The sequence below is a fragment of the Mustela putorius genome, unplaced genomic scaffold (assembly GCF_011764305.1).
Source record: "Mustela putorius furo isolate JIRA1106 unplaced genomic scaffold, ASM1176430v1.1 tig00537227_pilon_pilon_pilon, whole genome shotgun sequence".
NCBI lineage: Eukaryota > Metazoa > Chordata > Mammalia > Carnivora > Mustelidae > Mustela > Mustela putorius.
Genome location: NW_025422368.1, coordinates 18976363 through 19264720, shown reverse-complemented (window position 1 = coordinate 19264720; position 288358 = coordinate 18976363). Strand labels below are relative to the sequence as shown.

The following is a 288358-nucleotide window of genomic DNA, read 5'->3' as shown; positions in this document are numbered from 1 at the left end:
AATGAAACTAAACTCAAGTAGGTTTTCTAAATATAAGGGAGCCCAAGTTACCTTTAATTGAGAAATTTAATTCTCCTTTTGCTTCAAGCCAGTAGAGAATAAGAATCTCAGATCAGGGCGCCTGGGTGGCTCAGTGGGTTAAGCCACTGCCTTCGGCTCAGGTCATGATCTCAGGGTCCTGGAATCGAGTCCTGCATCAGGCTCTCTGTTCAGCAGGGAGCCTGCTTCCTTCTCTCTCTGCCTGCCTCTCTGCCTACTTGTGATCTCTCTCTCTCTGTCAAATCAATAAATAAAATCTTAAAAAAAAAAAGAATCTCAGATCAGGATGAGAAGGCCTCTTTTATTTTCTAGAAAAAGAGAGAATGCTACATCTCCCTTCTTATTTTTTTTTTCTCGTCTCATAGTATTGTAGAAATGCTGATTTCTACACACAAAAAACATTTCTCTAAATGTATTTGTTAATTTTATTTTGTGCAGGCCTGGCTTCTGTTGAGAAAATTCTGGTTCCAAAAGTAGTTTCATATTTTCATGGTCACACCAGCATGATGGTCTGTGGCAAGGACATTGCTTCATCCTTCACCCATCCCTATTTCCTTTTCTCTCCTGGATGCACAGTTAAATTACATTTAAATTACATCTCAGCTTCCCCAGCAGTAAGGTGAGGTCATATGACTTCATTTTGGGCAATGGAATGTGGAGAAATATTATAGGCCACTTCCAAGCCAGGCTTCTAGAACTTCCTATGTGGTCCATGTTGGTCATTCTCTCACCTACCAGCTAAATCTAGGTGAGGACTCTGGCTGGAAGAGCCACTGGATGGAAAATGCCTGTGTCCCTTGAATGGCTGTGTGTAACAGAGCCCCAAACGCCACGTATCAAGAACTGTGACGGGTCTGGGATTTTGCCCTACCTGCAAGATAGTGAGTTAAACCCTTACTGTTTCTTGGATCCTGGCAGAACACCCAAAACTCCTGAGTCAGCGATAAAGGACTTCATTATTCCTGGCAAAAACAGTAAGCAGGACTTTGTATTGGCTTGTTTCTATTCTTGTCTCTCAAGCTGCATTCAGGCAGCACAGGACATATGAGAGATGTCTGCACATGCAGTGGACTACATTACGGAAGAGGAACACTGAGTTTGAGGAATTCACCACTTTGATAATAAGGAGAAGCAAGACTGCACTTTGCCATGGGGTAGACATTATCTCATTTTTCAAGATTGCCCATAGCAAGTGTAACTCTTAGAATGGCCCTGGTAAAAAATGACTGGGGTCTTGACATGACTTGTAAAACTTGCAGTGATACCCAGGACATCTGCAGTTTTGGGCAGGAAATAAACCTTTAGTAAGTTAAGCCTGTGGATTTTGGGTGGCTGTGGTAATTAGACTATCCTGCCTAATACATAGACTCATCTGGGAAGAACCTCCCTTGCTCATCCCAGAAACTGAGCGGTAATTCTTTCTTTTCTTCTGCCTCATTCTTCATTTCCTCTATCTACAGCTGATAAACATCCAGGGGCTAGATTTTTAGACTGAAGAAAGCATTCATTTTTTCCTAAAGTAACTTTTTTTTCCCCCTCGAAAATTCTGACTAGAATCAAGTATCAAGGTTTCAGGTTTTTTTTTTTTTTTAATATTTTATTTATTTATTAGAGAGAGAGAGCACAAGCAAGGGGAGTGGCAAGCAAGGGAGAAGGAGAAACAGGCTTCCCACTGAGCAGGTAGCTCCATCCCAGGGCTCCAGGATCATGACATGAGCTGAAGGCAGATGCTTAACCAACGGAGCCATCCAGGTGCCCCTCAAGGTTTCAGTTTTATTAGATTCAGTGTCAATGTTTTTATCTAAATATACACATTTGAAAAATTTGATCATGGCAATTCTGAGAAATTGGCAAAAATTTTTAAGGTGTCTCAATTAATGAGCCATTATGAAACATAATAAATATTATTACTTTTATTTATTGGTGTTTATATACTAGTAGTAATAATAATTATACTGTTACTATCATTAAATTTTTAATAGCTGTTTCTTTTACTCACAATGGAAAAGTCAAGTACTAAAAATATTGTTATAATGGGTATTATACAAAAGAGCTAGCAGTATGATGTTTTGCAATATCCAGGGAAGCTAATAGGAACATTAGAATGTATTTCTTCTCCATGAGCTACCATGGTGAATTCTTTTAATGTTTAATGCTGAACTAGGAAAATTCAAAAGAAGACAATTTTTCTGTGGAAAGTAGTGTGAGTTAAGTTGTTACTAGTCCCGTATGGTATAAAAGTACTGTATCTCATATCAAGAGTGAAACAATGGGTTACAGTGCTTGAAATAATATTTAACATTTTCCACCACTGATAGGAGTTACAAGTATCATTTGTGTTCCTAATGGTTGGCTCTTTTTCATTTTAAAGCTGGTACTACCGGTCTTCCACCTGCAGAATAAGCCATTTGAGTAGCTTTCCAGTAATAGAGATAGATTCATATACAGTCCCTCCCCTTCCCACGTTTTGTCCTATTGAGGGCAAATTGTACAGTATAACCTGAAAACAAAACAAAACAAAATTGGCCCACCAGGAGATTTGAACATACAACTTTGACCTCATTACTGTTTGTTGGTACCATTTTCTACTTCAAAGAGCAGCCCTCCAAAGACCAGATAATAGGTCCCTGCTCCTGTAACAAGTATGTTCTTAATCAATTTTCTATGTTCACAGGGTTTTAAGCCGACAGCACTATGAATGCATTGTACTGCGTTATATTTCTCTTCAAATATAGAGACATTATAGAGATGTAATATATATTGTTCCTCCTAGATTGATCTTTTGGGATTTTACATTTTATAAAAATAAGGATTTCCTGTCTGGATTTCTGGATGACTTAATTTATGACTATCCAACCAACTTTGACGTCTGATACCCACTGTGGCGAAACTAGTGACTGTCTGTAATGATATATGGACGGATGCTGTTTCCTGAAGTGATCTGTTGATATTTGTTTCTCCAGCAGATTTATGTTGTCTATTAAGTCTTTTACCACCATCTGGTATAATTAATGACTTGTGAAACTTGCCTCTTGTAGCACAAAATCCATCACATGGCAGACAATGCAGATGGGCATTCCATGAGATGAGCCAAGATTTTGAATACAAAGGCTTCCTCAGCCAGCTGGGAGCACATACATGAAGAGCACTTGCCACCTGGAATTTATTCTCCTTCCCTGTTCATTGTCTCAGAACACAGGGCAGCCGCTAGGTTTTGTGGCTGAAACTGAAGCTTGGTTAGCGGTAGGATGAGCCTAGTCCAAACCAATTTCCTCATCCAAATGTTGACTCCATACTTCACTGATATTTGCCAGTACCTTTGTTCTTCATCCACAGCATTTTCCTTTACTCAGTATTTTACAAAATTCTATATATTATGTTTTCCATTATTTCCTAGACATTTTTTTGCTTTATTGCTCTTGTTCTGGGTATCCTATTTCCTAGTATATTTTATAGTGGATGGTGCTACAAGAGAGGAATGTTGTTGATTTTTACATGTTGATCTTACACAGAGCAAACTTGCTGAACTCCTTTATTCTCTGCACCACTATTGGTTAATTTATCTCTTTCCTGCCAATTATTTTTTTTTAAGGCTTATTTATTTATTTATTTGACAGGCAGAGATCACAAGTAGGCAGAGAGGCAGAGAGGCAGAGAGAGAGAGAGGAGGAAGTAGGCCCCCTGCTGAGCAGAGAGCCCGATGCGGGACTTGATCCCGGGACCCCGAGCTGAAGGCAGCGGCTTAACCCACTGAGCCACACAGGCGCCCCTTTCCTGCCAATTCTTATACCTATTATTGCTTTTTCTTATCTCATTATGTTGTCCAGGACTTTGATACTATTTTTAAAAAACAAAAGCGATAGTAGATGATGTCTGTGCGAATTCTTTTCATGAAATCAGATAATTGCTGTGGCCTACAGTAGATAGTTTACCAAATTAAGGAAGTTCCTTAGTTTCCTAAGAAAAATACACTTTTTAATGGTTCTATAGTATTCTTTTGCACAACTACATTATAATTTATTTAGGCAATCTCCTACTGAGAAGTATTTAGGTTATTTTTAGAAATTCATTTTTGCTATTACAAAAAATCATACAATAAAAATCTGTGTACATTTTTCTTTCAACATTTGTGTAAATATATATGTAGGAAATATTTTGTTTATCTTTTAGTGTATGCTCCATGCTGGGCATGGAGTGGGTCTTGAACTCATAAGGGGCTTGAACTCACGACCCTGAGATTAAGACCTGAACTGGGATAAGAGTAGGATGCTTAGGGGTGCCTAGGTGGCTCAGTGGGTTAAGCCTCTGCCTTTGGCTCAGGTCATGATCTCAGTGTCCTGGGATTAAGCCCCGCATCGGGCTCTCTGCTCAGTGGGAAGCCTGCTTTCCCCTCTTTCTCTGCCTGCCTGCCTACTTGTGATCTCTATCTGTCAAATAAATAAACAAAATCTTAAAAAAAAAAAAAAGAGTAGGATGCTTAACCGACACCACAGTAGGAAAGATTTTTAGAAGCATAATTGTGGAATGGAGGATGTGTTCCTTAAATTTTTGATAAGTGTTACCAAGGAGAGAAAGAGCTGAGCATTTACTCATCTTGTTCTGTACATTATTTCAAGTTAACTAACGATCCTTAGTTGATGGAAGTAAGTTGGTTTTATAGAATCCCAAATGAAAATATAGGTAAAGTGATAGCATTATAAATGGATCATTTTATGATTTTCGAAGCAGTAATTGATTCAGACAGTGACCACTAATGGATGTTGACATCTTGAAGAGAAAAGTTGATAATTATAACAGAAGGATCGACAGCTACTGTCTGAATACACCTGTTAGTCTTAATATTGACACAGCCCAACAACCAGACTTTGTGAAATACACAGAATGACATATCAGGTAGTCTCACAAAAAGGTTTGAACCTGAATCTAGGCTTCTAATATCTAATTTCCAGTTTAATGGGAGGAGAAGGGAAGGAAAAAATTTAAATAGCACTAAAAGGAAGCAATCAGGCAAATCCAACTGGGGACACTCTAAAGAAGAACCATCTTATTTCATTCACAAGTCAGTGACTGAATATGAAAGGGAGAAGTGACTTCTAAATTAACAGAACTTTGAAAAATGTAACAGTCAAATAGCATGTGTGGACCTTGTTTGGTTCCTGTTTCAAATGAATCTGCAAAATACTTTTAAGACAGTTGAAGAAATATTATTACAATCAAGCTATTAGATGATGCTGAAAAATTACTGATTTTGTTACAAAAGAAAAAAATTACAGTTATGTAAGAACATGTCCTTATATTTCAGTGAAACTTAGGGAAAGTACCTATGATTCTAAATAAAACAATACCAGTACTACTCCTCAAAAAACAAAACAAAATAAAACCACAACTAAACTAAATCCAAACAAAAAACAACCAAAACTGAAAACAAAAACAGAAAAAAAGGGAAGGAAGAAAAGAAAAAGAGTAGTTGAAACAAATATGGAAAATGTTGATAATTGTTTAATCTGAGGAATATGCAGATCAGTTACACTGTTCTCTGTACTTCTATGTGTACTTTACAACTTTCAACTCAAGTCCTTTTTTTTTTCTTTTTAAAAGATTTTATTTATTTATTTGTCAGAGAGAGAGAGTGAGAGAGAGCGAGCACGCACGGGCTGGGAGAGCAGCAGGCAGAGGGAGAAGCGGACTCCCTGCTGAGAAAGGAGCCCAGTGCAGGACTTGATTCCAGAACCCTGAGATCATGACCTGAGCGGAAGGCAGATGCTTAACCCACTAAGCCACCACAGCGTGCCATCTCAAGTCCTTTTAATTACTACAAATTAGCTAAAGTCCACAGGGTTTAAAATCTGAAACCAAATTATTTTGCTTTTGTGAATTGCAAATACCAAAAAAGTTATAATAAATTTTGTTGATCTTTGAAACTCCAAAGAAATTATAATCCAAATGTCTTAAATTACTTCTCCCATCCTCCGGTTCTAACTTCCCAATCTCTTTTCTGGTCATTCTTAGTCAGATGACTCTCACTCCAGTGCCTGTGTGGATTCAGGGATGCTTTAATACAGTGATTCTGAATCTCATGGCCAGACTCCTTGAGTTTCTGATTTCATTTGCTTGAGATGAGCTAGGGCATTGGTGTTCAAACTTTACTGTACCTTAGAAATACTGTGAAGGTTCAGTAAAAAGATTGCTGGACCGTACTCCCCAGTTTGCATTTCGATCAAGTTTCCAGGTGTTGTTGTTGGTTCTGGTCATGGTCTGGAGACCCCATTCTGATAATCATTGGGCTATGGAACTCACAGTTTTTATAAGGCTTGGAGTTGATTTTAATGTCCGCCAATGCTGAAAATCAAAGCAAGAAAAGCTTCAACAGGTACTGCCTTTAATGGATACGATTTTGGGGGATCTCAGGAAATTAATTGAAACATGCTTCATCTTTAAAATAACAGGCTACTCAACACAATCACAATTTCAGCCCCTTACACGTAGCCCACCACAAAATTAAAAAAAATATAATATTCCCAAACTCCTAGAGAAGAGCTATCGCAAGCAAAATGATGTTCCTGAGCATAGTACTTGGTAAACTCCAAAGATGGGAAGTCTGGTGAGTGAAGGAGATAGATTAAGAAGAGAATACTTTGATTTCAGGTTCATCAGAATGTCTGTCCATCCAAGTGAGTTGTTTGAATTCCATGTTCTGTGAATGTTGATTCACAAGAGGTAATTATGGTACTGTGTATTTGCGCACAAGGGGGTAAAAATCCTCCCGTGGGTACTGTCATCTCTCTCAAGAATGCAGATATTTCAACGTTGGCAGACCCGGTTACCAGGTCTTTTGTGGAAATCTATATTTTCCTCAACGAGAATATTCAAAACCTCTTCATTTCCATTCTTTGGCAGCGGCTACCATCCTTTTGTGACTCCATAAGCTCAGGGCATGCTACAGAAGCCACTTCAGCTTCCTCTTACTAAGCAAGTGCCTGTGAAATCTGCTTCCCCTGGAAGATTTTCACACAGTCTCCACTTATGTTCCACCTGGAGTATCAGACTCAGCAGATTCCTCAACTGAGGTTGTTCTTGTTGAATCTCAAGGGTTTGCCTCTGGGAGGTCAAGGTGGATGAATGCTTTCTGTCATGTGCTCCTCAAGACGTGTTTTCCTCACCTTTTGTTTCAGGACTTGAGTAGCATTTCTTACTCTTCCATCTCTATTTTCCCAAATGTGGGATGTATCTCAAGTACTTCTTTTCCCTCTGCTCTTGCTCTATTCCTTTCAGAAAGGCTCAGCCGAGTTTTTCATATTTAAATTACTTTTAAAAATCATCCCCTTTACTTTTCAACTGTAGATTCCAAAAAATTCCATTTTTGATTTTAATTCTTTCTTCCCAAGCGCAGTGCTTTTTTTTTCTTCTCATGTATTCTTTCAGACTTTGTTTTGTGGGTTTCCCATTATAAGAGAAACAAGTCATTAAGTTATGGATCTGCTAGAAGCATCAACTATGGAAACAAACCTCACGTAACTACCCCTTTTAAAATTGGCTAATCTGACATAGGAGATGTTTTCCCATCAATAAAAATCTATTGCAGGCCTCTACTTGATCTATTGTTACCCTGCCTGATCCCCTTTTATCTTGCCTCATTTTGGCTATGTCTTTCCTTAAGAGTCCCCAAATCAGTGCATTTCTTGGCATGTCCCTATAGGGCATGGTTAATACTTACATTTTCCATTTATAATAAACTTTGTGTTACTTTGAAACTCACGCACAAATTCTTTGAATATTTTACTCTATTCTTGGTCCCCCCCAACCAGTGCGTCCAAAAATTTTATTTAGCAATTTTGAATACTTTTCCCACTCTTCAAGCGTAATTCCCCCAGTTGATCTCACCATGGCCTCTCTGTACCTTTAACCCTGTCTCCAGTGGAGGACATGGGATGGGTCATTTCAGATGACGGCCAGAGACCTCATCTCTCTCTTTGTCAGATTTATCTGGGCTCCAGTCACCCTTTATGCTACAAAACTTGCATCTCTCTCTCTTTTCCAATACGTACAGAGATCTCTTTTTTCATTTAAATATATCTATTCTGATCTCTAAAATCTCATGTTCCCTTTTGTGTCTCTCTAGATTGCTTTCTCTCCAACTTCTTAAAAAATATTTCTTCCTTCAGTTTAATCAACTTGTTTTTCTTTATTTTGCTTTCATTTTTTTGGTTGTTGTTTTCTGTTCTGGTATTGAAGTAGTCACACTAATGGTTTGAAACCTGTGTGGGGGGTTTATGTTAAGGACATATCCATAAATTCCCATTTTATTGAATTTTAAAAACCAAGGGGCGCCTGGGGTGGGGCTCAGTTGGTTAAGCGTCTGCCTTCAGCTCAGGTCATAATCTCAGGGTCCTGGGATCGAGCCCTGCATCAGGCTATTCCTCCCTTCTCGTTGGGAGGCCTGCTTCTCCCTCTCCCTCTCCCACTGCTTGTGTTCCCTCTCTTGCTGTGTCTCTGTCAAATAAATAAAATCTTTAAAAAAAAACCAAGATGAGATAGTGAATTTTTCCACTCTGCCTTGGTTTCTGAAAATTCAGTTTCTGTTATTTTATGTTTGCTTCTATTGTTCCTAAAGATATTCCCAAATTCCCCCACCTAGTACCTTCTTTTCCTAATTCCTTTTTATATTTCAAGCAATCTTTTACTTCTTTTCATCTTATTGTGTAGTTCTTCTTCTCCATTTTCAGTAGACAGTTTTACTTTCCTTGTCAGCTATTTCCACTATGATTTATTGATTGGACCATGACTCGTAGTTGAAATGATATTTCTTTATTTCCAAACATGGAATATTCCCCTGTTATTTTTTTATTAACTGACCTCTAGGGTAACTGAATTATGATCTTTATTTATATGACTTTGAAATCATCTGAGAGTTGTTTGGGGATTAACTCATGGCAATTTATGTAAATAATTGATATGTATTTGAGAGAATGTGGTTTGCCCTGTTTGTGCGGTGTTCCATATCCCTCCGTTAGGTCAGGTTTGTAGGGTTGTGCTATTCAGAATTTATAGCCTTTTTTTTTTCATCTGTATTCTATCAGATACTGGGGAAAAGGTGTTAAAAAATTTTCCATTTTGATTGTGGATATGTTAACTTCCCTTACAGTTATGTAAAATTTTCCTGTCTGTATTTTGTGGTTATAAAGTAGAAACATACACATTTAAAATTATTACATTTTTTGATATAGTAAACCATTTATTTTTTATAAATAAAACGTTTCTCTAGAATCTGCAGTGGACTGTTAACACAGAAGTGGTGAAAGTATACATCCTTGTTCACTATCTTCGGGGGAAGGCATTCCTTCGCCATTAGTTATATTAGCTGTGTGATTTTTGTAGGTGACTTTATTGGGTTGAGAAATTTCCTTTTATTTCTGGTTTATTGAATGTTTCATTATGAAAGAGTATTGGATTTTTGCGTATTGTATGTGTGTCTATTGACATGACTGTGTAGGTTTTGTTCTCTATTCCATAATACGGTGTTTTCCATTGATTGGTTTCCACGGTAAACCAACCTTACATTCCTTAGATAAATCTTATTTGGTCATGTTATATAATCTTTTACGTGTTTCTGAATTTAGTTTGGTAGTATTTTGTTGAGAATTTTTCCATTTGTATTCATAATGATATATTAATCTGTAGTTTTCTTCTGATATGAATTTGTCTGATTTTGTTGTTAGAATAATACAGGCCTCATGTAATGAATGGTTTGGAAAGTGTTCTGTACTGTTCCATTTTTTGGAAGAATTTGTGAAGGATTGGTGTCAATTCTTTAGTTGTTTGGTAGTATTCGTCAGTGAATCCGTTTAGTCTTTGGCGTGTGTGTGTGTGTGTGTGTGTGTGTGTGTGTGTTGGGAGGATTTATTCCAATTAAATCTTTTTGCTTGCGATATTTCTATTCAGATTTTCTTTACTTCTGGAATCTGTTTTTTAATAGTCATGTCTTTCTGGGAATTCCTCCATCTTAGTTATACTATCTAATTTGTTGCTATGTAATTGTCATAACATTTTTTGGGGGGAAATTCTTTTTATTTCTGTAAGATCAGTAGTAATGTCCCTGCTTTCATTCTTGATTTTAGTAAATTGACTATTTTCCCTTTTTTTTTCTTTTTCAGTACAGCTAAAGGTGTGTCAATTTTGTTGATCTCAATCAACTTTTGGTTTTATTGATTTTCTCTTCTGTTTTTCTATTCTCTATTTCATTTGTTTCCACTCTAATTTTTATTTCTTCCTTTCCTCTGCTTATGTTTTGTTTAGTTTATTCTTTCCTAGTTTCTTCAGGTAGAAGCTTAGCTTATTAATTTGAGTTTTTCTTCATTTTTAAGTGTAAATACTTAAAGCAAATAATTTCTCTCTAAGTACTGCTTTAACTGCATCTCATGATTTTGGTGCAGTGTATTTTTGTGTTTATTTATTTATCAACATTTTCTAGTTTCCCTTGTGATTTGTTGTTGGACGTGTTGGTTATTTAGTATTGTGATGTTGAATTTACATTTTTTTTTTGGTAGATTTCCCAAATTTCCTTCTGTTACTGATTCCTATTGTCATTTCATTGTGGCTAGAGAATATACTTTGTATGGTTTAAATTCTTATAAACTTACTGAGGCTTGTTTTATGGCCTAACATATGATCTAAGGTGAAGAATGTTCCATATAGCCCTAAAACAAATGTGTATTCTGCTGTTGTTGAATGGAGTACTCTGTGTCTGTTAGATTGGTCTGGCTTATAGTGTTGCTCAGATCTTCTATTTCCTTGTTGACCTGCCTTGTTCTTCTAAAGTGGTCTATTAGAGTCCCCAGTTAATGTTAGTGAATTGTTTATTTTTATGTCAGTTTTTGTTTCTTGCATATTGGGGCTCTAGTGTTAGGTGCTTGTATCTTTATAATTGCTATAGTTTCTTGATGAATTGATGAATTGATTCTTTTGTCATTATAAAAGTCCTTCTTTGTCTCCAGTAACAATTTTTGCTACTAAATCTAAATTTTTTTTTTAGTATTATAGTTTTTTTAGTATTATAACCACTCCAGTTTTCCTTTATTTACTATTTTCATGGCATATCTTTTACATTCTTCGAATCTATTATGTTTTTGAGAATAAAATTCTAGTACTGTTTTCTTAGTGGTTGTGCTGGAAAGTACAATGACCATCTGAACTTATTATTGCCTAGTTCATATTGTACCTCCTTAATATGAAAACTATGACTCAGTACAGTTCTGTCTCTTCACTGCTCCTTTGTGCTATTATTATAATAGAAAGTACATCTTTATTCATTATAAAACCTTCAAAACAGTTTTATAGTTATTATCTTATGCAGTTCTCTATTAGATCAAATAGGAGAAGAAAAGAGTTACAAATTATAGTACATTTATAATGTCTTGTATTTCTAAATGTAGTTACTTTTATTGATGTTTTTTATTTTTTTTATATGGATTTGAGTAACTATTTATTGTCCTTTTATTTCAACCTGAGAAATTATTGTTTGTGTCTCTCATAGGGTGTATCTACTAGAGGTGGATTCTCTCTTTTTATTTTTCTGGGAATGTCTTAATTTCTCATTTATTTCAAAGGTTAGTTTTGTTGGATATAAAACTGTTCTTTTCTAGAGAAACTTTTTATTTATAAAAATAAATGTTTTACTATATCAAAAAATGTAACAATTTTAAATGTGTATATTTCTACTTCTATAGTCTATTTCCTTTAGTGCTTTGAATATGTTGTCCCACCATTCTTTGGCTGTTATTTCTGATCAAATATGTGAACTTGTCAATCATTATTTTTCAAATATTTTTTCTTCCCCCTTATCTCTTTTCTCTCCTTCTGGTATCAATGTATGTTGATATGCTTAATGATCTCCCATAGGTCTCTGAGTCTGTTCATTTTGTTTATTCTCTTTTCTTTCTCTTCATAGATTTGGATAAGCTCAATTAACCTAGGTTTAAGTTTTCTGGTTCTTTCTTCTGCCATTTCAAATCTGCTGTTGAGCTCCTCTAGTGATTTCTTTTTTTTTTTCACTTTAATTATTCTTTTCAATTGCAGAATTTCTGTTTGGTTCTTTTCATAATTTTTGTCTCTTTTGATGTTCTTTGGTGAAACATTGTTTTCATATTTTCCTATAGTTCTGTAGATATAGTTACTTTCATGTCTTTGGAAATATTTATAATATTTGGCATAAAGTCTTTGTCAGGTACATACAGTGTCTGAGTACTCAGGACCCATTTCTATTGACTTTTTTCCCCCTTGTGTATGAGTCATAGTTTCTTGTTTCTTTGCATGTCCTCATAATTTTTTGTTTAAAACTGAATATTTAGGGGCACCTGGGCGGCTCACTGGGTTAAGCATCTGCCTTCAGCTCAGGTTGTGATCTCAGTGTCCCAGGATTGAGCCTTGTATTGGGTTCTGCTCGGCGAGGAGCCTGCTTCCCCCTCTCTCCCTGCCTACTTGTGATCTCTCTCTGTCTGTCAAATAAATAAATAAAATCTTTTAAAAAATCCTGAATATTTAAAATAATCAAATATATTACCTCTGGGAACCTTTTCTCTTTTCCCTCCTTAGGGTTAACTGTTGCTATTTGTTGATGTTGTTGTAGCTGTTTGTTTAGTGACTCTCCTGGACTAATTTCATGAAGATTGTATTCTTTGTTGTATGCAGCCACTATGTCTTTTCAGTTAATTTATTGGTCACGTAATGATTCAACAGGTATTTCCTTAAATGTCTTGATCCAGTTGAGTATCCCAATCTTTGCTGATGGGCATTGTGTGTGTGTGTTTTCAATGCTACAGCAGGAAGTTCATGATTCTTCCTTAACCTTCTCTTCCTGCTTGCACACTGCCTCAAAGTCTGTCTGAAGTGTGAGATTATGGCTTTGTCAGATCTTCCTGAACATGTACAGAGCCAGCCCTACACACTGGGTGCAGCCTTCTAGATTTCCTGGAATGTGTCAGAGCTATTCAGTGCCCCTTATGAACATTTCCTTTCTTTTTAATGTTTTGGTAAGCTTTTTGTTAGTCTCACTAATTATTTTTAAGAAACACCTTAGGATAGGATAGCTTGCACAGATCAAGTCCTGAGTTAAATAAAATGACAAGTTTTGAGAATGTAGCTTTTTCAGAGAAATGACAAATACTGATAATTCTCTTACTATGGAGCTATTTGAGGGGCTTCAAATATATTCTATTTCCTCAGGGCCTTTTGGCTGCTGGTTTTTAAAACTATGACAGTTGTGAATCTCTTGGTTTTCATGTCTATTACAGAGCTGGACAATCCAGATGAGACAAGAGAAAGTTAGAGGCTCACTACTATTACTGTAAATCAGCCTTGAATAAATGTCCCATCAATTGTTGCAAGTCAGTGGTTAAATTCCAGAATTCAGAAAAAGTTGCTGGGGCACCTGGGTGGCTCAGTTGGTTAAAGCCTCTGCCTTTGGCTTAGGTCATGATCTCAGAGTCCTGGGATCGAGCCCCACATCTGGCTCTCTGCTCATCAGGGAGCCTGCTTCCTCCTCTCGGTCTGCCTCTCTGCCTACTTGTAATCTCTGCCTGTCAAATAAATAAATAAAATCTTAAAAAAAAAAAAAAAGAAAAAGTTGCTTTTGACAATATTTTCTTTTGTGAAGGACCTGATTTTCAGAGATCCTTATTCCACAATCCTGAAAGTATTTCACCAAGTTTTTTTTTTTTTTTTAAGATTTTATTTATTTATTTATTTGACAGAGAGAGAGATCACAAGTAGGCAGAGAGGCAGGCAGAGAGAGAGGGGGAAGCAGAGTCCCCACTGAGCAGAGAGCCTGATGTGGGGCTCAATCCCAGGACCCTAGGATCATGGCCTGAGCCGAAGGCAGAGGCTTAACACACTGAGCCACCCAGGGGCTGCTTTCCCCATGTTTTAAAAATATTTTCATAAGATGTTAAATTTGTTTTTCTCATTGTGCATTTTTCTAGATAATTTCTTCTGATCTATTGTGCATTTCACTAATTTTCCCTTTAGCTCTGTCTCATTTGCTATTAAAATTTCCCAAATGAATTTCCCTCCTATTCCCCCTCTCCTCCACCTTCTTCTTAATAGTACAGTTTTTCTTCCTTCCTTCCTTCCTTCCTTCCTTCCTCTCTCTCTCTCTCTCTCTCTCTTTCTTTCTTTCTTTATTTCTTCTTTCTATTATTTTCAGGATCCCAGTGAGTTTTCATTTCAATAACCATGTTCCTTTGAATCAGTATTGTCATAGTTTGTAAAAAAACCTTCCAACTTCAAGAAAGTAATAATGAAAAAATAAGTACATCTTATATTCAGGAAATTCATTATTACGTTTTTTAATTCTAGAAGTTCTATTTGTACTCTTTACAAATCTGCTGGTCTTTCTTTATAGTTTTCTGATTCCTGCAGATGCTTTCACACTAGTCATTTATGTTTTAAGCACAATAATTATATTTCTGATAATTTCAGTCTGTTATCTTTTTTTCATGCCTGTATCTGCTATTATTGCTGCTGGTTTTGCTCATTTTGCCCTGTTTTTGCCTGTTTCCAGTGACTTTGGGGTACATTCTCTAATCATCCCTTTAAAATTATTTGTGGAAATTCTTTGATGCCTGAGGTAAAGATGAATTCTGACAGAAAGGATTTGTGTTTGTATTTGCTAGACCCCAGGCAATGCTACCATCTGAGATGATTTTACAGTAAATTTTTAATTTAGGATGTTTTCACAGTCCAGGAAATATGAACATGATCTAGTGATCCATGTGTACACTCATTTGTGTTTCTAGCTTTTCAGGCTCATTCTCATTGCTCTCCTTTTCTGTTCAACTGAGATACCATTCTTTGTGACTATTTCTTAGGTTTGGGCCGGGAGAGTGGGTTGACATTGTTTTTGCATTTATAGGTTTAGTGTTTCTTCTTAGTTTCCTGAATTTCTCAGCCTAATGACCAAAAGCTACTATAGCCAAAATCCTGGTGGCTCACAAAAAATAAAAATGTATTATTTTGTTCATGTCACAGTCAGATATAAGTCAGATGGATCTCCTGGGTTCATCTCCTTCACAGTTTCTCTCAAGAAATCTTTCACTTTTAGATAAGGAATCTGGGGGTCTTACAGATTACCTTAAGGGCCAGGCCTGGAAGTGGTGTATGGAAGTTGCATTGACCAAAACTAGACATGTGTGCTCAAAGAAACTATGAGCAGGAATAGGAACAGCAGTCTTCCTGTGGGTTTGAGATGAAGAAAGGGGATCTGTGAGCATATCTGCTTTACCTCTCCGTCCAAGACCATGTACTGCTGGAGGAATGAGAACAAAACCACAAGTTCTCCAGGTTCAGCAGATACTCTCAGGGCAAAAGTAGCCTCCTTGCTTGGTTTCCTTCTTGGTTCCTGTCTTCATCTAGATCTAGGTCTTGGAATTGCTTACCATCTCCTTTTATCAGTGCCTTTAAGATGAGATGAAAACATTCAAGTTTTATTCAGGATTTACAGTTGTTTTCAGCTAGAGTGATAGCTCAGAAATCTAGGCAGCCTGTGTTTCCGAAATGGAAGTCATAAAAACATTTCCACTGCCTGGGCTTTTTGGGGATACCCTATTCCTGTGATTCCCAGGAGCTCCAGTACCCCAAATTAATTATTTGTTTGGAGCTGATAATTATTAGGTTCTTGTTTTGCAAATCTAAATAATACATGTGTGAAGATAGAAGAAATAGCATTACATAAGTTTTAAGTGATCTTACCTCTAAGCCTCATACCAGCAATTTCAGGAAGGACTACTTTGTCTTTCTAGGTGAATGGGGAGAACTTTGGCCTTACCCTCTTTATGCCAGGGCAAAAATGATCTTCATTTTCATGAGGCTAACCAAAATTACAGATGGTTTCCAATTTACAATGATTTGACTTAGGATTTTTTGACTTTATGATGGTGTGAAAGTGATACACATTCAGTAGAAACTTACCTCAGATTTTGAATTTGATCTTTTCTTGGTCTAGCAATATAAAGTATGATCCTCTCTGGTGATGTTGGTGAGTGGCAGCAGCTCCTGGCCAGTCTTGATCACGAGGGTGAACAGCTGGTGCACTGACAATCATCTGTACCTGTACTACCATTCTGTTTTTCACTTTTCTACAATATTCAATAAATAGCATGAGGTATCCAACACTTTATTTTATTTTAAAAAATATTTTGTTTATTTTTGAGATAGAAAAAGAGGAAGTGCACTAGTGAGGGGGAAGGGCAGAGGGAGAAGCAAACTCCCCGCTGAGCAGGGAGCCCGGTTCAATACCAGTTCCCTGGGATCATAACCTGAGCTGAAGGCAGATGCTTAACGGACTAAGCCACCCAGGCATTCTTGGCAGTCTCTTTTTAAATTGGTTCTGTCTTTTATTGATGTGTTGTATCACATTGACTGATTTGCGGATGTTGAACCAACCTTGCAGCCCTGGAATAAATCCCACTTGGTCGTGGTGAATAATCTTTTTAATGTACTGTTGAATCCTATTGGCTAGTATTTTGTTGAGTATTTTCGCATCTGTGTTCATCAAGGATATCGGTCTATAGCTCTCTTTTTTGGTGGGATCCTTGTCTGGTTTTGGGATCAAAATAAAAGAAAGAACAAGAACCATATGATACTCTCAATAGATGCTGAAAAAGCATTTGACAAAGTACAACATCCCTTCCTGATCAAAACTCTTCAAAGTGTAGGGATAGAGGTCACATACCTCAATATCATCAAAGCCATCTATGAAAAACCCACCGCAAATATCATTCTCAATGGAGAAAAACTGAAAGCTTTTCCGCTAAGGTCAGGAACACGGCAGGGATGTCCATTATCACCACTGCTATTCAACATCGTACTAGAGGTCCTAGCCTCAGCAATCAGACAACAAAAGGAAATTAAAGGCATCCAAATCGGCAAAGAAGAAGTCAAATTATCACTCTTCGCAGATGATATGATACTATATGTAGAAAACCCAAAAGACTCCACTCCAAAACTGCTAGAACTTATACAGGAATTCAGTAAAGTGTCAGGATATAAAATTAATGCACAGAAATCAGTTGCATTTCTCTACACCAACAGCAAGACAGAAGAAAGAGATATTAAGGAGTCAATCCCATTTACAATTGCATCCAAAACCATAAGATACCTAGGAATAAACCTAACCAAAGAGACACAGAATCTATACTCAGAAAACTATAAAGTACTCATGAAAGAAATTGAGGAAGACACAAAGAAATGGAAAAATGTTCCATGCTCCTGGATTGGAAGAATAAATATTGTGAAAATGTCTATGCTACCTAAAGCAATCTACACATTTAAGGCAATTCCTATCAAAGTACCATCCATCTTTTTCAAAGAAATGGAACAAATAATGCTAAAATTTATATGGAACCAGAAAAGACCTCGAATAGCCAAAGGGATATTGAAAAAGAAAGCCAACGTTGGTGGCATCACAATTCCGGACTTCAGGCTCTATTACAAAGCTGTCATCATCAAGACAGCATGGTACTGGCACAAAAACAGACACATAGATCAATGGAACAGAATAGAGAGCCCAGAAATAGACCCTCAAATCTATGGTCAACTAATCTTCGACAAAGCAGGAAAGAATGTCCAATGGAAAAAAGACAGCCTTTTCAATAAATGGTGCTGGGAAAATTGGACAGCCACATGCAGAAAAATGAAATTGGACCATTTCCTTACACCACACACAAAAATAGACTCAAAATGGATGAAGGACCTCAATGTGAGAAAGGAATCCATCAAAATCCTTGAGGAGAACACGGGCAGCAACCTCTTCGACCTCTGCCGCAGCAACATCTTCCTAGGAACAACGCAAAAGGCAAGGGAAGCAAGGGAAAAAATGAACTACTGGGATTTCATCAAGATCAAAAGCTTTTGCACAGCAAAGGAAACAGTTAACAAAATCAAAAGACAACTGACAGAATGGGAGAAGATATTTGCAAACGACATATCAGATAAAGGACTAGTGTCCAGAATCTATAAAGAACTTAGCAAACTCAACACCCAAAGAACAAATAATCCAATCAAGAAATGGGCAGAGGACATGAACAGACATTTCTGCAAAGAAGACATCCAGATGGCCAACAGACACATGAAAAAGTGCTCCATATCACTCGGCATCAGGGAAATACAAATCAAAACCACAATGAGATATCACCTCGCACCAGTCAGAATGGCTAAAATCAACAAGTCAGGAAATGACAGATGCTGGCGAGGATGCGGAGAAAGGGGAACCCTCCTACACTGTTGGTGGGAATGCAAGCTGGTGCAGCCACTCTGGAAAACAGCATGGAGGTTCCTCAAAATGTTGAAAATAGAACTGCCCTATGACCCAGCAATTGCACTACTGGGTATTTACCCTAAAGATACAAACGTAGTGATCCAAAGGGGCACATGCACCCGAATGTTTATAGCAGCAATGTCCACAATAGCCAAACTATGGAAAGAACCTAGATGTCCATCAACAGATGAATGGATCAAGAAGATGTGGTATATATACACAATGGAATACTATGCAGCCATCAAAAGAAATGAAATCTTGCCATTTGCAACAACATGGATGGAACTAGAGCGTATCATGCTTAGCGAAATAAGTCAAGCAGAGAAAGACAACTATCATATGATCTCCCTGATATGAGGAAGTGGTGATGCAACATGGAGGCTTAAGTGGGTAGAAGAAGAATAAATGAAACAAGATGGGATTGGGAGGGAGACAAACCATAAGTGACTCTTAATCTCACAAAACAAACTGAGGGTTGCCGGGGGGAGGGGGTTTGGGAGAAGGGGGTGGGATTATGGACATTGAGGAGGGTATGTGATTTGGTGAGTGCTGTGAAGTGTGTAAACCTGGTGATTCACAGACCTGTACCCCTGGGGATAAAAATATATGTTTATAAAAAATAAAAAATTAAAAAAAAAATAAATAAATTGGTTCTGTCATCTTGGGCATGTCCCAGCTCTACATGTGCAGGGATGGGAAAAACTTCTGTCTTGCTTGAGTTTGGACACCACATATCAGCTTTCAGTTTGAGGATCCTCTTATCTCTCACTTCTTTTTTCAGGTTCATGGTATCCAAAATTCTGATGCTCTAACTCTAATAACATATTTTTTTCTTTGATTAACATCATTCATTTAATCTCTCTCTCTCTCTCATTTTTAAAATTTTTTAAGAAAAGATTTTATTTATTTATTTGACAGACAGAAATCACAAGTAGACAGAGTAGCAGTCAGAGAGAAAGGAGGAAGCAGTCTCCCTGCTGAGCAGAGAGCCCGATGCGGGGCTCAATCCCAGGACCCTGAGATCATGACCAAAGCTGAAGGCAGACGCTTAACCCACTGAGCCACCCAGGCACCCCTCTCTCTCTCTTTTGTTTTATGAAAGAATGTAAGAAAGGAGTAATTCTTTTTTTTTTAATTTTAAAAATTATATTATGTTAGTCACCATACAGTACATCATTAGTTTTTGATGTAATGTTCCATGGAAAGGAGCAATTCAGACCTCAATTTCTTTGCTAAACATTTCAGAAGCAACAGAAACTGTGGATTCCATGTAAGATGTCAAACTAACCTAAGCCATATTATTTTTTTCCCTACTGCTTGAAATGTCAGGTCTAGGTATGATGCCAGTTTATTTGATCATAATTTATGAGAACCATCCTTAATAAAAAAGTAATAGAACTTAAATATTTAAAATAATGAGAGAGTAAAGTAATAGAGTCTTAATCCTCCAGTTGCTTTTTTTTTAACACCATTTTCAAATTTAGTAAAATAGATTGCCTTGCAAATGGTAAAACTTATACATGTCTCAAAGACATTTAACCTGAATAGTATTCTGTGTCTTTTGGCCTCGTATAAACAAAAATTTAAGAAGATATGATGTTATATATATTTTAGCAATGAAATTTTCAGGAATCGATTTAATATATAATTCAAATAAAGAAATATTTCTAAGGCTGTCTTTGAAGAACAGATTTTTCTTAGAATCTAATTTGTTTGTATAACTCTCAGTTACTCAGGCCAGGATTGTCACAAAGGAGAACAATTTTAATATACACTTAAAAAGATTTGTTGAAAATATGAATTTATGAACCAGCATTGGAAAGAAATGATTTCCCCCATAATTAGCCTTTTTCATGTATTTCATGTATTCTCAAATACATGATATATATTTATTGTTTAATATTTAAAAGTGGACAGACTAGAGACCGTTTTTATAGTAAGAGACAGTATGTCTCTTAGACACAGATTGCATGGTATGATCTGACCCTTTTCCTCACCTGCCATGTGTACCCCTTGGGTACGTCATTTAGCTTTCTTGTGTCTTGATTTCTTGTCAACAAATTGCGTTAAAGAACAGTAATCCATTTCATAGTATTAATGTGAATGTTAGGAAAGTTAATATATGTAAAGAATTTAGCACAGCCTTTTGTGCATAGTAAGCATTAAGTGTTACCTGTTACAATGATTGACATAAAGAACATTTTATTAAACTCATTGTTTCATATGAGCAAGTTATTATTACTGTAATAAAAGTAATTTTAAAGTTTTAAATTACTTTTAAAAAGTAATTTTAAAATGTTGTGTTCCTAGAACCATAGGTCTCAGGCTTTTTGATATAGTAACTTTTCTGCCACTCACCACCCCTCCCAACTGGGTAAGCTACTAAACCTCTTACTGTATTATCTTTTCCATTCACAAAGATGGACATCACAGTAGTATGCACTTAGAAAGTTGCTTGGAGGACCAGTTGAATGGGCATGTCAAACTGCCAGAAAAGGGTGTGGTACACATATGCACATGACAAATGTGAACCATCCCCACATCTTTGTCACCACCTTTGTAAGAGTCAGTATGTCTCCTTTCATCTAAATCTTATCGCTCTTGGACCCATTTGAGTACTAAAAGGAACTCAGAGATATATCTTGTGTTTTATTTTCAACCCTGTAAATTTTTGTATTTATGAAATACAGAAATATAACAGAATATTTTTCTAAAAGTAACTGCATTTTTTTTTTCAGTTTGGTGAAGTCAATGATTAATTTCAAAAAATTTTGACCAGTATCCCTTCTGATATTCAGGACTGGGTCTCTATTATATTAAAACAAAAACAAAAACAAAAACAAAAACATAGGCTATGGAGAATAAACTGATGGTTACCAGAGGGGAGGTAGTGGGGGGAATGGGTTAAATAGGTGATGGGGATTAAGGAGCATGGGGTCATGTATGGAAGTGTTGAGTCACTATATTGTACATGGGAATCTAATATAACACTGTATGTTAACTAACTGGGATTCAAATAAAAACTTTCGAAAATTTAAAAAGAAATGTAAAACAACCAAATCCAAACCAACAAACCAAAAACAAAACAAAACAAAACAAAACAAAAACCCCTGCCTATTCTAGAATACAGAGAGAATGGTTTCAGTGTTTAGAGTAATATAATAAATTTTCTGTCTTTCATATATTATGCCAAGTTGTTAAAAGTGTTGTATGTCTCACTTACTCCTTATAATAACGTTATAGGGTAGGTACTGTTGTTATTCCCATTTATTAATGGATATACTGAATCAGAAAATGATTAAGGAAGTTAAATAATTTGCCCGAGGTAACACCACTGTTAAATGGCTAAGGCACAGAAATTGAATCCAGGAAGTTTGGTTCTCAAACATGGACTCTTAAACAAAATGCTATGATTTGGAGGGAAAAGGATTTTATTTTATTTGTTTATTTTTAAAAGAATTCAACGTGGGGTGTGTGTGTGTGTGTGTGTGTGTATGCAAATATTTACATAAATTTTTAAAAAATTTAAATTGTTCTACCCAACACGGAGCTTGAATTAACAACCCAATGATCAAGAGTTGTGTGTTCTACCAACTGAACCAACTAAGGACCCTGGGAGAAGAATTTTATAATCCTACTCTGAACTTCTTTGACAATTGCTTTCTCTATGGATTCTTTCTTTTCTTAGGACAATATAATCAGATAGACCTAAAGTAGGGGCAGACTCTATCTGATATTCTGTAAAGCAAGCAGTTTTCTGGAGGGTTTTTTTTTTTTTTAAAGATTTTATTTATTTACTTGACAGAGTGAGATCACAAGTAGGCAGAGAGGCCTGCAGAGAGAGAGGGGGAAGCAGACTCCCTGCTAAGAGCAGAGAGCCAGATGCAGGACTCGATCTCAGGACCCTGAGATCATAAACTGAGCTGAAGGCCGAGGCTTAAACCACTGAGCCACCCTGGTGCCCCTCTGGAGGGTTTTTTAATGTGTGTAGAGGAATCCTCATTTTTATTTGTATGTCAGTTCATATCTGTTTAAGCCTTAATACAAATTTATGAAAATATTCACAGATTCTTTATACAACCACAAATAAAAACTTATTTGTGTAGCCAATTAAAATTTCCAAATATTTAAACAGAGATTATAATCAGTTTCATGTCTAACAGAGCAAATTTTCTTAAATACTTTAGTGTTTTAAAAATGAACATAAACACAATTACAAATTTTTCTTTACTCTTATAAACAAACCAGTTTAAAAAAAAATTTTTTTTGAAGGCAATTGAGCTGTATTTTCAAATAGTGAAAGCAATGAACTAGACATACATTGTTTATTTTCTATTCTAAGGGCAATACTTATACTACATATTGGTCTACAAAGAAATAAAACCATGTTGCTGCAATCCTCAGGTCAACAAACATTAAACCACCACAATATTGAAGGTGGAACCTGGCTGCACTCAGAATTCAAAGAGGGAAACTAGGGAAAATTAACATCTTGGATTTCAAAAGAACTGTAATGAAAATGATAAACCTAAAGTCTAAAGAATTTATTTTTAATTTAAAAAAGTAGAAGAGAAAAGAACATTTCTGAAGTCACTTTTAAGACATTATCTATGCGAATTATATCCAGAAAGAATCCTATCCTAGAGGAAGGCAATATTTGATTTGCCCAGAACAAGAATAATAAAATCTTTATTAATTCAACTTAACTAAAAGCAGTAATTTTCTAAATATGTGCTGTTTGTTTAAATATTTTTCAGTTGAGGAAAAGAACACAACAAAATATCTCATTTTAATTAGGTCTTTGGAGGCATGGTGAGTTTTCGGTTTCTCACACTGATTAAGGATGATGAATTATACTCAACCCTGAATAAATATTTTTCAAAAAAGACATACAGACAGCCAATAGACACATGAGAAGATGCTCAATATCCTTCATCTTCAGGGAAATGCAAGTCAAAACCATAAAGATATATTACCTTATATCTGTCAGAATGGCTAAAATAAAAAAGACCAGAAATAACAAGCATTGGGGAGGATGTGGAGAAGAAGGAACAATTGTGCACTGTTGGTGGAAATTTAAACTATTGCAGCCATTGTAAAGCAGTGTGGAGATGTCTCAAATAATTAAAAACAGAAAACCACATGGCCTAATAATTCCACTACTAAGTATCCATCCAAAGAACATGAAAACACTAATTCAGAAAGATACATGCACCCTTATATCCTTTGCAGCATTTTTTTTTACAATAACCGATATATAAAAGTAAGCAAAGTAACCTAAGTATTCATAAATGATGTTATGTATACACACACATGCACGTACGCGTGCACGCACACACATGTACATGCCCACACACAATGGAATATTATGCATCCATACAAATGATACAATCTTGCCATTTCTAACAACATGGATGGACCTAGAGAGCACCATGCTAAGTAAAATACACCAGGCTGAGAAAGACAAATATCATATGATTTCACTCATACATGGAATCTATAAACAAATAATAAAGCAGAATCAGATCTATAAATACAGAGAACTCATTGATGTTTGCCAGAGGAGAGGTTAGTGGGGATATGGACAGAAAGAGTGAAGGGGAGTGGGAGATACAGGCTCCCAGTTATAGGATGAATAAGTCACAGGAATAAAAGGCACAGCATAGGGAATATAATCAACGGTATTATAATAGTGGTGTATGGTGACAGATGGTAGCTACACTTGTGGTAAGCACTGCATAACATATAGAGATGTTGAATCATTGTGTTGCACACCTGGAACTAATGTGATATTGTGTATCAACTATACTCAATTTTTAAAAAAAATATGCTAATCCTTTCAAACTATTCTGATTTTCAGAATGAATTTAATAATCTCCATTTAAATAAAGTTTGCAAAAATTCTCCAATTGTGTAACTCTTTAATGTTGTCATACTTAGATTGTGTGTGTGTTTCCTAATTCATCCAAAATTCTTTATTAACTACAGTTTTTAAGTGGTTGTGGGGACAATTTTTGTGATCTGAAAAGGTTTTCATAGTATTTATTTATTGTTTAAATTTTAATGATAATAAATTCAGTAACTGATTCATGATTGTTTTTTTTCTTCTAAATGATTAAAATGTGTCATATTACTATTTTTGTTTCTTTAGTTAATAAACTACTTCTAGAGTACTTTAAGTTTACAGAACAATTGATTGTAAAATATAGAGAGCTCATAGATACCCCCCATCCCCCAGTTTCCCCTATAATTAACATTTCACTTTTGTGTGGAACATTTGTTACAAAAGAGAAGCCAATATTGATACATTATTATTAACTAGTATCCATAGATTTCATTAGAGTTCACTGTGTGTTGTACATTCCAAGCGTCTGGACAAATACACAATGTAATATGTCCACCAATTTGAGTATCATGCAGAATAATTTCTGTCCAAAAAATCCACTTTGCTTCTTCCTTCCTGTAAACTATTAGCAATCACTGATCTTTTTTATAGTCTCCCTAGTTTTCCCTTTTCCAGAATGTCAAATGGTTCAAATCACAAGGTGCAGCCTTTTCAGATGGGATTCTTTCACTTAGCATTACACATTTAAGTTTCCCTCATGTCTTTTAATGTCTTAATTCATTTTTTAAAGATTTTATATATTTATTTGAGAAAGAGAGCTTGCACTGGGCATTGCACAAGTGGGGGGTGGGGAAGGGCAGAGGGAGAGGAAGAAGTGGGCTCCCTGCTTGAGCAGGTAGCTGACGTGATGCTCTGTCCCTGGACACTGAGATCATGACCCGAGCCAAAGCCAGACACTCAATGAACTGACCCACCCAGGCGCCCCACAAACCAGTTTTTCAAGAATGAATATCATGACTCAAAATTGAGCATCATCTTTTTTCTGTTACAGAGAGGGCCGGGAGAATTTTTCACCTTCATTCTCCCTCATCTATTTGAATAACTTTTGTCAGAGTAAGATTTTCACTCATTTAGATTTCCTTAGCTTTAAAAAATAGTTTTCTGTTTTATTTCGTATATAAATTATCTATCCACTTAACAAGGTGAACCCAAGATTGTACGTTCTGTACCTCTCAAAGGTGAACAATATTACCTTAGTCTAGAGATCTATTAAAAATTAAATTCAACTTACTAACTTACTATTATTGCAGGTAAAGGATTACCAATTTTTTAGGTATTTGAAAATATAATTCTGTTGGTATTTCACACTTTGAACTGGTTCCCCCCTTTCTTTCTTACTTTTTTTTTTTTAAGATTTTTATTTATTTGAGAGATCACAAGTAGGCAGAAAAGCAGACAGAGAGAGAGGAGGAAGCAGGCTCCCCACTGGGCAGAAAGCCTGACTCGGGAATCGATCCCAGGACCCTGAGATCATGACTTGAGCCGAAGGCAGAGGCTTAACCCACTGAGCCACCCAGGTGCCCCCCTTTCTTTTGCTATTATTTTTAATAAGTACCACAGGAATATTACTACTTCCCAGTGGAGACCGGTGTGCAATCCTTAGAGAACTGTGGAAGTTCCCATTCGTACTCACAGGGTCTATTCCTCTTCAGAGCTGATGTGGCTGCATAAACCAGGGTTCTGCAGCTGGAGTCAGAAACAGGCTGCAATGCTCAATATTACTAAAAACATCTTTCTTAGGTCTCTGAAGAATCTGCTAATGGAGTCTGTGGTCTCTTACACAGAAACAAGCATCCTTATCAGAAAACCCCAAATATCAAAACTTCAAAAAAACAAGCACAAACCTCAAATAAGTATTTGATATAAAAATAGGTACAGATAAGGAAGTGGATATTAAGAGTTACAGATACCAGCTTTCCAACTTTGGCACTCTTGATATTTTGGACTGGACAATTTGTTGTGGAAGGTGGTCTTTTGCATTGCCTGGCGCCTACCCACTAGATGCTAGTAGCAGCCTTCCACCAGTTATCATAGCCAAAAATGTCTCCAAGGGTCACCTGGAGAACAAAATCTCCTTGGTTGAAAACCCCTGATATGTCATACCATAATCCAAATTATGCTGCTATACAGAGAATCAGACCCAAGTAGAAGCTTTTTGAAAAGCTTCTCTTACTTTGATATTGCTGACTAGAAGTAGAGAGTGGCCTCTTTCTTGCCTCTTTCCCTACTTTTGCAATTAACTACCACATGTACTGGCCCTTCACTCTTAATTGCTTTTTTTTTTTTTTAACAGTTTGATTGATTAATGTAGAGAATGACTAGCTTATAAATTTTATTAGCCTGGATGCTTTCCATTAGATTTGGCAGAATCCTTAACTCAAATGGTCTAATAAACATAGTGAATTTATTCACTCAAAAACTGAAAAGTTCAAAGGTAGATCTATAGAAATAGATCCAGAGACTTAATTAGGATACCATAAGGATGCAGTCTCTACACACATTTCTAAGCTCTGCATTCTCTATGTGTCTTCTTTCTCGGCTCTGTCCAAGTGGTAGTAACACTAATATCTTTAGATGTACACTCTACTAGTTCAACTTTGGTACAAAAATATTTTCCTTTTACTAATAATTTTTTAAAATCCTAAAATAGAATCTCATTGGCTCTGATTGGCCTGGGTTGGGTCAGGTGCCCATACCTGAATCAATCAGTGTAGTAAGGGAGCCACAGTGTTCTAATGGTCCATACTTAGTTCACAGGATACTTATCCTGGAATGGGGTGGAGTCAACTTCATTTGCATTGTGTGGACAGATGCTAAAAAAAGGTTGGCTGTCACTGGGTTAGGCCCAAAAGAAGGGGATTAGAGGCTGGGACAGGAAAAACCTAAGATGTCCATTCGAGTGTGTTCATTGGGAAAGCCAGGAAGAAGACTCGGCCATGCATTGCTTCATAGGTTGGAAAATAAGATGTACAGTTCAAGACTCAGTAGACAATGAAATTCATGGAAATTCTCCAATTTTGATATACTTTCTTCTCTTAGCTTTAATTTATAGTGTACTTGGAAGTCTCTGTGTATTTTCATTGGCATTTTAATAAATACAATTTGATTGGAAGGGTTTGGTGTTTTATTTTCACGAAAGAAGTTACTTCTTTATGTCATGAAGATCTCCATGCCACATTATACTGTTAGAAATGTTGAAGCACCCCATAGTTCCTGATAACTTTATGGTAACCTTTCTCTGGCTGGTAAAGTTTATTTCAGTGTTATTTTATACTTAGCATCTACGGAAAAAGTAGTTTTCCTACATTTACAGGATATGAGAACCAGCATCAGACATACTCAGAAGAGAACATTGAGATAATTTCATTTTCTGAGATAGTTGGCGATGTTTTGTATGCCAGCTCTCCGGGGAAATAATTGACAGTGTTTTGGTAAGGAAGAAGACTTTAAAAAAATCTGTTTCAGTGTGTGAGAAAGTTAACGTGGCTTTGTAAAAGGCAGTGACATTTAGTACCCAGTTGTACTGTATTTTTTTTTTTTTGCTTTTATATCTACATTATGGGAAATGAATGCTACATAAGAAACATAAAAATTTTGCACACTCTCTTTCTTCCATTGTATTTTTTCTCTATCTTGTCTTTCCTTTACAACCCTCTTTCCTTTCCCTTTTTGCACTATATTCTTTTATCCTGTCTTTTACTTTTCCTTTCTTTTCAATCTGGTCACTTTGGATTAGCGACCTTTAAGCTCTTATAGTTTAGACTTTTAGCTTTTAGACTTTTAGACCTTTAGCTCTTTATAGTTTTTTGAACAACTTCAATGGTTTTACCTAGTTTTTATATGGATGAGAGAGTGCTACAATTTTTAAAATTCTATCACTTGAAAATTTTTAATCTTTTCATCATTTCTCTGTATAGAAAGATTTTTTACTAGTGAATAATCCCATGCATCATAAACTTTCTATGGTGGTGACTAATGATTGTCTACAAGAGTCTGTTCTCTCACTTAAAACAATTATTGCTGGAGGCAAGGCTGAAGCACTCTGGCGTAATAAAAAGCATACAGACATAGGATCTAAAATAAGATTTTATTTTAAAACTTACTTTTGTTAGAATATTTTAATTTTACATACACTTAATTTTATACTTTTGGGTGTCCAGTTCTATGAGTTGTGAGACACGCATAGAGTCATATAATCACCATAGCCATAGTCAAGATATGTAACATTTTCATCATCTGAAAAAAGTTTCTCATGCTACCTGTTTGTAATCAACCCCTCTCCTGTCCCAACTTCTGGCAACCACTTCTGTGTTCTCTATTCCTATAGTTCTGGCTTTCCTATGATGCCATTTATTTGGAATGGCTTGGTATTAGCTTCTTGAATATGGCTTTTTAAACTTAGCATGATACATTTGAGATACATTTCTGTTGTGTATCTGTAGCTCTTTTAAAAAAATTTAAAAGATTTATTTATTTATTTGACAGAGAGAGAGAGGGAGCACAAGCAGGCAGAGAGGCAGGCGGAGAGATGGGGGGAGGCAGGCTCCCCACTGAGCAGAGAGCTGGGTGTGGGGCTCAATCCCAAAACCCTGAGACCATGACCCAAAGCAGAGGCTTAACCCACTGAGCCACTCAGGCACCCCTAGCTCTTTTTTTAAAAAAAATTACTGAGTAATATTTCTTTTTATGTATGTATCAGAATTTATCACACACCAGTTAAAAGAGATTTGGATTATTTCTAGTTTCTGGCAATTATAAGTTAATGCTATCCAGGTACACATTTTGAATGAACATTAGTTTTCATTTGTCTTGAGTAAATACGTAGGAATGGGATTGCTGATTCATAGAGTGAGTGTATATTTAGTTTTATAAAAAATTGCAAACTGCTTTCCCAAGTGACAGTACCATTTCGTGTTCCCATTAGTCATGTATGAAAGTTTTAGTTGGTTTGCATCCTCATCAGCATTTAAGATCGTTAATGGCTTTAAATCTAATTATGCCATTTTAATTGTTGTCTAGTGATACTCACTGTAGTTTTAAATAATTATGCATTATTCATAATGAATAAAGATGAAAAGCATCTATTTAGGTGCTTATTTCTCATTTGCATATCTATTTTGTTAAAGTGTCCATTGATTTTTTTTTTTTACTGAGCTATTAATTTGCTTATTGCTGAGTTTTGAGAGTTCTTTATTCTAGATACAAGTTCTTTGTCGTTAACGTGATTTGTAAATATTTTCTCCAAGTCTGTGGCTTCTATTTTTTTTTTCCAAGTCTGTGCTTCTAATTTCATTTTCTTTCTTCCTTTTTTTAATTCCATTTATTTATTTGACAGAGAAAGAGATCACAAGTAGGCAAAGAGGCAGGCAGAGAGAGAGGGGGAAGCAGGCTCCCTGCTGAGCAGAGAGCCTGATGTGGGGCTCAATCCAGGGACCCTGAGATCATGACTTGAGCCCAAGACAGAGGCTTTACCCACTGAGCCACACAGGCCCCCCTAATTTCATTTTCTTAACAGTGTCTTTCAAAGGCCAAAATATTTTAAACTCAATGAAATCCAGTTCATCAACGGAAATTTTTTTTTTTTTTTAATGGCTTGTGCTTTTGATGTCACTTCTAAGAAATCTTTGCTTAACATGAGGTCACAAAGATTTTTTTCTGTATTTTGAAATTTGTATACTTTTATAATTCATATTTAGGCCTAACTTGAGCTAGTTTTTAAGTGTAAGTTATGTGCTGAGGTTTTTTGTTTTTTTTTTTTAGCATATGGATGTTCAATTGTTCCAGTACTATTGTTGGAACTGCAGTTTTTGCTACATTAAATTTTCATTATACCTTTGTAAAAAGTTATCATCTGTATTTTCTTTGGTCTACTTCTGGGCTCCCTATTCTCTTCCATTGATAGATATGTCTATTTTTTCATCAATACCACACAATTTTCATTACTGTAGCCTTGCATTAGATCTTGAAATCAGGTAGTATGAATCCCTAATTTTTTTTTTCAAAATCCTTTGTGTTTCCATATACATTTTAGAATTAATTTTTTATATTTATACAAAATGCTTCTGGAATTTTGGGGGGATTACTTTAAATTTGTAAATAACTTTTGGGGGAATTAGCAATTTAGCAATATTGATCCTTACAATCTATGGACATAGAATATCTCTCCATTTATTTGGGTCTTTTTTTATTTCTTTGACCAATATTTAATATTTTTCAGCATACTGATCCTGCACATATCTCCTTAGGTTTGTATTTACTTCGTTTATTTTTTTGTGTTATTTTAAATGGTACTTTTTCCTCTTCAATTTTGATTTATAATTGTCTGTTGTTCATATATAGAAATATAATTACTTTTTATATATTGACCTTTTACCTTATTACTATGCTACATTCATTTATTAATTCTAGAAACTTTTTTAAACTTTCCTTTGGATTTTCTATATAGATAGTGATGTGGGAAACAGACAGAAGGAAAATTATTAAATTTCCTTACTGCCTACAGCCCACTGACAAGTCCTTGAAACAGGCAGAGTGACATTCCTCTAGGGACTCAACTGCCTTCATGTTAATACTTTACTTAAAGGACAAAGGCAATCTTAGCCCAGCCCCCAGGGTCCTATAAGTCTGCTTTAACATATAAAAATTCCTTTAGAAATTTCCTTTATCTCTAAACCCCCCAAGATACCTGTTGACAAACATCCCCTAAGCATATGGCCCGCTGATATACACCTGAAGGATCTCATGACTAAGGTGTTACTACACGGTAATAAATAACCTTTTCCTAACAATAACTAGTCCCCCTCAAGGTCCTGGAAACCTTTTTTCCAAAATTCCTTAGGACTTATGCTACCCTAAAGCCCCTTCCAATTTGTAGGTATATGATCACCACCCCTTATGACCCCACTGCTAGTTTTTTTACCCACAGGTCCTGTTCCCATCCTTTAATAAAACCACCTTTTTGCACTAAAGACATCTCAAGAATTCTTTCTTGGATGTTGGCTTCGAACCCTAATGTCTTTCCTACATAATCTGGAAATAGAGACAGTTTTATTTGTTCCTTTCCAATCTGTAGACTACTTATTCTTTTCTTCCTTTATTACACTAGCTAAGACTTCCAGTATGATACTGAGTAGGAGCGGTGGAAGCAGACACTCTGGCTTTATTATTGATCTTAGCAGCAAAGTCTTCAGTATTTTATTAGCAAGTCTTAGGTAGAATGTAGGGTTTGGGGAGCTATTTTGGTAGATTTCATTATGGGAAAAGCATTCAATCTTTCATTTTATTTCTAGTTTGCTAAAAATTTGTATCATGAATAGCTATTGAATTTTGTAAATTGCTTTTTTTTTGCATCTATTGAGATGACTAATCTAGTTTTTCTTCTGTTAATATTGTGCAATCTGAAATACCCTGGAATTCCTAGGAAAATACCCACTTGGTCATGATTACTGTTGTTTTAACATGTTACAAATTCTATTTGTTAATGTTTTATTGAAAAAAATTATGATCATATTCATGAAGGATAGTTTTCCATAGTTTTTATTTCTTGTAATATTTGTGTTCTGGTATTGGTATTAGAATAATGTTGGTCTCATAAAATAAGTTGAGAAGTGTTCCTTTCTATTCTATTTTTTGAAGAGATTATGTAGAATTGGTATTATTTCTTCTTTCAGTGTTGGTTGAATCTTGTTAGGGCATGGGGTTTTTATTTTATCTGTTTCTTCTTAAGTGAATTTTGGTAATTCCTTCAAAGAATTATTCAGATTCATTTGAAGGATTATTCTATTTTATCCATACTTTCATATATAGGCATAGAGAAATAAGTAGCATTCTCTTATTACCTTTTTTTTTCTTTTTAAAAGATTTTATTTATTTATTTGACAGAGACACCGAGAGAGGGAACACAAGTAGGGGGAGTAGCAGCCAGAGGGAGAAGCAGGCTTTCCACTGAGCAGGGAGCCTGATGCAGGGCTGGATCCAAGGACCCTGGGATCAGGACCTGAGCCAAAATCAAGAGCCAGCTCCTTAACCATCTGAGTCACCCAGGTACCCCTCTGACAAGGAATTCAGAGCAGCCATCATAAAAAGCCTTTAACAAACAAATATATTTGAAATAAATGAAAAAGTAGAAAGTCTCAGAGAAAATAGATAGCATAAATAAAAGCCTATTTTTCTGGTCCTCTAGCCAGAAAAAGAGGATTTCTCTTTGAGTTGTTGTTATCTGTGCCTACTGTGCAGTAGGCTATTTTCTGTTAAAGTCGGATGATAAAGGAGGGAAAAAATCAGAAAACTTACTGCATTACTGGTCATCATAAGTTTTAATTTCTTTTCCTGATCTGCCTGCTGTTATTTAATTTTCAGAGCTCTCAGGTAGTTGCTTTTTGTATCATTCAGAGTTGTAATTAGGTGATAGTAGATTTATTCTATCTTGGCCAGCATGGTATTTTTGAATTCCTAACATTTTGAAGTTAGGGTTGTTGCTGACCCACTCTGGGTTCAAAGTTGTGGAAGGTGGGTGACAAATTACCAGGAACAATTCTTTTTTTTTTTTTTAATTTCTTTTCAGTGTAACAGTATTCCTTGTTTTTGCACCACACCCAGTGCTCCATGCAATCCGTGCCCTCTCTAATACCCACCACCTGGTTCCCCCAACCTCCCACACCCTGCCGCTTCAAACCCCTCAGATGGTTTTTCAGAGTCCATAGTCTCTCATGGTTCACCTCCCCTTCCAATTTCCCCCAACTCCCTTCTCCTCTCCATCTCCCCTTGTCCTCAATGCTATTTGTTATGCTCCACAAATAAGTGAAACCATATGATAATTGACTCTCTGCTTGACTTATTTCACTCAGCATAATCTCTTCCAGTCCCGTCCATGTTGCTACAAAAATTGGGTATTCATCCTTTCTGATGGAGGCATAATACTCCATAGTGTATATGGACCACATCTTCCTTATCCATTCGTCCGTTGAAGGGCATCTTGGTTCTTTCCACAGTTTGGTGACCGTGGCCATTGCTATAAATATTGGGGTACAGATGTCTCTTCTTTTCACGACATCTGTATCTTTGGGGTAAATACCCAGTAGTGCAATTGCAGGGTCATAGGGAAGCTCTATTTTTAATTTCTTGAGGAAACTCCACACTGTTTTCCAAAGTGGCTGCACCATCTTGCATTCCCACCAACAGTGTAAGAGGGTTCCCCTTTCTCCACATCCTCTCCAACACATGTTGTTTCCTGTCTTGCTAATTTTGACCATTCTAACTGGAGTAAGGTCGTATCTCAATGTGGTTTTAATTTGAATCTCCCTAATGGCTAGTGATGATGAACATTTTTTCATGTGTCTGATAGCCATTTGTATGTCTTCATTGGAGAAGTGTCTGTTAATATCTTCTGCCCATTTTTTTATATGGTTGTCTGTTTTGTATGTGTTGAGTTTGAGAAGTTCTTTATAGATTTTAGATATCAACCTTTTGTCTGTATTGTCATTTGCAAATATCTTCTCCCATTCCGTGGGTTGCCTCTTTGTTTTATTAACTGTTTCCTTTGCTGTGCAGAAGCTTTTGATCTTGATGAATCAGTGGCTTTCTTAATCATTAACAATGAAAATACAGAAAGGGAAATTAGAGAATTTATTCCATTTACTATAGCACCAATAACCATAAGATACCTGGGAATAAACCTAACCAAAGAGGTAAAGGAACTGTACTCGAGGAACTACAGAACACTCATGAAAGAAATTGAAGAAGACACAAAAAGATGGAAGACCATTCCGTGCTCTTGGATCGGAAGAATAAACATTGTTAAAATGTCTATACTGCCTAAAGCAATCTATACTTTTAATGCCATTCTGATCAAATTTCCACCAGTATTTTTCAAAGAGCTGGAGCAAATAATCCAAAAATTTGTATGGAATCAGAAGAGACCCCAAATCGCTAAGGAAATGTTGAAAAACAAAAATAAAACTGGGGGCATCACGTTACCTGATTTCAAGCTTTATTACAAAGCTGTGATCACCAAGACAGCATGGTACTGGCATAAAAACAGACTAGACCAGTGGAACAGAGTAGAGAGCCCAGATATGGACCCTCAACTCTATGGGCACATAATCTTTGACAAAACGGGAAAAAACATACAGTGGAAAAAAGACAGTATTCAATAAATGGTGCTGGGAAAACTGGACAGCTATATGTAGAAGAATGAAACTCAACCATTCTCTTACACCGTACACAAAGATAAACTCAAAATGGATAAAAGACCTCAACGTGAGACAGGAATCCATCAGAATCCTAGAGGAGAACATAGGCAGTAACCTCTTCGATATCAGCCACAGCAACTTCTTTCAAGATATGTCTCCAAAAGCAAAGGAACAATTCTCATCAATGCGATTTGGATCTTAAAACTTTGACTCTTAAAGAATTGGGAAAATGCATGAAGAAGGAGAAACAAATGAGGAAGAAATGGCTAGAAATACAACCCCTGGGACACCTGGGTGGCTCAGTTGTTAGGCGTCTGCCTTGAGCTCAGGTCATGATCCCAGGAACCTGGGATCAAGCCCTGCACTGGGCTCCCTCTGCCACTCCCCTTGCTGGTATTCACTCTCTCACTGTCTTTTTCTCTCTGTGAAATAAATAAATAAAATCTTTAAAACAACAACAACAACAACAAAACCACCTAAAAAATACCCTGGTTACAACAAACTGCTTTAGTAAAAGTTTAATCACTGATGGGACTAGGGAAAAATTCAGGTGAGAAAACATGAAGTTAAAGCAGGTATTTGGAAACAAAAGAAAAAAAAACATGTCAACTTTGCACATTGCTGGGTTGCACAGTATTGCTGGCTAGAAGGAAGAAGAACTACTTCAGCACACGTGAGCACCTGCCTAAAGGGTCTTGTTAAATTCGCTCTATTTACTGCAGCATGAATGAATTGAAAGTTCATAACACTGATAAGGAGTGGAAGAAGAATGTGGTAGAGCCCAGTGCTGAGTTTGCTCCATCTGTTAAGATGGTGAAAGCAAAGATGATTGACTTGAATCCCAACAGGGAGTTACAAGGCTGTATGCTGTGTTTAAATTGCATAGCCTTGGAGTGATGGAATTACAGCACACTGGTGGTGCACAATGGACTTCATTCAGTACCTGATACAGGGTAGTAGGAAACCGTCAGGAGGCTAAAGGCGAGTCTTTAGGGGTATGGTAAAGTGGTGTTATATACTAGACTTATGGCAAAAACCATTGTTTTGGAAAGTGAGAGAGTAAACAACAATCACAACAAAACTAATGAAAAAAAAAAACAAACGTAAAAGCTTGCTGTGGCTTTCTCTATACCCAAGTGCACAAGTGGAATCATTGTGTTTGTGAATGGAGGCTTTGCTCTTGCTGGCAGTTCTCCTTTTTGCTTGATTTTAATTGGTCATGTTAAGTGGGAATTTTTAGATTTGCCTAAACCCTCCTTGGTCTCTGGTCTGTGAAAAAAAATGAGTGACTCCTGGAAACTAGCTGCTGTTTATTGTGCTTAAATCAAGTAGTTCTACTGGTAAGTTCCAGCATGTTAGACATGGGGAAAGCTGTTCAGGAAATCCAAGAGGCTAACATGACTGGGATACTGTGGTTGTCTTGGTGAATTCTTTCTTCTCCCTCGCAGTCTTAGATGCAAGTCAGGCAAAGTCACTCTTTCATGAGAATGACTGATACATATTCACCATCCTTTCCTAAGGGTAGCTGAATTCGTCTATATGTTTTGACAACCTGGCAAGGTGAGGTTTAGATTCAGTCACAGTCAAATGCAAGTTAATAGCTGCATTAATGATAGCATGAAAGCCTCCCTCTCAGAGAAGGAAGCCCAGAGAGAAATACTTGAGAATGACACTGGTACACTGACTAGTAGAAGATGGCTAATCTGTTTGGCTAAAATACAAGGTTGAATTCAATTAGCTAAACATAGAGAATGACTTGGGTTAAAGGCTACAAGAGACAATTCACACAAGGCCGGGGTTACACTGATATATTTGTGAGGCCCTGCTAATAAGAAAGAGACTCAGTACTTTGTGGGGTATTGGACTGTGGGGAATACTATACACTATTCCTGGGCATCTTGCTAACCCTAATATATTGAGTGGCAAGGAAAAAAATGAATTTGAATGGGATCTAAATCAAACAAACAAACAAACAAACAAAAAATCAGGCTTTGAGAAATTTGCAGAGGGCTTTAGCCCCAAACAGTACCATTTGGGTTGGCCTAATGCACAAATTGTTTTGGAGACTTTTACCATCTAGACACTTGCACACTGGAGTGTCTTGCAGAAGTCTTTAACACTATCCTTTCCTCCCCAAATAGCGACTTCTGGAATATTGGATTCATAGTTACGTGATGCCAAGAAGACATATGGCCCTTTTGAGTAACAATTACTGGCTTCTCACTGGGCTTTAGTGGAGGTTGCTCCCACTAGTCAGGGATTCAAATGATTCTCAGATCCCAAACACCATTCTGTCTTGGCAACACCATTCTCAGATTCACTTGCCATAAGGAAGGAGCATCTCAGAGGAGCTCAGTGTTAAAGTGGAAATGGTATATGGATATAGGAGTACCCTATCACGTACTCATCCATATACCATATAGTCCCCACTGGCCGTGGCCCTGGGGATTATAGTGTATCTGTAACCATATTGCTGTCCTGCCCTTAGAACTAACAATAGGAGCTTCCAAAAGTGGCAGCTCTTAGTGCTGAACGGTTTGAATTATAGGTTTCTCTCCTTGTTTTTTTCTGTCTTGCTTTTTTCTTTAAGATTTTATTTAAATTCAAGTTGGTTAATATATAGTATATTATTAGTTTCAGAGGTAGAATTTAGTAATTCATCACTTGCATATAATACCCAGTGCTTATTACATCAAGTGCCCTTCTTAATGCCCATTACCTAATTACCTCATGCACCCATCCACCTCCCCTCCAGCATCTCTTATCGTTTTTCTCTCTCTCTTTTTACCTCATTTTAGTTTTCCTTCCTTCCCCTATACTCATCAGTTTTGTTTTTTAAACTCCACATATGAGTGAAATCATACAGTATTTGTCTTTGTCTGATTGATTTATTTCTCTTAACATAATACCCTCTAGTTCCAACCATGTCACTGCAAATGGCAAGATTTCATTCTTTTTGATGGCTGAGTAATATTCCATTGTATATATCTGTCTGTCTATCTATCTATCCACCACATATTCTTTACCAACTCATCAGTTGGTGGACATCTGTGCATATTTTGGCTATTGTAGACATTGCTACTAAAAGGCTTCTCTTCTTATTAAAGCAAAGTGAATTTCCTGGTTTACTGATAAAAGTTACCAAATTGAGAATGAAGTACAATCTAGAAGTTTGCCCCATTTGATCACTGGCTCATAAAACCTTGGTTAAAGATGCAAAGATAAGTTTTAATAATGGGTCAAAATTGAGGGTGGTGTATACATAGTATTGCAAGAACTTGACCTTGCCAAGGTCTTGATGTATAGTCACTCAATGCTTTATGGAGAATTCAATTATAGAAATACCTGTAGGAATTCCATTGGTGAATTGAAGTGGGCAGTGGAGATGCCAACCAGAAAGGCCCAGCGGATGGCTCAGAAGGGGATTAGAATGTAGAGGTTGTCCTTATTCAGCCCCTGAAATAACTGCCTAGTTACTCAAACTGGGCAGCATGAAGATGCTCGTGTTATGAAATATTGGGTAGAAAAATGACAAAGTCCTTTGCTTCCTGCTGAAGCTTCTAATAATGTAAAAGATTGTATAAATGTCAATAAGTAAAGAACTGCCTGAAGATGGGTAAGTCTCTGGGGTGCCTGAATGGCTCAGTGGGTTAAACCTCTGCCTTCTGCTCAGGTCATGATCTCGCCCCACATTGGGCTCGCTGCTCCGCGGAGAGCTGCTTCTCTCTCTCTCTCTGCCTGCCTCTCTGCCTACTTGTGATCTCTGTCTGTCAAATAAATAAATAAAATCTTTAAAAAAAAAAAAAGATGGGTAAGTCTCTGAAGAGCCAGCGTTTAGCCGGCAAGTGAATATATGGGTATCTCAGTAGTAGTCCCAGCTGGTTTCAAATGGGTCCTGCTTGGAGTAGACATGTAATCTACTTTGGTCGGTGCTCACCCAGTGGCCTAAACAGTGGCTGAGAATACCATTTATGGGTATGGTGCCAGGTTATACATTAATTGGTTCCCTAGACTTCACTGGATCCAGGTATGCATTTATCGACTGGCAACGTACAGAAATGGACTATAGAGATTAATAATGAATGGACGTATCATTGACTATACACAAAGTAAAAGTTTGTTTGAGATCTGGGATGAGCAATTAAAACACCTATTAGTAATCTGGGGGATAGTATGACAGGAAAAGATGCCTGACTAACTTTGATGAATGTATCTTTCATATGATTACATGGGTAGTGAAGGGGAGATACTTTCGGACAGGTTTCTGGAATGTGGAATTGGGACAAAAGGAGTGGGCCTCAATGCAATCACAACAATCCTGCATTCTTCCTATCTCAAAAAATTTGTCTTTGTTTTCCTGTATCCAGGTTTGCTGTCTGGGACTGCCCTTGTATGTCTGGAAGAAAGAGATAGTATTCAGAACACTATTTTAATTTCTCTGAATTTGACTCAGTGCTGTCCCACTGGTTAGTGGTAGAAATTCTCTCATCAGTCTTAACCTTTCTTAGCCTAGTCCTGTTTTCCTGGGCAAACTCTGGCAAGGCTGTGCCTACTGCCTGTGCTGTGGTTGGGCACAGCCTCCTACCCAGGAAGGCTGAAACAAGGTAATAAATGGAAACTGTGGGAAAGGAGTATGTAACGTAGTAATGATGCTAGGAAAGGGCATCATCACTTTTTGAGAGAACATGTTAGAACCAGAGAATCCAGAAGTGGTGTTGAATCATAGGCAATGCTAGGCATGGCCCCCCAGATTTGTTTTCTCCTGAAAAAGAGAACTAGATTAAAGGCCATACTACAAGTGTGGAGGCCGAAAAAAATCAACGCCATCCCACCTCAGGTTTAGCCTTAGCATAAGTACAGCCATCTTAGCTCCGGCAGCCATCTCAGACCCCTGTGCCCAAGGGCTGAACTTTGCCCTGCCCTGCCTTAGTAAGCCCCACCCGGCTTTGGTTCCAGGAATCCCCACCCTGCTTTAGTAACAGGAACCCATAAATACTCCTGCCTTAACTAAGGTCGGGGTCCAAGTCCCTACTCAGCTGTGTCGAGTATACTTGGGCCTAAGCTTAAGCTTGTCAAATAAACCGTGGTGTGATTGCATCGGTGCTTGGCTCCTTGCTGGTTTCTTGGATGCGAAAACTCGGGCATAACCTGAGATTCACCCAAAGAATGTACTTGGGAAATTTAGAGAAAAGATATTAATCAGCGTCTCATGATGACTAATTTGAATAAGAGCAGTTTGCAATTGCCACTATGGGTAATGTTACATCAGTTGTGTTTATTGTACCTGTTCTTTTGCAGTTTCTAGAGAAGACCTATCATTGAATGGGTGCATACGTTGCAGATTTGCCATCAGTAGCTTAATCGGTGCCTTGGTGAGCTGAGTTGATAGCGTGTTAAGGCAGTTGGGCATAATAGGAGATTATTTGAGGCATCACTGCCTTCCTTGTGTGTCAGGGTCTCCTTTACTCTTTTTGACAATACCAGGTGTGAACACAAATAGAGTGCTATACAAGTTTGTTTTGATAGAATCAAGATGATGCCCCAAAAGGTGAATATTGGCTTGATAAGATTATCATATATCACTGATAGTTCATTCCTGGAACTTCAAGAAGAAAAATTGCACACAGTGGTGACATTTGTTGTGCCTTAAATAATATTGGCCAAGATGTACTAAGAGGGACTTGTGGGTTTTGAGAGGTGGACTTGGCATGTGAAGACAAGTGGAGATAGCTCTTGTGGAGGCTTATCATCAGGATAGGAACGACCTGTTAATTCAGATGAAGATAAGTAATGGGACCACTGCAGTCTTGACAGTTGATCTGAAAAGATGATGAAGCAATATGAGAATGGGCTTATTTATTACTAAATTGATGGAGGATCAGGTTTGCTAACATCTCTGTGGGAAGGCATGAACCTTGACACATCGCTTGCAGTAGCATCTGATATACTTAAAAGGGCAGTGGCCAGGAGTAATGGAAGCTCAGTCTGGAAGGGTCCATTAGTGGGAAAACTATGGCCAGCCTAAACTGGCAAGATGTCGCTAGGAAGTGTGATCTTTATTTTGGTTCCATCAAATCCACAGTGCCACCAATTTCAAAAGGTATTTATATTCCCCATAATTGGCTGGGTTTTGACAAATTAAAGATCATTGCTTACCATACAGAATAGCCTAAATCTTCTGCACTTAACGACTGAGCCACCCAGGTGCCCCCAAATCTTCTGAATCAGAATCTGAATTTTAAGAGACACTTGCCCCCCGCCATGAATCACAAGTACATCAAAATTTGAGAAACACTGAAATAGGTTTTCTCTATCCTACTCATATTGTAGGATTTCCTCTATTTCTTTCAGTAGATTTGGAAGAGTCATTAGGAACCTTACCCAGTTTTTTATATTTTCCAAATATATTATCCTGCGTAAGAGAGATTTTTCAAATGCCATATACTTACCTAGAACTGCTAGGCTACATTTTTGTTGCTCCATTTGTACCCAAACATTTCTAACAGTATGTGGTAGGGCGTTTGTCTTAGTAGATATAATTGGAGTTACATCAAAATCCTTATTCTGGCATCTTTGACCTTACCATCCCCAATCTCATTGGTATTTTACAACTTATATTAGAGTTTTCCTGCAAAACAGAACCAGTAATGTGTACACACACACACACACACACACACACAAACACACTATAAGAAATTGGCTCAAATCATTATGGAAGCTGAGAAGTCTTCCAACTGCAGGCTGGGGAGTTGGGAAAGTCAGTGGTATAATTCCAGTCCAAGCCGCAAGTCTTGAGACTAAAGAGAGGTGATGGTGTAAATTCCAGTCCAAGGGCAGGAGAAGACCAGTGTTTCAGCTTAAGCAGGCATACAGGAAGAAAAGGGGAAAATTTCTTTTTCCTCTGCTTTTTGTTCTGTTCAGGCTCCAGGTGGATTGCTGATACATACCCACATGGGGGAGGGTTATTTACTGAGTCCACTGATTGAAATGCTAGTCTCGTCCTGAAACACCATCACAGACACACCCACAAATCACGTTTAATCTGGGCACCCTGTGATGCAGTCAAGCTGACAAATAAAATGAACCATTACACACCTAAAGAAATTTTTTCTTTGTTTCTTGTCCTTACTATTCTAATACTCTTATTACAAGTCTAGGTGGTATGTGTATAACTGTAGAATTCTGTAACTGGAAAGAACTTCAACATTCTCAAGCATAATTGTTTGATTTTAGAAGAGAGAAACCTGTGGCCTAGAAGGATGAGGTGACTTTGTGGTCACTATGGGTAGAATTTGATATGGTGTTCATGATGACATTTGGAAAGAAATGAATATATTATGCCAGGTAAAGTGGGCATTTAGTCTCCACCAGGTCCCATAAAATAGATTAGTTTATGAAGTGCACAAAGAGTTTTTTGAAGATGACCCTTTCAAAGAATTTGTTTGAATGTGACCTTGCTCCTGTATATTCTTACTGTCAAGAACAAAGATATTTGGGTATGGAAGAGCAGGGAATTTCTTTGCTTTAGGCTATGAGTTTAGGAATACAGACTTGTGTTGATAATTTTTTTTTTCATGTTCCATGGGCCCTCTGTATAATGTTAAAATCTGTTTCATGCTACACTAGTAGGAATCATGGGTAGGCATAGTCACCAATACAGCTTTATCTCCACTAATACAGCTTTATCTGTGGAGCTGAAAGGGGTGAAGACTGCAAACGCTGTGTGAATAAAGATTGTCTGTCTTGTTTCATAGCTTCATTTTTATACCCACCACAGTGGTGTGGCTGTCAAAGATGGTCTTTTTTTTTTCTTTGTATTTGCTTGGTGCCCGCTCTTGAGAAGGCAAATCATGTAAATCTAATAGGCAGATAAGAAAAAAGGTGAACAGTCAAGCCAGCTTGCAAGAGCTCTTGGTGCAGTGCTACATGAAGTTTGTGGACACGGGCATAAAATCACGAGGGGAAAGATGACTGGCCTGGAATGCTGTGGAGGAAAAATAAACATTTATGAAAAGGATGGGATTTTGAAGTTGGGCAGGATCTGGAGAGGCAGAGGCAGTGACAGAATTTCAAACTGTTGGAGCAGAAGGCAAGCTGAGGACAAGCTGAACTGACACCCCACAACCTCCCTGGCAACTCCTCCACCCCAACTCCTGGGCAGGTTATGTGGGACATTCCTTGGTATCTTAATACTTTGCTAAAGTGAAAAACGAAGTTAGCTTGAGAATTACAAGGCCTCCAGTATCCGGAGGGTCTTCTTTAACATACGAAAATCCTTTTGCACACCTCCCTCTTTACCTCCTCTAACCCCATTGTATATAATCAGTGGCTCCTCAGTACCCCAGTGCAGCTTTCTGCTCATGGGACCTGTTCCCTTGCTTTAATAAATCCACCTTTTTACACCAAAGATGTCTTAAGAATTCCTCTTGGCCTTCAGCTTTCAACCTTACCTACATTCAAAAACTACATCAAAACAAAGGGACTTAACATGAAGAAAGCAAGCACAAGAAAGTTAGGGGACACAGAGTAGTAGGATGACTTAGGCAACAGATGTATGTAACTGGGAGTTCTTTTTTGATGCAATTACAAGTTTCTTTGGGGCACCTGAGTGGCTCAGTGGGCTAAAGCCTCTGCCTTCAGCTCGAGTCGTGATGCCGGGGTCTTGGGATAGAGCCCCTTGTCAGGCTCTCTGCTCAGCAGGGAGCATGCTTCCCTCCCTCTCTCCTCCTGCCTCTGCCTACTTGTGATCTCTGTCTGTCAAATAAATAAAATCTTTTAAAAAAAAAGTTTCTTTGATTAATATTTCCATGGTACACGGGATGGATGAGTGAGATGATTGCAGGAAAAGGGAATGACGGGACCAAAAAAAAAAAAAAAAAAATCACAAGCAGAATTGACACGGTAACAGGATAGGAAATTGGATCCTGAAGACACACAAAGAAAAAATTGGCAGACTTTAGTACTAATTAGATGTTACAAATTCACTAATGCATCATGACAATGATGAATCCTAGAAGCTAGGATTTTCTTAAAGATGAATATTTTTGACGCATAACTTTATTTTTAAAAGATTTTATTTATTTATTTGACAAGACAGAGAGCAGAAGAAGGGGGAGCAGCAAAAGGAGAGCAAGAAGCAGGCTCCCTGATGAGCAGGGAGACTGATGTGGGGCTCCAACCCAGGACTCTGAACTCATGACCTGAGTGGAAGGCAGACTCTTTTTTTTTTTAAATTAAATTTAATTTTTTTTTTAAAGATTTTATTTATTTACTTGAGAGAGAGACAGTGAGAGAGAGCATGAATGAGGAGAAGGTCAGAGAGAGAAGCAGACTCCCCATGGAGCTGGGAGTCCGATGTGGGACTCGATCCCGGGACTCCAGGATCATGATCTGAGCCAAAGGCAGTCGTCCAACCAACTGAGCCACCCAGGCGTCCCGAAGGCAGACTCTTAACTGACTGAGAGACCTAGGCACCCCTATCATGCATAAATTTAGTAATTATTCTTTTCAGGGTAAAAATGTTAACCCACTTTTACCAAGCAATCTCTGAATGTATATGGGAAATATAATACCTCAAGTCTCTCCAGTTTGGTTGCTTAGGCTTACACCTAACCATTTTTTAAAAAGTTTGTTAAGGTGTCTCTAGGCAGACTTTGAATAAGGACAAAATGATGTAAATTATTTAGCTTCTACATGCTTCCAATTGCACCTTTGAAAAATGGGGATAGTAGTATGTAGTAAATCAGAGAACTGTTATGAGGGTTAAATGAGTGAAAATGTGTTTAAGTGCCATATTTAGTATCTCAGTAAATGTTACCCCTTTTCCTATTCTTTCTCTACCTTATATTTAACGCATCTGAAATACCTTGTTTTGAAATTATGGAAACTGTTCCTGTATACCAATATGACCATTTCTTTTCAAAATTATATTTTTATTTTATTTTGGTGTGGAGCAGAGGGAGAGAGAGAATCTCAAGCAGGTTCCACCTGCCCAACGTGTTATTCTGACGCAGGGCTCAATTTCACAACCCTGAGATCATGACATGAGCTGTTATCAGGAGTCAGAGGCTTAACCAACTGAGACTCCCAGGTGTTCCTAAAACTGTGTTTTTGAAATGATTTCATATCAACACCATCAGGCCTTGAGCAGCTCTCCTTGAATCAACTCCAAAATACATTCCAGTTGAATGGAGATACATTCTTTTTTCTTCTTTCCTTTTATTTATTTATTTATTTATTTTTAAAGATTTATTTATTTGAGAGAGAGCACGAACGAGTGCAGGGAGGGGCAGAGGGAGAGAGAGGCTTTGGCGGACTCCTCATTGAGCTCAGAGGCACCCCCCGCCCCCGCCCAGGGTCTCTGCTCAGTCTCACCACCTGACATCTCAACCTAGAGATCACCACCCTGAGATCTACCTGAGCCGAAACTAAGGGTCGGATGCTTAACCGACTGCGCCACCCAGGGGCGCCAAAGGGAGATACAGTCTTACGCACCATTGACCATGTCTTTATTCAATTCTTTCTTTATTCCTTTGCCTTCAGTGATACTCTTTAGATTTTCATTCCACCTATTAGGCCAAGCCTTTTCCAACTCTTTTACATACTCCTTCTCTTCTATCTGCCCCCTGCAGCCGGATAATCATAGCTCATTCCTATGCATTGTTCTCTCCTTCCTGTTTTTCTCCACTAAGCTATTTCATCTTTGTCACCATTTGTGACTTACAAATAAATACCATGCCCAAATCTCTCCAGTGCGTTTAAGATACAGATAGATAGGTCCCTGTCTAGATGATAACTCTATCTGGATGCCTCAAAGGCACCTTAAATCTACACATCTGAAACAAAACTCAGGTCCGCAGACCCAAATTGCTCTGCTTCTAGTGTTTGCTGTCTTTTTAAAAAAGATTTTGTTTTTTATTTATTTGGCAGACAGAGATCACAAGTAGGCAGAGAGGCAGGCAGAGAGAGAGAGAATGGAGGAAGCAGGCTCCCTGTTGAACAGAGAACCCGACTCGGGCCTCGATCCCAAGACCCTGAGACCAGGACCCGAGCCGAAGGCAGAGGCCTTAACCCACTGAGCCACCCAGTTGCCCCACTCCTATCTTTTTCAAATTAATCTCCAACTCCTGTAAATTGTATCCCCTAAATGTTTCTTTAATCGACTTTATTTCCTTAATCTCTACTGCAAGCATCCCACACTTAATGATCTTTCTGAATAGACTTTGGCTCCCCCAATTTTCTTTCTTTTTAAAAGTTATTTTTCATTTTATAGATTGAATAAACATATTTCCAAAAGTCAGGTAGTAGCTTAAAACAGTAAGTAAATAAACAGATACATAAAACGTTCTCCCTGCTCCATCTTCTGTTCCCCATTCCACAGAGAGAGTCACTTTCAGTTCTTTCTGTTTTTTCTTTTGGTAGTTACCCCATCGTTGGGTCCGTTATCAAAGGAACGAGACTGAGACAAAGTTATGCAAAGCCTTATTCTATACCAAGTATTAGAAGTTAGGCTGACCGGCCAGGGAAATGAGGCTGAGACAAAGGGAAAGTTATGTAAAGCTTTATTCTATGCCAAGCATTAGAAGTCAGACTGACCGGCCAGGGCGGCCTCCGAAGAGAGCGACGCCCCTTGGTCTTACAGGCTAGTTTTTATAGGGCACAATCGCAGACATCTGCATTTGTTGACCATTTGTGGCTTTGGCTGATTGGATGTCTCTTACCTGTGTGTTTTAGTAATGGTTACCAATGGCCTTGTTTTAGGTATGTGTTTTAGTAATAGTTACCTGGAACTGGCCTTGTTTTAGGTGTGTGTTTTAGTAACAGTTACCTTGTTTTAGGTGTTGTGTTTCAGTAACAGTTACCTGGAACCGAGAGCAGTAACTTTTCTAGACAACAAAATGTCTACCTAGGCAACATGGAGTCACTATGGCTAAGTAGGCCCAGGCAGGCCCTAGGGGGTTAACATGTATTAACGTGGAATCGACCCCAACACCATAATTCCAAATAATGTGCTCATGTTGCCTTTTCTTGATATTTAAAGATTTTATTTATTTATCTGACAGAGAGAACACAAGCAGGCAGAGCAGCAGGCAGAGACAGAGGGGGAAGCAGGCTCCCCGCTGAGCAGGGAGCCCAATTCGGGGCTCAATCTCAGGACCCTGGGATCATGACCTGAACTGAAGGCAGATGTTTAACCGACTGAGCCACCCAGGTGCCCCTACCTTTTCTTGATCTTTAAAAAAACATTGTGTATTTTATTCTTTCTAAGGAAAATGAAGATTTTGCTATCTTATACTATACCCTCATCTTATCCCACCTTTACCCAATATAATTTATCCATTTTTAATTAAACTAGCATCTATTATTATTTTGTTAAGAATATGGATTTTAATGCATAAAATGTTTATTTTTAAAAAAGGTTTTATTTCTTTATTTGAGAGAGAGAGAGAGAAGAGGGGGGGAGGGGCAGAGGGAGACCGAGAGAGATCATCCTAAACAGACTCCACAGAGCGCATAACCTGAGCTGAAATTAGGAGTTGGATGCTTAACCAACTGAGCCATTCAAGTGCCCCAAAATGTTTCTTTTCTCGTACAGTGTTTTGTTTTATTTGGAGTTTATTATTGCCTCAGTTTTATATTGATTTACTCTTCTATACATTTACTAGTACTGCATTCCAACCTAACACAAGTGTCTATTCTCAACACACTCAAACATTCTGGATACAATATCTGTTCTTCCAATCCATAAGCATGAAATGTTTTTCCATTTTCTTCAGTTTCTTTCATATGTGTTCTATAGCTTCCAGTGTTCAAATCTTTCACCTCTTTGGTTAGGTTTATTCCTACATGTCTCAAGAGTTTTTGGTGCAATTGTAAATGGGTTTCATTCCTTGATTTCTCTTTCAGCTGCTTCATTATTAGTATATAGAAAGGCAACAGGTTTCTGGACGTTGATTTTGTATCCTGCAACTTTGCTGAATTCCTGTATCAGTTCTAGGAATTTTTTGGTGGAATCTTTTCAGGTTTTCTTTTTGAGTATCATATGTCATCTGAGAAGAGTGAAAGGTTTACTGCTTCCTTGACAATTTGGATGCCTTTTATTTCTTTTTGTTTGATTGCTGAGGCTAGGACTTCCAGTGCTGTGTTGACAACAGTGGTGAAAGTGGACATCTGTGTCATATTCCTGACTGTAGGGAATAATTCAATATCATTTATCCATTGAAATGTAATTTTTCATTTACTTGTTTTATTTATTTATTTATTTAATTTGTTTTTTTATCATTTAACCATTGAAATGTAGTTTTCATTTACTTGTTTTATTTATTTATTTAATTTATTTTTTATCATTTAACCATTGAAATGTAGTTTTCCTCCCAATGAGGATGATATCATCAGCTATTATTACTTTAAATATTTTTTCTCTTCATTTCTCTCATTCTTTTCTTTCTGATATTCCAGTTACATGTATATTACCTTTTGAAATTGTCCCACACCTTAATTTGGGACATTTCTATTGACATATATTCAAGCATGCTGACATATCCCATCACTAGTGAACTCTTCACAGTGGTTCATTAACATTATAGTGAATTTTTTCTTAGTAATTTAAATTTGATTTTTTATTAGAACTCCCATCTCTCTGCTTATTAACAGTCTGTTCTTACACATTGTCCAGTTTTTTCATTAAAGCCTTTACATCCTAGTCATAGTGACTTTAAATTCCCTGTCTGATAATTCTAACACCTAGATCATATGGTCTATGCTGTGTCTGATTCTGATGCTTGCTTTGTCTCTTCAGGCTTTTTCCCCCCCTTGTCTTGTAGTATGCCTTCCCATTTTTTGGTTGAAAGCCAGATGTGATGTATTTAACAATAGAAAAAGAAATAAGTAGGTTTTGATATGAATTTTTATGCTAATTTGGCTGGGAGTTCATCTGTGTTTTATGTTTGGTGTATCTAAAAGTGCTGGAGGCTTCAGATTTCTGTAATGTCATTGGTTTTGTCGTCTTATTGAATTTGGGCTTTCATAAGTACTTATGAAGGTAAGAGAGAGAATCTGTGTCTTTTAACTCATTTAGATGTAAACTACAGATGTTCTGTTGGAGCCCTCATAGTGTGGTGGTAAGGTGTGGGAGAGGGAAGGTGTTCTATCTTCTTATGAAATTTCAGTCTTTCAGTAGGGCTGTGTCCCTGGGCAACACACCTCACAAATATATCATAGTTTGTTTTTTTCTTTTTCCAGCTTAAGTGAAACAGGAAGGCTATTGGGGATTGAAGTGAGAGAAGTGGCCTTCCTTCAGGTAGGATAAGCTTATGATAAGGTCTTTTTCCCTGGAAAGTAGGACTTTGTTATGGAGAATCCTTTGGGCATATTTCACAATGGTTACTGTTTTCTCTATCCCTGACAGAGCACCAAGAGGATCTTTCTCAGGTTTTCACCCTGAAAACCTGGTGGGATTCCTGGAGGTAAAACTCATAGTAGTGTGGAGGCCCACCTGACTCCCGAGAGTTTCTCATCCCTGTGCTAGTTCACCCTCAGCTTCTAGCAATTCCACTTTTACTAACTCCAAACTATTGTTGAGCTATTCCCACCAATGTATGACTCCAGTATTTCTTGCTCTAGACAAACAGACCTCAGTTCTGACATGGATTTGCCTGTTTCTCCAGACTGGAGCTGGTAGTTTGCTTTATGACCTCAGTTCTTTGATGAATACAAGAAAAGCTGTTGATTTTCAGCTTGTTCAGCTTTCTTGTAAGGATGGGAGTTACAACTTCCAAGTTATGTCTGAGTTGAAACTGAAAGTAATTAATTGCTCTTTTGAATCAGAGGCACAGCTATCTCTCTAAGGATTGCCTTTGTCTCTCCCGCATGAGAGCCCTGGATTTCTGAATCCCTAGCTCCCTCTTTTTGGTAAGCCTGTTATTTTACCGGAGTATCTCCAATATCTTCCCAGTGGATGGGAGTGAAGTTCGTCAGATTTTGCATTAAAAAAAATGTCTTTACGTGCTCGCTTCGGCAGCACATATACTAAAAATATGTCTTTACAATTATCATATGGTTTCACTCATATGTGGAATATAAGAAATAGCACAGAGGATCATAGGGGAGGGGAGGGAAAACTGAATGGGAAGAAATCAGAGAGAATGACACATTGTGAGAGACTCCTATTAATCATAGGAAACAAACTGAGGGTTGTTGGAAGGAGAAGGGTGGAGAGATGGGGTAACTGGGTGATGGGATTAAGGAGGGTGGGTGATGTGATGAGCACTAGGGGTTACATACAACTAATGAATCATTGAATACTATTATCAAAAATTAATGATGTGCTATATGTTGGCTAATTGAACTTAAATAAATAAAAATATTTTTAAAAAAGTATTTTACCTTCATATTTGAGTCATACTTGGGCTGGGTATAGAATTCAGGTTTGGGAAGAATTTTTGCTAAAAATTTTGATGGCCTAACCCTATTTTCTTCTAGTTTCCAATGTTGCTTTTGATGAGGCCCAACATCATTAGGGGTGTGTGTGTTTAAAAAAAAACTTCCACAATTTTTTTTTTCTAAAATCTCATCACTATATTATTGTTAGTGGCCTTCTGAATTCATTTTATTGAATCCTTAGTGGACTCTTTAATTTTAGGATTTTTTTTTTTTAAAGTATGACTTTGAAAATTTTCCCCTTTCTGTCTTTTTCCCTTATTGGATTCCTTTTAATTGGATTTTTATTTTTCTGTTTGAGTCTATAATTTATTATCTTTAAAAAACCCTCTTTTAGGGGAACCCTCCTCCACTGTTGGTGGGAATGCAAGCTGGTGCAGCCACTCTGGAAAACAGCATGGAGGTTCCTCAAAATGTTGAAAATAGAACTGCCCTATGACTAAGCAATTGCAGTACTGGGTATTTACCCTAAAGATTCAAACGTAGTGATCCAAAGGGGCACGTGCACCCGAATGTTTATAGCAGCAATGTCCATAATAGCCAAACTATGGAAAGAACCTAGATGTCCATCAACAGATGAATGGATCAAGAAAATGTGGTATATATACACAATGGAATACTATGCAGCCATCAAAAGAAATGAAATCTTGCCATTTGCGACAACATGGATGGAACTAGAGCATATCATGCTTAGCGAAATAAGTCAAGCAGAGAAAGACAACTATCACATGATCTCCCTGATATGAGGAAGTGGTGATGCAACATGGGGGCTTAAGTGGGTAGAAGAAAAATCAATGAAACAAGATGGAATTGGGAGGGAGACAAACCATAAGTGACTCTTAATCTCACAAAACAAACTGAGGGTTGCTGGGGGGAGGGGGTTTGGGAGAAGGGGGTGGGATTATGGACATTGGGGAGAGTATGTGCTTTGGTGAGTGCTGTGAAGTGTGTAAACCTGGTGATTCACAGACCTGTACCCCTGGGGATAAAATATATATGTTTATAAAAAATAAAAAATTAAAAAAAAAACCCTCTTTTATCTTATTCGCCTGCTTTCTGGGATACTTCTTCAATTTTGTATTTCGACTCTTCCATGAATTGTGTATTTGTGTGTTTACAATATTTTTAATTTTAAAGGACTTTATTTTTGGTTATCTGAGTATTCCTTTTGTTCTTCATGGATTGTCTCTTATTTCTGTTAAAGTATTAATTACAGCTTTTATTGAAGATTCCTTCTGTATTCTGCATAATCTTTCTCTCTTCTGGGTTATCTTGTGTGTGTTTCTTATTTATTTTGTCTCTCTGGTCATGTTGGAGATTCCCTTAAAATGTCTGGAGATCCTGGCTGTCTACTCATGTCTAAGAATGAAGCTCAGAAAAGAGGGTAGAAGTTCTGTGAATAGAGCTTATCTCTAAGTGGTGGGCTTCCCCATAGTGTGTTGGTCAGGGATATAGCTGTCCGATTAGAGAGCTGCACATAGCAGAATCTGTAGGTCTCCTTACTGGTGCTGTTCAATTTCTCTAGAGAGGTAACCTTGTGTTTTAAGCTAATTTGGAGAACAAGATCGAGAGGCTTCACTGCTCCTTTTAAAGACCTTCTAACAAAATCTTTTATTTGGTTTCATCTATCACGTCTGCCTCAGGAGTACTAGGTTCCTCTAACTTCTAAGCCTTTCAAGATTACTATATAGCAAATTAGCTTGATTCTTGTTAACTTCTGTCCATACCCCCCCCCCATTCTGTGCCAGCATACAAACACACACACACACACACACCATCACTTGAAGGCTCAGAGCTTTCTATATGTTTTTCTTTCTTTTTTTCTTTCTTTCTTTTCTTTTTTTTTTTTTTTTTTAGATTTCATTTATTTATTTGACCGAGAGAGAGAGCACACACAAGTAGAGGGAGCAGTGGGCAGAGGGAGAGGGAGAAGCAGGTCCCCTCTAAGCAGGGAGCCCTATGTGGGGCTCGATCCCAAGACCCTGAGATCATGACCTGAGCCAAAGGCAGATGCTTAACCAAATAGGCCACACAGGGGCCGCATTTTACTTAGTCTTTTAATGAAATATTTCTATGTGACTATTAATATTTGTCTTCACACCCATTAGCATCACGCTGCCTTGTAAATTGTGTCTCATTTACTCTGATCATCTTTCTACATCTTGTTCTCTCTTGATTACTCAATGAGAGTTTCTCTTTTTCCTCTTTTCTCCACAGCTTCAATTCTGTAGTGGTTTTGTCCCTTATACTGGCTTCTACTATAATGCTGATGTCACAAAATTGTCCCCCATCAAGTTTACTTATGGCATAAAATAGCTTTGCATATCAGGTTTACTGGTTCAATAAACAAACATTTATAGAATTTTAAAAGTTGTTTAGTTCCTGAGCAAAAACCCTATTGTGTACTCAGATGCAGACATAGAAAATAATACATAAGCTACCTACTAAAAGTTGTTTGGATCAAAAGCCCAGGCTTACCATTTGATATACAAGACCAAATACTCCTATTGCCCAGTTGCTATGACAAAGTTACATATGAAAAATGCCAACAAAACAACACAACACATCTGAGTGTCTTATTTGTTGGAGTCAGCAAATACTGTAGACATTCAGAGCAGGAAGTCAAAGGGAATAGGAGGAAACTCCACAAACATTTATTGAATTCCTATCCCTGTATTTTAGTGGTTTGGGAATACATTGAAGGAGGAATTTCTAGACACTTGGGTTGGCCTTTAATGATACATTGGATTTGTATGGAGGGAGAAAAAAAAATACATCCCATGCAAGATGAAGGTGGACCCCAAAAATACAGTGCCAAAATGATGCCTGTGTGACTTGGAAAGGTGAGGGCAAAGACTGTCTAGATTTGATGTGCATCCTAAGGAAAAGCAGGGAATGAGGTTGGATTGTAGGGTGAGGCAAGAGCCAAAAAAAGTAAAAGAGCCTTAGTTTTCAGAAGAAGAAAAAACAGCACATTGAATTTGAGAAGTCTCTCAATATAAGATACGACTTTGATGCATTTTTATGATGTTATATGTGGATACATTTACATAGCCCCTTCAGAACTGCAGTGTCTTATTTTCGGTTGATGGTTTATTTATTTGCTATTTGCTCTGCAAGTATCTCTTTTACTTGGGGAAGAAAAGAGAAATTGGAATGGTTTTTGTTCTATTTATATTGTAAGGAAAAGGATGGCAGGTGATTTATTCACTGCTCTGGCAACTATGGGAGAGATCCCTGGCCTTTCCACAACAGGAGAGGGTGGGCTGGTTACTTTGCAGGCCTTCAGGTGATCTTCATTTCAAACATCTTTACTAGGCTCAACTGTGCTAAGATATAACTTTGGAATTTCACAGTTCCTGTCTCCAAGGATTTACCTAAATAGGAGAGATTTCTGGGGCATGACTGGTCATGGAGTGCAGTGGGTCATTCTCCTAAGAGGTCTTAACAGTGTTGGAGCATTGAGACTATGGTGGTCCTTCCAGTCATTTGGTAAATAACTTTCCATCAAGTTCTCAAGTTTCACCTGTCAGTGGAGAAAGATGCTGGAGAAAGATACCAGGCCTCTTAGCAGTCCGCAGAGATGGCGCTGGGACGCTGCAGACTGGTCAGCTGAGCAGATGGAGCTATGGCTCTGGATCTTGGTTTCGTGATGACTAAGCTAACCCGGTTACTGGGCTGCTGGGTTTCTTTGTCCCTGCACACTTTCTGCTTGATGAGATGCTTAAGCACATGGAAGAGGCAACCGCTAGGAGGTACCCGAGCTTTGCGTCGACCGCGGGGCGAGCAGAAATGGCTAACTGTGGGTCCCTCAGCTCCGCGGGTACAGGCTGGTGGCGCTTTTCCAAGGTCGGGGTTGCGATTAGCTTGTGTGTGGAGCGAGGAAGAGGTCTAAGAACAAACGGCCCTTTAATTGGAAGGGCGGAGGAGGTGAAGGCGCCTCCAAGCCATTATCTCGTCCGGAGGTCTGCGAGCTTGGGCACCAGCTGGCTGCACATCTGGATGCAGCGGCGTCTTTCCCCGCAGGGCGGAGTCGAAGCGGACGATCCCGGTGTGCACGCACCTCCTCGTGCGCGCGCGTGCGGGTCCGTGAGCATCCGAGTGTGTGTATCTGTGTGCGCGTGCGCGCTCACGAGTGTCGGCTGGAGCCGCGGCTCCGGGATCGGGTAATGGGGGTGGGGGCCCAGGAAAGAATAAATCTCCGCTGGCCTCCTCGCGCCTCATTGCGGGTTAATAACCAACCAGTTATAGAGAGGCGGGGGTGACGGCGGCAGGGTGACAGTCCCGGCACGCCGGTTGCGTATGGAAGGCTCAGGTTATCAAGCCGGTCTCTGCCACACTCCAATATATACAACCATTGGGAGTGGGAGGTTATTTTTTATTGTTTGCCTCTATCTCCAGAGAACAAGGGCGGGAGGGAGAGGCGCGCGCTCCAGGCGAGCGTCGCGGATCTGAACGGGTCGAAGGAGGCAAATTTGCGGGTGGGGGAGGGCGGGGGAGACCTTGATTTCCACCAATCCCCGGGCGTTTGTCTGCGAAGTCCGGGGCGCAGCGGAAGGCTGCGGCGCGCCGCTGAATTAACTGATGAGAGCGAGTTCTTTTCTTCTCCGGGAGGGGTGGGGAGCGAGGGTCCTGGCGGGCAAGGAGGAGAAGCCCGGGGCAGGATAGCGGTCCCGGGCCGCTGTGGAAATTTCCAAGGACTTGGCGCGGCGCGGAGAGCGCGTCTGGGGGTGCCTGGCGGTGCAGCAGCGCGGGAGGCGGGGAGAGGCGGCGAAGGGCGCAGGAGCATCTCTCGGAAGGGGACGCCGCGGACCAGTTGTCTGGGAGGGAGCCGAGCCTCTCCCCGGACCGTGCGGAGGGCGACAGTGATGCTGCAGAACCGGCGGGAGCGACTCGCCGCGGCCGCTCTCTGCGCTCTCGGAGACCCCAGCGCCTGCCCTCTGCAGGGGAAGCGACCATGACCAGAGCCCGTGACTTGCCCCCCGGCCACTTCCCCTAGAAAGAAACCCTTGAAAAAGTTGCATTAAAAAAAACATCCTTGCGCTGACCTTTGGGGCCGTAGGGGCTGAAGAAACGTGCGTGCGAGTGCAAACAAGAAAGCGAAAGGTGTGTGTGCATGGGGGGCCGGCGGTGGGGGGACCCTCCGCTGCCACTCTGCCTAACGCTGTGCTGAGGCCGCCCCCCGGGACTCCGGGGCTGTGATGAGCCCCTGCAGGCGGGCCCGGCGACACACGTCCAGAGGGGCCATGGCAGTCCTGGCGTGGAAGTTCCCGCGGACCCGGCTACCAGTGGGAGCCAGTGCCCTTTGCGTCGTGGTCCTCTGTTGGCTCTACATCTTCCCGGTCTACCGGCTACCCAACGAGAAGGAGATCGTGCAAGGGGTGCTGCAACAGGGCACGGCGTGGAGAAGGAACCAGACGGCGGCGAGAGTCTTCAGGTACTCCTCCCCTCGCGGCTCCTCCCAGCTCGTGTCCTTTACTCCCGGTGCGCCGAGGACAGGGTCACTGGCTAGGACCGCCTTGCAGAGACATCTCTATCTTGCAGTGCTTCTTGTCCTGCTTCCTTTCTCTGCCATTTCTAAACCTGAAGACTTTAGTCGGGGGTCCTTCCCCACCCCTTACACCAAGAGATGTGCAGACACCTGCTTTACCCACCTAAAGCCTGTAAGCATTTCTTCCCCAGCCTGAGTTACAGTCCGTGATTCGTTAATAACTGGTGGGAAGGAGAATCCAGGCTAACTTTGCCCTTTTCACAGAATGAGAATTTCTCTCTTGGGCTCTGCAGATGTTTGAAGCTATAGAGAACTAGAAGAAGGTCAGAGGCATCTTCCTGAGGTTAGGTGAGTGGTTGGTAACATAAATCACTAGTGATGGAGTGATGGGCTAATCTTGGGCAGGAAAAACATGGACACCTAGCTAGGACCCCGCTGCTTTGTGCAGTGTGTCCATGACAAAACACAGAGCACTTAACTGGTCCCCTCAGAGCTGGGTACTGTGTGATTTTTATTGAAGACTCAACAACTTTCCAATAACAGATATTATTCCCATCTTACCAACCACAAACTGAGTCTCCAGAAGGAGGAATTATTTTCCTGAGGTCATGACATGTCCCTTTGAAGTGTGGGAGCTGACACTGTCATCATGTAAAGCTCCCAGCTTTTTTATTTTTGCTTAGACTGTGGATGCCTTCTGGAAGATGGGAGATGGGCTTTAGGTAGAGACTTGAAATCGGAAAACAAACAAACAAACGAAAACTCAAGTCAGGTTGGATATTAGAATGCTGAGGATAGCTCAGAGATTGTAGTTTCCTTTCCTTTCCGGGAATTTCAGCTTAAGTGTCTAAAAATAAGTTCTTGGCAGCAGGGGTTGTGTAGTTAGACTGGAGGGAATGCAGTGCTGCTTCCCCTTCCTCTCCACTTTCCTGGGCATGTTCAGGGGGGACACACGTTCAGGGCTTCCATGAGGGCCAGGTGTCCTTTTCCCCTTCAGTCCCTGGGGCTAAAGATGCTGCATTTGGCCCTTCCTGAGATTGTAGTGTTTTCCTTTGCTCTGCTAGGATCTTTCCAAGCAGTATATATGGGCAGCTGAGACCCAGCCTAAACATTTCACTACTGTTGGTTACAGATGTTCAGATGTTTAGATGTTCATCTGTAAATTTCAAAAAACTTTTTAAACATATGTGTTCCTTCTCCTCCCTGGGCCTGCTTTTGGGAAGATGGTCAAAGAGATAATACCAGTTCTTGCAGGGGAGAGCAGATGAATTCTTTGAACTAGGAGGGGAGACTTTCCTTCTCTCTTTTTCTTTCAAATTCAGCTATCATTAAGTTTAAAAATAATCCTACACCCCTTAAAAGTATATAAGGGCTAATTTTCTCTCACCTTCACAGTATTGATTATTGGACTCAAAAGCATTTCAAAAGGCATAGCATCCAGCAATTCTTTTCTCTAAAGGCAGAAAGCACTTTTATCCCAAGTAATATAAGGAAATGAGTTAAGAACGTCTCTTTGGTTATGATGAAAGAGTCCCCCCCCCTTTTTTTTTGTATAGGAGGAGGACTAAGAAAGTTCCTTTAGAGCATCAAATTCTTTTGCAGGACATAATCAAGTGGAAAATGCTTCATATTCAGAGAAACACAGGCTTATCATTTCTGAGACACATTTGTCCCTTGCTATCTGTAGCATGGAGTAATCTTCAGTGTGTTTGGCTGTTGCTTGGTTTAGTCTCTATGTGTAGAGAATTACCACTTAAAATCCACACACTATAAAAAACTGCCTACACACACACACAAAGTTAGTGTCTGTATAATTGTGTAAGATGAACTTGTTGAAGAGTTTGGACTTTGGAGTAGAATTTTAGACTAGTAGACTTTCTAGGCTGTGTGCGTCATGACTAGATAGATAAGCAGCAGAATATCTTTGGCAATCCATGCTATCTCTTTGAGTTTTAGTTTGCTTATTTTTATCTCTCTCTCTCTCTCCATCTTTCTCTCTCTCTCTATATATATATACACACATACATATATATAATATATATTTATTTTTAATCTAAATTCAATTAACATATAATATATTATTTGTTTTATGGGTACATTCTGTGACTCACCAGTCTTATATAATACCCAGCGCTCATTATAACACATACCCTCCCCAGTGTCCATCACCCAGTTGCCCATCCCCCTACCCCTCTCCCCTCCAGCAACCCTCAGTTTTTATCCTGAGATTAAGAGTCTCTTATGGTTTGTCTCCCTCTCTGATTTCACCTTATTTCACTTTTCCCTCTTTTCTTAGGGATAATAGTATTTACCTTGCAAGGTTGGTATAGATTTAAATTAAAAAAAAAGTGATGCCAGGTGTTTGACACATTTATTCAGTCAATGGTGTTATTATAATTGTCATGAATTATAATTTCCTGTATGTGTTACAGCTTAAATAAGGACTTCGAGCCAGCCCATAAGAATTTGGAACATTTTGCCTGCCAAATTTGCAGAGCAACATGACTGGTCAATATTCTAGTCCCCCACCTCCCAGCTTCTTATACTGTACCTGATAAATAAGGATGAGGAGTTTTAAAAGACGAAAATATCATGCTTTATTGAGTCTGCAGGTGTAATAAAATCTGTTGTTTTACACATGTGGATTGTTAGTATGTGGGTAGTACTGTATGTTTTAAAAATATTAGACAGGTCAGCCAGAGGTCTATATTATGTTAAGAAGGCACAACTTTTGCAAACAGATGGCTGTGTTTTCCATTATTAAATATCTTCTGCACAAATAGAAATATATGTACACTAATATACAATATGCACTTATGGGTGGAGATAAGTGTACATTTATTCATAAACTGTGGAATGATGCCATGTATATGTGTAAATTTATACACATATTCATATATACACACATACAAATTACAATCAGTTAATCAATTTTTTAATAATCCTATTTTTTTTAGTGTTCCAAGATTCATTGTTTATACACCACACCCAGTGCTCCATGCAATACCTGCCCTCTTTAATACTCACAACCAGGCTCATCTAACCCCCCACTCCCATCCTCTCCACAACCCTCAGTTTGTTTCTCAGAGTCCACAGTCTCTCATGTTTCAACTCCCCCTCTGATTTCCCCCAGTTCACTTTTTCTTTCCTTCTCCTAATGTCTTCCATGTTATTCCTTATGCTCCACAAGTAAATGAAACCATATGATAAGTAACTCTCTTTGCTTGACTTTCACTCAGCATAATCTCCTCCAGTCCCGTCCATGCTGATACAAAAGTTGGGTATTCATCCTTTCTGATGGTGGCATAATATTCCATAGTATATATATGGACTATATCTTCTTTATCCATTTGTCTGTTGAAGGGCATCTTGGCTCTTTCCACAGTTTGGCTATTGTGGACAATGTGGCTATGAACATTGGGGTACAGATGGCCCTTCTTTTCACTACATCTGTATCTTTGGGGTAAATACCCAGTAGTGCAATTGCAGGGTTATAGGGAAGCTCTATTTTTAATTTCTTAAGGAATCTCCACACTGTTTTTCAGAGTGGCTGCACCAACTTGCATTCCCACCAACAGTGTAAGAGGGTTCCCCTTTCTCCACATCCTCTCTAACACTTGTTGTTTCTTGTCTTGTTAATTTGGGCCATTCTAATCGGTGTAAGATGGTATCTCCATGTGGTTTTGATTTGAATTTCCCTGATGGCTAATGGTGATGAACATTTTTTTCATGTGTCTGTACCTGACTTGGGTCTGGTGTATAATAGTCATTCATTAACCAATATTTAATGACTAACTATTATACACTAGACACAAGTTAGGCCCTGGGAGATAGCAGTGAAGGGTTCGGACAGATTGCTTTCTCTGAGACAGCTTACCTCCTACTGGGGAGTGACTGACGAAAACAAAGGAGTAAAGCAATAAGAAGATTTAAATGCCGTTAAGTGCTATGAAGACAAAGGAAAGTGTTTCCGTTATGTGGATAACCATTAGAATTTCAGATTACATTTTGCCCTCTGTGCTTTCATTTACTTTTGTGATTTTCTCCTTCTCTTGGCTCAGACCTAAAGACAACTTCTCAGAGGGGAACCTTGACCAATTGCATAGGAGAAGCAGCAAGAATGTCACAGAGCTGCAAGAGTTTTGAACTAGAGGAGGTTTTTGTAACATCTACATGGCAATAGGAAGATAAAAGAATCAATTGACCGTATCACAGAAGTACTGGAGAGTTTCTGTGCAACTCTTGTTCTTCTGAATGAGTAGTCAAGTAGTGTGGGAAAATGCCGAACCAGAGTGGTATGGGCCTTACTCTCTTCCACCAGGGCCTTAGCCAGTTCATTTGCTTCTTTGAAAGAAACTTCAGCTCCCAGTTTATGCTCAAGGCTTTATCCTTTGCAGCAGACATAGTAACAACGACAACAATAACAACAACAAAACTGACAAATGATTAGGAGTTTATAATGTGCGTGACACTGTGCTAAATGCTTTACATGTACTGTCTCATGTAATTCTCCTAACAACCTCGTAGAAGTGGACACATTATCATCCACATTTGTAAAGAGGAACATACCCAGATCCCTGCCATCAAGGGATTTACTATAATCCCAGGGACAGGTATATGTGTGTATAATTAACTAATCACCTGGACCTCGGGCCATCAAAGAGAGGAGCATAGCAGAAAGAAGAACTTATGGACTCAGGAGCTGTCAGAACATGGTTGGAATGCCAGCTGTATCCCTTTCTGGTTGTATGATCATTACTAAGTTCAACCCTCAGAGCTTTGGTCCCCCCATTTGTAAAGCGGGGTGTGTAATAATTTCTTACAAGTTATAGTACAAAGTACATGCACTATACATTTCTGCATGTAGAAAGTACCTAGAACGATGCTTGCCACATACTTCTGTTTAAAGCATGTCATTATAACGAAAGAAACACAAGCAAAGTGCCAGGGAAGTTCCCAGAACATGGCTTTTAATTCTGCTGGAAGGAGAGAAATCAGAGAGGAGGTAGTATTTGCACTAAGCCTTGAAAGATGGTAAAATTGGGTGGTAATAAGAGGTAAGGACAGAAGGATATTCTGCAGGGAGAATAGAAAAGGCAAAAGCAGGGAGGTGTAGAAATTCTTGATGTGCCTCCTGTGTGGAAAGGTATTAATTCTCCCACAGAGAAGGTAGGAGAAGGCAGACTGGGAGAGAGATGGAGGCCAGGTCACCATCTCTGAATGGGCTTGGGGTATTGTTTGTGAAAAATGAACAAACATCAAGTATCAAAGGGTACCGGCCATGTGTCAGAGGTCATCAGTGTTGGCACATCACTGTTAACTGAATTAGGGGGTAGAAGATACCATACCAAAGTGCTTGGAAAATTCTCTTTATTCACTGGGTGCTAACCATTACTCTAAGCCATGATGTTCCTCCTTCCTTTCCCAAATTCTGAATGAAATACTACTCTAAGCATTGCTAGCTTTATGTGCCTTTGTTTCTGTCCATATTTTTGAATCTGTGGATCCCGGAAACTTCAGATATTTCCACAGCTGCCCTGGTGGCTGCAAAAGGGCTCTTGGAGGGGGTGGCAGGGAAGGCAGGTGCAGGCCCTCTGTATCTATGGAATGTAAGGCTTAATGTTTGGTGAAGTGGAGATTTATGGGATTCACTTTAAAAGTAGTTTGGGAAAAAGATAGTTTAATACATTTTGGTGCTTAAGAAAATAAGCTTCAATTATGTTGTGTATTTACAAATGTGAAAAAACTTCATAAGCAATAACCACAATAGCATGAATAAATCATTAACACTGATTGGGTACATACAATGTACCAGTCCTCCTTCTCAGTGCTTCTGTTTCTTATCTCTTGTTCTCATAGCTACTTCACAAATTAGGTATTTGTATGTTCTTTGTTTTATGGATGAGGAAATGGAGATTCAGAGAGATCCATTAATGAAATGATGGGTCACTTTTCCAACCCAGAGCTCTTTGGGAATAAGCCTTATGCTTATTCCCTGATAATCTTAGATAAATGAGGTACAGCTGTCTAGATCCTTATGATCTGGCCATGAATACTTCTCCAACATCATCTTTCATCAGTATTCCTCTTTTGGTATAGTCATACTGTTCTAGTTGCTGAAACAAGCCAGGCTGTGTTGGTTTGGCTTGGGTCATTCCGTCTGCCTGAAATGCCTTTTCTTCAAGGCTGCAACCCCTTGCCATTCACCTGGCCAGTTCTTACTCATCTCTTGACAATGCATTTACTAGTTAAGAGCAAAGGTCCCAAAGTTAGTTGTGATTCTACCATTTGCTATGTTCTTGAGCAAGTCAGCCTTCACTGTCTGTTTCCTCATCTGTAAAATGTGACTGCTGTTTCTTTTTATTTTTAATGTGGCGTCTTGTAGGATTGTTGTGCGCATTAGAATAGATAATGCACTGAAAAATCTTCTGGCATATAATAGTGCTTAATCCATGTTATCTCTCTTCAAGGCAGCCTCCCTTACTCCTTTCTTCCTTCCCAGGCTGTGTTAGAAGCTTCTCCTCTCTCTCTCTCTCTCTCTCATGTGCATATTATTGCATTTCTTTAATTATCAAAAAACAATTACCTCTATGTGTCTACCACTATTACCATAGAAGATGCTAAAACTATAGCAGTTAACTTAAAATTTACTTTCTTGAAGTTCTTGGGCTAATGGACAGAGACACAATAAATAGATAAATATATAAATACAAATACCTGGTCGTGACAGGTGCATTTTTCATGATGCTGTATTAAAAATATCATTTTATTTGTCTGCCCTTTTTGCTGGCTCATTCATATTTGCATTCTCAGAGCTGAGCGCAATTCCTGGCACAGTCATTTTTGTTGAGTTATTGTGTGAGAGCGTTTTGGCAAGGTATGGGACCAGATAGCTAATCAGTCCATCAACAAATAATACTTAATGAGGTCCAATATTCTGCTTGGCTGTGTGGGCATCAAAGGAGGAAATGACATCCTTTCTATTTTGAAAGAGTTCTAACTTTAGGGCAGAGTTTTTCATCTCAGCACTACTAACATTTCGGGTTGGAAAATTCTTTGTTGTGGAGGGCTGTCTGTACATTTTAGAATATTTAGCAATATCCATGGCCTCCATCCACTAAATGAAACAAATAGATATGTCTCCAGATTTAGCAAAATGTCTCCTAGGGGGCAAAATTGCCCCCCAGTAGAGAACCACTGCTTTAGAGAAACAAAACCAACCCAATTGATGGGGTTTAAGAAATAAAAAATCCCAGAAAATATGCCATGAAGAGCTAAATCTGGAAACTACAAACCATAAATGCTTTGACTACTGGAAGAGGAGTGGATGAATTATACTTTGGTAGATGGCCAGGTCTTGGTTAAAGAGAAGTAGCAAGAGGAGATGCATTTGGGGAAATTTACTTTAAGCAACTGTCTCTGTTGAAAGCTTGTGTGAGAGCTGGCTAGGGTTCTCACCAGTGCCCCACTTAGACCTTGGCAAAAGGATCTAGGGGGCCCTCACTCTGTTTCTCCCTTGGTCTCAGCTCTTTGCAAAGGGACAGGGCACTACTGGGACCTTTGTAGACCCTGGAATTCCCTGCCCAAATGACCCACGCCCACTTCCACAGCCTGCCTGCCTGCATGGGGAGTTTCCCCCCAACCTCCATTCCCAGAGTGGCTTCTCCTATTGCTGTGTGCACTCCTCAGCCAAGGGATGGCCAGGGAACAGCTCTCTGTGGGAGACAGAGGCTGTGGAAAGAACTTGGATATGGGACTGAGGGTTCACATGGACACATGGGGGTGTTCTCCCCGTGTTGCCCTGTTCCTGTATCAAACTTCCTGAAGTTTGAGAAGCCTTAATTTGAACATGGCATCCCAGTTTGTTATGCAGATATATTTGTTCAGGGACAAGGGTAGGAGGTTGGAACATTTTTTTTTTTTTATCTGTTTGTTGATTTGATTGTAGCTTTTAAATATTTAGATACATTTCTGCTTTTGTCCTCTGCCTTGCAAATTGAGGTGGTTTTTTTGCAACTTGGAATTCTATTAGTCTTCATTTTGGAGAGAACTATTTAAGGAGCTCATTGGATTAGTTGAATAATTTTATACCTTTGTGTAGAATATGGCCAGTTTGTCTGTTGATAAAGTTGTGTTAGGAAGCCAGAGCTGGTGAATTAAGAACATACAGAGTATAACCCACTGAATGAGAAGGTACAAGCTGCTCATGCAGATGTGGGATGGTGGGTGGGGGGGGGGCAGGTGGTTCCTTCAGCATTGGAGCTCTCACTTTGGGGAGGGAAACCATATGGGGTCATTTTGATTGAGGACACTGTTTTCAGTAAACCCCCACAAAGGAAGTAGAGTCCCAAGATTTATCAGATCCTAGAATTGAGGGCATGCAATGAGCTGGAGGAAGGTCAGGCCTCTGCCTCGGAGTCAAGAATGAGCAGGTGTTCGAGAGGAGGGTAGGAAGCACCTATTATTGTAAGGTGGTTGGAGCAGAGGTCACTAATGTTTTTTTGTGCTTGTCTGTAAGTGGTTATTTTAAAAGGTTCCCCAGGAAGAGTACAGCAGGAAGTTAAGGTGGAAATCCTAAACTTAAGTCCTTGTCTAAAATGTCCAGACTGTGGGTGTGAGCAGGGTTATCACACTGTAAAATGTTTAGGCAGCAACTCAGAAAAACAAAAGTAATTTTTTCTTAAAAAATTGTTTTTCTCATCACAGTTATAAATCATCTTGGAACTGATGCTGACTATGTGTAATTAATACAGTTTCTTTGATGGAGTTAATAGATTTCTAGTAAAATATAGTACTTTTTAGCTTTTCATTCTACTTTGGCTCTGTTGGGAGTTGTGTGATCTTGTGCAAACTGTTTAACCTCTCTAGTCCTTTGTTTGGTTATCCGAAAAATGGTCTATAGTATGCTAACCCACTTCATATGTTTGTGATGATAATTGAACTAAATATTGTAGAATCATAACCGTCCTCACCTGGCGTGAGATGACAGGATGCTTGTCTCCACCTAGAAAGAGTGTAGACTCTGGGGCCTCAGCGAGTCAGGTTTTGATTCTGGTTGTGTCATTTATTAACTTTGTGACCTTGAAAATTTTTCCTGGCCTCTCTGATCCTTAGCTGTGGGTGGCAGTACTTACCTTAAGAGGATTAGGTGTTGAATTATTGCTGATGATTAAGCCGTAATGATGGGAAAAGCTGCTTCCTGGGACACATCTGATGCCTATTACTTGTACTTTCAGTAATGGAATAGCTAATGAACTGTGACCTTATGACACACCCTCTTCTTCCCTAGTGCTAGTACTAAAGTTGGGTAAAATGGCCAGTGGAATTTTAAGGAAGATGACAGAGCCCAGCCATAAGTCACCTGTTCATTCATCCACATTGACTAACTGCCTCTTTGCACCAGGGAGGAGCTGGGAAACAGCAGTGAAAGTTAAGACATGGCTCCTGATTTCATAAAATTTAGAGTCTGGTGTAGTGTCATTAGGTAACTTAGTAAGAAATTGAGTAATGTAGTGTTCCAAGGGCTACGGTTGGTCTGTTTCAGATAATTGTGCTGAGTTTCAGAGTGATTGATTTTCTCCTTCTCTGCTGGACTGTCTTCTCGCTATGGCATTGCATGCAAGGGAAGCAGCCAAGACCAGAGGAGCTGTGTCACTCTTTTAATTAGGTGTCAGGAGGAAGCTGAAGTGAATTCAGAGTTACACATTCTCTGTTATTCAGGGCTTAAGTAACAGGGTACGCTACCAGAGCTTTCTAAGTGAGTATAATGAGAACGGGCTTCTGGGGAAAAAATTGCTTGTTTCAGTTACTGATACAATAAATATATGCATGATTTCATGTCCCTTGTACTTATTTTAAAAATCTATAGTGTTCATTATTTGTCTGATTTTGGAAGTAATAGATGCTGTAGAAAAAACTTAGTGTAGTAAAAAGGAGAAAAAAAACCATGCATAATTCTATCCCTCAGAAGTATTTCATTGTGAACACTGTTTCTTTTGTGCATATTGGTTTGCACCTGTGTATTCCTAAGTTGTGCATATTGGTATATTTAGTTTTATATTCTCTTTTATCCACTCAGTGTTATATCTTTAACATTTTTTCATATAAATAAATAATTTTTAACTGCCAAGCTTGTGATAAAATGCTTTACGATTTTCATTTTGGAAAAATGTGATTTACTGTGAATTTTTAAAATGTTATCACTTTGGAGCAAATTACTTTCTTCCAAAGGATCCTTATAAAGGATATCATATTTGCACATTAGATTTTTTCTTTAAATATTTCTTCATATATTTGGTAAATACTGAGCATGGGAAGTCAAAAAGCTTCTTGAAAGAGTTCTGCTTTCTCAAATTTGGCATTTAAATGGTAAGAGCAGTACTTTGTAAAAGTACTTGACGTTTAATCATCTAGAGACAAACATTGCTAATATTTTGGCATATAGTTTTCTAGAGCATTCAGTGCTTCCTCTATGTGTGTTTATAAAATAAAAATATAATGAATTTGACAGTATATTGTAAAATTTTTAGTAACAATACATGTAAACCTGTATCATCCCTACTTATTTTAATTTTTTAAAAATCCTTATTTAAATTCAGTGTAGTTAACATATACTGTGTTAGTAGTTTCAGGGGTAGAATTTTAGTGATTCATCACTTACATACAACACCCAGTGCTCATTACATCAGGTGCCCCATGCTCTCACCCACCACCCCTCCAGCAACCCTCAGTTTGTTTCCTAGAGTTCAGTGTCTCTTATGGTTTGCCTCTGTCTCTATTTTCATCTTGTTTTATTTTTCCTTCCCTTCCCCTATGTTCATCTGTTTTGTTTATTAAATTCCACATGTAAGCGAAATGATACGCTCTTTGTCTTTATCTGACTTATTTCACTTAGCATAATACCCTCTAGCTCCATCCACATTGTTGTAAATGGCAAGTTTTTTTGATGGTTGCATAATATTCCATTATATATATATGCCACACCTTCTTTATCCATTCATCTGTCGATGGCTGTCTGGGCTCTTTCCTTAGTTTGGCTATTGTGAACATTGCTGCTATATACATTGGGGAGCAGGTGCCCCTTCAGATCACTACATTTGTATCTTTGGGGTAAATACCCAGTAGTGTGATTGCTGTGTCGTACGTAGGGTAGCTCTATTTTCAACTTTTTGAGGAACCTCCATGCTGTTTTCCAGAGTGACTGCACCAGCTTGCATTCCTATCAACAGTGTAGGAGGGTTCCCCTTTCTTCAGATCCTTTCCAACACCTGTTTTTTCTTGAGTTATTAATTATAGGCATTCTGACTGGTGTGAGGTGGTATCTCATTGTGGTTTTGATTTGTATTTCCCTGATGCTGAGTGATGTTGAGCATTATTTCATGTGTCTTTTAGCCTTTTGTATACCTCAGCCCATTTTAATGGCTATAGGGTTTGTCTTTGTTAAGATAGTTAATGATTTATTTAACTAATCCACTATTATTCTGTATTCATGTTGTTGCAGTTTCTCACCTTTGTAAATGATGCTGTGATGAACATCTTTGTGTATACATCTTAAACATTTAATCTGTTTATTTTCTTAGTATAAATTTCTAAAAGTAGTTTCTTGACATTTTTTCCCCCTCTACCATCAATTCTTATAACTGGCTTCTTTGGTTGTTCATAGAAAATCTTCAACTTTGGCTAAGGGCAGATTTGAGTTTTTCTTCATTTCAGTGTAGAAAGTGATTGCATAAATAGAAAACATACAGTGATTGTTAACATTAAATGATGAAATTCTCCTTTGGGAATTTTCAAGAGGTGGAAGCAACTAGGAAAGATTCCCATACAATGGCATGTGTATGGCAGGAGTCCCCTCATTGAGCATTGTGGAGACCTTTCTTTGAGGAATTTATTTAGTTCCCTGGAAGATGTGCCTTTGTCTGTCATGATTATCCTCTTCATTACAGAACAGTTCATAATTGTTTCATTCTTATTTAAAAATGTAATTAAACACATTAAAAGTGTTTCATTCTTATTTAAAAAGAAATGACTTTTTGGGACCATTTGTACTATTTTCTAGGATTTAAGCAATTAAAAACTGTAATTTAAAAAGAAGTTTACTATTCCTCATGACAGGGTCCTAAATTTAAAAAAAAATTATGTGATGATTGTTATTTTAAGAGTCACTTTCCTATATACTAAAATTGAAAATCTTGGGGGGTCATTCTGGGTGGCTCAGTCAGTTGAGCTTCTGCCTTCAACTTAGGTCTAGGTCTCAGGGTCCTGGTTTCGAGCCCCATCTTGGCTCTGGGCTCAGTGGGGAGTCTGTTTTTCCTTCTGCCCTTCCCCCCTGCTTTTGCTCTTTCTCTCTCCCTATCTCAAATGGATGAATAAAATCTTTGAAAAAAAATAGAATTGGAAATCTTGGGCTTGAAACTAGAACAGAGCATATCCACTTGTGTGGAGGATGAGAGTACAGCAGAAAGGCACAAAAATCCCATGACGATATTTTGTTGGGTTGGTTTTTTGAAAGTTGGGTGTTGGTGATTGATTGTGTTAACACTGGGCTAATCATCTCTATCCTGTGTCCTTCTCCTTTGCACCTGTTTGAAGCAGCCATACAAACTGTTGCTTGGGTGCTTTAGCATCCGGCGTTGAGTCTTGTTTCTATTTGTCTGCCTCTGATCCTTCATCACAGTCTTACTAACAAGTACTTGTTTTACTAATGAAAACATTCCATTTTCTGCAAGGCCTGTAGAAAGTTGTCTGAGTACCTTTCAGGGATAGATTAATTTATTACCTAATATTGAGACTCCATGCTATTAATACTCACTACCAATTCATTTGTTCACTCCTTCACTCATTCCTTTTTTCAGCATCTAACTGTTCAGTGCCTTCTGTATGCCGGGCATCTTGCTTGGTGCTGAGAATCAAGTAGTTAGCCAAGAGGACATGGGCCTTCCTCTCACAGAACGGATAAGCACACAGCTTACATTATAAAAAGAACAGCAATATTCTCCAAGAAAATCTCTCAACTCCTTTTTGTGGAGGAAAAACAAGTCCAGGTTTAATTAATTTCACTTTCAGAATTTTGCTGTGTCTGTGTTTGGGCCAAAATCTATCCTCTGACCCTGTCTGGTTTTGTCCTGCATTGTGATCATGAGGCCAGAGGCATTTGTACAATTTAGTGGTGTGATATCTTTTGATTCTGGTTAACCTATGCAACATATGCAACATGTGAAATATTGAGGGAAAAGGCCTTCAAAAAATTGCTAAAAGATACACAAGTCCATGGGGGAAAGCAAAGCCCAATTACCGGTAGAATGAAAGAGACCTAGAGGCAGGCTGGCGTGGATGGGGATTATTTACTTTGTATGCAGCCAATCTGTTTTAAAGATTTTTTTTTTTAAATATTGTATTTATTTATTTGAGAGAGAGAGCACAAGAGGGGGAAGGTCAGAGGGAGAAGCAGACTCCCTGCTGAGCAGGAAGCCCTGTGTGGGACTTGATCCTGGGACTCCAGGATCATGACCTGAGCCAAAGGCAGACCTGAGCCACCCAGGCGTCCTAAAGATTTTTATTTATTTATTTTTTTAAAAAATTGACAGAGAGAGAGCATGAGTGGTGGGGAGAGGCAAAGGGAGAGGGAGAAGCAGAATCCCTACTCAGCAAGGAGCCCAATGTGGAGCTTGATCTCATGACCCTGAGATCACGACCTGAGCTGAAATGCAGACGTGGGAGTTCAACCAACTGTGCCACCAGGTGCCCCTCAGTTTTAGTTTATTTTAAAGCACAATGAAAACTCCTGTGGCTACCATCTCTGCCTGCTTTGGCTCTACCTGAACCTCCAGGAGCATGGAGGAAGGGCCTTTTCTGAGGTTCTGTCTCCCTCTAGGAACTACCTCTTACCCCCATGGGCAGGGAGGACATGAATATTCAGTCCTTTTTCTCTGTTGATGATTGTGGCTTCTCAGGTGAATCCTAATGGGCTGCCCAGCTCTTCTAAGGGCAAACTGGCCTGATGAGCAGCCTTCTTGGGTGGAATACTAGTAGGCAATCCATCCACAGGCAGCTCCCCATTCTTGCCACCCCAAGAAGATTTTTAGAGCCCACCACCTCCCCATCTCTTTCCATTTCTGTTTCTTTTTTCTAGCATTGCCCTTAAAAATAAAAGTTACTTTACTAGCAAAAAATGGAAAATTGCAAGGGATGGCTAATGCCACAGGCTAGGCCAATGAAGGAGAGGAACATTATTTTATGGAGAAGAAGGAAGTGAGAGGGGTTGTTCTAAAGGAAAATCCATTGGAGAAAGGCAAGAGTTCAGGGTGATGATGGTTTCCCATTGGCTGAGTTGCAGGGGTAGTCAATTTTTTGTAAGAGATGCAATGTACATCTACTCTTGTTGGGAACTGTAACTGATGACTCTTCCCTGTTGGTTCTTCTGTTGGGGGAGGGGGGTAGTCTATAATTAAATTTCTTGAGGTAGAGTGGTACAGTGTGAGGGCTCCCCCTTCTGGCCTCCCGACTCCATCGTAGTGAGGTTTTCCTTGGTTCATTTTCACAGGAGACAGCACAGGCCCGCACAGCAAACAGCCCAAGCAAAAAATGCCCATTTCTCTTTACTGTGGACCCTCATTGTCTTTACAAGTGATTATATCGGAACATCCCCCAACCCTCTTCTTCCTTTGTTGGCAGGGAGGGCAGGGACTCGCTCTACAGGGGTGGAGAGGTAAGAACCTCGTGAGAAAACATGGCACTCCTAAGTCTGTGCCTATCTCCTGGTCCTGCTCCATGTGGATCAGCTGTATGGAGATGGGACTGCGTCACCACTTACAGAACCTGTGGAGACGTGGCTGGCTCCAACCCTGACAGCTTTCTGAACCTAAGAAATAGGGTAATTTGCATATATTGGTCTTAGTTTTGGCTTCCGACCATAACTCCCAGATAAGAGAGAAAAACTTCTTATTTTGTTATCTTTATTTCCTGGGTACATTTGTGTACTCTCACAAAATTCAGTCATACTGTTTCTTTTTTTTTTTTTTTTTTAAGATTTTATTTATTTATTTGACAGAGAGAGATCACAAGTAGGCAGAGAGGCAGGCAGAGAGAGAGAGAGAGGAGGAAGTAGGCTCCCTGCTGAGCAGAGAGTCCGATGCGGGACTTGATCCCAGAACCCTGAGATCATGACCTGAGCTGAAGGCAGCGGCCTAACCCACTGAGCCATCCAGGCGCCCCAGTCATACTGTTTCTTAAACGATCCCTGTGGGCCCCAGAAATAGAGAAATGTTCAACTCGGTCAGTTCACTTTCATATTGAGCAGGTTGATCAAGGTTTCTTATCACAAACAAGGCGTTCAAGACCCTCATGCCCTCATTTTAGGGGGCTTACCACAAATGTCTCCAATTGTCACCATGCCTTTTAGAGTCACTCTTAGACTGCCAGTTGTTCCTCATTTCCTTTCCTTTCTGCTCAGGAAGCTTGGGGGCAGACCGCCAAGTATGCTGGCTAAGCAGACTGCAACTGGGGAATATTATCCCCTTGGGCACACGCTCCCAGTCTTGATTTTCTTGGGTGATCCCTCTTCAGGAAAGGGAGGAAAGGCCACTCCTCAACAGGTTCCTTTCACTCCTAATTTCCGTTTATGTTGACCACAGTTGGGGGGTGGTTGTGTGGTGGGGCTGGATTCAGAGCACCCCCCCACCAAACTCAGCTAAGGGGCTTGCTACATATCCAGTTGCCTGCTCAACTCCATAAAGGGTACTTAGCAGCTGTGTCTCCAGCTTTGGACTTAAACCATGACTCCAGCATAAATTCCCACTGAACATCCGGTTACAAGAGGAAAGCACCAATAAAGAAGCCAGAATATTGCTCCTAGAGTATCACATTTCAGGATTGAAAACTTCTAAGCCGTCAAAGAAAAAAATTCTCTTTGGGCTTTTAGAGTAGAGATGATCTGTGGAAACCTAAGTTTATATATAGTGAATATTTGAACACCAGTTGTGTGCAAGTACTATGCTAGATGCTTTCATGTGCAAAATATAAGTCCATCTAACTCTTGGTTTTAAAATCAGCTCCATTTTTAAGGCAATAATGATGATATTTTTAGTAGTATAGTTGTTATTTATTTTGTATCTGCCATATGCCAGGCACTATTTTAAGCACTTTACACAGTGTTATCATTTGGCATTCACAAATACTCTGTGAGGGAGATATTATTATCCCTGTTTTACAAAGAATCAGGCTGTGAGTAATTATTTCTTTAAGGCCATTTAGATTGTAGGTGGTGCTGACAGCTAGCATTTAGTGAGTGCTTACTATGTGTCAGCCCTCTTTTAAATACTTTATGTATGTTAATGTCATGATAACAGCCCTATAAGATAATGTCTCCCCTTCCCCCCGTGCTTGCTGAAACCACGCAAATTTATTATTTTATCTTTTTGTAGGATAGAAGTTTAACACGAGTCTCAGTGGGTGAAAAATCAGTGTCAGCAAGCTGCATTTCTTTCTGGAGGCTCTAGAAGAGTATCCATTTTCTTCCTCATCCCGCTTGTTGGCAGAATTTACTTCCTTGTGGTTGTACAATGGATGTGACCATCTTCTGGTTGGCTGCTAACTGAAGGTTGGTCTCAGCTTCTAGAGGCCATCCTCTTCTCTTGGCTCATGAATCCTTTCCTCCTTCTAAAAAGCCTTCAAAGGCAAGTAGGGTCTTATTTTATTTATTTTTTTTAAAGACCTAGTTTTTCTAGAGCAGGTTTAGGTTCACAGCAAAACTAAGAGGTACAGGGATTTCCTGTATACCCCCAGCCTCACATATGCATAGCCACCCCTCGAAAGCTAACTCAATTGATGAACCTACATTGACATAGTACAATCACCCAAAGTCTATAGTTCATCTGTTTGCTCTCGGTGTCGGTCATTCTGAGGGTTTGGACAAATATGTAAGGACATGTATCTGTCATTATAGTAGCATACAAAATGGTTGCATTGCCCTGAAAATCCACTGTGTTTCACCTATTCATTCCCTCCTTTCTTCCCCAACCCTGGGCAATCACTGATCTTGTTAGTGTTTCCAGGGTTTTGCCTTTTCCAGAATGCCATATATTTGGAATCATATAGTAGGTAGCCTTTTCAGATTGGCCTTTTTTCTCTCAGTAATAAGCATTTATGTTTCTTCTGTGTCTTTTCATGGCTTGATGACTCACTTCTTTTTAGAGTGGAAGAGTAACCCACAGTCTCCTTATCCATTCACCTACTGAAGGATGTCTTGGTTGCTTCCAAAGTCGGCCTCACAGACTTAAGGCATTGACATACTGTCTCAATAAATGTTTGAGAGCTGGATGTCTATCTAAGTAAATATATAAGTGAATAACCTCCTGTAAGTAAATACTGAGAAGCATGGTCATGGGTTGTATGTAATGGTGTCTTTAAGTTTGTAAGCAGCTGCCCAACTGTCTTCCATAGTGACTGTACCATTTTGCATTTCCACCAGCAATGAATGAGAGTTCCTGTTGCTCCCCATCCTTGCCAGTATTTGGTGTCAGTGTTCTTGATTCTGGTCACTCTAATAGATATGTAGTGGTATCTTAGTGTTTTAATTTGCATTTCCCTGATGGCATATGATGTGGAGCATGTTTTCACAGCTGATTTGCTTTCTGGTGAGGTATCTGTTAAAGTCTTTAGCCCGTTAAAAAATTTGAGATGTAATTGTCATATAAATGTTATCTTATTTTCAGATGTACAACATAATGATTTGATATTTACATATCTTGCAAAATGATCACGACAGTAAGTCCAGTTATCATCCATCACCACACAGTTATAATTTTTTTTTTACTTGTGATGAAAACCTTTCAGATTTACTCTTTAAGCAACTATAATATACAATGCATTATTATGAACTACAGTTACGGTGTTGTACATTACATCCCCAGGACTAATTTATTTGATGACGGGAAGATTGTTCCTTTTTATCATCCCCACCCATTTTTCATACCCCTCACTTCTGGCAACCACCAGCCTGTTCTCTATATGTATGTTTAGGGGCTTTTTTGGAGGGGGACATTTTAAAATTGGGTTGTTTTCTTATTATGGGATCTCGAGTGTTCTTTTTCTGTTTTTTTTTTTTTTTTTCAAGATCTTATTTTTTTATTTGACAGAGAGAGAACAAGCAGGGGGAGCGGCAGGCAGAGGCAGAGGGAGAAGCAGACTCCCCACTGAGCAGGGAGCCTGGGACAGAGCTTGAACCCCGGACCCTGGGATCATGACCTGAGCCAAAGTCAGACACTCAGCTGACTGAGTCACCCAGGAGCCCCTTCTTTGTAGATTTTGAAAAATAATTCTTTATCAGCTCTGTCTTTGCAGATATTTTCTCCCAGTCTGTGATTTGTCTTCTTGTTCTCTAGATAATGTCTTTCACAAAGCAGGAGTTTTAAATTTTAATGGAGTCTAGTATAGCTATATAACTTAGATTATGCCTTTGGTGTTGTATCTAAAATATCATTGCCATACCCAAGGTCATTTAGGTTTTCTCCTATGTTATCATTTGGGAGTTTTGTAGTTCTGCATTTTACCTTAGGTCTGTGATCCATTTTGAGTTAATTTTTGTGAAGGTGTAAGGTCTATGTCTAGATTAATTTTTTTGTTTGTTTGTTTGTTTGTTTTTGCATGTGGATATCCAGTTGTTTTAACACTATTTATTGAAAAGACCAAGATAGTCCTATTTTATTGATGGAGAAACTAAAACAAAAGGAGCTTTAGGACCTCACTCAAAGTTATGCAGTTAGGAAATGGGTTTTAGAGCTCTAGGGCCCCTTACTATGCCAGACTGCTCCTTTGAAGTAAGGTCAACATTGACATTCAGGGCTTCAAGTTAAATCCTGACACCTCCTTATATTGTGTTATTACAGAGGAAGGACTCTCAAATGGAAAAATTTAAGTCTATGAAGGTGAATTAATTCTTGTGGTATTTGACTATTGTTAATATCCAAGACTGTTTTTGCTATTTACTCCTCAAGGATTCTACAAATAAAGCAGTGGGCTCAAGTTGTGGGCAAGGTGTCTCTTTCCTTGTTCTTTTTGCCCGATATCTTGGATTCATCCCAGTAGCTTAATTTTAGGTAGGTTTTTTTTTTTTTTTTTGTGCTCTCCTATCTAGCTGTCATAGCCCACTTGGTTATTTCCCATTTATATCTATGAGATGGATGCCAAGAAATCATACAAACTATGCCGTAGTCAGGGGGACTAAAAACTTACATAACTGTGAGAAACAGAAGTGGAACAGCACTGTTTAGAAACTTTTTCTGTGTTACCTAAAAGAGGAAATTATTCTTTGTCTTCTCTCCATTGTTGAAATCCCCGGAAACTTTTCTTTCGAACTCAGTCACTGTTTCTGAAATGGAATGTATGTGACAATATTTTAAGTTATTCCGAAAGAGAATCTAGAGGTCTAATTTCTGTGAGAAGTGCAATTTTTGTCTTTTGAAAATTCTTTATAAGGTAATGTATTTTTATTGTAAACATTAAAACTTTATACAGGTATATATTAAGCAAGCATAAAAGTCTTCTCAGTCTCTTTCCCAAGAAGTGAACAGTGTTAATGTTTGATACTATCATTATTCCAGGACAGTAGATGTAAACTAGGACTATTTCAGTCTAACCAGGATATATAATTCCCCTCCTGTATATATGAGTTCTTAAAAATCCCTATCTATAGAAACATCTAGTTATACTCCATATATATATTACATATAGTGATAGCTTCTAAAATGGCTCCTAATGATACCCACCTTCTGGTGTTCATGTGTCTTCCCTTCTTTTGAGTGTGGGCTCGATTCATTGTCTTACTTCTAGAATGGAATGGAATACTGTGGAAGTGATGGTTTGGCAGTTCTGAGATTAGTTATATAAAGATGGTGGCTTCTATTTTGCATGCTCGCTTTCTCTGTTGGGTCACTTGTTCTGGGAGAAGCCAGCTGCCATGTTGTGAGGACACTCAGGCAATTTGGAGCTGAGGTAAGGCACTGGTCTAGAACATGTGGTAAGAAACTAATGTATTTGGTCAAGAGCCAGCAAGGAACCAAGGCCACCAATAGCCACATGAATGAACTGAGAGGTGGACCCTCCAGCTTTCGTTGACTGCAGCTGCCAGCTGATAGCCTCACTGCAAGTTCACGAGAGATCCTGAGCTAGAACTAGCTAAGACATTCCTGACCCTCAGCAACTGTTAGAAAGTAAATCTTTGTTGTTTGAAGCTGCTGAGTTTTGGAGTAATTTGTTGTATAGTAATGGATAACTGACATATTAAGTAATAATCAAATCATATAAAATCGTTTTTGACAATATCCTCTTTTTGCTATCCACAACATATGGGTCAGTGGATACCTCATTTAGTATGTGTGGCACAAAGCAACATTATCTCATTTTTTAAAAAAAGATGGAGAGAATACGAAATTCCATTTTAGGGTTGACTATGGTATTTTTCTTTCTTTCCTTTTTTTTTTGTAAATGAGAAATGGCTTTACAAACATCCTGTAATATGTTTTTCTGCTTCTGTAATTATCTCTATAGGATAGCTTCTTAAAGTGAAGATGGGTCATGAAACAACACATTTAATTTTAAAATTCATGCTTAATGAATTGTCTTCCAGTTGAAGTCATCTGTTTTGTGACCAAGAGCTGTTGGTCATTCCAATATGGAAAATAATTAACCTTAAAATGTTTTGCTAATATATTGGTGAAAAATTATAATTTTAATTAATGAGACTGAGCCTCATTTTACTTTTTTATGATTATTCTTGAAGAGTTCCTTTCCTGTGGAGGGAGGGCACTTTTAGGTCTTTTGACTATTTCCTTCTCAAGCTGTTCATCTCTTCCTTTTTGATACCCAAAGTGTTCTTTGTTAAAGGACTATAGCTCTTTGTTATATCTGTGGTATATATTTCTCCCAGTTTGTTTTTTGTCCTATGTTTATGTTTCAATTTTTTGTGTGTGAAGACTTTAAAAATAATTAGCAATCAACTTCATCAGTTTTTTCTTTTATGACTTTTGAACCTTTGTGTCATCATTTCTGCAGCCCAGGATATTTTCATCTAGTTTTTTAATGATTTAATTTTTTTACATTAAAATTTCTGACCTATGATTTATTTTAGTGTAATGAGGAAGATATGTTTTGCCTATGTTTTCTAGCATTATTACCCAACAAGAAAAACAAAAATTTTACCTCCTTCCACTCATCTGAAATGCCAGGTTCATCCATGCTAGATAATCTAATCTGTGTGGGTGATTTTGGAAGCCCCACTTTTCTTCCATAGCTTTATCTGATTAGTTCTATTCTACAGCCAGAGTGTATCAATTACTGTAGCTTTACCATATATTTTAATATCTCATAAGGCCAGCCACTGTTTTTTTTTTTTTCCTAGAATTTTCTTTGTAATTCTTTCGTATTTTTCTCCTAGGTAGAGTTGAGATTGCTTTCCAAGTTCAAATGATTTCTGTTGATATTTTTATTTGAGTTTCATTATTTGATACATCATTACAAAATTGAGACTTTCTATTCAAGAATAGATATATTTACTTATATATCCAATCCTTATTTTATTTCCCTAAGTAGAGTATATAATTTTTTTTTTAGATCTGCTTATTTCTCATTGAGATTATTCCGAGATACTTTGTTTCTTATGCTTCTACTTTCATACTAAGAAATATCTTGTTTTTATAATTATTTCTGCGATTATATATAAGAAAGTTACTAAAATTTATTTATGGGAAGCCACCTTATTTAAGTTTCTTAGTTTGGTTTTTTTTCAGTTTATCCTCTTGGGTTTTCCAAATATGTACTTCTATTTTTATCTAACTTATATATAATGATAATCTGTTCTCTTTTCTAGTATTTACTTCTTGTGTCTTGTGTGATTTAATGCACATGCTTTCAGCATTTTTTTCAACGAATTCAGTGTTGCATTTCTTTTGCCTTCCTCTTCTCTGTCTCTCTTTTTCTGACTCTTACTTCTCATCAGTTTCTAGTTCTGTGACTTAGACAATTTACTGACATGATGTAAAGTGGAGCTTAGAGAACTAGGGAGTGGCTGAGCCAGGATGCAAACTCAGGAGTCTCTGGCTTCAGAGCTCATACTCATCCACTTTGTTTATTCCCTTCCTCCTTCCTTCCCTTCCTTCCCCTCCCCCTTCCTTTCTCTCCCTCTTCCTTCCCCTCCTCTCCCCTCTCCCTACCCCCCCCTGCCCTTTCCTTTCCCCCCACTTCCCTCCTCTTCTTCCTTCTGTTTCTCTTTCTCCTTCCCTCCTTACCCCTTCCCTGTCTCTCCTCCTTTCTCTGCTTATTGTTTATGGATCCTCTAAATCTAGTCACCAAATCTCATCCCAGACTGCATCCTGTTTTAGTAGTTATGTTGGAAATTTGCTTCTAGATATACCATTATGGTGACTGGAAGCACGGCATGATGTATGTCTGACCTTCAGAACAGAAGATATTATCATATAACATTGCCTATCTATGAGAGGGTTTAGTTTTTGGAGGTGAAGGGGCTTCCTGAATTGATTTATTTGTTTGCCCTAGCCACTTTCATCTTTTCCAAATTGTTCACACTTCATAATTTCTTCACTATTTCAAGAATTCTTGCTGCACGTTTCTTATCCTTCACTACCATGAGGTCCTCAGTTTGACAGGAAACACAGCTCACTGTGAGAGGCTTAAATCAAATGACTCTGGTTTCTGGAAATGTCATTACTTTAGAAAGGAGCACAGGAGGGAGGGAAGGAAAATAGTTTAAATTTCTGTGGAAAAAAGGAAAGCAAAATGCAAAATAGAAGTTCTCTTCGGAAGAGAGGAAATAGTGATGGGTTTAAAAAGTTGGTATGTGTTAAATTTTCTATATTTTCTCTGCATGAATCTTACTTCAGAGGAAGATTGGTTGCTCTAAACTAAGTCTCTTGTTAGTGAGGTACAGGTCTGTGTTGGGTGGTTGGGATGGGGATGGATAAGGAGTAGAAGAAATGACAAAAATAGGAACATTTTACTTGTAAGTGATAGATTTACAACTCTACTTAGTACATATTTTTTTTTACATATTTTTATTCAACAGATCATTGTTGAATTTCTACTATGATGATAGCTTTGAGGGGAGGATACAAAGAAAAGATAAGACACTGTCCCTGATCTCTAGGTGCTTTTAGCCAGTGGGTCAGACAACTAAGTAATGGTACTTGTGAGTAAAGAAGAGTGCTGAACTTATTACTGAAGGATGAATGGTGTTTGAATCAGCAGAGAAATAGTAACGGCACATTCTGAGCCTGGGAGAGACAGCATGAGAAATGGTTTTGTTTGTGGGTTAGTGCTGAATGGCTGGCTTCAGCAGAATTATGTGGGTGTGAGAATGAAAGAAAATCTTGAGCAGTTAGGATGAGGTTCAAGAAAAGTTTGTGAGCTACTGGAAGTTCTTTGGTATGAAAGCAACTGGATAACTGTGATTAGAAGCTCAGATATGGTAGTGGCATGGGGCAGACCGGCAGAGGCAGAGACAGGAGTTCAGAGGCAGTCATGCCAAGAGCCCATGGAGAGTGCAGACCATGGGACTAGCACAGAATGGGCAGATCTAAGAGACTTAGCAGAAAACCCTGTAGATTAAAAAATGATTTAGTAGAATTAATGGCAAAGAGGAAGATACACAATAAATATGGCTTGAGCCTCAACTGCTATTATTCAAAACTGGCCAGGCAAAGTTGACGTTATCTATATACTCTCATCCTGAATACATCCATCAGTCATGGAATCTGGGCTTAAATGTTTTTTTTTTTTTCTTGTCAGTTGAGACAGTTACCATTTTATTTTTTCATCCTTAAAGTTTTTCTCAGTTGTTAGGTGGGATTCTTGGTGTGTTCCCATAACACATTTGTCAGATATGTTGAGTTATCTTCAAGCAGTCCTCCAGTAGATGCTCTGGTGAGTGAAAAGCATGATGGCATAAATAGAGGAAGAGGTTAAAAGCCTGTTATAAAACATACTGGCTGGCTTCCTTCTCTTTATCAGGAGATAACTCTATTTGAGATTTTTTTTGGTGACTAAAGATCTGTAATGAATGCTGGTACTAATGAGCATGGTGGAGGGAAAGGGAGGGTGTAAAGCTAGGCTGCTTCGTCAATTCCTCTGTTTTAGCCCATTTTGCAGTGAATGTTTGTGCACCTGCTAGGACTGAGCTAGCAGGGGTCTGGATAGCTGGGAGAGGCATACTCCTGGACATGCATATTCTCTTCATTTATTCTTCCTCAGATAAACCAACGCAATGCATTAAGGACCACAAAGGGCTTATTCCAGATGTCCCCCTTGCCCTGCAACACACCAAAACATAGACACAACACACATGGAGCAAATACAACCAAAATACTTTCTCAACAAACAAACATTTTAAAAATGAAAACCTCTAAATTTGCATTACGAGCAACTACCAAGGTGTAAACATAGCATATCTACTTGTGCCAGGTATCTGACCACCAACTGGTGAGCCCATATGGCCCCAGATACCTTCCCACTGGCACCACATGCCTTTAGCTCCATGGACATCCCAGCATATTCCAGATCTAAAAGCACCTGTGTGAGAAGTTTAAAGTGTACTTACCATAAAAATGAACAAATTGAGCTTATGCATCAACTAATCAATTAATTAATCAAGCTATACACAAAATCAATTTTGTGTATAGTCCAGTGATTCTGTTTTGTTGTCAAACATCAGGGGTGTTTGGCTTAGTTGTCCAGGCTCACTGAAATAGGGTGACATTTATGGGCAAGTGGTTACCCAAACCCTTTGGCACAGGCAAGAATTCTCTTGCTTCTTATTTTCAGCTCCCTTGGATATTATCCCATTTCTATCCCCGATGCTTTATGTGCAGAAATAACTCCTTCAGCATGTGTTCTGTGCTTTTCTTATTTTCTTTGTTGGCAAACTCAAGTGTGTTTATTTGGTGACTTTAATGCACTGAGTTTTGTTGTCCTTCTATATCACCTAGTATTACTTTATGTTGAAAGATGAATTCAAGCAATAATGATGATGGTGGCTAACTTTGAGCAATGTGGCACATTCCATGCAAAGGGACTTAAATGCATGATCTTATTTAGTTTTCTCTGCTAACCTTGAGACAGATACTATTTTACTCTTATTTCCAGTTGAGAGAACTGAGGCTTAGAGAGTTTATGGGAATGTATCCAAGTTCTCTTACGTATTAAGAGGTAGCACCAGAATTTAAATTCAGGTTAGCTTGCTTTCAAATCTTACTAACCATGGGCTCTTACTATATGAACACATTTATGGGTGAGTCATATTGGAATTGTCATACAGATAAGATAGGTCTCAAATTAAATTTTTCAAAAATCATGGCATTAAAATATTGTCATGTAAATACTGATGTCTACCTGCCAACTGGTTTGTCCAAGAATGCAGTACAAACTAAAGTTGATTGCTAAATTAATCAAAAGTTCTGATTAAGACTTTAAGAGAACAGAAGCATTGCAAAGAATATGGAATGCTTAGTTTAGTCGAGTTTTTTGAATTTGCCCATATTGACTACAATGCTTTTGAGAAATTCAAATATCAAATTATTTTTTAAAAATGTGCTTCTTTTCCCCATTTCTGTGATCCCCTTACTTGTTTGGCATATGCCAAATACAAACGTTGTCTGCCTTTTGGTTAATTCTGCAATGACTAATTGCAGGTAATTTATATTTACAAACAAGAGCAGTGGCAATTGAAAATTACAGCCAATTCCCCACAACACTGATGATACACTGATAAAGCATGTCTTTTCTAACAATTGTGGGAATTTCAAAACTGCATGTGTCGGGCACAAAGGAAGCATTGTTACACGGCCAAGTGTTGCACAGCGGCCAGGCTTCTTTGTAGAATGTTGAGTGACATCCTTGGTAAACTCTAAAAATGTGATGATTCTAATTCTTGAATACTAATTTTTAATAACTGTTTAAAACTGAACTTTGTAGATTGTTCAGAGGTGGTCCTTTATCACAAATCAAAATCAAAATCTAAGAGATGTGCTGTTCATCTGTTATAACTCAAGAAGCATCATCCCTTCACATCTCGTTAGTAGGACCTGTCTATCGGTCCAGTATTCCTGCCCAGAAGCGATCAGGGAAATAGAGGAGGAGGGGAGATTTTAAAGTGGGTTGGTTTACCTATGTATTTAGAGGAAAGGGAGGATCTTATTAACATTAACCTTTGGAGTGTATAGTGTAATTTATGGAGTATTTCAACTCATCTTGATTTTCATTTAAGTACTCAGAAGTAGATGTGGGGGTCTTTATCAGCATCAGCATTTTACGAACAAGTACCAGAGAAAGAGAGTAAGTGACTTGCCCAGCATCATACTGGGTAATTCCTCACTTTTTAAAATGTTACTCTCTGCCTTTTCGCCTATGGGATAAAGCCTAAACTTCTTCTTCTTCTTCTTTTTTTTAAAAATAGATTTTACTTATCTACTTGGGGGGGGGCACACTCATACAAGCAGGGGAAGGGGCAGAGGGAGAAGCAGGCTCCCTGCTCCAGTGCAGGACTTGATCCTGGGATCCAGGGATCATGACCCGAGCTGAAGGCAGACACTTTAACCAACTGAACCACCCAGGAGACCCTAAAGTCTAAACTTCTTAACTAGCCACGTAAAGCCCTTCATAATCTGGTCCTTGCCTACTTTCCAAACTTAATCTCCTGTGTAAAATATGACATATTTTTTTGCCACATGTGTTCTGCCTTTCTAATCATGCCAAGTACTTGTGGTTCTGTTAATTGTGTTCAGGATTACCCAGATTCAGGATTTAATGGGTTAGAAAATCATCAAATAACTTAATAAATGGACAGTTCTGATCATTTTATATTTTGGCAAATAAAGAAATAAAACACCAACTTTTTACTGAAGATTTTCTATGTTCCCTTAAAATGTAGAAAGCACACAAGCTCACAGAAAAAAATGGGCTGCTAATTAAAAATAAAATATAAAGGCCTCATTCATTGCCTATATTTTCCTCATTTTGCCAGAGACTGTTGAAAAAATGGTTCTGGACTGGCACTGGCCTCTGGTGTTTGGGAACTTTGTGCCTTTGTACACACTGTTTTCTCTGTCAGGGTTTCTCTGCTTTTTCCCATGCCACTAGCCTTTGGCCTGTCTGCCTAAATCCTCTTAGGCCTTCAATTCTCAGTTTACATGTTGACCTTAGAAAATCTTTTCCCATCTCCCTCCACCTGTTCTCTCCCACCCTACTCATCCCTCTAGTTATCTCAGAGGCGTTCTGTACAGCTTCTTCCATGCCCCGATAAACTGTGCTGGGGTTTATTTATTGCACCACAAGACCTGAGATTCTAGAAGACAGAAACTGCATCTTATTCGCCCCCTTTCCTAAAGTTTAGCACATGTCTTTTGCATACAGTGTGTAATGAATATTTAACAGATGAATTAATGAGTAAGTGAGTGAATGAGTAATACCTGTGTACCCTTCATGGCATTTGTTTGTGTCTCGTATAACTCCCATGACCTTCAGATTTAAACTCAGAGGATCCCTTCGAACAAACACAAACACTCATTGAATTGAATTAATTTATGGGTTTCGACCTCATCAGTCCTTTTATTTTTCTTTGTCAGGAAAACTAATTATGTTCTCCATTATCAGAGTGTCTGGGAACAGCCTGCAGCTGTCGTCTGAAGTATCTTCAGGGGTGTTAATGCGTCTTTCTGCCCTTCCGGTCAGGTTGTGTTTTTCTTTCCATCTGTTCACTTTTGATTTACCGTGTGGATGATCACATTTTAATTTATTATTATGGCAAAAGCAATGTTGTGTCATGCTATAAAGTACGTATGGAGAATAGTCAGGAATTTTGTAGTCTGATCTAAATCTACAGAGGCTTAAATCCCTCACATTTTTGTTATTGTTCTTTTTTTTTAAGGTTTTATTTACTTATTTGAGAGACAGAGAGGGTGAGTGCACACAAGCAGCGGGGAGGTCAAAAAGGAGAGGAAGAAGCAGACTCCCTGCTGAGAAGGGAGCCCCATATGCCCCTCCCTTCCTAGGTCATGACCTGAGCTGAAGGTAGATGCTCAAATGAATAAGCCACCAAGGTGCCCCTTCTTCTTCTTCTTCTTCTTCTTCTTTTTTTTTTTAAGTAATCTCTACACCCAACATGGGGCTCAAATTCACAAGCCCAAGATCAGGTGTCACATGCTCTACTGACTGAGCCGGCCAAGTGCCACTCTATTATTGTTCTTTTTAAACAGTTTTATCAAAACAACTTTTTTTGTACCTTTTTTTAAAAAAAAGTATTTATTTGAGAGTGAGAGAGAGAGAGCACACAAGCAGGAGAGGTAGAAGGGGAGGGAGAGAGAATCTTAAGCAGACTCCATGCTAAGTTCAGAGCCCAATGTAGGGTTCAGTCTCACGACCCTAAGATCATGACCCTGAGATTATGACCTGAACCAAAACCAAGAGTTGGACACTTAACTGACTGTACCACCCAGATACCCTACTTTTTTTTTTTTTCCTTTTAAAAATTTTTGTCAAAACAACTTATCCAGAAAAGCTAGCCATAGCTTCTCATAAGATTCGGTAGTGATACAAACACTTTCATTCGGGGACATATGATCTCTAGGCAATATAAGTTACTGGATTGAACATTATACCAGATCAAAAGATGACTGTGGAGGTGCCTGGGTGGCTCAGTGGGTTGGGCCACTACCTTTGGTTTGGGTCATGATCTCAGGGTCTTGGGATCAGGCCCCGTGTCAGGCTCTCTACTCAGCAGGGAGCCTGCTTCCCCCTGCCTCTCTGCCTACTTGTGATCTCTCTCTCTCTGTCAAATAAATAAATAAAATCTTTTTTTTTAAAAAAAAAAGATGACTGTGATTTGCATTTTTCTCGCTGACTCTTACTCAGTCAGAGGGGTACTGGTTCTTTGCCTTTCTCGTAGACATACCTCCTGTAGATAGGAAATTGCTGGAATCTCTTATCTAAGGTTGCACAGCCATGAGAAGCCCAGGCTTCAGTCTGAGCTTGGATCTATACCTCGGAAGAAACATTAGCTCCTTTTTTTGAAAACTTTTCCTTTGCCTTCCTTAGCATTCCCTTTTGTTATAAAAATAACTCATATTTATAGATTCATAATAATACGGACAAGTCCTTATGAGCACCTCCTGTTTATGAGGTACTCTATACACCTTATTTACGATACTGTCAACTAATTTTGTCACCATTTAATATATGAGAAAGCTGAACAGCAGAAGGTTAAGTGGTTTGGCTGAAACCATGCAGCAGCAAGTGGCAGAGTTAAAGCTGTATAACCCTAAAGTCTCTGTTCTTTTCATTTTGCCATGCTGCCTTCCTTGTCAGGTGACCTAGATCATAGCTATGTGGTTTTGTGCTGTTGCTTATTAACTCCTGTGAAGAGAAATAAAATAGCCAACTCTTGGGACTGTTTTGAGAACTAAATGGGGTAGCACACATATGAAAGGACCTGGGATAGTGTCTTGTGCATAGTAAGAACTGAGTATTTTTCCTAATTTCCTTTTTTCCCCTCTGTGTTGTCCTTTCTCCATCCACCCAACCCTATTCTCCAACCTCAAATTTAGACATCGCCTGATGGTCCATCCTACATCTATTCTCTTTTGTATTTCTTTAGGACATAATGTTAGTTCTCTAGGGTTGAGTATGTGGCTATGACTCAATCTTCCATTATTCTTAGAATAAAAAATGTTGGGAGCCAAAGTTTGAGCCTTGGGATATAACCACATTTAGGTGAGGAGAAGAAGTACTATTTTGTCAGGAAAAGAGAGAAAAAAAAATAGGGGTTGTTGGATATATTGATAAACTGCTGTAGATATCCAGGGAAGAGGGGCTTGTTGGAAGAAAGGATTTGGCCAACAATGTAAGATGCCAGAGTGGTCAAGATGAATAAGAAGTAAGAAAAGACCATTTTGATATGATTTGGTCATTTGGATATATTTGAAGATCTTGGAGAGGGCAGTTTCAGGACAGGTGATGGGCAAGTGAAAAGGCTGATGAAGAAATAAAGGTAATAGTGCTTTGATGTGTTTGGTTTGTAAGAATTCTCAGAATTTAGCATATCTTAAAGATGTAGCATATTTCAGGGAATTTTTCCTTAACTTAGGACAAATATAAGTATTCTTTTTTTTTAAAGATTTTATTTATTTATTTGACAGAGAGAAATCACAAGTAGATGGAGAGGCAGGCATAGAGAGAGAGAGAGAGGGAAGCAGGCTCCCAGCTGAGCAGAGAGCCCGATGCGGGACTCGATCCCAGGACCCTGAGATCATGACCTGAGCCGAAGGCAGCGGCTTAACCCACTGGGCCACCCAGTCGCCCCAACAAATATAAGTATTCTTATGGACAGAAGTTACTTATTTACGAAGGAGACTTTGGGGTACCTGGGTGGCTCAGTCAGTTAAGCCTTCTCTGCTTTCAGCTCAGGTCATGATTCCAGGGTCCTGGGATCGAGTCCGGCATCAGGCTCCCTGCTTGGCAGGGAGTCTGCTTCTCCCTCACCCTCTCCCCTCACCCTGCTTGTGCTTTCTCTCTCAGATAAATAACTAACATCTTAAAAAAAAGAGAATTTGAGGACTCCCTCTCTTCTTCTTCTGAGGCACTCCTCATAATTCCCTTAAACTCCCATCTCTGCTTCTAGGAAACCCAACTTAAGACAATTGATGCAAAAGGATCCATCTTTTCATTCTGATTTCTTGGTTTCCAAATATGGCAATGTAGGAACTTACCTTTTCAGTTTCCAAAGATGGCAGTGTAAGAGCACACCAAATCTACAGCTATGTATGGATCATTTCTCCCTGAAAAAGATGATCTGAAAACAGGTGAACTGTTTATCCACAACAAAAGATAAAAAGACATCAAGATGGGTCCTGACACACCCTCAAAATGGGGACATATTAAGAATGTCAGGTGGTTTAGACTATCATAGAAGTTCGATGGACAACCAAGAGCTAGGGCAAGGTTAATAAGAAAGTTCATCACCTACCAAAAGTCACTTCAAGACTGAGAGAGGTGGCTGTTTCACTTAATACATAGAAATAAACACAGAGGGTCAAGCAAAATGAAGAAACAGAGAAATACATTCTTAGAGAAAGAAGATCAAAACTTCAGAAGAAGACCTTAATGATGTGGAGGTAAGTAATCTACCTGATAAAGAATTCAAAGTAATGGTCATAAAGATGCTCACTGACCTCAGGAGAATGTATAAACACAGTGAAAATATCAACAAAGATAGGAAAATATAAGAAAATACCAAACGTAAGACTTAGAGCTTAGGAATAAAGTAACTAAAATGAAAAAATACCCTTGAGAGTTTCAACAGCAAACTGGACAAGCAGAAGAATGGGTTAGTGAGCTAGAAGACAAAACCATGGAACTCATCCAGACAGAGGAGCAAAAAGAAAAAGTATTTTATTTATTTAAATAAATAAAAAAAATTTTTTTATTAACATATAATGTATTTTTAGCCCCAGGGGTACAGGTCTATGAATTGCCAGGTTTACACATTCATAGCACTCACCATAGCACAGTGCTATGTCCATAACCCCACCACCCTCTCCTTACCTGCCCCCCAGCAACCCTCAAGGAAAAAGAATTTTAAAAAATGAATCTAACTTAAGGGACCTCAGGGATAATATCAAGTGGAATAATATTCACGTTTTAGGGGTCCTGAAGGAGAAGAAAGAGAAAAAAGAACAGAAAACTTATTTGAAGAAATAATGGATGAAAACTTCTCTAGCTTAGGAAAGGAAATAGATGTCTAGATCCAGGAATACTAGAGAATACCAAATAAGATGAAACCAAAGAAATCCACACCGAGACACATGATAATTAAAATGTCAAAAGTTTTTCATGTGTCTGTTCCGCTGCTGTGAAGTGTGTAAACCTGGTGATTCACAGACCTGTACCCCTGGGGATAAAAATATATGTTTATAAAAAATAAAAAATTAAAAAAAAATCAAAAAAAATGTCAAAAGTTAAAGATAAAAAGAGAACCTCAAAAGGAGCAAGAGAAAAATAAATTATGAGGGGAGCCCCATAAGATTATAAGATTATAAGATTATAAGAAATAAATTAGCCCCATAAGAGCTATTATTCAGCAGAAATTTTGCAGGCCAGAGGAAAGTGGCATGCCATTCAAATTGCTGCAATGAAGAAATGTCTAACCAAGAATACTCAATCCAGCAAAGTTATCATTCAGAATGGAAGTATAGATAAAGAGTTTTTCTGACAGGAAAAAGGAGTTTATAACCACTAGACCAACCTTATGAGAAATGTTGGTACACCCACAGCTAACATCATACTCAATGGTGAAAAGCCAAAAGATTTTCCTCTAAGATCAAAAACAAGACAAGGATGTTCATGTTTGTCACTTTTATTCAACATAGTTTTGGAAGTTCTGGCCAAAGTAATTAGGCAAGAAAAGAAAAAGGCAACTAAAACAAACAAACAAACAAACAAACCCAGGAAAATAAAAAGGTATTCAGTTTAGAAAGGAAGTAAAACTGTTGCTATTTGCAAATGACATGGTAGTATATATAGAAAACCCTGAAGACTTCACCCTAAAACTGTTAGAACTAATAAATTAATTCAGAAAAATCTCAGGATTAAAAAATTAATCTACAAAAATCTGTTGTATCTGTATCGCTAATAATGAACTACCAGAGAAATCAACAAAACAAACCTATTTCCAGTGACTTAAAAAAAATTAAATACCTAAGCATAAAATTTAACCAAAGAGGTGAAAGGCCTATATATTGAAAGCCCTAAGACATTGATGAAAGAAATTGAAGAAGGCACAAATAAATGGAAAGATATTTCATGCTCATTGATTAAAAGAATTATTATTATTAAAATATATATACTATTCAAAGCAAGCTACAGATTAAATGCAATCCATATCAAAATTCCAATGGCATTGTTTCTTCACAGAAATAGAACAGAATATTCTAAGTTTACATGGAACAACTAAAGACCCTAAACAGCTCCCCCCAAAAAAACTTGAGAGAGAAGAACAAAGCCAAAGTTACCATGCTCCCTGATTTCAAAGTGTATTGTAAAGCTCCGGTAATCAAAACAATATGGTATAGGCATAACAGACACAACAGACACATAAATCAGTGGAACAGAGTAGGGAACTCAAATAAACCACACATTTTTGTCCAACTAAATTTAAGACAAAGAAGGCAAGAATGTAGAATGGGGAAAGGACAGTCTCCAATAAGTGATGCTGGGAAAACTGGACAGCTACATGCAGAAGAATGAAACTGGACTACTATCTTACACCATATACAAAAATTAACTCAAAATGGATTAAAAATTTGAATGTAGGGCCTGAAACCATAAAATTCCTAGAAAAAAACATAGGTGGTAAGCTCCTTGACATCAGTCTTAACAGTGCTTTTTGGCTCTGACTTCAAAGGCAAGAGTACTAAGAGTAAAAATCGCTAAATGGGACTACATCAAATTAAAAAGCTCCTGCACAGTGAAGGAAACCATCAACAAAATGAGAAGTCAGCCTACTGAATGGGAGAAGATATTTTCAAATCACATATCCAACACGTGATTAATATCTAAAATATGAAGAATGCATACAACATAGTAAAAAGAAAAAAAACAAAAACAAAAAAACTAACCCAATTTTAAAAAAGCAGAGGATCTGAATAGACATTTTCTCAAAGAATATATAGAGAGAACCAACAGGCACATGAAAAGATGCTCAACATCACTAATTATCAGGGAAATGCAAATCAAACTATAATGAGCTATCACCTTACACTTGTCAGAATGGCAATTGTCAATAAGACCAGAAATAACAAGTGTCAGTGAGGACATAGAGAAAAGGGAACCTTAATGCGTTGTTAGTGGGAATGTAAATTGGTATAGCTAGTTACTCTGGAAAACAGTCTGGAGGTTCCTCAAAAAATCAAAAATGGAACTATAATATGATCTAGCCATTTACAGAGTATCTTTTGGAAGAAATGCAAACACGAGTTCAAAATGCACTCCTTTGTTCATTGCAACATTATTCCCAATAACCAAGATATGGAAATAACCTAACTGTCCATTGATGGATGAGTGGATAAAGAAGATGTGGTATATATTTACATTGGAATACAACTCAGGCCATAAAAAAGGATGAAATCTTGCCATTTGTGACAACATGGATGGACCTTGAGGGTATATGCTAAGTGAAATGAGTCAGACAGAGAAAAGCAACTGCACGATTTCCCTAATATGTAGAAATAAAGAAACAAAACAAAACCTAGACTTGTAGATGCAGAGAACAGATTGGTGGTTGCCAGAGTGTGGGGTGGTTCGAGGTGGGGGTGTAAAATGGGTAAAGGGGATTCAGAAGTGCAAATTTCTGGATATAAAATAAATAAGCCATAGGATATAATATACAGCATGGGGAATATAATCAATAATATTGTATTCTGCATGGTGACAGATGGTAACTAGACTTACTATGTTGATCATATCACAATGTATATGAATGTCAAATCCCTATGTTGTACAACTGAAGCTAATATAATATTGGATGACAGTTATAACTCAGTAGAAGAGAAGAAGAAGGAGACTTGAAGATGCTGGAGAGCAGAAATAACTGGTTGGTTAATCTATATAAATTTTGAAGAAATCCTGAGACAATAACATCAAGATAAGAGAGAAAAATCAAGTTAATCATATTTTTCTCCATGTGCTTGTATTATTTTTTAACTTTCAATTTCTTCTTTACCCTTTTTAATATTTCCAGATTTTCTGTATCAATCACCTGTTAGTTTTTATTTTTAATAGCTCCTAAAAATCAGATTTAAAATGATAAAGTAATATAAGTTCACAATGCTAAAAAGGTATAGAAACACATAAGATAAAAATTAGAAGGCCCCACATAAAATTCCATTTTTATTTTTTTAAAGCAACCACCATCAAAATTATTCTTGGTAACACATGTATGTTTTAGAATCAGAAAACAATATTGAAAAATCACAATTAAAGAAGTTAAACTTGAAAAGGATAATACAGCCTGGCTTCTGATTTCCTGACCCCTCTTGAAAGACTAATAAAATTATAAGAGAGGAATATAAATAGGAATAAACTTTTAAAAATGAAGAGAATGGAAGAGGAGACAATAGCAAAGAAAAGACATCAACAAAATTTTAGGAGATGAAAAGCAGATGGCTCAGTGTTATCTGACCAAGAGAGGACAGAAATCTAAAATTTGAGGGCTCGCAGCTGGGAAGCCAGCAAGAAAAAAGCCTGTTCATGTTGCAGAATTCCTGAAAGTTTCAACAATTAGAGGTGAGTGCTGATGACACTAAAAACAGGAGGATTGGTTGGAAGTGTTCCAGATCTCCCCTTACGCACAAACATAAGAAGTTGCCCTTACACATGTGTTAGAAGACTGGGGGATGAAACAGAGACTCTGGATATGGGACATCAGATGAAAACAGAGGGATTAAGAGAAAGGTTGTGTTATGAAGAGTGAGATCTCAGCTCCACCTTTTTACCTAGGTCCTGGAATCTTATCAACTAGGCTTATATCTTATCAAGAAATTGGGAAGTTCCTCTCTGGGGAAACTGACTCACATAAGAGAAAAAGCTGTGGATACTGACATTTGGGGATGCTCCCATGAAATGCCTGGGTCCCTGCTGGATCACACTCTGATAAGGCCCAGCAGTTGGTAATCACTACCCAACATAAAGAACTTCCATTCAGTTGTTTGGTATCTCATTCTTAAATGTAAACAGGCAGCTCTGGATCTATAAATATTTCTCGAAAGCCTCTAACATAAAAGACAGAGAGCAAAATGAACCAATAGAAAAAACATACACCAAACAGACAATGCAGGAAGAAAAAGAACACATAAAAAATGTTCTGACTGTGACTCCCTCACACACTCAAAATAAATTGCATTCACAAAGACTAAAAAGCTATGAAGTAAAACTTTCTGAAGATAAAAAAGAACTCTTTGATATTAAAAATGTGGTATTGGAAATTAAAAGGTCAGTAGATGGATTTGTTCGATAAGTTTAGGAAATCATTTCCCCAAAAGTAGAAAAGAAAAAGAAGTGAAAAATGGCGGGGCGGGGGGAGAAAAAATGAGAAGTCTGGCTAATAGGAATGAATTCCAGGAAGAGAAATTATAAAAGAAAGGGAGGGTAGAAGTTATTAAAGAAATAGTAGAAAGCTGTTCCAGATTGGAAGGACCTATTTCCTGGTTGCAAAAGACCAATAAGTGTCCAGCAAAAGGAATGCAAAAAGACCCACATAATGCATATTATTGGTAAAATTTCAGAATCCCTTGTTTAAGATTTAAGAATTTTCAAAGCTGAAAAATGATTACAGTATAATCATTAGATGTGAATGATGCTAGATTTCTCAACTAAAACATTGGAAGCTAGGAAACAATGGGTAACGACCTTCAAATCTGGAAAAAGAATTATTTCAAGATTAGGATTTTGTACCCAGCCAAACTAAGAAGCATTTTCAATATTCAAAGACGTACAAGATGTATTTTGCTTTCACTCTTTCTCAAGAAGGAAATAGAGTGTATGTTACACCTCGGTGAGGAAGTAACAACAAAGGGGGACAAATGGATGGAGGAGACCAGGTAATCTGAGGCAGGAAAGAGGTGAAAGCAATTCCCAAGGTGACAGGTGTTTATTGAAGTTGGAGAGGAAATAGCCCAAATTAGAGCAGACCAGAGGCTTGAGAAGACATGTTTCCAGGAAAAAAAATAAAAAAATGAGCAGAATGATTTTCTGATATATTTGATCACATCAACAAAATGTTTTAGTTCTTTGAAGAATTAAAAGAAGAATTATTGAAAGGTACATAATACATGAAGCAAATGAAAAAAGTTAGGCAATAACTAACTCCAGGAGAGCAGATTTTAAAAAGCCTACAAAAAAGAAAATAGAGTGATAATATATACTGCATGACTCAGCTCTTAAATTATACTTAGAGACTCATGACACTGTAATAATCATGCTTTAACTAAACATTTTTAAAAAGATTTTATCTATTTGAGAGAGAGAATGAGCAAGAGGAGGAGCAGAGGGAGAAGCAGACTCCCCACTGAGTGGGGAGCCTGATGTGCGGCCCATTCCCAGGACTCCAGGATTATGACCCAAGCCAAAGGTAGATGCTTAACTGAGCCACCCAGATACCCCTTAACTAAACATTTTAATGTAATTCTATAGAGAATGTGAGTGAAGAAAGTCTGTGTATGTCTGTTTGGGGTAAGATTAGAAAATGATATCTTTATCTTCCGTAGAGGTAAGTCAATAGATAGTATAAAAAATGGAAAATAAAAACAGCAGTATTTGATAATCAAAATATGAAAACTATTGCCTTTTTGATCCAGATGCAGTAGTAAGGACTATAAAAGAGATCTCTTATTTCTGTTGATTTAGGATACTTTAAACACTGTGCATACTTTGCTTTGCTAAAAATAAAAAAAAATTACTTATTTTTAAAATTAAAAAAATTTTTAAAATTATGTTTTTTAAAGATTTTATTTATTTATTTGTCAGAGAGAGAGCTCACAAGTTGGCAGAGAAGCAGGTAGAGAGAACAGAACAGGGGAAACAGGCTCCCTGTTGAGCAAAGCCCAATGCGGGGCTCGATTCCATGATCCTGAGATCATGACCTGAGCCGAAGGCAGAGGCTTAACCCACTGAGCCACCCAGGTGCCCCTAAATTACTTTATTTTATTTTATTTATTTGACAGAAAGAGAGAGTGAGCACAAGCAGGAGAGCAGCAGGCAGAGGGGGAGAAGCAGGCTTTCCACAGAGTGGGAAGCCTGATGCAGGGCTTGATCTCAGGACTCTGGGATCATGACCTGAGCCAAAGTCAGATGCTTAACTGAGCCACCCAGGCACCCTAAAAATAAAAACATTTTTAAAAGATTATATAACATCTTATTTGAGGCAAGGGGTACCTTAGTACATAGACTTTAGTTCAGGAAATACTTTTAAAAAACTTATCCTAGGAAAATAATTTTGGGTGTGTTCACAAATCTAAGCACGAGAATGTGTACCACAGAGTTGTTTGTAGCATCAGTAAACTGTAAATATCAAATTCCCATTTCAAGAGGGCATGCACTGATCTCATCTTGCTTAGTGCTATATCTTATTTAGTATCTTGGGTCTCTGGAATTGTATCTGACACATACTAGGTGCTCAATAAATATTTGTTGAATATTTACTCAGAGAATATTTGAATTAATTCATTGGAAAAATGCACAAAAAACAATCCATTGACGGTGGTTTTCTCTGTCTGGAGGGATTATCTGTGATAAATTAATTTTGCCTACTTTTCTAATTTTATTTTTGAAAATTTCTAAAATTAACAGTTTGAAGTTATAAATTTCTAAAATTTAGGAAGTGGTACATTAAAAATTTAAAAGCAACCAGTAATAAAGAGAAGAGAGTTGGCCATCCATGGAGATGAGGCTGAGATTATCTTATAATTATACTGTATTTTCTTCTGAACTTTCTGATAACTCAGACCAAAGGACCAGTAAGATAGCTTTCATTGTTTGATAAGTGGAAGCATACATTTTTATGTAATCAGAAAAAAATCTTCCTGACAAATTCAAGGAAGAAGTTATATAGAAAACAAGACCACAGAAACATAATAGACATTATCTACAACTTCAGTTTTATAGGAAATTAAATGCTATTCCTGATGTAGCTCCTATACTGACCCTCAAAAAAAAAAAAAGCACATATTTGCAATGTAGCTTGGTGAAGGCATTTAGACCAGATAATTAGTTAATTCAGAGACTTCTCAATTTTTAGATAGGTTACAGTTCCAAACGATTTTTTTAAGTCCAAGATGACCAATTTTTAACCTTTTGTACCTCAGTACATTTCTACCAAATAGAGTGTGGGTTTGTTCTTCTACTTTTTGTTGTATATAGCTGATTTGGTACATTTTCTCCAAATGGTTAGGTAGGTGCTGTATTCATTGAAGGATTTTGGGGCAACTAAACCATTTCCTTCATGATCTCATGTCCAGGATTTTTTAGCAGGTCATCCCTCAACACTTGCCACTCACCCTCTGATGGGTGGGTCTGCAGTGGTCTTCAACACAGACAAGCATCTGGCTCATAGCTCTTTTGCATCAGTAGTAGTTAAACCATCGCCTTCGAGTTTTTTCAGAATGCCCTATCATTACCCTAAACTGTCACTGGGTTAACAGACATTTGGCATATGTGCTGCTTCTTTAGCAATAAATGTCATCATTTCTCACTTCTCCAGTTGTATGCAGTCTTGTTAACCCCTGAGCCCTGAATACATCATAGTACATTTATATGGTCTCTAATTTTCAGCCTCTGCTTATCCTTTATATACCAAAAAAACAAAGTCCATTTTATCTATTATTTCTTTCTCTTCTGCCAATTGTTTCTTTATTCGCTCTTTGTCAAATGACTCATTTCATCTATACTTGTAATATCCTGTATTTTTTCAATGCTTTCAGTTTTAAAAAAAATCATCTCTACTCTTGTTTCCATTTCCAAGCCTACGCTTCTCCTGACCTGTTGCCATCAACTCTCTCAATACCTCTGTACTTTTCTGTCATGATGGAGGTCAATGATATTCACAAAACCATTCAAAACTAAGTACAAGTGCAGTGAATGTAGCATCGAGGTGAGGGAAAATGGGTGGGTGTGATGAGAATGCCTGCTTGATTGTTTTCACAGTATATTGGTGGTAGGCTAAGTTGACACGTTTGACCTGGAAAATATTTGGCTCCATTTGTGACAGGTTATAGGATGGATATTTGAAAATAGTTGCCATATATTTTTTAAAAGATTTTATTCATTTATTTGACAGAGAGATAGAGAGAGCACAAGCAGGGTAAGGGAAAGGAGAGGGAGAAACAGGCTCCCTACTCAGCAGGGAGCCCAGTGTGGGACTCGATCCCAGGACCCTGGGATCATGATCTGAGCTGAAGGTGGTTGCTTAACCAACTGAGCCACCCAGATGCCCTGAAAATAGTTGCTTTATGTAATGTGAATAGCTGACTTGCTCATTGCTTGACTTGATGTAAAGAATCTAGCTCCAAGTAGCAAATGCGTTAACAAACACATCCTTTCATCTCTCTCAAATACCTGTTTCTTAACCACACATTTAATGGGAACTAGATGACAGTCAAAGGTTGTTGGCAACCTGAAATGCTGATCCTCTGTGCTGAGTAAAGAGAGACCCATATGTTTTAGAGATGCAGGTGGCACAGTTAATATTCTGTTTAGAAAATTGAGAATCCCTGGCTGTGTTGTGTTGTGACACAAACTTCCATCCTGTGGAGATGGGTCATAGAGCAAAGCCAGAATTTTCCTCAGAAAAATAAATTTGAGGGGCACCTGGGTGGCTCAGGGGGTTAAGCCTCTGCCTTTGGCTCAGGCCATGATCTCAGGGTCCTGGGATCGAGCCCCGCATGGGGCTCTCTGCTCAGCGAGGAGCCTGCTTCCCCGTGCCCACCCCCACCTCTCTCTGCCTGCCCCTCTGCCTACTTGTGATCTCATTCTCTGTCAAATAAATAAATAAATAAAAATTTGAATCTCTTCCAATACCGGAACCATTACTCACAGAAATAAAAGAAGCGTGAGCCCTAAATCATAGAAAAGATAATTGGGGTCTTGAAAACTTTCAGGACAAGTGCTCCTGTCCTGCATCTAATAGGCAATAAACCTGAGGTGAATTCAGGGAACTTGACTCCTGAACTTCACCCTCTAGAATTCACCACTCCCCTGGTTATCTTAATACTTGTTGATGGAGTTCCCATCTTTTAGAAAGGTCTGTGTAATTTGGAAAACCCACAATGCTTTTCTCATACTTTCATCTCCTCCTTTCCATTTGCTTTGCCTTCCTATAGTGTCTGCTCATCTTTCACAGAAATAATCTCAGACTTAAGTGTCATTACAAAAAGAAAGGATGTTTCTGAAGAGAATTTTTATATATAATACATCATGTCTCGCTTCCTAGCACAATTGAGGAGCTCCATGGACCATGATTACATAAAGAAATCCCTGCTGCTTCCATCCTGCTGTGTAAACCTGTACATTGGAGAAATAACCCAATTTTAAATCAGTGTAATTTGTAATTTGGAGCATTTGCCACTTGCACAAGTTTAAAACTCAGTGGAGTATGGGGGTTTATTTGTGGACTGGTGGCTCTGATCCTAACCTTATTTTCAGAGCCTCAGGTTCTCCTGGACAGCTGGTCAGCTGCCATCTGGAGTGGACACACCTGCCCTTTCCTACGCTTCTACCCAAACCTGCCCAAGTGAATTCACTGCATTCCTCCTTTTAGATTTCAGGCCACTGAAAACGTACTCTCCAAATTTGGTGCATATCTGTTTAACTGTTTTGCCACAATCCTGCTAATAGACTAAGAGAGAAACCATTTTATTTTTAAAGATTAAACATATATAACAGGAAAATTTTATTTGTCTTTCCAATCTCTATTTTTTTCAAAAGGGGGGAAAATCCAAAAACAGTATGTGTGATGGTTTTCCCATACCTAAGTATGATGGTAAGTAATTAGAGGGGAGTGCAGCTTGGAGAGCTGAGGTGTGAAATTGCTCTGGATAAGCGAGAGGAGATGTGATGGAGAGGGGATGTCTGGGGCTGATGAGAAGAAAGGATAGGCTTGTGTCTGGGCAGAGACAGGCATCCACCAGAAGATTTATGAAGTTTTGGTGTGCTGACCCTGCCCCCTCCACGACAACTGCTATAAAATCCAGCTGTGTTTGTTCGATTTTGGAATTGGATTTATTCTGGAGGATCTGTGTTTGATGCCACAAGAAGTTTGTGGTGCAGGTAAAAACCACATTTACACAGCCCTGCATGATCCCCTCCAGCTGACGTGGCTCCCCCATGCTCTTTTTATTAGAACTTCACTGGTTTCCTCCATGGTTTTGAACACACCAGGTAGACTCCTGCCTGAGGGACTTCACACTTGCTGGTGACTCTACCTGAACGCTCTTCTCCTGTAGAACCACGTAGCTTACATCCTCCCCTCCTTCTGGTCTTCACTCAGTTGTCCACTAACACCATGAGGACTTACTTAGCCCCCTGTTGAAAACTACACCCCTTGCCCCCAAACCTCATCTTTTATCTTGTTTGTCTGGCTTCTCCATTAGAATTTAAGAGGGCAAGGTATTCCCCATCCCCTTTCCCCAGTCTTTCTCTAGTGCCTAGAATAATATGGGACACATAGAAAGTACTCAATGAATATTTATTGAGCGAATCAAATAATAACTGCTGTTCAAAGGAACCCAGTTATTTCCTGCTACCAAAACAGCCAACGGGCGATTCTCAAAGGATAATATTAGACTCCTTCTATCTATATAGACAGGTAAGCATAGATAGGAAGATTGAAGACAAGCATTCATTGAAATCCTTCCTAGAAAAAAATTTGGTGTTTTAATTCAAATAATGATGTGTAAATGTAGTGCATTACAAAACAAACATGTACTAGGCAAAGCTGGATCATCCTTGAAATATTTATGTTCTAAAAGTTCCTCCTTTAAGTCTGTTCTTCCTGTTTTAGAGAAATGCAAATTACACATGACAGTAATCTACCTTTCTTTGGAACACTTTTCTTAGGCAGTTATTTCAAATGGGAAGAATAAAATGCTGCTAAATAAAAGATTACTTGCTGTCTTGAGTAGTACACAAGAGCTGTTTTTCTCTGTTTTTGTCATCCTGGCAAATTGTCTAGAAGATTAATCTTTGAAGAGACTTTTTATTATATCCATAGAAAACATTATTTTAAGCAATAATCTAATGAAAGTACTTCTCCACACCATTCAAGACAATTTTATAGAAAAATAAGATGAATACAAATCTCTAAGTATTGAACTGTGTATTTTGAATCTCTTGGGTCAATGATGTCAGCTCTTACAGGGGCCCACACTGTGAACAGAAGGTATTGCCTTTGTCCCAGAGAACGGCCTGTCACTGCTTGTTTTCCCTCTCCTGCTGTGTTGCTGGTTCACAGCGACTGCTGCAAGTTCTCGTTCTATATCCTGGACACTGAGTCACAGTAACTCCCGACTTTTAAGCTTGCTTCAAAACCCATCATTTAAGGTCAAGATTCCTTTAAGTTAGGAGGAGAAATCACTATGTTGGCTCAAACCCTACCTCCCATAATCTTGGTGAACTCTGCCATAAGAAATATCTCTGATTTCTCTGTAGGCCGCCAAATTGTTCACTTAAAGAAAAGCCCTCTTTGATTTGAAGCTATCTATTTAGCTTCTAGTCTTTTTTTTTTTAATTTTATTTATTTATTTGACAGAGATCACAAGCAGGTGGAGAGGCAGGCAGAGAGAGAGGGGAGGAAGCAGCCCCCCCAACCCCCCCCCCGCTAAGCAGAGAGCCCGATGTGGGGCTCCATCCCAGGGCCCTGAGATCATGACCTGAGTCGAAGGCAGAGACTTTAACCCACTGAGCTACCCAGGCACCTCTAGCTTCTTAATAGAGTGAACGTGTATAGTTTATTACCCAAATAGTGACATGTTTAGAAATGAAAGGGAGGTGACTATTAATATATCTGGAAAACAATCATAGCCTAGGATTGTATGAGGCAAGCTGAGCATTGTGGTTCCTAACTATGAGGGAAAGTGAAATGAATACTTAGTGCAACCATGATATGTGCTAAGTGCCCTTGCACATGTGCGTGCTCTCTCTCTATATATATATACATGTGAGATATATATATATATATCTCCATATATATATATGTGAGATGATATACATATCTATACGTGTATATATGCATATTTAATATACATATATGTATAATACATGTAATATACATATATTACATATACATATACACATGTATAGATATGTATAATATCTCACTTTCTTTTTTTTTTTTTTAAAGATTTTATTTATTTATTTGACAGAGAGATCACAAGTAGGCAGAGAGGCAGGCAGAGAGAGAGAGAGAGAGGAGGAAGCAGGCTTCCTGCTGAGCAGAAAGCCTGACGTGGGACTCGATCCCAGGACCTTGAGATCATGACCTGAGCCGAAGGCAACGGCTTAACCCACTGAGCCACCCAGGTGCCCCTAATATCTCACTTTCAAAGCTATCCTCTGATGTGCATCTTGGGCACATTTTCAACCGTGGATCTGAGGCTCTGTGACATTAACTCAAAGAGTTAACATATAATAGTGTACAAGGAATTTTAGGAACTCGATTCAGGAGAGTTTCCAATAAGGACTATTGATTTAGTTGTCTGGAGGAGATGCATTAGATATATTTTTGGCCACAAGCCAGATGTTGAAATCAATAATTGACTGAAGTCAGATATCGCTAGAATAGAAAGAACTTTTCGAAGACAAGATTAAATCTGAAACCTTATCAAATATTTTAAAAGTCAGATTTTGAAAGTTTGACGCTATGGTGGAGGAAACAGACTTTATCAGCACCATCAACTGGTGGGCCACCCCTGTGGTGTCCATGCAGCGGATCAGTGATCACAAAGGGACACTTACTATAATCAGACTAACGTTTAGTGCACAGTATAAGGAACCTGGGATTCACCACTCAGCAAGTCTCTGAAATCTTGGACCTGTTGTTACTGAGAAATGTTTACCAGTCTACAGCAGTTATTTTGACAAGCTTTTGTGTTTTGGGTCTCCGTAGACTAAAACCATAAGGAATTGACTTCAGTTTGAATTTTGGTTAGTGAGAACAAAATGCACTTTGAGATTTTCTTTTTCTCTAACATTTTCTTCTTTTCTTCCTACTTGCTAATTTTTCATTCAGTCAATGTTTATTAAGCACCTGTTCAGTGTATCAGCCATTGTTTCAGGAGATGGAGACACAGTAGTGACGAGAAGACAAAAGTCTCTCTCCTCATGGGGTTTACATTCTGGGACTTCAGGAGACAGACAATAAGCAAGACTTGAAGCATACAGCATATAAATAGTGTTATGTACTGTAGAGAAGCATAAAGCAGGTAAGGGAGATGTGAAGAATTCTCTACTATGACTGGGTCATGATGATTTCTCATGATGTTAGTTTTGGGAATTTTTCTTTCTTATGGATTTTTTAAGGGGCAAACTTGGCATATAATTCCTCATGATAAGATATGAAGAGTTTCCAACTAAGACTTTTTTTCTTGAGCAACTCATTGTCTTAATGGAATTAAGTAACTGAAAATTATATGTAGCTCCTAAAGTTCAGCTTGTTTAATATTTCGAATGTTAACACATCAACTAATTCTACAAAGATTTAAATTATCATGTAATCTCAACCCTGTTATTCTGCCTTACATTATTATTTAAAACTTAATCAATATTTGTTGGCAGAAAAATGATATAGTATTTTTCCCAAAGTTATCTTCCAAACGCACTCTTCTCTTAATATAGCCTTTTGCTGACAATTTGTTCTCCTATGCAGTCAATAATTCATCATAATTCAAAAGTACATACAATTAATAAATTTCACAATAAATTTATTATCAGCATTTTATTCTTCCAGAGATACATTTAAACTTCCTCTGACTGACAGAATTTCAATATATAAAACAGATAAAGAGATTTTCACTCTGGTTATTTCTAAATTGCTCATCAGAATTTTATTTTGTTTTTACATTTTTATTTGAGTATAGTTGACATGCAGTGTTACATCAGATTGGTTTCAGGTGTACAAAATAGTGATTCAGCAACTCTAGAGTTAGGCTGTCCCCATCACAAGTAGCTCTCCTCTGTCTCCATACAGTGCTGTTATGATACCATTGATTCTATTCTCTGTGCTGTACCTTTTGCTTACAAGATTTTAAAGTTGCATATTTAGTTAAAACCCTAAACTCTGACAACATTCCCTGTGTGTGTTGCTCACAAAAATACCCTGTTTAGATATGATGGTGATGTGAATTTTTACACAAGCTCTTGTCACGCACCCATTCAGGGACACCGAAGTGACATTGAATTGGCCGTTTGGCTATTCGACTCCTTAGCCTTCCAGTAGCTGGGTATGAAGCTGAAGTAGAATAGCAGCTTTTGGCCAAAGGTGAAACAGCAGTAGAGCTCCCCATCACCCCTGCTTTCCCAAATAGTCATTCCTTGGAAGCGGCCGAGTAGGCACAGCTATTGGAGCAACAGCTTCCCAGCCTTCTTCATCTCTGGTAACTAAAATGTTGAGCATGGAATCTGAGAGAGTCTCAGAAGGTTCATTTTGATACGGGATATTATTAACTGAATGGGTGGATTTTCATCCTTATTTGCCTGTTTAGTTTCCCAGAAGCTTAGTCTTCCTTGTCGGTGGACACCATCAGTGCAGGTGGTTCTCTTGGCTTAGTTGGTATGCATGGCTTTCATTAGAAGGGGGTGATAACCTGAGTGAGTTTTTAGTAAGTAACTCCCAGGCTTCGTATTTACCTTCTCTGTGCAACTGTGGCATCATTTGATAGGAACTCTGCTGAAGCTTGAATTTGAATAATAAAAAGTATTTAAATTTTGGCTCCACTACTCAATTTACACTCATCTGAAATGTCATAATCTGCAAATTTAAACTTGAATAGAAAGGGATTTACTTTTGCTTTTTTGACTCTGCGATTTTATTGTCTGCTGCAAAGAAGCAAATAATAGGCGACATTAGGGTAAAGCATGAGAAAGGGGAGGGGGACCAAACTGACTAAAAATGCTAAGAGCTGGTATATGTCATCTCTCCGGGATCCCCGACAGGTTGGATGGAGGTAATGTTCAATAGTCAGCTGTCAACAATTTCTTAGTATTTGTGTTGTGTATTCTGATGAAGGGATGAGTCTTCCTGTCTCATACCCCTGTAGCAGCTTCCCTGCCTCAGATGGCTTGCGTCCTTCTCTTTCCTGCCAGCTCCTCCCAGGCTGCAGACCTCAGAGCAGGAAACCCTTCCTGAAACCCAGAGTGTGACTTCATGCCCTCCTCTTTCTGAGCAACTGCAGCTGTCTGTGCACATCTGTCATGGCGCTGGCCCCACCCTCCAGCCTTCCTAAGTAGTGACTTGCTTGTTGGTTGCCCACCTCTTGAGCACGTTTTCTGAAGACAGGTCTGTTTAATTCAGTTTTCTATCCCAAGCACCTCACATAGTGTTCGGTGAGAATTCTGTGAAAATCATGACTGCTGCTTCTACTGTGGCTACTATGACTACTGCTGGTGGTACTATTCCTACCGCTGTTGTTCCTGTGGCCAGTGTAGCTGGTGAGCTAGCGGCACCCTCCCAGGCACTCCTCCTGAAAGGAGTGCACACATTTCACACTTTCTGATCCTCTTCTGGAGAGGGGCATGGCAAGAGATGAGGAGGAGGCATTCTGGGAGGAGGGAAAGGTTTGAGAGTTATGATAGGAAAAGTACTCTCATCTTGCAAATGGTGATAAGATTATTACAAATTTGCTATAGTTCTTGGATTTTTAAAAAAAATATTTGTACACATGGGACACTTTCCGTTGAGTATTTGGCTTTCCCACTAAAGTCTGATTGCTCAGACCATGGTGATGCCATAGGAAGAGATGTAGATTTGAGTACATCTAACACACATTTTATTAATAATTATACAAACACTTATTAACCTAATGAACTTGAGCAAGTCTCTTGGCCTGAGCTTCAGTTGCATTATAGGTTTATAATGTAATGAACTCAGTTTTTTGAGGATGAAAAGAAGAAATGAATGTGAAAGGATATATAAGCAGCCAGGCTCTAAACAAAAGGAGGTGTCATTATATGGCCATGGCCAGTTTTTCCTCTGAATTTCCAGTAGCACTTTGTACTGAATGGCAAATTTAGCTTGGTTTGGAGGTGAGAGCTATGGTCTGGTTGGAAGTACTGACGTGAGATTTTTTTTAAAAAAGGCAAAAAACTGGGAGCAAAGCCATGCCCCACCACTTCAATAGCTATGTGACCCATGATAAGTTTCTGAAAAAAGAATCTTAAAGCAATTTAGCTCTAAGGTCTTTCACTGTGAAGATCAAGTGGAAAAATATCTCTAAAGGCACTGGGTACAGTGCAAGTGCTTGGCTATTGTTTAGAAAGCATTCCTTCAGGGCAGAGAATGGTAAAGGTGAATCAAAAAGGTTCTGAACAGGCAGCACGCAGAGGAAAAAGCCTAAATCGAACTGGTGTGACCTGAGTAAGTCCTGGAATGACCCTAATTCCATTTCCTCAGATACAAAGCAGGGGTAATAATAATAATTGTTTCTTAATTATATCTTAGGGTTATTGTAAAAATGAAAAGTGGTAAAATATCACCAGGCCTGTAATAGTGACTCAAAAATTTATTCATACCTATGATAATTCTCTTTATTTCTAAAGATAGTCTTTTTTAAATAATAGGTTTTATTTATTTATTTGACTGGCGGGGGGTGCATAAGCAGATGGAAGGCAGAGGGAGAACCAGACTCCTTGCTGAGCAGGGAGCCCAATGCAGGACTTGATCTCCAGACTCCAGGATCATGACGTGAATGGAAGGTTGACGCTTAATGGACTGAACCACTCAAGCCCCTGCCCAGAGTGGTCTTAAGCCGTGTCTAATTTTATGTTATGGAATATAGTGTCTAGGATACTCTTTTGACAAAATGCAGGCAAGTCACTGTGTAACTTGACTGCCTCCATTTCAGGCCACCTATTAGGTGATGAAACACTGATGATTAATGAAGATGGAGGAGTAGAGGAAAGAGGCACAGCTGGTAAGAGATGGAATGATGATGTCAGAGCAAGAAGTGATGAAAATTCTAAATTCTAGTAACTTTTTTTTTTTTGTAAGTAGGCTCCATGCCCAGCACAGAGCCCAATGCAGAGCTTGTACTCACAACCCTGAGATCAAGACCTGAGCTGAGATCCATAGTCAGATGCTTAACCAACTGAACCGTTCAGGCAACCCACAAATTCTAGCAAATTTGATAAGATGAAGGCTTTCTTCCTGAGCCCCTCTCCCCCATCCTTTCTATGGAAACCCTTGTAAAGAGGAAGTGAACTAGAGCATGCTGGGAAAAGCACCGCGTGGTGGGGAGAGTGTCAGGGCCCTTGGCTGAGGGGGGGACCCCCGACACTGACACGGTGTATTCACTTCTACAGCAAAGTGGGACTATGTAGTAATGACATGTATTGAAATTGTACTGTGTGTGCCACCTGAACATTTTTAGTGAATTCTCAAAGACAATGTCTGAGGCCGGTTGTGAAGCTGGGATGTTCCCCAGTTATGGAGTTAGTAGGTGGCAGAGCCAGGATTTGAACTGAAGTACTCCCATCACCTTCCCCTTTCAGCTTTAAGCTTCTACACTATGGTGGCCAAAGATGTCTGAGCAAGCAGGTCTGTGGGGGCACCACTCAGAAGTGGTTTACGTTAGCAGTGTATTTCATTGGTCCTTCTAAAGGTGGGGCTGGGGAATAAGCTCTTTTACTCCTGAGAGCACAGGGAATAAACAGAGTTGGTTTATGACAGATTTTTAAATTGAGAAGAATGTAAATATTGGCTTGTAGACTAGTGACAGGGCTTCCACTGAGGGTCAAGCAGAAGAGCCAGCCACCTGCGAACTAGCCCAGAGGAGTGAGGTGACCCAGGAGACCCTGGTATGTCAGATGCTAAAGGACTGGGGATCCCTTCTCAGGGGTCATGGTGCTGAACTGTGCCCAGTACTGCTAAGAGGTCAGACCAAGTAAGAACCAAAAGCCCCATGAGATTTACCACTTAGAACACAGAAGGCTTCGCTGGTGTTTGAAATCACATCGCTCATCTCATTCTATTTCTATTTAGAAGGATTTTCCCCAGGTGTTGTTCCTTAATTTTGTCCCCAGTTTTGGGAGGCATGCCTTCTTTTGGGCCACTTTGTGCATCCCCTACTTCCTACATGTAAAAGTGCCTGGTCATTGAACTTATCCCCCTGATTGTTAAATCACCATAAAGATACATTTCTGCTGCAGCTGCATAGCTCAACGTCTCCAGAAGACTCTCCAATCTTTTCTGGGCCTGGAGGTTTCAGTCAATCAACAAATCTGCAATTATAATGATCATGTTTGCCTTCAGACACATTTTAGCTGCATCTGAGAGCTAAAGTATTTTTTTTAACTTTTTTTTTTTATTAAAAAAGATTCTAGTCATGCATTTTGAGGGCTGGAAGAGTGAATTAATAGTAGTTTAATAACCGTGGAGACACAGATGCTTGTGTGAGCCGGCACTGAGGTAAGGCTGCACATCTCGGTAGGAATGACAAGTGAATGAGTCTGCCGCTCCCTTAACCTGCTGTTCTTTTCTCTCTCTATTTTCTCTCCTAGGAAACAGATGGAAGACTGCTGTGACCCCGCCCATCTCTTTGCTATGACTAAAATGAATTCCCCCATGGGGAAGAGCATGTGGTATGACGGGGAGTTTTTATACTCATTCACCATTGACAATTCAACTTATTCTCTCTTCCCCCAGGTTAGTAGAGTTTGTTGTTGCCTTGCTGTATAGTTTCCCATGTATCTTGACATCATAGGGAAAAGATAATTGAGTTTGCCTAACAATTCAGATCTCCTCCTTTTCATCTCCTTTCTTCTCTTCTTCATTATAAATGTTTTTCTTTATAGCTGTCACCTTTTTTGAAGAAATCACATAATGTTTCCATGCAGGGGCCAAAGTAATAGTTTTCTTAGCACTTCTGATTATGAGACTGAAGGAAGCAAGGTCAGGAATTGTGGAATTCTAGTGTTTCAAGGTTGGCTATGGAATGATCTTGAAGATTTGCAGTACTGGAATGTTTTCTTAGGACGGGTGTTCTCGAGGACTGGGAACCATATGGTTAGAAGTTTGCTTCTTAGAGCTCTTGGATCTTAATCCTGTGGTCAGACACTGCTCTTAAGTGGTGGAGTGGCGAATATGGAGGGAATGAATTCCATCATTTTTGAAGTGGTCTAAATGAAGCCTTGGTTACTTATAGTTTTTCTTCTGGGTTTCCTGAGCAATGAAATAAAATGTTTTACTAAAATATATGCAGTGAAAGGGAAAAATAGAGAAATTGTTATTTCTAGGGAGCCCAGGTTGGAGAGGGGGGTGGTTCTTAGGTGAAACTGCCCTTAGGAAGAAATGGAGAAATGAAGATTAGCCTCCCCAAGTCTTCAAGCCACTCCTGGTTTGGCCAGATGATTGGGCAGAAAGGGGATTCACAGTTAAGAGTTGGAAAACAGAGCCGGGCCTTTCGTGTGTCCGTGTTAATAGGCAGGGGGCTTCAAAGGAGGGACCTAATCAAGCTGAGGCACAGGCTCTGCCAAATCCAAAGACACACTCTGTGAACTAGCCCATCTCTGCTAGTTCATCTCTAGATATTTTAGTTGAGCTTCATGATCTTAGTGTGTAATGATTTTTTAAAAAATTTATTTTATTTATTTTTAAAAAAAGATTTTATTTATTTATTCGACAGAGAGAGAGAGATCACAAGTAGGCATTGAGGCAGGCAGAGAGAGAGGGGGAAGCAGGCTCCCCCCTGAGCGGAGAGCCCGATGTGGGGCTTGATCCCAGGACCCTGAGATTATGACCTGAGCCGAAGGCAGAGGCTTAACCCACTGAGCCACCCAAGCACCCTCCAAAATTTTTTATTTTAAAGTAGTGAAATAGAAGGTTGAATTCCTGGCCATCATCCATGTGTTTTCTCTCTCTTCTCCATTTGCCCCTGAGAGGCTTCTCAGTGTCAAAGGAAATGACTAAGAGCCATAAAATGTGAGACTGAATTTCTTCTCCATTTCTTACTAACTGAATGCCCTGCTAAGTCACCCAGCTCTTTTGAGACTCGGCTTTCTCATCTGTACAGTGGCAAGAGCAGTACTTGTCCTTCCACCTCACGGAGCAGTGGTCAGGATGGATGTGAATAATGCATGTCCATGGTCTTTGAAGACATGAAGCATGTTGTAAATGTCGTGGTTCGTATATTGCATCTTCAGACTGAGGAATGAAGGAGATAATTGCATTAGTCAGGGTTTAAGGCAGGGAACAGAAATCTTCCTAGGTATTTTTAGAAGAAAGATACTTCTTATTGGGAATTAGGTACTTAAAAGAGCCTTAGAAGAATGGAGAAGTGAGAGTCAAGAGTGGCTCCTGGAATTACTAAGTTCAAGACTTTACTGCCATAACTGTGGTTAAGAGATTAGAAAGCCCCAGCTGCCACTGCCATTAACATGGTCACAACTGCCTGTGACAGGAACAGGGTTGGGAAGATGGGTTCCAATTTATCTTCTTCTAAATCACCCTCAAGTGCATCTAATGGCCCAGATTAATTTGCGTCTGGAACATTAGTTGCAGAGAAGTCCAGGAGAGGCAGTTTTTAAAACAATCAGGCTTCAGCAGGAAGCTAGAAAAGAGATGGAATGGAGGGTAAACGAGCCAATCCCCAGTATCCTTTATGTACAAAACCTGATGTCAACTTGCTATGAATGAAGAAGAGATAAGGAAGCAATCTTCTTTAAAGCTCATCAAATAGAAAAATTTTAAAAGAAATCCAAAATAGTCTTTTTATACATGAGGGTTTTCAGTCATCCCAACTGACTTCTAACGTTGTGCTAGCAAATAGATTTGAAGAAAAGAGATGATTAAAGAAATACAAACTAGCCTCCCATCTTATCTGTCAGTTGCAGCAGTAAGATAGCAGGAAACATTTCCTTTTTAAAGTGTGTGCACATGAATTCTGTACTTCTTTGTGCTGGTTGTAAGACCAAGGAACCGTCCCTGAATAATAAGGAAAAATGGTTTTTCTTAGGAAGCAGAAGTCATTACATCATTGTGTGTGTGCACAGTAATGACAAAGAGCTAAACCAATTCAACGAATAGATTTTTTTTTTAAAGTTACACGTGTATTTTTCTGCTGAGATTCTGAAATGACTAATTTGTAGAAATCCCAGAAAACCAGTGTGCAATAAAAAGGATGGTATATATCCCTGTGCCCTCACTCCATTATTATTCCTTTGTGCAATATTCCCATTTTGATATCAGGAAGCTAAGTTTCCAGTTAATTGATATGCTTCATTCAGATTCCTGTGGGAAGAAAGTTGTATGTGCTAGTGAGGCAGAAATGCAGCTGAATGGGTTAGGCTCAATGCTGTTGGTTGAACAAAGCATCCCTTCTTTCCCTGAATTTTAGCAAAATAATGCCAAATCACTCATGCTCTAACTCAGATGTATAATTCTATGCCCCATTTTAAATTATGTATTCTAACATGTTAATCTTGATTTTTATTACACGTTCCCCCTACATGCTCAATATATGTTAGCTATCATCATTATTGTTACTCCGTACCTTTATCCACTGTTTTTTTCTTGCTCCTGGAGTCGTTGCCAAGAAGCAATACAAGATCCTCTATGTATTGTGGAAATGTAGCAGGCCCTGAATCAGGGCTGGAGGGTCCAAGGAGGGTCCCCTGGAGAGCCAGTGTGCGTTTGTTTGTTTGTTTGTTTGTCTTAAATAGATTTTATTTATTTATTTGATAGAGAGAGAGCATAAGTAGGGGGAATGGCAGGCAGAGGGGGAGAGAGAAACAGGCTTCCTGCTGAGCAAAGAGCCCGACATGGGACTCGATGCCAGGACCCTGGGATCATGACCTGAGCTGAAGGCTTGAGTCTTGGGTCACTTAACCAACTGAGGCACTCAGACACCCCACCAGTGTTCTTTGAGATGCGACAGTGAATCTCCTTAATTATAATATTCTTCCTTTCTTTTCTTTTCATTTTCCTTTCCTTTTTTCTTTTTTCTCTTTCTTTTCTTCCTTCCTTCCTCTCTTCCCTCCCTACCCCTTCCCCACTTCCTCCCTTCCTTCCCGTTATAGTTTCTTATTTGGACCTCCCATAACTTCCTATAGTGTTGTTATCAAATTCATTCAGTTCTGCCTCATATACAGTTAGCTGCCTCACTGCATATCCACAGGTTACAGTTTTCCGAGAGTCATTATCTGCTGATCTCAATATCATCTTGTGAGCTTTTGAGGAACAAGGGTATTTTTTCTGTGTTGGGCCTAACGCAGGGCTTCCCACTTGATAGAGATACTAATTTTTAGCTGCTGGTGTTTGCCTAGGGCTTCCTATCTTTGTCCTCCCCGGGGGAATCCCCTGATGTGCCCTTGCTTGAACAGTTGGAGACCAAGCAGGATGTTTTGATGCAGCTATTTCCAAGTGGTGCTATACATGTATTTTCATTAAGTATTAGTTGAATATTATGAGGCTTAAAGGGCTGAAGTTTCACCTTTACATAGATTTTTCTAGAATATACAGTGTGTGTGTGTGTGTGTGTGAGTATGTGTGTGGAGGGTTGTGACGGTGAGTGTTCCTGCTTTGAGAACACTCCCATCCTCTGCGTCCCCACTTCCTTCCTGCTTCGCCAAAGACTGTCCCTTTTAAGCTTGCCTGGTCCCATGTGTGCAGCTATTACCTAAATAAATACTATTTTGACCTAAAACATATCCATGCCCAGAAAAAGCATAAATTTCCTTGGAAATGAGCAAGGGAGCAGCAGGAATGTTAGAAACCACAACTGTGCAGTTATAATCTGAAAAATATTTCCTTTTGGTGTAATAAAAACACGGTCAGCTCACTATTCACTTATGTTGTGCTGAATAGTCATGTGATATAAATCAGAAGCCAGACTAGCCATTTTTTCTCCGAATATTCACCCAAGGCCATTTGTAAAGAATCACAAAGCATCATTAATGCACCGCAGACATATTTCCAGCTCCTCTGTTTGCCATAAGCTCTCTGACGTGTTCCACTTGGCCTAGACTCGCATTGCCCTTGGCCTGTGGGAAACCCAGAAAGACATTCTGAAGTAGTTTTGTCTAAATGGCTTTGTTAAAATGAAAATACACATTTTTTTTCCTTTCACAGTCATGTGCTTAATAGAATCTTCTGAGCCTCTGGATATCCCTGAGTCTCACAGCAATTTTTTTCTCCTTGCTAATGAAATTTGGATTATACTATATAATCTGCAGCATTTGGTAACTTGTTTTTCTGCTTATCAATATTATTATGATAATTTTTCCAATCATGTACCTTTTTGACTAGGAAGAAACTAAGGGGACTGATGTTTGGTGGACATAGATCTTTGCCAAATCTGTGTTAGGTTCATGTTGTCAGGCTTATGTTTACCTCCTTTATAACAGAAACTTGGCACAGAGGCTTAATGGAATAGGCAGTTATTTATCTCCCAAAAGGGAGAACTAGCAGGTGGGTAGTTGAGGGTCAGGTGATGGCTACACAGTGCCATCAAGCTCCCAGGCTCCTATCTCGATGCTTGAATGCCCTTAGTTGATGGCCACAGGACCTTCCAGGTTCTGTCCAGGATCCCGTTGGGAGGAAGAAGGAAAGAGAAGAGGGAATATGGAATATATCCTGCTGATGTGTCAGCGGTCAGGATTCAGTCATATGGGCATGTCTAGGTGCAAAAGGAAGTTGTGAATTGCGGTATTTCAGCTCTCAGCAAATGCCCTCTATGTGCTGACCTGTCGATCTCAGCTTCTTCTCATGTTATCTTATGCTATCATTACAGCAACTCCATATGGATGTTTTTATTGTCTTCATTTCACGGATGAAACAGACCAAGAAGATTTAATAATCTTACTCAAGGTTCTAGAGCTGGCAACTGGAAGGGCTGTTATCTGAAACCTGGCCTGTCTGATATCAAAGCTTCCATTGTTTATTATCTTGCTTTTTTAAAAAATATTTTATTTATTTATTTGACAGAGAGAGAGATCACAAGTAGGCAGAGAGGCAGGCAGAGGGATGGGGGGGGGAGGCAGGCTCCCTGCTGAGCAGAGAGCCTGACGTCGGCTAATCCCAGGACCCTGGGATCATGACCTGAGCCGAAGGCAGAGGATTAACCCACTGAGTCACCCAGGTGCCCCTGTTTTTATTTTCTTAAAAAGACATTGGTTCTGGTGGAGTAGTTGTTCATTCTTATCACTCAGTCACCTTGAAACCACTTAAAGGCATTTCACTTCCATTATAGGAGTATCCCTAGAAGAAATGGAGAAGTTTCGTTCACAGATATTTTGGAAAAAAAAAATAAAGTGTAGTTATGCAAGTTGTAAGGTCCCATACCAAACTGTAGCGTCCCTTTGAAACTGGTTTCCAGTATGGCGCTGTAGTTTCCCTTTGACTTTGAGCTCCCTAGCAGTCCATAATGAAAGAAGGAGTAAGACCAGTTACATTATATTGATTTCTATTAACTGGGTTCCTGGGCGCAATTTCAACTTGTGTGTGGAGGCTTCCCCACTTTACCAAGCAATTCTTAGACACCAGCTGGATGTCCTCCGATTCAACTCCATTCTGACGCTCTACCTGGTGATAGCATCATGTTCCATAGACAAAAGTCTCAGTCCCACAAGACCACCCTCTACTTCAGACCCTAGTTGCTAAGTCCAAGTTGTTAATCTGTGCTTCTGATTGAATTGCTACAGATCAGAGTGTCCCATGACCTCTCCTTCAGTTTGATTAATTTGTTAGAACAGTTCACAGAATTCAGAAAATCCACTTACTCACTATAGTACTGATTTACTACGAAGGATATTAAAGGGTACAATCAACTGCCACATGAAAACAGGGCGGTGTCCCAGACAAAGGGTCTTCTGTTCTTCTGACACTTGGGGCCCAACATGGTGGCAGGTGGAAGTGTTCGAGTCCATCAACATGAAAGCTCTCCGAACCCAATCCTTTTGGGGTTTCATGGAGGCTTCATTACACAGGCACGATGAGATGAAATGATTGACCACTGGTGATTGATCCAACCTCCAGCCCTTTTCCGCTTCCGGGAAATCAGGGGGTGGGACTGAAAGTTCCAGTCCTCTATTCATGGTTTGTTGTCTGGCAGCCACCCCCACCCTTAGGTGCTTTCCAAAAGTCACCTTATTAACACAGACCTCGTTGTGGTGGAAAGGGCCTTGTTATGAATAACAAGACTTCCATTTCATCTTTATAATTCTGAAGGGTTTTCAGGAACTGAGGGCAAGAGACCAAATATGATAATAGGTGCTATCAGGGCTCTTAGCATTCAGGGGATTCCAAGGATTTGGGGAGGTGTGAGACAGGAACTGTGGACGAAGACCAGATATATATGAGAAATGTTTTTTGGTCATCTTAATGATGAAATATATATATTTCTTATAAGTCACAATATTGCATCTCTAATAGAGAACTCCACGTTCTCAAAGGGAAGCAAGTTATACTTTGCACATTGCTGCTTTATTATAGGAATCCAGAACATGATCCCACTACCATTAAATAATTCAGGTCATTTACTCTATTGCTCTTGGCCAAGTGCCAATGTTAGAGAACTGCGTAGGGAATGGAATTTAAAGATCGAGGTTTTAGACCTGTCCTTCGTATGATGACATTTGTGATTCCAGACAAGTCATATACCAGTTATCAGCCTGAATTTTATTCGAGTCAGGATTAACAATCCCTGGTCTGTGTATTTCAGTGTTATGATGAGAAACAGTTAAAATGAGATTATGGAAGTAAAAGTGCTTTGTAACGAAGGCGCTATACAGACATCTAATACTCTCACTGTTATTATCTGCTAAAGCTTTTATGGCATGCAAACGTCTCTTTCACGTTTTGGTAGTACTAGAAACCAGTGGGGGGAAAACACTACTAGAAAAGGAATGAAGTTAATTTTCCAGTCCGTTGAGTAGTAAGAAGAGATAAATCTGTTGAGTCGGGGACTTAGGGAAACATAAAGCAGTAATGGAGAATGCTACAGACTTTGCCACTTGTACTTCATGTCATTATAGTTGGGTAATAATTATGATAAACTGAAAGTGCAGTGTGAGAGAAGTTATTAATTTTTAGGGAATTAAGATCGTATATCTAAATGAATTCATATTTGGTGTTCTTGAAATTGCTATGTAACTGAGGAGATGAGGAGAGTGATGGCCACAGGATGTCACAGTATCTGTTACCTTCGTAGGAAAGGAAAGCAAATGTTTAGAAGTGGGGTAGTACATGGAACTGCCCCACAGTGGAACTGAAGGTAAATGCTAAGGTTTCTTCTTTTGCAAATAGAGAAATAATTACAAATTAAGACCTTTCTTTAGTGAACATTCACAGGTTTTCTATGGTTGAGAACAAAATGAAAATTAAATGTAAGGAATGCTCTATTGTACCAAGATGCAGGCCTTTCTAAAATATTTGACAGTGTGTAAAATTTAGTACAAAGACTGATTATGGCTCAGCCTTCTGGATTCCTGGGAACAATTGAAAAGGATGCATGATGCCAATTACCACTGAGTCCAATCTCATTCTGTAGTGTGATGGGAATGATAACTTTCTTCAGGAGGTGTTAATGTTCCATATAACATTTTCTTTTTAGGTTTGGTGACATGACAAGGTTTTCCTGTAGAAAAAGTTTTTCTTTCTTTCTTTCTTTCTTTCTTTCTTTCTTTCTTTCTTTCTTTCCAATTGGTTTCTTCGTCTTTGTTCTTATTATTATGGCAAAGGTCCAGCTGTAGAAGGGAATTTCCAATGATTTTGTTTTAGTTTTGAGCATTTGCATGCCTGTAGGCTTCTGTTTCATTTCTGCTATTGATATGTTTATTTGCACTTCTTAATTATATTAGATGTCATTTTTCTTAGATTTTATTTACTTCTTTGAAAGAGAGAGAGAACAAGCACAAGGAGGGGGAGCAGCAGAGGGAGAGAGAGAAGCAGGCTCCCCACTGAGCAGGGAGCCTGACTCGGGACTTGATCCCAGGACCCCAGGATCATGACCTGAGCCAAAGTCAGATGCTTAACCAACTTAGCCACCCAGACATCCTATATTAGACAGCTCTTAAATGCATAAAGATTTATTTGATTAACTTATGGGGAGGTATCGTATCAACACTGACTTTCTCTGACTTAATTAATGTGGTCAGGGAATGAGAAGATACAAGTGAGTACAGAGAACATTTTCTTAACATTTGTATTTGTTTAGTTCACTGTCTCCCCTACTAATTGGCCTGTAATTTCCACACAGGAGATAGCACAGTATGCTTGCCATCCCTCATGGCCTGACTACTCATATCCTGTGATCCGCAGGGTTCTGAACTTCTGGGTCGACATGCCCAACAGGATGGGGGAATTGGTAGGGTGAAAATAGCAGTGGACTTCAAGTTCCCAGTCACCAGGCTGGAGATTTTAGTAACTGGCAGCTTCGAAGAGGTAATGGCCAGAAGAAGGCAGGACCACCCTTCTAGAGGCTTGGGAATGGATCATTTGGTCAAGGCAGCCACTCAAGGGAACAAGGTGGGAGTCCCCAGCATTGGGCTCATAATTAGGGACTGTTTTTGAGAACAGGCTGAAGCATAGTTTTAGGACTGCATGTGAGCTGGTCACTGATAATTTGGAAGGGCACCCTGGGGCTGTGTTTTAAAAATAAGATGGAAGACAAGTTCCCAGAGCCACACCTCAAAGTCTAGGCTAGAAGACCGCAGGCATAACTTGATGATGATTTCCACAGCTATGGCTGACCACTCGCCAAACCTTATTCCCCTAATAGCCAGGATTGATCCACATTTCCTGGACTCAGGCTGAGTGAATCTGCAGTGGCAGATTTAGGATTGTGTATAGAGGCTGAGAATGAAGACTCTGAGAAAGCAGAATTTTTCAGACAGAAACATAAGGTTCTCTCCTAGGCCTAGCTCTGTGGAGACTGACAGAATGGAGGGAGCAGCAGCTAAGTGAAGGAGAGAATCTGGGTGGATTGTTAATTAAGACATTGTATTGGCAGCTTGTCAGAAAAATAGATGAGTGGATAAGTGTGGTGGGGAAATGTAGGTAGTGAGAGGATGGGGGTGTGGGTCACTTCTGCTGACTTAAAAGGAAACTGTGCTTTTGGGGGATAATCAACATTATATTTTATTTTAAAAGATTTTATTTATTTGTTTGACAGAGAGAAAGAGAGAGATCACAAGTAGAGAGACAGGTAGAGAGATAGGGGAAGCAGGCTCCCTGCTGAGCAGAGAGCCTAATGCGGGGCTCAATCCCAGGACCCTGAGATCATGACCTGAGCCGAAGGCAGAGGCGTAACCCACTGAGCCACTCAGGCGTTCAGGTAATCAACATTTTATATTCTGAAAACCCCTTTGGGGGGGGGAGGATTTATTTATTTTAGAGAGAGAGCATGTGTGAGTGGGGGAGAGAGGGAGAGAGAATCTCAGGCAGACTCCCACTGAGCACAAAGCCCCATGTGGGGTTTGCTGTCACGACCCCGAGATCATGACCACAGCTGAAATCAAGAGTCAAACGCTTAGCTGGCTGAGCCACCCAGGTGCCCCTATTCTGAAAACTCTTATGCATAGGATTTTTTCCCCCAAATTTGTTTCTATCTACCCAGCCTCAGAGTTTTAGCTCTTCGCTAAGAAAAAAGAAAAGGTGCTGAGAAAAAGGCAATTGTATATCAAATTTACTCAGTAATCTTTTTGTCCGAGGTGTTCTGTTACTGGTTAACAGCTTCTTGTAAAATATACAAAATCTAATAATTTTGCTTAAATTTTCTTTTCTTAGGGTTCAGTCTATTCTGATATTATATACATTTTTGGGTCTAATCAACTATCCAGATAATAGCCTATATTCACAAAGTGTTGTTAATTCCAAAACCCTAACTTAAATTTGCAAATTACTGCTTTTTGTTAGAGCCTGATGTAGACTTTGACAGCAGCACAAAAGGTCAGCAAGAACTGAAAGGACTATGGTTCACAGGTCTTCTAGATGACTGACATGGGGGCTATTGGAAGATTTCTTGAAATCCAAAGGCCTGTGATATTAGTGGACTCGGGAAAAAATCTAGTGCTTATCTATGGCCCATGAAATTTAGAGCAAGTCAGGAATCTACAAAATAAAGTCAGAGTTGGAACGAAATGTAAACTAGGGCTTTGAGGCATCCGAAATTCCCTTTCACATTTGCTAGACTTACTACCTACAGGGATATGCCCTGCTACCAGCAAAACTATGTTTTCCTAAAATTTTGATGATTCTATATAAAATGAAAGTTTCACCATTCCTTCAGGTATTTATTGGACAACTAGTAGTAGGTGCTAGGTACTATGCTAGTTCCTGGGGAAATAATGGTAAAATGGAGTAAAAACAGACTCAGTCCCTTCTCCCATTGGTACTATCTTTAGTGGCCTATAGGTTCCCTACCTTTCACATGTTCAGAATTTAACTCCTGCCCTCCCCGTCCTACTTCTTTTCTTTATTCTCTGTCCCAGATCATGACCCACTCAATCACCTAATCTGGACACCTGGATCTTAACGTTTGAACCCATCGGCCCTACTAACCACTATCCAAATCCAGTTTTATTTTGTAACTATCTCTTGAATTTATCCCCTCTTTTCTTACTTCTCTACCACTGTTAGTTCAACACTTACCAGCATGAGGTGGACTAATTCAAGAACTCTCTAATAATTTCACGACCATCACCTTGCCTCCCTGCATATCCTTTAGCCTGCTGCCAGTGTTGCTGTTATAGAATGTAAATCTGTTTTCTTGTCTCCTCTCTGCCCACCCTGGAAGCAAGAGGAAATGGCCACACAGCACACTCACCAAGCTTGTGGGAGCAGTTTTTACTGGAGAAGACTCAGGGAGAAGGGCAAGTAGCAGTTAGTAGACACCCTGTTATCTGATACATCAGATACTCTCTGCCTTTTTGTCATTAGAAATAATGAAATTCAAGATGTTCTAGATCCTAGGAAAGGGAACCTGAAACTGAGCTGGGCTGTTTAGTTGTCTAATGAGGAATAGATGCACTAGTGCCTTTACTGATGTGATTCAAAGACTGATGTGATATAATAGTACTGGAATAGAATAGAACCTTGTCCTGGCCTGACTTACCAGCTCAGTGTCCATAAGTAATGGAAAGCCCTCGGTAGCCATGATTGGTAGCTAGGGGACAAGCTTTGCAGATGCAGGTGAATGACCCACCTTGACCAGAGGAGGATGTATCAGTCAGCTCATGGTTAGACAAGAACTATCCTCTTTCTTGGCATGAAGTGCTGGGATCCCAGCCTTGCCACTGGGCAGGACTGGGGGCCGTCAGCACTGGGCCACTGCTGGTTTCCATAGAACTTTACTGGAGGCCACTTCCTTTTTTGGACTACAGCCAATCAGTCTTAGACAAGTTAGCCCTTCTTCTTTACCATGTAGAGGATAAAGTTCAAACTTTGTAGGACAGCACATTGGGCCTTCATGAGGCAGGCTAAAGCATCTTATGTCTGTAAAACTTTCCCGGTTCCCTCTCCTAAATCTCTGTTGTCCTGCTGTCTTAATTTAATTTAAAATCTGTCTTTTTCACCCCCATAATTTGTATATCTGTTACTGTCCTGTTGAATAACAACTATTTGTTCACATGCTTTCTGCTTAGCAGACTGTGAGGCCCTCAAGAGCAGAACCTTGACAGGGCCTGGCACATAGCATAGCAGGTGGTAATTGAAAAGTATGCTGAGTGAGCAATAGGAGGGATGTCCAATCTTTCAAAACCTTTGCAACCACATGCGTGAACCTTATTCTTTTGGAAGGAGGTGTTCCTCACTAAAATGACCCAGGATCAGTTGTTCATAGACAACAGCATTGGAAGAAGGGGAGGGTCTGGTGATAACAGTAATGCAGAGTGTTGGATGGTGTGTCCACAGTCACCCTGTTGGTGCTCAGAACTTCATCTTAGGGGCACCTGGGTGGCTCAGTGGGTTAAAGCCTCTGCCTTCGGCTCAGGTCATGATCCCATGGTCCTGTGATCGAGCCCTGCATCGGGCTCTCTGCTCGGCAGGGAGCCTGCTTCCACCTCTCTCTCTGCCTGCCTCTGCCTACTTATGATCTCTGCCTCTCAAATAAATAAATAAAATCTTAAAAAAAAAAAAGAACTTCATCTTACTCTTAAGCTGATGTATTCATACAACTTTAAAGTTAAGCCACAGCTTTGGTGCTGGATGGGTAGTTACTTTGCTTTTGTTTTGCTGTTCTTACTCACTTTTAAAACATATTTTTTTAAATTTTTTATTTTATTTACTTATTTTTTTGATGTGGGTTTAAAATTTTTTTTATTATTTGTATTCTAAGTTTTTATTTAAATTCCAATTAGTTAACACATAGTGTAATATTGGTTTTAGGAGTAGGATTTAGTGATACCTGGTACTCAATCACAAGTTCCCTCCTTAATCCCCATCACTCATTTAACCCATTCCCCTGCCCACCTCCCTCCAGCAACCCTCAGTTTCTTCTCTATAGTTAGGAGTGTTTTATGGTTTGCCTCTTTCTTTTCTTGTTTCCCTGTGTTTATCCATTTCATTTCTTGAATTTCACATATGAGTGAAATCATATGGTATTTGTCTTTCTCTCACTGACTTATTTTGCTTAACGAAATACACTCTAGCTCCATCCATGTTATTGCAAATGGCAAGATTTCATTATTTTTTAGGGTTGAATAATATTCCATTCTTCTTTATTCATCAGTTGATGGACATTTGGGCTCTTCTCATAATTTGGCTATTGTTGATAATGCTGCTATAAACACTGGGGTGCATGTGTCCCTTCAAATCAGTATTTTTGTATCCTTTGGGTAAATACCTAGTAGTGCAATTGCAGGATCATGTATTATTAAGAAGTTGTTATTGAGGGACGCCTGAGTTGCTCAGTCAGTTAAGTGTCTGCCTTCAGCTCAGGTCATGATCCTGGGATGCTGGGTTTGAGTCCTGCATCAGGTTCCTTGCTCAGCAGGAGCCTGCTTCTCCCTCTGCCTGCCTGCTCTCCCTGCTTGTGTTCTCCCTCTTTCTCTCTCTGTCTCTAATAAATAAATGAAATCTTAAAAAAAAAAGAAGTTGTTATTGAATAGAGCTGAAGGACATTTTGAAGTTTGTGAAGATCATTTTTCCCTCTTTCTTGTGTCTATTTCTTATTTCCCCCATTGCCTCTACCATCCTATTCTAGATAACAATGACTTCTTGCTTGGAAATTTGCAATAGTTTCTTATTGGCCTCCTTGTATCTAATCTGGCTTCTGCTCCAGTCCATTTCTACACTGTAGCCTGAGTTATTGTTTTAAAATGCAAATCAGGTAATGCCATCACTTTGTTTAAAACCCTTGATTAGCTTCGCATTGATTTCAGCATAAGACTAACTCCTTACCGCCCACAAGGCTCTTACTGATCTGGGTTCCTCCAGCATGCAATTCTACAACATTCCCTCCCACCTTGTACACTTCGTCTTACTTGCCTTTACTCAGCTCCTCATAAACTCTAGACTCTCTCTTTCTCTAGAGGTTTTCAACACACCGTCTCTTTTTCTGGGAGACTCTTGTCTCCTTTTGCCTTGTTCACTTATGTTAATCCAGTAGATCCTGTTTGAGTATCATTTCCTCTGAGGGGTCTTCCTCCCAAGCACTAGGTACCTCTCGTTTGCAACTTTGTAGTCAGTTGTCTAAGTATTTGATTCAAGGTTCTGTCTCTTTCTCTCTCAGTAGCTGGAAAGCTCCCCAGGAGCAGTATTTAATCTGGGAGCGTAGGGAGCTGTGGTATCTCAGTTATTAACATAATACCTGGGATATACAGAGATTCAGTAAATATTAGTGGAATGAATGAATGAATGAGTGAGAGGAAGGGAGGAAGAAAGAAGAGAAGGAAGGAAAAGGAATAGGAAAAGGAAAGAAAAGGAGAAAGAAAGGGAGGAAGAAAGAAAGGGAAAGGAAAGGAAGGAAAAAAAAGAAAGAAAAAGGAAAGACTGCTCGGTTTTGCTACAAAATCACTGGCTGTAAATCTGGTAGACCCCACAGCCTACGTTTTGGTATAAATAAAGAGAGACTTGGAGTGGAGGGGAAAACCCCCACAGTGGAAGCAGTCTGCTCGGGGAAACTTGAGAAGGACTGTCTCAGCCTGGGCCTTAAGAGAAGACAGTGGAGACGATCAAAAAGGGTTGCAGTGAGCTCCCGCTGTTCCTACAGCTGTGTTTTGCCCATTTGTGGTTATTTATCAATACCAGTCCCAGGTACAGCAATGAAATCAGTCTTAGGAGACACTGCAGTGGAGAAATTGTTGCTCTTTCTGAAGACTTAGAATCACTATCTGAGATGTCAGCTTGGCCAGTCTCTGCCTTCTGTCCAACGAGAACTAAATGGCAGAAGCAGGCATGGAGCCAAGAGTGGGGCTGACTCCTAGGTCTCCCTCCTCCCTGTCGGGAGCTGGTGCCCCCAGGCTCCATGCCCCTGTGTGGAGGCCAAGGTGCTCTCTGTTCTCCTCAGTCTTTCAACCATCAGCTACTCCTGCACCAATTTCCCCACAAAATGAATGTGTGGGATTTGTATTTTGAAATCATGGATATTATAATACTCCATCTTTTAAATTAACATACTGCTTTCCTGCTTGTTTTCAAGTTATCTTGGCTCAGCTACTGAAGGAAAACATTTTTTAGTCTGTAGCGCTGTGAGCCAATAGGCTTAGGAAACAAGCCAATCAATATGGCTTCCAAACAACCTCTTGCCAGAGGCAGTAATAATTTTTTAACCTCTTGGAAATTTAGAGAGGAAAAAAATTTCAGCCAGATTATAGACACTAGATTATAGTGTAGGGCAGTTGGAACAACCATCCTTTGATCTGAAAACTTCATGACTGTTCTTGAAATTAGTAAAGAACATAAATTAATCCTCTAAAACTTTTCTTTTTTTACATTGTACTCACATTTCATAGAAATGGTCTTGTAACAGAAGGAGTGAAATGGTCTGCAGGATTCAGAAGGAAGAATGGAACAGGTCAAAAATTAAAAGTAAATGACAATCATTAAATTCTTAAGGCATTTTATAATGTTCTTGACCTTTTCTATAATGAACAATTAGAGGCAAGCAAAGATTTAGAAGATGAAGATTTATGTTTAGGGAAATAAATAGTGGTAAGGATTTATAAGATGTGAGGTAGATAAAGTAAGGGCTAGGAAACTTTGTTGGAAAAAGGCAAACTATTATCCTTTAAATAAAAATAGTGGCAACAAAATGTCATGGATAATGTCATGTACTTAAAAAGAGAGTGTCTGAAGGAAACACAAATTTTGTGTTTTAGGTTGTATTATACCGTGGGAATCTTGGTGAATCACGTTTCTAGATGGTTCAGAGCCACTGTAAGGAGAACAGTAGATGGGGGTACATAGTGAATGGCGGACAGGAGGGGCAGATGTGGGGAAGAGGGCACTAAAAAAATTACAGAAAACCAGAAAGAGATCGAGCAGTATGGTTGTTGAAGCTTTCATACTTTAAAGTTATTAATAGCTAATATTTACTGATTTCTAAGTACCCGGCTTAGCACTTTTTATAATTATCCCTTATTTAATTCTCTTAATGTTTCCATGGAGGTAGTTTCTTTTATTTACCCTCATTTTAGAAGATGAGAAAGCTGAGGCTGTGGAAGGTTCAGTAACCATCGTAAGGTCACTTGGTCGGTAAGGACAGAATCTCTGACTATCTAATTTGTGTGCTTAAGCATACGGCCTCCATGACTTGAGAGCTGTTTTTATGACCCGGGTACTTAGAAGATGACTGACAAATGATTTGATATGTTATGTGTATAAATATGGAGTCCATATTGTTATTGTTCCATCTGCAAATTGTTCTTCAATTAAGATGTGCTTGAGAAGTGCTGAGGATTAGATTGGCCAACCCCGAACTTTCTATTGCCAGTGCTTCCTTGGGGCTTGGCATTATGTTTAGCACACTTGAAAGGAAATCATTCTAGTCTCGAAAATCACCCTGTGAATGTACATTTTTTTCTCACTGAGTCACTTAGGGGATATGTGAGCCAAATAGTCCATCAAAGCCACTGCTGTCGGAACAATGAAAGCTTCATTTACTTGAGAATCCTACTGGTATGTGTAAAAAAGAAAAAAGAAATCTCTGTATGCTTGGGAAATGTAGACATCATGGACTTACCCTATCCGTGAAAGATTGCCAAAATTCTAAGAGGGACAGGGTGACTAGGAAGAATGGATACAAGTGAATATGGCCAAATAAATTTGAAAAAGATATTTAAAATTTTTTTATTGAGTTTTTAATTCCAGTATAGTTACCATACAGTGTTATATTAGTTTCAGGTATATAATATAGTGATTCAGCAATTCTGTACATGACTCAGTGCTCATTATGTTAAGTCTACTTTTAATCCCATTCACTTACTTCACTCATCCCCAACCCAGCCCCCCTTTGGTACCCATCTGTTTGTTCTCTAGAGTTAAGTCTGGTTTTTGATTTGTTTCTTTTTTACTTTTTTTTTTTTTAAAGATTTTATTTATTTATTTGAGAGAGAGAGAGAGAGAGAGAGAGAATGAGAGAGAGAGCATGAGAAGGGGGAGGGTCAGAGGGAGAAGCAGACTCCCTGCCGAGCAGGGAGCCCGATGTGGGACTTGATCCCGGGACTCTAGGATCATGACCTGAACCAAAGGCAGTCTCTTAACCAACTGAGCCACCCAGGCACCTGACTTTTTTTTTTTTTTTTTAATATTGTGGGGAAAAAACCCAAATGCTAAAGGCTAACACTGCTACAGAGGGGGGCTGTAACACTTGGGGGGGAGCTGGGCCCACCCTCCGAAGAGAGCAGGGTAGAGGGGGGCTGATCCACCCTCCCCACTGGCCTTCCCAGCTATCCTGGAATGAGTCACGGCACACTGCCGTCTTTTTTACTTTTTTCCCTTTGTTTCTTTAATTTGTTTCTTAAATTCCACATAAGAGTGAAATCATATGGTATTTGTCTTTCTCTAACTGACTCATTTCACTCAGCATTATACTCTCTAGCTCCATCAGTGTTGTTGCAAATAGCAAGATTTCATTCTTTTTTATGGCTGAGTAATATTCCATGATGTACTTATACCATATCTTCTCTATCCATTCATCTATCGATGGACACTTGGACTGCTTCCATAATTTGGCTACTGTAAACAATGCTACAATAAATACAGGGAGGCCTATATCCTTTTGAATTAGTGTTTTTGTGTTCTTGGTAAACACCTGGTAATGGGAGTCCTGGATTTAGGGTAGTTCTATTTTTATTTTTTTGAGAACCCTCCATACTGTTTTCCAGTGAGGCTGCCCCAGTTTGCATTCCCACCAACAGTGCATGAGGATTCCATATTCTCCACATCCTCACCAACACTTGTTTCTTGTGTTTTTGATTTTGCCATTCTGGCAGGTATAAGGTGATATCTCATTGTGGTTTTGATTTGTATTTCCCTGATAATGAGTGATGATGAGCATCTTTTCATGTATCTATTGGCCAAATGAATGTCTTCTTTGGAAATATGTCTAATCATGTCTTCTGCCCATTTTTCAACTGGACTATTTGTTTTTTGGTGTTCAGTTGTATAAGTTCTTTACATATTTTGGATTCTGACCTTTTATTGGATATGTGATTTGTAAATATCTTCCCCTATTCAGTAGATTATATTTTAGTTTTGTTGAGTGTTTCCTTCACTGTGCAGAGGCTGTTTATTTTGATGTAGTCCCAATAGTTTATTTTTGCTTCTATTTCCCTTGCCTCAGGAGACATATTTAGAGAAATGTTGCTATGGTTGATGTCAGAGAAATTACTGCCTGTCCTCTCTTCCAGGATTTTTATGGCTTCAGGTCTCACATTTAGGTCCTTAATCCATTTTGAGTTTATTTTTGTGTATGGTGTAAGAGAGTGGTCCAGTTTCATTCTTTTGCATGTAGCTGTCCAGTTTAGCTAGCTCTGTTTGTCAAAGAGACTGTCTTTTTTTCCATTGCATATTCCTGCCTCTTTTGTCAAAGGAAAAGAGTTAATTTAATGACCTCTCAGAGATGTTTCAATTCATTAATTATTATCCTATGACAAACACACATGCAAATAAAGCAATAAATATAAACTGCTTAAAACTATTATGCTCTGCGAAGTCAGTCAGAGAAAGACAAATGCCATATGACTTCATTCATGGAATTCAAGAAAAAAGCATTTTTATTTTGAAGTGGAAATAATGAAGTTTGTTTAATTAATTAAGTCTCAAAATATGTAACATTATAGGTACAATGTCTAAGCAATATTAATGAAAATCAAATATAGTATAGAAGATAAAATATTAAAGATTGGGTTCATTATATTTTTGTAATTTGATAAGGTTTTGTGGGTACATTCTAAAGCTATTGTTCGCTAAGATCTTACTGTGTGCCAGACTTCTTGCTATGTGTTTTGTATGTATTATCATACAAAGCTTATTTTATTGTCTCCATTTTACATGTAGAAACTGAGGCTATGACATGTTAAGTGGTCTGTTCAGATCACCCAGCTAGCAGCTGGTTCCAAGCGGAGATTCCAAACTGAGTCTGAATTTGCACTCGAACCTGTTGAACCAAACTCTGAATTTACTCACTTAAGCCAAACTGCCTTTCCTCTTGGATTAAGTACAACATCATAGAATGATTACAGCACAATAAAGTTTCTCCTCTGCTATGTCTGAAATAGCTGTCATAGTACCTAAGGAGATTCCCATTGTGTTTGTCTTATGAAAATGGATGAATGTGTACTCAGCTGCTTTTATTGAGGGAACCTAAGGTGTTTCAAGGTCGCTAGATAGGGAGGTTGAGACCTAGGTGCTCTTAGGCACAAGTGGTGCCTGAACCAGGTACAGTTTTCTGGTAAGTAATTTAGCAATGTGGACCAAAGGCCTTAAGTATATCCTTATTATCTGACCTGGCAATTCCACATCTAAGGGTTAACTGTAAGGATATAACTGGACAAGTGCTCAAGATTACAGGTGGTGGGCCAATGACAGCATGAGGAATACTATGTGGATGGATTAGGGACAGCAATCTTGTTGAGAGGCGGTCTTTTTTTAAAAAAATATTTTGTTTATTTGGGAGAGAGAGCACAAGCAGGGGAAGCAGTAGGCGGAAGGAGAAGGGGAAACAGGCTCCCCACTGAGTTGGGAGTCCGATGCCGGACTCTATCCCAGGACCCTGGGATCATAACCTGAACTGAAGGCAGACGCTTAACCCACTGAGCGTCCCAGGTGCCTGAGAGGTGGTCTTGAAGAGGCTCTCGCATGGTGCTTTACATAAAATTAAGCAAGCTTTATTGTCAGCCAAAGGGAAAAATAGAATGTGTTGGTCCTTCCTTCTCTATTCACCTTCCTGGATTTGCCACAATTCAAAGATGTTTATAGCAGCTTTGTTTAACATAGTGAAAAATTGGGAACAACCTAAAATATTAACAGTAGGGAATTAGTTAAATTTTGAATCACCTATCCATGAAATATACATTGGTTTAAATCATGAGGGAAAGATGCCCATAATATCTTGTTTAAAAGTATAGTAAGATGATCTCATTTTGGTCAGAAACTAACAAACAGCTGTTTAGGATGAGAGGTCTCAGTCATCAAGGGCTGAGAAATCACTGTCGGAAATATCTGAGTATCTCTCTATGTTATTTTGAGCTGAGATTAGGGAGACTTCAGAAATCCTGTGGTCTGTATTCTGTTTCTTAGAATCATGAATTTTTACAAACTGTCTTAAAAAAAAATGGTCTATTATTTCATCTGGACCTGGCAAGAAGAAGAGACTTTTTCCCATCTTTGGCTAAAAATTCCTTTAAGCATGTATTTTCCTGAATAAGATGTATATTTCTCTTTAACCTCCCACCCTGAATAAATAGAAGATGGCTAGGACCCTTTCTGGGTTCTGGAGTTTAAAATGGAAACTGGCTACCAGCAAGCCAAGTATGGCCCTCAAATGTATTTTATTCAGCCTTTACAATTAAAACACTTATTTGAAGTAATATTGCCAATGTTAAAAACTAGGAGATTTCACATGGAGTTTATTATCAGTTGGACAAAAAATTAGAATATATGGCAGCACTTGGGTCCTGTGCCCACCAGCATGGTCTGAATAGCTCCTGATCTTTTGGGTTTTGTCATGTGTCCCTTGTTTACCACAGTCCTTAGTACTCCCTATTGCCTTCCGTCCACTCCTCTTATGTTCCTTGCCTGGATTCTGTAGGCATTCGATTATGGAACTCCTGTGTGCTAGACTGGGTTAGCTCATCAGTGTATCCTTAACCTTTATACCAGTAGTCTGAAATTGTTAACAGTTTTGCTGTATTTGCTTATATTCCTGGCATTCCTGGATAAATCAATCAATTAAAACATTTCTGTACTTACTGAGGCTGCTACATAATGTCAGAGGTTAATATTTACAATACATGATTTATAACTTTGAACAACGTATTCTCCACCTGTGGAGGAATGAGTGTATATACACAAAATGGGTAACAAATAGTACTAAATGCTAAGAGTCTAGAGTGTCAGTTAAAGGGAGTGATGTTGCTGTAAGATTCTTTATGTGACAGCGGGTAGGATTGTGGATGCTGATAATTGAAGATAAGGTTGGTCAGGGAAAGTTCTGAAGAAGAAAGGCATTAGGTTGTACTTGAGAGTTGGTGGGATCAGGGCAGGTCACAGACTTTATTGTGCACATGAATTGTGTAGGGGAACTTCGGCTTCTCCAACTCTACCCAGAGCTGAAGTGGGACCAAGAATATGTATCTTCTGGGTGCATTTCTGGGTGATTCTGGTATATGTGGGCCACACTATAAAAAAAAAGAGGGAGAAGCCAAGAGGGTAAAATAAGCAGAGGTAAGAGTGTGAGTGAAGAATTTAGAAGCTATAAAATTCAGTTGATCCGAGGCTTGTATGTGTGAGCACTGGGAGATGATTAATGGAAAAATGGTGGGAAGAAAGGAATGCTCTAGAAACAACTTCTTTTTCTTTTTCTCATAAGAAAGAATGACATACTTTTTGTTTCTGAGGGAGAGAGAGATAGAGACAGAGTGTACACATGAGTGGAGATGGGGGAAGGGACACAGAGAGAGACCAACCCAGGCTTGATCTTACCACCCCGAGATCATGACCTGTGCAGAAATCAAAAGTGAGTTACATAACAGACTGAGCCACCCAGGCGCCCTGACAGATACTTTCTTTATAAAAGGGGTGTGAGGGGGAGGGGCGTGGGGAGAAAGCAGAAGGAGCCAGTTAGTCTCAAAGAAAATATTCTCTGCTTGATTTCTTCATTTTGTCATGGAATAGTTGTATATGAGACAATACTAGGCTTGCTTTTTAAAGAAATTAATAATTTAATAGTTAATTAGCCAGCGATTGATCCTGGTATTATTGTTAAGGTGCTTAATCAGTTAAATTGGATTAACAGTTTAACAGTCTGCTGCATTACTGTGTAATTGCACACTCTATGGTTAAAAGCAAAATAGATATTAATTCACACCACATTTTAGTGCAGGAGACATTAAGCTGGAGGTCAGGGGTTTTGCCCCAGTACTTCATTAAAGGGCTAGTATATGGTTGGTTAGAACTCAATAAATACCTGCCAAACATCTTTAACTGAAATGTGCTTGATATTTGTAGTTCTTAATTTCCAGGTGGGCGGAAGTCTGATTAGGTTAGTAGTTTTCTGCACCATCAAATTCCTTGGGGTGTCTAAGTGTCACTTTCAGAAATAAGAGAGACCAGGAGAGGTGCCTACCTGCTCTCAAACAGCATCTTCTGTTTTTCTATTTTTGTTTTTTAATGGAGATTTTCTACATAAGATCTTATTTGAAAAACAACAGAAGACTTCCATTGTGAAACAAACAAAATAACGTCATCAACAATAATAAGTTTGAAAGTCTCTAAAGTATTGGAGAAATGATTGGATTCAATTTCACATATATTTACAAGCTCCTGTGCACAGATTTAACACATAATACTCATGACTCATTGAGCATAAATGAATTCTAATGTTTCTCTAATCTATTTCAATTTTTGAACTTGTAGAGGATCTTTTTTTAATTTTATTTTATTTAAAAATTATTTTTATTTTTTTTTATTTGTAGAGGATCTTATTAGACATAATACCTGCAGACATTTCATGGGTCTTAATGGTGAAAAATGACTTGGTAGGTAGATAATAGGGTAGGGAGTGTGGGAGTAGGTAAGAGAGGAAGCATTATAGCAGCCTCAGCAAATGTAGGGAAACAAGAAATTCAGGCTAGTTTTTTTTTCTTTTTTTAAGATTTTATTTATTTGACAGACACAGCAAGAGAGGGAACACAAGCAGAGGGGTGGGAGAGGGAGAAGCAGATTCCCTGCTGAGCAGGGAGCCCCATGTGGGACTCTGTCCCAGGACCCTGGGATCATGACCTGAGCCAAGGGCAGATGCTTAACGACTGAGCCAGCCAGGCACCCAAATTCAGACTGTTTTGGAGGAGAAGCCCAGTAAGTAAAATGGTATGGAGGGAATATGGAGTGTGAGCATAGATGATGTGGTGTGAAACAAGAAAGAACAGGGAGTTTGGGGTACTGGGTTCTGAGTGCTACAATGAAGATCTTAAATGTTTTTGTCTATGGATGATGGGACAAAAATGGTACATTTTGTACATTCTTTGTAGGGGAGTGACTTGCACTAGATTGAAAAATTTACTGATAGATAAGCAATATAGAAAGAACTGTGAATATTGGAGATGGGGGATAATGTGCATAATTTTATGTGTTTGGACATAATGCAAACAGTTGTGATAACATCACTTTTGTTTTGGAAGAAAACCAAGTACGTCAGAGTGAAGGTTAGATGGTGGGCAAGAACTAGAAGCTGACTAATAGTAGTAAGCCATTATAAAGTTTTTGCAATGAGGTGAGGCACCAGGGTGGCTCAGTGGGTTAGGAGTCTGACTCTTGGTTTTGGCTCAGGTCATGATCTCATGGGTCATGACCTCATAGGTCATGGGATCAAGTCCTGCTTGATTAGGGTATGTGCTCAACAGGGAGTCTGCCCCCATGTATGCAGGAGCTCTCTCAGTGTCTCTCTAAAACAAAATAAATCTTTAAAAAAAATCTGCAATGAAGATGGAAAGAGGAGACTCGGCAGAGGTAGGTGATAGGGTGATATCGAGAGAAAATGACTCCAAGGTTTCCAGGCCATGTTGCTGAGAAAATGTCGGCCCATTAAAAGTAAGATAACAGTATTGATCATTTATTTTGTACAAGATGGAACTCATTTAATCCTTACAACAACTGTCTGAGGTGGGTACTATTATTACAGAGGAGAACACTAAGGCCCTGAGATTAAATAAGTTGCCTGTGGTCATAGAAGAAACGTTCAGTCAGGACTCAGATAGGGTCAGGCAGGGCTGGAGGGCAGCGGTCCTCAATTGGAAGACGCACTGTGTTTGCAGAGAAGGGTTCTTGCAGTGCTACTTCTACCTCAGGAGTTGAGAATGCAGAGTCTAGCAATGAATGGCATGAAGCTTGGTTCCTGCTGCTGCTGCCGCCATTTTGTGCTCAACTTCTAAGAATCACTGGACACTACTTTGAAATGTTGTACATGGCCTTCATACCCCTTTTCTTTCCACCATGAAAAATCTCCCCAGTCTGAGAACTTTTGAAATGTGCCATCCTCTGGCCTGAAATAGAGGTACGGCCTTCCTTATTGCTTTGGCATTTGTGGGTCAGAAGCAACGTCAGTAACTAATTTCAGTCAAACGGGAATTGATTATAAAACATCTAATGACTCTCTCAGTGGTGCCATGAACTGATGTCATATTTGGCTTCCAGGGGTTGCGTCCCGACTGTAGGTTATATTCGAAAAATACATAATACTCCTTGGAATGCTTATGTACTATTTTTTATAATGGATTGAATCAAGCATTTTAATGGAGAAATAGTACCCAACACATAAATATATCACATTATTCAATTTCCAGAGATGCATCCTGTGTAGAAAGAATATTAACACTGAGTTTGTCTTTTTTAAATCACAATTTTATTAGTGGAATGTGGAATACAAATCTTAGCAGCTGCTTTCTGGAAATTCACTTTCATATGATTGAAGGACAGTGAAACTTCTTTGAATCGTATGGATGGGCAAATATTCTTTAATTAATACGTGTATATCCCTAGGCAAAGTTTTGGGTAATGCTTTTTAAGGGTTCAATAATTAAATATCTGTAATGAGAAGCATTAGTCTCTGAAATAAATTAACTAACTACTAGATATTTTCATCATAAAAATGCTTACACATGCAAAGTAAGAAGACAGCAGAAATTTTAATTTGTATTTCCAAGGGGCTAGTTAAATAACTGAAAAAGCAAATACATATTTGCTTATTTACCGTAAAGGACCAAAGCTGCTTTTGATTCAGCTGCTTCTTGTCATCATTTTGCCTGTTAGCTGGATGCCATGCTTACTAGGAATTTGCTTGTGGGAAGTTGTCAATCCTTAGTGGAAATAATAAAGTGGGGTACAGAGATAAAGAGATGTGCATCTGAAGAATATTGTTGGAGGGTTGGGGGCTTAATTGATGCACTGGTTAGAATGTAATTAGGTCCTTGAGCGGGCAGTGCAATTAAATATGCCAAGGAGGGCATAATTAGATGGGTGGCTGAATGGTGTAATTACATTCATAAGAGGGGGGCTGTAATTAGATGTGAGACAGGGGGTGTATTTAGATGCCTAAGTTGAGGATATAATTAACATATGGGTGAGAAATTAAATTATGTGTGTGGGTGAAGCATAATTATGTGTGGGAGTGCATGTGGATATGTGGGTGAGGGTACATAGAAATGAATGGGTTGGGCTATAATTAGAAGTGCAAGTTCATATTCTTATGGACAAAAACTTGAGATTTTCATCAATAAGTGCAAGCATATGTTTTGACATCATGAGTAATAGCAGCTGGCATATAGTGACAGCCTTTCAAGCCCCTTCAAGGGTTGCAAATCAAAATCTGCTTTTCTATTAAGACTTGAGACCCACATCTAACGTTGATAGTGATTCCTCTTCTAAATAGTGGCACTTGGTAGTGTTCTGAATACTGAGTGGCTTGGTAATTTTTCTAGCTTTAAAACACAACTGCATAGCATGGAAGACTTGCTCCCCCTTCCTATCAAAGGGAAGAGTTTGGAGGGAGTAATAGAGTGAAACAGACAAAGAATTTTCCTTTGAATTGTGAAGTGTGAAATTAAAGTCCAACTCTTTTAGCGAAAAGAGTATCAGCATAAATTACATGTGTAACAAAATAAGGAAAATTTAGCTTGTTAGCTTCACTTATTTTTTTTTAGTTACAGAAAATATTTATTCAGAAATATTTATGGCATTCTCCCTTCCTTCCCCCGTTCCCCCAGTATGGACACCACCAAGCAGGAAATGTAGGTTACAGGAAGTGGTAGAAGGAGGCTAGAGAAAGAAGGATCTAGAACAAGATAGGTGCAAAAGCCATTGGGTGCATCTGGAAAATTACACTGAAGCAGTGAGAGTTATAATTGTCATTAACACTGAGTTTATCTTTTTTTATCTGAGATATCCTGTATTAAGTTTAAACCAGTGGACTATTTTATCACCATCTTCAAAAGCAAGAGAATATTTTAAAATGCTACTTTGTTGCTTAGATAAAGTCTTGAAATTAAAGATATTTCATTGGTCGTTTAGTTTGCTTAACCTGACTCAGTCTGTTACATAGTTCTTACAAGTCTGGGCACTGGAGAGCCTCCTCCTGTTTGGTCAGAGCTCAGATCGTTTCTAGCCGTGCTCCACTATGGATAGAATTGTCAGCCTTAAAAATAAAGTAGCCAGTTATTTTACCAGCAAAATGAGTTTATTTGGGAATAGCAGAGCAATTGCAGTTTGGGACATGCAAACTATAATCAACCATAGACAAGTCTGGAGAGCAAAGGAGAGAGGTTTGCTTTTAGAGAGGAAAGGTAGGAGTTGAGAGGGGTGGTTTTAAATGAAAGTTCATTGGAGGAAAGCAAGAGTTCAGGGTTGTGGGGACTTCTTTTTGTCTGGGCTGTTGCTGGGCTAGGACAAAATCTCTTTCCTCCTGCTAGTGTAGTAAAAGAAGCTCCCTCCTGTCCAGGTAGGTAAAGTAAGCTGCAAGTAGTGGTACAGGCTTGCGAGCTCCTTCCTCAGGACGTCTCAACTCCAATTTGAATGAGGTTTTCCTTTACTCATTTTCACAGAATACCAAGGGGGTCACCTCTGGGATTTTAAACTTTTTGGCTTCCTGATGCTCCCAAGAAGCCTAGATATAAGGTTAGTTATTTTTTGTAACTTGGATGTAGGGACCTCACAGCCTGCCCCCGATATCTGGTTTTGCCCTGTGGTGGTTCTGTGGAACATTTTTTATTCTTCAATTTTTATTTCAGGTCAATGCACAATGCTCATTTTTTACATTGTAGGCATACCTCAAAGACTTGTAAATTAATTTGTGTTAGAGGTGTTTTTACTAAAATGTTGTGTATTCCTGTAAAAATAGTTACTGCAGCATTGCTTAATCCATTCTCTATCTACTAAGTAGTTGACATTTTTTCTTTCTCCATATACATCCTCCCTCCCCACAAGACAAGCTCAGACTCCAAAAGGGTTAGTGATTGATGGTGGTTAACTCACTTCCTCGTAGAGATAGTGTAATTATTCACTCAAGACATCTAGTTACATCTATGGGATAGAAGATGAGTGGGCACAGACTGTCCGCATTTGTAATTGAAGTCACTGGTCCTTAGTGCTTTGTTGTCTTGTGTGATTGCGTGTAAAGAGGAAGAAGTGAGGCATCTTGTTTTGGAAATGATTTTGGTAAATAATGCTTCATGCACTTAATTGTAAAAACCATTCTGGGATGCTCAAGAACTACTTACATAAGGCACAAAAATCATGGTTTAAATGTTTCAGATTTTAATAGTGTTCTCCAGAAGTCATATTGTAAGCCAGGAATAATTCCATCAGGTGGCATTTGTAATTTGCTTCTGAAAAAGTCTTCTAGCCTGTAGTCTCTTCACCTTCATTTATGCCGTAAAACACTAAAGACCCTAATTTTATCTTTTTTCTTTCAACTCTTCTAAGACTATTCAATAGACCAGAAATCTCAACTACTTTTCTTTTCTTTCTTTCCTTCCTTCCTCCCTCGCTCCTTCCCTCCCTTCCTTTCATTTTAAGAGATTTTATTTATTTGACAGAGAGACCAGAGAGGGAACACTAGCAAGGGGAGTGGGAGAGGGAGAAGCAGGCTTCACGCTGCGCATAGAGCCTGATGTGGGGCTCAATCCAGGACCCTGGGATCATAACCTGAGCTGAAGGCAGACATTTAAAGACTGAGCCACCCAGCCACCCCTCAACTACTTTTCTTATGCCTAAAAATGTGAGATCTCAGGTCTCAGGTCTCAGGGTTACTTCCTCATAAAGATGTCCTATAACTATAGAGCACTCCCCACTTTCCTATCATATTTGTTAGATTCTGTTTTTCCTGTTAGCATGTTAGGTCCATGAATGGGGTACATGCCCATTTTGTTCACCAGCACATTCTCAGCATACACGACAGCTTCTGAATGATCAGAGATGCTCAACAAATAGTTGCTGAGTGAAAAGGTAAGTTGGACCTCAGGCTATTTAAGGAGAGGCCCAGGCAATGTAGGTTGTGAGCCATGTTAAGGATAAGGGATAACTCAAAAAACAAAATTGGCAATGGTTTTATTCACTGGCTATTATTTAGAGAAGGGTGAGGCTCATGTTTGTTCTTGCAGTTTGGAGATTAAATTATATATCCATTGTGACATTAAGAAAATTCTACTTTAGGTAAGGTACTGGCGAAAACAGATGAGATATTCAACAAAAATCTGATTAAATAATTACATATTAAACAAATTGTTGATTATCCGCTCTGTGCTTACTTGGGATATAGAGTGTTGAGCAAAAAAAGATAGGCTCCTTACAATGATTCACACAAAAAAATGTACATTTAAAAATTCATCAAATCCGTTGATTTATAGAAGTAGTTAATATGTTCTCAAAGACCAATGATAAAAATATTTTTCTCAAGACCTAAATAATTCTTTGAAGTTGGAAGTATCTCACCCAAAGATAAACTACATATTATACTAGTCTAGCAATATACTGACACATTTTTTTCTCTAGAGAATTGAATTTTTTAGTATACAATAATGTACTAATACCATATATAGGACTTGAGAGTTTCTGATGATGTTCAATGGTTTACCTTATTTTAATTCTCATAATCATACTGGGAGACAGATGGGATAGTTATTATCATGTCTGACTTCCCATGGGGCACTGAGAGTTTGAGGGGATTGGCAATCCAGAATCTCAATTCCAGATGGTTAGTGTAATATAGTCATTAAGAAGATTGCCATTAATAGATGGGACAGTGATAGGCAAAAAATTTGAACAAAGATCCATTAGGTGAATTAGTGGTCCAGCAATATTTTGAGCTCCTCCATATGGCTGATCTGCCTAATCCATTCTTTCATTTAGAGAATATTTGTTTTTGTTTTTTAATTGAAGTGCAGTTGACACACTGTGTTACATTAGTTTCAGGTGCACAAAACAGTGATTTCACAAGTTTGTCCATTGTGCTATAAGCCTACCACATGTGTAGCTACCATCTGTCTGTCCCTATGTAATGCTATTACAATACCATACCAATATACAATACCAGTAGGATCACTGTTATATTCCCTATTTTGTACCTTTTATTCTCATGACTTAATCATTCCATTATTGGGAGCCTGTATCCCGGTCCCCTTACCCATTTTACTTATTCCCCCAGCTTCCTTCCTTCTGGCAAACATCAGTTTGTTCTCTGTACTTATGGATCTGTTTCTGCTTTCTGTTTGTTTGTTTATTCATTTGTTTTGTTTTGTTTTATATTCCACATATAAGTGAAATCATATGGTAATTGTCTTTCTCTGTCTAACGCATTTGCACTTAGCATAATACCCTCTAGGTCCATCCATGTCACAAATGACAAGATCTTATTCTTTTTTTATTATGGCTAAGTAATATTCTGTTGTGTACGTATATGTGTGTGTGTGTACGTGCACGCACATGCCATGATTTCTTTATCCATTCATAAACTGATGGACATAGAGTAGTATTTTTTAAGGTTAACAGGAAGAGTTTTATGGTATACTGTATTCTCAGAATCATTAGACATTTTCTGGCAGGGATGCAAGGAGAGACATTTGAAAAGAAAGAATTCAATGCCTTAATTAAAAAAAAATACTTTTGGCCAAAATAATAATATTCATGTGGAAACAGATGACCAAAAGTTCTGTCTAGGTACTGTACCTCAGAAGGAGAACTTTGTGTTCACATATCACTGACCATTGCTAAGTTGAGATATTCTGTGTTTAAAATACCACAATGATAGTATTATCTCAATTAGTTAAAATTCCACAGTATTTTCTCAGTTAAGTTTTTCCATTCTGTAAAGCTTTGATGAGCTGTTATTGTGCCCAGAACAGTGTGCATGTAGGCACTTGACAATTATTTATTGAAATGAAATTGCTTGTGTGAGGGCTAGTCATTGACCAAATGGAGAAGTAGCAAGAAAATATTAACAGCAAAAAAAGAAATGACTTCCCCATCCCTGACCTTTGGTTCAAGAGCTTCTAAAAAAATTTTATAGTATATGAAAATAATAGTTACATTTTACAATTGTTAAGGTAGAATTAGATAAATCACTGTTGTATCGTGTTTCCCCAAACCCATGGAATCTCAGTATTTTGTGGCTTGAACAAGTCAGTGAATTGTGCTAGAAGGAGGAAAGGGATGAAAGAAAACGGAAAGGAAGAAAGAAGAAGGCAAGGAACACCATACCAGGCACCCAATGAGATGTATGTATATCAGCTCACATAATCTCATATAATCCTGAGATATTAGCCCTCTTTAGGGACAGGAAGTAGAACACTGAGGGGTTGGACAGCCTGTGCTATAATTCCACAGTCCTACAACCTGGAAGTTAGGAGGTAGGAGGCTCCTAGCTTTTTTTTTTTTCTTTTTTTAAGATTTTGATTTTGATTTTGATTTTTCTTTTTTTAAGATTTTGATTTTGAATTTTTTAAGATTTTTAAGATTTATTTTAGAGAAAGAGTGCATGAGTGGAGGGAGGAGCAGAAGGAGAGGGAGAGGAAGGAAATCTCAAGCAGACTCCTTGCTGAGCGCAGAGCTTGACACTGGGCCTGATTCCACACCCTGGAGATGGTGACCTGACCGACATCAAGAGCCCGTTGCCCAACCGAGTGAGCCACCTTGGTGCCCCTGGAGATACCTGGCTTTACATTGCTGATGCTACTTCTGCCCTTTTCAGATACGCTGTTTCTGTGCCCAGATTTGTGCCAGGAAGCCTGGGGTTGCCAGTCAACCTGGTTCAAGAACTTTCTCTCCTGGGACGCCTGGGTGGCTCAGTGGGTTAAGCAGCTGCCTTCAGCTCAGGTCATGATCCCAGGGTCCTGGGATCGAGTCCCACATCAGGCTCCTTGCTCGGCAGAGAGCCTGCTTCTCCCTCTGCCTCTGCCTGTCTCTCTGTCTGCCTGTGCTCGCTCGCTCTCTCTCCCTCTGTCTCTGACAAATAAATAAAATCTTTAAAAAAAAAAAAAAAAAGAACTCTCTCTCCTTTTTTTTTTTTTAAAAGGTTTAAAAAACCTTAAAAAAGTGGGCGAGGGGCACAGGATGAGGGAGAGAATTCTCAAGTAGACTCTCTGCTGTGCATAGAGCCCAGTACAGGGCTCAGTCTAATGACCCTAAAATCATGATCTGAGCTGAAACCAAGAGTTGGATGCTTAACCAACTGAGCCACCCAGGCACCCCTCAAGGACTCAAACAGCAGTGAGGGAGGGTTTAAATTGGCTTTTACAATGCAAACTAATTATTATTACTATGAGTGTTATTATTTTATTACCTGGGGAGAGGCAGAGGGACAGGGAGAATCCCAAGCAGGCAGAGGTCAGTGTAGGGCTTGATCTCACAACCCTGAGACCATGACTTGAGCTGATCTCAAGAGTCCTATGCTTAACTGATGGAGCCCCTCAGGTGCCCCAAGGCAAACTAAATATTAGTTGAACATGAATGAGCCCACACTTTTAAAATAAACCATGTAAAAATAGATATGCAAATAAACATGTATAACTCACTGAGCTCAGATCAGGCTTCTGTCTATGCTGTGAACCACATCTATCCTTGTTAAGGTTACCAGGGGATCTGCATGTTGCTAAATCCAGGGGATAATTTTTAGCTGTTACTTTACTTTATTTATTAATCTATTATCGCAAATCTATTGCATTTGCTGCCATTTTTCCCCTTCTTTTTTGAGAAACTCTCTCTCTCTCTCTCTCTTTTTTTTAACTTATCTTCCAGGACTCCACACTTTTCTGTGTCCACTCCTAAGTCTCCTTAGTGTCCTGACTTCTTGTTCGAATGTCCCAGGATTCAAGTCTTTGACCTCTTCTCTTTTCTGTCAACACCCATTCACTATTGAGTCTCCTAACGTTAGTTACCTATTGTATGCTGATCACTCCCAGCTCTCTCCAGGAAAGACCAGTTCCCTGGATGTATTCTCATGTTTATTTGCCTCCTTGACACTGTCATTTAAATGATGTCACACATGACATATTTAAAATTGAACTCTAAACCATTTCCCCCAAAACCTGCTCCTCTGTAATCTATACCTCAGTAAATGGCAGGTCCATCTTTGCAGCTATGTTAGCCAAAACCCTTGGCATCATTCTCAATACCTCTTTTTATTTTACTCTATTTCCATTACATCAGCAAATCCTGTCAGCTTTTCCTTCAAAGTATCTCCAGAATCTGCTCACTTCTCACCATCCCCACTACCATCGTCCTCGTCCAAGCCACTAGAATCTCTAGTCCCCTGTTATAGGAGACTCCTGACTGGTCACTTTCTTTCTACCCATGACATCTTGTAGCCTGTTCACACAGAGGCAGAGTGGTGGTTCCAAAATATGGCATAATGTCAGTCCTTTCCTCATCTTACCTTGACTTGATGTACATCTCAGAACAAAACCCAAAGTCTTTATCATACCCTTCAGGGCCCTACAGACTTTATTCTCTAATCTCTCTACAAGTTTACTCCGCTTTCCTCTTCTACGTCTCAGTCCCCTGTTTACTCATCTTCACACACAATGGGGTCTTTTGCTCTTCCTTTCCTACCCCAGGGATGTTCCTTCCTCAAGGTCAGCGAGAGCAGTTCCCCCCAGATGTCCATAATGTTCACCATCTCATGTTCAAGGATTTGCTCACATGTCTCCTTTGAGGTCCTCCCCAACCACCCTATTTGAATTGCAGTTCTTTAAAAGCCATTTCCTGATTGTCTCCTGCCAATGATTTATTTCTCTCCACAGCCCATATTGCCATCTGACATACTATTCATTTCACCCATTTGTCTTTACTCACGAGATTGTAAGCTCCACAAGAACAGGGATAATTACTTATGTCCCTGTCACCCAGAACAGTGCCTGGAACATAGTAGGTACTTAGTAAATACTTGTGGAATAAATTAATAACTAATTTGAGCATATAAACTTAAATATACATCTAACATATTATAGATCTAACCAATGTATTTCCTTTTTTGCACTTTTTTAAATATACAAATATATTTTCTTTTTTAAATTTAAATTCAATTTATTAATATATGATATATTATTTGTTTCAGGGGTACAGGTCTGTGATTCATCAGTCTTATATAATACTCAGTGCTCATTGTAACACATACCCTCCCCAGTGTCCATCACCCTGTTCCCCCATCCCCTCACCCCCGTCTCCTCCAGCAATCGTCAGTTTGTTTCCTAAGATTAAGAATCTCTTATGGTTTGTCTCCATCTCTGGTTTCATCTTACTTCATTTCTTCCTCTCTTCCCCTATTATCCTCTGCCTTGTTTCGGTGGATCTAACCTATGTATTTCTAATGCTGACTTCAAACCCTCTTTAGCACTGATTAAGGAAAATGCCACATGTCATCCTGGATCAATCTGGGCATGTCAGAGTGCTGGCCTTTGCCTGTCTGTCTTCTCTGTATCCCACTCTGAAGTTCACTGGACTGTTCTCTGTTGCAGTCATGCAGGGAATTCTTAATTGTCTGCTGGCCAATGCTTAGACTTTACGGTTTAAGTACTGTATCTTTATCAACTATATTTTCTTAGCACTGTCTTTTTCTTGTGCTGCCTCAAGTGCCGACCTCAGCTACTAGTTATCACACAGACTCTTGGAATTTTATTTTTCTGGTTTCATTACTTTGTGCCTATGTGAATTTCTTATAGTATATATTCATATATTCCATTTATTCTGCTGGTAAAATCTGTCTTGCTTCAAATTCATGCAGAATGGCCTACTTAATATCAGAATAGTTATTTTATGTACCAGTTCTGTAGATGCAAATTCCTCCCCCGAAGAGCTGCCACCAGTAAGCATAGTTTCAGCAAGCAGGAGATTCTGTACCTGGTGGTTCTTGCTGACTCAGCTAAAAGATACTGAGTGACGTATTTCACTTCCAGGGCCTATTGCTAGGTTTTGATAGTCAGTCCCTGGTACTATAAATAGCAGTTCAGGGAACACTCGGGTACACTGAACATTTTCTTTGCAGTCCAGCTCAATGTTTGCAGAAAGAAAGTCACATGCTGTCTGGTTTGCACAAGTCACTTGCCTGTTAGCACCTCCCAGGTTCTAGACAGACCCACCCAGAGTGTACATTTTCTCATAAACACAGCATTTGCTTTCAGCATACTTTGTGCCTTTGTTTATACTGCTTCTCTGCCTGGCAATATCCTATTCATCCTTTAAGATTCATCTCAAAGTGAGAAAGCGTTCCCTGAGTTGGCTTGGCAGAAATTTGCCCTTTTTCTCCTGTGTGGGATTCTCCACAGCATTTAGAGCATACCTCTTCTACAACAATTTCAGCATTACATTAGAGCATTAGAGTTCTCTGTTCACAGTCCCCCTACATCTCAAACTGAGTCCTGAGGCCTGTGACTTTTTGTAACTTTTTGTATTTACCTCTAGCAGTTAGCATAGGAAACACTCAGCTACTGTTTGTTGAGTGAATTGCAGACTTTATGAATGAATGAAATTGCATTCAGATAGGGAGATAGAATTCATTTGAGCTTGTTCCCCGTTTAATGCCTTTAAAACTAATCCAATGTTTAGTATGGAATTTTTCTCTTTTCTCTAGTAGGCGCTTTCTCCAATGTACGTGGTCAATTTGTTACAAAATATGTTATACTTAGATGCACTTCAGGGAGTTAATTTTTTTAATTTTTATTTGTTTATTCATTTATTTATTTTTAGTGTCAAAGAAGCAGTCTAGTTTATTCCTTATAAACTTCTTGGCATCTTTCTTTCTCCATGCTCTTTTGGTCTGCCCAGTCTTCAGTCAAATTCCTCCAAGGGGTCTGCTGTAAACAATGATTTTGTGAGTGGTTGTGTGTTCTCTGCAGTGAAAACCCGCCTTGTTTTCTGTTGCTAGGCAACCCCATTCCAGCTGCCCTTGAAGAAATGCGCGGTGGTGGGAAATGGTGGGATTCTGAAGAAGAGTGGCTGTGGCCGTCAAATAGATGAAGCAAATTTTGTCATGCGGTAAGAGAGAGCACCCACAGCATGGCCTCTGCCTTCTCTCCTTTCCCCCCACCCCTTCACAAGCCCTGGGGCCTTTCAAAGCTAGTCACTTGGGATTAATCAGTTGTAACTGCTCTTTAGCTTCCCTTCAAGTTCAGATATAAGTGAATGCAGGAGAGGCCCAGGGAGCAAGGGAACATGCCCCAAGAAAGTACAAAGCCAAGGAGGGCTTAGAGGTCGTGGGGAGACCCAAAAGTAGAAACACTTAGATTTTGCCTTAGAGCATACAGTCGGGTGATAAAAACTTCAAAGATTGCCTCTAAATGAACGTTTTCATTTATTGATTTCTACTCTACACCCTTGTCATCTTTGTTTTTCACAAAAGCATTTGTGAGTAGCAAGTGGGATTTGAAGACGGGTCTGATCTGTGTATGGCTGGGACAGCTGGAAGGAGCGAGGGGGCATAACTTTGGAGCAGTGAGGAGGTTTGGTTAAGGGATTGAGCAGAGTGGTGACGTGTGTCCCTTGGAGGGGAACACAGGAGGCTTCTGCAGGGGTGTGTAAAAACCTGCTAAGATGGATCCAGTCAGGGGTAGAGGCCTTCCACCTGTCAGGGCACCAGCCTGCACTGGTGGGTGATTTTCACCAGAAGTGAAGACAACAAGTGATTGGACTGACATGGGTTTGGGATTGTCTGGGTGAGAGGGAGGGAGGAGGAGGAGTAACGACACGGAGGGAAGATCCTGGCTAGAGAGAGTGTGAGGTGACATGCCTTGAGGTCTGGGCTGGACAGGAAGTAGGTGCTGAGACGCAAGAACAGGAGAGGAGGGTGCCCAAATGGGGCCCAAGGACAGGGTCATTCTGAGCCCACAGGCAGTGGGTGCTGGGAAAGATAAGAGAGAAATGGAATGATAAGAACTAACGTCAAAGATTGGCCCAGTGGAGTTTATGATTTCAGCCAAGTTCTTGCTCAGTATGTCTGGGGGCTGATCTGCTGTGTGACAGAAAAAGAAGACATTTGTAGCTGAAGAAGCATAGGAACTTTGAAGCTATGTTGTAGAGATTCTTTCAGATGGGCCCCAAAGCCTCACTGACATGAGGACGACGGAGATGTGGGTGGCAAAGGCTCCAGGGCCAGGAAGACTAAGGCCTGTAGCACCACAAAGGGAAGAAGCCTGAGCATAGGAAGGGAGTTGGGGCTTGGGATTTGGATTTTGTGATCATTTTTAAGGATAAGTAGAATAGTCTAGAAGTGGTCAAAGGTGGCTAAGAGAACACTAAACCACCTGGGAGCTCTGAGCGCAGTGGGGTAAGGAGGCTGAAGACACTAGGTGAGAGTGTTTTGGCGGAAGCCATGGACTTGAGGGAGAGCCAAGTTCTTGCTCAGAGAATGAGACCTGGGTTTCTTCAGCAGACTTTTTATCTTGCTCGTGAAGCCTGTAGCAGAGGGGGATGTCTTGCTATATCCATCTTTCCCTCATGGAAATGCCCTGCCATAGTATTTCCAGGATAGAAATGTGGTTTTCTCTCCAGTGCAATTATTATTATTGCTGCAGTATATACAAAGAAAAGGAAAATGTAGAAAATAAAAATGTAGTTATTCTCTTACGTCAGTATAACATCTGTTTATTGAGCTACTACTAGGTATTGGTGTTAGCTGGGCCAAGGAATGGTACGTGAACCATTTCTGTCTGTATGTTGTACCTGGAGTGCTCTGATAGAGGGAATTCAGAGACAGATGGTGAGGGGTCAGGGACCTTCTAAGAAGTGGTGTGTGGGGTGAGCCATGTCTACATTTCACTCTTGGCATAGGAATAGTCTTTCTGAGACTCTGAAGTGGGAAAGACAACAAGTGCTGCCACAGTACATTGAGATGAGCCTGGAAAGGTAGTTCAGCTATGGGAGGGGCCACCATCACCTGTAGAGTTGAGGTAGATGGGAAGAGCAAAGGCCCTGGACCAAATCCAAGCATCCATTCCAATACTGGCATTATGTAGAGGCTGAAGAGCCAGCAGAGAACACAGAGGGACAGAAGACAAGCTATTGCCACAAACCAGCTCTGTGATCTACAGCATGTCGTTTTACTCTTGCTGGGGCTCAGCATGTGAGGGAGTGGGAGCAGACAGTTCCTCAGGCCTTTCCATTGTGGAAACTTCTATATAACTATATAATCATAACAGCTCATGTAGTCTACTTTATATTTGCAAGCTTGCATTCAAGGATGTTTATTCGATCTTTCCAAAAACTATGTAAGGAGGAAGGAGGTGTGATTATTATACTTACAAATTCAAGGAATTTAAGTGATTTTAAAAGGTCTTAAATCAGTCTGGCAGGAGGCAGGACAATGTATTTTTATATTATTCCTAAGTTTATATATCTATGTGTGTCACTATATTTAGGAAGGTACCTGTTTTAAACTTAACATGTTGAAGACTAGGGCTAAGCATTTTTGAGGAGTTATCTATATTTATTTATTGCAAATAAACAAGACTAAGTTTGTGTTATGTACAATCAACATTGCTCTATTCAAATTCAGAATTAACGAGTAAACATAAATGTTCCCAGAATACTGAGAGAGGTGAAGATTGAAAATTCAGAGAACTAGAGTTATTTGTGCATGGACCATTAATTTAATTTCAAAAATAGCACAATTTTCTTTTTTTTAAAATTGAATTATAATTGAAATGTAACATTTTATTAGCTTCAGGGGTACAGCATCATGATTTGATATTTGTATACACTGACATGATCACAGTGAATCTCGTTTCCCCATTACCATAGAAGTTACATAATATGCAGTAGGGTATTTGCTGACAGTAGTCACGTGCTATATGTTACCCATGACTTACTTGTTTTATGACTGGAATTTTGTATTTCCCGACTCCCTGTTCACATTACTCTCGCTCCCACCTCATCCCTTCTGGCAACCACCAATCTTTGCTCTCTATCTATGAATTTTGTTCTATTTGTTTTGTGTTTTAGATTCCACATATAAGTGAAATCACAGAGTATTTGTCTTTCTCTGTGATTTATTTCACTTACTCTAATACCCTCAAAGGCCATCTTTATTGTGCCAAATGGTGAGATTTCATTCTTTTTTATGACAGTAATATTCCATTGCCTATATACTTCATCTTATTTATCCATTCATCCATTGATGGACACTCCATGTCATTTGATTGGAGAACTTAGCCCACTTATGTTTAAAGTAGTTCTAGCTAGGGATGTACTTTTGCCATTTAGTTCATTGTTCTCTGGCTGTTTTGTAGTTGCTCCTTGTTTCTTCTTCTTTTGCTCTCTTCCCTTATGGTTTGATGTCTTTCTTCAGTCTTATGTTTAGATGCCGTTCTCATTATTTTTTTGTGTATCTACTGTAGGTTTTTGCTTTGTGGTTACCATGAGACTTACATGTCTCAGCCTATATATACACACTAGTCTATTTTAAGTTGATAGCAAGTTATGTTTGAACACTTACTAAAACCCTACATTTTAACTCTCCCATCCATGTTTTGTTTTTGATGTCATGTTTTATATCTTTTTATTTTGTGTATCCTCTAACTAATAATTGTAATTATAGTTATTTTTCCTATTTTTATATTTTAACCTTCATGTGAACTTTGTAAATGATTGGTCCATTACTTTTATTATGTATTTTCCTTTATCGATGACATTTTTACTTTTATATATTTTCATGTTACTAATAAGTACCCTTTCCCTTCAGCTTAAGGAAGTCCCTTTAACAATTCTTGTAAGGCCAGTTTAGTGGAAGTCCTTTAGTTTTTGCTTGTCTGGAAAGCTCTCTTATCCTCTCCTTCAGTTAAATGATAACCTTGCTAAGTAGAGTCTTCTTGATTGGCAGTTTTTTGCTTTTAGCTCTTTGAATATATCATGCACTCCCTTCTGATCTTCAAGGTTTCTTTTGAAAATCTCTCTTTTTTTTTTTTTAAGATTTTATTTATTTGACAGAGATCACAGGTAGGCGGAGAGGCATGCAGAGAGAGAGGAGGAAGCAGGCTCCCCACAGAGCAGAGATCCCGATGTGGGGCTCGATCCCAGGACTCTGGGATCACGACCTGAGCCAAAGGCAGAGGCTTTAACCCACTGAGCCATCCAGGCGCCCCTACTTTTGAAAATCTGTATGTGGTCTTATGGGGGTCCCCTTATATGTAACACATTGATTATCTCTTGCTGCTTTAAGATCCTATCTTTAACTTTTGACATTTTAATTATAACGTGTTGTAGTGTGGGTCTCATTAGGTGGGCTTCCTAAACTTGAATGTTTATTTCCTCCTTTTCCAGATTAGGGAAGTTTTCAGCAATTATTTCTTAAAATAAGTTTTCTGTCCCTTTTTATTCTCCTTCTGGTACCCCTATTATGCAGATGTTCATCTTTTGATACTGTCTCAGAGGTTCCTTAAGCTATCTTCACTTAAATGTTTGTTTGTTTGTTTGTTTGTTTGTTTTTCTTCCTGCTGCTCTGTTTTGGTGAGTTCCACTGTCCTGTCTTCCAAGTCAGTGATCCTTCCTTCTGTTTTATCTAGTCTGCTATTGAACACCTTTGGTATATTTTTCAGTTCAGTTATTGTATTCTTCAGCTCTGTCACTTTTGTTTGGTACTTTCTTATATTTCATATCTCTTCATTGAAGTTCTTTCTGTGTTTATCCACTCTCCTGAGATTGGTGAGCATCTATTTGATCATTACTTTGAACTCTATCAGAAAAATTACTTATCTTTCATTAAGGTTTTTTTGGGGGGGGGGTTGTATCTTGTTCTTTCAATTGAAGAACGTGCCTCTTTTCCTCATTTTGTTTGATTCTCTGTGTTTGTTTCTTTGTATTATGTCAAACAACTGTGTCTCCCAGTCTTGAAGGAATGGTCACAGGAAGATGGGTGAGTGTTTTAGTCTGCTGCCTACATTTGACCTGGGAGTGATAACCTGCCGGGAACTGTTTCTCTAATTCTTTCAGACCTGTGGGGCCCAGATACATAAGTTCCCCTTGGCTCAGAGACAGGGCATCCCTTGTATGCTCTGAATGCACCTACTGTGTTTGGCAGCATGGATCCACAGTAGAGTGTCAGACTGGGACATGCCCTTCCATAGGCTTTGGCAGGGAAGACAAGTGCTGGCATATTGGCACATACACCTGACCAGTTTGACATTTTACATCTTTTAAAGGGGGGAATGGGAGCACCATCCCAGGGCAAGCAGAAATGTAGGAGAGTGCAAAAATGACACGCACCAGCACCTCCATCCCTGGAGAGAGTGCCAGCAGACCCCTGCCCTTCTGGCAGATGCTTTAAGATTAGACAATGCATTTCTTTCACATATGGTCTATGTGCTTTTCAGCTTGCTGTTTTTGCACTGGTACCCAGGAGAATGAGCCTATGCATGAGCCCTTTTAAGATGGGAGTCCTCATTTTCTATAGTCCTTTGGGTCTTCTAGGTATAAGCCATGCTGGTTTTCAAAGCCAGATGTTTTGGGACCTCTCTGGTGCAGGTCCCAAGTGTTGGGATACATGATATGGAGATCAAATAGTTGCTCCTTAGGGATATGCTCTATATTTGTGAGATCCCTCTCACTTGTGGCTTAACATGCCAGGAGAGGGATTTTTGACAAGACCGTGTCTCTGCCTCTCCTACCTTTCCTGATTTGGTCCTTTTATCTTTTGTTGTGGAGTTGCCATTTAGCTTATTTTCAGGTCTTTTTCAGGGAGAATTATTCTATAGGTAGCTGTAGATTTGGTGTACCAATGGGAGGAAGTCAGTTCAGGGTCTTCCAATGCCACCGTCTTGAACCCCTATGAAGAAAAACGGCCATTTTCATAACATACTTGAATTTTCTAAAAGCCTAGTTTATGGTTTACAATATGGGAGTAATTGAGTGTTATAAATTGTTTATAAATTATTCTCATTTGACCACTAACATATCTACTTATAAATGGTTGCTTCGTACACATTTTTTGAGACAATTGAGGTAGTGTCATAATTCAAAATTAAACATTTAGTGAGTACATATGATTAGAAAACACATAGTATGTCTGATCGTAGACTGTAGGATGCATGGAGAGTTACAGTGAGAGAAAAGATCCAAAAATAGCCTTACCTGCATACAGGGATACACCACATTACAGTTCAAAATGTTTTCCAGTATTAGGATAAAACAGTATTGTACTTTTCTTTGCTTAGACATTTTCAAATACATTTTCTTATCTTTTTTTTTTTAAAGATTTTATTTTCTTGAGAGAGAGAGAGAATGAGGGGGGAGGAAGAGGAGGGCAGTGGAAAAGGGAGAAGCAGACTCTGAGATGAGCAGGGAGCCCAACATGGGGCTCGATCCCAAGGACCCATTTGCTGAAGGCAAATGCTTAACCACCTAAGCCACCCAGGTGCCACTCAACTACACTTCCTAATGTTAAACATCTACTTCTTGTTTTTCTATTTTCTTGTTTTTCAAAGTAAACATTTGCTCTAACCCAAAAAACACTTAAAAAAATAATATTATTGAATACAATTTATCTGGAAGGTCTGCAAGACAAAGGTAACATGATTGCATCTTGGAGATGATTTGGGTGGCTCAGGGATACAAGTGAGGGCAACATCATTTTGGTGCCATGGAATTATCATGTGTGTTTTGCATACTTAAATATGCATAACACTTTTAAAGTTTTTATTTAAATTCCAGTTAGTTAACATGCAGTGTAATACTAGTTTCAGGTGTACAATATAGAGATTCAACACTTCCACAAACACCTGCTGCTCATCACAACAAGTTCATCCTTTAGTCCCCATTACCTATTCAGTTCATCCCCCCACCTGCCTCCTCTCTGGTAACCATGAGTTTGTTCTCTGTACTTAGAATCTGTTTCCTGGTTTGCCTCACTCTCCTTCTCTCTTTTGTCCCCTATGCTCATTTGCTCTGTCTTCTAAATTCCATATAAGAGGAAATCATATGGTATTTCTCTTTCTTTAACTGATATATTTCACCTAGCACAATACTCTCTAGCTCCATTCATGTCACTACAAATGGCAAGATATATATATATATATATATATATGTATATATATATATATATACACACAAATATGTATGTATGTATGTATCTCACTATGGACAGTTGGTCTGCTCTCCTATTTTGGCTATTGTAAATAATGCTACTATAAACATCAGGGTGCATGTATTCCTTTGAATTTGTGTTCTTGTATTCTTTGGGTAAATACCTAGAAATACCTAGTAGTGAAATTGCTGGGTCATAGGGTAGTTCTATTTTTAACTTTTTTTTTGCTTTGTTTTTTTAAAAAATTTTAAAAATATTTCATTTATTTATTTGAGAGGGGTGAGAGAGAGGGCACAAACTGGGGTGGGGAGAGTGCTAAAGGGAGAGGGAGAAGCAGACTCCCTGCTGAGTAAGAAACCTGATGCACGACTCAGTCCCAGGACCCTGGGATCATGACCTGAGCTGAAGGCTGATGCTTTACCCACTGAGCCAACCCGGCATCCCAAAAGAATGCAGTTCTGTGACAACATCTTTTAGGGTCATGAGCACAGTTACTAAGACACATTAGCCATTAATATCTGTTAGTCGTGCCAATGAGCAATAATGCAAAGTTTGAAACACTTTTACAGAATTATGCCTTATTAGAAACAATTTGTATTAAATGTGCCTCTTATGTAAATCTATGTAATTATCAGTTTAGGAATTGAAGAGCTAAAATTACAGTGTGCTTTTTCTAAGAAAAGAACTACAAGGAAGTGTCATAGACATTTGCATTTGAAGAACTTAAGACAGATATTTACACCAAAATGCAGTGTCATTATTTTCCAGAAATGCATTTATAAAACATTATCTTGTTATAAACAATTTCCTTGTGTTGTAGGACTTAACAATCAGTATCCAAAAGTTTTTCTTGAGCTTTGTCTGTGCGATAGAAGGTATGAAGGAACCCAGACAAATGAGCCGTGGATCAACCTACAAGGAACACACAGAAAAACAGACTATTCATTAAAACTGACATGTTTCATTAATGACAAAATAGGTTAACTGTACTCTCCAGCAGTTTTTAGAGGTTATAGTTTTGATATAATGTGTTTGATTCTCAAAGTTATGAAGGACCATTAAGATCAAAGCTTCATAAGACATAAATGCTCAGGGGCACCTAGGTGGCTCAGTCAGTTAAGCATCTGCCTTTGGCTCAGGTCATGATCCCAGGGTCCTGGGATCGAGCCCATGTTGGGCTTTCTGCTTGGTGGGAAGTCTGCTTCTCCTCTCCCCCTCTTTCTGTCCCCCTCCGCATCACTGTTCTCTCTCTGTCTCTCTAATAAATAATTAAAGCTTTAAAAAAAAGATGTAAATGCTCAAATTTTAGCTTATGTTTTACCCTGCAAGTCACCTTCATCAAGTGATCAAAGATCAGTTCAATCACAAGACCATAGTCAGTACTCGTGCTGGATGAGCCTGGCTGGTAATGCTGAAGTTCACTCCCTCACAAGGGTCCTCAGAAACCACACTGGATATGGTGTGACCACTAAAGTATAGACACCTCAAGAGGAGGCCCTGTGACTTGGCTTCCCCCCACGCCCCTTACAATGACCACTGTGTTTTTCTCAATGGGCACTCAGCAAAAGTCATCAACTGGCTGGCTAAGTAATCTGTGGGTAGCTGCCTGAAGGGCCAGCATCTTTTTACTGTTGAGCAGATGAAAGGAAGATTCCAAATCAACTGAGACAAGCTCCGCCCAAGATGCCCTGATGTGGTAGGAGTCACAGGACAAATACAAGACAACATCAAGGAACTTGAGCTAATCAGCTGAGTGGCTGCCTGGACAATTCCACGTCCTGGGGAAATTTGTAGGGTAAATTTAACAGTTAGGGGAATGGCAGAGACTTTAATGTTTACATCTCTTTACCTGCAAATAAATGATGTTTTAGTTTGTTGAAGAGTCAAAGTTAGAGATGCTCTGATGTGGTAGGAGTCAAGTTGGAGCTAGGGGTGACTAGGAGAAATTAGGACAAAATAATAAAACCTAATGGAAACTATGGATTCATTTAGGGTCTTCAAAAAAATAAATATATTTAATTATAAATATATTTCTGATACACAATATTTTTGAGTTTTTACTATGGAGGAGGTATCAAGGTAGGGACCTCTTATACATTTCTTACTATAATCCTTACAACAAGCTCATTGGAGAAGAAAAGTCATTATCCTCATTTTGTGTAATGAGGTAACAAAGACCAGGCAGATGAATTAACTTGCCTGAAGTTCCACTGGCAGAAAGCAATGGGATTGGGATTTGTAGTTGCCCTATTTTCCACTGTAAACATTCATAAGACATTGTGGCCAAGGAAAGCAATAAAGATTGGGGTGGTTGTATGTGTATGTATTTGTGTCTGTGTGTGTGTGTATGTGTGTATATGTGTGAGAGAGAGACCGGGGGGGGGGGTATTTTTGTCGCTAAGAAAACATCACCTGTACGCTTTTCCTCGGCTGAACTGGGACAGTTGGAAAATCATTGCATTTCTTTAGATAACAAATCACCCTGTTCCACCAGTAGTCAACCCATACATTGGTCATGTACACAGAAGTTGGACATGCATTGATTTAGGTGGCAGAGTTTGCTGTGAATGTACTGTTATAATTTAGGATTTGGAAACAGAAAGAAAATCACAAGCAAATACAATTCTTCCCTGTGTCTTGAGGTTTCTGGGTATACAGAGAACACTGCCAGCCCTGTGTCGTAGTATACCACACCCTCCTGAGCTCTAGTTTCAAGCCTAATACTTCCTGTCCTACCAACTCAAAAATATTTTGAATGGAATAAATTCATCCTAGTTAATGTCTCTTTTTTAATAGACTACTTAACTCTCTAGTGGACATTTTCTTTTAAAACAGGACTCACTTTTATGACTGCATTTTGAAGATGGTAATAGTTAGTCATCTAATGACTGTTTAAAGGGAGAGGTGATAAAATTGATTATTTGTGGATGAGCTAGATCTAGGAAAATTCCCATTTGTCATGATAATTGATTTAAAAGTTTGTAAATCATTCTAAAATGTTTTGTTTCTCTAGGTGCAATCTTCCTCCTTTGTCAAGTGAATACACTAAAGATGTTGGATCCAAAAGTCATTTAGTGACCGCTAACCCCAGCATAATTCGGCAAAGGTAAGAGTTTATGACTTCTGTTTGTGAGGAACTGAAGAGGAAGGCCTTTGAAGTATTTAACATCTTAAGGCAGTGAACATAATTCAGTTTGAAAAACAAAGAAGAAAACCATCTGGACAGGCAGGAAGGATGAAGGAGGGAATTGTAAATAAACTAAGCAGGATTATGGGAATCCAAACACTATTTATGCCTCTTCTGGGATTCTGTTTCTTGCCTTTAGAGATGGTAGAAATACCATGAGATTCCGTTGTTTCACTCAGAGAAGCGATACAATCACCTGCTTACTCATTTCTACTTTCTAACTTGCTGGCTTTATTCCCAACTCCTTGATTGGCACTACTATTAATAGTAGTTTTGTTAAAGAATAGAAACAAAAATGGCCCATCCGCTGCATATATATGCTTGAAAATAGCAAAATTGTCAGAATATACAGGAATATATAATCATGACAATATTACGTTACATTATATTGCGTTCAATCAGATTTGGGAGAGAAGATGGAAAATTCTTGCTCCCAGATCAATTCTGGAGATCTTAGACAGCTGCTGTGGGAGCCTTTGGGGGTTGGTCTCTAGTTGACAGAGCCCATCAGTAAACTATGGGTTGTTTCTCCAAGGATTGCTCAGTGTAGAGAATGACTCAATCTCTGTGAAAAGAGAAGTCAAACGTTGCCTTAACACTCTCCTGCCTAGCTAGCAGTTAGGACTGCAATCTCAGATGTGGTGAGCTCAGGCTCTTGTCATCCAAGGGAGTTGTACCCAGGTGACTGCACATGTGTGTCACCTCATAAGCAATGCTGCACTGGTTTGGTTCACAAGTAAGCATTCCCATATAAAAGATGTCCAGAAATGCAACCAAAAATTTTTTTAATTTTGGCAGATACTATGAAATCACCTCTCCAAAATGTACCATTTACTTTCTCTTTTGTAAAGGATAAGACTGCCTGTTTCCCAGTCCTAAAAACAACATTGTATAGTATTCATTTTTTAAATTTTTGGCAATTTATTGGGTGAGAGATGATATATTATTTTTTATTTACTATACATTTTTTTCTGACTATAGCAAGGGTTGAGTGACTATTGACTGTTAATATTTTCTCTGTGAATTGCCTTCTTGTATTTTTTGCTCATTTTGTGCTATTTTTCTTTTTAAAAAATATCTTCCTGTTGGTTTATAAGAACTCTTTATATTATAGGTGTTAACTGTTTATGTTATAGATATGTTTGCTGTATATGTAGCAAATATTTTCTTCCAGCCTATCATTGATGTTTTAACTGCTGTCCTTTCCAAATTTAATGTGTTTTATGTAATGAAATTTGTTAATATTTTCCTCTATGGCTTCTTTTAAAAAAAATCTTTCTTTGATCTTACTTACCCACATCCCTTCCATTGAAAAATATGTTGTCCTGTATTTTTCTAGTGCATTTATAGTTTCAATTTTCTTATTTAAGAAATTTAATCCAGGGGTGCCTGGGTGGCTCAGTCAGTTGAACGTCCAATTCTTGATTTTGGCTCAGTTCATGATTTTGAGGTTGTGAGGTAGAGCCCCGCACATCAGACTCTGCACTCATCATGGAGCCTGCTTGAGATTCTCTCTCTCTCCCTCTGCTCCATCCCCTGCTTGCACACTCTTTCTCTCAAAATAAAGAAATAAAATCTTTAAAAAAAATTTTTTTAAAATCCATCATTATTTCCTTGACCATTTTTAAGTTATCTAAATTTTTTGGCATAAGCTTAAATTGTCACCAAGTATGTACTTTCAGTGTATTCTGTGTTGTGCATATGCTTTAAATATATATTGCCAAAATCTCAAAAGTGCAGATTTAGCTCTTTGGATGTTACATGTCCTCAGTGTACTTTGTCGGAATAATTCATAAGTTGAGCTTTCTGTCAGAAAAAAGGCTGATCACTTTTTAATTTAAGTATAAGTATTAAAATCTAACCCATATAATCATCTTACCTCTGAATTCTAATTATCCAACATATAAACAAAGTATGGGAATTGCCAAGAGTTTATCCCCCGGATAAAATGAGGTATGACCTCTTGTAGTTCTTATAAGGATCTTTTTGCTTTTTCTCAAGGGACACTCCCTCAGACACTGTGTATCTTGGAAAAAAATTTTTTTTCTGGCCTGAGTGGTTTTTATACTCTGGGACAATGTGTCATTATAACATTTGGGTGGTAGGAGGTATGCCTTTTGTGAAGTGGAGGAGGGAAAATTATGGACATAGAGTCTGGGTAAGAGATAGTCGCCTAGATTGTCAGGTTAGGCTTGAGCAAGTAAGTTTTAGAAAAGTATGTAAGTCGAAGTTGAGGATTTGGAAGTTTGGGGGGAAGAGGGAGATGATCATGGAGGCTTCTCGAGGACAGTGTTGCCAAAGTACTCACTCAACAATATTTTTTGAAATCTGCTCTGGGACAAGAAGTACTAACTTGAATGAGACGTGACTGAAGTTTGCACCCCGAGGTTGCTCACAGTCAGCAGACATTACCATGGTTCTATTGAATGGTCTGTAGCAGGACCTAAGGGGTGCCCTGAACCACTTCTGAAATGTATACAAAAATTTCATACATGTGCATTTTTTCATCCGATTTTCCATGGGTTGCATTACTCACAAATGTTTAAAACTTACTGGCCAAAGTATAGGGATAGAGGGCATATACCTCAATATTATCAAAGCCATCTATGAAAAGCCCACCACAAATATCATTCTCAATGGAGAAAAACTGAAAAGCTAAGGTCAGGAACATGGCAGGGATGTCCATTATCACCACTGCTATTCAACATAGTACTAGAAGTCCTAGCTGCAGCAATCAGACAACAAAAGGAAATTAAAGGCATCCAAATCGGCAAAGAAGTCAAACTATCACTCTTCGCAGATGATATGACACTATATGTGGAAAACCCAAAAGACTCCACTCCAAAACTGTTAGAACTTGTACAGGAATTCAGTAAAGTGTCAGGATATAAAATAAATACACAGAAATCAGTTGCATTTCTCTACATAAACAACAAGACAGAAGAAAGAGAAATTAAGGAGTCAATCCCATTTACAATTGCACCCCAAACCATAAGATACCTAGGAATAAACCTAACCAAAGAGGCAAAAAATCTATACTCAGAAAACTATAAAGTACTCATGAAAGAAATTGAGGAAGACACAAAGAAATGGAAAAATGTTCCATGCTCCTGGATTGGAAGAATAAATATTGTGAAAATGTCTATGCTACCTAAAGCAATCTACACATTTAATGCAATTCCTGTCAAAGTACCATCCATCTTTTTCAAAGAAATGGAACAAATAATCCTAAAATTTATATGGAACCAGAAAAGACCTCGAATAGCCAAAGGAATATTGAAAAAGAAAGCCAAAGTTGGTAGCATCACAATTCTGGACTTCAAGCTCTATTACAAAGCTGTCATCATCAAGACAGCATGGTAACTAGCACAAAAACAGACACATAGATCAATAGAACAGAATAGAGAGCCCAGAAATAGACCCTCAACTCTACAGTCAACTAATCTTCGAAAAAGTAGGAAAGAATGTCCAATGGAAAAAAGACAGCCTCTTCAATAAATGGTGTTGGGAAAATTGGACAGCCACATGCAGAAAAATGAAATTGGACCATTTCCTTACACCACACATGAAAATAGACTCAAAATGGATGAAGGACCTCAATGTGAGAAAGGAATCCATCAAAATCCTTGAGGAGGGCACCTGGGTGGCTCAGTGGGTTAAGCCACTGCCTTCAGCTCAGGTCATGGTCTCAGGGTCCTGGGATCGAGTTCCGCATCGGGCTCTCTGCTCGGCAGGGAGCCTGCTTCCTCCTCTCTCTCTTTGCCTGCCTCTCTGCCTACTTGTGATCTCTCTCTGTCAAATAAATAAATAAAATCTTTAAAAAAAAAAATCCTTGAGGAGAACACAGGCAGCAACCTCTTTGACCTCAGCCACAGCAACATCTTCCTAGGAACATCGCCAACGTCAAGGGAAGCAAGGGCAAAAATAAACTATTGGGATTTTATCAAGATCAAAAGCTTTTCCACAGCAAAGGAAACAGTTAACAAAACCAAAAGACAACTGACAGAATGGGAGAAGATATTTGCAAACGACATATCAAATAAAGGGCTAGTGTCCAGAATCTATAAAGAACTTAGCAAACTCAACACCCAAAGAACAAATAATCCAATCAAGAAATGGGCAGAGGACATGAACAGACATTTCTGCAAAGAAGACATCCAGATGGCCAATAGACACAGGAAAAAGTGCTCCGTATCACTCAGCATCAGGGAAATACAAATTAAAACCACAATGCGATATCACCTTTCACCAGTCAGAATGGCTAAAATTAATAAGTCAGGAAATGACAGATGCTGGCGAGGATGTGGAGAAAGGGGAACCCTCCTACACTGTTGGTGGGAATGCAAGCTGGTGCAGCCACTCTGGAAAACAGCATGGAGGTTCCTCAAAATGTTGAAAATAGAACTGCCCTATGACCCAGCAATTGCACTACTGGGTATTTACCCTAAAGATACAAACGTAGTGATCCAAAGGGGCACATGCACCCGAATGTTTATAGCAGCAATGTCCACAATAGCCAAACTATGGAAAGAACCTAGATGTCCATCAACAGGTGAATGGATTAAAAAGAGGTGGTATATATATATACAATGGAATACTATGCAGCCATCAAAAGAAATGAAATCTTGCCATTTACAATGATGTGGATAGAACTAGAGGGTATCATGCTTAGTGAAATAAGTCAAGCGGAGAAAGACAACTATCATATGATCTCCCTGATATAAGGAAGTGGAGATGCAACAGGGGGGGTTAAGGGGGTAGGAGAAGAATAAATGAAACAAGATGGGATTGACAGGGAGACAAACCATAAGTGACTCTTAATCTCACAAAACAAACTGAGGGTTGCTGGGGGGGAGGGGGGTTGGGGGAAGGGGGGTTGGGTTATGGGCATTGGGGAGGGTATGTGCTATGGTGAGTGCTGTGACATGTGTAAACCTGGCAATTCACAGACCTGTACCCCAGGGAATGAAAATATAGTATATGTTTATAAAAAATAAAAAATACAAAAACAAAAAACAAAAAACAAAAAAGCCTTCCTGGCCGAGCCTGAGTCATTCTACAGTAGCATGATGTAAAAATAGAGATGAGAGTTCTCAAAGCTTGTTTTAAAACGGTTTTTCAGTAGAGCTGAAAATTCAGTTAGCCATTTGTCCATAGCAGGAGTCCAGTATATATCAGAGTAAATGATTGTTAAAGATAAAAACTGAAACAATAGATTGTCCGATTATGAAATTAAGAATTCATTTTTAAACTCTGAAGCTCCAACTTAGGAAATGATTATTTGCTACAACTAGCAAAGAACAGCAGGATCTGTGTGTGTTTCCATGTAAGCGTATCAGCGTGCTATTAGAACAGGTGTGAGTAGCTTGGGGTCAGAAATCTTTCATCTGTGTTCCCGAGCCCCCGGCATGTTGTTTGGCATACAAGATATGCAGATCAAATATGTATGGAATGAATGAATAGTGAATAAATAGCCAAATTTTACAAACCAAATTTGAATGACGTAGTTTGAATTGTCTCATAAAAGGAGATTTTCTTTTTCCTTTGGTTTAAATTAAAATATTTATGGTCTTAGAATGAGGAGATGACATTTTTAGTAACAGATATTTCAAAACAGTATTAATGGAGTATTTAGGTGGGAAGATTTATTTACTCTTTTTTTTTTTTAAGCTGACATGAATTAGGAAACCAAGTTTTCAGAATAAATGGAGTCTAAGTCAGTGGTGGAGTTAACATTTTAAAATTTGCAAAGGCATAACTTTTAATTCATTAGCAGGACTTGATATGAAACCCCAGTATTTATGTTGAGGTTCCTAATATCAAATATCAAATATGGGTAATCTCTTCCCATACAACTAGAACAGACTTCATCCAATGTAGTGATATTAGCAGGGAGAACAATTATTTATTTTATTTATGTATTTTAAAAAATAATTCGAGAATTGAGGAAAGTATTTGGTCTAAAGAAGATTATAGCAGTTTCTCTTTAAAATTCGATATGACTCACATCTCAGACTATGTTCCTAAACTTCCATATCTGTTCTGCCGGATGACTTCTTTTTTCTTTTCTCTCCAAACTCGGAGCAGCTTATCAGTGTTTGCATCAAGGCTTGGCAGCCACTGATAGCCGTTCTGTCTATCGTCTAATGTCTGTCATGATAGAAGAGAATTAAAAAGCAGATACTAAAATTGGAACTGGAGAGAGCAAGTAGAAGACAGGGAAGAGATGCCTCTGGAAAGGTACAGATCTTCATGAATTTATGTCTGAGAGACAATATTACGTAGCGGTGAGGAACCCAAGTCTGGCTGTAGATGGATTGGTGTTCAAGTTCTGGTGCCAGTACTAATGTGTGCTTCTACTTACTGGCTATATAACGTTTGTTTCTTAACTTCCTGTCTCTCAAGTAAGAATGAAATTGTCTTGAGGATTGCCGAGTGGTGTAAATGAGATCATGTTAGTGTGTCCAGTAGATTCTGACTGATACCCAGCAGAGCTACTCAAGAGGACTCTCCTTTTGGAATACATTTTGTTCTTGGATAAAACACATTTTCAAATATATTATTGGGCTCACCAAATTTAGGAGCTCTCCCCTCTACACAATTCTCCCCCAAACTAGAAAGCTCTACAAAACAGAAAATCGAGAACTAAAGCCAACCATGAGATGCGAAACTCTGATGTCAATGCTAAGAGCTGGAAACCAAGCCCAGGACCTACCATACTAATGTGTGTCCCACTTTAAGCCCTGATAAGGGACCTAATGTGGTCCCATGTCATTAGCAGCCCCTGGTTTCCAACAGAAGCACAGATTGCTTCTGAGGAATACTCTCAGAATTCCCATGTATCACTTTCAAACAAATTCTAAGCTGATAAGCAAACACTGAGATGCACACAAACCATTAACCCTGAGAGTCCTTGGAGTCAAAAAGCAAATGAAAAATTACAGATATAAATGCCTGAGAATGTACTGGAAATGTGCGATGCAGTACCTAAGTAAGTATGAAATCTTTATAGAAAAAAGTAAGTAGAATAAGTCAATAAGAGAGTATCAAAATCAACTAGGTAACCTTGAACAAGAACCAAGTAGAACTTTTAGAAATGAAAAAGGTGTGATTGTTGAAATGAACACACATCAGATTCGACATAGCTGAAGGAGAATTGGTGAGCTGGAATAGAAGATACAGAAAATATGGAAGCAAGATAACAAACATGGGTGATAGGATGAGAAGGACTACATTAAAGTAGAATTGTGGAATTATAAAATAGAGGTAAAAGTTGGGACTTTTTACAATTAAATAATGACAGAATCCATAGATACAGGAAATATGAAGCATCAAACATTGTCAGCTAAATTTTAAAAAATGCAAACCTAAAGATAATAAGAAGCTGTAAAAAGCAGCCAGATAGAAAAGACAGATCACTTGCAAAAGAATAATTAATTGAAAAGCAGACTTCCTCCAACAGTAAAAGTGGAAGTCCGAAAGCAGTGGAAAAGTACCTTCAAAGTACTGAGAGAAAAAATGATCAACACAGAGAGGTGTACTCAGCAAACTGTTTTTCAAAATAAAAAACCTTTTTGAAAAACAGATGTGGAGAGTATTTACCACCAATAGATGTTCACTGAAAGAAATCCCGAAGAGTGTATTTCAGGAGAAAAAAAAAAGTTACTTCAGAAGGAAAAGCTGGAAGCAAAGAAATTGGTAAGCATGTAAGCAAATCTAAACATACCTCATGTGCATGAAATAATAGTTCCTTATCTTTACATATGATTTTGATTTGTAGTGTCAGAACAAGAGCCACAACTGAAGTACTGGAAAACATCATCACATAAATTGAGAGCGTTGAAGTGTTTTACACATAGCTGAAGTGTTTTAGTAAATAGATAGTGTTTAGTAAATAGATATCAGAGTAGCCTAAATTCTCCTGGTTATTTCATGCAGGCCCATTGAGAATGGGTAGCATCCCAGTGTTAAAAAACTAGGGCATGGACTCAGCAAGAGGACCAGTTTAGGAATCGTTATACAGGACTTACATTGGCACCACCATACTTAAAATCTCTAACCACTCCTCCTCAACCTTCTTTTTAATATGTACTTCAGTGGTACAGTTTTCACAATCAGCAGAATGTCAGGGAGTTTCAGTTAGAGGGGAAGGAAAGGAAAAAGTGAAGGCAGATTTCTGGAAACCAGTAGGTTGGCATTGGCTGTGTGATCTCAGATAGGTTACTCAACCACTCTCTGCACAGAGCATGGCAGGAAAAATGTTGTTAACAGTTGGCACCAGAATTTTGTTTAGCAATTATGCTGTCTGTATGTGGAACTCTTTCCTGCTGCGAGTTAGCGAGAGACTTGGGGGCATGGTGCTGATTCCAGAATTGAATGTGAGTAGCAGAAAAGTAGAAAACCACTGGGATGAGCCAAATGAGAGGAGATAAGGAATGGATACTGAAGGGCTGGAGGAGGGAGAGGTGGTGCAGGAGCAGGAGAGACATCTTTGGGAACCTAGGCAGATTGGTAGAAAAGAACTGAAATGTCTAAAATCAGTTGTAAATGGTTTTCCGGAAATTATATGTTCTAATACTATTTCCCATGACCTCTCTCTCACTTTCTCTTACTACTCAGATTTCTAATCTATCCAGACATTTTTATGTATGTGTGTGTATGAGTGTAAATGGTGGAGGGACTGTTTCATCTGGGATCCATATGGCCTGTGCTCTGAATCATGGTACTTAAGGGCAGAGAGGGCCTTGAAAATGTAATTCTACCAGGAATATTCAATTGAAATCCTGGCAGGTGCTACCCTTGTACTGACTGCATGCCCCTTTGGAAAGTGGAGACACCCTCTCAGCTCACAACGACACTTCATTAGAGCCCAGGCATTTGTGCTCAAGCTTAACTGTGGGAGGCAACCTTAAATGTGAAGTCTGAAACTGGCTAATTATCTTACCAAACTCCGCATCTGCTAAGAGCTTCTTTGGGCAAGATGGTGGGGGTCCATCTGTGAACAGTTCCATTTTGTGAAGTTCATTATGTATGCAGTAATTTCAGATTGTTCAGCTATTCACGAACTTCATTAATTATCCTCACAAAAAAGGGTAAGATGGTAGTAATTATTAGTATGTATATGAATATTTCTATACTCTCTGTGAAAATTACTTTATTGTGAAATTTATATTTGTAATTAATCTTACTAGAGCACATGAACCATTGTGGATTAAATAGAATATAGTTTTGAAATTATTAATTTTACTTGTATTTGATTATATATTGCTTAAAATAATGTTATATATTCTTATTGAAAAAAAATGTTTGCTTTTCAACTTGAATTATAAGAACACACCTCTAGAAGTTTCTATTAGTAAATTGCCTGAATTTGTTTGACTGAAGGATTTTTCCTTAAATCAGAGTTTTAGTGTTTGGCTGTTCTCTGAATCATGATCTGCATTTTGACGTAAGTTTCCATTATTAGCTCTCATATCTGGATCTCTGTGTGACACCTGCACACACAGCAACAACCGAGAAGGAAAGCATCTGAAAAAACCAGAGCTGTGGTGTAAATGGACATGGGCAGAATATAAATTGATAGGGTAGATGGCATATTTAATAAATGACTCTTACAGGTGCTAGTGAAGGGGAAAGCAAAGGAAGGATGCCCACAAAATAAAACACTGCATTTTATTGATTTTGAGATGTACCCTTTTTTTTTTTTATATTTTAGTATCTGTGAGACTGAGCTGCCTTTTAGAGCTTTTGTTGAGCTCCTAGGAGCTGAAGCAGAGTTGACACTGCCTGAGTGAGGAGGACCTTGGCCAGAGCCGCTCCTGTCCTGTCATCTTCATTGATATTTGTACGTCATTGGTACTGCACAGATCAAGTTTGATTGGCATTTAAAATATCCCTGAAAAGTTGGAATATCTATTGGGTATTAAAAAAGACATGGAAACAGAACAGTAGGGTGGTCAGCTTGATTTATATGCAGACAATTATTTCAGGGAAATGATGGAAACCATTCTATATTTTCTTGAAAAGCAGCAAAATGAGAAGGAATAAAATTACCCATAAAATGGGGCAACTGTATCAGAAGTGGTTGCAAATCTGGATGCGTAGCGATGCTCTATATCACATGCCAAAGGCTGCAAGTGAAAGAAGACAAAAATCTCTCAGTTCCTCTGCGTGGATGAAGGAGGTGCAAACAAGTGGAGTGTTCTGCAGGGCGATCCAGAGCACTTCTGTGAAAACACCAAGTCCCGGTTTCTCTGGCTGTGTTCTTTGTTGTTGCATTACTGGAAGATAATATGATAGCATCTTCTATGTGATGAAATATAATGTCTTTTAAATAAACGATACCTGCTAGTTACTCAGAAATTTAAATAATCAGACAGAAGAGAAAGGAGCCAACCTTTGGAGGAAGAGAGCCATGTAAGAGAGAGGATGGGAAGCTGCGCGTCTCTGTGAAGCACGGGGGACTGGCTCGAGGAAAGCCAAGTGGGGCAGGGGTTCACGTCGTCTTGATCTTTCAGTGAGAGCTTTGGTGACAGACAGTTGAAAGATGCACTTCAGTCAGACATGAAGTGGCTGACTTGGCCTGAATCAAGGCCTTTGGACTCTCTTTTCTTGGGAAGTAGTGGGAGATGCCACCTAGGGGCAACTCAGAGAGTTCTGAAGAGGAAGGAGAGAAGAGAAAACTCTAAGAGGCCTGTAAATGACGACCGTTTATTAAAAGGGAAAGGGAGGATTTATTGATTTAAAAATAATTGGGTGAAACTCCGTGGGAGGCAAAAAAAAAAAAAGTGATTTCTGACTTTGTGACACTATGTTACGATATTCTGCTGGCAACAGGAGATACAAAAGAGTAGAAGAATACACGTTCAATAAATATAAAAAAAACCACAGGAAGCCACAAGATTACTACTTACACATGATGAACCAGCAGGAAAAAGACCACAGGCCACTCTAAGTTAATACAAGAAGCCTTTTTATGAAGATGTAATTCACAGTATCTCTTATTTCCAGTTGTTTTTCAGAGCTGTGCAAAACAGAAGCAGCCCATCACAAAATAATTGCTTGTAGTGGTAGCTTTAACTAACCCCTAACCAATTCCCATCTGGATAAAAAGCAATTACTTCTTTTCAAGATAAATTGTGATTACCCCTTACCAGGTTCTCTGCTTCTGTTTTCTTCTATGCTTTTTACAGTCAATTCTCACAACTAAATTATCTCATATTTTAACTGTTATTAGCAGTTCCAATTACTTTCGTTCAAATGAGGCCAACTCATTGCCCTCTGTTTCAAGCCACCTCTCCAGCACCAGGGGTCCCCTCCTCTGGCCCCCTTCTGCCATTTCTCTGCTAGCGTGGACCTTCTCTTCATAGTGACCACGCGAGACTCCTGAGCCACACTCTCTGCTTGGTGTCCTTTTTTCTCATATTGGAATAGTTCCTGGTCTTCACTGCTTTCATCACCTCCTGTTAGATGTATTTACAATCCAAAGAGGGGGCAGTTAGTTAGTTCTTTCACACACGTCCAAGAATTGCCCATCAGTAGATGGGCTCTCCCACAGCATTTCTCAAGTGCCTTTACTTGCCCGCTTCCAGATGACTGTACCATATCTTCCCCTTCATCAAACCCCAACACCTCCTCCTCCTTCATCTCCTTCAGGTAATAACCTTGCTTTCTACTTACCTGAGAAAACAGAAGTGATAAGAAGGAAGCCTGCTCTCACCTTAGAATACAAGGCTCCCTTTGAATACAAGTTCGCATCTTGTTACTTCTTTTCCTTGTCTTTAAAATGTATCTCTTCGTATTAAAACTTTCCAAACCTTAGCCAGCTGTTTAAATGGCATTCAGCAGTATCAACAATGAATTTAAGTCCTAGAATCTTATATGTCCTAAGATTTACCTGATGCAAGGTTGTTAACCTAGAATCCTCCTTCACCATCATTTTAAGAATTCCCTTCACCTTTTATCTTTATTGGATTTCCTAATTCACATAACCTGTATCATCTTTTTTGGATTATTTTTTCATGTTGGTGGTGCTCATTCTCCCATAACTTCCCAGGTACAAGGAACTAAAAGTTTTGGGACCTTGCATGTCTGGAATTATATTTATTCTTCTCTCATACTTGATTGGTAATTTTGCTAGGATTTTATTTCTACTTTGGAAATCCTTTTCCTTTAGCATTTTGAAGGCATTCCTCCAGTGTTTTCTAGAACCAGTGTGGATGTCCTTCTCATTCCTGGTCTTTCATATATGACTTGGATTTCTATTTCTTCCTGCATTCCAAACTGGCCTTCTCTTTATTCCCGTTCCCATACCCTTTCCCCCAGGCCCCCACCTCAGAAATTTGAAATTTCATAAGGGTGTGCCTTATGATTGGCCTGATTTATTCACTGTGCTGGTACTCAGTAGATCTTTTCAATCTGCAAGTTCATGTCCTTCTACTTTGGAAAAAGTACTTAAGCTATTTATTTAACTCCACATTGTCAACCTCAGTGTCAACTGTCTATTCTCACCTCACTTTGCCTTTTAGTCCCACATGATAGATCTGATCCTTCTTTCTTTCTGAATTCACATTGCTCACTTCGCTCCCAAGTCAATACTTTTGATTCTCCTGCTATTTCAAAAACCACTACTTCTTCATAGATTTGCTGACTTCTTCTCATCTGTAATCCTGTAAACATTGGAGTGAAGGAATTGATCCGTTAACTTCTCTTTTTCTCTCTTATTCATTCCCTACAGGATTTCTTCCAGTCTCACGGCTTTAAATGCTATCCATACTCTAATGACTCCTAAATGCCTACGGCACCTAGGATCTATTTCTTGATCTCCAGACTCCCAGCTTGGCTATCCTATTTGGATATCTAGCATGAGTATCAAACTTAATGAGTACAGAACTCCTAATTTCCCTCCTCTAAAGCCCATGTAGTCTACCGTTTTTCCCATCTCAAAAATGGAAACTCGATTTTTCCAGTTGCTCAGTTCAAAAACCTTGGAGTCTTCCTTGGCTTATCTCTTTCTCTCACACCTCACTTTGATTAAATCCAAGACCAAATTACGAGGAACCTCCTTTCAAGCATTGTAACTGTTTCCCACTTTCTCCACTGCCTCCACCCTGGTCCCAGCCACCACGATTTCTCTTCTGAATTATGGCAGTAGGCTCCCAACAATTTTTTTTTTCTTCCACCCTTACCACTTGTGCCATTTAATAGCTTATTATTTCTCGGCTACAACCCACTTTCCTATACCCCATTTTGTGATGGGGTACAAAATCACATTTTTCCTTTGCCAGCTCATTCCCCATGAGGCTTTCCAGTAGTGCCGGTGGAGCACTAGACAAAGACTGGAGAAGGAAGAGGGGCCTTTTATCTTCCTGTTGGCATCCTGTAGGTTTCCTGTCTCTTTGTGGTTCTTGTGTCTAGCCCTAGCAGCAGCTCCTTTCCATAGCAGTAGCTGATTCCAATAAGCAGATTTTTTCACTGCTTTCAAACCAGTCAACACTGACAAAAGATTCTTATTCTTGACTTTTAATCATTTGACATTTGGAATACCACAACAAACCAGTCGGAACACTGTAGCCCATTACACTGGCATAAAGTAGAAGAATTAATTTCAATGTGGCCATCCCAGATTTTTACGCTTCCTTCCTCTCTTTTCAGGCATTTTCTTCCTACATGGGCTTATTTTTCTACCTTGAATTTCTGTTTCAGTCTGTAACAACTATTTTTTGGTGATGCTCTTTCAGCTCAGGGGGGAAAAAATGGCTTATATTAATTAATTTGATCAGTTGTTTGCCTCTTACCTGTTCTGGTGTGAAGGTGTTCGTGAAAGTGGTGATGATGGTGAAGCAGTTGGAATGTCAGGGCAGGATATCCAGCAGGGCCTGTGGTCTTTGGGAAAGCATATGCAGTATTATAATCTAATTATATATTTAAATATTTATATTTGGGAAAATTTAAGGAAATTTCTTATTATGTTCACCATTCAAATTATAGGAAGCCAAGCTCAGCAATCTTTTTGTTTGTTTGTTCTTTTTTTTTTGTATTTTGGGGTTGTTTAGGATTTGTGGGAGATCTGTGATTCTTAGAGAAGGTCACACCCACCTTGACAATAACATCAGAATCTGGAAAGGCAATGACCCAAGAGATCTTAATGGTTGCTAAAGAGGTTAAAGGGTTTAAAAAAAAAAAAAAAAAAAGAAGTCTGAGAAATTCTGCTTTACATTGGCCTTTTTACCCATTTTGGTATCCTCCTCCTCCTGTTTTGGGTGATATGATGTTTCTTGGTTCCTAGGCCCTCCAGATTCATACTCTTCAATCCCCAGTGTTTATCTTTTCTTCTTAAGATGGTAGTAAGTCATTTGATGAGCAGTTCTTTGTTGAAGTATTCATGGTTGATAGTGTGGTAATGTGCCCCCCTCAACAGTGGTTTTACTGGTATTACCTGAAGGAAATGAAGTCCTTTAGCAAATTAGGATAATTTTTGAAGTGCTTAGCAAATTAAAATAATTCTCTACCTAAGGAACTGCAGACACCTTGACTATCTTGGTGGTGTTGGGGAGGCATTTTAAGCAAAGGATTAGAAAGGAATCTTTATTTTTTTTAAAGATTTTATTTATTTGAGAGAGAGAGAGAGTGAGAGAGAAAACAAGCACGAGCAGCGGGGAGGGAGAGAGGGAGAAGCAGATCCTCCCACTGAGCAGGGAGAACATGTGGGGCTTGATCCCAGCACCCTGGGATCATGACCTGAGCTGAAGCCTGACACTTAACCAACGGAGCCACCCAGGCACTCCTAAAAAGCAATCTTTCGTATTGTTTCTGTCACACCATTTGTATGCCTAGATGCCACAATAATGACAGTTTTTGTAAAACTAATGGGAAACAGACTCTATTTTTCTGAATTGCAAAGCCCTAACTACTTCTGTCCTCTAAGACCAGAGGCTCTTAGGAAGTTGTCTCCTTCTGGGGTTCCATCTCAGCTCATCATTGCAGCAAATTTTGTGAAATGAAAAAAACTGCACTTTTTCAAATATTTGCTAGATAATACCTGTGCCTGATAGCAGTAAAAAGCCCAGAAGGCAAAGGTTTCATAATACAATTTCTCATTAGATGAAAAAGTTTTCTGATTAGAAGCATTGTGCTACCGTGCAAGAGCTTTCCGTTATTATTTGTTCGAACATAATTCTTAAAAGAAATGTTTGCACATAGAGGCTTAAAGCCCTAGAATTGAAACTAGTGGTTATTAGTATTTATATTACTTGACTTCTGCTGCACTTAATCCTGGCCTGTGGTTTTCTGCTCCCCTGAAATTCTTTTCTCCCTTGTGTCCCAATCTTTGTTATGAGCTTCCTTTGGTGGTTTTCCTTTCATCTATCCCCTTAATGTTGGTGTTCCCCGTTGTTGCCTCTCGGCTCTCTTTATTCTTGCTTTGGCCTTCCCTTGGGGAAAAACAAGCATGGTTTTTGGCATTTGTAATACCAGAACAACCCAGTCTGAACAATGTAGCCTGCTACATTAGCATAAAGTAGAAGATTCAGTTTCTATATGGCCATGCCAAGTTTTTATACTTCACCCTCAGCCGTAACAACCTCTAGTACAGGGTCCTCTTCTGTGCTTCAGACAACCATGTGTCTACTGGCTGTCTCTAGAAGCTCCTCACATTCAATATGTCCCCAAAGCGAATTAATCAGATCTTCCTTGTCCCTGTAGCAGTGATTAGCACCACCCATGCAGGTAGGGGCTACTGACCTTTAAGTCACCCTCGCGCCCCCTCAGCTGTCGCTATTACTTTCACGTTATTCACGAACTCTGTCTTGTTTCATTATTTCCACTGTCACTGGGCCTCATTCAGGCCCTGATGTAACAGTTCCTTGCCAGAGCTCAAATGGGGTCCCAAGATCTTCCTTCAATCCATTTTCTCCCCTATCATACATATTTGTCTTCAAAAATCCAACATTAGAATTTTGTCTGGCTCCTCATTACTTTCTTAATAAGTAACGGCTGAGCACCACCGCCCCACTGCTCCCCCCCATTTGCTTCAAACTCCACCATCACTTCCCAAAGACCGTGCTCACCACGGCCTCTGTATACATGTGATGCCTTCTGCCTAAATTATCCTCCTCATAGTTTCTTACAAGGCTTAGCTTTCCAAAGGCTGGACTCTGCCTTTTTTTTTTTTATCTTTTTGTTTGACACAGAGTCAGTCTTCAGCAAGTAACTGGGTCCTTATGTGCCATTCTGGTAAAATGCTCTATTCTAACTTAAATTAAATCACCATAAATTTAAAAAAATAGACCAAAGATTCATAAGAGAACTGAAAAATAAGGATAAGAGAAAATCAGATGCTAGAATCTGCAGGGAGTTTCCACTAACTGCAGTGAGGAGGGAATTGCGTCGAGAGTCATAATCCTAAACTAAGACTGCTGAACCAGAATAGCACAGAAATCTGGGAAGAAGATGGGAAAAGACTATGAGTCAACCCCACTCTATCTACGAGCAAAGAAACACAGAAAATCCCAAAGTCATGTGACCCCTTCTTGGCTTGATAGTGTCATGCCAGCCCTTCTCCCCAGCACTTCATTTCTTCCTTCATCCACTTGGGAGCCATACTCCACAAGATACACAACTGCCATGCGTAGAGAGTGACAGGGAGATGCAGTGGTACTTTGCACACTGTGATGTGTAAGAGCTTTAGGAAGATGTTCAAGCAGGAAGGATATAAGGAAGAAGTCTAAGAATAGTCCAGCTGGAGATGCCATTTTTACCTCCATCATTGGCTGGAGAAGAACTGAAGCCTGTGTATGACTCCCTAGCAGTCAGAACAGTTGGGAGTAAAAGATCCTTCCCTGATCCAGCAGAACCATGCGGTGAATGCTTGCAAGACACTGAAAACCAGGGTCAAAGCTCACCAGCCAGGCTCAGAACTCAACAGTTTGGTGTTCTCTGTAAGTCTCGATCCAAGAAAGAAAATGTAGAAATACCTGAATGATCAGTAACTGTGGGTTAGAAGACACCACGCACCCATTCTGTAGTCAGATATTGCTCTGGGTCAGGTTTTATGATTCTCTCTCTCTCTGTTTACTGTTTAAGAAAAATAAGTTTGAATGTTAAAAAAATTTGGTCTAGATCTCCCTGAAACATTCTGCAACATGAGGGAAAGCAATTTAAAGACCTAGAGGGGAAAAAAACAAATTTTCCAAAGGGAATAAAAGAAGAACTTCCAAAGTCTTAGCTTGATATACTCAATATGAATTTACCTACTCAGGGCAAGGAGCATTTAGGAGAACTGAGAATGAACTGAAAAGGGAGATAGCTGGGAGCAGGCAGAATTGCAAAGAAAGCAATAAATTTCACATTGGACACAGCAAAGAGCAGAGTTACAGTGCGGAAAGTAAAGTTTATAATATTTCAACTTTAAGAATGTAGAGAAAAAAAAAACCCAAAGATGAATATAATGAAACAAAAGATGGAGGAAAAAGAAAGGAGACCCAACAGGTAGGTTACAGGTTTTCCTAAGAAAAATCAAGAAAGAAAAAAATGAAGCCTCCATCAGACCCAATTTATTTATTTATTTTAAGGATTTTATTTATTTGAGAGAGTGGTGAGAGAGCATGGGGAGAGGGAGGTGCAGGCAGAGAAGCAGACTTCCTGCTGAGCAGGGAGCCTGAAGTGGGGCTCTATCCCTTGTCCCTGCAATGATGACTGGGCCAAAGGCAGCTGCTTAACTGACGGAGCCACCCAGGTGCTCCTGTCAAATACCCTTCTGGAATTACTTGGATATTAACATGTTATATGTGTATCTGTACTGCAGTTAAACGGCAACTACAAAAGAATAAGAAATTTGTAGTATAAAGAATAATAATTCAAAAGTAATTAAAAATGCAGAGAGTTTGAAGCAGTACATGTTTTAAAACCAGCTCTAGGGGTAGAGAGGAAAGACCTGAGTTGTAGTTCGATGACTTCTGTGGTATGAGTACTGCCATCGTGGCTAATTTTAGACTACCAATGTGATGTCAAATGTGCAGTCGGAAAGAAAGGTGTGCATTTGACTCTGACATGCCTTTAGGGGCTGGCTTCAGTTGGACCAGTTAGTTCACAATCTGGGGAAAAAAGACTGTTAAATTTCATCTCAGACCATGTACCAAAATGAAATCTATGCTCTTTTTATTAGCTTCTTGGGGCTACCACAACAAAGTATGCAATCTGGGTGGCTTAAATCAAGAGAAATTTACTCTTACAACTCTGGAGGCTAGCAGATGGGGAACAAGGTATGGGCAAGGCTATGCTCTTTCTGTGTTTCTAGAGAAGGGTTTTTCCTTGCCTCTTCCTCGCATCTGGTGGGGGCCCGCAATCCTTGGCATTTCTTGGTTTGTACACTCATCACTTCTATCTCTGTCTCCATTGTTATGTGGCATTCCCCCTGTGTGTGTCTGTATGGGTCTCTGTTTTCTCTTCTTATAAGGGTAACAGTCATCAGATTAGGCCACATCCTGATCTACTGTGACCTAATTTCAATTTAATTAATTACATCACAAAAACCCTATTTTCAAATAAGGTCGCTCTCTGAGGTTGTGGGTAGACATGGATTTGGGGGAGGGGTCAACATTATTCAACCCAGTATAAGGATTAACATAAAACATAACAAGCAAACCACATAAAAAATAGCATTGATGTGAATACTTAGTTTTTTCTGAGGGTGCATGCAGTACTTTCTGCTGGAAGAAATCATACAAGGATGTTTTATACATTTGAATCCAAAAATTTTTAATTTCTTCTGGTCAAAACATGAACAAAATTGAAAACCCGACAATAATTTGGTAAAATACTCATCAGGTATAAAAATAAAAAGGGTAAATCTCTTTCATATATAAAGATAGTGTGTAACTAGAAAAAGCACAGTCTCAGGAGATTATTGGATTTGAAGGTGGAAAAGTCACAGAGGAGTAAATACAGATAGATGGCTTACGAAGTTAGAAGTGTTCAACCATATTAATAATGAAGTACATTTACATTAAAACAGCAGCACGCTATTTTTAACTCTTGAAGTAGCAAAAATAAAGAGAAAAGGTAACAGTGATGGTGTATCTTCTTGTGGGAGAATAATGGGAGAGTGAATTAGTCAACCTTTCTTCTAGGAAAACAAAAGAATTGACATGTATCAAGAACCTTAATGATGTTCCTCCCTTTTGAATTCGTAATAACACTTCTAAAAGTCAATCCCAAAGTAATAATCTTCAAATGTATAAAGCATAAAGAAGTAGAAATCAAAAAAAGTATCAAAGAATTAAGTATTATTTTGAGCAATTAGAAGCGCTCTATTGTTGAGGATTTATTGCTGAGAATGTAATCCATTCTAGCTCGTTTAAGCATAAAGGGATTTATTTCAAAAGATTTTTGAGTTGTCAGGAGGATGGTGAGACACAAGGGAGTGAAGAAGAGCTCCAAAGCCCCGTGGTTGAACTTGCTGTGCTCAGGCAGAGTGCAGAATCAGGAAGCCTCCTGCCACAGCTCCAGCAGCCCCAGCTCCAGCGGCTGGCTCCAGACTCCTGCTACTTGAGCCACAACCTCACTTGAAACATGGACCCCCATCTCTGTCCTCCCTGAACTCCGTTCAGAATTCAAGACCCACAGGTGCCTCCTTGGCTGAGCCTACATCACAACTAGAACCCTGGCTGTAAGGAAGTCTGGGAAATGAATTTTAGCTTTCCAGCTGCTGAGTAGAGGAAGATACACAGAAGGAGGCTGGAATGGATATTCTGTGACCCAGTCTGTACATTTGCCACACTCTAAACACCCAAAATACATGAAATGCATCCAGTGACTTTAAATGACTTTGGAGGGTCACTTAAATGAACCTGGGTGGTTCAGTCGGTTGAGTGTCTGCCTTCCATTTGGGTCAGGATCCCAGGATTCTGGGATCGAGCCCCGCTCCTCGCTAGGTGGAAGGTCTACTTCTCTCTCTGTCTACTACTCCCCCTTCTGTTCCTCTTTCTCAGTCTGTCAAATAAATAAATAAATAACATATTTAAATGACTTTGGAAATATTTCTACTTATTTTTTTTATTTAAAAAAGCATGAAATAGAAGCATATTTAATGTATCATCTCAATTATGTAAAAAATATTGGGGGACAAAGCACTCTAGAGAAATACATCAATGCCTTAAAACTTGTGTGAGACAATGGGCGATTTTTACTTAAGTATACATTTTAATTTTTCTACAGTGATCTTAAAGTAATTTTATAGGCCTCATTCTCCATTAAAACAAGCAAACAAATGTTTAACTAAGTGTAGGAGTCAGTGACATGAATGGACAGAAAATAAATATCTATTGTTATTTATTATGTGGTCTTAAGGTTTAAGGAAATCCAGAAAAAGATTGTTATGTTCCCTTTAGACTTGACTGTTTTACACCACAACATGAGTTGTGGTGCTGGTAGAACAGTACAGATAGCACAGTTTAAATATAAATTTAGATATAAATTTAGGTGTGTATGTGTTTGTCTATGTAATAAATAAATAAGTAAATAGATAAACATATATTTTATATATATAGTATGTCAGTATTTATGTTCAAGTACATAACTTCTGTATTTGAGTTCTCTAGAGGAACAGAACCAGTAGAAATTATAGATATATTTTTATAATTTTTATTTGAAGAGATTTATTATAAAGAATTGGCGCTTGCAGTTATGGGAGGTAGAAAGTCCCAGCATCTGCCATCTGCAAACTGGAGACCCAGGCAAGCTGGTGGTGTAGTTCTAGTTCAAGTCGGAAGGACTAAGAACCAGGAAAACTGATGGTGTAAGATCAAATCCAAACCCGAAGGCCTGAGAACTAATGGAGTAGTACATCATAGTGTGAGAGCAGAAGACTGATGTCTGTGCTCAGGTAGTCAGGCAGAGCCATGTTCTCCCTTCCTCTGACTTTTTTTTCTATTCAGGCCCTTGACAGGTGCCCACCCACACTGGGGCTGGCAACCCGCTTTACTCAGTGTACCATTTCAGATGCTGAGCTCATCTGGAAACACCTCCACAGACACACCAGAAATAATTATTTTATTATATATATATTTTTAGAAATAATATTTTATAAATACCTGGGCATCCTGTGACCCAGTCAAGTTGACGTATAAAATAAATTACCATAACTATATAGAATCTTTTTTCATATTAATATAGAAAGAAACTAATTTTATTTATCAATAATAAGTAAATCAGTAAGTATAACAATTGCTTGCAAAAAAAAGTAAGACTTGGACATGCAGTACATATGGTCTTTTCCTAGGTAACCAGCAATAATACTACTTTTCTTTCACATTAAGAGCTACTTTAAGTTAAAATTCCATTGGCATTTTGAATGAATAACTTTTACTGTTCACCAAGTGTAACAAAAATCATTTAAGTTTTTCAATGTCTTTTCTTTCTTTTCCTTAAATATTAGAGGTTTTTTTTTCGTTTTGTTTTGTTTTTTTAGAGAACTAAAGCTTTTCTAATGTAAATCCATTTCTGAAATAAAACTACCCAAGTAGAACAAAAAGGTTTTTTTGGTACAAGTTTCCCTTGTGAGGAAGCGTCTCTTAATGAAATATCTATTTGGACCCTGCTTTCCAGCTCAGCATATGAGCTAGCACAAGACTTTCCTCAGAGATTATGACTTAGCTGCCTCCCCTCGTTACACATCTTTCCGGGTGATGCTAAAAGATACAGACTAACATGTGAAAATAAAATTTACCCAGTTACAGATGTATACTAAACTAACTTTTTCCTCCAAATTAGTTGACACATCTTTCCGGGTGATGCTAAAAGATACAGACTAACATGTGAAAATAAAATTAACTCAGTTACAGATGTATACTAAACTAACTTTTTCCTCCAAATTAGTCCTTATTGTAAATATATTTGGTCTCATATCCTAACACATTGTGATTATAAGACCTGCTATTAATGATTCCACTTTACACACTGTTCTGTTTTTGTTTTTGTTTTTTTATTTTCTTTCCCATTTTTTAATGGTGGATGAAGAATGGTGGTATTAGCTATATTTTAGAGAGGTAGGAGAACGGCTGCTAAAAATTTTTTACTCAGAATACTTTGTTAGCACAGGCAGTGACTGAAGACAGAACTGGAAGAAATTGCTCTTCGTCCTGCATCTAATATAGGTATAAGTAGGGGGAATGGTTTAAAAGCTGATGCAATTCACTAACACGAGAATCACAACATAAAATGAAAATAGATGTTCTCTTTTCAACAACTTGTAATATAATTAACTCTTAGGCTCTGTTTTTACCTAGCCACAGAATCAACTGTTTTTGCAATGTACTGAGAGGTTTTGTTTAGGGCTGTTTGCGGTTCATGACTTGAAAGAATTTGGAGGTGAGATGCGATGAGTGTATAATTAGGTCTTGAAGTTGGGGAGAGCATGTGAGGCACACCTTCTCACCTCCTCTTCTTTCTTATTTTCTTCACCTTGCTATTTCTCTCTCCATCTCTGTTTAACATGAGCAGATAAATAATGGGATTGGTACTAGGGAGGGAAGAGATTTTTGTTCCTTTTCTCCTTTTGTATCTCAAACACTATGTCACACTAGCTCTTGATTACCTGATCTTATCTTTCCATTTGTTTTTGGAAATATTTTTTATTCCCCTCCTTCTCTTGTCTGGTTGTTTCCCATTCTTCTCTTCACTGTTTTTTTTCTTTATTCCACATCTGCCCTCTTGCCTCATCTTCTCTTTTCCCAGCGATGGTATAAATTTCAGAGTTAGAGCATAGTAGCAAGGATGAGCAGGGTGTGTGTCTGAAAGGACTGTGTGCTTCTCCAGGAAGACTGGCATCCCGAGCGGAGTCCAGCTTGATGCTAGGAGGTAAATTAAAAAATGGCTGAATATAGTTGTGCCTGCATGTGATATTTTGGGAATCATGCCATTTCCATATTTCCAGTAGGAAGATCCAGTACACTAAAGGTACTAAGAGAAGAAGGGGTCCAAGGTTGGGAAAAGGCTATTATTAATAACTGGGACATGAGAAGGAATCACAGACTTCAGTATTGGTGGCCAGCTTGGTGTCCAAAAAACCGGAAATACCAGACTGAACCCCAAGAACCAGACAAAGATCAACCATACCACCTTAGAAACAGCTGAAGGACCCATCACTTCTGTGAGGATCCAGAAGGGAGAGGCCTTCTGAAAGGGCAGAAACCACCTCTGAAGGAATTTTGCATTTTAAATGGGTGGAATACTTACCCCAAAGACTGTTTTACTTCCAAAGATACTTAATTACTTTTAATGATAAATATAAGGTTTTCTCTTGTCATTAATAAGAGTGGGAGCCTCAGAATAAGGTGAAGGCAAGATGAGGGTGGGTTGGGGGAGGGGAGGGAAGCCAGACCTTCTGAATTGTGTGCAGATTTTATCCTGCTGTTAGAGGTGTATGTGGAAGATGGAAATCGTTATGTTAATAGAGGTCAACTCAGAATGGTGAAATGATTGTGAGATTATTGTTTTATTTTTTCTTCTCTATCATTTAACATGTATGTACTGAACATGTACTTTATATCAAACACATACTGCTCATCTTTTTGTTCATCTGTATTTCCTAATTTATCTAGATTACACAATTATACAGTTTTGCTTTTGTAAAGAGAAAAAAATAATTAAACACTATTGTAAAATAAGTCTATCTGATTGACCCGTTATGGCACTTGAATGATACACATCCCACCATGTGAGTTGTAAATCAGGTCTTGGAGTTGACTCTTCTGTTTCTGAATATACGCTTTGAGGTTGGTTAATTGTAAATTCCAGGCTTTTCACAACTCATCTTGTAGAGCTTATGCAGAGCTTAATTCCCATGCAGATCTTTCATTCACAATTTTAAATCTACCATGCTTTGATTAGATACAAGTCAGCATTCTGTTTTGATCTTCAGAGGTAGAACAAGTTTGCGAATAGCATGATACCCTAGTACTCAAATGATCATACCCAATCTGGTTGTTGATTCTGTTTTTGAGATGATAATCTCTCTATATACGATGGATGTTCACCACCCAAAAACAGTGGGTGTTCTTTGCAAATGAATGATGCACATATTGACATGACTCTGGCAGCCTGCAAAGGTAGCCTTTGCAAGGTACAAGGAACAAGTGATGCATTAATAGTGAGATACTTTCATTTGCTTTCCCAGAACTATCAAATACACTGTCTAGCAGCTCTTGGAATTTGTAAATGATTAGTTAGTGATTATTTCATTTTTTAAAATTCTCATTAAGAAGACTGCCCGGAGATGCCTGGGTGGCTCAGGTGGTTGGGCTTCTGCCTTCAGCTCAGGTCGTGATCCCAAAGTCCTGGTAGCAAGTCCCACACTGGGCTCCTTGCTCAGCAGGGAGTCTGCTTGTCTCTCTGCCTTCTGTTCCCCCTGCTTCTGCGTTCTCTCTTTATCTCTCTCTCTTTCCCTGACAAATAAATAAATAAAATCTTAAAAAAAAAAAAAAGATACCCCGAATTAGTTGCATTATTTGGCTTGGGATAGCCAAATATTCAATGTGCCAGATCACCCACCTAAAGGCTGGGTGGGTGAAACACTAAGCCATATTTTGTTTCTTCAGATTTAGTCATGGCTGTACAGTGATATCAAATGTCTCTCCTGGCTGTTAAGTGTAGCTGACCACCCCCTCACTCCCACAGATCCTGTGAGAGAAGGATCTGCACCTTCATACCCTTCTTGCATTTTCGGTTTAGTTTATGTCAGAAAAGAGAAATTTGAGTTATTTTCTAATATTTGAATTAAGAAATAATCAAAGAAATAAACTTTAACTCTAGAAATACAGTAAAATTAGTACATGATTTAGATTTATGATTTTATAGGCAAAAATTTTTTAATTAAATAATAATTGAATAATGGAATCTACCATTAATTAAATGTGATAGCTGGAACAAATGTGTAGTATATTAAAAATGTTTATGCAAATGTATTAGTTCCATTAATTGCTTTAAAATTACATTATGGAGGACATAAATTCTTTATGATTAAACAGAGATGATGCATTTTATAATATTTCAGAGAAATCTCATTCTCTTATATTTAGCTTTTTTCTTTTTGACTATAGAAAAAAGATATTCTTTTATATTCTTTCTACTCTAAATAGATCTCTGATAAACTACATGAAAGGGACCATTTTTACTGACCTGACGTTTATTCTTTCCTTATTTCTGAGTATTTACTGACATTTTGGAATATCAGTAACATTTAGATTTTTTTCACAAAATAATGACAAATGACAAGTGAATATACAATTACATGCACCTCAGTATTCCAGAAATGTCTGGGCAAATGCATGTGAGGCATATCTTGCCTAGTTAGCAAGTAGCTAACTTGCTTCCCTGGAGATGGTGTTCATTTTTCTAGAGGTTCTTTAGGAACTGGTTTCTCATCACTTGTTCTTGCAAAGAGAGGAAGAAGGATGATGATGATTATATGATAATGGTGGTGGTGATGATGAGAATGATGGTGATGGTGATGTTGGTCACCATGATGGTGACAGTGCTTGTGATGATGATGAAGATAACAATAAGGGCGACAATGGTGATGATCTTGGTGATAACGATGATGATGGTAATGATGAAGATGATGATGATGGTGTGGTGATGGGGATCATGGTATTGATGGTGTTGATGATAGTGGTAATAATGATGATAGTAGGGATGGTGAAAGCTAAAAATTTTAAGAATTTTTATGTGCCAGCTACTCTTCTAAGTGCATCACACATATGAACTCACATGGTCCTCACTGTGATCCTGTAACTATGTGCTCTTATTTTCTCCATTTTTTTTCAGATGAGAAAATTGAGGCACATAGGGATGAAGTAACTTGTTTAAGATTATAAAGTTTACCTGTGGAAGAAACTGAACATGCAGTCTTCTCAAAGTACCTTCTCTATAATTGGAAGTCACATTTGAGACTATCATCTATATCAGAGATTTTTGTAAGATACAATTAAAGCAAAATCAGTGGGCTTCTATAATGCAATCTTTTTTTTTAAAATACAAGATTATTGCTTTGTGCCAACGTTGCCATAATTTTTTTACTTAAATGTATGATATTCCACAAACTAGAATGTAACTCAGTTAATTTTATATGTCTCAAAATGAGTCAATATCTGTTTTTAAAGTTCAGTGTAGCTTTAACTTGACACTAAAATTTGGAGAAATAAATATAATTGCTATTTAAGAACTACAAAAGGGAGAAATCATAAAAGGACACATGTCCGGAAAATGAGTATAATTTTATTTTTCTGGAAAAAATGAGATTTTTCTAAATGATTCCTGAGATTAAAAATGATTATATGATTTTTGGAGGGTTGAAGCTTGTCAGAAATTACCATATTCTATTTACAAGAGAATGAACTAGTGTCTAATGAGGGATGTATAGTTAAGAATGTTATTCAGCTCCTAATTATCCATTTTCTGATCTAAGGCAGGGTAATAGTTTGCATAAAAACCAGTGAAAGAAAATGTTAATGAATATAAACACAATCAGAAGTTTCTTTTATATTATCTTAGGATTCTTGAAAGAAAAAGCATTTTGTGTTTTTTTTTTCTATAGTGTGTTTTAGAGTGAATTAAATGCATTTTGTGAGAAAGATGCAAAAATGCTTAGAAATTTACTCATCCCTTTATGTATTTATTCATTAAACAATGAATGCCTACACTTGTCAGGCATAATATTAGGGAACCCAAAGATAAAGGGCATTTGCCTTTTTTGAAAGAATTCAGTTAAAGGAGCCATGAAAATTAAAGAGATAATTTCATGACAAGTTGATAAGTACCTTGATAAAAATGAAGTGCTAAAAGAATGTAAGTTAAGTACCTAATCCAGGCTTGGTGCCACAGAAAGCTTTCTATAGCAGATGCCTTGAGTTGAGTACCAGAAGATTAATGAATTAGGGTAAAGGGGTGTTCACATCAAACAGAGAAAGTAGCATGTGGAATGCTTTAGAAGCATGGGTGGGCATGACCTGTTTGAGGAACATGAAGTGGTTAGGTGGGAAAAGGGTAGAGAATAACGATGAGCAATAGCAAAAAGAGAAGCTGGGGTTGTAGGACCAGGATTCTATCACAAGCTGAGGACAGGCCATTGAAGAACGGCCCTTTGATGTGTAGTAACATTATCAAATTGGGGCTTGAAACAGTTATGTGGGAGTCTTGAGAAGAATGTTTTGGAGATTAAGAGATCAGTTTGGATGCTGTTGGTATGATCAGAGGAAAGTTGATGATCTGAAATAAAACTGTGGCACTGAAGATATGTAGTAGGGTGGGCTAACTGTTGTAACAAACTATGAAGTATTCTCACTCAAGTACAATGAGGGTGTACAGGGAAGGCGAAGAGTTTGCTCCACGCTGTCTTCCATCCTGTGGTTTCACCACTCTTCTAGAACCAAAGAATCCTGGACTGTACCCTCTTTATTCTCTGTTACTGTCAGGGTAATGACTAGAGCAAATTTGGATTTGGGGAAGAGATTGTAAGGTCCAGGCTGAAAGTGTCCTACTGAGGTTCTGCCCAGAATTTAGTCACATGAGAGAGTCTGGGAAGTAGTCCTTCTGCATGCCCTGGAAGAAAACAGACTGGGTTTGGTAAGCACACACCAATAGTTAACTCTTTCTGACCTGTAGAATGGCTATTTCATGTAGCTTAACCTATAAGTAATAGGGTTAGAGAAATGGGAAAGTAGAGTCAAGATGTTATAAAAGGGTAAGTAATGAACTGGGTATAGAAGCAGCAAGAAAGGGAAGACTTGTAGCTGGGTTGAGTCATTGGTGGAGGGTTGTCCTATTTGTTCAGATAAGGAATGTGGTTGTTACAAAAGGTACTGGAGGGAGATGCTTCCCACAGTTCTCCACAGTACTTGCTCCCTTGTTTTCATAAGACTTCTGCTAAAATGGAACTATAAGTAGCAATATCACAACCCTCTTATTTCCTGTTACTCTACTTTATCTCTTCATGACCTTCCCCATATATTGTCCTTTTCTGTTTCTTTCCTTATTGGCTGTCTCTTCTCCCCTGCATGAAAGCTCTAAGAGGACACAGTCTCAGTCTATATTGTTCTCTTGCTATTCCCACAGTGCGTAGAGCAATGCCTGTCACATAACAGGTACTCAGTAAATAGTTGTTGAGTGTGTAAATGAATCAAAATGGAAGTTGCCAGCAATCTGTTGGTTATAGTAAGTGTTAATATTTATTGCATGCTTACAGTGGAACAGACACTGTTCTGAATACTTTTTAAAAAATATTTATTTATCTGAGAGAGAGAGTGGGAGGCGGGGCACCGGGAGAGGGAGACTGAGTCTGAAGCACACCGTGTGCTGTGCACGGAGCCCTCCTTGGGGCTTGAGCTCATGACCCTGCAATCAAATACAACACAATCAAAATGGAATGGGCCATTTTGACCTGAGCCAAAACCAAGAGTTGGAGGCTTAACCAACTATGCTACCCAAGTGCCCCTTGAATACTTTTCAAGTATTAATTTATATAATAAAACATTCCCATGAACTAGATACAACTAATAACTCCATTTTACAGATGAGGAAATTGAGTACACACAACTTAAAAAACTTGACCAAACGCACATCAGTAAATTAGAGGTGATATTCAAATCTAGGTGTTAAAAGGCTTCAGTTTTAACCGTGGTGCTTTTCTGCCATGTAATTTTGGTGTTTTTTTTTTTTTTTTAAGATTTTATTTATTTACTTGACAGACAGAGATCACAGGTAGTCTGCCATGGAATTTTGGGATGTGAAACAGCTAGACTGGACATGGAGACTAGGAAGTCATCAATATGAATTTAGTTGTGAACAGAGGTTAGCCTGCCCCTTAAATTAATTTGGAACTCCTATTCTGTATCTGCCATAGAGTATAGTGTTCTTTACACTCTTTTGGGAATTTCTGTTAGCTTAAGTTTACATGATCATTGTTTTATTCCAGTTACCTGCTACTTAAATTGCCGTGAGAGTCCTTGTCTCCTCATCTCATCCCCCGCGGCGGCTCCCCTCTCTGTGCTCCACATCAAGCCAGACACGGATTAAAAGTCCCTTTCCTTGATTTTTCCTGAATACCAATTTCTTTTTTTTTTTTTAAGATTTTATTTATTTATTTAACAGAGATCACAAGCAGACAGAGAGGTAGGCAGAGGAGAGAGGGAGAAGCATGCTCCCCGCTGAGCAGAGGACCCCCCCCACCGCACCCCTGATGCAGGGCTCCATCCCAAGACCCTGAGATCATGACCTGAGCTGAAGGCAGAGGCTTAACCCACCGAGCCACCCAGGTGCCCCCAGAATACCAATTTCTAAAGGCATTATGTATAGGTAGCAAAATTTATAGAAGGTTTGAAGTGGGAGGAGAGTGCCTAAAAACCATCAAGCAAAGAGCATAAAAACTACATATCAGGCATATCTTTTCTTTCTTTCTTTCTCTTTCTTTCTTTCTTTCTTTCTTTCTTTCTTTCTTTCTTTCTTTCTTTCTTTCTTTCTTAGAGTCTACGTATTTGAGAGAAAGAGAGAGAGTACTAAGCAGGGGCAGAGGGAGAGGGAGAAGCAGGGCTCAATCCCAGGACCCTGAGATCATGACCTGAGCTAAAAGCAGACACTGAACCAGCTGAGCCCCCCAGGCACCCTTAGGCATCTGTTTTCTTAAAAATGTTTTCACTGCCCCATCGCCAAGAATCACAGAGTCCCACCTGTGTTCGTCTAGTTTCTAACCTCCCAGGACGTCATTACCCCTTCTCCCTTCATCCCACCCTTCCCTGCTCCCTGCCCTCAAATTCCTCTTAGCTACTTACGCAGAAGATCTTGGTTATCACTCACTTCCTTTTCTGCTCTTGGGACTCCCCAGCCCACACCCAAAGCAACCACTATACCTAAACAAAGAGAATTCTTTTTCCACAAGGGATTCTAGTGTGTGTCATTAAAATATTTTCTACCCATTACCCGTTTGAGTCCTAGTTTAGGTAATGAACGTGACAAATCTCCCAGAACGTATGGGAGATTTAAGAAGAGTCCAACTGTGGATGGAAAGAAAGAGATCAGAAAGTAGCTATAGAAAGATGTACTTTTGAGGGAATTTTGGCTTGTTGTTAGTTTTTTGTTTCCAGTTAAGGAGACTCAGGCAAGAGCCCGTGTTGAGGGAAGGGCCAGTGAAAAAGAATGAATGAAGGTAAAGGTGATAAAAGAAGGATAATGTGGGACACCTGGGTGGCTCAGTTGGTTAAGCAGCTGCCTTCAGCTCAGGTCATGATCCCAGCATCCAGGGATCGAGTCCCACATCGGGCTCCTTGCTCAGCAGGGAGCCTGCTTCTCCCTCTGCCTCTGCCTGCCTTTCTGTCTGCCTGTGCTCACTCTCTCTCCCTCTCTCTCTCTGATAAATAAATAAAATCTTAAAAAAAAAAAAAGATTGGGAGAAGGGGGTGGTATTATGGACATTGGGGAGGGTATGTGTTTTGGTGAGTGCTGTGAAGTGTGTAAACCTGGCGATTCACAGACCTGTACCCCTGGGGATAAAAATATATGTTTATAAAAAATAAAAAATTATATTAAAAAAAAAAAAAGAAGAAGGATAATGTGGCCAGAGAAGGTGCAAAGGGTCAGAACCCAGATCACAGGTAAATTAATTTATATAAGACAGGAGAGATCTGTCTCCCCCTCATTGTGCTGAGCTGGAATCCAGAATCTGCATTCAGCATCGTATCTGTGAAACTTCACTTGAGTGCAGATCCACTCTTACCCTCCGTTTCCTCAACGTCGGAAAAGGCATAACACCCTCTTCACAGAGTTACTACAAGGCTTAAATAAGATAACCTGTGTTAAGCAAGAATCTTATAATAGAATGTATTGTTTATTCCTGTGATTTGATTATAGGTTTTCTGGGTTTTATCTCCCACTCTCACTAGTGTCATAAATAAACAAATCTACTACATATTTTTTTCTTTATCTGCTTCGAAGGGATTTGTAATTCCATGGTCTCATCTTCACTTGGAGTTTGGAGTAAGTCTGACATCAGACTTTTGCCAGTAGGCCAAACCTGGCCATAATTGTTTTGCTTGGCTATTACCTTGTTTCATTTTTACTCTGAAATTCTTTAGATGAGACATGTACATTCCATTTTCAGATCCACACTCTCTCGTCTTAGGCCTGGTCCCTTCACATATTATCCCAATCTGCTGGGCCCCTGTGCACAACTGAGTTTTTAACCCATGATCTAGACCAATTTCCACAGAAGTAGCACATGCCACTGAAAATTTCCATGTTACTAAATGTTCCAGGAGTATCTTCTGTCTTCACTTCCCTTGCTCTCTCCTCATCATTTCTCACTATTGATAAACTTTGGTAACTCTTTACTCCTGTTATTGAAGATTCTTCTGGTTTTTCTCTCACCTCTCTGCCAACCTACCCTTTGCTACAAGTCTGCCTCCTTTGCCCACCATTTCAGTGCTATAATTTGTCAATAGTTTGCATGTTGGCACATGGCTCTTCTGGGTGATCTCATGTCTGGGGTTCAGCATGTCCAAAACTGGGTAATAATATTTCCTTCAAACTACCTTCTCCTATTGTATTACACATCATCATGAAAGAAGCCACCAGAAGTCCAAGCCACCTGGGCCCCCAAACTAAAATCACTTTCACACCTCGATGGGATACATATTTAACAACTAGTACAGAATTCACAGCAAACCAGAATGGACACTGCCCACTGCCCTATATTCCTCACCATTGCTTTCCAGCTAAAGATCAGCCCTGCTTATCCCCATCACCATAGTCTTTTTTTTCTTCCTCCCCAATAGCCTGAGTGGTGAGACACTCCCTAACCGTTTCTTTCAAGGACTAATGAATGTTAATTAGTTTCCCTTTTCCCATATGGGTAAAATATCAACCTTGATTAGCAGTAGATCATTCTTTTTTTTTTAAATTTTTTATTTTTTATAAACATATATTTTTATCCCCAGGGGTACAGGTCTGTGAATCACCAGGTTTACACACTTCACAGCACTCACCAAAGCACATACCCTCCCCAATGTCCATAATCCCACCCCCTTCTCCCAACCCCCCTCCCCCCAGCAACCCTCAGTTTGTTTTGTGAGATTAAGAGTCACTTATGGTTTGTCTCCCTCCCAATCCCATCTTGTTTCATTGATTCTTCTCCTACCCACTTAAGCCCCCATGTTATTCTTTTATCCTGTCCTGTCCCTCATCTCTAACTATTCCCAAGGCTCTAAATCTTCACAGTATTAAATTGTTTACATTTCCCTGAATACCACCTTTCTCACCTCTGTGCCTTTGCCTACAATACTCTGTCAGACAAGCATACTTTCCCCCTCAACTCTGTTTACACAGCTAATTCTACTCATTCTTCAAAATTCAGTTCAGATTATATCCATCTCTGAAAGGCCTGTCTTAATTTCTCTCCTCTTAGCAATGTCCTCAATCTTGGTTTGGAAACCCCACTCTGAAAATATTTTAAAACTTTGCATTCTTAGGGCATATTTTAATATGTACTATGTACAAATGGAATAGCTTGGTATAATGTGTTGTTTGCAATCTGGTAAAGTATTTTCCTGTGGAAGAGCCACCCCCATAGGATGAGAAGGTACAGGGGAGGAAGGTATTGTGGACCAACACAAAATTTTCATTGACAAAGGAAAAGGAAGCAACAGCTGGGTAAACAAACAGCTGCACAAAGGGACAGAAAAATGACAGTAAGTGACCATGAATATGGCAAATGGTCCAAAATATTAGAAAAGCAAGTAAATAACATGCGGAAATGAGTTGACATACTGGAAAATTGCTGAAACATTTGAACAGGAAATAAATAATAAAGAAAGTGTTCAAATAAAATTATTATAGAGGAAAAACATTAGAACAAATATTCTATGTAAGAGAAATGAACTTTTAATGAAATAAACTTAACAGAAATTAATTTGAACATTTGTGCCTTTATTAATAAATGTGTTTTATACTGCAAAGAGTATATTATAATATTATTTAAACTTAATGAATTAAGTAACCCACTCCTAACTTTTTGTTGTGTTGGAAAGAGTGAACTAGAAATTCACGATTGTTTTATTTCGCATTTATGTGAAAACTAAGGAGACTGACCTTTCAAAAGGAAATATTTAATAACTCAAGTAGCAACATAAATATATCACCCTCTAAAGAATGAGAGCATTCCAGACACGGTTCAAGTTTTCCTTGACCCTCTACATGCACCCCCATACCCAGTGCTCTGCCTAGAGATAACCATTGTTTTCAGCTTAATATGTATCTTCCAATATTTTCCCATGCATTTACACACGTACATGTAAGTATAGAAAATATATATCTTTATCTTGAGTGATAATACACTATGTAATTTCAGTATTAATTCCAAAACTTTTTTGTTTTTTATATAACATTTTGTTTTGGAAATATTTCCATGTCAATACAAATGAAACTGTGTTGTTAAAAGAATTGCCATAAATTATAGTATAGATGTAACACTACTGGTGATGGACATTGAGGTTGTTTTGAATTTTCTGTACACTTCAGCAAACATTCATGAGTATTTACTTAGTGCCGTGTTCCAGGCACCATTCTTATGTTGTGGATCCATCAATAAATGAAGTCTTCCTTGTAGACATTCAAAAAGATACAAGCAATTAAAAAAAAGACATGCATGTATGATAAAATGTCATGTAGTGATAGGTAGGATGAAAAAATGCAACAAAGGTGAGAGATGGGGTGGTCAGAAAAGGCTTCTCTGAGGTCAAATATAGTAGCCAAGATCAATGAGAAGTGAGAGGTTATTCTGTAAATATCCAAGGGACCTGCTGAGAAACGGAAGTGCTGAGTCAATCAGTGTTCATATTGAAAATGCCAAAATATCTTCTGAGCTGTTTGAAATAATTCCTGCTCCAATTTGAAGCATAAAAGTACTTACTTCTTACACTCTACTATGTACTATCATGTTCTTTAATTTCTACCAATTGGATATATGGAAAACTGTAATTTTCCTGTAGCTTTAATTGGTATGATTTAAAAAACTGTTATAAATTTATAATGTTAATGCTGGTGATATTGTACACATTTTAATATGTACGTTTGCCCTTTAAATTTCTTCATCTCAGAACTTGACAATTCTATGTCATTGTCTATTTTTCTCTTTCGTTATTTGCTTTTATTTTTTAAAAATATTTATTCATTTGAGAGAGAGAGAAAAAATAGAGAGAGAGCATGAGCAGGGGGTAGGGGTAGAAGGAGAGGGAAAAGCAGACTCCCCACTGAGCAGGGAGCCCTATGTGGGGCTCATCTCAAGACCCTGAATCAAAGGCAGACGCTTAACTGACTGAGCCACCCAGGCTCTTGTGTTATTTGTATATTACTATTTTTTGGTGGTATTATTTACTTTAATCATGCTAGAAAAGAGAATGGTACTTAATAACCATTAAGTGTGTGTGTGTGTCTGTGCTGTATGTTTTAGACATAATTGACTTTTTAAAACATTTTTCTTTACTTTTTACTGTTGTCCAAATTTTTTATTTAAATTCCAGTTAGTAAACATGCAGTGTAACATCAGTTTCTGCTGTAGAATTTAGTGACTGGTTACTTCCAACACCCAGTACTCATCACAATAAGTGCACTCCTTAATGCCCACCCCTTCCAACTAGCCCGTCCTCTACTCATCTCCCCATCTCACTTTCCTTATTTTTACCTACTTTACATTGGTTTTAAAACATATACATTTGTTCTCTGAATATTGCTTTTCTCCCATTCACTCTGTTTTCTTCTTTGGGAACTCTTCCTACACATGTTTTGGATCTTTTTAGTCTATCTTCTCTGTCTCTTAATAACTCTTATGTTTTCTACCCAGGTGTCATTCTGAATAATGTCTTTAGACTTATCTTTCAGTGCATTAATTCTCTTTTTTATTCTATCAAATCTACTGTTTAATCTTTTTGTAAAATATTTATTTTTAAAGGCTGTCTTTTTCAGTTTCGGAATTTCCTCTTGGTTCTTTACCAAATCTGCCTGGTCTTTTTGTATGGTGTTTTGTTTTATGATTCTGATTTATTTATGTTGTCAGTTTTAAAACATTTTTATTCAACTTACTTAAAATAAAAACAAACAAACCAGCAAACAAAACACTTCTTCCATCCCTGACCCCTCCCCTCTTGCAACCACCAATCTGTTCTCTGTATCTATGAGCTTGAGTTTTTTGCTTTTCCTTAGATTCCACATATAAGATCATATGATATTTGTCTTTCTTTGTCTGACTTATTTCACTTAGTGTAATGCCCTCGGGTCTCTCCTTGTCTCAAATAGCAAGATCTTATTTTTTTAATGGCTGAATTTATATACATTATTATATGTAATATGATTACACAATAATTTTATCCATTTATCCATTGATGGACACTTAGGTTATTTTCATATCTTGGCTACTCTAAATAATGCCACAGTGGTCATGGGGGCACATATATCTTTTTAATAGGTTGGTTGTTCTATTTTTTTTTTTTTTTTTAGGAACCTCCATACACTCTTCCATAGTGGTTTAACCAATTTATACTCCCACCAACAGTGCACAAGAATTTTATTTCCTCCACATTCTTACCAACACTTGTTATCTCTTGTCTTTTTGATAATGGTCATTCTAAGTGTGAAGTGATATCTCATTCTTGTTTTGATTTCATTTCCCTAATGATTAATGTTGTTGAATATCTTTTCAGGTACCTGTTGGCCATCTGTAAGTCTACTTTGAAAAATGTATATTTGGATCTTCTGCATCTTTTAAAATCAGATTTTGGTTTTTTTCTACCGAAGTTATAAGTTCTTTATGTATTTTGGATATTAGCCCATATCAGATAAATGATTTGCAAATATGCCCTCCCGTTCAGTAGATTGCTTTTCATTTTGTTGACGGCTTCTTTTGTTGTGCAGAACCTTTTTAGTTTGATGTAGTTCCGCTAGTTTATTTTCGCTTTTGTTGATTTTGCTTTAGGTGACAGATTCAAAAAATCATCAACTAGACCTATGTCAAAGAGCTTATTTCATGTGTTCTTTTAGGAGTTTTATGGATTCAGGTTTTAAGTTCAAGTCTTTATTTCATTATCTTATTAATTTTATGTATGATGGAAGATAGTGGTCCAGTTTTATTCTTTTGCATGTAGCTATCCAGTTTTCCCAAAAGCATTTATTGTAGAGACTGTTCTTTCCCTATTATATGTTCTTGAGTCCTTTGTTGTAAATTAATTGACCATGTATGCATGGGTTTATTTTGAGGCTCTTTATTCTGCTTCATTGATCTCTGTGTCTGTTTTTTTGCCAGTACTATATTGTTTTAATTGCTGTGGCTTTTCTTTGAAATCAGAGCATGATGCATCCAGCCTTATTTTTCTTCCTCAAGATTACATGGCTATTTGGGGTCTTTGATGCTTCTGTACAAATTTTAGGATTACTTGTTCTATTCCTGTAAAAAATACCATTAGAATTTGATAGAGATTGCATTGAATCTGTATGTTGTTTTGGATAGTGTAGATATTTAAACAATATTAATTCTTCCAGTCCATGGGCATGGAATATTTTTCCAGTTATTTGTGTCTTCTTCAGTTTCCCTCATAAATGTCTTGTAGTTTTCCATAGATCAGTCTTCCACTTTTTTGGATAAATTTATGCCTAGGTATTTTCTTCTTTTTGATGTGCTTGTAAATAGGATTGTTTTTAATATTTTTCTTTTAAATGGTTTTTGTTAGTGTAAGGAAATGCAATGGATTGTTGTATATGGATTTTGTATCCTGCAACTTCACTGAATTTATTTGTTTCTAGCAGTTATTTGGTGGAGTATTTAGGGTTTATGTAGTTTCATGTCATTGCAAATAGTAATAGTTTTTCTTCTTTCTTTCCAATTTTGATGCCTTTAATTTCTTTTTCTTACCTAATTGCTCTGGCCAGGACTTCCAATGCTAATTTGAACAAAAATGGTGAGACTGGGCATCCAGTCTTGTTCCTGGTTTTAGAGATCAGGATTATTGGATTATTGAGAATGACATTGGCAGGGAGTGTCTCATAATGGCCTTTATTATGTTGAAGTACACTCCCTCTATACCTTCCTTTTTTGAGTTTTTATCATAAATGGATGTTGAATTTTGTCAAATGCTTTTTCCTTCATCTATTGAGATGATCATCATATGATTTTTATTATTCATTTTATTAATCTGATATATCATATTGATTGACTTGCAAATGTTGAACCATCCTTGCATCTTCCACTCAGTGATATGCATTTAAGGTTCCTCTGTGTCTTTTCATGGCTTGATAAGTCATTTCTTTTTTTTTTTATATATAATTTTTTATTTTTTATAAACATATATTTTTATCCCCAGGGGTACAGGTCTGTGAATCACCAGGTTTACACACTTCACAGCACTCACCAAAACACATACCCTCCCCAATGTCCATAATACCACCCCCTTCTCCCAACCCCCTCCCCCCAGCAACCCTCAGTTTGTTTTGTGAGATTAAGAGTCACTTATGGTTTGTCTCCCTCCCAATCCCATCTTCTTTCATTTATTCTTCTCGTACCCACTTAAGCCCCCATGTTGCATCACCACTTCCTCATATCAGGGAGATCATATGATAGTTGTCTTTCTCCGCTTGACTTATTTCGCTAAGCATGATACGCTCTAGTTCCATCCATGTTGTCGCAAATGGCAAGATTTCATTTCTTTTGATGGCTGCATAGTATTCCATTGTGTATATATACCACATCTTCTTGATCCATTCATCTGTTGATGGACATCTAGGTTCTTTCCATAGTTTGGCTATTGTGGACATTGCTGCTATAAACATTCAAGTGCACGTGCCCCTTTGGATCACTACGTTTGTATCTTTAGGGTAAATGCCCAATAGTGCAGTTGCTGGGTCATAGGGCAGTTCTATTTTCAACATTTTGAGGAACCTCCATGCTGTTTTCCAGAGAGGTTGCACCAGCTTGCATTCCCACCAACAGTGTAGGAGGGTTCCCCTTTCTCCGCATCCTCGCCAGCATCTGTCATTTCCTGACTTGTTGATTTTAGCCATTCTGACTGGTGTGAGGTGATATCGCATTGTGGTTTTGATTTGTATTTCCCTGATGCCGAGTGATATGGAGCACTTTTTCATGTGTTTGTTCGCCATCTGGATGTCTTCTTTGCAGAAATATCTGTTCATGTCCTCTGCCCATTTCTTGATTGGATTATTTGTTCTTTGGGTGTTGAGTTTGCTAAGTTCTTTATAGATTCTGGACACTAGTCCTTTATCTGATATGTCGTTTGCAAATATCTTCTCCCATTCTGTCAGTTGTCTTTTGATTTTGTGAACTGTTTCCTTTGATGTGCAAAAGCTTTTGATCTTGATGAAATCCCAATAGTTCATTTTTGCCCTTGCTTCCCTTGCCTTTGGCGTTGTTCCTAGGAAGATGTTGCTGCGGCTGAGGTCAAAGAGGTTGCTGCCTGTGTTCTCCTCAAGGATTTTGATGGATTCCTTTCGCACATTGAGGTCCTTCATCCATTTTGAGTCTATTTTTGTGTGTGGTGTAAGGAAATGGTCCAATTTCATTTTTCTGCATGTGGCTGTCCAATTTTCCCAGCACCATTTATTGAAGAGGCTGTCTTTTTTTCCATTGGACATTCTTTCCTGCTTTGTCGAAGATTAGTTTGACCATAGAGTTGAGAGTCTATTTCTGGGCTCTCTATTCTGTTCCATTGATCTATGGGTCTGTTTTTGTGCCAGTACCATGCTGTCTTGATGATGACAGCTTTGTAATAGAGCTTGAAGTCCGGGATTGTGATGCCACCAACGTTGGCTTTCTTTTTCAATATCCCTTTAGCTATTCGAGGTCTTTTCTGGTTCCATATAAATTTTAGAATTATTTGTTCCATTTCTTTGAAAAAGATGGATGGTACTTTGATAGGAATTGCATTAAATGTGTAGATTGCTTTAGGTAGCGTAGACATTTTCACAATATTTATTCTTCCAATCCAGGAGCATGGAACATTTTTCCATTTCTTTGTGTCTTCCTCAATTTCTTTCATGAGTACTTTATAGTTTTCTGAGTATAGATTCTGTGTCTCTTTGGTTAGGTTTATTCCTAGGTATCTTATGGTTTTGGGTGCAATTGTAAATGGGATTGACTCCTTAATTTCCCTTTCTTCTGTCTTGCTGTTGGTGTAGAGAAATGCAACTGATTTCTGTGCATTGATTTTATATCCTGACACTTTACTGAATTCCTGTATAAGTTCTAGCAGTTTTGGAGTGGAGTCTTTTGGGTTTTCCACATACAGTATCATATCATCTGCGAAGAGTGATAATTTGACTTCTTCTTTGCCGATTTGGATGCCTTTAATTTCCTTTTGTTGTCTGATTGCTGAGGCTAGGACCTCTAGTACTATGTTGAATAGCAGTGGTGATGATGGACATCCCTGCCGTGTTCCTGACCTTAGTGGAAAAGCTTTCAGTTTTTCTCCATTGAGAATGATATTTGCGGTGGGTTTTTCATAGATGGCTTTGAGGATATTGAAGTATGTGCCCTCTATCCCTACACTTTGAAGAGTTTTGATCAGGAAGGGATGCTGTACTTTGTCAAATGCTTTTTCAGCATCTATTGAGAGTATCATATGGTTCTTGTTCTTACTTTTATTGATGTGTTGTATCACATTGACTGATTTGCGGATGTTGAACCAACCTTGCAGCCCTGGAATAAATCCCACTTGGTCGTGGTGAATAATCTTTTTAATGTACTGTTGAATCCTATTGGCTAGTATTTTGTTGAGTATTTTCGCATCTGTGTTCATCAAGGATATTGGTCTATAGCTCTCTTTTTTGGTGGGATCCTTGTCTGGTTTTGGGATCAAGGTGATGCTGGCCTCATAAAATGAGTTTGGAAGTTTTCCTTCCATTTCTATTTTTTGGAACAGTTTTAGTAGAATAGGAATTAGTTCTTCTTTAAATGTTTGGTAGAATTCCCCCGGGAAGCCGTCTGGCCCTGGGCTTTTGTTTGTTTGGAGATTTTTAATGACTGTTTCAAACTCCTTACTGGTTATGGGTCTGTTCAGGCTTTCTATTTCTTCCTGGTTCAGTTGTGGTAGTTTATATGTTTCTAGGAATGCATCCATTTCTTCCAGATTGTCAAATTTATTGCCGTAGAGTTGCTCATAGTATGTTCTTATAATAGTTTGTATTTCTTTGGTGTTAGTTGTGATCTCTCCTCTTTCATTCATGATTTTATTTATTTGGGTCCTTTCTCTTTTCTTTTTGATAAGTCTGGCCAGGGGGTTATCAATTTTATTAATTCTTTCAAAGAACCAGCTCCTACTTTCGTTGATTTGTTCTATTGTTTTTTTGGTTTCTATTTCATTGATTTCTGCTCTGATCTTTATGATTTCTCTTCTCCTGCTAGGCTTAGGGTTTCTTTCTTGTTCTTTCTCCAGCTCCTTTAGGTGTAGGGTTAGATTGTGTACCTGAGACCTTTCTTGTTTCTTGAGAAAGGCTTGTACCGCTATATATTTTCCTCTCAGGACTGCCTTTGTTGTGTCCCACAGATTTTGAACCGTTGTATTTTCATTATCATTTGTTTCCATGATTTTTTTCAATTCTTCTTTAATTTCCCGGTTGACCCATTCATTCTTTAGAAGGATACTGTTTAGTCTCCATGTATTTGGGTTCTTTTCAAACTCCTTTTGTGGTTGAGTTCTAGCTTTAGAGTATTGTGGTCTGAAAATATGCAGGGAATGATCCCGGTATCTTTTGATACCGGTTGAGTCCTGATTTAGGACCCAGGATGTGATCTATTCTGGAGAATGTTCCATGTGCACTAGAGAAGAATGTGTATTCTGTTGCTTTGGGATGAAATGTTCTGAATATATCTGTAATGTCCATCTGGTCCAGTGTGTCGTTTAAGGCCTTTATTTCCTTGCTGATCTTTTGCTTGGATGATCTGTCCATTTCAGTGAGGGGAGTGTTAAAGTCCCCTACTATTATTGTATTATTGTTGATGTGTTTCTTTGATTTTGTTATTAATTGGTTTATATAGTTGGCTGCTCCCACGTTGGGGGCATAGATATTTAAAATTGTTAAATCTTCTTATTGGACAGACCCTTTGAGTATGATATAGTGTCCTTCCTCATCTCTTATTATGGTCATTGGCTTAAAATCTAATTGATCTGATATAAGGATTGCCACTCCTGCTTTCTTCTGATGTCCATTAGCATGGTAAATTCTTTTCTACCCCCCCACTTTAAATCTGGAGGTGTCTTTGGGCTTAACATGAGTTTCTTGGAGGCAACATATAGATGGGTTTTGTTTTTTTATCCATTCTGATACCCTGTGTCTTTTGATGGGGGCTTTTAGTCCATTAACATTCAGGGTAACTATTGAGAGATATGAATTTAGTGCCATTGTATTGCCTGTAAGGTGACTGTTACTGTATATGGTCTCTGTTCCTTTCTGATCTACCACTTGTAGGCTCTCTCTTTGCTTAGAGGACCCCTTTCAAGATTTCCTGTAGAGCTGGTTTGGTGTTTGCAAATTCTTTCAGTTGTTGTTTGTCCTGAAAGCTTTTAATCTCTCCTTCTATTTTCAATGATAGCCTAGCTGGATATAGTATTCTGGGCTGCATGTTTTTCTCATTTAGTGCTCTGAAAATATCATGCCAGTTCTTTCTGGCCTGCCAGGTCTCTGTGGATAAGTCAGCTGCCAATCTAATATTTTTACCATTGTATGTTACAGACTTCTTTTCCCGGGCTGCTTTCAGGATTTTCTCTTTGTCACTGAGGCTTGTAAATTTTACTATTAGGTGACGGGGTGTGGGCCTATTCTTATTGATTTTGAGGGGTGTTCTCTGAACCTCCTGAATTTTGATGCTCGTTCCCTTTGCCATATTGGGGAAATTCTCCCCAATAATTCTCTCTAGTATACCTTCTGCTCCCCTCTCTCTTTCTTCTTCTTCTGGAATCCCAATTATTCTAATGTTGTTTCGTCTTATGGTGTCACTTATCTCTCGAATTCTCCCCTCGTGGTCCAGTATCTGTTTGTCCCTCTTTTGCTCAGCTTCTTTATTCTCTGTCATTTGGTCTTCTATATCACTAATTCTTTCTTCTGCCTCATTTATCCTAGCAGTGAGAGCCTCCATTTTTTATTGCACCTCATTAATAGCTTTTTTGATTTCAACTTGGTTAGATTTTAGTTCTTTTATTTCTCCAGAAAGGGCTTTTATATCTCTCGAGAGGGTTTCTCTAATATCTTCCATGCCTTTTTCGAGCCCGGCTAGAACCTTGAGAATTGTCATTCTGAAGTCTAGATCTGACATATTACCAATGTCTGTATTGATTAGGTCCCTAGCCTTCGGTACTGCCTCTTGTTCTTTTTTTTGTGTTGAATTTTTCCGTCTTGTCATTTTGTCCAGAGAAGAGTATATGAGGGGTCAAGTAAAATACTAAAAGGGTGGCAACAACCCCAGGAAAATATGCTTTAACCAAATTAGAAGAGATCCCAAATCGTGAGGGGGGAGAAAGGGGATAAAAAGAGGTTCAAAAAGGAAGAAAGAAAAAAAAAGAAAAAAGAAAGAAAAAAAAAGAAAAGAATTTAAAAAAAAAGAAAACACCTAAGAAAAATATAAAAAAGAAAAAATATATGTATTAGATAAACTAGTAAAAAATCGTTAAAAAAGAAAAAGGTAACAGTTAAAAAAAAATTTACCCGAAGGCGAGAAAAAAAAACAAAAAATGAAAAAGAAAAAAATTAAATTAACCGCAAGACTAAAAAAAATCACAGGGCAAAAGCCATGAGTTCCATGCTTTGCTTTCTCCTCCTCTAGAATTCTGCTCCTCTCCTTGGTATTGAAACCGCACTCTTTGGTAGGTGAACTTGGTCTCGGCTGGATTTCTTGTTGATCTTCTGGGGGCGGGGCCTGTTGTAGTGATTCTCAAGTGTCTTTGCCCCAGGCGGAATTGCACCGCCCTTACCCGGGGCCGGGGTGAGTAATCCGCTTGGGTTTGCTTTCAGGAGCTTTTGTTCCCTAAGGGCTTTCTGTAGAGTTCCGGAGGACGGGAATACAAATGGCGGCCTCCTGGTCTCCGGCCCGGAGGAGCCGAGAGCCCAGGGCCCCACTCCTCAGTGCGCGCTCAGAGAACCGCGCCCAGTTACTCCCCTCTGCCTGACCTCCGGCCGCACTCCCAGCTCACCGAGCCTGCGACCGGTTCAAGGTCACCCCGAGCTGCGAGCTTACTGTGGGCTCTGTCTCTGTAGCTGGCTTTCCCGTTCCAATACCCACAAGCTCTGCGACACTCAGACACCCCCGATCCTTCTGTGACCCCGCTGACCCCGTGTGGGCTTCGCCCCGGTTTAGCCTCTGGAGCGATGTCCCTCAGTGGAACAGACTTTTAAAAGTCCTGATTTTGTGCGCGGTTGCTCCGCCGCTTGCTGGGAGCCGGCCCCTCCCCCCAGGGTCTATCTTCCCGTCGCTTTGGATTCACTTCTCCGCAGGTCCTACCTTTCAGAAAGTGGTTGTTTTCTGTTTCCAGAATTGCTGTTCTTCTTCTCTTTGATCTGCCGATGGATTTTCAGGTGTTTGCAATCTTTAGATAAGCTATCTAGCTGATCTCCGGCTAGCTGAAGTAGTTTCGGCCTGCTACTTCTCTGCCATCTTGACTCCTCCCCCAGTCATTTCTTTTTAGTGCTGAATAATATTCCATTATATGGATATAATACATTTTCTGTATCCATTCACCTTAGCAAATCATCTTGGTTTCTTCCAAGTTTTGGCAGTTTTGAATACAGCAGCTATAAACATGTTTGTGCAGGTTTCTGCGTGAATGTAAGTTTTTGATGCCTTTGGGAAGATACAAAGGAGCAGGATTGCTAGATCACATAGGAGTGTTTAATTTTGTGAGAACCACTAAACTGTCTCCCATAGTGACTATACCATTTTGCGTTCCCACCAGCAATGAATGAGAGTTTCTGTTGCTCCACTTCCTTACAGGCATTCAGTTTTGGCAGAGCTCTAGATTTTGGCCATTGTCATATATGTCTAGTAATGGCACCTCATTGTTGTTTTAATTTGCATTTCCCTGATGATATACAATGTGAAGCATCTTTCATAGACTTACTTGACATCTGGTGAGGTGTCTGTTGAAGTCTTTAGCCCATTTTTAAATTGAGTTATTTGTTTTCTTATCATTGAATTTAAAGAGTTCTTTGTATAGTTTGGATAATAGTTCTTTATCAGCTGTGTCTTTTGGGTACATAATTCTCCCAGGATGCAGTTTGCCTTCTTGTTCTCTTGATATTGTCTTTCATAGAAATGTTTTTAATTTTAATGGATTACAGTTTATCAATTGTATAGTTCATGGATTATACCTTTGATTGTATATATAAAATATTATTGCCACAGCCAAGGTCACCTAGGTTCTCTCATTATTTATCTTATGGGAGTTTTATAGTTTTGCATTTTACATTTATGATCCATTTTGAGTTAATTTTTGTGAAGGCTATCAATTCTCTGCCTAGATTCAACTTTTTTCCTGTGGATATCCACTTGTTTCAACACCCATTTTTAAAAAACATTATCTTTGTTCCGTTGTATTGCCTTTGCTCCTTGGTCAAAGATGAACTGACTATATTTATGTGGGTCATTTCTGGGTTTTCTATTCTCTTCCACTGATGTGTCTATTCTCTTGCCAATACCACATTATCTTGATTACTCTAGCTTTATAGTAAATCTTAAAGTTGGGTAGAGCCAGTCCTCCAAGTTTGTTCTTCTCCTTCAATATTATATTGGCCATTCTACATCTTTTTCTTCTCCACGTGAATTTCAGAATTAGTTTGTTGACATACATAAAATAAACTTCTATGATTTTGAATGGGGTTGCATTGAATCTATAGATCATGTTGGGAAGACCTAGCATCTTAACAATATTGAGGCTTTCTGTCCATGAACATGTAGTATCTCTCAAAATCTCATTTATTTAGTTCCTTGATTTCATTCTTCAGAGTTTTCTAATGTTCCTCACATAGGTCTTATACATATTTTGTTAGATTTATAGCTAAGTATTTCATATTTGAGGTTTGCTAATATAAATTACATTTTATTTATTTTCTTTTTTTTTAAGATTTTATTTATTTGACACAGAGAGAGTGTGCACACAAGCAGGGGAAGCAGCAGAAGGAGAGGGAGAAGCAGGTTCCCCCACTGAGCATGGAGCCCAATGTGGGATTCGATCCCAGGACCTGGGATCATGACCTGAGCCAAAGGCAGATGCTTAACCAACTGAGCCACCCAAGCACCTTGTATTTTTTATTTCAAATTCTGCTTGCTTATTGCTTATATTTAGGAAAGCAATTGACTTGATATAGTAATCTTATATCCTACCACCTTGCTGTAATTGCTTACTAGTTCCAGAAAACTTTTTTTAAAATTCTTTCAGATTTTCTACATAGATATTGTGTGACAATGACTATATTTGCAAAGATAGTTTTATGTATTCCTTTCCAAACTTTATTTCATTTTCTTGTCTAGTTGTATTAGCAGTGACTTCCAGTATAATGTTGAAAAGTAGTTGTGAGAGGGAATATCCTTGACTTATTACTGATCATAATAGGTAAGTTTCAAGTTTCTCACCATAAAGTATGTTGCTTGGTGTAGATTTTTTGGTAACTATTCTTTATCAAGTTGAGGAAGTTCTTATCTATGTCTGGTTTAGCTATGGATTTTTAAAAACTATGCTTTTCTATGTCATTATTAGTTCCAACAAATCATTTTCCAATTGCTTCTCTTATACATATTCTAGACAGGTAATTATATCATCTGCAAATACTGAGAGATTCCCCCTTAACAACGTACTTGAAATACACTTAAAATATTTTTTTTCAGGACACCTGGGTGGCTCAGTTGGTTAAGCATCTGCCTTCTAGTCAGGTCACGATCCCAGGGTCCTGGGATTGAGTCCCACATTGGGCTTCCTGGTCAGCAGGGAGTCTGCTTCTCCCTCTGCTCTCTCTCTCTTCTCTCTCTCTCTCTCCCCCCGCTCTCTTTCCTTCAAAAATAAAGAAGTAAAATCTTTAAAAAAAATTTTCATTGCCATGTGTGTATCTTTGGGTTGTTGACTTTTCATTTTAGATCAGGTGTTATGACCTGTATAATAGTTCTAATACATTATTTATATATATACATATATATTTATAAATAATATATATATGTATTTTGTGATGTGTGATCCTTTTTAGAAATTTTTGTGTTTAAAAATAATAAACTTTTTATTTGAAGACTCTCTATGACTATGGATTTATGAATATCTAAATTTTAATCAGTTTTTGCTATATACACTTTGAAAATCAAGTAGTTTGGCAAAGCTTAAAATGGCAAGAAGCAAACTCTTATCTCACATTCCCCCAAGTAATGTTCCAAAATGTTCAAATTCTCTAGATGATTTTTCTCTTGTTGCATTGTAAAGCAGCATGCTTAATTACAGTTTTAAACTTTTCAGTTTATCTATTGATTTCTTACAGAAATATAAAGGTTTTTTTCTCTTAAAGTGCCACTCAGCACTCCTCCATACACACTTACCCTTTCGTAGCTTCTCAATTAAGATATATCACAATTAAATTAATAGTTCTTACCTTATTGTCTACATAATAATTCACATCTAAGACAAAAAAAATCTATTTTTGAGTATTTGATATCCTGTTCAAACTCAATTTTTTTCCCTCTTCATTTTTGCCCAGAGCAAATACATTTTGCCCAGAGCAAATATTTCCATGCAATAGTCACTAATTCATCTTCAGACTCCAGTTAGAGCTGTGAATTTTCTTTCATTGCTGTCAACATCTATCAGAGGCGTCTATCAGAGGCACTTTTTGTTGTTGTTGAGACAACTCTCCAGGAAGCGCCCTTGCCCTTTCACTAAAATCTGCTTGATAGGTTTCTAGGCATGTTTTGCAGCTCTTTTCCTGGAGATTTCCTTTACCAGAATCCATCAATTATCTTAAATCGACAAAAGCTGTTTCTTGTTACCTAAATGTTCTTTTTCTTTTTATGGCATCCTAGTTTTATCAGTGGATCCAGTAAACTATTAATATTTCTAAACAAGCTAATTACAGATTTTAAGAGTTTTCTTCTGGCCCTTGAATAACACTGAGTTCTTTATTCTTCAATTTTGTTCTCTGACTCTCCTGGTGGAGGCTTTCCTTTGATATCTTCTGATCTTGGCTCTCTGTTCTTGTTTACCAACTGGAAGCTCTGTGCAGACTAGGCTTTAATTTTGGTTGAGAAGGTAACAAGTGGCTTTCTTTTGGGTGGCCCCCAAATGTCATTATCTATATGGTATCTTTTCTCTTGGGCCAGTGTCAGTATTGTACTTGGGAATTATAAGCTTGGCTCCCAATATTGTGCAAGTTGAAAAGAATCTCAATTTCCCTACAGCTGGGCCACTTCTGGGCACACAGTCACTGTTCCTCTGTAGAAGCTGATACTCTCTCCCTGCTAACCAGAGTGATAATTGACAAGTGCAGGATTTTAGAGTTCAGTCCACTTGGATGTCTCTCCTGACGCATAATGTAAACAATTGCCTTGTTGATTGTTACAAGACGACTAGCTTCTCAGTATCCTCTGCCTTTAGGCATATGGCACTGCTACATTCTAGAGCAGTGCTCAGCAAATTAGCTTATATTCTGGTTTCTTTCTGAAAGCATTCTGTTTTTCAGAGGTAAACAGAGTTGGGGATTCATTGAGGGTTTCCCTTCTTTTCTTTTTTTTAGGGTAGATGTAGATCTTTAAAAATATTTTTTCTTTCACTTCTAGACATTTGCTGGAAGAGGGGAGAACTGAACTGTTACCTTTCTTTTTTCTGTTCCATTTGCATCTTGAATGGCATTCTGAAAACAAACATTTAACATTTTTTATTACTTGCATCTGTTTTTGTCCCTTATCTTTGTCTTTTGTCCATTTTCATATCATTATATCAATATATTTAGACTCTTTAATGTTATCAGTATTGAGCTTCTATTTTTATATTTGTTGAGAATACTTTTCAGAGTCATTCCCTTTTTATTTTAGTTTTCTTATTTTCATGGCAATGAAATTTTGTATCTTCATGTAATCAATTTTGGCAGTATTTTCCTTTATAGAAAGACAATTTGCAAGTGGCTGATAAATTTGCAGTTGTTTTCTTTAGTTTTTCTTGTAATATAGACTATAAGTATTTATCTTACTTATCTTGAAATTATTTTGAAATTTTCTTGTTAAATATAAATTTATTCTCCTTCCAATTTTCAAATTGTTAGTTAGCTTGATAGTAACTGTTTAAAATTTCAATGATTTTCCCTTTATTATCATGTATGTAATTTGTAGTGTGCTTTATTTCTGTGATTTCTATTTTTATTGGTATATTTTCCTATTTCATGCCCATATTCATTATGTATTAATCGTTTCTATTTTTAATAATTCATTGGCTGATCTCATTTCATTTTCTTTTTTCAGTTGAATAAAGTTTTCCATTTATATAGCATACAACTATTCTGAGCTAAGTTGTAAAAATCAGAAGACAAATAAGACTTGTCCCTTGTCTTCAAGGAGTACACAGTCTTGGAGGGTAGAATCAGTTCATCCCGAGAAGTTCCAAGAAGCCTCCTCTGAAAGGTTAAGTTGAAAGGAAGGAATGAGCTTTAGAAGGAGAAGCTTGAGTCTTGATGTTTAGGCAGAATTTCACCAGGGCCATGAATAGATAAGCCAAAAAGAAACCACCAGTGCAAAAAGATGTGGACAGATGCACATACAGAGGTGGCTGGAATAGTGGGTGAGAGTATAAGGAGTATCTGAGAATGAGGCGGGAGAGATAAGGGGGGGAGCACTACTCTTATAGTTCTAGTTGAATTCAAACCACCTCTAGTAAGCTCTTGATCAGACTAACATTAGATCTATCAGGGGTGCCATAAATAAGCACCGAATTGATTAAAGTTCTTAAACAATGTCATTTGGTGAAAAATGGGGTAGGTAAAAATAATAAAATGTTATACATAGGCTGGTTCAAAAAATCAAGGCTATGGTAAATCCAAGGTGTATGTTCCTTTTCAAAGTTAAAACTCAAGGAAGAAAGACTGCCCTCTTCAAGGATAATCAGTCAGCTTTAAGACAGGGAACATAAAATCAATTTCCTTGATTTTACTGGAACTGTCTTTAATTCTCATTAGTATGTAGTCCACTACAAAAATCGGAGTAAGTTCCATTAACCAGCAGAGTGCTGTGGAATAGGAGCCATTCTGCACAGCAGTGAGAAGGAAATGGAAACAAGAAAGGGAACAGATAGAAGTAGACCAGTTGCTCTAGAATGTTGATAGTGAAATGAAAAAACTAGAATGTAGCTCAGGGACTGGTATGAGCATGTAAAGAATTGCATCATACCAAGTTCTAACCGTGCTTAGAAGACAGAAGGGAGAAATTTGATATAGAGGGAGAGGTCAAATGTTTGTGTTTTTAAAAAGATTTTATTTATTTTTGTGGGAAAGAAAAAAACACATAAGCAGGAGCTGGGGAGGGGCAGAGGGAGAGGGAGAAGCAGACTCCCCACTGAGCAGAGATTCCCAGTGTGGGACTTAATCCCAGGATCCTGGGATCACTGAGCCAACCAGGCACCCTGAGGTTAAGTGTTTGATAGAAGCAAGATCCACTTTAGAACATGAATTTTTTTAGAAAATATGAAATGATTTGTTCCAAAACACAGAGGGGAAGAGGGAGCACTTCTTCCTACTAGAATTACAACAAAGATAAAATTAGAAGATGTAAAGAAAGAGATGTTGAGGGATAGATGGTAGAGAGCTAGACAACTTACATGGATGGCTTTGATCTTCTAAATAAGTCTATCCACAGGACCCCTGCACCAGAATCACTAGGGAGTACTGGATTACTCACTGGAACCCAGGAAGCTGTAATATCAGGATTTCTAACTGGAGTTTGAGACCCATGGTTTAAAAGAAGTAGGAGGTTACCTGCAGGGTATGTTCATATTATTGGGAAAGTATTCGTGTTTTAAGGAGGACAGCAGAAGATCGGGATGGGCAACAGAGAGACTAGAATTATTAAGCATGGGCTAGTGGAGTTAGAGGCAGAAGTTTGTGTTGGCGAGGCTGGTCTAGCCCCGGAATATGGTTAAATGTGTTTCCACGACTTCTTCTAGAATAAAGTGATCCCACTTACAAACCCTGTCAAACCCTGTTATCTTTTTTTTTTTTTGTCAGGGCCCAGAGAAAATTGCTAAAGTAGGCATCTGAGTCAAGGACATGAAGAAACCTGGAGCAGTTTTCCCTCTGTGGGGCTTAAGGAACATACCTTTCTTGGCAGGCAGAATTAAGGACTCTAATTGCTACAGAAAACCCTGCAGATTTGTTTATTCAGAGTTTGAGTTTCACGTATTTATGATGAATGATGCCAACGTGTCAGGCCATACTTTCCCCTGCAAGTTTTGGCTCCGTTCCATTCTTATATGCATTATTCTCCATCTGTACGTAACATGAGACAGGTGACAGCCCGGTGTGAAAGAGTATAAAAGTTGCTAGAGCCTAAATGTAGTTCCTTGTTTTTTTTTTCCTTTTTATACTTGATCTGTCTCAGCAACCTCCTCACTGGTCTCCAAGCTACCAGCCTCTTCCTTCCCCAGATCACCAGTTACCTTTTCGACACAGACTGACCACTAAACAGATGAGGAAATATTTGTAATGCAAATAGCGTCTGTGAGTTTCCCCTATCACCGCTGACTGAAGCCCACAAACAAATTAGAGAAACTCGATGCTTTTTGCAACATGTCACTGCCTCCACCCATCCTGCCTCCTGTGGCCCAGGAAAACAGGCTCTTCTTCGTGAATGTTCCAGGACACCGTGCACGCCAGCCTGTGACCAGTGTTTCTTCTCATTTAGTTGCTGTGTGTCCCCCCAGAGGAGCTGTATTTAAGTGTCATCCCCTCTCTGAAGCTTTTTCAGGCTCCACTCTTCTCCTAAGGCAGGGTTATTTTTTCATCTGTATTCCCACAATACTGTATACAGATATCAACTGTTGCATTTAGAACATTATGTGGTACTCATTTACAATTTTGTTTCCACACTTGGACCTGAATTTCTTCAGAACAAAAATTGGGTCATTACATTTTTAATTCCCCTGTGCCTGACACGGAGGATGTATACCACAAATTTTAGTTGAATACATTGAAGCGGAGATCCTCTTTTATGGAATCCAAACTGCAAGAACATAGGGAAGTAGAGTTCTTTGGAGCGAGCAAAATGGGCAACTCTGTCAGCGTCATTTTATAATAGTAACAAGTGCTTCTTTTTCCATGTAATATTATAGTTAGAATATAGTATCAGATAATCTGAATACTTCTAGGATCATACAATTTCAATGGGAAGAAGTGTTTTCCAGGTGGTTCCTTTGATTCGCAGATGAAGAAACCAGTCCTGTGCTTATATCAGACTGCACAAAGTTTTTTTTTTTTAAGATTTTATTTATTTATTTGATAGACAGAGATCACAATTAGGGAGAGAGGCAGGCAGAGAGAGAGGAGGAAGCAGGCTCCCTGTTGAGCAGAGAGCCTGATGCGGGACTCAATCCCAGGACCCTGAGATCATGACCTGAGCTGAAGGCAGAGGCTTTAACCCACTGAGCCACCCAGGTGCCCCTGCACAAGTAGTTTTTAACAAAATACTCTCCAATGGGGCATCTGGATGGCTCAGTCAGTTAAGGGTCTGCCTTCAGCTCAGGTCATGATCCTGGGGTCCAGTGATCAAGCCCCACATTGAGCTCCCAGCTCCGTGGAGAGCCTGCTTCTCCCTCTCCCTCTGCTACTAGCCCCCCTGCTCATGCTCTCACTGTCTCAGATGAATAAATTTTTAAAAATCTTTAAAAAAAAAATCCAAACCAACAATCAGCAACCTTTGTGAATTCATGAGTATTAAACCATTTTTACATTCCAGGCAAATAATTCTGGGAGAACAAAATGTACAGTACATTTTAGTTCAAAGGGAATTTCATTAAGGACTCTTAACCTGAATTTAAGACTGTTGGGGTTGGGGAAAGCCAAGCTACTTGATGAGAAATAATTGGTAAGTTCAAGGAAGATTTTAAATATAAGTGAAGCATCTTTCACGTTTTTTTCCCCCTGAGATAATGTGAACTATCAGGGCCATCAGACGAACAATAGAGTGGAATGTGATGAGTTCCTTTTCTCAGGGTTTAGCTGAGCCTCTTCTTCTCTATAATAGGTTTCAGAATCTGCTGTGGTCCAGGAAGACTTTTGTGGACAACATGAAGATCTATAACCACAGTTACATCTACATGCCTGCCTTCTCTATGAAGACGGGAACAGAGCCATCTCTCCGGGTTTATTACACACTGTCAGATGTTGGTGCCAATCAAACAGTGCTCTTTGCCAACCCCAACTTTCTGCGTAGCATTGGAAAGTTCTGGAAAAGTAGGGGAATCCATGCCAAGCGCCTGTCCACAGGACTCTTTCTGGTGAGTGCGGCTCTGGGCCTCTGTGAAGAGGTCACTATCTATGGTTTCTGGCCCTTCTCTGTGAATATGCATGAGCAGCCCATCAGCCACCACTATTACGATAACGTCTTGCCCTTCTCTGGCTTCCATGCCATGCCAGAGGAATTTCTCCAGCTCTGGTATCTTCATAAAATTGGTGCACTGAGAATGCAGCTAGACCCATGTGAAGACACTTCACTCCAGCCCACTTCCTAGGGACCATGGAAAAAGAAAGAACTGAGACAGGGTATTTTTGTTAGGTTTTCTACATGACTCCAAAAGGTCAAGTCATTCCATGGATTCACATGGGCCACTTGGAAAAATAAGACAAAACAAAAACAAAACAACTATAAAAACCCAAGAGAAACTCTACTTTGGATGTTGTCTTGGAGGACAAATAAGAAATTAAACATCCTGTGAAATATTTTGTAGCACATTGTGGATTTTCAACCAGTAACATGCTGATGAGGTGATGTTGGTGAAGCACATTTTGGTGGTTCAAATCTAGAAGATGCAGTTCACAAGACAGAGCTCTAATTGCTGCAGTTGAGGAATTAATCAAGGGAGAATAAAGGAAATGCCAGGCAAAGTGTTACTGATTATCAACACAATCTGGCTTTAGGGGAAACAAACAAACAATCAAACCTATCTTATATCTTAGAAGAATAGGTTTTTAAATAATGATTATTTATTTTTGCCCTATTTAGGGGCAGTGAGTGGGTGATGAGGTAGATTTAAAAAAATCCCTTACTGAGTAATAAAGATATAAAACACTACAGCTAATTATTGTGATTTGTTGAACCAAGTCTATGTTAACTCTAGTCTCCTTCCATTTAAAAAAATGTTAAGAATTGCTTCCTCCCCTTCTGTCAAGTCTACTTAGACAATGTGAAACATTGTTGAATTTAGACTGTGTTGATTCATAGTCTGGATAACATGAGCCACTTTCCCTCCTCAGAATTGAGGGCATAAACTCAATTTTAGGTCTGCGCTATTTAATGCTGTTTGTATTATTATGTTATTTTAGTGCAAAAGGACTACAAATGTGAGTGCATTATTTATTTGCAAATTGGCATAATTGTCTTCATAATTTAATACTCAGATAAAGTAAAGCACAATGATGTAAAGTTTAGTCACAAAACAGACTGGAAGGCACATCCCTTTTCTGTCTACCATGGTATACTCACTCCAGGATACATGCACACAAATAAAACGTATATATTCATGTACACACATACTCACACATACACACAATTAAACAAAACTCATTCCCACGCAACTCCGAAAGCTGTACCCGCATGACTGAGTCTGGAAAAATCTGTCATCATTGTTGAAAAGCTACAGTTGAATTACCCACTACCCAATACTCACTACCCCTTGACATAGGACAAGCCAGCTCACCTGTTGTTGCATATAAAGCTCACAGCAGCGTGACCCCCACATGCTTACCCCAAATGAATGGAATTGTTTTGCTCATTCTGACTCTCCCTAACATCTCAATGGACCCTGTGTTGAGCATGGTCACACACATGTGGTTCATACAAGTAAAGGGATGTGAATTCACAGATGTGGATTTCCTTGGTAGTAATAAGTAAGGCCACTTAGAAAGCTTTTATATAAGCTTCGACAAACTGCAAACAAACTCCCCTGACAGATTATAAACAGTTAAGTGTGTTTATGTGTGCAAGGAAGGTAAAGGATACCTTTCACTGTCTTTGTTCTTTGGAATGCCTTAATCTAAAAGGAGACACTAGAAGTCACTATTTTTATTCGTTTAAATGTCACCAAAATGTAGGAAAACTATGCCAAAAAGTTCTGCTCATTTTTAATGGTAGAAACTTAGTCTACCATATCAATTAAAACAGGTGGCAGTTTTTGGTGGGTTCATTTAAAAGCATTGAGACAACAGAGCCCTTGGAAAAATTCTGTATCACCACCAGAATAAGCAATTTCTATGTAAGACTAAATTTTGAGGTTCTTATAGAAATCAGCAGTTTAAAAATGACTGGTTGACATGACACATATTATACAGATGCTTGGAGAGTTAAGAATTTGAGAATACTGATTCTGTACAGGACTGATTTGTTATTTTGATCTATATGGCAGCAAAAATGTAATGAGAATGTACTAGGAGTGAACTCTGTTGAATACAGGATAGATATGAAACCCTAAACCTATTTCCTTTTTAAAGCCATTGTTATTAGTTAATAATTACCATAAAAAGGAATATATTTTTACCTATACACTTCATCAAAAATGTAAAAGTGCTAATGAAGAACATATGTCCTGAAAAATAGCATTTTAACTGATGAAGTTGTTAAAATGTAACTAAAGAGCTCCATCAAGCCCATGCATCCCAGTTCCACTGAAGCTGCCCTTTGGAAATTGAACATCTTGTTATGATTTCTGGGATAGATTTACACAATGAATTGTGCAATTTTCAGACTATAAATTTGTGGCTTCCGAAAGGCAGAACGAAATCGCCTAAGATGATAATATTGAATTAGACCAGTACTTCTCAGCTGGGGTGGTTCCCCTTTCCTATCCGGTGACATTCGGCAGTGTGTAGAGACATTTTTGATTTTTGTGATTTGGAGAATGCTCCTGGCATCTAGGGGACAGAGGCTAGGGATCCCACTAAACACCCTACACTGGAGAGGTCAGCCCCTCACAGGGAAGGAATATTTAATTAATATTAAAATATTAATAGAGTCAAGGTTGATAAACCCTGGATTAGACCAAAAGAATGCTTTGATTCCTCCAAATTGTCTTCACTTAGGGACACCTATACATGCTCACATCATTTGGAATATGACTATAGTTGAATGAGAATGGTTTCTTAGAGTAGATTACAGATGGCATTATTTTATATTGACTCAAAGATATGCCATACATATTCCTTTTTCATGGTTAGATAGAGGTATCTAAACTAGAAGTGTGACTATCCTTGTGTGTGTATGTGTGTGTGTGTGTGTATGCACATGTGTGTTGTAGCATAAAGTCATACATATCTATCCTTATTGAAATATATGTTTTCTAAGTGACACTCTCTCCAGAATTATCTTGCAGAAGAGACTGGAATACTCTGTTACTGTTAATTATTTGAACTCAAAGCACCTGTTATTTTATTCTGTTTATCTGGAATGGGGCCTCATACTTTGCCAAATTTGGTCAATGACATGTTAATACTAATGATCCATAAGATTAGATCAGAAGATATTCAGGTGATGCTAGACATACTCAGTAAGAAAATTTTTCATTGTCTTCAATGCATCTGCCAAAAAAGTGTGTCACCCTCTAATATCAGTCTAATTTTGAAATTGCTTTTTATTGGCAAAAATTAGTTTGCTCCCTGGGGACAAAAGAGGGAGTGACGAAACTGGCATGGGTACCTGACTTGATTTTTACCTTTTATCAGCTCCCTCAGTCCCAGTTTGAGAATTGCTTTGACACTCAGGACCATAAGTAAGGGTGACCTCTGTTTAATTTAGTTACATTAGAGTAAAATTAATATAGGTGAAGGATTAGGTCATTCTCTAAGACAGAAAAGTGATTTTTTGTATGAAAGATTTTTGTATGGAAGAGAACAATGGATACATATACTTTAAGTAGAGTATTTGATCAACAGTTTATATAAACATCTAAACTGCAACCAAGACATGAAGTTAAAGAGGGCCCATGGGATTTTGTTTCTATATAGTTCACTTCTAATTTAAAAAGGTAAATATTCCAAAATGATACAAAGGACCCCAAATGATAGATACCCAGACAACACCTGTTTGGCTTTGTGATGTCTGATGCCCTTGGCTACAAGACTAATTTTAGGTTATACGTAACTTGTAACTGAAGCAGTGGGCAACATAACTTCACAATCTATGTGGAAAACAATGGAAGAAATCCCAGGATTCTGAATTTGACAAATATATTCTTAAATTATTCAGAAGCTTTACAGAAGTGTTAGAGTTGATTCTGAAATAGAAAAAAATATCAAGAACATTTCTTCTGGTCAGCAACTGTCACAGTTTTTATAATGTATTATATACAGCTTTTTATTTCTTTGAAAAATAAGACTTCATAATTTTAATTTTTATGTTTAAAAATAGTGGCTTTGTGAAATTTTTAATGGACAAATCCTTGTTAGGAAGGACCTAATACGTAAAAAACAGCACAGTCCACCAAAAACTTTAGGGAATTCTGATTGTGTTGTACAAAAATGTTCCCACCAGAACCGGGTAATAGTTTCTGCTCCCTTTATAGAGTCCCAGGGATCAAGAGCTGTAAAGACTTTTGTGAGAACAAAAAGGACAGATATGCAGAGGCATAAGGACTGAGAGCATCACTATGCTTTTTTATATTTTTATCTTCCCAGTGTGGAGGTCAACTCTCAGTTGATGACTTTTAGTGAGCGCACATCAGGAAGTCAGTAAACAACTACAAGGCACCTAGAACTTAGGTTGAGCCTCTGGCAAAATCTGTAGTAACTAATTAAATATAGCCAGCCACTTGGGTCTCTGTGCCAGGGAGAGGATGAGGCAAGTGGAAAGGAGGAGAAAACCCTACTCCCAAGCTCTCAGAGTACAGAAGGGTCAGAGAAGTCTCTGCCCTTGACTTGACTTTCCAGCACTATCTATTTCTATCTCTACCAGGAGGCTGGGCTCTGTGGGGTCAAGCTAGTAGCCTTGTGACTGGGGGCTTGGTGTGAAAACTTGCTGAGAAGCTTAAAATTTTACACTGCCTTAAACAGTATTTTTTTTCCCCTTAAATTTGTGCTCTCTAAATTTGGGTGTCCTGTGACAGAATTCTGGTCACCCTGACCTAATTATGGCCCCGTCAGTGATGATTAAAAATGGAACTTTTTTTCCCATTCAGATGAATTTTCTGAGTTCTTGAAGCTAGGGAGATAGCAAATATAGTTGACCCTTGAAGGACACAGATGAGAACTACACGGGTCTACTTACATATGGATTTTTTTTTAATAAATGTAGTGAAGTACTGTAAATGTGTTTTCCTTATGATTTTCTTTTTTTTTAATTTTTAATTTTTTTAACATATAATGTATTATTAGTCCCAGGGGTACAGGTCTGTGAATCGCCAGGTTCACAGCACATACCTTCCCCAATGTCCATAACCCAGCCACCCCATCCCTACCCCCTTCCCCCTGGCAACCCTCAGTTTGTTTTGTGACAGTAAGAGTCTCTTATGGTTTGTCTCCTTCCTGATCCCATCTTGTTTCATTTATTCCTTTCCTAACCCCCAAACCCCCCACATTGACTCTCAACTTCCTCATATGCCTTATGATTTTCTCAATAACATTTTCTTTTCTCTGACTTTCTTCATTGTAAGAATACAGTATATAATACAAATAACATACAAAGTATGTGTTAATTGACTGTTGATGTTGATAAGACTTCCCATCAAAATTAGACATGGTAGTTAGGGACTAGTTATGTTTTGGGGGAGTCAAAGTTTGCAAACAGATTTTTGACTGCATGGCAGGGTTGACCTCATCCCCACATTGGAGCGGACTGTGTTCCATCAGATTTTATATAGTCTCTTTAAAAGCTGGGAGACTGATCCAAAACAATCTGGAAGCCTAGAATATTTGTTTTTGATTCCTAAATATGAGGGCAGAATATTTAGGTTGAACACTGTAAGAGTCCTATCTTGTAAGTGGAAAGAGACTTACATGAAACTACAATTGCTATAGCCTTTTTTTTTCCGTATCATCAGAAAATGGTTACTGTTGACTCTAACCTCAGCCAAGGCGTCTCTTGCATTTTTTACATACCTCCTAGTGGTGAAAGATCGAAACAAGTCAGGAAAGGAGACCTCATTCAAACATAAGACAGCCTCTGCTCATCATCACAATAAGGAAAAATGACATGTTTCTGTCTCCTTCTGATTTTCTTCTTTCTGGTGCCAACATTACTGATTTCTTCTCTAACAAATAAGGAATAAATAACTTATAAATTGACATATAATACCTGTGAACATTTATGCAATAATCAAAGCCCACAGCTGTAACTTTTTTAAAGCACAGGAGAGGAATTATATTTTGTTCATGGTCATTTCTGTGCCTACCTCCTCTGTGTTCTTACTGATCTCTGCATTGTGCTAAAATCCTTTCTCATTTTGCTTTCCTATTAAAGCTGTAGGATATAATCAATGATGCAAAGCTGTTTGGGAGTTTTATAGAATAATATTCAAATATATTGATCATGTCTCTTTCTCCTTCTATATAATTAGATTTTCCCCCAGTTATTTGTCATTTTAAAAGCATATGTTTCACATGATACCAATGAACATCTAAGGGGTATGAGTTTATCCAGGGCAGAGAAAATTGGGAGCCAGATATGTCTGTTTTTCTCTGTACCATAAGCAAAATGGAAAATTGTAATAAAAAAGGGTTTAAGCAAAATGAAAAAGAGAAAGATAAAATTAGGATTTTAATTGTGAAGGACCCCTGGGAGGGATCTGAGTATGAAGCTAAGCACAGAGCACAGGGGCTGTTGTCCTTGAGTGCAGCCCCAAGAATAGAACCTTTCAAAACATTTTAAAGGAAATAAATTGTTATGCCGTTATTATGGCTCATGATGAAAAGACACTAGAGGAAGCAATGTGAGAGCCAGATGGTGAGATACTTAGGGAAGAAAATGGAAGAGCCACACCAGTTTACCTACTTGGCCCTTCTGCCCCAACTCCAAGTCATGCTTTCCTTGGTGTCTGAGCTGGGATATGCAAACGCTGCCATTTCCATGGCCCCTTTTTATCTCTACTTTGACACATGCACAAGGTTATTATTTAGATCTGGCATGGTGAGGCAGCGATAGTAGGAAGTGTCACTTTGAACTTGATCCTTTGAAACATGGTCACCCTATGCTATGCCAAGTGACAGTTACAAAGATTTAGATGCATTTTCTCCCCTCTGTTCTAGTGCAAACATACACACACACACACACACACACACACACACACACACACACCTTGCATTATTTATGCCCACTGAAAAGAGCAAAATGGCTGAGCAGGTGGAGGTGGCAGAGGGTACCTTAACTTTTTCCAGCTTGGGTCCCACTTGCTTCTGTATTTCCTTCCTGTGCCCCAGTCACTTTAGAGGCATAGCTGTGTCTGTTCCAAGTTGTATCTTTACCAACAGCAAGAACTCTTATAAATGTAGAGAATGTGACTCTTTTATATAAATGCACAATAGTATATAGGCCTTGGAGATGTCTGATAAAGGTATGTAAATATCCTTTGTTGAAGTAGTAGAACTTTCTTATAGAGAGCTCCTTAGATAGCTACAGGAAAACTAAAAATGATTATATTAAAAATGTTTGTTTCTCCAGCAAACACTAGCATTCATGGAAGCAAGGAAACAATTTGTTTCTATTTCCACTCTTAAGTCCCAATTCTTTGTGCTTTCCTATCTATAAGTTACTACAGACATCCCTCTCGACATACAGGATTCCACAGTTTGTGGGGATTGATGGCCACAGGGGTACATCAGAGTCAGAAACACTAGAGGGAAGGGGAGAGAGGGGAGAGACGGACAAGGAGCAGCTCCACTGAAAAGCTTCTTTAATTTTTTTAAAATTCTGGAACATCATTAGAACTCTAGATACCACACAGCAAAGTTGGTCTGAAAAGCTTTGAGGAATGAAAAGTTTCCCATTGTTCTCTTTAACTGGATGATTGCACCTTCTGTATCATTCCACATGTGTGCAAACTGTTTCTCAGCCAATTCGCAGATGGGAGGTAAGAGAAAAATAGAGAAATTCAAATATTCTTTCTCATACAGTGTAGTTTGACTACCAGTCCCATAATGCAATAATTCTGGAAAAGATTTTTTAGATTAGACTATAAAATTGAAATCACCTTTGAAGTATGTATGGAGTTACTTTTTCCTAATAAGGCTAAATTCCACTGGCAGGCGGTGTGGGGGATAATCAATACTCTTCATTTGTTCTTCTATTTTTTTTTTTGAAGTTTCATGTAAAATGTAGCAGGTAAGAAAAAAACCTTAATTGATACTTTTTATAGTGTGACTTGAAAAAAGAGTATCTATGTTGGTTCTGCTGAGTTGGTTTCTACAGTATCTAAATGCAATGTCATAGGAGGAGATTTGCTGTAAAAACATGTCTTTTTCTTTGGTGTGTTCATTGTAATTATGGCTGGTAGTGAGAAGGTTCAGTAAGTCTCAATTTCTCTACCTCCCTTACTTGGAGAAAATTTGGAAATGTACCCTGTGAATAAAATGATTTTTTTATAGCTTGCGAAGTCTTTTTATTTCCCAGAAGCGTATGGGTAATTCTGTTTCCTTTTCTATTCCTCTGTTTTGTATCCATATCAGCTACACTGATTTTTTTTTCCTTCTGGATGAAAACTCATGCTGCTGGGTGAGAAAATTATTTTAGAAATACAGAACTCTAAATGCTATGAATAGAATACAAGAACACTATTGTTACTCTTGTGCAGGTAAAAGGCCTTATCTATTGGGCAAAGTAGAAAGAAAATTGAGTGCTTCTTTAATGTGATATATGTACATAAGCCTATTTTTTCCAGCGATAAAATTTTCCCTTTATGTAATGGGTTGGGATCAGTGTGTGTGTATCCTAGAGATACTTTAACAAATTCCTAACAGGATTCAAAATATTTAGATTCCCCTTCTGTTCATATGGGTGACTTTGACAAGCCCGAATGTGCCTTCTTGTCTAAATTATTTAGATAATTGCTTTGAACTCCCATTTCCCTTGGGATCTAGTGACCCAGTTCTGCCATACACTCTCTCAGCAGGAGGGACATTAGGCAAAGTGACCTTGGTCCATTCTTTATCATACATTTCACCTCAGAAATTGATCAAGATGCTTTGTACAGATCTCCTTATTAATTCTCTGCGTTTGCTCTCACACAACAGCCTTTTGGGTTACAGCTATTTTAAGAAGGTCATTCTGTTACCTAATGTTAAGACTTCACTTTAGGTATTTAGCTGAATCATTCAGGGGTAAAAAAGGCAGAATTCTAGTATAAATGTGGGTTACCCTAACCTATTCTCAGACCATATGGAGAAAACAGATTTAACTTGTTTTTACCAACTATCATTAAGTTAAAAAAAAATCTAGATATTACTGAGCTCAAGAACATTCAAAAACAGATATTAAGAATCCAAAAGCATTAATTACTCAAGAATCTCTAAACCAAAAAAAGAAGGTAATTACAGTCACAGACTAGATTTTTGCTTGAAAACTTATTATTTTGGATGTACAGATTCTTGATGACATGAAGAACCAAAGATGTAGGATTATTGAATTGAATTTTGTGGGGTTCGTTGTGAATGAGCTGGAGAACATGGGATGAAGTTGAGACTGTATCTGACTATGCTTAACATGTATAATTCTAAGACATCTCTAGTTTCTAGGATTTTGAAAAGATGGGAAAACAAAAACCCTTTATGTTTTCTTTTATATCGATAGAATTAAAGTTGTTTCTTTACCACACAAGAGTCATGGTTTCCAGGCATGAATTTAAAAATCAGTATTTGGGAACTTTTTTTTTTTTAATAATCACAGTCAAAAAAGTTATAAGGCAATTGAGAGTGTGTTGATCTCAGGATTTAATCAGGAAGATTTCAGCTTTTGCATGTGGAGGAGGGGTGAAAAGTAAGAATAGGAATGTTCGTTTGGTGGGTCACTTTCATCAACCTCCCACCAGTTGGATTACCAATCTGCTGGGACATGGTTTTCTAACTGAATGTTCAACGTTGGCCTTTGCTATTATTGGCGGGGCCCTCGACAGATGTTAGAAGCCAGGTTATCGATTCCATGAATAAACTTCTATACCTGCTACCAAACCCACTTCATATAGAAGCCCACCGGCAAAGTAGTGTGGTAATTGAGAAAAGAGATTAACTGGTATCCATTTAGCACCCTGTTTTGTCTGGACCTCTTACAAAGGTAGGGTAGTTAATCCCTGCAGAGGCCAAGAATGATTACCAGTACTTTCCATCATGGAGCATGTGACAGTTTGTTCTCGCTGAAATAGATATTTATTTTGGATTTGCATTTCCCATCCTCAGTGCTTCTGCCAGTACCCCACCTACGAACCTACATAATGAATTATTTATCATATTGGTATTGTATACAACATGGAGCATCCTTTTGGCCAAGAAGCACATTTTACAGCAAAAGAGCATAGAAAGGAGCTTATGCCTGTGGAATTAATGGGTATTCTCTACCATATTATATAGAACATTCATTCTCAGTGAGAGGAATATTGCCTCCACAAGAGGAAAGAGTTGGTTCTAAAGGGAAAAAAACCCTTAGATATTACAATGACTAGAGGGAAAAAAAAAATCTTAAAAGCTTCCTTGGGGGGCAGAGATGGGGATTTAAAAAAAAAGGTTAGAGAAATGCTGATCTAGAAGCACTTGCCCTACAGAACGTTGGTAGGGCCTAATAGAGACTCATTTCAAGACCCATCTGAGAGACAATATCTTAGGGGTGTGGCACCATCTTGTAAGATGTGGTGTGTGTTTTGCATAGCGACCAGTTTTTCCTGTATTTAGATACTTGGATCACATTTAGAGCATTTGGATCTGGTGACTAAGGGATGGAAGTAGGAGTGAATTCCACAAATTGTAGTATATTGTGCTTCCGTCATGGTTTAATTCAAAATACTTCCCAGTATTTTAATTCAAAATACTTTCCAGTTACCTTGTAATTCTTCTTTCACCCATGAGCTTTTAGAATTATATATTCTAACTCCCAGTATAAGGGGGGAGGGCAGTTAATGGTATCTTTTAAATCTTTTTTAACTTTAATTTTTTCATGATCAAAGGATACTCTATGTGTGATTTTAACTTCTTAAAAATGTATTAAGACTTGTTTTATGGCTCAGCTTCCACAATTACTTTGAAAGTCAGTACATTGTACAGTTGCTCTCAGGAGTATAATAAATATGTTTATTAGGTCAAGTGTATCTTCACTGACATTTTATCTATTTGCTCTATCAATGACAGAAAAAGAAGTCCTAAATTCTTCCAATATGATATGCCCACGTCTCCTTTCATTCTATAAATTTTAGCTTTATGTGCTTTGCCATTCCGCCATAAACTATATAAAGTGAAGAGTATGACTCCATGCCAAACAACTATGCTGCTCCTTCATACCCAACTATATGCAATTATAAGGCTTGGCCTAGCAGGCTTCCCGTGGAGAAGCTGTCCTGCCCACACCATATTTGTACGCAGCCAATATGCTGGTCTACTGGAGCGGATTGCAGTCAAGGACTCAGGAACCCGGAGACAGCTACTGTCAGATGGGTGTCTGCATTCCTAGCCTAACACCTCAATTTGAAGGCCTCATCAGGGGTCTATGTAAAGCAACTTTTCTCCACTTTGACTCAATACTTTCCCACGCCTAGTTCTTCCCTCTGTCCCTGCTGGGAGAAACCTTTTGTGCTCCTTGGTGTGAGACCGTTCCCCCACCTGCACAGCATCTCCTGACTCCCCCTCTGTACCCCCGCCAGTGCTATTTCATGAGGGAAAATGAAACCCTTGGGAACTGGGACCTGTTTTTGCTTCTCGTTTGCAATGTCACAATAAGTGAATAAAGGCTTGATTATTATTTTTAATTTGGCTCATTATCTTAATTGGCCACCTCAATACCTGATTACTTGAAAGATGCATTTATAACTATTATATTTTCTTCAAGAATTGACCCTTTCTTGTTATACTTATAACAACACAAATATTATGCTATGAATAAATATCAAGATAAATGAGTAAATTTCATTTGTTAATTCTGGTAATCCTCCTTGTTTTGAAGTCTACTTTGACATCAAAAAGGCCTTACAAGATTTCTTATGCTTAATGTTTTTATGATATATCTTTTTCTATCCTTTTACTTTTATCCTAGTATATTTTTAAAATGCATTTCTTGTAAAAATCATGTAGTTGGGTCTTGGTTAGCTTTGTATGTATTTTGACTGTCTCTCCCCTTTAACTGGAATGTCTAACCCCTTTATATTTAACATAGTTGCTGATTTGGGTGGGCTTAAGTATATCATCTTGCTCTATGTTTTCTCTTTATTCACTGTGTTCCTTTTTCCTTTCAGGCCATGGTCTTGCTTTCTTTTAAATTAATTGTGTATTTTATCAGTATCCTACTTTATCTCCTGTATTAGCTTTTAACCTATGCTTTTATTGCAGTTCTTGCTCTAAGGATTATAATATGCTTTTTTAATCACAGTCTAACTTGAAGTAATATTATGCCACCTCACATAAAATAAAACAAGTTTACAACAGGATAAGCCACTTTACTCTGCCCTTCCTGTCCTTTTTTCCTATTGTCATATATTTTGGACTGAATGTTTGTGTCCCCTACCCCGACTTCATATGTTGAGACCCTAACCCCCAATGTATGATATTGAAAGGTGGGGCTTTTGGGAGAGAATTAGGATTAGAGGAAGGTCATGAAGGTGGAGCCCTTATGAATGGGTTGAGTGCCCTTTTAAGAGTGACAAGAGAGCTTGGTTCCTCTCTCTGCTCTCTTCCTTGGGAGGATATAAGAAGTCAGAAGTTTGGAACCTTGAAGAAAGTCTTCACCATACTTGACCATGCCAGTACGCCGATCTTGGACTTACAACCTACAGAAAGGAGTGAAATAAGCTTTTGTTCTTTATAAGCCATCCACTCTATGGAACTTTGCCAAGCTGCCCAAACTGACATGAAGACATCATGTATATTACTACCATGCATGTTATAAACCCCATGATATACTGTTGTTTTTGCTTGAAGTAGGTGGTTATCTTACAAAAATTAGTATAGTATGATGTACTTTTTCATGTTTACCCCATGTCCTAATTTCATGCTTTACAATCCTCCCTGTAAAACTGGTATCATTTCTTGACAGCCTGATGAAATTCTTTTAGCTTTCCTTGTAGTGCTGATAGTAAATTCTCTCAGGCTTTGTTTGTCTGAAAAATCTCTATAATTCATCTTTATTTTTGAAATATATTTTACTGGATATAGACTTCTAGCTTGACAGTTTTTTACTGTTAGCATTTTAAATATGTCATTTCATTATTTTCTGGTTTGTCTAGTGTTTGATGAGAATTTTGCTAAAATTGCCATTGTATTATATTGTTATATTTGCTTTATTTTCACTAACTTCTTTTAGGATTTTTTTTCTACATCTTTGGCCTTCAACACTTTGACAGAGGTCTCACCTTTGGACTTAGCAGTATCAGAGTCCCTAGTTCTAATTATCACCAAAATGTACAAATCTATGTGAGTTCTTATGTTTTTCAAGTCCAGACTTACTAACCTTTTCCCATCAAAGTTGTTGTTGGTGGTGGCTTAGTAGGGAGGGGAATGTCAGGTCAAGTAGATTACTAATGCACCTGAGGATTTTCCTGTCCTTTGTGCTCCCATTACCAGCAGCTTGAATGGATTATTATTATTATTACTTATTTTTATTTTTTAATGAACAAGTTACCCAATAGCTGTGTGGGAGATGAATAATATACTTTAATTAAAATATAATTGGGAAGTTAGTAAATTTTTAACAACTTTATTTAGGAATAGTTTATGTCCCATACAATTCACCCATTGTAAATGTATAGTTTGATTATTTTTAGTAAAATTTATGGTTGTGAATCCATTACAAGAGTCCAATTTTATAACTATTCTGTTATACCCCCAAAGTTCCCTAGTTCTACTTTATGGAAAACCCCTGCTCTCAGCCCAACAAATCTGGATCTGCTTATAGTTTTGTCTTTTCTGGAAACTATGTAATTGAAATAATAATACATAGTCGTTTGTCTCTGGCTTCGTTCACTAAGCAAATGTTTTTGAAGTTCATCTATGTCATTGCATGCATCAGTAGTTTGTTCCTTTTTATTGGTGAATAGTATTCCATTGTTGAATATTATTCCATTGTATGCATTTAACACATCTAGCTTATTAATTCAGCAGTGAATGGGCATTTGCATTTAAGTGATTGCCTATTTTAAATAATGTTTCTTTAAACATTTGTGTGTAGATTGCTAATTCACATGGTAAGATTTTCCTTTTAAGGAACTGCTAAATTGTTTTGCAAAAAAGCTATACCATTTTATACCACCCAGTGTAAATGTATGTTTGTTTCTTTACATCCTCAACAATGCTTGGTATTGTTGGGTTTTTAAAATATATATCCATTTTAGAGAGTATGTAATGATGTCTCTTTGTAGACTTAATGTTCACTTCCTTAATGACTAATGATGTTGACTGCATTTTTGGTGCTTATTAGCCATTTATATATCTCCTTTAATGGAATATCTATTAAAATCTTCTGCACTGCAGAGACACCTAGTGGCTCAGTCAGTTGGGCCGCTGCCTTCGGCTCAGGTCATGATCCCAGAGTCATGGGATTGAGTCCTGCATCGGGCTCCTTGCTCAGTGGGGAACCTGCTTCTCTCTTTGCCTCTGCCTGCTTGTGCTTTCAATCTCTCTCTCTAACAAAAAAAAAAAAAAAAAAGGTCTTCTTCATTGCCTTTTTGGGAGGGTTCCTTTTATTATTGAGTTCTTAGATTTAAAAAAAAATACCTTTATACATGTCTTTTCTCAGGTATAATATTTACAATTATTTTTTCCTTGTCTATGCATTGTTTCTTAATTTTCTTGATTTTCTCTTGAAAATCAAAAGTTTTTCATTTTGATGTTCATTTTATGCTTTTCCATGAAGATAATGTTACTGATGTTATCTGAAAATAAAAACACATGTATTTCTTTCTTTTAAATAAGTATGCCTTTCACTTCTTATTCTTATTAAACCGACTAAAACTTCAAACACAATGTTAAATAGAAATGCTAAGAATGAACATCTTTGCCTTATTCCTGATCTGATGTGAAAATGTTTTATTTTTCTGGATCAGTATAATTCTAGCTGTAATTTATTTTTGTATATGCCCTTTATCCAAGTGAGAAATTTGATTTCTATCCCTAGTTTATTGAGAGTTGTTAACATGAATGTTTGTTATTTACAAATTCATTTCTGTGAATTTATTGAGATGATCATCTTTGGTTTCTTTATTCTGTTAATGTGTTGTATTAAAGTAATCAATTTAAAGATATTAAACCAACCTTGCATTTTTGTAATAACCTGCTTTCTCATGTTGTTTAAAATTTTTTATGTATTTCAGGATTTGGTCTGCTAATACGTTGGTAAGGATTTTGTATCCGTGTTCATGAGGGATATTGGTCTGTTTGCTTTCCTTGTGATATTTTTGGCTTTGAGGTAATACTGACTTCATAAAATGGGCGGGATATGTCTCCTTCTCTACTTCTATAAGAGTCTGCCTGAGATTCATATTATTTCTTCACCAAATTGTTGACAGAATGCACTAGTAAAACCATCTGGACCTTAGTGTTTTTTGATGGGAAAAAAATTCAATTATTTATTCAATCATTTATATTTCTTCCTGGAATATAGGTATTCAGAATTTCCACAAGTTGCTTTGTTAATTTTGGTAATTTGTCTCATTTTTTGGCATAAACCTCTAGATGATATTCTGTTATTATCCTTTTAATTTCACTAAGTCTGGGGTGAAATCTCCACTTTTACTTCTACATGTATAGTTTAGGTCTTTCTTTTTTCTTCAGCTTAATCTAGTTGAAGTTTAGCAATTGTTTTTGTCTTTGTAAAAAAGAAATTTGAGGTTTCATTCATTCTTTTTTAAAATTTCATTTCAGACACTTGAGTGGTTCGGTTGGTTAAACATTTGCCTTTTGCTCAGGTCATGATCCCAAGATCCTGGCATCGAGCCCCACATGGGGCTTCTCCTGCTCAGTGGGGATTTTGCTTCTCCCTCTGTCCTCTGTTCCTCCCCCTGCTTGTGCTTGCTTTCTCTCTTTCCCACTCTCAAATAAATAAATAAATAAAATATTTTAAAAAAATAAGATTTCATTTGATTTTTGCTTCAACTGTGTTACATTCTTCTTTCTACCTTTCTTTACTTTGATTTGTTCCTGGAGGGATAAAGATAAAGTGCTATGGTAGTTTAAACAATGATTACTTCTCAATCTTGAGTCTGGGAATCGTTGAGGAGACAGTGGAATTCAGGCTGGATCTTGAAGAGGAATACTATCTCATGATTATGTATAGATTAAAAAAAATAATAAGAGGTGATGGGGAAAGACATTTCAGGAAGATGGAATAACACAAGGAATCCAGGCAAGTGAAAAGTATATAGGAAACAATGGATAGTTCACATTGTGAAATATACCAAAAAAAACAAATATACCAACTATAACCTTTAATTTAAATGTACTAAAGTCTCCTGCTAAAAGACAAATGTCCTGCCTTTGTGTTGTGCTTGTCAAATTGGAGTTTTGTCTAATTTGTCTATATTTAATATATTTTGAAGCTATGTTATTAGGTACAGTTTTAGAACTGTTTCTGATGACTGAATATGTTGAATTTATTCCAGAATACAAGAAGACTTTAATATTAGACAATAATATAATGAATCACATTAACTTGATTAAATCATGAAATGTCATGATTGTATCAGTAGTTTAAGAAAAATCACGAGGGGGGCACCTGGGTGGCTCAGTGGGTTAAGCCTCTGCCTTTGGCTCAGGAATGCCTCAGGATTTTGAGGAATGCCAAGGTCCTGGGATGGAGCCCCATATCAGGCTCACTGCTCAGCAGGGCGCCTGCTTCCTCCTCTCTCTCTGCCTGCCTCTCTGCCTACTTGTGATCTCTGTCAAATAAATAAATAAAATCTTAAAAAAAAATCACGAGGAGAAATTTAATAATGATTCCTGATTTTTAAATTTTTTTTTGTCAGTTTAGGAATAGAAGATATGGGACACCTGGGTGGCTCAGTCAAATAAGTGTCTGACTGGATTTCAGCTCAAGTCATGATCTCAGGGTTGTAAGATTGAGTCTCCCCCACCCCCACACTGAGCTCCACACTAGGCATGGGGTCTGCTTAAGAGTCTCTCCCTCTTTCTCTCTATACCACCCCCATCCTCTCTCCCTCTGAAAAAAAAAAAAAAAAAAAGAAGAAGATAATTTTCTCAACTTTATAATGGTAGCTACCCAAGAAAAGCATAGCAAAAGTCATTTTTAGTCGTGAAACATTAGAAACATGCCTTTAAGAATAAAGAATGAGAGTAGGATGTCATATTATTCAATATTGTCCTTGGGATCTAGTGGCACAATAAGAAAATAAAAAGAAATAAACACAAAAGAACTTGAAAGGTAAATGCAAAGTTCTTCTTTATGAAAATGATAAGAAACCCAAAATTATCATCTAATTCACCTATCAAAGTTTGCTAAATCTGTAAAATTAATGCACAAATTTATCAAAGTCACCAGACATAAGATCAACATATGAAAGTATATTTCATTTTCTATCACCAGTAATAGTTATAAAATACTAAATGAAACCATTTATGATCCTAACAAGAATAATGATGTATCAGTCCATAATAAACATAAGATGCACAGATCTTTTATGGAGTAATTATAAAATGTATTGAAAGACAGTAAAAAAAAAATGTACGTTAATTGGAGAAATGCACTATACTCATGAACAGAAAGATTCTTAAAGATGTCATAGCTCTTAACATTGATCTAGGCCTATAGAGTTTGTTGTGTAAATTAACTTGTAACTTGCATGGAAAAGAAAAGAGCCAAGAATAGCCAAGACACCCCAAGTTACTATAGTTTCAGTGAGCTTCTCCTTTACTGTTAAGGTACATTGTTAAGGTGCAATGTTAAGGTACATTGAAAATCAAATTACAGTGTACGTTATGTGACGCTGTTGGATACCAATTCCAAGTGACTTTCAGCCAGTCCACCATTAACTCAACCATGATCATTCAATTATTTTGCCATGTACACACAGTGGCATTTTTAGAGCCGAACTCATTCTTAGGTTTCATGTTGTAGCTAAAATTGATATATGGAGATAATTTTCAGTTATCAGTAATTATGTGTATTATCAGACTGATAAGCTAATTTTTATCACTTGTGCTCACTATCATGATCTCTTTAACACCATTAACATTGTCAATATGATTTTGAGGAATGTTTCTAACTTAACAGTTTCACAAGGATTTTCAATTTACCATTATTACCGTTTCTGCTTTTTCCTCAAATGAATCATGTAGCATTGCAGGTAAACAACTTCTATTTCAAATTATCCTGAAGGAACTGACAATGTAAATCTTACCGATCGTCTTGTACAATGCATGAACAGATCACACCATTCTCTCATTACTTTAAAGTTTCTGTTATCTATTCAAAGGGGTGCCGGCAAATTTTCTCTGGTTGCATTTCTTGATACATGATAAGCAATCTGTTTGTATTAATCTCAGTAATAAACTATGACATAGCTCTATCGACCTTTGCAGTTCTCATAGAAAACTTAGTTGTTTTACAGCACAATCTGGGAATACAATCATTCTTCCAAAAACTATTCAGTTCAGACTAATCAATGTACAAATTCACTGCATAAATTTCCTGCCTTTTGGCATACATAATAGCTGTCTGTTTTTATGCCAAATTATGGCTCTCTATTTATACCTGTAGATATGCAATTGTTAATGTATCTTAATATATATCTTTTTATATTGAAATGGCAGTTAAATTTAACAAAAGTGGGACAAGCAAAGCCCGTAGTTGAACTGATGTGAACCTGAGAGGTGCCCTAACCAAGTTTGCACCTTTGTGGACAATGACGAGGTCAGGAACACCACACAGCTAGGAGTGATATGGAGACACATCACATGTAAGATGTGGTTTGATTTCAGAAGTGTTAAAATATGAAAAGATGTATTTTGGAACCAATAAAACACTCTATCCTCCATTCCTGGGGTGAAAGAGAAGGCAATTTGGAAGGAGGCAGAAGCACAAGTCAATGCTGCAGCCGAGAATTAATGAGTTCTCATATCCTGCAGCTGGTCTTTCTCCTCAGAAGAATAAATTAGAGAAATAAGAAAAGGACCGTGAATTAATAGTCAAAGATCATTCCCTTGAAAGGTTGTTCCACAAATTCTTGTTCATCTGGGCTCCCTCCAAAGGCTGGTTTTGCACACTAGGGGGCTCTAACACACAACATGTCAAATGAAATACTGGTAGCCTGTTCTTTAAAAAAAAAAAAAAAGTTTTCTCAACAAATATTTACTGAGCATGAATTGTTAGGCTCAGAGTGAGGAAAATAAAAACGAGTACGTTCTATACTCAGCCTATAGGAGACTGACAGTTTGGTATAGGAAATGAAGCACATACGAAAGTTAAAATGAAGGGAGGCATGAAACAGTGTTAGAAAACAGAAACAAAGAATTATAAACTGTCAAAAGAACAGTGAATCCTTCCTTAGATCAGCTTAAAAATCTTTGACTTGGTAAAAAGAAAATTAAACATCTCCCTAAGTGAAATGGTCAGACCCTGTATTTCAAGGGACCATCCTGACTGGGGTGTGGGAAGGATGGGACCTGAGACCCTGGCCCCTGGAGAGCACCCTCGAGGGGCTGCCCTTGTTCAATCACTGACACCGGCTCTTCTCCTCCTGCCTTTCTCTCTCCTTCCCTTCTCTTCCTAGACATCCCTTCTTTCGTCGTCTTCTTTCTTGGAAGATTCCAGACTCTAATGACCTGGCAGCAACTCTACTATATGACCTTAATCTCATGGGCAAGGCAAATTCTGGGACGTCTTCTTTTCCCAGAAAATATGACAACTATCAAGACCCCTAACTAATATGACTGCTCTTTCTTTCTTTCTTTTTTTTTTTTTTAAGATTTTATTTATTTATTTGACAGAGATTGAGATCACAAGTAGGCAGAGAGGCAGGCAGAGATGGTGGGGGAAGAAGGCTCCCTGCTGAGCAGAGAGCCCCATGCAGGGCTTGATCCTAGGACCCCAGGTTTATGACCCGAGCTGAAGGCAGAGGCTTTAACCCACTGAGCCACCCAGGCGCCCCAATATGACTGCATTTTCTATTGCGGCTAAATTGCGATAGGATGCTCAGAGCCCTCTGAATTAGGGAGGCAAATTTGTAGACCAGGAGCAGAAACAGGACTGCAGAAATACTGACCTCTAACCTTTACCATCACACATACACATTTTTGCTCACTTCCTTCCTGGGGCTTCTTTCCTGTTTCATTTTCTGTACTCCTAGACCACCCAAAATTACAATCTTGGGAACATTTTGAAATTTCTTTCAACAATCTGAGAGGTCTACTCTGTTATAGGAGGTCGAGGTAAAAAAATTATTGGCTTTATCATTTTTCGTTTACCTTCTTAATGGAGAAACAGCTATTTAAATGAAGATTTATCTTATTTATTCAAAATTTTTAACTTAAAAGAACCATCAGACTTAAAAAGCTGTAAAAATTGTATTCCCGTAGAATCTTTACTCAGAGCCAACAATCATTGATATATATTTTTTAAAGATTTTACTTATTTATTTGACAGAGAGAGAGAGATAGCAAGAGCAGGAACACAAGCAAGCTTCCCACTTAGTAGGGATCCTGATGCGGGACTTGATCACAGGACCCTGAGATCACGACCTGAGCGGAAACCAAGAGTCTGAGGCTTAACTGACTGAGCCCAGCAGGTGCCCCAATCCTTTACTCTTAAAATCTTCAGCATTCATCTCCTAACAGCAAGGACTTTTTTCTATAAAACCATAGTGCAAAAATAATTTCAGAAATTTAATGTTGATATAATAGTATAATCCAATATAAGTTTATATTCAAATTTCACCAATTGTCCCAGTAATGTCCTTTATAACTTTTTTTCCCCTGTTCTAAGATCCCATCTAGGATCATTTTGAATTTAACATCATGTCTTTTTAGTCTCTTTCAACCTGGAACTATTCCTCTACCTTTATCTTTAATGTTGAAATTTAAGAGTTCTGGTCAAATTAATGTCTCTGAATTTGGATTTGTCTGATATAGTCTCATGATTAGATTTGGTTAATAGATTTTTGTCAGGAATGCTACAGATTCTGAGACATTATATCAGAAGGCATAAGATTCCCCTCCTTAGGGATTAAATTTTTTTTAATCCTCAAGCAATGCCAGTGGGCATTTCCCCACTGCCTGCCCAACAGAGTGTGTTGTCAAGCTTTTAAATTTTTAAATCAATGTGATAGGTGTAAATGACATCTTAATATTGTTCTTAAAAATGTTTATTAAAGTAGAATTCAAGAAGAATAACATGAATCCATTTTAAGTGCATAATGTGATGAATTTGACAAACCATGTAAGATCTAGACGATGCCTGTGGTTCTAAAAAGTTTCTTATTACCCTTTTCAGTAAATCTCCCCAAATTCCAGTCCCAGGCAATTGCTGATCTGCTTCCTGACACAATATATTAATTTTTTGTACTCTAGAATTTCATATAAATGGAATCACATAGTGTGTACACATTTGTGTCGGGAAGGAAGGGGATACTGGTGGTATCCTTATGATAGATTAGACAAAGGAAATGATTTATTATTTTGAATATAGTCCCATTTGTATATACAGGCTAGATAGTCTATGCATGCAAATAGATTATAAATTTAGATTATAAACAAAGCTGAATTTTTCTAATTTAAAAAAAAATACAGTCTCTATTCTAAATTTTCTCTTTGGTCTTACTATGCCAACATCCTAAGCCCAGAAAGAATGATAGAAATATAGTATCTCTAAAAATCCCAAGAGATCATTTGAATAGGCTCCAACCTTATTATTAAATGACATTTTATAAACCTCTGTGACAAAGATTCTGCATCTTCCAAAGGAGTTACTCTCCATTTTAGAGAAAACTTCTTTCTCCTTGGGAAACTATAGCGGAATCAATGGTTCGTTCTTAACTTTTCCCTGTGTAATAGGTGTCCATTCCAAGGCTCATGAGAAACAAAAATTGTATCTATGATGCTATATTTATTGCTGACTTGACTTGGTGTTAGTGCTGCTTTTCACAAATTAGGTGTGAAGCGCCCCTCCCACATCAATCTCTATGTATTTCATATTCAGAGCTAAGCTTCTTGGCAATGATAATCAATACATGTGCGGGGCTCAAAAGGAGAAAAGCAATTACTCTTCATACTTCAGAGAAACACCCACACTGTGGGTACAAAATAGTTCCCCAAACTGAACTTCATCTGCATAAACTATGTCTCTGAATCAACAGCTAAGTGAAAAAATAAAACCCTGGTATTTAAAGGCAGTAATACTTTGGTTCAGTGGCCTTTTGATTAGACAGACTTGGGGGTTGCTTGGAAAGGACACACTGAGAAGAGAGAGGGTGCATGTGTGATTGGCAGGCAGTGAGGGTGGAGAAGACGATGGCGTGTTTCACTACCAAAACGATAAACCTACAGCATAAATGACCTTAGCAAGAAAGACACAAACATAATTACATGATATTTCCCTTAGTTTTTTTTTTAAAGAATTTTTTTTAAATTTTTAAAGGTTTATTTATTTATTTTGCTGAGAGAGAGAGTGAGAGCGGGGGTGGGGGGGGGGCAGAGAGAGAGGGAGAGAATCTTAAAGCAGGCTCCCTGCTGAGCATGGAGCCCCTCACAGGGCTCAATCCCTCAATGCTGAGATCGTGACCTGAGCTGAAACCAAGAGTGGGATGTTAACAGATGCCACCCAGGCACCTGGGTATTTCCAACAATTTTAGATTATTAATTGAAAAGCAACAGGGGGGCCTGGGTGGCTCTGTTGGTTAAGCATTTGCCTTCGGCTCAGGTCATGATCCTGGGGGCCTGGAATGAAGCCCCAAATCAGGTTCCTGCTCCGCAGGGCATCTGCTTCCCCCTCTTCCTCTGCCCCTCCCCCTGCTTGTTCTCTCTCCCTCTCTCTCTAATAAATAAATAAAATCTTAAAAAAAAAAAAAGAAAAGAAAAACTATGAATTGAAAAGACTTCTAACAATTTATAAAGAAAGATAAACGATTTATCAGATAATTTCAGTAGCAACATTCAAGACCCACCTCATATTGAACACACACAAACACAGTAAATAGCAAAGAGTGTTGCAAAAGTCTTTGTTCGTCAGGTTCTGGGTACTGAAATATTTTCCTCAATAATTTTAACAGCTTCACTGAGGTATATTTGGTATACAAGCAACTGCACATATTGAAAGAACAGAACACAGTGGGCATAGGGACACACCTGCAAAGTCATCACCACAACCAGCACAATGAACACATCAGTCACACCTGGAAGATTCCTGGCGCCCCTTCATGGTTCTCCCTCCTGCCCCTCCCCACCGTTTTTGAACCTCGCGCAACCCCAGCCATATTCCGTCATCACAGACACATTTACATTGTTCAGAATGTTATATAAGTAAAGTCATGCAGTATATATTCTTTGTTGTCTGGCTTTTTTATTAAGCAAAACTCTTTTGAGATGCATGCACGCGGTGGCTTGTTCAGTCCGTTTTATTGAGTAGTACTCTGTCACACAGATGCACACATTTTTTATCCACTTACCTCCTGATGGACATTTATTGTTGTTGTCTTCACTTTTGGGCTATTACAAGTCAAATTGCTATGAGCTGTTGCTTTTCTTAGCGTGGAGAGATTTTTTTTTTTTTATCCTCATCTCTCTCTCAAACAGGAAAATGAAAGATAGCCTGAGAAGCTACGTATTTAAATGATAAATGAAAGGCAACATGTTTGCTTAGGGAAGTCCAGTTAATTTCTAAATGTTTAGTATAAAAAAGAAGGCATATGTCTGTGCCTTCTACGTGGCTCTCTTCACTCATTTACATCACATCCCCAGCCTCTGTGGGTGTGACTCGATCTTGTAATGACCCCAGATGAGAAACGGACCCCTCCCTCTGGCCCCCAGGACTCTCCAGCGCAGAGACCCAAGCTGATCTTTTAACCTCACCTTCTGCTGCTCCTAGTCTATCTTTAACCTAGGTTGTCGCTGAACTCTTCAGGCACTGTCCTTGAGGTGTACAGTTTCTCTCCTGCAGAACCCCCACACCATTTTTAGAAATGGCGACACACCTCCACTTTGTGAAAATCTTCCTGTCTTCAAATCCTTTGTCAAAGGCCACCTCTCCATGGAGCCATTACCAGTCTGTTCCTCTGACAAGCTTTTTCTTTCCTCAACTAACACAGCCCTGTGCTTCCACCAAACGCGACCCTGGATTCTGCTCTAGGTTTTTATTTCCCACTGGGGATTATGCCTAAGTTTCTGGAAGACCTCAAAGATGCAAATAAAGTTTTTAGGAGCAGAAGAGAGGAAAGAGAACATATTTATTAGGACAATAAAGAGCAGATATAAACTTCTGATATTTAAAGATTTATTACCGGGACATTTTACTCACACATGTGTACACACTCACACACACACACACATGCTCTTGCATAGATACAACTCAGAGGATACCGCCTAGTGATTAAGAACTGGGGCTTTCAAGTTAATATTTAACACTGACCGTAGTAGTCTAGCTAAGTATATTCTTAAGTAAATTGTAATCCCACTGAGTCTGTTTTTATCACTAAAGAAATATGAGTTTAATAGTATTTCTTTGATAGTGTTGTGGGGAGTATTAAGTAAAGATAGGCAATAGAACACTTAGCACAATGGCTGACATGTAGTAAGTACACCATAGATGGTACCTCTTGTGAGAGTGGCAATATTTTCAACATAATTAATATACTTTCTTCTTTTGAATTTCCAAGCACATGAACTATACCTCAGAACCCCTAGAGATTGGGAAAGGGAATGAACAATTATACAAAAGAAAAGCAAATAGGAGTCATTTTCCATATTGAAAGTAGAATTACGCAACAAGACATGTTCTTATAAACCAAAATATCATTTTGAAGGAGGATTTAAATACTTCCTTGAACATTCGCTCCCCTCCCCTTCTAATTTTTCTTAGCACGTCAAGGCTAGTCTCTTTGCCATCCTAACCAGGGCTTCATGGTTAGTTACTCTTATGGGGGTCTGGACAGTAAGATCAATGTGGAGAGTCTGCCCCTTTCTGGCCCCAGGGGATTATGGGAAGAAGCGAGTGAGGAGATCTGGATTTGCATGACTTGCTGATTGCAGTTGTCGTTTCTCAGTCACCCCTGGGACACAAGCCAAAGCCCTTGCTCTAGCTCCAGCATTGCCATTGGCTTGGTTGTCACACCATGAGGGGTCCCCAGCTCTCTCTCAGAGAGGAGAAAAGCACTCCTTGGAAGGGGAGCTGAAAGGGGTTTCCTGACCCATACAAGTAGAACAATTTGGGCCACCATTCAGTTTTTGAGCTACCAAGTGTCTCTCACAGGACCATCCAGTGTTACCTCTAAACACATTTCTTTCTTTCTTGATCAGGCATCCTTTCATGGCCTTCCTCCATCTCAGGATGGGTTTACTCAAAAAGTGTATCTAGCCCTCATCTCCCCTATCCATTTTCTATAATGAAAATAATTTCATATTTGAGGATATGAATAATATATGTTCCCAGTAGAAAAAATTCAAGTCATCATTATTATGTATATAAACAAGAAACTGATACTTGAAATCCTTTCATCCTGAGATAACCACCATTAAAATTTAATGCTTTTCCTTTCATATATCTCTTTATGCATATAGACATGTATAGGCATTTATTATATGTATATGTAATTTCGCCTAGTTTATATCATATCATGCTTGCTGTTTTGTGAGGAAAACTCTACTTGCTCTATGTTTTTTTGTCTCTTTCTTCCTTTCCTTCTTTGCACACTTCTATAGCTATTCACACGTGATAACTAGCCCTACCTTTCTCTTACTGTATTATCATTTGCACACAAATACATAGTGTGCCATACATAACTAGAGAGAAATTGAGGCTTGAGGGCTACTGTTTCCTTTGTAAAAACAGGACCGAATGGTGTACATTTTCTTTGTCTACTGCTTACACCTTCAATGCATCTTTTTAATGGTAACATAATATTTCCCAGTATGGCTGGATCCAAATTCATAAAACCATTTCTTTACCGACAGGAGTAAGATGTGTGAGTAAGACATTGTCTCCAACTTAGGAGGGTTTAACTTATGATTTTTCAACTTCATGTTTGTAAGAAAGCAATATGCATCTAACAGAAACCATACTTGGAATTTCAAAATTTGGTCTTTTCCTTGGCTAGTGATATGCAGTATAAGACTTGTGACGCTGGGCGACGGCTGTAAGCGGAGTTCCTGTTCAGCCGCGCCATCACGAGGGTAAACAGTCAGTGCTGACCACCATTCTGTGTTCCCTTTAGGTATAGTATTCAGTAAATTTCATGTCATGTTCAACACTTTTTATAAAACAGGTTTGTGTTACATGATTTTGCCCAAGTGTAGGCTAATATAAGTGTTCTGAGCATAAACTGTTTAAGGGAGACTAGGTTAAGCTGTGATGGTTGGTAGATTAGGTATAGTAAGTGCGTTTTCAACTTCTGATATTTTCAACTTATCATGAGTTTATAGGGACAGAAGCCCATCATAAGTTGAGGAAAATCCTGTGTACTTATATGCCATTTGGATCTGTAGTTTGTCTCAAACTTTTTGTCATTTAAAATTTTTTTTAAATCAGTTTTTAAATCTTTTTCTTATAGATGATAATGTCATACATTTGGAAATATTTTCACAATCTTTATTTATCTTTTGATTTGTGATATCTATTCCCACTAAATACTTATATTGTATCCTGTCAAAAATGTCTTTTTTTAATGTCTTATATTCAAATGTTAAACCTCCTGGAGCCGTCTTCCATTTTTATTATTTTTACCTTATTTCTTTAATTTTTGCTCTGTGTTTTATCATTTTTCCTTCAGTAGTTTTTCTAGGCTACCTATTGCGTATTTATCTGTAACCAATTTCTCCTTTGATTCATCTTCTGAATTTTGAATCCTAAATATTTCATTTTAAAAGGTCTTTTTTAAAGGTTTTAATAGACTCTCCTTAAATGTTCTTATTATTTATTTTCTAAACTTACATTGTCACTTATCTCTTCCAGCAATTCTAATTCACCAAATCCTTCCAGATCTGGGTGTTTTGTTCATAGTTTTTCTTTCCAGCTGCTCGCTTGTAATTATCAGTCACTTGCTCATGGTTTTCCACCCTTAGACCTCCATTCTGTTAGGTACCCCATGTTGGCAGCAAACCTATCAGTGGTGGGAGATACAGCATGCTCTGCTCCTAATGACCAGAAATGCACCCCCTGACCAAACGAATACACCTGATCCAGATACCAAGCCAAGGGCTGTCTCTTCACTACAAAGCATCACAGGGAAAGAATGAAGAAAAGGAAGAAAGGAAGGAAAGAAGGGAGAAAGGAAGACAGAAAGACCGACAAAGAAAGACAGCAGAAGGAAGGAAAGAGCAAAATGGTAGAAAGGTTATTTGGTAGAGGGCTCTAGCCAACATTCAGCATCGTCTCCTCCTCACCGTAAGTCAGTCATCTTGGAACACCAGCTCAGTCTTCACATTCCTCCAGCCCTCGCTATCATGAGAAGACTCTAAATGAGAATTTCCCAGTGAAATCATAAACTATGACAGACCATACACTGTTGTCTGAAGATACTACGTTTTAGGAGTGGTTGATTAGAGGCGCCTGGGTGGCTCAGTTGGTTAAGTGCCTGCCTTTGGTTCAGATCATGATCCCAGGATCCTGGGATCAAGCTCCGTCTCAAGCCCCCCATTAAGCCCCACATCTGGCTCCCTGCTCAGCAGGGACTCTGCTTTCCGCCCCCCCCCCGCCCTTCCCTCCCAGCTTGTGCTCTCTCTCTTGCTCGCTCACACTCTCGCTCTCAGATAAATGAACAAAATCCTTTTTTTTTTTTTAAAGGAGTGGTTTGTTATTCAGCAAATAGATGATAAAATGGAGATGGGTACTTGCATCTGAAGTGTTTTTATAACAAAAACCTACAGCATGTAACATTGACTTGGGGACTAGGCAGTGAGAAGAAACCTGACAAGCCACCAGAAACTTAACAAATTCTTGGTAAGACAGTGATTAAGAGAGTCATGTGGGTGGCTTAGTGGGTTAAAGCCTCTGCATTCGGCTCAGGTCACAATCTTGGGATCCTGGGATTGAGCCCCACATCGGGCTCTCTGATCAGCGGGGAGCCTGCTTCTCCCTCTCTCTCTGCCTGCCTCTGTGCCTACTTGTGATCTCTGTCTGTCAAATAAATAAATAAAGTCTTTTTTTTTTTTAAAGACAGTGACTAAGATAATGATAAAGTGATTATTGGAGGCTGAATGAAAGAGGATATGAATCATATATTGAAGAACAATTAGCAACACTCTTCCCTGCAAAATAGGAAGAGTACTTGACACACATGTGGCTTTGTGAAGGAGATTATCAGGAAAAATGCTGAAAGAGATAACTGGTATCTTCTATTGCCTATAATAAAAATAGGAAGGGAGTTGAACTAAAGAAGAAACCGCCCAGGTTTTAATTAGAATCTAGTGGAAACAGAGGGGAGCCCATGACAGTCTTTCCAGTGAGCAAGATGGTCTCAAAGTAAGGAATGACACCAGAACAAAAATCACATCCATAACACCACCAGCAAAACACATTCTCAAGGTGAAAATGAGGTTAAGGAGGTGGTCATAAGATCCTTTAATGACACCTCAGAGAGATTAAAACATGTTTGTGCCTCACAGACTTCATAGGTAGGCAACAAGCTTTTAAGAATCTTAAGGGCTTAATTGAATTTCAATAAAATAAGATTTTAAAAAAGACTCTTAAGGGCACATGTGTCAAATATTACCTGCTAGACAAATATTACCTTAAGGTTTCTAAGAACCTTAAAGACATAATCTCCAAGCACTCCCATGCTCATCCCAAAGGAGAATGCAGCCTATTTGTGGATGTGGCTTTTGTCTCACAGAGGGAGCACCAACAGTAGCCACAGAAAACCTAGATACTGTTTTTTAAGCAAATGAACAAACAAACCAACACCGTACGTGGACTTAAAGGGACAGAGACAACTCTACAGGAAAAGAGCTATAGGCCCCCAACCTTCCAGAGGCATGAGTCAGCCTGAGAAATCAGCTCAGCTGTTGAAGTGTTATTTCTTTTTTTTTTTTTTTTAATTTTTTTAGTTTTTTATAAACATGTATTTTTATCCCCAGGGGTACAGGTCTGTGAATCGCCAGGTTTACACACTTCACAGCACTCACCAAAGCACATACCCTCCCCAATGTCCATAACCCCACCCCCCTTCTTAAGTGTTATTTCTGATGGAAAAGGAAGATGTCTCAAAACCTAGAGCTTAGATCACAAAGCCTAGAGCCATCCAGAATCACGGATAGGGAGAACTGGACTCCATGAAATTTCTATCGTCCTCCAACAGTTATGGGCTTCCTGTCCTTTGCCTTTTTAAATGAACGTGTCTCATACCCTTATTCCTGTTGTATGGTGGGGTGTAGGAGAAGATAACCGGTCTCTTTAATTCATAAGTCTAAAGATTGAGAGAATTGTATTGCAGAAGCTGCACTCAAGGAGCTTCCACAAAGGGAATGGCCCCAAGACCCATTGATTGGACCTGATTTAGGAAATGAGATCACAGACGGGAAGCCTGACCCTGACAACTGACCGAGTGGGACCTTGGAGGCCTTGCGAAGGTTGTGAGAGCGTTTTGCTGCCAGGAGGGAAATGAGACATTGGAAGTCAGAGAACCCTGTAACAGCTAGTTTCCACCAATGGCTCTGTGAACTACACTTCCCAGTGTTCATCCGCATGTGGTCCTCTCCCGGCAATGAGTCTGGGCTGATCCTGTATCATCGGTAGAATATTGCTGAAGTGATGTCACACGACTGCCAAGAGTAGGTCATAAGAAACCTTGCAGTTTCTGCTTTGGTCTTTTGGAGCACTCCCTCTAGGAATGCTCCCATTCAAAATCTAGCCACCATGCTGTAAAAAGCCCAAGCCACGTGGAAAAGCCACGCAAAGCTCTCTGACAGAGAGCCCCATCTAACCTCCCAGTAAACAGCCAGAATCCACCGCCAGCTGTGTGATCAAGCTGTCTTCTGTGAGGAGCCCAGTCAGGTCTTCAGAAAAATCCAGTACTTAACTACAATTTGACAACAACTGCCTGACAGCAACTGGCTTGTTGTTAAGGATTTTATTTATTTATTAGAGAGAGAGAGAGCAAGCGAGAGAGAGTGCCCAAGTTGGGGTAAGGGGGAGGAACAGAGGAAGGGGGACAAGCAGACTCTGCACTGAGCAGGAAGACCCACTCAGGGCTTGATCTCCAGAACTTGGGATCATGAACTGAGCCCAAAGCAGATGCTTGACAGACTGAGCCACCCAGGTGCCCCTGCCTGAGAGGTCTGAAGCAAGAACTGTTAAACTGAAAATGGTCAATCCACAGGATTGTAAAAGATAACAAATCAGTTGCTTTGAAGTCATTACATTTTATGGTGGTTTGTAGCAAGCTTCAGACAGATAGAATACTGTCATACACCTTTATGATATGACTGTAGCCAATTTCTACTCCTACCAGTGAAGTATGACAATATCATATGTAGGCAAAGATATGACTCAACTATAATTCTTATTAATTTTGCTGGTCAGGGATTCTGGTGAATATACTGTTACTCTGAATGTACCTGTGAATCTCTCATAAAAGTAAATGAGGGCTATAAAAAAAAAGTCAAATGCTTAGGAAAAGGATAAGACCATGCTTTATGATCCTTTATTTTTAAGAAACTTCAACGCAGTATTCTAAAGCATATTGGCCACCCGGCTTACTTAAACTGCCTCAGTTTACACATCTGTAAAGTAAAAGCAATCCTAGATTCCTGCAGTGTCACAATAAGCATTAGAAATCTGACAGGGAATTTAGTAGATGCATATTATAACTTCCCGAGCTTTTCAAGGCATCTATGAGAGAAAAAGTTTAGATTCTTCCACTTTTCTTGATTTTCCTGCAGAAAATCCAATAGAGGTCAGTAAAAGATGGGGGTTGGGGAGTGGGTAGGGATTGGAGATGGTAGCAGAGCCAGTGTTAGAGGGAGGAATGAAGTCACCTTGCCCCACTCTTCCTTAACCCTTTCTCACCCATGTGCCACCTCACAAATCCAAAATAAGCAAACGTTAAAAAAAAAAAAAAAAAAAAAAAAAGACTGTCTAGAAAAGTCATTCCTTCAGAAATCAGGCAGGTAAAGCCCAACAGGGCTACAGGGAATAGGGAATGGTGAGGACTAAAGCAAACAGGATTGGCCAAGCCAATGCAGTTCAAATGTAATTTTTCGAATGGCAAAATAAACACAAAATATGCAACCTGAATCTGGCCTATGGGATTGTCGCTTTAGGGACTTGACTTGCTCCTTCATCCACTGTGTCTAATTGGCCACTAACTCCTAGAGATTCTACCTTGGAGGCACTGTCAGCTCTGCTTATCTTTCCTCATCCCCATCTGCATCTGCTTGAGTTGCAATCTTCAGTCTGGATTAACTGCAACCCACCTCCATCCTGCTGGCAGATGGGTCTTTTTAGGATGTAATCTGAGCTCTTCCCTCCATGCTTAAGGTCTTTGGTGGCTCCCATAGCTCTCTGGACAATGTCCAGACTTCTTGGTTTAGTGCAAAGGCCTTCCAAGATACAGCCTATTTCTCTACCTTACCTTTTCGGCCTTTCCCTGGGTCTATGCTATACCCACACTCAACAGTGTAGACTTGGCCCATTTTTTAATGGGTTTGTTTTGTTACTGAATTGTAAATGTTCTTGACATGTTCTGGACTCAAATCCCTTACTGGATATATGACTTGCAAAAATTTTCTTGAATAAATATATCATCATTTCCTTCCTAATTTTGAATCATTACTAGAGATTTTAAATGTTTATTTTATTTTTATTTTTTAATTTTTAAAAAGACTTTATTTATTTATTTGAGAGAGAGCAAGAGTAGGATGAAGGGCAGAAGGAGAAGCAGACCACCTGCTGAGTAGGATGCCCAATGCGGTGCTCTATCCCAGGATCCAGTGTCACGACCTAAACTGAAGGCAGATGCTTAACCTACGGAGCAATCCAGGTGCTCCTAAACATTTATTTTATTTTTAAAATAATTGTCATTATTTATGGCTGTTTCATCAGGGAATGGGTCCACAGAGTTTATCATGCCAATGTTGTGGGAGTAGATCTTCCCATAATGCTAATTTTAATTTCCATTTCCTCAATAACTGCTGATGTTAAACACTTTTCCAAAGGCTTATTCAGGGGTATGCTCTTTTGTTGTTGTTGTTGAGTTGTTTGATTTTTATGTTATTGATTATTAGGAGTAATTTAAAGAGTCTGGAAGTGAGTGTAATGTTGAATATATGTAATTACAGTATTTTCTTCCTAGCCTTTTACTTTCTTAATGGTGTCTTTTAATTGACAAAGGCTCTTAATTTAATCAGTCCCAACTATAATTTTTTTTCTTTAATAATTAGTGCTTTTGTGTATCATATTTAAAAACAATTTACCTGCCAAAAGCTCATGAAAATATTCTGTTTTCCCCCTGGAAACTTTTTTTTTTTTCAATTTAATTCTATGATCCAGCTTGAATTTTTCTTTGCATATGATGTAAGATAAGATTTTTTTTTCTCCATATGAATCTAACTGAACAAAACAACATTTATTCAAATGACCATCTTTTTTTTTTTTTTTACTGAATTATACCTTTGTCATGAATCAACTGACCTTTTAAATGTGGGTCTTTTCCTGTACTCTTTATTCCATTCCATTGATCTATATATGTATCTTTGAGCTCAGGCCACTCTGTCTTAACTAGTGTTGCTTTATGCTAAAGCTTAAAATCTGATAATCTAAGTCTTACAAGTTTGATCTTTAAGATTTCCTTGGCTCTTCTGCTTTTGCATTTTCATATAAATACTTGTCAATTTACACACGTGCACACGCACACACACACACCTGTTGAGATTTTGATCAAACAGAATTGACTTTGTAGATCAATAAGGAGAATTTTGACATTTGAATAATATTGAGTGCTCTGGTCCATGGACATGGTATATTTCTCTTTTTACTTAGGTCTTCTTTAACTAGTTTTAGTAATAGTTTGTGATTTTTCAATGCCTTGCATATCTTTTCTTAGATTTATTTCTAGACATTTGATTTTTTTCATATTATTGTAAATAGTAGTGTTTTTCAAATTTTATTTTTCAGTTGGGTTGGCTAGAATGTAGAAATACAATTTGTTTTCATCATCTAGCAACCATGCCCAATTTACATGTTTATTCTAATTGTAGCTTCTTTAGAATTTCCTATGTATATGATTATTCTGAATCTCATTTCTGCCACTATCATGAATATCTTTCTTCTTTAATTATTTCTTCCACAGTAGACCTCTACTTTTTTATGCTCAATAAAATGCTGGTCATTTCCTGGTTGACATACATTTCTTTTGATGGTTAGACAAGCAAACAAAAAAATTCACTGTGGTTCACTGAAGTTATTGGGCACTTTGTTGCCATATGTCATTGAATCCAGAATATAACAATATTAGTGAGAAAACCAAAGAATGACTCAGACAAGAATTTTGCTTAATTCAGCCATAAACTTCTATACAACAAAACTCAAGATACCTATTTTCTGGCTTGGGTTTCCTGAGTCCCGTGTTATCTTTCTTAAAGTATTTCCCATGAAGTTAATCTTTAGTCTCAAGTTTATCTGCGAATTCTGAGAAAAATTTATATTTTCTCACTCCCTTCTCTCCTCATCTAGCAATGCAATACATATTAGCTACTTCCTCACTATGTGTTAATATTAACATGACATTCAACTTTTCTTGTCCTTTCCAAAGTGACATAATCCCTTATCGCCACTAATTCTTTTCTTTTTAAGGCCAAAGGATTTGATTAACTCTGGTCCTTTCAGATAATAATTACATTCTGATAGCTTGATAGCCTTATATGTAAACTATTTTGAATGTCAAGTTGGAGGAAATATTTTGTAATGTGTTATCAAGAAAGTGACATCATTTTCACAGTAGACTTTGACTTAGTTATGGTTTAAAAATTACTCCTGTGAAGAATTGCAAAACGTATATATATACATATTCCTCTAGCTGAAAGACCAGTTTAGTAATTCTAAGATTATCCTGCCACTGAGCTAGGATTAACATCAAGGAATTTACTTATTCTGTGCCTTGTGTAAAGTTAGTGTTTAGTAATACTTTTTAGTTCATTTGACGAAAGATGTCGTTCCAGAACCAGTCAAGTGTTCTTCATAAATTCAAGGGGATTCTCTTTTCTACTATGTCTTCAGAAGAACTTCTAAATTCCCTGGATTTTTTCAATGCAAGAGAAGATGATGTGTTTCTGGTGTCCTATCCAAAATCTGGTAAAGTTTATTTTAATGTATTTTTAAATGTATAAATACATTTTAAAATGTGTGAAATATAAGAAATAAGTATAATGTAATATTCTACTATATCAAAATATAATAATAATATAATAATATAGTAGACTACTCTATAGAAATATAATAATTTTTACAAAACATTTATTTTTCAGAATTTATCCATAGGAAATTTAAGTATCCTAAATGCTCATTTTAATGAAAAAGTTTGACAGTAGAAAGCTGAAAACTGTGTTTCAAGAAAATTCAAATAGAGCTTTTACTACAGTTTTGTTTCTCTTTTATTCCTTAAAGTATACAAATGTTGATATACATAATAAGCATATTGTCTGTAACATTATGAAGCTCTCTTCGTACTTGTACCAGGCATGGCCATAAGCAGATTTGTTCAATTCATACTTTAATGATTGATTTGTAAATGAATAATTTCTTTCCTGGGCTAATAAAAAACCATAAGTATTTTTAGTGTTCATTTTTTAAAAGATTTTATTTATTTATTTGAGAGACAGTGATAGAGCAGGAGCAGGGGGCAAGGGCAGAGGGAGAGGAGAAGCAGACTGCCCACTGATGGGGGCTCCATTTGAGGACCCTGAAATGATGATCTGCATTGAAGGCACACACTTTACCAACTGAGTCACCCAGGTGCCACTTTAATGTTCAATTTTATGCCTTCTTATGCAAAGTTTATTTCCATATATAGTTATACACTCATGAAAGGACCATTATGAATAATGGCATCCTGGGGATAATCTAAATTAATTATATATTCTTTTTAATTTTGAGAGGTGGCCAGAATATGTAATATCCACCTGCCTGGTGTGATTTCCAGAAGAGTGGACACGTGTGAATGGGCATATGCTTGTTAGCATGATTCAGCAACTAAGAGTTTAGCTCTTTCAAATCATGTCTGCATTTTAGTCCTTTTATCTGACTGTGAATCAGGCCCAAGAAGCCCTCTCCTTTAGAAGACACAGAGTTCACATAGACCTTCTAGGGTGTTTTTGGAGAATAAATGTAAATCACATATGTAATTATTTTATTGGAAAATGGTGTTGCAGATGGAAATTAAGTGATTGCTTCTAGAATACCTCAGTATTTTCTCTATGTGGTAGGTCACTCCGTGAATAAACATACCTTACCCTAAATTGATATGTTAGTTTAGAAAGTAATTTATGATACTTTTAAAGTTCTTTGAGCAGGTGCCTAGTTTATACCTTATATAAACAACCATACATAAAGTTTCCACTGCACATATTGATGCCTATAAACTGATATCACCCGCCAGCTCTGGAGGTCCCCTGAATACAATCCAAAACTGTATTCTGTCTTCTTCACCAGAATAAATCAATACATCCTGTGAAAATAATAGAAATGTCATTAGTTATATTAGTCATGTTTATATGAATATTAGAGTTGACTTATGAGCATTACTATCTTAAAGTCTTACATTTAAAACACATCATGCAGATGAGAGCACCATTTAAATATTTATTCAGCTATAAATTAGTGAATATTACAACAGATTTCAAATTGGAATTACAAATGAGTTCAATGGAAAGGAAATAGGCCTGATTTAAACTTTTTAGGAACATTGCTTTCAAATCAGCAAAGCATCCTCCCCATCCAAACTTTTACTTCCCTGCTCCAGTTTACTATTGTCTGCAACACTGGAGCATACCCACATTTGCTTTATGTATTTCTTCCAGACTTCATGGTAGCATAGGATTGTATCTTTATGCTGTTTGAATGTAGCATTTATTCATTGTTCAAGGGCTTCGTTTGCATGGCTACTCTGTTTGCACACAAACAAAAATAAGATCCAGGGGCTATCTTCCAGGGGAAAATGGGGAAGTATACATGAATACAAGCAGTAGCAACTAAACTCTGGTATGTTCTACCTGGGAGGGACAGAAAGGGTAAACAGTTATGCCAGGGGACGGGAGACTCAGAAGATAGTTTAAAAAAGAGCAAGATGCATGAGCTTGCAGGACCGGTGAGGAACTGTGTGTGGCAAGATCTGCGTATTTGTGGATTAGAGAAGGTGCTAGAGATCAGTGTAGCACAGGAGAATATTTCAAGCTGAGAAAAAGGCATAGACAGTTCTCAGTCTCTTCATGCTTTAAAGTGTGACTCTTCCTGTCAAATGAATTAATGCCTCTGGTGTTTCAACAAGTGTCTCAGGTTTCAATGGGTGTCAAGTGGTAATAATAACTATTTATAACAAAATTAATGTGCTTCTTGCTATTATAACTTCATGCTAATTTTCTATATTTATTTCATCAAGAGTTTCAATTAATTTTAAAAAATGTGTTTTGTTTTATTTTTATGTGAAGGTACTCACTGGATTGCAGAGGTCATTGGGAACATTCCCAATGCTCGAATTAATCTAACGTCTCCTATCGAGTTGGGAGACATTTCTAAACTTGACGAGCTAAAAATGAACTGTAAGAGAAGAGTTATTCCCACACATTTGAGCTACAACATGCTACCGGTGAATATTAAGCAAAAACAATGCAAGGTGAGTGCAGTGGTTAAGGGCAAAGGCTTGGGAAGACCAGAAAACCTGGCTTGGGTTCTTGCTCTGCCACTCTTGGAAAATTGCTGATGCTCTCCTAGCTTTGGTTTCCTCCTTTGATACAGAAATAACAGTATTCATCTCATACAATGTGGCAAAGATTAAGCTATGTTTTGTAAACACATTACAACAAAGGTAACAGTAGATTTTTCCTTTCATCCGCAAAGAAACTGAAGCTCAGAAAGGGTGGGCGGCTTCTTAAAACCACCACAGTAAAGACAGAGTTGTAAGGTACAAACCTAATGGGAAATGAGATTCTCTGGTTGCACTTGGTTTCCCAAGAGGATGATCTGTCCTCTGTTGCCCCCTGCCTAGCCCTCAGGGCTTACAAGCTACTGGAAGCTTTCCTGCTCCAGCAGGCCTGTCAGATGATCAGTTCCTCTTGTGGCCCTCAACCCTAGTTAACCTCCTATATTTTCTTCCTAATCTTTGTCTCCCCATCTTTTTTTCTGCTTCCAAACTCTCTTACATGAAATGTCTGTTTTCAGCTCATTTCCTGATATTTAGTTAACATTTAATTTTTTTCTCAGAGTACTATTCTGCCTTCTCTTCATGTCTTCCAACCATCCCCTAATATTTCTCAGAGTATTGTATGTGTGTGTTTATTGAGTATCTAATTGACATATAACATTGTATTAGTTTCGGATGTACCACTTAACGACTTGATATTAGTATATATTATGACATGATCTCCACAGTAAGTCTACTTACCATGTCACTACACATAATTACAGAATACTTCTTTTAACCTCTTTTATCAAAATACGTATTAATGTGTTAGTAGTTTGCATTGTCCTTCCCACTGGATACTGACGTGTAATGTCAGGTGTTCTCCAAAGGTCCTGATGCATGCTTCTGTCTACCAAAACAAACAGACAAAAAATTCCAACTAGATGGCTAAGGCTTCCCATCCCACCACTTTATCCCTTTTTGTTAAAACTATGAGGGGAGGGGTGCCTGGGTGGCTCAGTCTGCCTTTGGCTCAGGTCATGATCCCAGGGTCCTGGGATCGAGTCCTGCACTGGGCTCCCTGCTTGGCAGGAAGCCAGCTTCTCCCTCTCCCAGTTCCTCTGCTTGTGTTCCTACTCTTGCTGTATCTCTCTCTGTCAGATAAATAAATAAAATCTTTAAAAACAGCTTTAAAAAAAAATAAGAGTGAGTGGATTTTTAAATGGCTTTCAGAGCTTTGGGTTTCTGTGAATCTGCTCCAGAAGCAGAGAGCAGTGAGAGTAAGCCTGAAATGTTGAGTTACTCCATAATTTTCTCTGGAGAGGAAGAGAGGATAATGGGGACACAACAGGGGCTAAAGGTGGCTTTCACCTCAGTGCATAGTGGCCTTTACACATCTCTAAGAGGGGCGGTGTTGTTCATGTGGGTTACACGCACCACTCCTGGACTATGAGCATAGCACAGAACGATAGTTAGGTATCAAGCATGACTCAGTAAACACTTTCTTACCTACGTAAAATGTGTCCACCTGATTATCGATCTAAGAGCAAGTGGAACATCTGGTCCTCATGCAACACTGACACTGATGGAAAATAGTTCAGCTCCTCACCCTGGTTTTCTGAGGTTTTTTTAATAGGCACGTTCCTGCAGTCCCGACGTCCCTGTTATAACCTTCATGACTCCGCGCTCCTGCACCTGACTGTTTTGAGGGAGCTGGTCATGTGTCTGCCCTATTGCTCCTATTACTCCGACCGGGAACACTCCACTCTGCCTAGTCCATAGTCCATACTAAACAGAAATGCATTAAACTGAATCCGATTACAGGGGCAGTATTTGTGTAAATTAGGAGGGTGGCTCAGATTTCCTGCTCTGTGGAGGATTCAACTGTAGAAAATGAAATTTGAAAATATCATTCTTCCTATAAATAATAGTAGACAATTTACAAGAAATCTGAGTGTATTTAAATCACGTGTTATAACATTAAAGTTGTTTAAATGTTATGTTAAAAAAATTTTATATTAAGAAAGCAATCGTGTCCTACAAATGGGTAGACGGGTTCTCAAATCCACTGCTAAAATGATGGGGCCACAGTTAGTGCCTAAATTGAAAAAGCGTGGTCAGTGGACTGGCATTACCAGCCTCTCCTGGGAGCTTATTAGAAACGCAGAATGCTGGCCACATGCTGGACTCCCTGTGTCAGAATCTGCATTTTAGCAAGATTCCTGAATAATTCTTGCACACGTTAACTTTTGAGAAACATTGGCCTGAGTCTGTGCATAATAATCAGTGTAAGCATGGACAGGTTAAGTCCAGTTGCTTTTTTTGAGAACATGTTTTGCATGGGGGCTGTTTCCATCTAAAAATAAACTGATTTTTTTTTAACAGATTATCTACATCGTTAGGAATCCAAAAGATACAGCTGTTTCTTTATTCCACTACTACAGAGATAACCCGAATCTCCCTGGCATTGAAACCTGGGCTGCATTTTTCGAGCTTTTCCTAAGAGGAGATGGTAAATATAACAATGATTTCTATTCATCATATACAGTTCCCCTCCAAATGAAAGCGTTTTCTAAAAGTTTAACTGGATCCTAGCGACCCATTTTCAGGAATACATTGGAATAGTTTTTGGGTTTTTTTTTGTTTTTTTTTTTTTTTACTTCTAAGCCATTCTTTCTCACTTTGTTTCTTCATGGACTTTCTTATCACCTGTAGGTAGTCCAGATTTGCAATTACTTATTGAGCCGATAGCAATGTTTGTAAAACAGAGATTAATTCTGATCAAGCATCACTTTTTTTTTTCATATACCATCAGTTTTGCCAGTGAAATAATTATGCATTGATTGGAGTCGAGCAAGATACAGTTGAAACCTTCACAGGCAGCCTGAAACATGTCTTATGTTTGCCTAAATGGAAAATAACACCAACAAATGACACACACACACACACACACACACACTCTCCCTCTTCCTCTCCAAAAAAAGGAATAAAATTCCCCAAATAAAAGAAATGAAAGTATTAGTTATCTTGACACTTGCTTTATAAATATGAACAAAAAGTGATTTCTCCTGAAAATACTAAACTGATACATCATTTGATTGAGTTGTGCAATGCATATTGATCTTGCCTAACCATGCATGACCTTTGAATTTATTAATTTCTCTCTGACTCATGGGTATCTGGAGCACTTAAAAACAAAAACGAAAAACAGTTCTCAACCCTTTCATTAAATAAAAATAACGTACCAAGATGATGCAGAATTTAGAAGAGGCAGGATTTCGAAATGGTTTGTACCCACAGGATCTTCCTTTTCCCTGGGGTTAGAGGTGGACCTGCTTAATTGTTAGTTTCCCTATTTCACTTGCCAATGATTAAGCTTTTACTTGTTAATTTCAGAGGGGCCACAGCAAGTGTAACTTGAACAGGAGGGTATTGAGAACTGCGTTAAACACTTTCTTTTGCCCTGTTCCCTATGGAAGAATATGCTATGCTCTCAATAGTTGAGCTCCTCTTTGGCAAACATTTAGTAGTCACAAAGTTTCAGGATCGAAACTTTCAGGTCAAAGTTTCAGGTCTATTGAAGACTGTCTGGTTAAAATCACCGAACTCATGTTTGAATTGCCTTTATAAAATTCTCAAGGATTGTACTAGCTAAACTTGAACTTCCTAATTTGGACAACAGGTTCACACCCCAGCTCCTGCCCCCAAATGACTCGTTCCATCTCGGCACTGTTAACATTATTTGTGTTAAATAATGTATGTATTGAGTTGCCCACAAAAAGGGCAACTCAGTCCATACGCAGGGAAGCAAACTAGCTGTCCGAGGACATCTACCACCCCATTATCTGACATCAAAGCAGAGTATCTGGGAAGGGCAGTTACTTGGAAAAAATATTCCAGATGATTCTTTTATACCTTCTAGGTGCGTTAATAGATTTTTAATTGCAAAGAGATCTGCTGTGTATGTTTAAAAAAATCTTACTATGTAATATAGTCACTTAACTAAGTGCTATGCAAACAGAATCTCCTACCATCCTCACTAGAACACAAGAGCCAGGTATCATTCTTATTTTGTAGGTGAGGGAAATGCAGACGTTGGCTGGCCAGACAATTGTATAACTCATAAAGAGCCAAAGTTTAAATTCAGGTGTCAGTCTCCCAGATCCTTGCTGTTAGCACTGTGGCATAGCTTGCCTAGAGAGGAAGCTGTTCCTCTGATCACTAATTCCTCTTCCCCACGATAGCCTTCTAAATATTTGAAGATAGTTAACATGCTTCACTCTGCCTTCATTCCATTTTTGGAGTGAACAGAGTTTAAATACATACATTATTAAAAAAAAACAAAACAGATCTTGAGTCTGCTTTTCCTCAAGAAAAGAAAAGCCACGTTTGTCTCCAATTATTACACCGTGGGGGTCACTACCCCTCCCGCTGCTGCACAAGCTCTAATTTGGCTCCATCTCTACCGTTTTGGAGTGCCCAGAAGACAAGTTGCCCAGAAGAAGTGCTCTGGGTATGACCTGAGGACAGTATAAAGCAGGCCTGTTAGCGCTCGTGTTCTAGAGATTATTTTTCTATGAGTGTAGCCACAAAAAGGGCAACTCAGTCCATACGCAGGGAGGCAAACTAGCTGTCCGAGGACATCTACCACCCCATTATCTGACGTCAAAGCAGAGTATCTGGGAAGGGCAGTTAGTTGGAGAAAATATTCCAGATGATTCTTTTATACCTTCTAGGTGCGTTAATAGATTTTTAATTGCAAAGAGATCTGCTGTGTATTATATAATCGGGTAATCTAGCCTGGGCAAATCCTGCTGACACCGGAGTAAGCAGTGAATTGCTAAAGCTTTTTAAAATTTACTTGAGTGGAACAGTATTTATAATATAAGGTTGCTTGTTCTCCTGTCAAAGGTAGGTGACTATATTGCAGGGATGTCCTTCAGTGACTACTCTTTGAGGAGAGGATTCTTTCTCCTGCCAATGATAACATGATACAATAGAACTGTCTATGGAGACAGAAGAAGAGGGATCAAGTCTTAACTCTAATTTATCCCCTGTATAACTGTGGACAAGTTGTTAATCATTTTGAGGCCCAGACTTGGATTATGTAGGACTATTTAGATGTTCAAATGAAGTCACGACTAGAAATTTACTGTAGAAATCTACTCATTCTATTGGACGTAGACTTTTAAAAAAAAAAATTTTATTTATTTATTTGACAGAGAGAGGTAGTGAAAGAAGGAACATAAGCAAAGGGAGTGGAAGAGGGAGAAGCAGGCTTCCTGCAGAGCAGGGAGCCTGATGCAGGGCTTGATCTCAGGAGCCCGGGATCATGACCTGAGCCAAAGGGAGATGCTTATCAGCTGAGCCACACAAGTGCCCCTAGACATAGACTTTTAAAGGCAGGCAGACTTTTTAAATAGTTTCACTTTCGGGTGGAAAGTTTCCATGTAGGTATTTATCTAGAAAGATTATTTTACACTGAAACATCATGATATCCTATACCCGTTTCCAAAACATAAGTATATACACATTGTATGAGGAGACTGTACTATAAAGACATAGATAGCCACACATTTGTCTAATCATCTGATTTACCTTTCAGACAGTTTACAAATACATTTTAGTTTTTCAAATTAAATAGTAACTGTAAATTGTGTTCTGGCAATATTCTGACAGATTAGTATCTAGTGAAATATTTTAGCACCATACTTTTTTTTCCCACTAGCCCCCTCTCCAGTCTTTTGTAAGAACTCCACATTTCCTAGGCACTTCGTAGCTCGTGAATTTCTGCACAATCATCAGAGTGCTTTCTGGAAACTAGAAATTAAGATGTTCTTGAAACTGGATAGGAGTGGGACAAAGGGTTTGCAGAAAGTGCGGGAGGTTTGAAATCGCTGATGTGGAAAATAGGAGAAAATGTTAATGCAGGACAAATAAGTTTGCTAGGCAGCCTCAGTACCCTTAAGGCTGGAGAAATGAATTTGCAATGGTGTCAGTATAGAGTTGTATAAATTTCTTCAGCAGAGCTCAGGAGAAAAGAAGGTAAAGTGCTTTGATTCAATACTGAGTGTTTTTTCAGGTGGTTGAAATAAACAATAAAGGAAAAAGGGAAGTTGAAGGTTTTAGCTAGAAAAAGGTTGGGGAGAAGAACAAGGGGAAGAAAATGAGGATTGAAAAGGACATAAGTGGTCTAAGTAGGGTATTTGCAGAAGCTGTCCATCAACAGGTGGGTGACAAGACGTGAGTTGCCCCAGGAGGTTGTGTCCTAAGATCAGAGTCTTCCATGACCGCTGGGAACAGATCAAAAAGTCCACTTCTGACAGAGATAAGGCTAAGAAGAGTGATATATTTAAAAGACACGAGTCCTGTAGGAGTCTGGATTATCTCAGAGGGAGGAGTTCTGGAAGTTGATAGGAAGCCGTGAGATTGCCGATGCACAGTCCAGACCCTAACACACTTGGGTTGGCCAAGTAAGAGCAACTATTCTGGTTAGGGCATTTCGGGGAGAACAAGTTATTCTGGATAACAGAAGGAAGGCCATGCAGGAGGTAGTAGAAAATTCTGACTTTAAGTGAAGGATGTGGAGAAAAGCATTTCCCAGAAAAAAAAAAAAAAAGATTTTTATGTCTCTGTTTTGGAAGCTGTATTTTCTTTAAAGCCCTAGGTCTGGACAATGAGGATTTGGATTAAAAAAATGATCCAGAGTATAATTCTCTACATGGGTAAGGAAGACCCAGGCAGCCAATTTCTTTAGATTCTTCTGTCTTTTTGGAACAAGACGTAGTATAAATTAATTAATTAATAATAGAATATCTGGCTGTCAAATGATAGCAGGCTATGATCCAAAAGATTTTTCTTACATTTATTTGGGGTATGTTGGAATACATTTCCTGCCAATGTATGTGATTTCCAGCGATTTCCTGTGATTTCCAGTCAATCACAGGTAGCCACCGGCCATGACCCTGGGTCTCTTTCCTGCCCAGGCTCAGGGGAGCGGAGGCACAGAAGCCTGGGCTCCCTGACAGTATGGAGGGTGGTGATGTTTTCCACCGGGGCTGGGCTGCAGCTACCCAGGGGCAGGGGTGATGCAGGTGGCAACTGCCAGCATAGTCTGAGTCAACAGAGACCAGTTCACTGTCTACACTCCTAAGAGAGAAAAATCAGTGCTCTATTTCACCCTGTGATTGTTCTTGGCAATAGGCTGGCAGTTCTTAGGTCAACTCCTTATCACTGATAGGGTAATTTGGTTCCTTCCAAGATAAAGTATTTTGTAAGTCACTGAACTGGCAAGTGAGAATGCTGGGAACTGGAGACCTATTAGTCCTTCCAAACACCTGTTCTTGCTTTACAACCCTCTGGGCCCCTGGGGGTGGAAAATCAGGCTCTGTAATGATACCATCACAGTCCCGGAAGTCTGGTCTTTTACAAATGCCTTCTGATTATTTTCTTGCCCTTTACTTCCCCAGGGGCTGAAACTGTAAACAATTGCAGTTAGCTAGGAGTTAATGACACATCAATTTATTCAAAAGTTTCGTGTTTAAAAGCGATATGGCACAGTATCTGATAGACACTAATGGCTTCATAAATGCTTATTAAATGAATCAATAGTCAGCAGATCTTCAGAACATTGTGAGTGGAGGAACTCTTTTATAATTTGGGCATTAGCTAGTATTACATCTATGGATAATAAGGATGCATGGAAAGATGTATACCCAGTATTTTAAATTACTCTATTATATACTTCAGATTATCAAGCTAGTCAACTTTCTGTGGTACAAGAAATTGCTCACTTTCTGTTATTTATCATCACAGTTGATGATTTATTTTGCATGGTAACATTTTACTTCCAGCCCTGGACATTTTTGAGATCTGCCAAATTAACAGAACAATAAAGAGATAATATCAACTACTCTTAAAGCCCTTACACTGTATTTTGCAAACTTGAACTAAGATCAATGAATAGACTTCTTTTCTCTCCCACCACTTTTTTGAGAAAGTTTATAAACTTTTTATGCTAAGAACTTATACAAAGCATGCCATTTACAGGAAGAAAGTAACAAATTCTCAATATTTCTCTATTTCTTCCAAGATCCAAAGTAGTTATCGGAACAAAATTATTGGGAAAATGTGTATCTCTGTATTTCTGCTGTAACTTCTGATGATGATAAAAAGATATTTACCAAAATAAGAAAAAAAAAAAACCCACAGCCTTATTAAAAGATACAGCCATCCAGCTTCATTTCTTAATATTGCATTTAGTTGAAACAGTAGTGTTTTATAATTGGGTTCTTCTAAGGAAACTTTTTAAAAAAATATTTAAGATCTTATTTAATTTTTAATTATTGAATTTTATTAAACCTAATTATAAGTTTCTTCATAGATAGTGAATGACATGGTATTAACATATGTAATTAACATTTTCTTTTTTTTTTTTTCATTTTAAACCCAGTATAGTTAACATACAGTGTTATATTAGTTTCAGATGTACACTATAGTGATTCAACAATTCTTAAGTAAAACCCCTTCACTCCAGAATCTAATACGTGTGTGCCTTATTTTGCCTTCTTTGGTGAAGTGGGAAGAATCCTGGGATGCCAACTCATGATCTTGAATATTCACACAATTCATTTTTCCTTTTAGTTGTTTATGGATCCTGGTTTGATCACGTTTTAAGCTGGGAAGAGCACAAAAATGACGAAAACATTCTAATTATATTCTATGAAGAAATGAAGAAAGTAAGTCCTTCCTAGCATTTCAACAATCGAAATTTAAGTCAAATGAAAACAGAAAATCAATAAATTCTGTTTTCAGGGTTGAGGGAATGAATTTGGTGTTTTGTTGAGTTACACATTTTTAAAAATAATTTTTCTTATGGCTTAGGATCTTTCTAAAAGCATCAAGAAAATAACTACTTTCCTTGGTATAAATGTGAGCGACAGTGAAATTAATAAGATTGCTCAGAAAACGTCATTCAGTGAAATGAAAAATAACGCAGCCAAAGAAAACTGTGATCCAAATCATACCATCTGCGCCCTCACATCTAACAGGAACCTGGTATTTAGAAAAGGTAAGTCAAAAAGGGATGTGGTACTCTGGCTGGAAGTAGTGCCATTTTATAATTTTTAACTCTCATTTTACCATCATACACCCTACCTCTTGCACAATGGATTGCTCATTGTCATCCCTGAGTGAATGTTTATTAAACAAATTTTTTAAGGCACATTATTTCCAGAAATTGAGATTTTCATACCCAGTTATGAACCAATTGAGAGAAAGACACAGGTGTCAAACAGATGGAAATGATAAAACTCCCTGAAGAATGGGCCTCGGGTGTGCAGCCTTGCGTGTTTGCTAATAACTTACCCTAAATTTTGCAAACATGCTTGCTCAGTCACAATCAAATGCAGTCCTGTCCCTGCACTGAGGCCTCCCACAGAGAGCACGGTGGAGAGTGGTACATGACATGTGCTTTTTTCAGAAGAGAGAAGGGAGCTGATGAATGTGGACAGTGCACTTTCCCAAACTCACCAAATAACTCACCCCACAGAAGTACGGGGCAGAGAGAGAAGCTGGCTGTGTTATCCAACGTATTTCTCTGCATGAAAACCCAAAGAGAAGGAAGTAAATCTTCTCTACTACTTCCTAACATGTAACTTAGAAGTAGTTTGGGTTCATCCAGATATAGAATCATTTTGATACCCGTGTGAATTTTAATCCAGACCCCAGGGAGAAATATTTGAACATTCTTCAAATTTTTCATAACTTACAATGACAAAATTTTCTACATTTAGGTACTCAGGTTTCCTACTAGAAAACACACCTTTGTTTCCATTTTTTAGCTCATCTGAATAGAATTCCTCCCAAAGCAAATATTGGCTAACTCATATGCATCAGATAGTCCCTTAATTTTGCAAGTCACTTTTTGTCTTTTTTGGTGGTTCATTTTTCATTTTCTTATAGTTGCAAAATCCAGGACTGGGAGGGAGGAGAGAACTCAATTCAGCAAATATTGATTAATAAACTATTTTCTAATAACTAAGATTCAAAAATTAAGTAAAATAGTCTTGTCCTTCAGAAGATCATAATGTCAGGTGACTGACAACTTTATTAGTAGTATGAGCAGCTGTGAATAGCAACATGAATAAGGGTGAGATAAATTTTCCTCAGCAAAGTAGGTGAGGAGGTGACATTGGATCTGGGACTGGAAGCATAAGCAGAAAGCATTTACCAGCAAAATGACAGGGAAGAAATATATTCCAGCAAGAGCTAACAGCAAGAACAAAAGTCCAGAACCACCATGGGATTGGACTGGATTTTCTTTTAAAAAGAGCAGTTAGTCTCCTGTTCTAGAAGGGTATATGACGTGTGGAGCAGAGTGAGGGAGATAAAAATTGGGGCCAGAGACCAAAAGCTCTCTGTATATTATGAGGGGGTCTTTTTCTCTCTGTTTGCTGTTTTAAGAAGGGAACTGAAAATAATAGTCAGGTGGGAAGTTTAGAAGAGTTGTTTAGAAACCAGAGGCAGAAAGTCCAGTAAGCGGTTATTGTTAATAGTCCAGATAGGAAACATGGAGGGTCATAATTGGGTAGTGGCAGGGAGCCAGTGTTTGGTGGACCTCAGCTCAGAAGTCAGTTTAGGAGCCATTGGCAATTTGTGGAATTAAGTAAAATTCTTCAGCGTGGGTGGGAAGGACTAGTAGGGAAAGGATTAGAAAGGGAAGCCCTAGAGACCGTAGCATCAACGGGAATGAAAGAGCTAAGACGAGCCAGGAAAGGAAATCAGCCAGAATTACGAAGAAAGCTAGGGTCAAACGTGGCCATTTATCATTCATGAATTCTGAGGGTGATTTCCATAGTGGTGGCGCTGAGAGGCAAATTGAGGGGATTAAAAAGATGAGAGAGAACGAAGGGATGGAGCAGATAAGGACCACTCTTCCACGAAGTTTGAAAACAGAGGACAAGAGCAAGATGACATAGGGGGGTCAAGAAAAAGATTAGGCTGAGTGGGAGAGAGGATCCAGGGGAGACAGGGAGGATTTAGAAAAGGATGCATGAAAGCAGGTAAAACAAGCAAAGACGCCCGAAACAGAGATTGGGAGAGATTATGGTAAAGAGAATGAGAAATGCCGAAGTTCTGATGTTTCGTGGAATCCAGTGCTTCTATTGATATCTTTTATCACTGACCTTTGAGATCTGATTAGCAAAATACACAGTTTTCACCTGTGTTATCCTACTGACTTGGGAAATTTTACTCTAATGAAAACAGAGGTAGTAACCCTACAAATATCCCCAGGTGAAACCCTATCAATATAATTGTAGACAACAAACATTAATTTTAATGCATTTATTTCTAGCAGAAAGTGGTTTCCTTATATAGGATCAGACAAAACACAGAAGGTTAACCCCGATCCTGGTCCCCATGACTGCCTATTGCTAAATTTGGACTATACGAGGCATTAAACACAGGATGGGTCCATTCACTTTATTCCTTCTATTGGCTGGACGAGGTGGGAGTAGGGATCCATCCTCTGAAAATAATCATGTTAAGTAAATGACTGAAGTGGGTGATTCAGACTCCTTGGTGCAAGAGATATTCCTCCCCGTACAGAGGAGGGTTCATGCCTGCAGTTGGCTTTAAAGTCAGAAAAGGAGCTGATATTCTAGAAACTGTCTATGGAGATAAGGTGGTAGGCATAGATACAGAATGGTCCATGTCAGTGTCAGAAGTCCCAGGGCCCCTACGTACTAAAATTTAGGGAGGATATTACAGGACTAGGGAAAGATGTATGGACAGGATGCATGTTGTAATATTGTCCATGACATTGAAAACCTAAAATGCACTCAATTGGCCTCTAATCAGAAAGCGTTAAATGTACTACATCACATCCATACATCACATGTGTGTATGTGATCCACACATCACATCCATACTATGTAGCTAGGAAGACTGTGGAGTGCAAATAGCCAGCATTTACTGTGGGCTGACTATGTGCCGGGCACATTACTGGAGTTATCTTACACTTGACAGCAGACTTCTGAGGGTGGTGTTCATAGTGTTACATTTTACTAAGATGCCAAGCACCTCAACAAAGTTGTGCAACTAGTTGCTGGTAGAGTGAAAATTTGAATCCCAGCCGTCTTACCCTCCTTCCCGTAACTTTCATTGCTGAGAAGGAAGTACTGATATGGGAAGATGATGCGCAACAGCATCTATACGCTGAGGTCCCGGGAATGAAGCCTGGGGCCAGAAGTGACTAAAGGCCGTGATGGGCAAGATCCAGGGTTGGGGCTTGGTAGAGGCAAGAAGAGTGGTCCTGCAGGGTTGGCGCTGTGGCCAAGGCTGAGGGTGACCTGTAGGATCAGGAGATGGACTGAGCTGATGGACCGAAGGAAGGATAGATCTGATTTTGCTCTCCAAACACCTCGTTCAAAGGTGAGGACATCACACAACTAGCTTAGTGCTGATATTTTCAACAGTTATCAATGTTGTAAAGTACATTTCCTTACAGTGAGACCCATTAAGGTGGAACAGGTGAAAGGGTTTCAGAGTACACTTATCATGATCAGCATTGAGTAACACACAGAACTGCTGAAATTATTGTAACACACTGTGTGCTAATTATACTTGAATCAAGAAGAGAGACTGATTGCCCAGGCCGGTGATAGGGTCATTGCTTCATAGGTGCACAGGCAGGGAAATAAGTGATATTGTGTCCACTTTGTCTGCTTTCATGTTTTTTTTTTTCTTTTTTAAGATGTATTTATTTATTAGGGAGAGAGAGAGATTGAGAGACAGAGAGGGAGCACAAGTAGGAAGGGCAGGGAGAGGGAGAGAGAATATCAAGTAGACTCCACACTCAAAAGCCCCAAACAGGGTTTGACCTTAGAACCGTGAGATCTCAACCTGCACCAAAACCAAGAGTCGGGGCCTTAATCGACTGAGCCACCCAGGCACCCCGGCTTTTATGCTTTAACTAAGGTTGGCTGAGACATTTCTTTGCCTGCTATCATAAAACCTAGAACCTTTATATATCTGAATCTTGTTTTCTTTTTAAGAATTAACTTTTTACACTGTATATATGAATATGCAACCATTACTGAGGAGATTGGAAACAACAAATACGCAAACGTGGAAAAGAATAACCCCGCATCATCTTATCAGCAAGAAATGAAATCATTCACATTTTATTGCAAATCTGACAGATTTCTTTTGTGCATACTGGATATTTAAATGGATTCTTGTCTGTTCCAATTTTTCCAGGAGCGGTGGGTGATTGGATAAACTACTTTACTTCAAAGCAGAGGAGAGTATTTGATGAACTATTCACGGAGAAAATGAAACACAGTGAACTAGCAAGACACTTTGAAGATTACTCTTAATATAAATGGGAAATGGAACCACTTTCCAGGGGCACCTGGGTGGCTCAGTGGGTTAATCATCTCCCTTCAGATCAGGTCCTGAACCCGGGGGTCCCCTCGGGGAGCCTGCTTCTCCTTCTCCCCCTGCCTTTCCCTCCACTCATGCTTCCTCTCTCAAAAACATAAATAAATAAAATATTTATTTTTTAAAAAAAGACCACTTTGCATTTTGTGGGATGCAGTACTTGGGGGATAAATAAATATAATTTTTTACCAGTATGAAAAGCAGATATTTCTTTAAGTGAGAAATGGACACTTCATGAATGTGTCAAAAGTGTCACGTATGAGAGACTGTTATTACTATATTTGGTGGTAGCAGAAAATTATTAGTAAAAAAAAATAATATGCGATTTTGAAATGGCCGAGTTATACATGTGCTTTTAGGATATTCTTAAGGGAAGGAGATTATTTCTATTCAGAGGGAGAGTCATTGCAGGGGTTCTATAAACTGCATTAATGTACAGCAAAAGGGGCGAGGGATTATCTAAAATAGCCAATGTCTGAGAAGAATTTATTTTCGGCCTCTTTGGACACAATGACCTCTAAACAAACACTTTCATTTCAGCATTCTCTGGTGTCTGTGTAGAAGTGTTCTCCATTGTCCATTATCAGAACAATGACAAACAAACAGTCTTACTGAGGTGGAACACCGAACAGGCAGATTATATCAAATGATCACAATTGGTGAAAAGAAAGAATGAAAAGGTACTCTTTCGTGTTAAAGTAACACTGGCATGACATGCTAGTCAGGAAAGCCTGCTCTGATAACTCTGTCCCCTATCCCCTTTGCTCTCCATTGTCCCTCACTGGCCCCCCAGGGACCCTTCCCTTCCCACTCTTACTCATTCAGGTCTTGTATTATGAAGTAAATGTCTGTCTCTTAGTCTAGACTGTAAGGTCCTTGCCAGTTAGAGCTCATGTTCTCGTTCTCTTCATTTGGGATCTTCCGCCACAACAGCTTCGGACAGCCCTCCTCATGGGTGCTTCACAAACGGCTGCGAACTGAGTTCACAGACAGTTGAATGCTACACGTTCCAGAACACTCAGTTCCAGGACTGTTCCCCACTTGCCCTAATTTCTGTATCCTGCTAGTGCTTCATGTCTGCATTAGTTCTTTTTTCAACCTGATCCTATATTTTCATCTATTATTGCTTTACTCTTCACAGGATGTGAGTCTTTCCCTCCCAATTTTATCATATCCTTACAGAAGGCCCTGGGTGGCTTCTCTAGTGACTGACACAGTGTATCGCCCTCAGAAATTGTTCAACAAAAATGTGTTGAATGGAAGAATGAATGAGTGGATGAATGATTTAAAGAAGGAAGGGACTCATTTCTGCATCTCTACCTGCTCAACTTCTTGGTCCTACAGGCAGGAACGCTTACAGTCATATTTAATTCCTTGTTTTCTCTCCACTTTCCGAATCAAACCAGTCCCAAAATACTACTGAGTTTTGCTTTTTAATATCTCTTAATTCATTCAGTGTGTAATGAAAGGCCTTATCCATCTTCCTTCAAACATAAAGGTAAACAAAGATGAATTATAAATGGTAAGGATAGCCTGTAACTGTCCCCCACCTCTAAGGTAAATAAATCTGGTGGAGAAGTCTGTGGGGGGTTGCATGTCTGTGTGCTTTTAACCTTTCTTTACTTCATTATAATTTTTCCTTGTAATGTGTAAGATTATAAAACAGAGATGCTTTTTTTTTGTATTTAAGCAGTTCATTCACACATTTATGAAATATTAATTATCAGAGTCAAAGAGGAATAATACAACATTTAAATAACATTCACATTGGTTTTATTTATTTTTAATTTAGTTGAATGAAATAATTATCGGTCCTTTCTCTAAATACACAGACATAGATGGAATTTTCTAAGGAGTTAGCAGGGGGAAGAAGTGGGAAACTGTCTTTTGGGCTATTTTGAAAATGAAAAGGCGCAGGAAACAGGAATAAGTAAGGACGCATCTCTCCACCTAGCCTCCCAGTTGATAATTAAGAAACTAATTTCAGAGAAATACCATGTATCTAAACACCATTTAGGTAAGGACATTTTGGGTTATTATCCTTTCAAAGCTCCAGGAGCATAATCTTAAGCTGTAACTAAGCAGATTTGGGTAAATAAATTGGGACATTTTGTTGTTGTTGTTGTTGTTTGTTTGTAATATAATCATTAGTAGCTTAAAATGTTCATGACAACTGGTATAATAGTTATGAGGGTTTCCTCATCCTTAAGTGTTGACTGGCTGGGTTACCCTTAATCCTGGCATGATAAGGAATATCTCAAACTATAATTCCTAAGAGGCGTACAAATCTGAGCCAGTGTATGCCCATGATATACATGTATATATGTAAACAGGTACAGTTCTGAACACGTGATTCTGTTCAGTTCGAACGTGCTCTTTATTTCAAAGGCTTATATTCATTTGTAGGATCAAGTCTTATCAACTGGAGATGAGAAAATACAGGTCTTTCACCATTGTCAGTAGTTCAATCTCTCCTTCATTTCGTGAACGTCTGGTAGTCCACAGGATCTGGACAAATGACAACTGAAGAGAGAGGCAGTCGTTCCAAACCATCCTTGCGACAACTGGCCAGGGGTGCGGGACAGAGGGCACATTTCTGGGGCATTGACCCGAAGAGAATTTAATTAAAATAAATTAGTGAAACCAGCTAAGTTCCGCTAGCTAGTATGGAAATATACAGTTGAACTAGAAAAGGGTCCTGAAAAGTTTTGTTTTTGTTTTTTGGTTGTTGTTGTTGTTTATTTTTTTTTCTCCAGCAAAAGTATTTTTTAAATACTTTAAATACTTCGGCTAAATACACAAGTGAATAACCTTGATAGTAATTTTGCCCCAAAATGTTGGTCTAGCCAATCCAATAACTATCCCATTTTGTTCTTCCTTTGCTTCCGCCTGTCCCCTGTTTGGTGAGTGTTTAGCTTCTGATTTGTAACTGAGGGTATAAGCTTCTGTCGCCCAAGGGGCGAAGTCACGTTTCTCCTCCGAGATTCATGCAACCTGAGGAGGGATGCCCTGGGCCCTGGAGGGAATACAAGCAAACTGAAGCCCAAGGGTGATGAGGCTGCGGTGACAAGCTTCATTACTGTGCTCTTTCTGGGGTGTCGGCCCAGCAAAGGGCCCGTTACGCAAGAAGGACAAGCGGCCAGGGCGTTTGACAGGCCTCATTGAGCAACACCACGAGGGACAGTGGTCTTCTGGCTCAGGGAAGCTCCTGGCTCTCTAAAGTCTGGCCTCGGCCCCGTCTCTGCTATGAGGGAAACAATCCGAAATTCAAAGAGAACGTGGCCAGTATCACTTATTTCTATAAAATGAGGGGAGTGCACAAAATGACCCCTGAGGGCCCATGTAAGCCTGACCTTTCCCTTGCTTTGAAGTGCTTCCCTCGGGGGCACTGAGCCTGAGATCTGGGAAGGCTGAGGGGCTGAGGGTGTTGGTGCAGGGAGTGGGTAGAGGATGGAAGGAACAGGACTCAGACACTGGACCCTGTTTTCATTTGGATTCCTTATCTCTGTTGCTCTCCTCCCGCCAGGACTGTAGGCTTTCTGCTAAGCGGATATAAAAGGGTTTCCTTCAGGAGACTTAGCCCACTACTTTTTTGGGAGGTGGTGAGAGAGAGAGAGAATGAGAACACAAGCAGGGGAGTGGCAGAGAGAGAGAGAGAGAGAGAGAGAATCTCAAGCAGATTCTGCACTGAGCATGGAGGCTGACACAGGGGTCGATCCCACGACCCTGAGATCATGATCTGAAATGAAATTGAGAGTCGGAAGCTTAACCGACCTACCCAGGCACCCCAGCCCACTACTTTCCTACTGATGGAAGAGGGTAGGAAATCCCTTAGAATGGACTCCTGGTGCTGTCTCATACCCTGAAAACACTGAGGAACAAGCCAGAAGGTGTTGCTTCTTCAGAAGTTACGTCCCCAAGTGGAGGGTGATATTTCCACAAGAGAAGTGCAATGGCAGAGCTCTGGGGCCTACGTCTCGGCATAAAGTCAGGAATGGGGTCCATAAAGGAGCTCTGGGGACTGCCACTGGGAGACAGCGGTCCCTCCTACATGAAGGATCCACCTGCCTCGCGGTGGATCCATCACCGCACAGCAGGGAACCTGGAGGGCCCACATGGCCAGCTGGGCTGCAAATTTTGCAAAATGCAATCCTCTGGCTGCGTGGTCAGGCAGGAGGGGAGAGACATTGTGGCTCAGCTCAAGGGCCTTTGACAGACCCCTCCTGCTCGGTCTCTCACATGGGGTTTAAGACTGGTGCTGGATACCCCAGGTCAATCATACTTTAATGCTGCCTGGAAGGGTCTCAGTCTAACGGAAAAAATTTTTTTCTCTTGGGATTCTTTCCCCTGCTCTACCTTCATATTATTTAAGACAGTGTCTCAAAGAGTATTTTGCAGAATTTGCATGAGAATCACCCCTCAGTTACTTGCTTAAGATTCTGTTTGAGAACTGCTGCTCAAAGACAGGAGTTATTGACTCTGCATATGACAATAATCTAAAACAAAACAAACAAAAAAACCTTTAAAAAAAAAAATCTCTCTTCTCTGGGCCCCATATCCGGAGCTTAGGATTTGATTGGTCTGGTTTAGTTCCAGGCATCTGTTTGATATTAAGGTTTCCCTCCGTGACTTGAGTGTGTAGTCAAGGTTGAGAAGCCCTGAGTTCAGGGCGGAGGGGTGCTGCATGGGGCAGGAACATTGAGGCTTGCAGGTAATCAGGAAGAAGGCCTCCAGCATGTGTGAAGTGTCTGTTAAAGAGGTATGGGCTAGTTCCTGAACTCAGACTCCATCCCTACTACACTTTCTGAGGCTCAGTCTCTCTCTTCCCTTCCAGGGAAGGTGGGCTTCCCAATGTCACTTTTCTCAAGGATTCTCAAAATTTAGTGTGCACAAAAGTCACCTGACAGAATTTTACGGAAATGCAGATTGCCAGACCTTATCCCAGAGGTCCCGATTCAGTAGCTCTGGCATGGGGCTAGAATATCTATGTTAACAACTATTATATTTAATGATGATTATATAGAATTTTGATGAAGGTGGTCAAGGGACCATCACACTTTGATTAACACTGTCTCGTCCTTCACACCAAAGGTATAATCTGCTACTCTTTAAAAATTTTTTTTTATTTTTTAAAGATTTTATTTATTTATTTGACATATAGAGATCACAAGTAGACAGAGAGGCAGACAGAGAGAGAGGAGGAAGCAGGCCCCCTGCTGAGCAGAGAGCCCGATGCAGGGCTTGATCCCAGGACCCTGGGATCATGACCTGAGCTGAAGGCAGAGGCTTTAACCCACTGAGCCACCCAGGTGCCCCATAATCTGCTACTTTGGGGAATTCTCTGTCTCGAATTCTGTCTCTCTGCCAACTTGTGTCTGACCTCTCTGTGCCTCAGTTTCCCCATCTGGCAAAATGGAGGAGATAAAAGTCCTTGCTCTATGGAGGTTGTGAGGATTCAAAGAAGTTAAAACAGAGGTCAAGTTTATGGCCTGAGGTAACCAGATGACCGAATTGGATAGCTTTGAGAATATGTCCATTTACTTAGCTCCGGACCTCTAACACAGCAGTAATCCAGCCAGTTCCAGATCCTCATTAGGCCTTAGCCTGCCTTCCCCATTTCTCCACCCACTCTAGATACCCCAAACATTGTTAGAAGAAACTTTATTTCTATATGACTTGTGAAGAAAGACTGAAGCATACTGAAATTGTACTTTACAAAGAATTTCCTCCAGAGGATATTAATGTTCCAAATATGGTTGAATGGTGACAATTTGTTATTGAATCTTATTAGACTCCATTAGTCACTTCCAATCTTCTGGTTAAACCTCCATCTTTTTTTTAAGTTAGCTCTGTGATGACACCCAGTGGCCAAAATGTTAACTAACCACTGAATATTGTTTTGTTTTTAAATACATGAAGTACTTTTTTCTCAGTATACAAATTTTTAATACTGCATCTAATTTGTCTTTAAAACTTCAAAAGCATGGGGCGCCTGGGTGGCTCAGTGGGTTAAAGCCTCTGCCTTCGGCTCAGGTCGTGATCCCAGGGTCCTGGGATTGAGCCCCACATCGGGCTCTCTGCTCTGCAGGGAGCTTGCTTCCTCCTCTCTCTCTGCCTGCCTCTCTGCCTACTTATGATCTCTGTCTGTCCAATGAATAAATAAAATCTTAAAAAAAAAAAAAAGCCAAACTTCAAAAGCATGAAACAGTTCTGTATTAGGAATATCATCGATGAAGTGTGGGCAAACCAAAACATTTTAGTAGTATTTTTAGTAGTAGGACTTACCCAGCCAGTACAGGCAGACAAAGCACAGCAGGTCAGGGATGGTGACATTCCTAACCAGAACTCTCAGACTTGGAGAAAGGGATTTGTAGCAGTACGTCTTCATAAACAAACAAAAGTCACAGGAGAATTTAACGGAGACTGTTAAGATGTCACCATAGTCCCACCTGGCACTTTAAATGAGGAAATGATGAACCATTCAGGTAACAGTAATTACTTTACTAGTCTTCATTCCACACTGGCATAGGATGTGTTCTGTTTATTCATTCATTGATTCACTCAGGAAATATTTCACAGAGAGACAGACTCTCAGAGGGAGACCAGTGCCCGGGAGGTTTATGAGGGGGTGCTCTGGGATAATGCCTGTAGGAGGGAAAAGGAGAAGGGAGGAGTGGGCAGAGGGAGAGAGGGGCTGCCATGCAGTCTCAGCAAAGGCTTCAGCTGACCCAGCAGGGAATTCTGAGGCCAGCGTGGCCCTTCAGTGTCACCTCTTATTGGGGCATCATCGCCTTTGTCTAGCTGCTACTAGGATATGGGCTATCCCTGGGGAGCAGGTACCTGTGGCTGAAAGAGCTTTTAGCAGAAGCAGTGCTGCCGCCGCAGTCTGACAGCTGAGGCTTGTCTGCTAACCGTCCTCCCGGCAGTGGGGGGACTTAGTCCTCCAGGCTCCAGGGGCATCTGCACGACCCATCACAACCCCCACGACGCTGAAGCCGCACAATGCCAACAAGACAGCTAGGCTTTCTGTCTTTGGGGAACTTACAGACACACATTAAACCAATGAACGAACCGATAAATCCCAAGAAAGCCTGGGCTTTAAGAGAATACCTAGCAGGGCCGGACTTAAGAGAGAAAGGCTAGTGCCTGGCTCTCTGCTAGTTTCCTCCGTGCAGTAGAGGTGTGCAGAGGATCCAAAGGAGAGTGAAGACGCTTGAACCGGAAGCCACTACCTTAGCCCGTGAGCAGTTTGGTGTCCCTGTAAGTTTTTACAAAGGGAAGAGTGAGCACAAAGTAGACAAGTAAGCTGTGCATATAACAAACTGGATTCAAAAGACATTGTGAGGTTCAAAGTGGACACGGGATCAAAATTTTTTTGAGAAGTCACTCCTCATTTGGTCCTAAATTTCTGGTCTCATTTCTCGCTGTCTTGCTCTGGATCCTGTAGGTCCTGTATACCATGGATCTCTCCCATTCTTGGAACACCCTATGCTAATCCCACTTCTCCGCTATTATCCTTTGACACCAATGATATTTTCTGGAGTCCTTCAGGCCCAGCTCGAGTTTCACCTCCTCTTGAAAAGCTTCTCCTGTTTCAAGCCCTTTAAAGGTCTCTCTCTCTCTCCCTCCCTTTATTCTGAGAATAAAGTTAAAATCCTCAATGTAAGCCCCAAGACCCTACATGACCTGATTTCTGTTTATTTACCTCTCATCCTATTCCCTTGTATTTGTCTGCCAGCCTAGGGGGTGAGCTGGGACTTGTTTAACATTTTTCTTCAGGGACTATCACCCAGTGTCTTTAACACAATATATCCTTCCTTCATCGCTGAGTTGAAAAGATGTAAATCATCCTCACAGATGAAGTTACTTTATTGATAGCTGTTCTCTTTCTAAGAACTGTAGAGTCTAATGAAGAGGACTGACTTCTCAAGCTCATCGATGTACAAAGAAATTTAAAAGACTTCTGCATTATGATTTTGTAGCCAAATTTTCCCAGAGCCCTAAATACCTGTGTTTATCACAAATCAGGCATATATGTCTTCTATGTAAAATATTTCTTCTTCTAAGTTAAACATCAGTACATCTGGCCGCTAAAGAGTTAGAAGAACCATAGAGGCAATCTATTATAATCCCCTTAGTTCATAGTCAAGTAAATTAGCTTGGCAGTGTCAAATGATTTGAAAATGTTACTTAGCTAGTTTGTGACAAAGTTGAAGCTAAAACACAAATGTCTTAATTTCTAAATCAGTCGTCGTCATCATCCTGAACAACATTTAGAAATCTTGCATTAGTCAGGTACTTCTCTAAATATGCTACTTATATTAGCTGTTTTAATCTTCACAATACTCCCAGCAGTAAAGAAGCTAAGGCACAGAGAGGTTGGCTAACTTGCCCACAGTGCAAAATGCATAATAGCACCCTCAAACAGATCTTTTTCTAGCTTCTCCAAATTCCAAGTCCAGACATATGGACAGTTACAGTAGAATAAAAATAGAATTCCTTCAGAGCTCCTGGGTGGTGCAGTGGTTAATGTCAGACTCCTGGTTTTGGCTTGGGTCCTGATCTCAGGGTCACGAGATCGAGCCCCATATTGGGTTCCACACTGAGCACAGAATCTGCTTGGGATTCTTTTTCCATCTGCCCCCACCCCCCTGCGTGCACTCTCTCTCTTTCTTTCTCAAGTAAATAAGTAAATCTTTAAAAAAAAAAAATAGAGGGCAACTGCGTGGCTCAGTTGGTTAAGCATTTAACTTTGGCTCTAGTTATAAGCCTTGGGTCCTGGGATTGAGCCCTGCTTTGGGTTTCTCGATCAGCAGGGAGTCTGCTTCTCCCTCTTCCTCTGCCCTCACCCCACTTGTGCTCTCTCTCTCTCTCTCAAATAAATAAATAATATCTTTAAAAAAAAAATAGAATTCTTTCTACCAGGAAGTAGACTCTTATCTCCTGATGGCTTGATCTGGGTTTGATGGTCAGCAACTTGCCTCACTTTGACCATAATCACTATGGATAGATCATCCAAACACAAAATCAATAAGGAGACAGCAGACCTGAATAAAGCTATAGAACAAATGGACCTAACAAACATATGCAGAATAGTCTATCCAGCAGCACAGGGCGCACATTCTTCTAAAGCACACACGGAACATTCTTCAGGAGAGAGAATATGTTTGGCCACAAAGCCATCATTAACAAGTTTAGAAATATGGAAATCCTATCAAGTTTTTTTTTTCTGACTGATGGTATGAAAGTAGAAATCAGTAACATAAAGAAAACTAGAAAATTCACAAATACTTGAAAATTAAGCAACACCTTCCTGAGCAACTGAGTAAAAAAAGAAATAAATATCTTAAGACAAATGAAAATGGAAATATAAAATACCAAAACTTATGCAACTTATGCATTGCAGCAAAAGCAGCTCTAAGAGGGGATGGGTATAACATATAGTGCTTAAAGTGTTTCTTACTGCCTACATTAAGAAAGATCTCAAATAAACAAACTAACTTAGGCTTCGAAGAATTAGAAAAAGGAGAACAAACAAAACCCAAAGTTAGTGGACAGAAATAATAAACATTAGAGCAGAAATAAGTGAAATAGAGATTAGAAAGACAGTAGAAAAAAATCAACAAAACTAAGAGTCAGTTCTTTGAAAACAAACAAAATTGAAAAACCTTTAACTAGTCTAAACAAGAAAAAAAAAGAGAGGACTCAAGTAGAATTATAAATGGAAGAAGAGACTTTATAGTTGATACTACAGAAACATAAAAGATTATCAGAGACTGCTCTGAACAACTACATGGTAACAAATTGGTCGACCTGGATGAAAGGGACACATTCCCAGAAACATACCTTGTAAGAGTGGATGCTCAGACAGCAGCTTGTGTAAAGTATATAATATGTCTTCTAGGGAGAAATTGCGGGATGGGCTATTTTGGCTGGGTCCTCTGCACTGAGTCCTGGGGAGATAGCCAGGACAGGTGTTTGTATGCCTATGAACAGCTGTTTCTTTGCTTGCTGTATGTAGTCTTTTAGGTCTCATGTATATCAGCCTCATTGGCTTTCAGAATTCAGTGTTTTGGGGACCTTTCCCTTGGTTATAAGTCTTAAAAATTGGGGTACTTAAATATGGGGTCCAAATCCTTTACTCCTAGGGAGAAGTTGGGAGTTTTTGTTTGTATGACACTGTATTGGGGATGCGGTTTATGGTTGGGCTGGGGGGACTCAGCCTAATTTCCTAATGTTTTCAGTGACAAGATGTTCTCATTTGCCTGATGTCTATGAGTTGCTCACTAGTTTCTGGACTTATATAAAAAGGAATTGCTCCATGTGTAGCTGTACATTTGATCTGATAATGGAATATTATATATAATGGAGTATTACTCAGCCATAAAAAAGAGAGGAAATACTGCTGTTTGTGATCACATGGCCAGAGCTTGAGAGCATTATGTTAACTGAAATTGGTAAGACAGAAAAAACAAATACCATATGAACTCATATATATGTGGGCTCTGCAATAACAGGGAGTACACTAGTTGTTACCAAAGGCTAAGGGATGGGAAAGATAGTTGATGGTGACTAAAGGGTCCAAAGTCCCAGTTATGAGTCTGTTCCACATATGGCATGGTGACTATAGTTAATAACACAGTGAAACTGTATACTTAAAGGCTGCTGAGAGAATACATCTTAAACGTTGTCAGAACAAAATCTGGGTGGCTCGGTGGTTTAAGCCTCTGCCTTCGGCTCAGGTCATGATCCCAGGGTCCTGGGACTGAGCCTCGCATCAGATTCCCTGCTGAGCAGGGAGCTTCTCTTTCTCCCTCTCCCTCTGCCTCCCCCCTCTGCTTGTGCTCTTTCTCTCAAATAAATAAAAAAAAATCTTTTTAAAAAATGAAAAAAAAAAAAAAAACCAAAGCAAAGAATAGGAAGAGAGAAAGAAATGGAGGCTGAATGAGGTCATGGGCTATATGAGGTCACAATAAACTTTATTGTGGTGATCATTTCCCAATGTATACATATTTTAAATTATCATGTTGTGTTTCTTAAACTTACACAATGTTTTATGTTGACTCTGATTTTCATAAAGCTAGGGAAAAAAGTAACACATGTAATTCAGATGTATAGAGAAAAAAATAAAATGAAATAGGCCAATACTGAAGCTCACCCATTCTTTCCTCATCTGTTTCAAATCTGCTGATTCAGCCATCAAAAGTATTCTTCATTTCTGTCACTGTGTCTTATTTCTAGCATTTCATTCTGATTCTTTCTTACAGTTTACATCTCTCTATGGGCATTACCTATTTGGTCTCTCATGTTATAGGCTTTTTCCATCACATCCCTTTACATGTTAGTCACAGCTTTTTAAATTCTGATGATACTAACAGCTATGCCATGTCGGAGTCCGGATCTGATGAATACTCTGTCTTCTTGGGCACTGCTTTTTCTTGCCTTTTGGTATGCCATATACTTTTTTTCTTTTTGAAAGCCAGATATATTGTCGAGTAATGGGTGCCAAGACAAACAGGTCTTTAGAGCGAAGATTTATGTTAATATTGCTGGGAGTTGGACTGTATTTAATGCTTCTTCTAGCTGTATGTACGAGACTTCAAATTCCTTCAGAGTCCTTGTTTTGGCTTTGGGACTTCTTGTGGTACTTCTTCTCAGGCAGTCTGGGATCTGCAGCCTACTCATCTATATTAAACTGGGGACTTATCGGTGTGTTGTAGCATGTGAAAGAAGGGAAGCATTCTAAAATCTTCTAAGTCTTGGTCTTTTAGTGGGCTTGTCTTGAGCGTATGGCTTTCACCAATGTTTCTGGGTCTCATCGATGGGTCCAGTTCTCCTAATGCTCCTGTTCCTCCTGCCTGCGGTGTACATGATCTATTTCCTTCACATCCTCTCCCCTGTTGACTATGGAGTTTTTCCCCTTTGTAGGTGACACAGGAAGGCTGAAGGGAGCTAGAGTGAAGTGGGATTCCCTTCTCCCAGTTGCGGTAAGCTTGTATTATACCAAAGCCTTCTACTGCAGAGTAGGAGTAGGGACAAGGATCTGGAAGCGCTAGAACAGTAGAAGTATGAGAATATTAGAAGTAGTAGAATATTCTTCCATTCCTATTGGGGTCCGGGGGTATCTTTCTTGGATCCTCAGATCCATTCTGAGAGAACCTGCTGGCATTCCTGGAGGGAAAGTGTGGCCCACTCCCACCTCAGCTCATGACTTATGACCCCAGCTCACGACTTCGACCCCAGCTCATGACTTTGACCTGCAGAAGTTTCTCACTCTAATAGTAGTCCATACTCAACGTCCAGCAATCCATCAAAATTACCAGGTAAGTGTTCTTGCTCATTTAAGGCATCCAGCAGCTTCTGCTCCAGGTATCAGGTGCTGTATCTCTGGTCATGTCCAACCCTGCAGGCTTTGGAGAGGTTGCTTTTTGACCCCAGTTCTCTGAGAGGTCCAAGAGTAGTCACTGGTTTTCAATTTTTCTCTCTGTAAGGAAGGGATTGGTAATTTCTGTTCTTTACATGTCAGAGCTGAACATGTATTTTCTTGACTAAGATTCCCTACTATTGAGAACACAGGAAGTAGTTCAGTGAGGACTGAATTGTCTTTACACTTGGCTTTGGTCACAAAGTGAAAGGATTCCAGTGTAATCACAATATTATACCCAACATTATGGTGTAATAGTCATGCGTAGCATTTACTGTGGGTAGAGGCATTTTGACAGGAGTTTTTTGTGGAATGAATGATTAGCATGGGGATTAAAGGAAGAATTTAAGAAGAGGCTAATCAAGGCATTGCTGGAGAATTATAGAGAGTAATTTGATTGGGGTGGAGGGATCCACAAGAATCCGTAGGAACTGAGGCTGGAAATATTAGGCTATGTCCAAAGTACATATGGACTAGAACATGTTTTATCAAATTCTGTGGTCAGCATGGAGTCACTAAAATATTTCATAAAGGGTAACAATGAATGTCAACAGTTAATCTAGCAAAAGTATTAGATAAGCTGAAAGGACACTGGAGTAATAGTATCAAGCTCAAGATTTGGTATCGGATGAGAAATGAAAAGGTAAAGTTGACCAGGCTGTGATCTCAAAGGTCAGATCAGACACTTGAGAGGTCAAGTCCAAGAACCCAGCTTACAACATGAAAAATCTGAGATGCAGTCAGAGTTTACAACAGAGACTAGATTCTGGAGTCACTGCATGGAGGCTACAGCTTAAACTTTGAATATAGATGTGGTTCTGGGAAGGATAAGAACTGGGATTAGAACCTTTGGGAACGGGTACAATTAAGGGGTAGGAGAAAATGAATTTAGCAGTGGAAAAGCCAGAAAGGTGGGAGAAAAACTAGGATGAGATACAAAGCAAACTAAGGTAGATGTTCCTTTTTTTTTTCCCCCCAAAGATTTTATTTATTTATTTGAGAGAGATAAGTGGGAAGGAAGGGGAGAAGCAGGCTCCCTGCTGAGCGGGGAGCAGGATACAGGTCTCGATCCCAGGACCCTAAGATCATGAACTGAGCCGAAGGCAGACACTTAAGTGACTGAGTCACCCAGGTGCCCTGAAGAAGTTCCTTTTTTCCTCTAGCAATGTCTGGCCTATATGGTCAGATGCTGAACTGGACAGACACACCCAATCCTGACAGAGGAAAAGAGCTTCCTGTATGACTTGGCTTGAATGACTTACTTCTTGCCAGAACTGAATTCTTTTTACAGTGGAAATAGATGTAAATGTTTCATAAGAAGTGGTTAGTGTTTATTAGGTAAAAGTCCACATTTATGAGATAAATATCCGTTCTTGGAATTCACCCAGATAGGAGAGTGCTTTGTGGTGGATATGAAATTGTGGTGGTAGTCAAATTTTGTATATAAAATTGCCATGCCCTCTGAGGTAACTGCAAATGATTTACTCCAATGTACAGTCTTCACAATATATGAATTTCTTTGCAGCTCTGTATTTGTATGGAGTGGCCGCTATATGTATACATACCTAAAACACAAGCAGATGCTCTATGCCAGGTCCTGACTGGCTTGTTCCTCCTGCTGACCGTGTGGTCGGTGTTTAAAGGAAAACAGGAATCTTTGGTAAATCCCTGCTATAGTAACAAGACAGTTTTCATCAAGTTTGTGAAATGTAATTTTATTAATTAATAGAAGGGCATGTCTGACCAGACACATTGTTCCCAAATAAATAAAATCTCAGCATCATTAAAAGCACACAAACACGCAGTTTAACAGGGTACAATACAAAGTCAATTGAGATGATGTTCTTACTTGCATTTACTAAAAATCTGAGAAAGACTGTATTAATCTCTAAATAATTATCTTGCATAAAGAGAAAAGTAGAGCACAATTATTTTGTAGAAGTTTTGGGGAGTGACAATTTGAGAAGACTTCGTTTAAAATATATTAAGGTACATCACAGGTCAAATCACATTGTTAACATTACAACATGGAATTGTACTTAATCAAAAATAAAAGTGGCTAAAGAAGGCTGTATACTTTCTTCTTCTAACATTATGCTAATTTCTATTTTTGGCATGAGTTAATAACTTTTTCCATTAGTAGGAAAATGTGCTCTGCAAACTCTCGGAGGGCACCACGGCCACCATTGCATTTGCAAATATATCCAACAGCTTTCTGGGCAGTAGAGCAGGCATCAGCAGGCACACCACTTAGGCCCACTTTCTTCAAGCACTCCTCGTCAGATACTTCATTTCCTACCAAGTGAAAGAAACACTGGGTGAGAATTTAAGGAGACAAAGAATACTCAGTTCTAATAAGGCAAAACAAGTAAGTAATTCTGGTGGCCTCAGTAAGACCTCAAGCACGGCATTTAAGAATACCCCAGATTATTGGGTTATGGACTTTGGAGAGGGTATGTGCTATGGTGAGTGCTGTGAAGTGTACGAACCTGATGATTCACAGACCTGTACCCCTAGGGTTAATAAAACCTTATATGTTAATTAAAAAATAAAAGATTATTTTAAAAAAAAGAAGCATTTACAAGTGTAACTGAGGTCTAGGATTCTCTGTAAGCAATTCAAAATCAACTATTATCAGTTAAAGGAGGAGAATGGATTATAATTTCTGATTGCTATGCATATTAGAATTATGAGAAATTCTGTAAGTAAAATGTGAATTATCTAAACTTTTCATTTAAAAAATCCCAAACACATGCAAGAACCCCAAGTTTATGTGGAATGATTATCAATGTTTTCGATCATTTATCAGTGTTTTTCTCTTTGCTCCACCCCTTAGTTTTTTAGAGGGCTAGGAAGGAATTCTTAGACATCATGTTTTTACCCCAAAGCTCTTCAGCATCTACCTCTAACACATACCTATCTCTAATAGGTACGGCTTTTTTTTTTTTTTTTTTTAAGTGAGACAGTATCATCAAATTAACAATACCCACAATTCCTTAATATCATCTTGGGGCACGTGACTGGCTCAGTTGGTTAAGCATCTGCCTTTGGCTCAGGTCATGATCCTGGGGTCCTGGGATTGAGCCCCATGCTGGGCTCCCTACTTAGTTGGGGGTTTGCTTCTCCCTCTCCTGCTTGTGCTCTCTCCCTGTTCCTCTCTCAAATAAGTAAATAAATAAATCTTAAAAAAAATAATCATCTAGTAACTTAGTGTGTGCTCAAATATCCCATTGTCTCAAAAAAAATTTTTTTTTATAGTTGATCTGTTTGCATCAGAAGCCAAAGTCCACAACTGGATTCTATTGCTCTATATCTTAAGTACTTTTAATGTGTGACAGTTCTCTTTGATTATTCGTTGAAGAATTACCATCAGACTGACAAAACTATACCCTTTCTCCACCTGCCCTGCTATGCTCTCCCCCTTTCTGTTTTGTGTTGATAGGATGAATTTCAGAAGCACCCAGTACCTCAGATTCTCCATTCCGAGTAAAATTATTAGTATACCATAGACCAACTACTACTAATAAAATGCTTGTTAAAAAAAGTTTTAAATCTGTTCCACATTAATCTAATGAAAATTTCTAAATGATTAAATATATTGAAATCTGAATTTTTTCACTGAAAGGTGATGAAAATTCAAGTATTTATTTTGAATAATCTACCTCTGAAACTAAGCTATGTTTTGTAAAACTTACCTAGATAAGTGTTGATATTTTCAAGGAACAAATTTTCATACGTTTGTTTGACCCATGCAAAGTAGTGTTCTGATCTTAAATTAAAATTTGGAGTCTTCTCCTATTTTCTTGTTTTCTAGCTTCTGCTTTTTATAGTTTTTTAAAAAAAATTTATATAAGTAATGCATATTTTTGGTAGAAACATTTTTTTAAATCAAGGCAAAAAAAATCACTATCATCTTAATTACCACTATTTCTGGATCATCACTATATTTTGGCATATGCAATTGCATGATTTTACCAACATAAGTGATACACACTATTATTACTACCTTCAGGCACTATATTAGGCATCCTATATTATTTCTAATTTTCTTTCCAATAGCTTTATAAAGTTTGCTTTGCATTTATACTATAAATAGGAAAACCAAGGTTTGGAGAAGCTCGCTGAGGGTCGCATGATACTTAGTACACCTGGAATTTGTTGTATGTGCCACTAAAATTGTTTTCTCCTTACAAAAACTATATCATTTTCTGTCAAGGGCTCTGTCGTCTTCTCCACTGAATCTGCACATGCGGTTCAAAGGCTATTCCTGAAGTCCTCAGATGACCTGCTCCCAAAACATTCCCGTGCTGCTTCTTTTGAGGCCCAAGTTACCCTTGTAACTACCTATCTCACACATGGCTTATGTCATATGTATTTCAATAACTTGTCATCTTTAATATCTAAAATGTAGACATGAGACTGCAAGCTCGGGAGTCAGTCTCAGCAACCGCCCCTAAGCCTGCACACAGCGTATCTGCTAAATGCCACCCGTGAAAACCTTGACACATGACCCTCTTAGTACAGATTACATGGTTGCAGAGCGTTCCACTTTGTGGATGTTTTATGCTTGCAGGGTATTTAAGTGGGCCCTTTTTCTTTTTTTCTCCATTATTCACTCATTTGTCTAATTTCCTTCTGGAATTGGAACTGAAGAGTTAAAACTTGGAGCATTTTAATAAAGCAAATACCATCCAAAGTGTACTTCCTATATGTTAGGGATCTGCTAAGTGCTTTACCCAGATTACCTCATTGCTTCCTATGACAGTCTTATGACACAGGTACTCTTGACATTTCCACTTTACAGAGGAGGAAATGAAGGCTCACCTTACCAAAGCTGACCAGTCAGGTGTGGTCTGACTCCAAAGCCATGTGTCAGTAATCATTCTATTAGGATACAACTGATATAGTACTGATACAGTACTAATATAGTACTGATATGTACTATCAAACTAACCCCCAGAAAGCCCATCCCAATTTAGCACTTTCCTCAGTGGTGCAGAGAGTTTCTATTTCTCTACAATTATGCCAATCTTGGGAATTTTCTTTATTTCTCTATTTCTTTAAAAAAGAAAGAAAGAAAAAAGAAAAATCCTGGTCCACTTTATGATGACAGAATAATAAGATACCAACCAAGATATGCCACTTCTTTCCAGCACAGGCCCATTTCTTTTCTCCACTCGTCCAGAACTGCCAGCTTGTCTGGCACATTGACTTCCATTTTGCAATCCAGTTTTAAGGAAGAGAGTGTCTGCTTTGAACATGCCCTTTCTGAGATTAACCTCACCTTAAAAAATAAAAAAAGAAGAGAAAAGAAAGAAGGGCAAAATGAATAAATAAACAAGTATTTCCTAATAAAATAAAACCTGGTAAATAATATGAGTCACAAATGAGTGAAGGACCAATTAAGTAAAATCAAATGCTATTTTAAAATGATGAATTTTTACAACATTTTCTAATAGTCCAATAAAGGTAAAAGACACTGTTTTTTTTATAGTGGGAAGGAACCTATCTGCAGTTTAAAAAGTATACATTGTCTGATACTAACCTAAAATTCTCCTATAATTCAATTTATCCAGAGGAAAGTCTACAACTTGTCTCTTGTGCTGCTTAGGTACGTACACATATTTAAGATTTCTAGGGAATTATAAGAAATTATCTTAGCTTTCATTTTTGAAAGTATATTAAGTTATTTTGAGTTAAAATTTTCAATCATAAGAATAAGCTAATCTTAAAAAATCCACAAGATATTTGCTTTTTTCCCTAAATCCTGATACCTATTTTTTATGAAATTTTTCTTATTGAAAGATCCTATAGGAATTACTAGACAATTACCATTTAAAAATAATATGTTTACTGAATAAACAAGAAATATTTGTTGATTGACAAATTCCTAATTTTATTCATCTAAGAGTAAAGGTATGACAGTTTTCTAGCCATGTGAAGGCTAAATTTCAGATATTTTAATAGAGAATACTAAAAATTTAAATCTATTTCCCTCACATGTTCTTTGACCCTGAATCATCACCTTGAAAAACATCACTATATTCAGGGGGCACATACCTCAATACCACTTTTCTTTAATAAACTTATCCCAATAGCATCTTTTACATCATAAGATATTATTTCTTTTTGGTCTCCTGATACATAAATGTGGCCATTGGTGAGACATCCATCAATATTGCAAACCAAAAGTTTTATTTCCTTAAGCTTCTCTTTGCCAAAATAGCCATATCTAAAAGAAACCAAAATAGACCTCTGAGTACAAATGCAATACTAATCACTCTCTCTCGACGGGCTAACACCAGTAAACTTAATAACCATTCCCACTCAGTTACTCAAACATTACCCTTCACATTTACGTCACATATACACTTCAACTTCCAGTGCAAGACCTTGAGTAGAGTGGTCTAACCAGACTATGTGTTTCTCAAGTTACTGAATAAGCCATCTATAGGCATGTTTTATGTGTCTGTCTTCCTCACGTGAACAGACTATTTACAAAGATCCTAAAATGTCTGGAGTATCAAAAATTAGTGTCTAGAAAACTGAACATATCTACTAAAAGTATGTCAGGGTCCAGTGCAAAGGCTGTGCAAGTCTTGTTTTTACCTTAATACTCTTTGTTCTGCAATAGGCCAATCAATATCCACATCTATATCCACACTGTGCTCAGCTCGCATTTCGTAGTATGCCATTTTTCCACCCTAAAGATGGTATAAATGCCATGAGTACTGTTTTTAACATTTATTCACAATTCCAAAAGTTTATAATACAGAACAATGAATTCATTTCATTTCTACAATACTGAGAAAAAAAATAACCGAGCAAAATGACATTTAACAAATAATTTTTTGAGGGAAAACCTTTTTGTTTCCTATATCTTCAAACTATAGGCCATAATATTTTGACCCTGAATCATCAGGGTAGAGGTAGAGAACTATAATCTGGCTTTCCTGACACCCAGGTTGGTGATCTTCCACATCTACTATGTTATTTTGTCTCTTTTTAAAAGCAATGGATTTTTATTCAACTGTACAACCACAACCTGATGGTAAAAAAACATGGATTAAAAAGAGAATTTTGAATGGAATAAAATGAAAATCAGGACATGTGTACAACATTCAGTATCTGATTCATTTCTTAGTTGTAGCGGAATTCCTTGCTTATTCACTGAATGGATTCCAAAGATTAGTTTATTGTAAGCCTACAGGATAAAGGCCTCAGATGATAAATCTTATCAGTTATTGCCTTTCCTCCAGAAACTGATATTTTCCTTTATGAACTGTGCCATACGTCTTCCTTAGAACTGAGTTATACACATAAAAAGGTTTAAAAGATTTTTGCAGAATGAAGGCACAAACCTGTAAATAACCCATCTCTATCAAATGTCTCTTAGCAAAATAAAATGAGCCATTTTCATATAATTCTCCATCCCAGTCTTGTCGACGAGGTCGTTTAGCTGGATTCAAATTCAGAGGCTCAGTCACTTCACGAACTAAAAGCAAAAAGCTATAGTAAGTCTCTGTTGCTTTGAATACTGAGTATTCATTTAGTAGTTTTAAAAAATAAACTGAAACTGTAAAATAGATTTTTTAAAGGAATAAAATCTCTAATGATGCTGAAGATTTATCTTTGGTAATATTATTTAATAATTATTATCTAATCATAGAAAAATAAAGTATTTTACAGAGGAATTCTGAATAATTGAGATTTTGAGGCATTTTTAAAAATACAAGGTTCTGGGAGGACATCAAGGCAACCTTAAGGCAGCTTCAAAAGGACTGAACATGGGCGCCTGGGTGGCTCAGAGCGTTGGTCCTCTGCCTTCGGCTCAGGTCATGATCTCAGGGTCCTGGGATAGAGCCCCGCATTGGGCTCTCTGCTCGGCAGGGAGCCTGCTTCTCCCTCTCTCTGCCTGCCTCTCTGCCTACTTCTGATCTCTGTCAAATAAATAAATAAAATCTTTAAAAGAAAAAAAAGGACTGAACTTGTCATATAATATCCTTACTTGAATATTTTAATATAGTTCTCATTATTAAGTATTTGCTTCTATATAAATACAGTGTACATGTTTATACAAGGTAGTTGAGAAATTACTTGCAGAGAGTTATTACAGAAAACTGAAGATTTCCTCATTGAATTATTGAGACTTTTATATTGATAAAAATGTTTGTATATTACATATTCTTACCAGTAATTTAAAAATATACTAAGCATAATAATAAATAATATTAACTTATTACTATCCATGGTAATGAAGGCTCAGTGATATCAGCATTAGTGATTACAACATGATATAACAAACGAAGCTCTCAGTACTGGTAAATAGCGATCCTCTTGCCTTTTCACTGTATTTTTTCCAAACTGTGTTTATGGGTGTGTATTGACATGCATACATGATTCTGTGTGTGTGTGTGTTTGTGCATGTGTGTTTAAAGCTGGTGATTATTTGGGACGCCTGGGTGGCTCAGTTGGTTAAGCGGCTGCCTTCGGCTCAGGTCATGATCTCAGCGTCCTGGGATCGAGTCCCACATCGGGCTCCTTGCTCGGCAGGGAGCCTGCTTCTCCCTCTGCCTCTGCCTGCCATTCTGTCTGCCTGTACTTGCTCTCTCCCCCCATCTCTCTCTCTGATAAATAAATAAAGTCTTTAAAAAAAAAAAAAAAAAGCTGGTGATTATTCAGAATCTTTTTTATTCAAATTTTGGTTGTCAATTCTAGAAGCAATGGCTTCTACAAATAACTTTACTTACTTCGCTAACTAAACCATCCTTTTTTCAATCCTAGTCCATCAGTGCTTGATATAACCTAGGAAAAATATTCAGCAAATATACACTGATTAGCTACATAGGGTATAGTTTTACAGGCACTGGATACATAGCAGTGAATACAACTCTTTCCACTTTAACAGAATGTGCAATCTAGTGGTGCAGATAGGCAATAAACAAACTAATTCAAGTGGTGCTTTGAAGGAAAGGAATGAGGGGGCAAGTCTTTCCTAAGTGAACAAGGATCAGTGGCTGCTTTCTCTCTGGGGATATTTGCTGCATCTGAGGAAGAAGTGAAAGAAAGATCAAACTTGGCATAAGCAGAAGGACTTTGCTGGGGTAAAGAGAAACCAGAAGAGTATTTAATGGGCCCTGCAGACTAGAATCACAGATTGGCTTCTATAAGAGCCCACCCACTTTTTCCCCTGCAGGACGTTTCCTGAGTGAGCTGAGGCACAAGAAGCTAGAATGGGCTGGAAGGCAGGAGAGATCATTAGAGTTCTGTGGGGCTTAGATCCCAAAGTCCTGGTGGCTTGGGGTTATCAGGGATACATACAAGATCCATCTCCTGGCCAGACATCTGCACTAAGAGGTAAAGTGAGACTAAAGCTCAAACCCATCAGCAGAACTCCTAATTGGATCAAAGTGAGTAGCTCCATATCCTATCTGCCTGATAGAAGAAAGGGTGTGCCCCCCCCCAGAGGAAAATAATATATACAGACCCTTGAACAACGCTGGGGTTGGGGTGCCAACCACTGACATGGCCAAAAATCCACATGTAACTTTTGATTCTCCCAAACCTTAACTACAAAGAGCTTACTGTTGACCAGAAGCCTTACCAATAACATAGTCAGTCACTAACACATGTTTTGTGTATTTTATGTATTGTGTTGTTGCAATAAAATAAGCTAGAGAAAAAAAATTCTACTAAGAAAATCATAAGGAAGAGAAAATACATTTACAGTACTGTACTGTATTTATTGAAAAACACTGTGTACAAGTGGACCCGTGCAGCCCAAATCTGTGTTGTTCAAGGGTCAACTGTACTCCAGTCTCTATATCAGGCAGATGACAAAATACGAGTCATTCTGAAGAAGCAGAAATACATTACCCATAACTAGAGAAAAACAAACAGTTGTAGAAACAGAACTACAAATGACCCAGATATCAGAACCCACAATCAAGGATTTTCAATTAACTATCATAAATATGCTAAAGATATTAGAGGAAAAGATTTTAAAAAGATAAAAAGATGGAGAATTTCAGCAGAGAACAGAATGTCTAAAAATTACTCCAATGTACATTCCACAATGGAAAACACACGTATCTGAAATAATTCACTGGACAGGATTTACAGTGCTCTGGACAAGTCAAAGGAAATGATCAATGAACTCAAATATGTCAAATGAAATTACTCAACATGAAGGACAAAGAGAAAAATCAACAAAAAATACAGAACAGACTGTGAAAGACATGTGGACCCCATAAAACTGTTTAATAAGACACACTTAAATCTGCATCCCACAAAGAGAGGAGAGAGAAAATGTGGCAAAAGAAATATTTGGAGATAATGGCACAGAATTTTTGGAAACTAATGACAGATATCAACCTACAGATATGAGACGTTCAGAGAATTCTAAATAGGATAAATACAACAAAACGACAGCAATACAAATTGGAGTCAACTATGAAAAGTTAAAATAAACGGAAAAATCTTAAAAGCAGCCTGAGGGAAAAAAGACATCATATTTAGAGAAACAATGATCAGAGTAATAGCTGATTTCTTTTAAGAAACAATGGATGATAAAAATATATGTTTATAAAAAATAAAAAATTAAAAAAAAAAAAAGAAACAATGGATGGCAGAACATAATGAAATGATGTGTTAATGATGCATCTTCAAAAGAGTAACATCTTAAAGATGCAATCTGAAAATCCTGAAAGAAAGAAAAGGCAAACCAAAATTTTATATTCAATGAAAATGCCCTTTACAAATAAGGGCAAATTATAGACATTTTTAGACAGACAAAAGCTGAGAGGAGCTGTTACTAACAGTTTGTACACTATAAGACAGAAGCACATGTTAAGTGGTAAGAAATGAAGAATAACTAAAAAGGATAAATATACAGGTGAAGAGAAGTGACTATTTTAAAATAAGTTAAAGTACCATTAACTATTTAAAATAAATAGAACAACGTATCATGGCTCATAATATATATAGAAATAGATTATGTGACAATAGAACAAAAGGCAGGGGCTAAATTTACTATTGTAAGGTTCTTAGTTATTTGTGAATACAGTTATCTGTAGTTATTTGTAACTACAAATTAGTTATTTGTAGACAATAACAAACTAAGGGTACAGAGTATAATCTCTTGAGCAGTGCTGTCCAAAAAATATAATGTTTATATAATATATTTATATAATATAATTTTAAGTTTTCTAATGGCTACAATTTTTAAAAAGTACAAAGAAGTGAAGTTAGTTGTAATAATAGATTTTATTTAGATTTTATTTAGTATCTAAAATGTTTTTAACATGTAATAGATATAAGAATTATTAATGAGATACTGCATATACTTCTTTCATACTAATCTTAGAAATACAATGTATATTTTATGCTTAATGCATATCTCAATTTGGACTAACTACATTTCAAAGGCTTACACTGCTAGTGGCTACTATATTAGATGGTAAGGTTCTAGTGTGATGACAAAAAAAAAATACAAAAAGTTATACAGTATAAAATGGAACAATTTTTCAAGTATTGATTAATCCAGTAGCACTCTTAGTGATTTTATAAACAAGGAACATAAGAATAGACTCACAAGAAATACCATTCTGGGTTAGAACCACTGTTCATCAATAGCATTCTGTTTCATCGACTAGTAGAAAATTTATGACAAGACAAAGGTCTTATTCCTAATATTCACTTCTTGATGTTAAAAGACATTTATTTGAACATACCTAATTTTCTTAAAAATACTTACAGATCTAATTTTTATGGCTTTGGCTTTGTCATCTATTTAACATACATATTTCTTGGACTTCTTGAACTTCCATCATATACCATATAAAGCTCAATATTTAGTTTAACACTGGGCTTCCTTGATTTGCTTCAAAAATTTGTTTCTTAAGCTTTAATAAGAGCCTTCCTGGAAATTATTTCCTCAGAAATAAAAATTTCTGAAAACTGGTAAGTTCAACGTTAAAATGTATAGCTTTTAACATGGCACAAAGAACATGGCACAGAGAAGACAATATTTACTGAATGTAATGAATTTGTAAGTGTATTTACTGATGTATTTCATTGGTTTGGGTAATGTTCAGATTTCGAGACTGGAAAATCTTATTCTCAGCCTTTCCATCCTCTTACTTGCTCTTTTTTGTGCTGTCTCCAGTTTCATTGCTCCAGTTTCACTCATATTTCACTGTCTTCTTGAAGTCACAATAAGGCAGCTCTCCTACACTCAACAAATGCCAGGGCACCTAACAGAAATCAAACTGCCTTTCCTTACATATGTTACATTTACCTACTTGTTGGTCATCCTATTCTTTACTCCATATTTTACTAGCTTACCTAGCTAGAAATCAGACTCCTGCGTCTTCTTACATTGGACAATCTAACAAATTTTGGGACGCAATTCCAGAATTCATTCTTGAGGTCCTCCAGAACTTTTTGATAGACTTCTATCCCCACAATCCTATTATGACTTATATGGAGTTTGCCAAGCAAGTCTAGAACCAACACAGAAGTATTTCACATCTAGAAAAAGGACACGCCTGCCTCAAAAGGCAAATCGAGTGTTAAAATGTCCATTTGTAAAAAGTAAAGCAGGGAATTTGGTTTGTCTTGCCTCAATAATCACAAGACTTAGAACTGATTATAAATGTCATTACCTACTCTAGTTAATAATCACGTGTTGCTCCCTTCACTCCTAAAGAATATTTACATATGAAAAAGCGGGTTCTCCATAAAAGCTAAAATCAATACCGATATAACAGATTACCTCCTTTCTGAATTTCACTCCATCGAAACTGATGGCGTCTCACAACAGAGAAAACAGAATCATATCCTTCCTCTCGAATCATTTCTGCAACTTTTTGAAGGTCAGTAGGATGTAAACATGGAGAAGTTGCTTGAATATTTCCTACAATGTCAACCTCTTAAAAAGAGAAAACAAATGAAGAGGACATCAAAGTTCTTTGCAAGGAATACAAAGATCTTAAATTCAAATGTGAAAACAAGTCTTATGAAATAATAAATTAGAAATTACATAAAATTTTGAATAAACTATCAAATTCATACCATTGTGATAGTTAAGAAATTCTATGATGGCATCTAGTGAGGTAGAACTGTCTTTTGAAACTTCAGAACTTCTTCGATGAACTTGGGCACCAAATTGTTTGGCCACATTCTCAATTTCATCATGGTCTGTTGAAACCCACACACTGGATAGATAGTAAAAAATAAATATAACAAGTCAAATCATTAAAAGAAACCACTAAAGATAAAAAGGAGCTCTGCAACACCAAAATACACCTTACATGATGTTAGAATAGTTTTTATACCATCAAAAAAATTACAGATCTAATATAAAATTTAAAGAATTATATTTTGTATAATATATAATAATAAATAACACTTTTTGTTTACATACAAAAATATTTGTATTCGTATTGTCTTATGTCATTTATTTATATAAGTATTATTTCTGTAGCCCTAGATACAGTTTTATAAAAACAGAAAAAAATGACACTTGGTATATTTAAGGCTACTGGTATATTAAGTAAAATAGAAGTTCAAATCTAAAGGCAATTAAGAAGATCTTGCTTCTTATTCCTCATTCAATCCAAATTAGTGTGTGAAGAATTTTAATATACTTGCCAAGAAAAAAAACGGATTTGTATTAGTTAAACCATGAAGCTGAAAGAATTTCAAGCTTAGAAGCAACGTAATGCCTAGACTAGGCTCAAAATATCAGCTAATCCAACTCTTCTGCTTTGCCAATAATGGGTATACTATAAATATATGACACAGAACTGACGGAGTTTTAGCCATTGATAATTACAGACATGGAGAATGTGAGTTGACTGCCTCTGGGACATTTAACTTAACTGCACCTTTCACCACATCTTATGTGGTTCATCGTTTAGACTTTCTAAGATGATGACTATGAGTAGAATGCTACTTCGGGGAAGTGTGCCAGTATCTACTGAAGTTAAGTTTCCTGGACCTTCACAGATTCCCTTTGCTAGAAAAAAAAGATGTGAATATTCTAGCCACAATGTTTTATTAGTGATATTACACAAAGACAATTTAATGACTTGTAGTCTTTGGCATATGCATTTTTCTTTTAGCATATTTATTCAACATCTACTGGGAGTAAGAGGAACTGCATGTTTTGGATGTCTATGCTCAATTGTCAAGAATGAAAAGAAAGTGAGAAACTATAGGAATTTTTTTTTAGGAGATAGAAGTTTACTGAACACCAAAAAAAAAAGTAAAAAAAAAAATTCTAACATCGCCAGATTTTACTTACTGATCTCCATTCTTCCCTTTAATATTTGCAGAAGAAAGATTTAAATCTAAAGATAAAGTCAATAACCTCCCTAATTTTTTTTCTTTTTTTAAAGCCTACTAAACACGATGAGTCACTGGCTAGGGATCAGATATCTCATATTTACTAAAAGTCTGTGTGAGGCAGAACACAGAAGTCCCCAGAAATATTTGGGGGCTGATATTCTACTGGAGAAATGTCACAGTTAAAGGTGTAAAACAAAGGGAAGTACCAAGAAAACCTAGTTTTAAAATAGAGAAAATGAAGGAAGGATGGTTAAATGGTAAATACAGTAAGGAGTGAACAGGAAACGCAAAAGAAATGGTCTTTTGACATCTAATTTATGTCACCAATTGAAATTACTGATGTCACTTATTATCCTGATTTTCTATAATGAAAACTCAACATCACAGGATTCAGTGACATTTCTGAAATGCTTAAAAGGCAAATAAAAAATAACAGAGGTTTTGGAAGAGATTTGTTTTTCCTTCCTCCCTTTTATCAGTCATTCATTTTTTCATTCATGAAACGTTTATTGAGTGCCTATTATGTTTCAGGTTCTACTGCGGACATGTAGTCCATTTTCTTGAGAAACTTTCAGTTCTTAGCCCATTGGTAGAGACAGAGGCCAACACAGTTCTGAAATACTCCTTAAACCAACAAGGGAACAGAGGTAAGGAAGGAACGACTAACCTCTCTACAATGCTTTATTTTTACAAAGTATTTTTATAGTGCCTGCTCCAAAACATGCTCAATCTATATGTGTTAATAAATGAAACATTAAATGGTTAACAGCATGGAATCTGAAGGAATGAGTCCAAATCCTAGCTCTGCCACATGTTAGCTATATGACCTTAGGCAAAATCCATCATCTCCCTAGGCCTCGATTTTTAGTAAAGTGTGGATGATTAAAAAAAAAAAAAATACCAGTGATAGTAACAGTACCTCATACCGTTGTTAGAAGGATTTAATACAAACCACAAGCTATTCAAAATAATAAAATAGGAATGGTAATAAAGGCATACATACATGGTCTCATTTAATCCTCACACTGATTCTGTTGGAAGGAAAACTGAAGTTCTGAAAGTCCAAATGCCTAATTTATATGTATGAAAATAGCATCCCATATGTAGACTTAAAATACAGTGAACATCATTTATTAAAGGGGTTATGTAAGTAGATCATTTTCCTTTGATTTAGGGGAATCAGAAGAGAGAGGGCAAAAACAAAGAGTCAGCAAGTGAATAAACAGGTCAATAAAATGTAAAATCAAGTACAAAGTAAATGTCAAAGCCTAATGCTAATGACTTTAGCCTCAAATGAAGTCATATTTCATCTAACAGGATGAACAGGAGTATCAACCCTAATGCCTGTGAATATTATTTCAAATCACAAAATGCCATTCTGGGAATAACACAGCATAGGCTTATTATTTAATCACAAATCCACACCCTACGAATGAAACTAAAGTTCCAGGCTTATTATTAATCATAAATCCACACCCTACAAATGAAACTAAAGTTCATTTTTTCCCCCCACAGTATGTTAAGTAACATTCACAAAATCAATTTGTTCTGAGGTTTACTAACAGAGCACTGAACCACTGCTGAAATCAAGCTCTTACAAACTAACCTCCAATGATAACTTTTTACTAAATGAAAATAATTGTCTTAGCATTTTTCTCAACTGCTATCCAAAGTAGTATGCAAAGTTAGCAATCCTGGAGGCATTGTTAGCTTTGACTCTGGGCAGGCCAAAACAATCTGCCTCAATGAACAAATCATGGTTTTGAACAAAATAATCTCCTAAGCATCTTCTAGCCCTGAAAAACACAATTGGGCAGCTGCAAGTTTCTTCAATTCCTTCCTAGGGTAAATATTTATCAAAGAAAGAAAACAGAAGGTGAGAGGCAGCAAGGTTGCTCCAAACTTGGACCATAGCTTCAGAATAAATCAATTAAATCCAAATCAACACATTTTAATTGAGGCTCCAATACATGAAGCATACCAAGGTAAGTAAGAGTACCTGCTCACAAGAACCTCTTCAACCAGTAGAGCAAGGGTCATCCCAGGCCAAATCTGGCTCCCAGGCTGCCTATTTTCATAAATAAACTTTCAGTGGAATACAGCTATACTCATTCACTCATATTGTTATGGCTACTTTCACAACATACAACAGAACTAAGCAACAGAGACAAAGTTTGAAATATTTAGTCTTTAGCCCTTTATAGAAAAGTTGATGGACCCTTGAAATAGAGAGTAAAGACACGGTTCGATTAACTCTTCAAGGTCAAAGTGTGTCAGCATTAGAAAGAATTCTGAAGATCATTACAACTTTCCCATTTTACAAGTCAGGAAACTGTGGCCCCTGGAAGAGATGAAGATTGTAAAAACCTTCAACAGGGGGGGAAAATGTCAAGGACAGATCACACGCTAGACACATCCTAATGGCCGTATATATACTACTTCACTTAATCCTCTCAGCAACCCTATGAGGTGGATACTTAAGTCCATTCTGCAGATGAGGAAACTGAGGCACAGACCTTAAGTGATTTACCCAAAGTTGCAGTTAACATATGGTGAAGCTAGAAACTCAAATCCACAGTTTAACTCCAGGGTCTATGACCTTACTTCACTGCATAATGCGTGCACTAAAAGAAGGTCTGAACACTGCTGCTCTGTGAGGAAAACAAAGACACCATTACTTTCCACTGAGGAGACCAGGAAGAACTTCACTGAGGAAATAGTGCTAGTCCCCTTTTTTACCTTTTTAGTTGAACTTTCTAGATCCCTAGAAAGGATGCAACATAGCAAACAGCTATGCAACCTAAACAGAGGAAAATCACTTTGTTACACAGTATTCTAAGTTTGAGAAGGCAGAGTCAGACCAATTACGCTCATTTTGCTGGTTAAGGAAAATACTGGTTTTATTTCTTCTAATTACTATTATTAGTATAGTAACAGATACCATAGGTGGCCTGAAGTATACAATATCCTTCCAATTGTCAAGATGCTTTCTCTCATCTAGATATGCTAAATAAAAGAATAGCAAAAATAGCAATGATAATAGCAAAAATAGCAAAAGAATTGGCATAGAAAAAGGTTCTTAGGAATCATTTATTCTTTTTTTTTTTTAAGATTTTATTTATTTATTTGAGAGAGAGACAGTGAGAGAGAGCATGAGCGAGGAGAAGGTCAGAGGGAGAAGCAGACTCCCCATGGAGCTGGGAGCCCGATGTGGGACTCGATCCCGGGACTCCGGGATCATGACCTGAGCCGAAGGCAGTCGTCCAACCAACTGAGCCACCCAGGCGTCCCAGGAATCATTTATTCTTTCATGGAGTTCTGTATAAATGCATTTTAATAAATGGAAACAGGAAAATTACTGCTTAATATATAACATATATTTTCCAATCATTTTGTAGCAAAATCTCCTAGGTCTGCTATAAGGGTATTTGTCGGGTTTTGACTCCCAGCATTTACTCCCCTTTGGTAAGCATATTCCAATTTTTCTCTTGATGCAACTGTCTCATTGTGCCTCAGGGGACGCTCCATCACTGGCTCCAACACCAGAAGAGGCAGCTAAACTCTACCAACATAAGCACTGGGGGACCCAAAGAAACTCTTTGGTTAGACTTAAGCCTGTAAGGAGTAAAATAAGAGGGTAAACAAAGCTGGAGAGCAAAGCAGAAAGGACAGCTTTGATTTGTTAACTATGGCAGTAGGGAAAGACTAGCAGAAACTGAACTCAAATCCCCCAAAACAAAGGCTGGAGACTTCTTAAAGGCTAGAGTGTGTTAAGAAAAAGGGTGATAGAGGGGGTTAGTCCCTGTGACTAGGCCATCTGGGTACTTATCCAGAGAAGAAACACACTCAACTTTAGGATAGAGGCAAGCTGAAGCAAGATGCCCATGGAATTTAGACCCTTAATTTTCCCACAGGGACTAAGAATGAATGAGGGTTATCTACTAGGATGTTTCCATTTCAGAGAGACAGTTTTGGGTGGTAGATTTACATTCCAAAGGCTGGAGAAGGGGTTTATAATGATAAGTTTTCAAAAGTAGTTATTCTGAGATAGGGTTCAGAGGCTACCTGCCAGTCACCAGGTTGTACCTGAAACAAACAGTAAATTATCCTGGCAGCACTGACCTTTCTTAGCCATTTTAAGGGGGGGCTAGGATCATCCTAGAAGCATGGCCTGACACTCCTGGAAACCATACTAGAGTTTGGACAAGTCATTAGGTGCTGAGAGTTTTGCAGTTCTCAGCACAATCACTTGACAGCATAAAGGGAGAGCCTATCTAGAAGAACTAAGAAATGGAGGATTCTGGTGACAGAGGGCATAATTTCCTTACCCTGCTTTATTTTTCTCGAAAATACTGTCACCACCAAATATAGTATACACAGTTTGTTTATTACTTGTCTCTCAAAATGCAAGCTCCATGAGACTAAGGAATGACTCTTGCTACTGCTATCACCTCTGGTTAAAGACACAGTACAGTGCCAGTCACACAATAGATGGTCAACAAATACTTGCTGAATGAATGAATCATTTCACCTTTGAATCTCACTGTACCTGAAACAAGCCTTACCCTTTTTTGTGAAGCCAGGCTGAAAGGGGGTTCCTGACATGTAACCAGAGTTGTAAGTGAGTTTTGCTCTTAATTTACTGTGACAGTGATTTTTGAGCTCTACTTCATTTCACAAAAATGGCATATCCCTGTGGCCTGAATGCACTTCTCTCAGTCTTTTTTTTTTTTCTCCCAGTGTGCACTCTTTATAAAGGTGAAAAAATTTCCAAAAGGCAGTAAGCTCCAGGGACAAGAACCATGTCATTTCATCTTGGTTATTTCCTTGGATGTGCATGGCAGAAATTAGGGCTCAGTAAATGTTAACTGAATTGAACCAAATTCTCAAGGCTTTCCCTATCTCTCCTTTGCACACTTCCTATTACATTGCTACATCAGTGTTATCTTCTGGGTGCCTACCCTACTTACCGCGTTCCACCCAGGGCTTCCCTTAGATTAAAACATTAAGAAAATTAGTAAATTCATACTTTTGGAGTATCTTTCTTTAAACAAGACTAGTTAAATGAAAATCATATGCCCATAAATTAATGTGGGCAATTAAGATGCTCCAAAAACAATCATCTCTTCAAGAACCAAAGCCCAATCAAAAAGTTAAAATAATTTCCTTCCCACAGTAACAGATTCAAGCATAATTAGAGTGAAGTTTCTATGTGTAAACTCATTCCTGGCACAAAATTTTATCTCTGTTCTTTTATGAATGATACCAGCTTGTCCCTCCTGACCAAAATGGCATATGGGCAATGATGCACAATTGAAACAGTCTCTGGGCGGACGAAGTTCCAAAGACACAATAAAAGCATTTATATGCATATCATAAAGCAGCCTGCTGTACGTTTCCTCACTATCTCTTACCTATGGACAAATGCAAGGGGTTTTCTAGATTGTGCTGACTCACAGGCAGATAGCTTGGAGTATTTTGCAAAGGTCAGAAAGCGATCTCCAAGCTGAGCTTGAAACTAGAAAGCCTGGACACCTCACTCCATTCAGGAACCTGATGCCTCCCTAATCGATCGGCACCAAGTGGTTATCACAGGCTGAGCAACAGGGGAACCCCAACGGCCTCTGCCTGCTGGAGTTCACATGTCGCCACAGACGTTTCATAGGGGTGGCCTCCTTTCCTTTACCCGATGAGGTCAACCAGGGCGGCGGAGACGGCTGAAAAAGGGGCAATTTCCCCTCCGACGGACGGCATGCTCAAGGGCAGGCACAGGCACCGTCCCAGGTCAAGACTACGAGCAGCGACGGAACAAGGAAGAAGCTGGAGCACTTCCTCCCTGCGCTCTCACGCGGGGCCCCCACACCCCGGATCTTGCACACCCCTTCCAAGAGCAATTGCCCAGGGAGCCCCAGCCCTTCCAGCGGCCCGGCTCCCTCGCCCGACCCCCGCCCAGACCGCGCCGCCCACTCTCGCACATGCGCACCTCTGGAAGACCCCCGAGTCCAGGGCCGCACGCAGGACCCAGCCAATAAGCGGGACCCCCGCCAGGTGCTTAATGTTCTTCAGGGGGATGCCCTTGCTGCCGCCCCGGGCCAGAATTAGGGCCGCCAGGTGCGGGGGCTTCTCCACGCCTCGGCCCTGGCCTCCGCGGGAGTTGCGCTGCAGCTTCGGCGGCCGGCCCCGGGAGGGCCGCCCCCGCGGGTTGGACACGGAGGTGGCGGCCCCCTTCTCCACCGAGTCCATCTTCCTCCCACGCCTTCTCCCCAGCTTCTCCACATCCGGGAGTTCTTCTCTCGCCACCTCAGCTCGGCGCCGCCCGATCTCCCCGCCCGAGCACTCGCGGGGGTGGCTGTTCCAGCTCCTGGCCCCGCCCCCGCCACGGCCCGCCTCTCCGCGGGGGCACGCCGGGAATTGTAGTCCGCGGGCGTGTCGCCGGGGTCCCCTAGGCGGAGTAGACTGGGGTAGGGGGGACCCCAAACCCACGCCAGGCACTGAGAGTCCAGGGATTACTGGAAAGAAGTGCAGCTTCTGGGGGACACTATATGGATATTTCTCAACTAGGCAGCATACATTATAGATTTTTTGGTAAGGAACTTCACCACTTAAGAAAGATAGTGGGTTTCCCACTGCACACTCAGATGCATCCTAACACAAATAAATCTTATATTTAAAAATTATAATTGTATATTTTTCTGCTGTGTTCCTGACTCTATTTCCAAGAGATTACCTCATTCAAATGTCTTACAGGCACCTTAGATTCAACATTTAAAAACCTCAATTCTCTATATGGGCTCAAAATGCTCCTACATCCGCATTTTCTATCAACATCACTGAAAATCTAGCATTGAAAACTTGGAAGTCAATCTTGACTATTCCCCTATAGTGCAGTAATCACCTGTTCTTGTTTTTTGTGGTTGTTATTTTATTTTATTTTATTTGCTATAAATCTTTTCCTTTTATAAATTGTTACCTCTATTATCTGGTGGAGCTTTCACTCACATCCTCTGCATTGCGGAGGTGGGTGGGTGACTCAAGTGGTGTATATAGTATCTCATCTTCCTGAACACAGTTGTGGTCTAGGGACAGCCAGGTAACCAAGCAGAGCCCATTGGAAACCCTCCCTGAGACTGGGGAAGAAAGGATCTTTCTCTTGTTGAGTTTTTGGGTATTAAGAACACTGTAAGTCTGATTCCTTATGGCAGGATGAGGGAAGGGGAATAGGAGGGTTTGCTGTTCTGAAATGGGCTGGGAGACAAAAAAAAAAAAAAAAAAAAAAAAGCGGCGTCAAGACATGCGGGGAGAAGAGAGAAAGAGCCCTGATGGTATCATTTAAACCTCTTGATCCGCCAAGAAGTTCAAAGGCATGTATCCACATGCACACACAATCTCTTTTTTATAGATATTTGAGAAAGTGTCTCTGAGCTAACACACATTTTGTCTTCACCACTTTTGCAAGCCTGTATCTAGAAATAGAGAGTCTCCTTGTCTAGTAGAGGCTAACATATCCAGAAGGCATGGGACATGGTATTGTCATTCCTTTTCAAGGAGGGTAAAAAGGCCTTTGTGCTTCTCAGGTCTTGACCTTTTTGGAAAGGAAGAGAAAAAGCCTCTCACGTTTTTGGTGTTAGGAGAGCCACTAGAAACTTTACATCCCCTTGCCTGTGAGGTAGCTGATGGACCAGCTCTTGCTGGGACTGGATCAGAGAAAG

General features: G+C 38.6%; 3 protein-coding genes across 4 annotated transcripts; 2 read left to right on the top strand and 1 right to left on the bottom strand.

Moving 5' to 3' along the window:
• The first annotated feature begins 55066 nt into the window (after window positions 1–55066).
• Window positions 55067–208638, top strand: ST8SIA1 (ST8 alpha-N-acetyl-neuraminide alpha-2,8-sialyltransferase 1). Of its 2 annotated transcripts, XM_004775978.3 has the most exons (5): window positions 55067–55316; window positions 105684–105828; window positions 140687–140796; window positions 150846–150938; window positions 203302–208638. In XM_004775978.3, exons 1-5 carry the CDS (start codon window positions 55081–55083, stop codon window positions 203786–203788), a joined length of 1071 nt encoding a protein of 356 aa, XP_004776035.1. In that variant the 5' UTR covers window positions 55067–55080; the 3' UTR covers window positions 203789–208638. The 2 variants fall into 2 exon arrangements, with proteins under 2 accessions (XP_004776035.1, XP_044929093.1); XM_045073158.1 differs by lacking the exons at window positions 55067–55316; window positions 140687–140796 and having other exon boundaries at window positions 105767–105828.
• Window positions 208639–237651: 29013 nt separating this feature from the next.
• Window positions 237652–253997, top strand: LOC101673275 (sulfotransferase 6B1-like). Its single transcript, XM_004775997.3, has 6 exons — window positions 237652–237885; window positions 240237–240421; window positions 242813–242939; window positions 249071–249165; window positions 249311–249497; window positions 253691–253997. The coding sequence occupies exons 1-6, from the start codon at window positions 237741–237743 to the stop codon at window positions 253807–253809; spliced, it is 858 nt and encodes a 285-aa protein (XP_004776054.1). The 5' UTR covers window positions 237652–237740; the 3' UTR covers window positions 253810–253997.
• A 13999-nt stretch (window positions 253998–267996) lies between these two features.
• CMAS (cytidine monophosphate N-acetylneuraminic acid synthetase) lies at window positions 267997–287008 on the bottom strand. The gene is made up of 8 exons (XM_004775977.3): window positions 286633–287008; window positions 279372–279514; window positions 279073–279228; window positions 273659–273792; window positions 272907–273001; window positions 272358–272529; window positions 271428–271581; window positions 267997–268592 (listed from the first exon to the last, which is right to left on the bottom strand). Exons 1-8 carry the CDS (start codon window positions 286890–286892, stop codon window positions 268402–268404), a joined length of 1305 nt encoding a protein of 434 aa, XP_004776034.1. The 5' UTR covers window positions 286893–287008; the 3' UTR covers window positions 267997–268401.
• Between the last annotated feature and the right edge of the window lie 1350 nt (window positions 287009–288358).

Bases quoted from the DNA above. Each gene is read 5' to 3' on its own strand.
- ST8SIA1 (XM_004775978.3), top strand. From the start codon at position 55,081: ATGAGCCCCTGCAGGCGGGCCCGGCGACACACGTCCAGAGGGGCCATG. The intron at 105,829-140,686 runs GTTAGTAGAGTT...TTCTGTTGCTAG, and splicing joins CTTATTCTCTCTTCCCCCAG to GCAACCCCATTCCAGCTGCC. The intron at 140,797-150,845 runs GTAAGAGAGAGC...TTGTTTCTCTAG, and splicing joins GAAGCAAATTTTGTCATGCG to GTGCAATCTTCCTCCTTTGT.
- LOC101673275 (XM_004775997.3), top strand. From the start codon at position 237,741: ATGTCGTTCCAGAACCAGTCAAGTGTTCTTCATAAATTCAAGGGGATT. The intron at 237,886-240,236 runs GTAAAGTTTATT...TTTTATGTGAAG, and splicing joins GGTGTCCTATCCAAAATCTG to GTACTCACTGGATTGCAGAG. The intron at 242,940-249,070 runs GTAAATATAACA...TTTTCCTTTTAG, and splicing joins GCTTTTCCTAAGAGGAGATG to TTGTTTATGGATCCTGGTTT.
- CMAS (XM_004775977.3), bottom strand. From the start codon at position 286,892: ATGGACTCGGTGGAGAAGGGGGCCGCCACCTCCGTGTCCAACCCGCGG. The intron at 273,793-279,072 runs GTAATCTGTTAT...TTTTGCTTTTAG, and splicing joins GAGTGAAATTCAGAAAGGAG to TTCGTGAAGTGACTGAGCCT. The intron at 272,530-272,906 runs GTAAAAACAAGA...GGTTTCTTTTAG, and splicing joins GCAGAACAAAGAGTATTAAG to ATATGGCTATTTTGGCAAAG.